Below are 288,358 nucleotides of genomic sequence, written 5' to 3'. Positions count from 1 at the left end.
TTCTCTACTGCCGTGGTCATTCATCCTGGTCCTGGAGCGCCACCCTCCTGTAGGTTTCCGCTCCAACCCCAGTTGTAACCTACCTGATACAGCTTATCAACAAGGTAATTATTAGAGTCCAATGCGCTAGATTAGGGTTGCAGCGAAACAACACTACAAGATTGTTCTCCAGGAACTGGATTGGAGAGCCCTGCTCTACTGTATAACATCAGTCTGTATGTTGAGAGATTGAAGATCTTTACGAATTGTTTGGATTATGTTTTCAGAATGAAGGAAAATGACACTAATGCCCCATCCTGATGGCAATGGGTCATCTTTGTATCCCAGTCCCTATTAGTCTATAGGAAATATGGAGATGAATCATATTTGATTAATTACGAGGATATACTATTAGTATTTGTATTTATGTATCCCCATTGGCTACTGCCAAGGCAGCAGCTAATCTTCCTGGGGTCCAGCAAAATTAAAGCAGTTATGCATTTTTTAAAAACATTACAATACATTCACAATGTATTAAGTGTGTGCACTCAGGCCCCTACTCTACTGCCACATATCTACAACACAAAATCCGTGTGTGTAGTACACATGTTATCGTGAGTTTGTATGCAGGTGTCTGCCTATGTTTGTGTTGCTTCACAGTCCCTGCTGTTTCATAAGGTGTATTATCTTTTTTTAATCAAAATGTACTGCTTGTTACTTGATGTGGAATAGAGTTCCATGTTGTCATGGCTCTATGTAGTGCGCCTCCCATAGTCTGTTCTGTGAAGAGACCCCTGGTGGCATGTCTTGTGGGGTATGCATGGGTGTCCATGCTGTGTGCCAGTAGTTCAAGCAAACAGCTTGGTGCATTCAACATGTCAATGCCTCTCACGAATACAAGTAGTGATGAAGTCAATCTCTCTTCCACTTTGAGCCAGGAGAGATTGACATGCATATTATTGTTAGCTCTCTGTGTACATCCAAGGGCCAGCCCCTCTGCCCTGTTCTAAGCCAATTGAAATTTTCCAAGTCCCTCTTTGTGGCACTTGACCACACAACTGAACAGTATTCCAGGTGCGGCAAACCTAAGGCCTGTAGGACCTGCCTTGTGGATAGTGCTGAATGCAGAGCAGCGCTTTATTGTGGACAGACTTCTCCCCATCCTAGCTACTGTTGTATCAATATGTTTTGACCATCCAGGGTTACAATCCAGGGTTACTCCAAGCAGTTTAGTCACCTCAACTTGCATGTATTGTATTGTTTAAAAAAAATGCATAACTGCTTTAATTTTGCTGGACCCCAGGAAGATTAGCTGCTGCCTTGCCATATTATTAATTACAATATTTATTTGAGCTTTAGGGCTTAGTGGATGATTTGTCCGGGCCTAGCAGAATAGCTAAATACATTTTATGCTCGTTTTGAGGCAAGCAACAGGTAACCTGCCTAAATGACTACCGCCCGTCGCACTCACAGCAGTAGCTATGAAGTGCTGCGAAAGGCTGGTCATGGCTCAACACCAGCATCCCAGAAATCCACTCCAATTCGCATACCGCCCCAACAGATCCACAGATGCAATCTCAATTGCACTCCACACTGCCCTTTTCCCACCTGGACAAAAGGAACACGTATGTGAGAATGCTGTTAATTAACTACAGCTCAGTGTTCAACACCATTGTGCCCATAAAGCTCATCACTAAGCGAAGGACCCTGGGACTAAACACCTCCCTCTGCAACTGGATCCTGGACTTCCTGACAGGCCGCCCCCAGGTGATAAGGGTAAGCAACAACACATCTGCCACGCTGATCCTCAATATGGGGGCCCCTCAGGGGTGTGTGCTTAGTCTCCTCCTGTACTCCCTGTTCACCCACGACTGCGTGGCCAAGCATGACTCCAACACCATCATTAAGTTTGCTGACGACACAACAGTGGAAGGCCTGATCACCGACAATGATGAGACAGCCTATAGGGAGGAGGTCAGAGACCTGGCAGTGTGGTGCCCTGACAACAACTCTCCCTCAACGTGGACTACAGGAAAAGGAGAACCGAACATGCCCCCATTCACATCAACGAGGCTGTAGTGGAGCGGATCGAGAGTCAAGTTCCTTGGTGTCCACATCACTAACAAACTATCATGGTCCAAACATACCAAGATAGTTGTGTAGAGGGCATGAGAACACCATTTCCCCCTCAGGAGACTGAAAGGATTTGGCATGTATCCCCAGATCCTCAAAAAGTTCTACAGCTGCACCATTGAGAGCATCCTGACCGGTTGCATCACCACCTGGTATGGCAACTGTTCGGCATCCAACCGTAAGGCGCTACAGAGTGTAGTGTGTACGGACGGCCCAGTACATCACCGGGGCCAAGCTTCCTGCCATCCAGGTCCTATATACTAGGCGGTGTCCCTGTATATATCCAAGGTATTGTTATTTTACTGTGTTACTTTTTATTACATTTTTTTGTAAACATTTCTCTTCACTATTTCTTGAACTGCATTGTTGTTTAAGGGCTTGTAAGTAAGGGGTAAGGGGCCTAGACAGCTGTCTTGGGGAATTCCTGATTCTACCTAGATTTTGTTGGAGAGGCTTCCATTAGCAGGGGGTGTAAAGCCATAACACATACGTTTTTCCACCAACAGACTGTGATCGAAGATGTAAAAAGTCGTACTGAAGTGTAACAAAACAGTCCCCACAATATTTTTATCATCTACTTTTCTCAGACAATCATCAGTCATTTGTGTAAGTGCTGTGCTTGTTGAATTTCCTCCCCTATAAGTTTGCTGAAAGTCTGTTGTCAGTTTGTTTACTGTGTAATAGCATTGTATCTGGTCAAACACAATTTTTTCTGAAAGTTTACAAAGGGTCAGTAACAGGCTGATTGTTCGGCTATTTGTGCCAGTAAAGGGTTTTTTACTATCCTTAGGTAAGGGAATACATTTTGCTTTCCTCCAGTCCTGAGGGCACACACTTTCTAGTAGATTTAAATTTAAGATATGGCATATAGGAGTGACAATATCGTCCGCTATTATCCTCAGTAATTTTCCATCTAAGTTGTCAGACCATGGTGTCTTGTTATTGTTGATAACAATTTGTTCACCTTTTTTCACATCTTCCACATTTACTCTACAATACGTCTGCTAAATCATTCATTTTCAGAGACAAGTTTCTTCCACCCTGCATGTTTTCTGATGATCTCTAAGAGCCCCATGGAAGGTGACTCACTCTGTGTCTTATGACTTACTTACTCACGCTCTCATAAAGAATCAAACAAATTATATAAAGGCAATGTGGGGATTTCATGCTTTACATTTGATAGAAATCTACTTTAATTTCCATTGTTTCACAGATTCACACAGACACAGATGTGTTTGATAGATCTCAAAAGGGTCTCAGAGTTTTTCACACATCCCTGTGGCACTGGTAAGTCCTTCACAGTAGAACTCTGGCCTCGGGAGGGTGTCTCCGACTATAAAAAATCTTACCCATAACACCTTAGAAACCATTTGTGTGGTTATTTTTAATAAAATGTTTGTTTTAAACGATGCATTGAAGTTAATGCATGGTTGTAAAGAAATTGCTTTTAAAGGTCATAGGCCTACAGGAATACTTCAGCCATTTTTAGGCTCATGTTGGTGTTTTGTTTTTTGAGTGGTCATGATCAAGCGCTCAGTTTTGGGTCCTAATGTTTCAGTGCAACAAAATAGAATGATTCCAAAAACCTCAAAACATGTCTCCAGTTTATTGGTACGCCAACTTAATTCTCAACAATGGGCCCAGGTTCCCCCTCTAGGAAGCCCCAGAGAGCTTTTAAGGTTTCTGTTTACAGTAAGTTAGGTCAGTAAGAATGTCCCAATTTAAGACCTGATGCAGTTTGGGGTTAATGCATATCTATAAATTACAGTTGAGATGCTGTATATGGTCAAATTAACACTTGGAAAATTTCATTTTTTATGGGGCTAAGATATTATTAGAGAATCTCTAGATGGCAGTGTTGAGTCATACATTGCCTGTCCAACTGGCTATCCTGTTGACTGTAGAGGATTAAGGGCCATGTTGTCTAATGTTGTATAATTCGACGTCCATCTGATAGATGGTGATTGACTGTTTGTTTTTCGCAGTGCTCTCTGACATGGTGAGTGATGATAGAGCAAATGAAATCCTAATTCACCCCTCCTATCATCAGATTACTGTGATACTGTCAGTGGCCAGCTCTAATGAATGGAAACACAAATGTCCCAAAGCGCTTCCCTGACTTATAATCAATGAGAACATTTTCATAGAGACATATCTGATTTGTTTTCTTAATCAAGATCCACTGTATGCTTATCTCAATGCGTAATTTACATTGATTGCTGCTTTAAATGGGACTTTTAGTTACCGTGAGTGACCACTCTGTACAATGTAAACAGTGGTATTTAGACATTTTTGGATTGCAAGTCTGGATTGCATTACCTCCACAATGTCAAGTAAAACTGTCAATACACTAGTTGTTCGTCAAATGCAAATCAATGCAAATTCACTTGCCATTACAGTAAACAGCATGAAAATATAATTTTTTTTCCACCATTTTTAAAATTTCCACTATCCTTGACTTGCTTAGGACTGATTCAACAAGGCACCAGTATATTGAGTCACATGAGAAAAGAGTCCTCAATCCATTTCCTCCCCAAGTGTTATATACTGTGTTTGCTCTTACAGAAGTCATCCATACGCTGTTACTCTGTAGCATGACCCTAGCACATTAAGGGTGTGATATGTTTCTGAGAAATGGCTGCTTAATAATTGGCCTGTTGGATGGCCACAACAATGGCAGATGTTACATATGTGAGAGAGCCGGTCCAAAAATTATATCAGAAATTATCATGATTAGCGTGTGCTCACCCTAAGGGAGCGGTGGTGTTTTGTGGAAAATGCAATGATTGGTATTCAGCGACGCTGTGCATTATGTATTTCAAAACTGCCAGACCATGAATATTCACTGAGCAACTGCTACTTGGGCACTGAGTGTGATTTCCCTGCTGCTTCTGCACTTCATTAGGCTAATTGTCTCACTCATTGCATGGACCCTCAGTCAAACTCAATGAACTACCTCTCACACACAACAGCCAGCCAAAGTGTGGCTGGGCTCGAGCACTGATGGGTTGGTGAAGAGATTTCACAGTTGTTTAGCCCCCCCCCTTTTCCCCTCCACATCATACAGTACATACATACAGTGATAAATGCATGCACCCCCCCCACACACACACACACACACACACACACACACACATACGCAGCCATACACACACAGTACACATACATGTAAATGTGAAGGCATAAATGTATTCATAGTGATCTAGCCTTTGACATACCCTGCTCAGAATTTATACAATAAAAGAGAATAGGAGAATAGGTCTTGTCAGCTGAATCATTTGAACCGCATGGCTACATGTGCCTCACAACCTCACCAGATTATGTTTAGGATCCTAATTTATAGCCGCAGTTAAGGCTGCACCACTGGGTCAAATGAGGTTATCTGTATTCCAGTGGCAGTCGGTGCCGTTTAAGATAAGATAAGATTTTTATATTATGTGCATGGCCTTATTTCTACTACAGCATATTGGATGACTGTCAGTCATTCTTCATTCACCCAGCTCAATGTAACATCGATAGGTTTAGGCTAATACATGATACTCTAATTTTCCCTTAACCCACTGAGGGGTTGCAACAACCTAACCTATGAATGAAAGTTTACAATGTACAGTATATCACAAAAGTGAGTACACCCCTCACATTTTTGTAAATATTTGAGTATCTCTTTTCATGTGACAACACTGAAGAAATGACACTTTGCTACAATGTAAAGTAGTGAGTGTACAGCTTGTATAACAGTGTAAATGTGCTGTCCCCTCAAAATAACTCAACACACAGCCATTAATGTCTAAACCGCTGGCAACAAAAGTGAGTACACCCCTAAGTGAAAATGTCCAAATTGGGCCCAATTAGCCATTTTCCCTCCCCGGTGTCATGTGACTAGTTAGTGTTACAAGGTCTCAGGTGTGAATGGGGAGCAGGTGTGTTAAATTTGGTGTCATCGCTCTCACACTCCCTCATCAGTATGGTCACTGGAAGTTCAACATGGCACCTCATGGCAAATAACTCTCTGAGGATCTGAAAAAATAATTGTTGCTCTACATAAAGATGGCCTGGGCTATAAGAAGATTGCCAAGACCCTGAAACTGAGCTGCAGCACGGTGGCCAAGACCATACAGCGGTTTAACTGGACAGGTTCCACTCAGAACAGGCCTCGCCATGGTCGACCAAAGAAGTTGAGTGCACGTGCTCAGCGTCATATCCAGAGGTTGTCTTTGGGAAATAGAAGTATGAGTGCTGCCAGCATTGCTGCAGAGGTTGAAGGGGTGGGGGTCAGCCTGTCAGTGCTCAGACCATACGCCGTACACTGCATCAAATTGGTCTGCATGGCTGTCGTCCCAGAAGGAAGCCTCTTCTAAAGATGATGCACATGAAAGCCGGCAAACAGTTTGCTGAAGACAAGCAGACTAAGGACATGGATTACTGGAACCATGTCCTGTGGTCTGATGAGACCAAGATAAACGTATTTGATTCAGATGGTGTCAAGCGTGTGTGGTGGCAACCAGGTGAGGAGTACAAAGACAAGTGTGTCTTGCCTACAGTCAAGCATGGTGGTGGGAGTGTCATGGTCTGGGGCTGCATGAGTGCTGCGGGTACTGGGGAGCTACAGTTCATTGAGGGAACCATGAATGCCAACATGTACTGTGACATACTGAAGCAGAGCATGATCCCCTCCCTTCAGAGACTGGACCGCAGGGCAGTATTCCAACATGATAACGACCCCAAACATACCTCCAAGACGACCACTGCCTTGCTAAAGAAGCTGAGGGTAAAGGTGATGGACTGGCCAAGCATGTCTCCAGACCTAAACCCTATTGAGCATCTGTGGGGCATCCTCAAACAGAAGGTGGAGGAGTGCAAGGTCTCTAACATCCACCAGCTCTGTGATGTTGTCTTGGAGGAGTGGAAGAGGACTCCAGTGGCAACCTGTGAAGCTCTGGTGAACTCCATGCCCAAGAGGGTTAAGGCAGTGCTGGAAAATGATGGTGGCCACACAAAATATTGACACTTTGGGCCTAATTTGGACATTTTCACTGTGGGGAGTACTCACTTTTGTGATATACTGTAGGTGCACAGGTCGAGAGAAACATTTGAATAATCAAGGTGACAGACCACACAGTGACCACACTTACAATACACGAGAGTTCCCTTTGCTAGTGGACATGTTGATTTTTTTTTGCTCTCTGCTATGTTTAGTCTGTTGTGGTCCATTTTTGCTGTGATCTAGTGTACTAAAATAGATGGCTCTCCTATTCTTACCACTTTGCCCAGTCATATTAAACGTTCCAAATACTTTTCTAGGGGTTCTGATACTTCTAGCCTTGATTTACATTTTGTGTTATCGTATGTTTGTACAAAGGCCATGCAGTTTTTAATCTTTGTTTCCATTGAACATGCCATACAAATAAAGGCATTTTAATGAATTATATGAAGAGTTCCTTGGTCCTCCTTTCTTTTTCATGCCCACAGTATTCCAGATAGTAGCTCATATCTCACTAAAGGTCTTATTCCGGATAAGCTGTTTACATTCACCTTTGATATCCTGCTCTCAAGTATCCCTGTATCCATGAATAAACAGACAATTCCTAATTGAAGTTTAAATTAGTTATATGGAACATTAACTGAAATATGGACACTGGCTGTAGGCATATAACCTCTCACATGTAGCTAATATAATATTAACTCCTGCAGAATTATGCACTTCTTGGAGTAAAATGATGCAATGTGCTGTTGATGTACTGTTTAATATTTTGTTTTATGTGTAATGTAAGTGCCTTGATGTGTTTGTACCCCAGGAAGACTAGCTGCACCAACTGGCCAGGTCGCAGTTGTAAATGAGAACGTGTTCTCAACTGGCCTACCTGGTTAAATAAAGGTGAAATAAAAATAATAATAATGGAGATCTCTAATAAATACAAAGTCAACAAATGTTAATTTTCTCAGGAGCAGGAGTGGAGAAATATGATTTATTTCTTTCAGCATCTCTTGAGAAAATGTGAATGTGCATAAACTTTGACAGTGTTATGTAAGTAGCCAGTATTTCAACCACAACAAATATGCACCCAAGACCGAACTGAAGTCTTATCAGAAATCTGTTTCATTGTTTTCTCAGCTTTTAATTTCCTTAAAACCGGTCAAACTGCCATGATTGCATTTTCTCCCCGGTCCCTAAGCGAAACAGACACTTTACTAGATCACTAATGCATTCATTCTATTAATGTAAGACATTATTCTCGTGAGAACTACTTTATTTAGTCTTCTGAGGCAACAAGTTATGATAGAAGAGAAGCTGCATGTATTTAACTATATTTGACAAACAAATGGCCTACCAAATGTTAGAAATTATAAGCAGAAACTTGTCAAAATTAGGGTGAAAGTAGCCAGTAGCCTACAGTCCAGTATGGAGTATCAGCCAAATTAATTATTATAGTCTATTGAACTGCGCAGGTAGCCTACTTTTTGAAATGATTTGTTTGACAATCAAATTAAAATATCATAACACAACAACTCATGTTATGCGAAACTGAGCATGTACAGAATGCAAAAAAACAACAGTGAATGGGATAAGACATATCCTGTCTAAGATCAGTATATCACAGACATCTTAAACAGGTTTGTCATAACCAGGACGCAAGCTTATTTGGGTTACTGTAAATGGGATATGATGTTTATATGAGTCAACTCAAAAACAATACTCGAGTGTCCCGAATAATAACGGGCAAATTGGTGTGCATGTTAACATGGTCAATGACACATTCAATACCGCCTTGCACACTCTGGCCTGGATCTAGCTGATCTAGGGTGTAATCATTAGTCCAAACAGTTGCAAATGAGAGTTTCTATTGGACAAATTCAACTTTTAAGAAATATTTTTCAACAGAATCGGCAGAATGAATACATCCCTGATCACCCGCAAACACAGTTCACTTTCATAGCAGCCACATACAAAAAGCGTGCTCACTTTGCTCGTTGTATAATTCCATCTCGCATCTACGCACTAGTCTGTGACCAGTCGAAAATCCAAGCCAAACCTTCTTACCATAACTGATAACCACACATAGGCTGCCCTACATCGTTGTCACCATATTAGCTAACGTCATAGGAAAGCAGAGCTACTAGAATTAACGTGTTAGTAAACCTGCTACAATCATATCGTACAGTGTATAGCAAGCAGTTTGGCAGTTAGTTACACTGGCAGGCCCCAGTGGCAATAAATTGATAAAACCAAAAGCTTACCTTGACTTGGAAGAGTTCCAGTGTTGGATAGCCATAGCCATCTAGCTAACATAGCATCCCTATAGATCTGTCACTATCATTGAAAGCAAGTCTAAGACGCAGTAGTCATGTTCTATGTACACTATTTCTATGCTTCTCATTCTTTTAAGTCTTGTTTTGTTTTTTTTACTTTTGGTTTTGTACACCTGCTTCAAACAGCTGAAAATACTATATTTTTCACAGCGGTTTAGATGGTACAATAATTCTCTACACTATACTTGCTTGTTTTGTCACATAAACTGAAATTAAGAACTGTTAGAATTTTTAGCAACCAGGAAATGGCAGAGAGATTTCTACATAGTGCATCTTTAAGTGAAAGTGAAAAAAATACAAAAATAAATAAATCTCTCTCTCGATCTATCTCTCTCTTGCTTCTCCTTCATTTTTGAAGAAATTAATTTGAGAAATTCAGAAATTCTTTCTCTCTCTTTGAGTGGCATTTCAAAAGAAAATAAAGTACTTTAACAAGCATACATCATTCAGGAAATATTGAATGAATAAAAAAAATATGGCACATTTGTTCTCAGTGAGGGTTTTCTTGTTATGAATGTTTTCTTTGTTTTTTTAAATGAACATCAAAGCAATCTCCCATATATTGAGCATTTCAAATTATCTGTAGTTTTGTTTTGTATTATGTCTGCATTCGGTGAAAAAATGTAAATGACTAGTAAATATCTAACAGCAAAAAGCCATCCCTCATCTGTCGCCTAGGAACATGAGTTAATATTTAATGTGTTTTAATGGGGTAATCAAAATGTTATTGTGTCATTTGAGATAATTACTTGGTTTAGATGTTGCCTTGTTTTGCACAAGCAACATTAACACAATAAAGTGTTAATCGTTTACATTAACCTGAGGACCTATTGCTTGCTTTACTATCCTTTTGAATTAGTTAATTACATGTATTGCAGAACTGAAGTGCATAAATGAACTGAATGCACTGGGATGGCAAGAGAGAGGACCGTGTGTGTGTGTGTGTGCCTGTACGTGTGCGTGTGCGTGTGCGTGTGTGCATGCGTGTATGAATGGGCAGTCGGGTGAAGGGTAGAACGGGGGGACTCACAACTTGTTTGATTCTATTTGCTGTTGCACATTCTGAATGTCCGTCCTGCATTGTGGGGTGTCTCTTTTCTGCTTGGCTGATTATATAGGCAGGGCTTCGTCCTAATAGAGAAGATGTACATGAATTGAGGTCTTTGAATGTCTCTGCCCTCTGACAGCTCTCTCATCTTGCCATATTAGAAAAAGCACATTACATTTACATGACATTTTAGTCATTTAGCAGACGCTTTTGTCCCGAGCAACTTACAGGAGCAATTAGGGTTACAGTGCCTTCAGAAAGTATTAATACCCCCTGACTTATTCCACATTTTGTTTTGTTACAGCCTGAATTCAAAATGGATTAAATAGATGTTCAGTGGAGATCAGTGGAGGGCTCAGGGATGTAAAGCCTGGTCTTGTGAGGTTGTTAGATGTGGGTCAGACCTTATTGTAGTCAGACCTAATACTCCACTAAAAGGAGGCTAGGCGGCTCTGTTGTGGGACCTGGCCGCCTGCAACACAATTAGCCTAACACTGACCTACTAAGAAGGTTATTCTGTGCCATGTGACTTCAGAGCTCCTACAACCATACCTGTCAGAAGGAACGGTTAAAAATGATTCATTTAAGAGGGAAAAACTGTAACTAAACATGTTTTATTCTGTGTTTCTGTATTTTCCATACCTCTGAGTCAATACTTTGTAGAAGCACTTTTGACAGCGATGACAGCTGTGAGTTTTTCTGGGTTGAGCAACATTTGCCCATTATTCTTTTCAAAATTCTTCAAGCTCTGTCAAATTGGTTGTTGATCATTGCTAGACAACCATTTCCAGGTCTTGCCATAGTTTTTCAAGTAGATTTGCGTCAAAACTGTAACTCGGCCATTTAGGAACATTCACTGTCTTCTTGGTAAGCAACTCCAGTGTAGATTTGGCCTTGTGTTTCGGTTTATTGTCCTGCTGAAAGGTGAACTCATCTCCCAGTGTCTGGTGGAAAGCAGACTGAACCAGGTTTTGCCTGTGCTTAGCTCCATTCCATTTATTTTTAATACTGAAAAACTCCCCAGTCCTTAATGATTACAAGCATACTCATAACTTGATGCAGCCACCACTATGCTTTAAAATATGGAGAGTGGTACTCAGTAATGTATTCGGGACAAAAAGGTCATTGTTTTGCTACATTTTTTGCTGTATTGCTTTAGTACCTTATTGCAAACAGGATGCATGTTTCGGAATATTTGTATTCTATACAGACTTCCTTCTTTTCACTCTGTCAATTAGGTTAGTACTGTGGAGTAACTACAATGTTGTTGATCCATCCTCAGTTTTATCCTATCACAGTCATTAAACTCTGTAACTGTTTTAAAGCCACCATTGACCTCCTGGTGAAATCCCTGAGTGCTTTCCTTCCTCTCCGGCAACTGAGTTAGGAAGGACGCCTGTATCTTTGTAGTGACTGGGTGTATTGATACAACATCTGCAGTGTAATTAATAGCTACATCATACTCAAAGGGACATTCATTGCCTGCTTTCTTTATTTTTAGCCATATATCAATAGGAGCCCTTCTTCTTTTCTTTATTAATAAAAAAAATGTGTAAAACATGATTCCACTTTCACATTTTGGGGTAATTGTGTAGTGGACCCGTGACAAAAAAAATCTCAATTGAATCCATTTTAAATTTAGGCTGTAAGACAACACAATGTCAAGGGGTGTGAATATTTTCTGAAGGCACTGTAAGTGCCTTGCTCAAGGGCACTTTGACAAATGTTTCACCTAGTCAACTTGGGGATTCAAAGCAGCGACCTTTCAGTAACTGGCCCAACACTCTTAACCAATAGGCTACCTGCCTCCCCATGACAGGGCCATTTCAGGATGATGATTCCCATTTCTCTACATAAAGAGCCACATGTGAATAGTTGATCATCTGGTAAAGCAAATGGCCTTAAGTGGGTTATTCAACCCCACTGTGGTTCTCGAAGACTCTACTGGTAATCAACCCAGAGTGAGAAATAATGAAACCTAATCAAAGGTTCAGCCAGTCCTATACTGAATCTCTTTCTGTATGTTGTGTTAGGTAACAATAAAGACGTTATGTTCATTGTGTTCATTCAGGAATGTGCTTTAATTGATGTCATCCTCTCGTCCAACGACGGCTCCTTTAATTTCTCAAAAGACTGTCTCCTAAAAAAGACCTCTGAGCCAAACGTTTGTTTGTCTCTGACGATGTAATATACGACAGGTTCATCTGTTTTCCATCTGGTATAGAGGTTCACTGGGGTATGGCTAATGCAATGATTATTTTAAGATTCAAGTTAAGTTAAAAGTAGAATATGTGGTGGACCCTCCTTTCTACTCCACAAACCTGGAAGTCATTTGCAATATGTCATGCTGGGGAGCGAGGTATCGGTGGGGATGCACAGAGAGGCGCTCATCTGAAAAACCCTTTCTGACAGCTCCTTGGATAAACTCTGAGCTCTACATTATTTAATGAGTGGCCCTCCGACGCACATGACTGCCCACCCTGGCCAGCCCATGAGCAAATGTGGGGAATGAGTTAGTCAAGCCGAGCCCATCAACTGGCACATGAAAGGGAGGCCCCTTTCTTACCCCACCCCCAATACTGTCCCAATCACAGGTCGTAATTCACATATGTCAATTGAACGTCATCAGGCAGGGGTAGATCGGGAATACAGTGCCATTTGGGATGCAACCATACAGTAGCTACCACTACAGCTACAGGCAGCCTCAGTATTCAGCAAGGTCAGGGCCACCAGGGCATCTTTCTTTCTGCTGATGCCGTAAGTCATTCATAGGCCTGGTATGGTTCCCTATCAGTGGCAGTTGTCTATCGTTGTCTCTGATTGAGAACCATACTTAGGTAATCTTTTCCCACCTGGTGTTTGTGGGTAGTTGTTTCCTGTTTTTTGTTTTCACCTTTCAGGACTATTTCGATTTTCATTTCTTACTTTCACTTTTTTATTTTGCATTTTCGTGTTCTGTTATAATAAATAATCATGGACACTTACCACGCTGCGTTTTGGTCCGATCCTTCCTACTCCTCATCCGATGAAGACGAAGATCGTTACAATATATATAGTATTCTGTTGGTGTCAGGATTTGGCCAGGATTGTTCCGGTTTTGGCCACTAGATACCCCCATTGTGCTTTTTGACCCTTTTGTTTTTTCTTGTTTCCAGTTATTATTTGCACCTGTGCCTCGTTTCCCTTGAACGTATTTAAACCCTTAGTTTTCCTCAGTTCTTTGCTCTGTGTTTGAATGTTAGCACCCAGCCCCAACCATGCTGTGAACATTTGTTGCTCCAGTTGGACGCTCTTGTGGTACTCTGTTTTTGTTCTTATTTATTTACTCTTGATTATCTTTTGAGGCTTTTTTCTGCTGTGGATTTACCTTTTGACTTGGAGGATTAACTTTTTCTCTTGGAATTACTTTTGACGTTGTGGATTTATATTTTTGCCTGAAGAACTTTCCTTTTTACTTTATTAAAACACCGTCTCAAGTACTGCTGTGTCTGCCTCATCTTCTGGGTTCTGCTGACTATCAGTGGCTCAGTTTGCTAAGTGACTGTTTCTCACACAGGAGACCTGAGTTCGTGGCCAGGTCTTGACAGTTGGTGGCAAGAATTTTATATAATCTTTTTTTTTTTAAAGTGTTGAATCAAGTTTTTTTTGTACCAATTCATAAACCATGTGCCATGGAATTGTTACATTAAAAATCTCTTCCCATTTATTTTGCAACCTGTATGGCATGCAGCTGTCAACATTTTTGTCCCCAAATTAAACAGGTATATTTTTCTATTTATGCCAATTTTTTTCAGCCAATTTCTATCTTTAATATATGATAGGCAAACAAGTTCCTGACCTTCTCCCTTTTCCTCTTGCCGCCTCCTATTTTTGTGTTAATGCTGCAGTTGGTTGTAAATTTGAATTGAGCAGATATTCCCATATATTTTTGATAGCTACATATATAACATAACTCCTTCATTTCTATTCATAATATCATTAATACATAACTTTCTCTTTTTTTAAATCCATAAAGAATGTTTTTTTTAATTAATCAGTATATTTGAGTTTGTTGAAAATATTTGTTCAATCTTTTCTGGAGGATAAAACTGAAATTGTAACCATCTTTGTATGGCTTGTTTAAGAAAGGGGAATACTTTAAACAGTTTCATTTTCAATTATTCGGAAATGAGAAGCTGTAATCTGTATAAAGGCAAAGGGCCATTTTTGAACAAAGGATGAGCCTTTCTTAATAATCTACTGGAGAACCATTTGGGTCTAAGTATAATTTATGTAACTCAGCAAAAAAAGAAATCCCTTTTTCAGGACCCTGTCTTTCAAAGATAATTTGTAAAAATTTGAATAACTTCACAGATCTTCATTATAAAGGGTTTTAACAATGTTTCCCATGCTTGTTCAATGAACCATAAACAATTAATGAACATGCACCTGTGGAACGGTCGTTAAGACACTAACAGCTTACAGATGGTAGGCAATTAAGGTCACAGTTATGAAAACTTAGGACACTAAAGAGGCATTTCTCCAAAAGAAAGAAGGCCTAAAGGGGCCTTTCTAAAACACGCTTCATCTGCGTGAACGTGCCTTAGGCATGCTGCAAGGAGGTATGCAAGGAGGTATGAGGACTGCAGATGTGGCCAGGGCAATAAATTGCAATGTCCGTACTGTGAGACACCTAAGGCACTACAGGGAAACAGGATGGACAGTTGATCATCCTGGCAGTGGCAGACCACGTGTAACAACTCCTGCACAGGATCGGTACATCTAAACATCACACATCACAGGTACAGGATGGCAACAACAACTGCCCAAGTTACACCAGGAACGCACAATCCCTCCATCAGTGCTCAGACTGTCCACAATAGGCTGAGAGAGGCTGGACTGAGGGCTTGTAGGCCTGTTGTAAGGCAGGTCCTCACCAGATATCACCGGAAACATGTGGTCTATGGGCACAAACCCACCGTCGATGGATCAGACAGGACTGGCAAAAAGTGCTCTTCACTGACGAGTCGTGGTTTTGTCTCACCGGGGGTGATGGTCGGATTCGTGTTAATCGTAGAAGGAATGAGCGTTACATCGAGGCCTGTAGTCTGGAGTGGGATCGATTTGGAGGAGGAAGGTCCGTCATGGTCTGGGGCGGTGTGTCACTGCATCATCAGACTGTGCTTGTTGTCATTGTGCTTGTTGTCATGATAATGCCACCAGCCATACTGCCCGTTCTGTGCGTGATTTCCTGCAAGACAGGGATGTCAGTGTTCTGCCATGGTCAGCGAAGAGCCCGGATCTCAATCCCATTGAGCACGTCTGGGACCTGTTGGATCGGAGGGTGAGGGCTAGGGCCATTCCCCCCAGAAATGTCCGGGAACTTGCAGGTTTCTTGGTGGAAGAGTGTGGTAACATCTCACAGCAAGAACTGGCAAATATGGTGCAGTCCACGAGGAGGAGATGCACTGCAGTACTTAATGCAGCTGGTGGCCACACCAGATACTGGCTGTTACTTTTGATTTTGACCCCCTGTTCAGGGACACTTTATTCCATTTATGTTAGTCACATGTCTGTGGAACCTGTTCAGTTTATGTCTCAGTTGTTGAATGTTATGTTCATACAAATATTTACACGTTTTTTACATTTTATTTACATGTTAAGTTTGCTGAAAATAAACTCAGTTGACAGTGAGAGGACGTTTCTTTTTTTGCTGAGTTCATGAGTAAAGCTTTAGGTGAGAGGTTTTAAGTTTGAATATTTAATCATTTTAGCTCCCTAAACTCATACTCGTTATATAAATAGGGGGGAGGGTCCCTGGTTCGAGCCCAGGTTGGGGCAAGGAGAGGGACGGAAGCTATACTGTTACATATGCATGTGTGTGTGTTAGGAGCCTGTGTACATGACCATGGCTTTTTATTTCCGTACGCAACACCGTTGGAGCAAAGGTGATTGTTACGCTCCAGATACAACATACTCTCCCACATGTTATGGTTCCAGGTGAACGTTTTCCTCTGTTAATATTTGGTTGAGGCTGTGTGGCAATTACTCAGTATTGAATAGCCTGTTAGCCAGGCACCTTAAATGTGAGAAAAATGGTTGATTTGAACATCGCCCTCAGAGCAGCTGTGTCCAGCTGTGGGCACTGGAACATCTCCTACGATGCATTCTAATCCCTGATTAAAATGCCCTCTGCATAATAGTCCCTAATAACCACATCAATTGCCTCAACAAATAAACAAGCATCCTATTAGGATGCCAATTACTCAAGTAATGAAATCCTTTTTTTAGATGACTTTCCATGTCACACCCAATTCATGGAAAGATCACAAATGTACTGAAGCCATCTCTGTACAGAGGGAATAGAAATATTGTCTTTTTTAATGGTATTTTTCTTTCAGAATAAAGGTAGATTTTTCTGTGAAAATAATTTGGCCCTACCTTGTATCAAATCGACGGTCAACAATGTGTACAATTGTAACGAGTGCACTGAGAGTCAGGAAGCAAGTTCAGGGAGTGTTTTAATAAATAAAATAAACAATGAACACGAAACACAAACAAAGCACCGACATAAAAACAAAGTCAATAACACCTGAGGAAAGAACCAAGGGGAGTGACAGATGTAAGGAAGATAATCAAGGAGGGGATGGAGTCCAGGGGAGTGTCATGAAGCGCAGGTGCACGAGACAATGGTGACAGTTGTTTGGGATAATCAGCAGCCTAATGACCTAGAGGCCGGAGAGGGAGTATACACGACAACAATACATGGAAACGTTGTCTGAACGTTGCAGCACTGTGGCGTTAGCATTAGTATGGTTTTCCCCACGGCAGTACTGCCAAGGAGCCTCATTAAAATTGAACAAAGCATACTCAATCCCCTGTAGCATACATTTATGCATACCATACTCAGCGTCTCGGTCTCCCGAAGTGGAATGACTCTGATTGTCTTCCTACATCTGTTATTCAAGATGCAGAAGATTAATAGAGTGGGATGAAACTCAAAGTCATGAGTCATGTGCTGATTTCAGACAGACTGTCTGTTTAACCACAAACCACTTTTTCCATTCTCAACCGTTTCTAACTAAGACAAAAGCCTTGAGCATAATGGGGGAAATACCATCTCATCTGTCCTTTCAGTTGCAAACTATAGAGACTGAAAATGTCATGCTTTTAAATAAAAACTATTGACGCACCGGTGCGTCAATCTAAATAAATCCATCAGTTTAAGCTAGGGATATCTGTTCTTTTGCATGGGCTGCATCTCAATCCACCACACCTATGTACTATTAACACAATGGTGTTCTCTGTTTTGCTCTACGAACTCCCACAAGCCCCGTATGTGGGAGTCGTAGTGTCTGAACCATTTTGGCTTCAAACACTGGAGAGATTCTCACGAACACGATGGTGTTCTCTGTTTTGCTCTATGACCACCCCACAAGTGTCATGGGACTCGTCTGAAGGTAAACGTTAATGTTTTTTTAAATTAATGGAAGTATGGAGGTAGTTTTGTGCTTACCCCCCAAAAAAAAATATAAATAAACATATATATATATATATATATATATTATTTTCTTGAGCTTTATTTTATCTCTCAGATATAAGACAGACACTTAAACATCTTGTTCCTTGTGATTCATTTTTTGTTTGTCATTTTTGCCATTTATGAATGTGTTATAGTATTAAAGACCAAATTCAATATTTTATCAAATATATTTTTTTATACCTAAAGGGGTCCTAGAATTCTCAATTAAATAACTTAATGATCCAAAGTATAACCATCTTAAAACAATTCCATATGTCAGCTTAGAACCCTCCCCAACAGCTTAGACTTACATGGGTTTTAAGCTGGCTTGGAGCATTTCTGTGATCACTTGTCATAAACAACTTGTCAGACAGACAGAGACTCTATAAAGATAAACATTTATTGCTCAGATAGAATGCTTTACTTTTTAAAAGATTTTATACTGACTGAACTATGAACTTTTAGCAGAGGATTTTTAAACCTGAAGACCGTGGCACCTTGTTTCCGTAGTTAAAGCCTTGCTGTGGCTGGTTGATTGACTGTAGTGTAAAAACCCTTCCTTTCCAAAGTCTGCCTGTAGAGCTTAGTGATGAGGAACAGCTTGCCCAGTCATTCTTACCTTCTTGGTCCGGAAGGAGGGGGAGGTGAGGAGAGGGCAGACAAAATACAGCAAGTGGCAGCAAGAAGGCTGCAAGTTTCCTCATTTATTCAATTGTATTAGTGCAGCACACTTTACAGTCTGGTTGTCATACAATATTCACATCTCCACCTCATCTGTGTATTGTTAGCTGGTATCAACTTTTTCAAATATGAAATTGTACAGCAATAAACCCATTAAAAAATTGCACACGCAAATGCACACAGACATACATGCACACACCCACGCACCCACCCATGCACACACCCACGCACGCACACGCAAAGAGCTTTTGATGGGCTTAGCAAACTAAATGAGGCTGTTAGTGGAGGAAATCTTCTCTTCTTTTTTTTCTCTTCTTGCTTTTTCAGGGTTGATGTAAAATGTGCAGCGTTCAGTTGCCATGGCGCCTGTTAGAGAAGAGGCCAGCAGCTATGCTATGTCCTAAACAAGCTCTATAGAATCTGACAAAATGTCCTCCGGGCTCAAATAAGTTCTACACCGAGAGCCAGTGTGCCTCTGCCTTGTGCCTTTGAACTGCTATACTGAAACTCAAGAAATCTGGAAATAGATTTGATATCTGTAATATAGATTAAATCAACAGCGTGCCTCTTTGATTTGAAAGCAAAATCGTAATGCAACCTGCATGTGTCCCTGACATGTGACATCATTTTCTAGCGCTTGATGAAGAGTCTGTGTGATCCTAATATGGATGGCCGGAGGATTTGTTACCTGATCCTTTGCTTGGGCTTTCTGACAACAATCAGGTGATGAGTGCATTAGGCTGCACATTCACGTTTTACATTTGGTAAAGTAACCAAGGCTATTTATAGAACTGGATAGTAGATTTCGTACAATATTTACCCACCAGACACATCTGTGCTACCAAAGCCATAAGAATATTTTTCATTGGAGAAACAGGGCATATAGCCCAGTGCAAGTCAATAACCAGGTTTCCATCCAACTTCTTTATGGATAGTTCTTTTTTAATGACAGGCCTGATGGAAACAGAAAATGTCTCGGTAAATGTTCCAAATGTCAACAAAACAAAATACCTTAGACAAGGTGGGATCTTTTTGTGTCGGTACAATTAATTATGTGAGAAATGTAGGTGGAAACGATTTTATGCGCAAATATTGATATAATATCCATCATATCGAAGTAAACTTGGAGTAACGCGATTATATGGTGTGTGGTCCTCCCACTATGATTCGGGAAAGTATGCAGTTTATTAGGCTACAGATCAAATAAATGATGATGAACTTCACAAGGAGGTGAAAGTGCACGGTGATGAGCTTGATGCTCCTTTCCAATTAATATTGAGGATCTTATTCTGGTGACATGAAGATCGATGCTTGGCTGCCGTTTGACTAATACAACCTATCTCATTCTTTTGTCCATAACAATCTCATCATGTAGGCAATACCCTGCCAAGACCAGAGTGGGCACACTAACTATATAATTTTGTGTGAGAAAATTATCAGTAGAGTGGAAAATGCGATGGAATTTGCGGAATTTAACAGCAAAAGGTATTTTTATGTGGGAGAAAAGGAAAAGTACTACAAAAGGAAAACCAGCTACATCATGGACACCGACGTCTTGCTTTCGGACAAACTGAACATGTTCTTTGCCTTCTTTGAGTCTGTGCCTGCTTTGAGTAAGACATTTAAACCTGTTAACCCTCGCAAGGCTGCCGGCCCAGACGGCATCCCTAGCAGTGTCCTCAGAGCCTGCGCAGACGAGCTTGGCTGGTGTTTTTACGGACATATTCAACCTCTCCCTATCCCAGTCTGCTATCCCCACATGCTTCAAGATGGCCATCATTGTTCCTGTACCCAAGAATGCAAAGGTAACTGAACTAAATGACTACCGCCACATAGCAATCACTTCTGTCACCATGAAGTGCTTTGAGAAACTAGTCAAGGATCATATCACCTTCACCGTACATGTCACCCTAGACCCATTTCAATTTGCTTACCGCCCGAATAGGTCCACAGCAATTGCCATAACATTGCACACTGCCCTATCCCATCTGGATAAGAGGAATAACTATGTAAGAATATTGTTCATTGACTATAGCTCAGCATTCAACACCATAGTACCCTCCAAGCTCATCATTAAGCTTGAGGCTCTGGATCTGACCCCCGCCCTGTTCAATTGGGTCCTGGACTTCCTGACGGGCCGCCCCCAGGTGATGAAGGTAGGAAACAACACCTCCACTTCACTGATCCTCAAAACTTTACAATTGAGAGCATCCTGTCGGGCTGTATCACCACCTGGTATGGCAACTGCACCGCCCACAACCACTGGGCTCTCCAGAGGGTGGTGTGGTCTGCACAACACATCACCAGAGGCAAACTACCTGCCCTCCAGGACACCTACAGCACTCAATGTCACAGGAAGGCCAAAAAGATCATCAAGGACAACAACCACCCGAGCCACTGCCTGTTCACCCCGCTATCATCCAGAAGGCGAGGTCCGAACAGGTGCATCAAAGCTTGGGATCGAGAGACTGAAAAACAGCTTCTATCTCAAGGCCATCAGACTGTTAAATAGCCATCACTAGCACAGAGAGGCTGCTGCTGCATACACAGACTTGAAATCATTGGCCACTTTAATAAATGGATCACTAGTCACTTTAATAATGTCACTTTAATAATGTTCACATATCTTGCACTACTCATCTCATATGTATGTACCGTATTCTATAATATCTACTGTATCTTAGTATATGCCTCTCTGACATTGCTCGTCCATGAATGTATATATTCTTAATTCCATTCCTTTCCTTAGATTTGTGTGTATTAGGTATTTGTTGTGAAATTGTTAGATATTACTTGTTAGATATTGATGCACTGTCGGAAACTAGCAGCACAAGCATTTCGCTACACCCGCAATTACATCTGCTAAACACATGTATGTGACCAATAACATTTGATTTGATTTATGTGTATTTTAGATTCATGTGGTATTTTTATCTGCACTACATCATCACACACAGCTTTTTATCTGCAACAAGTCAATTTGTTGGAAACACATCCTGGTGGGAAAATGTGCATATTATTTTTCAGAATATTCACATGAAAATCTGTCGTCAATTGGATGGAAACCTAGCTATTGTTGATATCTTTAATAAACTCTGCATTTGACCTTCATGGATTCATGCTTCACTTCTGTGTGTGCTTTAATTAATACTTGTGTGTATTAGAATAATGATTTCACTAACATACGAACGAACACACTTACATACTAACGGACAGAGACAGATCCACAGTCCCCTCCCTGATTTCATTGTGGGGAACAATTATTTATGATATGATACCTCTGAAAGTTACTCATATCAGCTAGTCATATCCTCCTCCTTAGTGGCATTTTCAAGAATGTAAACAGGGCAAACTAAGTAATCAACTGTCACGCCCTGACTTTAGAGAGCTTTGTATGTCTCTATTTTGGTTTGGTCAGGGTGTGATTTGGGGTGGGCATTCAATATTCTTTTTTCTATGTTTTGTATTTCTTTGTCTTGGCTGGGTGTGGTTCTCAATCAGGAACAGCTGTCTATCGTTGTCTCTGATTGGGAACCATACTTAGGTAGCTTTTCCCCACATGTCTTTTGTGGGTAGTTGTTTTCTGTTTAGTGTTCTGCCCCTGACAGGACTGTTTGATTTTGCACTTTGTTATTTTTTGTTTCAGTGTTCAGTTTAATAAAAGTCATGAACACTTATCACGCTGCGCTTTGGTCCGATTCTTCCTCATCAGACGACGATGACCGTGACATCAACACGGATCAAAGGCAACTTAATGTTGAGAGAAAAAAAAGTATGAACAGACTGAGATCAGAGATCATCCATACACAAGGAGGTAATGAGTAGCTATGGTGATGGTGTTAGGCGTCCATTCTTTTAGTAACACCACAGACTATAGAAGACTGGGACATAGGAGGAGGTAGACAGACTGCTTCCTGTTGGCCGTCTGTCCCTTATCTGTGTATCTTATACTGAGTAGATTGGGCTTCTCCCACAGATATACAGTGGGGCAAAAAAGTATTTAGTCAGCCACCAATTGTGCAAGTTCTCCCACTTAAAAAGATGAGAGAGGCCTGTAATTTTCATCATATGTACACTTCAACTATGACAGACAAAATGAGAGAAAAATATCCAGAAAATCACATTGTATGATTTTTAATGAATTTATTTGCAAATTATGGTGGAAAATAAGTATTTGGTCAATAACAAAAGTTTATCTCAATTCTTTGTTATATACCCTTTGTTGGCAATGACAGAGGTCAAACGTTTTCTGTAAGTCTTCACAAGGTTTTCACACACTGTTGCTGGTATTTTGGCCCATTCCTCCATGCAGATCTCCTCTAGAGCAGTGATGTTTTGGGGCTGTTGCTGGGCAACACTGACTTTCAACTCCCTCCAAAGATATTCTATGGGGTTGAGATCTGGAGACTGGCTAGGCCACTCCAGGACCTTGAAATGCTTCTTACAAAGCCACTCCTTTGTTGCCCGGGCGGTGTGTTTGGGATCATTGTCATGCTGAAAGACCCAGCCACGTTTCATCTTCAATGCCCTTGCTGATGGAAGGAGGTTTTCACTCAAAATCTCACGGTACATGGTCCCATTCATTCTTTCCTTTACACGGATCAGTCATCCTGGTCCCTTTGCAGAAGAACAGCCCCAGAGCATGATGTTTCCACCCCCATGCTTCACAGTAGGTATGGTGTTCTTTGGATGCAACTCAGCATTCTTTGTCCTCCAAACACAACGAGTTGAGTTTTTACCAAAAATGTCTATATTGGTTTCATCTGACCATATGACATTCTCCCGTTCTCCTCTCTTCTTCTGGATCATCTAAATGCTCTCTAGCATACTTCAGATGGGCCTGGACATGTACTGGCTTAAGCAGGGGGATACGTCTGGCACTGCAGGATTTGAGTCCTTGGCGGCGTAGTGTGTTACTGATGGTAGGCTTTGTTACTTTGGTCCCAGCTCTCTGCAGGTCATTTGCTCACCGTTCTTGTGATCATTTTGACCCCACGGGGTGAGATCTTGCGTGGAGCCCCAGATCGAGGGAGATAATCAGTGGTCTTGTATGTCTTCCATTTCCTAATAATTGCTCCCACAGTTGATTTCTTCAAACCAAGCTGCTTACCTATTGCAGATTCAGTCTTCCCAGCCTGGTGCAGGTCTACACATTTGTTTCTGGTGTCCTTTCACAGCTCTTTGGTCTTGGCCATAGTGGAGTTTGGAGTATGACTGTTTGAGATTGTGGACAGGTGTCTTTTATACCTATAACAAGTTCAAACAGGTGCCATTAATACAGGTAACGAGTGGAGGACAGAGGAGCCTCAATTTGCAGATAAATTCATTAAACATCCTACAATGAGATTTTCTGGATTTTTTTTCTCATTTTGTCTGTCATAGTTGAAGTGTACCTATGATGAAAATTAAAGGCCTTTCTCATCTTTTTAAGTGGGAGAACTTGCACAATTGTTGGCTGACTAAATACTTTTTTGCCCCACTGTATATGTTCTTTATATGTCAGTGATATCAGCCACTGTGCAAAGAGAAATTATATATCTGAGCTATATGTCTACGTCTTGAAGGACCTCCAAATACAGTAGGCCTACATTGACCTTGATACAGTATTTAGAATATCTGTTTTCACATTTTCTCACATATTAGACAGGAGGTTGGAGGAATTTCCCACTTTGTCCAAGGCATGTTTGTCGTGCTTGACGTTGGCCTAGTACCCTTTACAGGGAAATGGTGGTTACACTGAGACATTAAATAGGTTAGAGGAAATATTTGGATCGTTCCATGAAATGAGTGCCTTTTGATATTTTAAGTAGACATTTTGCACCAATATTGATTTTTTTAAAATTCTGTTTTATTCAATGAGTGTACTGAGTGTACAAAACATTAAGGAACACCTGCTCTTTCCATGACGTAGACTTAACCAGGTAAATCCAGGTGAAAGCTATGATCCCTTATTGATTCATCTGTTAAATCCTCTTCAATCAGAAGTAAAGGGGAGGAGACAGGTTAAAGAAGGATTTTTAGGCACATCAGTGTGTCAAGAACTGTAACGCTGCTGGTTCTTCATGCTCAACAGTTTCCTGTGTATATCAAGAGTGGTCCACCACCCAAAGGACATTCAGCCAACTTGACACAACTGTGGGAAGCATTGGAGTCAACATGGGCCAGCATCCCTGCGAAACACTTCAACACCTTGTAGAGTCCATGCCCTGACAAATTGAAGCTGTGAGGGCAAAAAGGGGTTCAACTCAATATTAGGAAGGTGATCCTAATGTTTTGTACACTCAGTGCAGACCACATGGCAAATTCAATAAATCCGATTTTTTTTTATATGATAACGACTTGCTAAATTGCCAAAATTCTGCATTTGACGTGTCCCTCCATGCGCCCTCTGTAACTTATAGGATGATTTTAACCCACTTAACCCCAAAATATATGCAAGTATTCACCATTATTGTAAAGCCTCATACTGTTGCTTTGACAAAGTAATTTCTGAGGATTAGTATTTATTTCATGTGATTAGGGATTCATTTATGTTTGGCCCTCATTTAAAAGGTCCACCCTTTTATGTGAACTGAACTCTCATTTTAATATGATGAAACTACTTCTACAAAAAAATGTATTCTAAAGAAACATTGAATATCTGATTGTCAAATCATGGTGTAAACGCATGTGAGCTGGTTCTACACTTTTTGGCCATTTCCTGGTGTTTTGCGTTGGAAAACTGAGCAGGTCATGTATAACATTTCAACCCTGTTACCCATAGATAGACAGGCTAGAATGTCAAAAATAATAATAAAAAAGGGGTGTAGCTTCCATTCCCCCTGTCACAAGACGATTTATGGCTGATTTAAGTTGAAATTGTCAACCCTGTTACTTTAGTATTTTTTTTATAGACCTTCTTGAGATGGGAAAACGTGTTTTTTTTTAATGAAGTTGAACATGTACTCTTTTTGACAATGTTAAAACGTTTTTGTTGACCAAGATACGCATCTCAAAGGGCACCAAATTGGTGGAACACCCTGTTTATTATGACACGCTGTGAACACTGGCTAAGACCACAAAGGTGAAACTATGACGACCATGCAATGTTTAGGGCTGGATTCAATCCGAATCGCAGAAGTATTGTGGAAGGTCTGAGTTATAGCTCGACTGAAATTTAAAGGCAATGTTCCGCGTTCGCGGAGACTGCATTCACGGTAAACGGCATATGTCGGCTCAATCGGATATTACTTTTACATTTTAACGTAGATCTTCTGTGATACTTCAGCGATACAGGTTAAATCCAGCTCCTTAAACGAGTATGTTGTACTGAGAAAAATCATCTTCAGTTCTTTAAGGTTCCTTGGAGAACTCTTGCCCGATAAAGAACCTTTGAGATAAGTGTGGGGTTCTTGACATGGCGTCTACGGTTCTCCAGAATTCTAAAAGTTTCTTGAACTGTATGAAACCTGCAGATGTGTCCCTTTCATAGCACACAACAAATTGGCCCGTGTTAAAGGTGCAATATGCAGAAATCGCTCCGCCATTTCCTGGTTGCTAAAATTCTAATAGTTTGCCTAATTTCAGTATATGTGACAAAACAAGCAATATATATAGAGAGAGAATCAGTGTACCATCTAAACCATTGTGAAACATCTTTTCAATAATAAAAATATTGTATTTTTTGCTGTTTGAAGATGGCCAGCATCCCGAAGTCGCCTCTTCACTGTTGATGTCTGGTTAGAGACAGTTTGCACTGTTCTGTGAAGGGAGTAGTGCACTGCGTTGTACGAGATCTTCAGTTTCTTGGCAATTTCTCTCATGGAATAGCCTTCATTTCTCAGAACAAGAATAGACTGACGAGATTCAGAAGAAAGTTATTTGTTTCTGGCCATTTTGAGCCTGTAATCTAAACCACAAATGCTGATGCTACAGATACTCAACTAGTCTAAAGAAGGCCAGTTTTACTGCTTCTTTAATCAGAACAACAGTTTTCAGCTGTGCTAACATAATTGCAAAACAGTTTTCTAATGATGAATTAGCCTTTTAAAATGATAAACTTGGATTAGCTAACACAACGTGCCATTGGAACACAGGAGTGATGGTTGCTGATAATGGGCCTCTGTACGCCTATGAAGATATTCCATAAAAAAATCTGCCGTTTCCAGCTACAATAGTCATTTACAACATTAACAAGGTCTACACTGTATTTTTGATCAATTTGATGCTATTTTAATGGGCAAAACATGTGCCTTTCTTTCAAAAACAAGGACATTTCTAAGTGACCCCAAACTTTTGAACGATAGTGTGCATTGATTGATTAATTCATCTTATGTTACTCAAGTATAAATAACATACATTTTTCTAAACTATTCCAGTCTGTTCCTTGGAGTTATTGCACCCGTTACTGAAATGGTTGTTTCACTTTAGATGCTTAAGATAGTCTCATATCTTAGTCTGCCCAACCAAGGCATTCATTCTGAATGTGGGTTGTGAGTGAATAAAAGTTGTAAATGTTGGATATCCTCACTCTGGCTGGATTCCAATAGGAATTACACATCACTTTGCAAGTCAGCATAATGTGACTTGCAAAGTGATGTGACCTGTAAACTACAGAATGAGTTTCAGGCCACTATCTTAGGGTAAAACTAGGCCCTCAAAAGAAGGCATTATGAAATATGCATTGCATTGTCTTAAATAATTAGCAAGAACAGTCATGGGTGGTACTGGGAACTCAATTCATTCGTATGGACCCTGGGAAATATTCAAATAAGGCTTAAAACCCTTCAGTAGGGTGACTCAATTCTGGTCCACGAGGGCCGAAAATGTTCTGGTTTTGGATTTTTGTATGGTTCTTTCAAGACTTATTCCATTTATGGTTCTTCAGACCCTAAAATTATTCCCCTATGGCATCGCTCTCAAGAACCTTATTTGGTTCCAACTTGCACCTTTTATTTTTAAGAGTGTACACGTAAACAACGTAATCACCAGATACCTAATCGAATTAATTCATTTAAGAAACAGGAATGGTCGGGTATTGTTTTGCAGACATGGAGAATACATTATTTACGTATGTTTTTGGCTGACCCACTAAATATAGGTGGCTACATGTAAGTAGATATTGATTTAATTAGCAAGCTAATGCGAAGGGAGTTGTATGATTTGCTTTTGGTGGTTTTGTGTGTTTTATCCATTTACAGAGCTGTGCCACTAGAACGAAAAGGACCGCTCCATTTACAGTGCTACACTGCTTACAAGTTCCATAAGGTTGACACAGAACTCACAAACAATTACTCACCCAGAACCGGGGCAGATGACTGGGGCATATCTTCATGGTTGTGTTGAGCTCAGTTTCCCCATTGCTCCCGCCTGGGTGTTGTGTTTACTGTGCGCACCTCACATGCACTGCCTTTCGAGCTGCTAGGTGTGTCCGATGCAGCAAGTTTCAACGTTTTATTGTCACATGCACAGCATAGGGTAGGTGTAAAACAGTACAGTGAAATGCTTACTTGCTTGCTAGTCTGATTCGCCACGTATGTACTATTTTGTGTAGGAGTTTGGTCATAGTTGTTTTGGTTCACTTCAGGCTATGTAATAGCAGTGTAGTCTGTCGAACTGTTTAAAAATTAAGAAAACATTTTACTTCACTTTTACTTTAAGGTTTGTCTCCCCCTCTTCCCAATGCCGGATAAATAATGCCGGGCCAGTGTATTCTTGAGAAACAACTGTGTTGTTTCTGACACAAGGGTGTGAGTGTGACAGGCATCACGCTGTTCCTGTCCTATTAAACATTCAGCTTTGTGGCTGAAAGGGCATTTGAGTCAGATTTAGTTATCAGCTCAATACGTCCTCCCACTGTTAAGCCAGGGGTTCTGAGTCTGAATTGCACTACGTGTTTAAGGGTTTAAAACTATGCTAAACTCAGGAGTCTGCTCTGAGCTCCATGTTGCAATACCTTACACTGGGATGTCATGCCAGACGTGCCAGACAATGCAAAGCAGGTGACGATACACCATGGAATATTGATGTAAATCTTCAGGCCACGGTGAATGTTTGGCAGTCGGCTCGATACAGGGAGATCAAAATCTTTATACAGGTGGCATTTACCTCTACCTCCCACAACTAGACTAACTGGTATAGCCAACCTAGCATAGCTGGAGGTCCATACAGAAATGGTTTGTTGAGATCGGTCCGGAAGAACATGACTGGCCTGTACAGAGTCCTGACCTCAACCCCATCGAACACCGCCTGCGAGCCAGGGCTATCCGCCCAACATCAGTGCCTGACCTCACCAATACTCTTGAGGCTGAATGAAAGCCAGTCCCCTCAGAATCTAGTTAATCAATTCTAAAATTGATTAAGTTGTTTTCCTCATCAATCTACACACAATACCCCAAAATTACAAAGCCAAAACAGATTTTTTGAAATGATTGCTAATTTTGTTGAATCACCTTTGGGAGCAATTACAGCCTCGAGTCTTCTTGGGTATGACGCTACAAGCTTGGCACACCAGTATTTGGGGAAATTCTCCCCTTCTCTGCAGATCCTCTCAAGCTCCGTCAGATTGTATGGAGAGCGTTGCTGCACAACTATTTTCAGGTCTCGGGTCTCTCCAGTAATGTTCAATCTGGTTCAAGTCCGGGGTCTGGCTGGGCCACTCAAGGACATTCGGAGACTTGTCCCAAAGCCACTCCTGTGTTGTCTTGGCTGTGTGCTTAGGGTCATTGTCCTGTTGGAAGGTGAACCTTCGCCCCAGTCTGAGGTCCTGAGCGCCCTGGAGCAGGTTTACATAAAGGTAAACTGTACTTTGATCCGTTCATCTTTGCCTCAATCCTGACTAGTTTCTCAGTCCCTATTACTGAAAAAACATCCCCACAACATAATGATGCCACCACCATGCTTCACCATAGGGATGGTGCCAGGTTTACTCCAGATGTGATGCTTGGTATTCAGGCCAAAGAGTTCAATCTTGGTTTCATCAGACCAGAGAATCTTGTTTCTCATGGTCTGAGAGTCTTTAGGTTTCTTTTGGCAAACTCCAAGTGGCCTGTCATGTGCCTTTTCCTGAGGAGTGGCTTCCGCCTGGCCACTCTACCATAAAGGCCTGATTGGTAGAGTGCTGCAGAGATGGTTGTACTTCTGGAAGGTTCTCCCATCTCCACAGGGGAACTCTAGAGCTCTGTCAGAGTGACCATCAGGTTCTTGGTCACCTCCCTGACCAAGGCCCTTCTCCCCCGATTGCTCCGTTTGGCCGGGCGGCCAGCTCTAGGAAGAGTCTGGGTGGTTCCAAACTTCTTCCATTTAAGAATGATGAAGGCCACTGTGTTCTTGGGGACCTTCAATGCTGCAGAAACGTTTTGGTACCCTTCCCCAGATATGTGCCTCGATAGAATCCTGTCTCGGAGCTCTAGGGACAATTCCTTCAACCTTGGTTTTTGCTCTGACATGCACTGTCAACTGTCAACTGTGGGACCTTATATAGAGAGGTGTGCGTCTTTCCAAATCCTGTCCAATCAATTAAATTAACCACAGGTGGACTCCAATGAAGTTGTAGAAACATCTCAAGGATGATCAATGGAAACAGGTCTCAAGTCTCATAGCAAAGGGTCTGAATACTTATGTAAATAAGGTATTCATGTTTTTTATTTTAAATACATTTGCAAAAATTTTCAAAAATGTAATCCATTTTAGAATGAAAATGTAACAAAATGTGAAAAACTTCAAGGGGTCCGAATACATTCCGAATGCACTGTATGCCTTCTGGAACAATCCTTAACACAAGGTCCTTTTTCCTGGTTTGTGTTTGTTTGAACCAAAAGCCCCCAAGCAACAGCATATTCTTTCTATTACTACAGTCCATCAGGGATACAATTACTGTAGAATGACAAAACAAATATTGTTCCAGTTTTTCTTTGAATTAAAAGGGAATCGGGCCATCTGCAGAATTTTTTTTTTTACCCCACCACAATTTCAGGCAATTGTAAATGTTGTACTGTATTTCACCAGGCAATACAACATATTTTACCGGGTATTCATCCAAAATGGGAGGGAGTCCACCATAGACACGTTTTCTGGCATAAAAAGTAGCATCACAAGACCCTGTCTGCTTTTCTGATTAGAAAATGAGTGCATGTGCACATGTACGTTAAAACTCCCTAGAGACCATTGACACAATGTGTCAATATAAGTAACATCAATCAGTGGAGGCTGGTGGGAGGAGGACGGGCTCATTGTAATGGCTGGAATGGAATAAATGCAACAGTATCAAACACATCAAACATATGGAAACCACGTTTGTCTCTGTTCCATTTATTCCATCCCAGCCATTACAATGAGCCTGTACTGCTATAGCTCCTCCCACCAGCCACCATTGGTCTCAATCCACTGCATCCACCGATGTCGGACTTCCGCATCTGCGGTGAAAGGTGCCAGAGCTAGAGAAAAGTTTGTCAGACCATGAGACATCCCGAAAATCTAAATTCTCACGAAAACATCTGTAGCATCAGAACGGTTTGACTTACAAACTATTAGCCAGCAGCATACCACCCTGCATCCCACTGCTGGCGTACCTCTGAAGGTAAGCAGGGTTGGTCCTGGTTGGTCCCTGGATGGGAGACCAGATGCTGCTGGAGGTGGTGTTGGAGGGCCAGATTTAGATACTCTTTACTCTGGTCCAAAAAATAATATCACAATTCCCCAGGGCAGTGATTGGGTACATTGCCCTGTTTAGGGTGCTGTCTTTTGGATGGGATGTTAAATGGGTGTTCTGACTCTCTGTGGTCACTAAAGATCCCATTGCACTTATTGTAAGGGTGTTAACGCTGGTGTCTTGGCTAAATTCCAAATCTGGCCCGAATACCATCATGGCCACCTAATCATCCCCATCTTCCAATTGGGTCATTCATTCCCCCTCCTCTCCCCATGTAACTGTCCCCCAGGTTGTTTTAAATGAGAATGTGTTCTCAGTCAACTTACCTGGTAAAATAAGGCTCTATGAACAAGTGTCAGGGGACTCATCTGAAGTCAGTACCGTCTGGGCTACAAACTAATGTGACACCACTGTGGAAAGGGGAACACGATGGTGTTCTCTGTTTTGCTCTACAACCCCCACAAGGGTCTCAGAACTCATCTGAAGGTAACTGGTACCGGTTTTTAAAAATGAATAAAAGTTTTGTAGTTTTGTGCCGACCCAAAAAATAGGTTTCTCAAAACCTTAAATGCAACACGTTGTCAAGGATGATTACAGCTAATTTCCTCATTCACAAACTAAATGGCTCTAAACATGCTTGTTAAAGGGAACATCAATCTAACATTTTTTTTCTATTAGCAGAACAACACATCCGGTCACTGTCTGCAGGCCTGTATTATTCAGGCCTGTGTATTCATGGAAGCCAAGGGAAGCCAGCCCCCCCCAAAAAAAAAAAATAAGAGAAATAAAAACATATAAAATAATGTTTCTTTAGTTTCTCTGTGTTTCACATATTTCCTTCAATTTGTAGGAGGCTGAATGTATCTTATCAGAGAAAGCAGCCGAGCAAACTAAACAGAGCCCTAAACAGAGCCCTAATGTTGTCTGGTCAGAAAGTTCACGACATTGTTGTAACCCATAGCATTGAATGCCAGGGTAGCCAGCAAGCATTTGGCTTCCCTTGATAATAAAATAAAATAATAGCCAATCAGTGTTCAGCTAAACTGAGTGAGCTCAGCTGTGAATGGACCTGGCACACCAAAAAAAAGCCTCAGCTGAAGCCAGTTTGGATTTGGCTTCAGACCAATCCCATCATAAGCCAAACATCATTATTGACAGATAAAAATTGAATTGTTGCATCTCGTTATGTTTTGGTCCTCCAGTGGCTAGGTAGCCACCGTCCCCAACCATAAATTCATACATTGTGCCCCTGGCTTGAGAGGATGGAAGTTCACTGTCTGTAGCTAGGTCTTGGTCACTGTCTGCAGGCCTGACTCATGTGTGCTAATTTGAACTAGCTAGCCTGGCGTATCATTGCCCATGAAAGGAAGTTAGGCAGCAGGTATTTTAGCTAGGTAGCCTAGGACAACTAACATTTGAAGTGTGTACTGTATGACAGAATCCTAGCTCATGTAGACAACGGTAACATGAAAGAGGATGGCAAAGAGGATGGTGTTTCTCTACAAGTAGGGGGAGTCAACATGTTTGTCCTTGCATGCACAGACACATACCACACACACAGAGAAATAAGTACTATGGACAACCACATATTTAGCTTACGTTGATTGGACTAAATCATTTTTGCTATCTTTTAGTTGTCACTGTATTAGACTAAGCATAGGTGATTGGATGATGTTGAAGTTGAAATGGTGCTGGAATAGTGGGGGCAGCTCCTGTTTTTTTTTTTTTTTTTGCGACTTGAGGGAACTCTCCGTGGTTCCTAATCAGTAGTTGTTTTGTAGTCCGAAAATGTCAGCAACATTATATTGTTTGACCATGCTGTAGGTCATGTGATTGGACAATACCGACAGATGTTGATCTCCAGTTTTGTAATGAAACAAATGTGTGGTTGAATTTATTATGCCACTGTCTTCTCATTGTCTCGGCCTTAGGCCTATATATCACGGTGTCAAGGCATATCAACTTACAGGTTATAGAGCAAACTGTAACGGAGACACTGGGAGGCGGAAAGCAGGTGGTCAATTTAATAGTACAAGAACCATGAAACAAAACAAAACAAGAGTAGCCTCTGGATATGAAACACATTAACCAATACTGCCTTGGGAACGGAACTAAGGGAGTGACAGATATGGTGGAGGTAATTAGTGACGTGATGGAGGCCAGGTGTGCCTCATAATGAGGTGCAAGTGCGCGAAACGAAGTTGCCAGGCATGCGTAATGAGAGTGCCAGTGGTTAGTAAACCGGTGATGTCCACACCGAAGAGGGGGGAGCAGGAGTAGACGTGACACAAACGCAAGTATTTCATTTTTGGGGGATTGGTTTCCCTGGTGATTTTACCCATCCATCGCTACTGGACTGAACTCCGTACTTCCACTCTCTGCCGCCCACCCTGGAATCCTTCTCTATACTAACACCTGAACAACCTGTGCTCTCCTAATGTCAGAGAAAATGTATTATGCCCACCACATTTTCCTACCCACTGTGACACAGCTGAACAAAAACATATGTCAACTCCACCAGACCAACCATGTCCAGAGACAATTCGCCACTGGTCCCAAAGGGGGAAATTAGTATTTTTGTTTCTCAAAGAAACTCCCTTTGAAAATAAGCCACTTTAGACCATTCTCTCTTTCTCATTGCTTATGTTGAGCTCAAATTGCTCCCTAGGGAAAATCATTTGTACCTTTTAAAACAACTTCAGATTTTAAACATTATATCCTCAATCAGAAAAAATTATGAAGTGTAACGGATGTGAAACGGCGAGCTTAGTTAGCGGTGCACGCTAAATAGCAGTTTAGGCTTTTGTGGAGCGATGGGTAACGAGGCTTCGTGGGTGACTATTGTTGATGTGTGCAGAGGGTCCCTGGTTCGCGCCCGGGTATGGGCGAGGGGACGGTCTAAAGTTATATTGTTACAGAAAGCATTCCACAGCGATGCTGGCCCATGTTGACTCCAATGCTTCTCACAGTTGTCAAGTTGACTGGATGTCCTTTGGGTGGAGAACCATTCTTGACACACACAGGAAACACAGAGTGTGAAAAATCCAGCCGGTTTGCAGTTCTTGACACAAACCGATGTGCCTGGTACCTACTACGATACCCTGTTCAAAGACACTTAAATATTTTGTCTTGCCCATTCACCCTCTGAATGGCACACACACAATCCATGTCTCTGTCTCAAGGCTTAAAAATCCTTATTTAACCTGTGTCCTCCCCTTCATTGACACTGATTTGAAGTGGATTTAACAAGTGACATCAATAAGGGATCATAGATTTCACCTGGTCAGTGAATGTCATGGAAAGATACTAGCAATCGGGCACTTAATGTGAGCATGTGCTGCTACGCCATGGTTGTGGCTTAGTGCATGTGCCAGGAAATTAGGATACTGACTCGACATGATTCACTTTTACAAAAAAGTCAACACTACCCTCAAGGCTGCAAATCACTTTACGTAAGAGCATGCATGAGCAGCACATTCGTTCTATTATGCACATTCCGAATAAAAATAAAGTGTCAATGAGTATTTATGTCTGGTATTAATTTCCCAAGATAAGGAGGGAACCCTTCAAGCTGAGCTCCTCCATACCTGCATAGTTCTCCACTGAAATTCCTTAATCAGAGAAAGGGGAAGAAAGAGGCTGATAAGTTGAAGTGCCATAAATCATGCTGTATAAATAGCAACTCTCAGATCCACACTGCATAGGCACTGTTCATACCAGCGGCTTGATTATTTGGGTCAGTGGAGTTCTTGACATTTTTTAAAAAGGGGAACGCCCTCCTTCTTAAGCAGATGTGTTGCTGCAAGGAAGGTTACAAATGTGAACAAGCAGCATTTTTAGGTTTGGGTCGAGGAGCAGATTCGCCAGAGCAGTTCAGATTTTTCACTGATTTCATCTTGTTATTTGCCAAAAGTGGCTATGATGATGAAGGGTTCGGGTTTGACCTCAGGTGGAGAATTGACACAGGTGGACTGGAAATCTTTGCTCGTCATCGCTAAGAATAAGTCAGCACGTGTTGCAAAAGGTTGGAATGGAGTAGAATTGCAACATAAAATGGAATTGTTTACTAATGGTTTTCATACATAATTAACATGGATATTCATACATGATGCAACAATTAGCTACTGTACACTGGATGTAACATTCTCTTCTTTGAAACTACAATATCTGTAACATCAATTGATGACACATTGTCCCCAATGGTGCAACTAACTCCACTGTTTATTCAATATGGGATGGCCTATTCTGGCTGGACATTAAAAAAGCGGAGTGTTCCCTATCTGCTTTAGAACAGTGTCATTTTTTGTTGTTTTTGTTTTCTCTCCCTGTGGCCCCAGGGGGATGTGTGCATTCTCCTGCCTCTCTCAAGCCATTGCTCCCTGTTAATGAGCCATCCACATGCCAATGACACACCCGCCAGCCCTAATCAACTGGTTTGCATGGAACCCTGTATCTGCCTTGTCTTCTTTCCTAGGCCCTAAACCCACCTCTCTGGTGCACCACCCACCTCACTTCACTCAAACAGCTGTAGAACCCCATACTTTGTAACAGACCACCTTGGTATATAGATGTATCCTGAATGTGTGTGTCCAGAATGATGCAGCCAGGTCATGTTTGGTCCTGGACCTCATGCATCCATTTTAGTTTGTGTTGTGGGGAAATTACAAGTAGTTTGTTATGATAAATATATTTTAGTATGAATCATTTTGGTTATTGCGAGGTCACAGCACAGCTTTCCAAAACTGGTCTTTATGGTTACACAATTCCACCTACAGGTGGCCTATTAAATGACTGTGGTGTTATTAAAAAAGCCAAAACCTCCTCAGACTAGATCCAGAAATGTGTCAATTCATTTCAAAGATTCATCATCCACAAGGTCTCAATATTACAAATGGTTAAGGTTTCGTGCACTGAATGTGAGTATCATGTATGAGCACTCAGTAACATATTGTTACTATTGCCATTGCATTAAGGTATTTTAATAAGGTGTTATTGTGGCACATACAAACATCTACCTATCAAGCGCTCTCTCTCTCATACATCTTCCTGTATATTTACAGTTAATTGTACTGTTCTTTTATAGTATTACGTTCATCTAGACAGGTCCTGCTAACAAGTTGAATTGTTAATGTCAGACAAACATGTATTGTTACTTTGTAACAGTGAAGATGCCTGATTTTCATTTAAGTGTGAATAACATTGGCATACACTACTAGAGCCTCTCTCTGCGCATGTCAGTTCTTAGCAAGGGTCTCATTCAGCCAGATCATTTACTGCCTTTAAAACAATATAGCTGATATAGTTGACTTGCTTAAACAAATGTGGTTTCTACTGACAATTGAGATCTACAAACTATGGCATAAGGGGACGATGAGTGGATAAGAGGCAATCCATAAGTTCGATTAAGACATTAATGAGCGAGCTAGGACGAATGTAGTCAATATAACTATTTGTTGAGCACTTTTGAAATGTACAGTGACAGAATTCAGAACATTGGTCATTCTTACAGTATTGTCCCTGTACACCAAGTCAGAACCGTAGGATAAATAGAGGGGGTATATAAGCAGACAAGGAAAGCACTTACAATATTCAATGATTACATTTCTCTAAAACAGGCTAAAGGCTACATGTGCACCACCAAGTCAGAACAGTAGACTAAGTTATGAGGGGAAAAGGGACCAAATGTTTAGGGTGACGCACATAGGCTACTATCAGCTTACTACATGACATACACTTAGTATTTCTTCATTAGCTACAGTATACATATCTCCCTGGCATATTACAACATTTATGCAGCAGCATTCAATACATTTTTGGAGTCAACTTGTTGTGCTGTGCTCACTTGAACAAGGTGGCGCAGCGGTCTTTCTTGTGGTAAAATGTTGTCATCAAACTTTGCCATCAAAGTCTGGCATTCTCTGGATTTATGGTGCTTTCAAGACAACTGGGAACTCTGGAAAAAAAACAACGTTGAATCATGATATCAGTGCTCTTCAGAAAGAGGCCCGGGTTCCCGACTTGGAATTCTGAGTTGGATGACCATTCAGAACGTATTTTAAGTCGGAGCTAGTCATTCTGGATTGACAGCATGGCCAATGTATTGAATATTTTCTGGCCCATGGTGTTGCATGTGAATGTTTATCCTTTGAAGCTTGGAAAAGAGACCCTTCAACACAGACTTGGACCACACACACACTCCATTGAATAGCAGGCTAGTGATTGCTTGCAGTTAGCCACTGATTCCTTCCAAACCACCCATTGTTGAATTTGCGATTTTCAACTTGTGTAATGTTTATGTCCAATGGCCGATGAGCACCAATACGTTTTATCTATAATTTATCTTCGTATGACAAGGGTTGAAAAGGATTTTCCAGTAGATTGTTGACTTGATTCATGATGATGACTGCTTGCTAGCTAAGATTTTGAAAGTATGACATTGACATTATATCTACCTTATCCTTGATTGGACTGATCATTGACATGATCAGTCCAATCAAGGTTAAGGTAGATATAACATGATTTGACATTTATCTGTGGCCTTCTTGGATGGGCATTTCTAATGTACCTCTATGGCAGCACTTGAATTTAAGCTCTACCTGTAGAATTTGCGGTGTAGCACTCACGTCAAGAATTGCATTTGGCGAAAGGCTCGGCGCACGCATACTCAGGTTGACTAGAATAAACCCTCCTCCTCACAAATGCCCATGTCCCTTAATTTTGATGATGTGGTTGTTACTGACAAGAAGCACGTGGCTGAGCTCTTCAATCACCACTTCATTAAGTCAGGATTCCTATTTGACTCAGCCATGCATCCATGCCCGTCCAACATTTCCTCATCTCCCACCCCTTCTAATGCAACTAATCCCGATGCTTCTCCATCTTTTTCCCCTACCTCGCTACAAAGTTTCTCCCTGCAGGCAGTCACTGAGTCTGAGGTGCTAAAGGGGCTCCTTATACTTGACCCCCAAAAAACATCTGGATCAGATGGTTTAGACCCTTCTTCTTCTTTGAGGTTGCTGCCCCTATCATCGCTAAGCCTATCTCCAACCTTCTTAACCTGTCTCTCCTTTCTGGGGAGGTTCCCATTACTTGGAAGGCAGCCACAGTTCATCCTTTATTTAAGGGGGAGATCAAGCTGATCCTAACTGTTATAGGTCTATTTTGCCTTGCTTATCAAAAGTGTTGGAAAAACTTGTCAATAATCAACTGACTGGCTTTCTTGATGTCTATAGTATTCTCTTGGGTATGCAATATGGTTTCCACTCAGGTTATGGATGTATCACTGCAACCTTAAAGGTCCTCAATGATGTCACAATTGCCCTTGATTCTAAGCAATATTTTGCTGCTATTTTAATTGACTCGGCCAAAGCTTTTTATACGGTAGACCATTCCATTCTTGTGGGCCGGCTAAGGAGTATTGGTGTCTCTGAGGGGTCTTTGGCCTGGTTCGCTAACTACCTCTCTCAAAGAGTGCAGTGTATAAAGTCAGAAAATCTGCTCTCTCAGCCACTGCCTGTCACCAAGGGTGTACCCCAAGGCTCAATCCTAGGCCCCACACTCTTATCAATTTACATCAACAACATAGCTCAGGCAGTAGGAAGCTCTTTCATCCATGTATATGCAGATGATAGTCTTATACTCAGCTGGTCCCTCCTCGGATGTTGTGTTAAATGCTCTACAACAAATCTTTCTTAGTGTCCAACAAGTTTTCTCTACTCTTAAGTCCCCTTTTGAAAGGAAATGCTGTAGGAATGCTCATTCAGCCGGCAGAAACCTTCAACCGGTTCTCCCCATTTAAGCAACGGGTCAGAGTCAGAGGCCGAGCCTTCTCTGGTCTCTCCTCCTCCCGTTATGGGGTCTGAGACGCCTACGCCTCCCATCATTAGCTCTGACAAATTGAAAAGCCCTGTCATTGGCGACTCCATTACCAGTAGTATTAGACTTAAAACAAATCAACCAGTAATCATACACTGTTTACCAGGGGGCAGGGCTACCGACGTTAAGGCTAATCTGAAGATGGTGTTGGCTAAGGCTAAAACTGGCGAGTATAGGGATATTGTTGTTCATGTTGGCACCAACGATGTTAGGAAGAAACAGTCAGAGGTCACCAAGTGCAACATAGCTTCAGCATGTAAATCAGCTAGAAAGATGTGTCGGCATCGAGTAATTGTCTCTGGCCCCCTCCCAGTTAGGGGGAGTGATGAGCTTTACAGCAGAGTCTCACAACTCAATCGCTGGATGAAAACTGTTTTCTGCCCATCCCAAAAGATAGAATTTGTAGATAATTGGCCCTCCTGGGACTCACCCACAAACAGGACCGAGCCTGGCCTGCTGAGGAGTGACGGACTCCATCCTAGATGGAGGGGTGCTCTCATCTTATCCACAAACATAGACAGGGCTCAAACTCCCCTAGCTCCACAATGAGATAGGGTGCAGGCCAGCCTTCCAGCTTAGTGGAGTCTGCCACTAGCACAGTCAGTGTAGTCAGCTCAGCTATCCCCATTGAGACCGTGTCTGTGCCTCGATCTTGGGCAACACTAAACATGGCGGTGTTTGCCTTAGCAATCTCACTGGAATAAAGACCTCCTCCATTCCTGTCATTATTGAAAGAGATTGTGATATCTCACATCTCAAAATAGGGCTACTTAATGTTAGATCCCTCACTTCCAAGGGAGTTATAGTCAATGAACTAATCTCAGATCATAATCTTGATGTAATTGGCCTGACTGAAACATGGCTTAAGCCTGATGAATTTACTGTGTAAAATGAGGCCTCTCCTCCTGGTTACACTAGTGACCATATCCCCACGCATCCCGAAAAGGCGGAGGTGTTGCTAACATTCACGATAGCAAATTTCAATTTACAAAAGAAAACAACGCGTTTTCGTCTTTTGAGCTTCTTGTCATGAAATCAGTGCACACTACTCAATCACTTTTTCTAGCTACTGTTTACAGGCCTCCTGGGCCATATACAGTGTTCCTCAGTGAGTTTCCTGATTTCCTATCGGACCTTGTAGTCATGGCAGATAATATTCAAATTGTTGGTGACTTTAATATTCACATGGAAAAGTCCACAGACTCACTCCAAAAGGCTTTCGGAGCCATCATCAACTCAGTGGGATTTGTCCAACATGTCTCCGTTCCTACTCACTGCCACAGTCATACTCTGGACCTAGTTTTGTTCCATGGAATAAATGTTGTGGATCTTAATGTTTTTCCTCATAGTCCAGGATTATCGGACCACTATTTTATTACGTTTGCAATTCCAACAAATAATCTGCTCAAACCCCAACCAAGGATGATCAAAAGTCGTGCTATAAATTCTCGGATAACCCAAAGATTCCTAGATGCCCTTCCAGACTCCCTCCATCTTCCCAAGGATGTCAGAGTACAAAAATCAGTTAACAACCTAACTGAGGAACTAAATTTAACCTTGCGTAATACTCTAGATGCAGTTGCACCCTTAAAAACTAAAAACATTTGTCATAAGAAACAAGCTCCCTGGTATACAGAAAATACCTGAGCTCTGAAGCAAGCTTCCAGAAAATTGGAACGGAAATGGCGCTACACCAAACTGGAAGTCTTCCGACAAGCTTGGAAAGACGGTATCGAAGAGCCCTCACTGCTGCTCGATCATCCTATTTTGTTCAACTTAATTGAGGAAAATAAGAACAATCCAAACATTTCTGTTTGATACTGTCGCAAAGCTAACTAAAAAGCAGCATTCCTCAAGAGAAGATGGCTTTCACTTCAGCAGTGATAAATTCATGAACTTCTTTGACGAAAAGATCATGATCATTAGAAAACAAAATACGGACTCCCCTTTAAATCTGCTTATTCCTCCTAAGCTCAGTTGTCCTGAGTCTGCACAACACTGCCAGGACCTAGGATCAAGGGAGACACAAGTTTTTTAATACTATATCTCTTGTCACGTTGATGAAAATAATCATGGCCTCTAAACCTTCAAGCTGCATACTGGACCCTATTCCAACTAAACTACTGAAAGAGCTGCTTACTGTACTTGGCCCTCCTATGTTGAACATAATAAATGGCTCTCTATCCACCAGATGTGTACCAAACTCACTAAAAGTGGCAGTAATAAAGCCTCTCTTGAAGGCTTAACCTTGACCCAGAAAATATAAAAAACTATCAGCCTATATCGAATCTCCCATTCCTCTCAATTTTGTTGTCACCACTTTCCTGAAGACAAACAATGTATATGAAATGCTTCAGTCTGGTTTTAGACCCCATCACAGCACTGAGATTGCACTTGTGAAGGTGGTAAATTACCTTTTAATGACGTCAGACCAAGGCTCTGCATCAGTCCTCGTGCTCCTAGACCATAGTGCTGCTTTTGATACCATCGATCACCACATTCTTTTGGAGAGGTTGGAATCCCAAATTGGTCTACACGGACAAGTTCTGGCCTGGTTTACATCTTATCTGTGGAAAGATATCAGTTTGTCTCTGTGGATGGTTTGTCCTCTGACAAATCAACTGTAAATGTTGGCGTTCCTCAAGGCTCCGTTTTAGGACCACTATTGTTTTCACTATATATTTTACCTCTTGGTGATGTCATTTGGAAACCATAATGTTAACTTTCACTGCTATGCGGACGGCACACAGCTGAAAATTTCAATGAAACATGGTGAAGCCCCAAATTGCCCTTCCTGGAAACCTGTGTTTCAGACATAAGGAAGTGGATGGCCTCAAATGTTCTACTTTTAAACTCAGACAAAACAGAGATGCTTGTTCTAGGTCCTAAGAAACAGAGATCTTCTGTTGAATCTGACAATTAATCTTGATGGTTGTACAGTCGTCTCAAATAAAACTGTGAAGAACCTCAGCATTATTCTGGACCCTGATCTCTCTTTCAACAAACATATCAAGACTGTTTCAAGGACAGCTTTTTTCCATCTACGTAACATTGCAAAAATCAGAAACTCTATGTCCAAAAATGATGCAGAAAAATGTATCATGCTTTTGTCACTTCTAGGTTAGACTACTGCAATGCTCTACTTGCCGGCTACCTAGATAAAGCACTAAATACACTTCAGTTAGTGCTAAACACAGCTGCTAGAATATTGACTAGAACCAAAAAATGTGATCATATTACTCCAGTGCTAGCCATTCTACACTGGCTTCCTGTTAAGCCAAGGGCTGATTTCAAGGTTTTACTGCTAACCTACAAAGCATTACATGGGCTTGCTCCTACCTATCTTTCCGATTGGGCCCTGCCGTACATACCTACATGTACGCTATGGTCACAAGACGCAGGCCTCCTAACTGTCCCTAGAATTTCTACGCAAACAGCTGGAGGCAGGGCTTTCTCCTATAGAGCTCCATTTTTATGGAATGTTCTGCCTATCTATGTGATAGACTCGGTCTCAACCTTTAAGTCTTTATTGAAGACTCATCTCTTCAGTAGGTCCTATGATTGAGTGTAGTCTGGCCCAGGATTGTGAAGGTGAATGGAAAGGCACTGGAGCAACGAACCGCCCTTACTGTCTCTGCCTGGCCGGTTCCCCTCTCTCCATTGGGATTCTCTGCCTCAAACCCTATCACAGGGGCTGAGTCACTGGCTTACTGGTGCTCCTCCATGCTGTCCCTAGGAGGGGTTCGTCACTTGAGTGGGTTGAGTCACTGGCGTGATCTTCCTGTCCGGTTTTGCGCCCCCCTCGGGTTCGTGCCATGGGGGAGATGTTTGCGGGCTTTACTCTGCCTTGTCTCAGGATAGTAAGTTGGTGGTTGTCGATATCCCTCTAGTGGTGTGGGGGTTGTGCTTTGGCAAAGTGGGTGGGTTTATATCCTGCATGTTTGGCCCTGTCCGGGGGTATCGTTGGACGTGGCCACAATGACTCCCGACCCCTCCTGTCTCAGTCTCCAGTATTTATGCTGCAATAGTTTTTGTTGGGGGGCTACGGTTAGTCTGTTATATCTGGAGTATTTATCCTGTATTATCTGGTGTCCTGTGTGAATATAAGTGCTCTCTCGCTCTCTCCAGCCTGATGACTCCTTGCTGTTCCCAGTCCACCTGGTTGTGATGCTGCTCCAGTTTCAACTGTTCTGCCTGTGGCTATGGAACCCTGACCTGTTCACAGGACGTGTTACCTGTCCCAGACCTGCTGTTTTCAACTCTCTAGAGACAGCAGGAGTGGTAGAAAAACTCTGAATGATCAGCTATGAAAAGCCAACTGACATTGTTGCACCCTCTACAACCACTGTGATTATTATTATTTGACCCTGCTGGTCATCTATGAACATTTGAACATCTTGGCCATGTTATGTTATAATCTCCACCCAGCACAGCCAGAAGAGGACTGGCCACACCTCGTAGTCTGGTTCCTCTCTAGGTTCCTTCCTAGGTCCTGGCCTTTCCAGGGAGTTTTTCCTAGCTACCGTGCTTCTACACCTGCATTGCTTGCTGTTTTGGGTTTTAGGCCGGGTTTCTGTACACACTTTGTGACATCAGCTGATTGAAGAAGGGCTTTATAAATACATTTGATTGAATTTGATCTCAACCTTGTTCTGAACACCTCCAAAACAAAGGTCATGTGGTTCGGTAAGAAGAATGCCCCTCCCTCCCACAGGGGTTATTACTACCTCTGAGGGTTTAGAGCTTGAAGTTAGTCACCTCATACAATTCCATGGGAGTATGTCTAGACAGTGCACTGTCCTTCGTCCTTCTCTCAGCACATATCAAAGCTGCAGGCTAAAGTTAAATCTAGACTTGGTTTCCTCTATTGTAATAACTCCTCTTTCACCCCAGCTACCAAACTAACCCTGATTCATATGACCATCCTACCCATGACAGATTATAGCGACATAAGGGTGCTCTCGAGCGGCTAGATGTTCTTTACCATTCAGCCATCAGATCTGCCAGCAATGCTCCTTATAGGACACATCACTGCACTCTATACTCCTTTGTAAACTGGTCATCTCTATATACCCGTCGCAAGACCCACTGGTTGATGCTTATTTATAAAACCCTCTTAAGCCTCACTCCCCCCTATCTGAGATATCTACTGCAGCCCTCATCCTCCACATACACACCCATTTTGCCAGTCACATTCTGTTAAAGGTCCCCAAACCACACACATCCCTGGGTCGAGCTGCAACAAACACTCAAACTGGATAGTTTTATCTCAAGCTCTTCATAGACTCAGTCATGGACACTTACTGACAGTTGTGGCTGCTTTGCGTGATGTATTGCTGTCTCTACCTTCTTGCCTTTTGTGCTGTTGTCTGTGCCAAATAATGTTTGTAACATGTTTTATGCTGCTACCATATTGTTGCTACCATGCTGTGTTGTCATATGTCACTGCCTTGCTATGTTGTTGTCTTAGGTCTCTCTTTATGAAGTGTTGTGTTGTCTCTCTTGTTGTGATGTGTGTCTTGTCCTATATTTATATTGTATTTATTTTAATCCCAGGACCCCGTCCCCGCAGGATGCCCTTTGCCTTTTGGTAGGCCATTATTGTAAATAAGAATTTGTTCGTAACTCACTTGCCTAGTTCAATAAAGGTCCAATTAAATTTAAAAAAAGTAGTGTCCCCATGTGTGACAGAACACTGAGCCAATCACAGTGTAACTAAAGAACAATATTACCAACCTCTATGCTCCATATTTTCCAGCTGGCTGCCCCACCACCACAGAAAGCACTGATCTAGGCTGAAACACCTGCATTTTGGAGCTGCCTTACTAAAGAAAGCAAAAAAGAGACTATGTTTGTATACAGCTTTATTAACTCAATTATGTGTTGTTGTTTTTTTTACATAGTTTGCAAACTGATATGTGACACATATTAATGCCAAAATAACATGCAAAACAACAGGCTCTGCCCCGCCTGCCCTGAATGATGAGTCGCCACTGATGTAGTTACTCTTTCAGAGAGCGGAGAAAAATAAAAACAGCGCTCCAGATCCAGCTGGCATAGGTCTGATCCAGCTGGCATAGGTTTTGTTAATTTCCAGAGCGTTTTTGGCTGTGACCGTGCCCTTCGCCACCTATGTGAAGCTAGCCACAATAACAATTAAGCGCAATAGCGGAATTTGCGTGTTGTATTCAAAAGAAAAGTCCCTAATTGAAATTGACGCAAATTATACAAATAGTGGAATCATATTTAGACTATAATACTAAACAATGCTGTAATGTTAAATAAATTCCACAACTACAATAATTAGTATATTTGGACAAAAAAAATCAGTTGAAATCACACTGTGAATGTATTAGACTTCAGAATTGCATTGGGGGCATACTTACATTTGACTGTACAGCCTTACCTATGGATTATGGATCCATGCAATGGGGTAAAAGTCTACTCAGTGACAACCACAGAACACAACTCTGAAGAGTTTACACACATATTAGCGTTGTAGCTGTTGCAGTACTTTGACTGGGAAATCACCTTCCCAGTCAGCCTGTTGTGCGTATTGAATATTCATATCGTACTCTATATAGCCTTACCTACTGATTAGAGGTGGGTGGGAGGAGCTATATGAGGATGGGCTCATTCTAATGGCTGGAATGAAATACATGCAATGGAGTCAAACATGTGGATTCCAAATGTTTGTTTTTGATACGGTTCCTTTAATTCCATTCCAGCCATTACAATGAGCCCATCCTCCTATAGCTCCTCCCACCAGCCTCCTCTGGTATGAATTGTGGCTCAGTGAAATGGGGTAACAGTCTACTACTCAGTGCCACCCACAAAACACAATTGTGAATTGTTTACACAAATTTTAGTGTGGTCCCACTGGCCACAAACTGCTTGAATCAACGTTGTTTAAACGTATTTTGTTAACTAGTGTGACTTGTAATCTACGTGGAAAAAACGTTTGATTTGAAAAATGTTATCAAACTGTTGTTTTGAGGGTGAAATTTAAACCACAGAATTAGGTTATTATGGTATCCAAATTTGAACATACTTTATACAAGGTTTGTCTATGTTAATTTTGTACCAAGGTCACATGTTCAACGTTATATCCACAATCAGAAAAAACAATGGGCTGGACAGCACCTCCTACTGGAGAAATTATCTATTTACACCTACTGTTGGTGTCCTATCCAGGGTTTTAACCAAGCCCAGCTTTGATATTTGTCACTGAGTATTACCAATGTGCTATCGTGAGAATGATTTGTTGAGAGATCTCCACTTAAAAAGTAAATAGACCACTGCGCCACTCGGGAGACCCTAAGGCACTGCACCGCAGTGCTAGCTGTGCCACTAGAGATGCTGGTTCGAGTCCAGGCTCTGTCGCAGCAGGCCATGAACGGGAGACCCATGGGGTGGCGCACAATTGTTGCAGCGAAGGGACAAGACTGTAAATACCAATTGGATACCACAAAATTGGGGAGAAAGTGGTAAAAAAAATAAGAAAATAAAAAATAAGAAAATATTACAAATGAGAAAAAAGTAAATAGAGTCACTGTTGCTATTATCACTATATTGATTAAATTCAACCCAGTATTCAACTGAAAATAGACAATACATATAGAACTAGGGATTCAAGCTCTGGTTGATTTTAATAATGATATTTCGTGATATTGAATTGTTTGGTTGTCAACACAACCAAATATCAACATTTTGAAGGAGATGTATCTTCTGCTTGGATAGTTAATTATACTGAACAAAAATATAAACACAGCATGTAAAGTGTTGGTCACATGTTTCATGAGCTGAAATAAAAGATCCCAGAAATGTCCCATATGCACAAAAAGCTTATTTCTCTCAAATGTTCTGCACACATTTGTTAACATCTCTGTTAGTTAGCATTATCTCCTTTGCCAAGATAGTACATCCATCAAACAGGTGTGCCATATCAAGAAGCTGATTAAACATCATGATCATTACAGAGGTGCACCTTGTGCTGGGGACAATAAAAGGCCACTCTAAAATGTACAGTTTTGTCACACAACACAATGCCACAGAAGTTTTCAAGAAGCGTGCAATTGGCATGCTGACTGCAGGAATGTCCAACGGAGCTGTTGGCAGAGAATTGAATGATCGTTTCTCTACCATAAGCCATTGTTTTAGAGAATTTGGTAGTACGTCCAACTGGCCTCAAAACTGCAGACCACGTGTAACCACGCCAGCCCAGGACATCCACATCCAGCTTCTTAACAGATGGGTACATCTGAGGCCAGCCACCCGGACAGCAGATGAAACTGAGGAGTATTTCTGTCTGTAATATAGCCCTTTTGTGGGGAAAAACTCATTCTGATTGGCTGAGCCTGGCTCCCCAGTGGGTGGGCCTATGCCCTCCCAGGCCCACCCATGGCTGATTAGGGCTTAATGAATTTATTTGAATTAAAACCTCTACAGGATTGGTGTGTCCCCCATGGGAGGGTTGAGCTAACATAGGCTAATGTGATTAGCATGAGGTTTTAAGTAACGCTGGAGTCCTGTGTTTCAGACATAAGGAAGTGGATGGCTGCAAATGTTCTACTTTTAAACTCGGACAAAACAGAGATGCTTGTTCTAGGTCCCAAGAAACAAAGAGACCGTCGGTTGAATCTTGATGGTTGTTACAGTCGTCTCAAATAAAACTGTGAAGGACCTCGGCGTTACTCTGGACCCTGAATTCTCTTTTGACGAACATATCAAGACTGTTCAAGTACAGCTTTTTTCCATCTACGTAACATTGCAAAAATCAGAAACTTTCTGTCCAAAAAATTATACAGAAAAATGTATCCATGCTTTTGTCACTTCTAGGTTAGACTACTGCAATGTTCTACTTTCCAGCTACCTGGACAAAGCACTAAATAAACCTCAGTTAGTGCTAAACACGGCTGGTGCTCTTCCATGCCGTTCCTAGAAGGAATGCGTCACTTCAGTGGGTTGAGTCACTGACGTGATCTTCCTGTCTGGGTTGGTGCACCCCCTCGGGTTGTGCCGTGGCGGAGATCTTTGCGGGCTATACTCGGCCTTGTCTCAGGATGGTAAGTTGGTGGTTGAAGATATCCCTCTTGTGGTGTGTGGGCTGTGCTTTCGGAAAGTGGGGATGGGGACACAGTGTCTCCCGACCCCTCCTGTCTCAGCCTCCAGTATTTTTGCTGCGGTCGTTTGTGTCGCGGGGCTACAGTCAGTCTGTTATATCTGGAGTATTACTCCTGTCTTATCTGGTGTCCTGCGTGAATTTAAGTTCTCTCTCTCGCTCTCTCGCTCACTCTCTCTCTCGCTATCGGAGGACCTGAGCCCTAGGACCATGCCTCAGGACTACCTGGCCTGATGACTCCTTGCTGCTCCAGTTTCCACTGTTCTGCCTGCGGCTATGGAACCCTGACCTGTTCCAGACCTGCTGTTTTCAACTCTCTAGAGACAGCAGGAGCGGTAGAGATTCTCTGAATGATCGGCTATGAAAAGCCAACTGACGCCTCCTGAGGTGCTGACCTGTTGTACCCTCGACATCCACTGGGATTATTATTATTTGACCCTGCTGGTCATCTATGAACATTTGAATATCTTGTCCATGTTCTGTTATAATCTCCACCCGGCACTGTCAGAAGAGGTCTGGCCACCCCTCATAGTCTGGTTCCTCTCTAGGTTTCTTCCTAGGTTCTGGCCTTTCTAGGGATTCACCGTGCTTCTACACCTGCATTGCTTGCTGTTTGTGGTTTTAGGCTGGGTTCCTGTTCAGCACCTTGAGATATCAGCTGATGTAAGAAGGGCATCATAAATAAATAGGATTTGATGAGGTTGTAATTAACAAGAACATTTCCCAGGCCATAGACATATCTGATATTGGCAGAAAGCTTAAATTCTTGTTAATCTGAATGCACTGTCCAATTTACAGTAGCTATTACAGTGAAATAATACCATGCTATTGTTTGAGGAGAGTGGACAGTTTTGGACATTAAAAGTTATTAATTATTATTAAGTTATTAACAAATTAGGCACACTTGGGGAGACTTGATACAACATTTTGAACAGAAATGCAATGGATCATTGGATCAGTCTAAAACTGTGCACACACACACACACTGCAAAATGTAAATTGCACCTGGGCTGGAATAATACATTATGGCCTTTCTCTTGCATTTCAAAGATGGTACAAAAAATATATATGTATTATCTTTAACCATATCTGTGTTATATTCTCCTATGTTAATTTCACATTTCCACAAACTTCAAAGTGTTTCCTTTCAAATGGTATGAAGAATTTGCATATCCTTGCTTCAGGTCCTGAGCTACAGGCAGTTACATTTGGGTATGTCATTTTAGGTGAAAATTGAAAAAAAGGGGTGGATCCTTATATGAACTGTAACTCAGTAAAATCATTAAAAATGTTGCATTCATATTTTTGTTCAGTATAGTTTGGCTTTAATGCCAGTTTGTCTACAAATTAGTAATTGATGTGATGGATTCAAATCTGCATCAAAAATCTAAGTTAAAGAATAGGAATAAAACAAATTACACTTGATTTAAAGTGCATATATTTTATATTTGATTTAGTCCTATTCTTTAACTTAGATTTTTGGTTGAGACGGTGATGTGGCATATAATGGAACTATCCAAGCAGAAGAGAGATCTCCTTCAAATGTTGACATTTGGTTGCTTTGACAACCAAACACAATGAATATATCACTTTTGAAATAACATACATTTAGCCAATGAACTTGTTGACAAGTTAACAAATGATATGTTATCTCCAACTTAACCAAAAATAAAAGTTAAAGAATGGGATTAAACCAGTAGCTCAGATAGAACTATCCAAGCAGTAGATACATCGATTTTCAATTTTGATATTTGGTTGTGTTGTCAACCAAACAGAATTCAATATTAATTTTGTAATAACAGTAAATAGCCTAAAGTTATCTTACAAACTAATGTAACATTCAACCTTAAAATAAGTAACACATCCATAGCCTCATTTTCTTATGTAATCACCTGCATCATGTCTTTTTAATGTAATCTAAACTGCAATCCAGGTAATTTGGTTAAGATATTAGACAAAGCACAGTGATAACACATTCTTCTGTTGTATAAATAAACTAAATATCTGACATTGTATTTGTATTCTATTCCCATTTTAACTTTTAGATGCTTAAAGGCATAGTGATAACACATTGGAAATTCAAGTTGGTGAATATAGGTTGTAATGTCATTGATTAATGTCTCAACCAAATATTACCCAATTATTCATGTGAAAATGACATGGTGTGCCCAGTAGGGTAGCTCTTATAGTGGAACTTTAACTGTGGGTAATCACCTCACTATCCAGTCTACTGTGCGTATTGACATTGCAATATTAATGTTCAATACACATAGTAAGTTGACTGCTAAGCTAATGTGGCTCATTTCACAGTGGTTTCAGAGTTCTGAAATAAGAGTTAGATGCTAATATTTGTCTAAACTCTACATAGTTGTGTTCTGTGGGTGTCACTATATAGGCAGATACTCAATTTCATAGATCCACAATCCATAGGTAAGGCCGTACAGTAAAATATAAGTATGCTCCCAATACAATTCTGAAGTCTTATACATTCACAGTGTGAGTTAAACTTTTTTTACTACTAAAAAAAAAAAAAAAAAAATGTTTTATTGCTTTTTAGTTGTATTTCTATAATATTCCAACCTTGTTAAGCATTATTTAGTCAAAATATGGCGTGATTGCACTATTTGTATCCGCTTGCATCACGTTCAATGAAGGACCTTTTAATTTGAAGGCGAACCGCAAACGCCACTATTGTGACTAATCCTTATTGTGGCTTGCTTCACATAGGTCCCTTCGCCCCTATGTACATTTTATACGGACTTTGTTGCGCCATTGAAATGATTCGTGTTAGTCACAGTGTGCCGTGCTTTTGAAGTTTACACAATTGTACCGAATTTATGTCTCTATATAACGTTGTTAGTTTGTGTTTTAGAATAGCTCGCTTCACATACTGCAGTGTCACCTGGAGCGCGCCTCAAGGACGTCGTCTACAAAGTTTCTTTGCGTTGGAAGTTGAGTGGCTATAGCTAGCTAGGACTCTGTTTTCGTACTTATTGGCTAGCAATGTGTTGTCATTCGTAAGTAACATCAGATATGTTTTAACTCAATCATGAGTTATAATAACTAGTCATTATTGACAAACGTTAACAAAGTCCACGCTTTGAAAGGTAGTAGCTACCTAACGTTAGCTAGCTAACGTCGCTACCATTGGTTACAGCTAGCGAAATTAGCTAACGTTGCATGTACGAGTTTGGCGTAACTTGATAAAGAGAGGCAATGTTACCAGTAATCGAATACACTTTAAAAGTGTTTTTCTATTTGCAAGTTAGCTTGTTTACTTGATACTTTATTTCTACATTGGCTTGAGAGGCTGTTCGATGCTGATTATGATTTTATACATTCTAATCAATTCCATACAACTATGTTTCAGGGCGGAATATTCTAATCATTCAATTAACAGATAATTCTCAAATAACAGAGGCCAGCAGCCGTGTTTTTGACAGCTTTTTAGAGTATAACGGTAGTCCTGTCTGTCTTTAGAGGGGCGTTTACCGCGAAGTGTCGAACTAGCCGCCCTCAGTTTGCTAATGTGCAGCACCAGCTAACGTTTTAATCTGTAACTACTGTAACGTTAACTGTAACTCGCCAGCTAGTTTGGATATTATGTAATGTCAATTAGTTTTCTACTGTACTGCATCATAGAATGCTGGTTATGTCAATTCTGCTGTCCATTTAGAATTTATAGCTAACGAATTCATGTTAGTTTTTGCTTACTGTCTGAGTTAAGTAGATTGCTAGCAAAAATAGCTAACTTGACTGCATCCTGTTGGCTTCTTTTAACATTTGACAGCACCATACACAAACTGTAGCTAGCTACGTCACGTGAGCAAGGGAATAATAGCGCACGAGCTAGCAAGCTACATCAATACTTTTCCAACGGGGAATGCAGCAAATCATTCAGCGCTGCACGAGGAATATTTCCTGTGAAGACGGATTAGAAGCTATAGAGCTAAGAAATTCAGCGTTGCACGAGGAATATTTCCTGTGAAGACGGATTAGAAGCCATAGAGCTCAGAATTCCAGCAAAGTCGAACTGAATGGATATGATCTAGTTTGGAAAACTCCCATGTCTGATTAAGGTAACATGTCGTCGAATGTGTGATTTGATTGCATCTTGTTGTATTTGGCAGCTATCGTGCATGATCTAGCTAGTTACAGCCATACATCCCGTAACGTTACCTCATAACGTTAGGATATATTTTATTGTGCAATTATTCAGCTATAAGGTAGTGTGACCCCTGTGCTCTCTTCTTTAGTTTGACGCCCTTCTTGTCAGTGTAAAAATTATGCGTCTCAGTAGAGCATTTTATCGCCATGTCGATCCCTGAGCCCATTGGTGATTTTATTAGCCACACAAAGCTTACACGCTTCATGTACATACTTTAGTTTATATGATGTAATAATCACTTTCTCCTGTTTAACTTGATGCAATTCCCAGTCGCAGCCAATAGGTTGCACCACTGCGACCCTTCATATTTAGCTAGCGAGAACAGGGGTCTTCAACCTTCTCTTTGCCAGGGACCCCCTCCCCCCCCACCCTCCCACACACATAATTGTTCACATCTTGTCTTATCGTCAGGTGGATGATAATGGAAAGGAGAAGTAATCAACATTTTAAAATGAATAGATTTGGTAGATGGATTTCCCACATAATTGGAGCAAGTGTAAACGCTTACCTTTCTAGCAAGTAGGCTGTTAATTCCAAACACATTTTTTGCTGAGAGCAGCTGTTTAGTTGGTTAGTCATGTGTTGGTGAAATTAATTTTCATGTCAAGAAAGATTTTCAGTCAATGGCACTTGCTGCTCTGGTAGCCTATTATTGTGTGCGTTTTCAAAGCCTATGTTAGGTACTCCAGTGAGTGTAATTGGCTCAGTAATAGGAGTTGAGAAATAAAGTTGTCGTCATTAGCAGGGTTGGGTAGGTTACTTTCTAAATGTAATCAGTAAGGGTAATCCAAAAAATTACATATCTCAAAAACGTAATCTGATTACATTCAGTTACTTGTAGATTACTTTCCCCTTAAGAGGCATTAGAAGACAACAATGTGTGTTGCAGGATAAATCAATGTTGAAGTTTACATAGCTGGCCATATGGATGTTACGTTTTACTTAACGGGTTGGTTATGTAGGCTTCTAACCCATTGCGTTGTACTACATATAATAATATGATTAAATGAGACTGGTTTTTAATGTAAAGATATTTCAGAATTCCAGTCATTCCAATAAATTAAATGCCCTTTGATCTTCAAGAATAGAAATGTGGAAGTATAGGTTAGCTAAATTGTTTTACCTGAGTGTAACCGATGTGAAATGGCTAGCTAGTTAGTGGTGGTGCGCGCTAGTGGCGTTTCAATCGGTGACGTCACTTGCTCTGAGACCTTGAAGTAGTGGTTCCCGTTGCTCTGCAAGGCCAGAGGCTTTTGTGGAGAGATGGGTTAATGATGTTTGTGGGTGACTGTTGACGTGTGCAGAGCGTCCCTGGTTTGCGCCCAGGTCGGGGGGAGGGGATGGACGTAAAGTCTATACTGTTACATTGATGCTGTTGACCCGGATCACTGGTTGCTGCGGAAAAGGAGGTCAAAAGGGGGGTGAGTGTAACTGATGTGAAATGGCTAGCTAGTTAGCGGGGGTGCGCACTAGTGGCGTTTCAATCGGTGACGTCACTTGCTCTGAGACCTTGAAGTAGTGGTTCCCCTTGCTGTGCTTTTGTGGAGCGATGCCTAGAAGGTGACTGTTGATGTGTGCAGAGCGTCCCTGGTTCGCGCCCAGGTCGGGGCGAGGGGACGGACGTAAAGTCTATACTGTTACATGAGCATGACCCCAAAACGAAGGACTTATTAGCCAGTCGTACTTTGTTGTTTATTTGTTGTCATGGAGGACTGATTGGGCTCATTAATTTGAGTTGAAAAATAAATGCTGCGCTCATGGAATGGCATGCTTTGAGCACTACTGAAAAGTGCATTTGCTATAGGCCTATTGTTTACCTTTTTGTTGGTGGCACTTTGATATCTTGATAATATGCAACTGTTTTTTAAAGGGTAAATCCACAGGTGAAACAATAACAAAACGGTCGCCCCGCCTCTTGGTAAAAAGCTGAGGAATAGGCCTGGAGAAATGTAACCACTCCCAGATTAATAGACAGAGCTATGGCTGCAAGGACTGACCCTCCATTATATACAAATAGTTGTTTTAACCATGTTATGAGGCTATACAGTGTTTGTTTAGATTTACAATGTTTACAAACATTGGTGTAAAACAAGATTATATTTTGAGTTTTCATGGAGTGACAGTTGAACTAAGCTCATGAGGCATAAGTTATATTCCTCACGAATCAAAGGATATATATTTACTCACTCACACTCTCTATCTACCTGTCAACATTTTTAGAACACCTACTCATTCAAGGGTTTTTCTTTTATTTTGACTATTTTCTACATTGTAGAATAATAGTGAAGACATCAAAATGATGAAATAACACATGGAATTATGTAGTAACTAAAAAAAAGTGTTAAATAAATCAAAATATATTTGAGATTCTTCAAAGTTGCCACCCTTTGCCTTAATGACAGCTTTGCACGCTCTTGGCATTCTCTCAACCAGGTAGTGAGGTAGTCACCTGGAATGCATTTCAATTAACAGGTGTGCCTTGTTAATTTGTGGAATTTATTTCTTAATTTGTTTGAGTCAATCGGTTGTGACAAGGTCAGGGGGGTGTAAATAGAAGATAGCCCTATTTGGTAAAAGACCAAGTCCATATTATGGCAAGAACAGCTCAAATAAGCAAAGAGAAATGACAGTCCATCATTACTTTAAGACATGAAGGTCTGACAATGTGGAACATTTCAATAACTTTGAAAGTTTCTTCAAGTGCAGTCGCTAAAACCATCAAGTGCTATGATGAAACTGGCTCTAAATGATGACCGCCACAGGAAAGGAAGATCCAGTGTTACCTCTTTAGCAGAAGATAAGTTCATTAGTTACCGGCCTCATAAATTGCAGCCCAAATAAATGCTTCACAGAGTTCAAGTAACAGACACATCTCAACATCAACTGTTCAGTGGAGACTGTGTGAATCAGGCCTTCATGGTCAAATTGCTGCAAAGAAGCCGCTACTAAAGGACACCAATAAGAAGACTTGCTTGGGCCAAGAAACATGAGCAATGGACATTAGACCTGTGGAAATTTTTCCTTTAGACTTGAGTCCAAAGTTGAGATTTTAGGTTCCAACCCCTGTGTCTTTGTGAGACGTGGTGCTGGTGATCTCTGCATGTGTATTTCCCATTGTAGAGCATGGATGTGTTATGGCGTGGGGGTGCTTTTCTGGTGACACTGTCAGTGATTTATTTAGAATTCAAGGTACACTTAACCAGCATGGCTACCATAGCTTTCTGCAGCGATAAGCCATCCCATCTGGTTTGGGCTTAGTCCCACTATCATTTTTTCCCCCAACAGGACAGTGGCCCAACACACCTCCAGGCTGTGTAAGGGCTATTTTACCAAGGAGAGTGATTGAGTGCTGCATCGGATGACCTGGACTCCACAATCCCCGACCTCAACCAAATTGAGATGGTTTTTGGATGAGTTGGACTGCAGAGTGAAGGAAAAGCAGCCAGCAAGTGCTCTGCATATGTGGGTACTCCTTCAAGATTTTTGGAAAAGCATTCCTTGTGAAGCTGGTTGAGAGAATGCCGAGAGTGTGCAACGGGTGGCTATTTTAAGAATCTCAAAACTAAAATATATTTTGATTGGTTTAACACATTATTTGGTTACTACATGATTCCTTATGTTATTTCATAGTTGTGATGTAAAAAATAAAAACCTGTGTGTGTATATATATTTAAGTGTGTATATGTGTGTGTGTGTATATATATATATATATATATATATATCAAAAGTGTGCAAGTTTGAACATGTGTCCATTAGGCTTGTGTTTTTTTTTTTATCAGTGTGAATTAGATTGATCAATAAAAGTCCCACTTTTTTTGTAGTCTTGGCTCCGCACTATGCAGCTGTTGCAAGAATTTTTTTCCCCCCCACTGGCTGTCCACTGGTTTCAAAAACAATGATTGCTCGGCAGCTTAAACTTCTTTTATTTCAACCATTATTAGGTCCAAATACACATTTAGATTTGTGACCAGCCATCCACAACAACCACAATCCGTAATGCGCAAATAGCTAAATGAGAGCGGCAGTGTGATTCACATCAATGCGCTTCGTAGATATCAATAATAACTGATAGCCGTATCGCCGTAGACTACACCACTGCAGTCGTCCTTACCTCCAAGCGTTTATTCAAGTTGGATAATCTTTGGATGCCGACAGCAGTTGCAACATTGGAAGACTTAGCTTGGACTGTAGCCTAAAAAAGCCTATTCCTGCTCTTTTCCCACAATCCATCAAACACATTTGGTGTGCCATCATCATGATCTCTGACTTGTGGTCAGACTCATTTAGGTGGAACAAACGTAAACTTGCTCCTTTTTTTTCAATGCTGATTTGAATTGAAACAACAGAAGGGACAAAGATTTTGTTTAAACTGGAGATTTAAATGATGATGGCGAATCCTCCTGGTTTATCGACCTTGCCATCGTACTGAACTAGTTCCCGACTGCGCTTCACAGAAGGACAGTTTTTAAATGTGCCAATTAAGATTTACATTTTGATTGGTCTGTTAAGTTCATTTTCTTCAACTCGTGTTGAGAGTTTGAGTTTCTAACCATTTCAACGTGTGGACCGTGGTCTCACATCTTTTGGTCTGATATATTAATTCTTAGCGAGTCCTTTTAAGCACTCTGGTCAGAAAGGGCGGTTCCATCACGCTGACGAGCTCTCTGACCTCATTTGGGGCGTGGCTACTTAATGTGCTAAGTATATGATTAGAAGTTCTCTTATGACTCCTAAAATCAAATTCCTATCTTAACAAAAATAGTTTTATTCATTTTCATATCTCAGACAACGTATTGGATGGAAACTTGACAGCATGAGGGGGTTTCCTTCCTAAGTTAGTATTTGGTTCATACAGTTTTTAATGACCTCGCCAAATGAAAAGTAATATGACCTTGGTCAGCAGGGACCTAAAGAATATTCTTAACATTCCTATATTAGCAGCATTGTTCCAATATTAACTTTTGGATGGTAGTTTTGGCAGCAGGTCTTCTGTAGACAAGGACATTCCTTTACCAATACTGAAGAGCAAGGGGGAGATTCCCCTTCTGCCTATGTTATGACAGTGTTAATGGTGTCAGAACATTATCAAAATGTTGTTTGTTGTTGGCAGAAATGCTTTATTGAACATGAACTTTCATGTGCCTTAAACTTGTATACCATCTTTAAATACAAATAAAATTGTTCAATTACGAGCCTTGTTGGTTAAGCCACATAAAAAGACCGCAACCTTCCCACTAGCCATGATTGGCTGAGATAATGTGTGGGCTGGACATACTTGCGTCGGTCAGTCTGTTGGCTATCATGTCGAACGTGGCTTTAAAAAAAATGTAGCTGCATAAGTGTTGCTCTCCACTTTCTGGAGGATCGAGTTTTGAAATCAGTGGAATTAGAGTATGATAGCTAAAGAGCTGGGACAACACCTGCTTCAGGATTATGTCTTCAAACTAAGGGCATTTTGTGTCATGGATCCGTGACAGGGTGACGCGTCCAACATGCATGATTATGTATACAGGTAAGATGGTCTAGCTATCTACATTTTCAGATATTACACGTTTCTAATTTTGACAGTGGTTTTATTTCAAGCTAAAGTGTATATTAGCTAGCGTTAGCTGGCTGGCCCGTTAGCTAACGTGATGTGTGTGTGCTCTCACATGTTGTTTACCTAGCGATGTTCATTGTTTACCTAGGTAGCTAGCTACATGTCTTAAGCTAAAGTGTACAACACCAGTTGAATTTGTCCGGTGTCAGTAAACGTTGGCTAAAAAGCATAATGAAATTGTTGCCTGCAGAGTTGGTTAGGCTGTTTTCAAGTTATCCAGAGGTAAACCAATCAACGACCAGAGCGTCAAGTGTGTGTGCTCTGAAAGCAAGGAGATAGATGGGGCTAAAGCTTAAGAGGGTGTGAACGATGCTGGATGAGTGTACAGGATGAGCTTTCTCAACACAAATGTCATTTATCAACTTTCAAAGCAGAATTACTTTCCCATTGTTCCTCAAATACAGTGTATGATATACCATGTTGTAGCTCTGAGTCTCTACTTTCATCCAATGTAAAAAAATTAATATATTTTTTAAAAATGATAATGTTGTTACTCCAGGTGGTGAGTCTCAAATCGTTATAGACTTATTCTAAAACTGATAATTTTATCTCATCAATCTACACGCAATACCCCATAGTGACAAAAAACACCTTATTTACATAAGTATTCAGACCTTTTGCTAGGAGACTTGAAATTGAGCTCGGGTGCATCCTGTTTCCGTTGATCATCCTGAATGCTTCTACAACTTGATTGGAGTCCACCTGTGGTAAATTAAATTGATTGGACAGGTTTGGATGATTATTATTTTTTTCTTTAATCAAATGTGTTTTTTGGGGGACAGAAATGCCTTCTGGAACGTGTGCCTTAATAACAAACTTGTATGCCAGCTGTTAAATTACGAGCCTAGTTGGTTTAGCCACAGACAAAGTCAGCAACTTTCCCACTAGCCATGATTGACTTGAGATATTGAGTGGGCTGGACATTCCGAGAGGAGTTCGGATTGGTCTGCCTTGTAGCATGTTGGAGCTGGTCAGTATGTGTAGGTAATCCTGTCTAATGTGGCTTAAAAAAATTGTATTCCATAATAGAACTGCGTAAGTGTTGCTCTCCACTTTTTTGAGGACTGAGTTTTGAAATCAGTGGAATTACAGTATAATAGCTAAGGAGATGGAGAACACCTGTCTCTGGATTACATCTTCAAAGTGAGGGCATCCGCAACCATAGCATATGTGACAGAGAGGGAGAAGCCTCCATCTATCTATACAGGTAAGATAGTCTAGCTAGCTACATTTTCAGATATTACACTTCTAAATTTGTCAGCCGTTTTCATTTCAAGTTAGTGTACTGTTAGCTAGCTAACATTGAACCTGGTTGGTTAGCTACCTGCAGATTCATGCATGGTAGTAACGACATGAGTTGGGATTATGGTTCATAACATAAAACCAGCCTAACCAGCTCTGCTAGGGTGAGCAAAATGGTCGGAGTTAGCTGCTCTCTCATTTGTGTCTGTAAGTAGCTATTAAGCTAGCGAATGTTAGCTTGGGTGTTTGACTGCTGGATCAACCCTTTGAGATGGGTGGGGCTAAAGCTTAAGAGTGTGTGTGAATGATGCTGAATTGGTGTGAACAAAGAAGAGCTCTCCAATAGGTGTACCAAAACATTCAAAGGAGATGGTTGTCCTTCTGTAAGGTTCTCCCATCTCCACAGAGGAACTCTGGAGCTCTGTCAAAGTGACCATCAGGTTCTTGGTTACGTCCCTGGCCGAGGCCCTTCTTCGCCAATTGCTCAGTTTTGCCAGGCGGCCAGCTCATTTAAGAATAATGGAGGCCACTGTGCTCTTGGACCTTCAATGCTGCAGACATTTTTTGGTACCTTTCCCTAGATCTGTGCCTCGACACAATCTTGTCTCGGAGCTCTATGGACAATTCCTTTGACCTCATGACTTGGTTTTTGCTCTAACATGCACTGTCAACTGTGGGACCTTTATATAGTGAGGTGTGTGCCTTTCCAAATCATGTCCAATCAATTGAACTTACCACTGCTGGACTCCAATCAGGTTGTAGAAACATCTAAGGATGATCAATGGAAACAGGATGCACCTGAGCTGAATTTCGAGTCTCATAGCAAAGGGTCTGAATACTTATGTAAATAAAATATTTCTGGAGAAAAAATGAGGGCATACATCTGTAGATGGAGGGAACAAAAATAAATGTCAATTTTAGAATAAAGCTGTAATGTAATAAAACCTTCCAGAAGCACTGTAAGTGGATAGGGATACATTGAAATGTTTCTTACAGAAAAAATATGAAATGCATAAGCATGGTAGCAATTGAAAGGGAACAATTTGGAGATTATGGGAAATTGTTAGACCAAAGTTGTGGACAATTGACAAAAATAAATCCAAACAATCACACAGTTACAGTTCTTTACCATTCCGAAAACAGCCCATTTAAAAAATAAAATAAAAATCGCAATCTAATAAAAGAGCTTTCTATAGGTTACTATTTATTTCTCAGCTTTCCTAATATTAAGCACATTGCTTATCTTTACAACAGGAGTATAGCCTACCTGGCTGGTATGAAAATATGCTTATCGCCTACTACCATGTGTGCATTGCTGTGCTTATAATGTGAAGAAATAGCCTAATAGTTTAACAACATTTTGAGCTAATTGTTATCTGTTGCATCAGCCACGTTGCATAACAGCAAAGAGCAGCTGTTTTTGAGTGAGTTCGATCAGTTTTTATTCAACACTTTTACAAAACATAAAATTTGCCCCCTACCTCCACTCGCACTACAACCAGCACTGCAGCTGCAATGAATTAGTAGCGAAGTGTAATGTTCCATCTAAGCTGCGAGCTTGCCTTGGACTACCGTGCAGAATAAGTATCAGCCTGCTCAGAGAAGCATGGGATTGAACGTCACTCAACTTTCTAGACATTTCTCCTTTAGTTACCACTATCAACGTTTCACTCTACTGTGGGAATTGTGTTTGAATCAAATGCAATATTATCCACTTTCAAGGTAACCTACATTACACCATGACTGTGTGGCCACAAACGCCTCCAACTCAATCAAGTTTGTAGACGACCCAACAGTAGTAGGCCTGATTACCAACAATGATGAAACAGCCTACAGGGAGGAAGTGAGGGCCCTGGCAGAGTGGTTGAGGGAGATGTTATTTTCCTTCCACATCAACAAACGAAGGAGCTGATCGTGGAGTTTAGGAGACAGCAGAGGGAGCACACCCCTGTCCACATCGATGGCACCGCAGCAGAGAAGGTGGAAAGCTTAAAGTTTCTCAGTGTACGCATCAATGGCAATCTGTCATGGTCCACCCACATTTTCCTGGCACCACAGCGCCTCTTCAACCTTAGGAGGCTGAAAACTTTCTGCATGGCCCCTAAGACCCTCACTAACTTTTACAGATGTACAGTTGAGAGAATCCTGTCGGTCTGTATCACCTCCTACGGCAATGCACCTCCCGCAACCGCAGGGCTCTCCAGAGGGTGGGACGGTCTGCCCAAAGCATCACAGAGGGAACGCTGCCTGGCCTCCTGGACACTTACAGCACCCGACGTCAAAGAAAGGTCATCAAGGACATTAACCACCCAAGCCACGGCCTGCTCACCCCGCAATCATCCAGAAGGCGAGGTCAGTACAGGTGCGTTCAAGCTGGGACCGAAAGAGTGAAAAACAGCTATCTCATGGCCATCAGACTGTTAAATAGCCATCACTAGCTGGCTACCACCCTGTTACTCAACACTGCACCTTTAGAGGCAGCCTTATGTACATAGTACAGCACTTAGCCACCAAAACAAGCCATACATATACCCGCCAATTTGTGGAGTCAACAAAAGTCAGAAATAGCGTTATAAATATTCACTTACCTATCTTCATCGGAATGCACTCAGGAATTCCAGTTCCATAATAAATGTTTGTTTTGTTCGATAAAGTACATCTTTATGTCCAAAACCTCCTTTTTGTTTGCACGTTTAGTTCACTAATCCAAATGCACAAAGCACGGGCACTAAGTCCAGACAAAGTTCCGTTAAAGTTCGTAGAAACATGTCAAACAATGTATATAATCAATCTTTAGGATGTTTTTATCATAAATCTTCAATAATATTCCAACCGGACAATTCCGTTGGCATTAGAAAGGAAAGGGAACGACCGTCGCGCTCACACGCGAGACTAAACTAAAGGCTTTCAGCCTGACCACTTGTTGAAACAGCTCTTATTCGCTCCCCTTTCACAAAAGAAGCCTGAAACAACTTTCTAAGACTGTGACATCTACTGGAAGCCTTAGGAAGTGCAATCTGACACTATTTACACTGGATATTAGATAGGCAATCACTTGAAAAACTACAAACCTCAGATTTCCCACTTCCTGGTTGGATTTTTCTCAGGTGTTTTGCCTGCCATATGAGTTTGGTTATACTCACAGACATTATTTTAAGTTTTGGAAACTTCAGAGTGTTTTCTATCCAAATCTACTATTTATATGCATATAGCTTCTGGGACTGAGTAACAGGCAGTTTACTCTGGGCACCTTATTCATCCAAGCTACTCAATACTGCCCCCCATTCCCAAAGGAGTTAAGTAGCCAATAGGTAGAGGGTATCATCATTTGTCTGATTCTCTGTAATAATGATATGGGAATAATAATGCATTTTATTTTGTTTTTATATATCAAACATCACAACATTTTTCAGTCACCACCTTGTCTGAAGGACAAGTGTGTAAACAGGTTAATATCAAGCCCTGCATGTTTTTTTTCATAAGTCTCTTGGAATGTAAGCCTACATTGACACCATACATTGGCTGCTACTGTAGGCTGAATGATAGAACAGCTATTTCCATGTTAATGTTATGGGATGCATTTTTCTCCATTTGTTTTTGATGTGAACCCTTTGGAATTACCTGGATTTCTGCATAAATCGGTCATCAAATTTGATCTGATCTTTTTCCAGGCCACAACAATAGAAAAACAGTCTACTTAAACTAATAACACACAAATTATTGTATTTTTCTTTCACAGTGTAGGTTGGAAAAAGTATGTGAACCCCTAGGCTAATGACTTCTCAAAAGCTAATTGGAGTCAGTTAGCCTGGAATCCAATCAATGAGACGATGTTGGTTAGAGCTGCCTTGCCCTATAAAAAAAAGTTTTCTATTCACAAGAAGCATTGCCTGATGTGAACCATACCTCGCTCAAAAGACCTAAGATGAAGAATTGTAGACTTGTATAAAGCTGGAAAGGGTTACAAAAGTATCTCTAAGCCTTGATGTTCATCAATCCACGGTAAAACAAATTGTCTGTAAATGGAGAAATTTCAGCACTGTTGCTACTCTCCCTAGGAGTGGCCGTCCTGCAAAGATGACTGCAAGAGCACAGCGCAGAAGGCTGAGCTTAAGAAGAATCTTGGAGTGCCAGCTAAAGACCTCCAGAGATTTCTGTAACATGCTAACATCTCTGTGGACGAGTTTACGATATGTAAAACACTAAACAAGAATGGTGTTCATGGGAGGACACAACCAAGAAGCCACTGCTGCACGCTGTCTGAAGTTCGCAAAAGTGCACCTCGATGTTTCACAGCGCTACTGGCAAAATATTCTGTGGACAGATGAAACTACATCGGAGTTGTTTGGAAGGAACACCCAACACTGTGTGGAGAAAAAAAGGCACCGCACACCAACATCAACCTCATCCCAACTGTAAACTATTGTGGTGGAGCATCATGGTTTGGGGCTACTTTGCTGGCTCAGGGCCTGGGCAGCTTGCTATCATTGACGGAAAAATGAATTACCAAGTTTACCAAGACAGTTTGCAGGAGAATGTTAGGCTCTCTGTCCACCTATTTAAGCTCAACAGAAATTGGGTGAAGCAACAGGACAATGAACCAAAACAGAAGTAAAGCCATTCTGTTGATTTACTTCTAACAGAAGAAATTGCCTGACCTCAGCATGACTTTGAGATGCCATGGCATGACCTCGAGCAGTTCACACCAGACATCCCAAATGCTTTGTAAATAAAGTCTGAGTGTTGGAGAGTGCCCCTGGCAAGCCGCAAAAAAATAATATTAATTGAATTGTGCCGTTTTGCTTATTTTAATTTAAGGAATTTTTCATTATTTGTATCTTTTACTTTTGATACTTAAGAATATTTAAAACTAAATACCTTTTTACTAAAGTAGTATTTTACTGGGTGACTTATTTGAGTCGTTTTCTATTAAGGTATCTTACTTTTTCTCAAGTATGACAATTCGGTGCTTTTCCCACAACTGAGTGTATATCGTATGTTATGGAAGTGTACAGACACTTTTTGTGATTTCGCTTGCAGTGTTTTTCCTATATTAATATAGCGTGCTAGCTGTTCCTGTAAACTCTTCCAGTCATTCTGCTAACGCTAGTTAGCAATGGCTCGCAAAAATGCATTCAACTTCCTTCAAACTGCACGCAGAGACAAATTGTATTCATGAGTTCATCTGACTCTGGGATAGTAGAAAAGGGTAATAATTGTCAATGTCGCACTATCCCTTTATGATCCGTGTTGAGTTGGTGTATATTTGTAGCAAACAGAGCGAGCAGTGGTGCGAATGTGATCCACGAGCATACAGCTACCACTTGCTCTTATCTCCCTCCCTACAGTGCAGTGGCGGCCATCAGTTATATTTCAGATGGTGTCAACATAATTACATTTTCATGCATTTTAGAGTAGTATGTCTTTTTTGAAAGTTAGAGAGCCTTCCAGCAATGATATCACTAACCCCATCTTTTGCCACCACTGCTGGAAAAAATCCTAAAAGAAACACTGATTTGAGCTGTGTTTTAAATACTCATACTAACTGCACCAACAGTGCTATTTGTGACATAGTGGGGCAAAAAAAGTATTTAGTTAGCCACCAATTGTGCAAGTTCTCCCACTTAAAAAGACGAGGCCTGTAATAATTTTCATCATGGGTACACTTCAACTATGACAGACAAAATTAGATTTTTCTTTCCAGAAAATCACATTGTAGGAGTTTTAATGAATTTATTTGCAAACTATGGTGGAAAATAAGTATTTGGTCAATTATAAAAGTTTCTCTCAATACTTTGTCATTGCCAACAAAGGGTATATAACAGAGGTCAAATGTTTTCTGTAAGTCTTCACAAGGTTTTCACACACTGTTGCAGGTATTTTGGCCCATTCCTCCATGCAGATCTCCTCTAGAGCAGTGATGTTTTGGGGCTGTTGCTGGGCAACACGGACTTTCAACTCCCTCCAAAGATTTTCTATGGGGTTGAGATCTGGAGACTGGCTAGGCCACTCCAGGACCTTGAAATGCTTCTTACGAAGCCACTCCTTCATTGTCCGGGCGGTGTGTTTGGGGTCATTGTCATGCTGAAAGACCCAGCCACGTTTCATCTTCAATGCCCTTGCTGATGGTAGGCTTTGTTACTTTGGTCCCAGCTCTCTGCAGGTCATTCACTAGGTCCGTGTGGTTCTGGGATTTTTGCTCACCGTTCTTGTGATCATTTTGACCCCACGGGGGGAGATCTTGCGTGGAGCCCCAGATCGAGGGAGATTATCAGTGGTCTTGTATGTCTTCCGTTTCCTAATAATTGCTCCCACAGTTGATTTCTTCAAACCAAGCTGCTTACCTATTGCAGATTCAGTCTTCCCAGCCTGGTGCAGGTCTACAATTTTGTTTCTGGTGTCCTTTGACAGCTCTTCGGTCTTGGCCATAGTGGAGTTTGGAGTGTGACTGTTTGAGGTTGTGGACAGGTCTTTTATACTGATAACAAGTTCAAACAGGTGCCATTAATACAGGTAACGAGTGGAGGACAGAGGAGCCTCTTAAAGAAGTTACAGATCTGTGAGAGCCAGAAATCTTGCTTGTTTGTAGGTGACCAAATCATTTCTTCCCCACCATAATCTGCAAATAAATGCATTAAAAATCCTGCAATGTGATTTTCTGGATTTTATTTCTTCTCATTTTGCCTGTCATAGTTGAAGTGTACCTATGATGGAAATTACAGGCCTCATCTTTTTAAGTGGGAGAACTTGCACAATTGATGGCTGACAATACTTTTTTGCCCCACTGTAAATGGACTATATAGTATGCTTACTAGTCATATTAAGGATATAGTTAGTATGCCAAAAGTCCCCGGATGTCGTACTACGTTCTCCAAAATACAAAGTATACAAGCAGTGGACACTTTCCATGCTTTTAGGGCCCATAATGCAATTCTAAAGAAAATGGGCTTGTCTTTACATCGTTTTCAGATTTGAGGAAAATGTCGGAAAATATGCAGCTGAAATGTAACGAGAGCGGATACAAATTTAATTTTCTGTGAAACCCCACCAGCAAGACTCGTTGTTTGTTATGCAGTATGTTGGCCATGGATGAACATGAACAAAGGGTCCAATCACTCATATCCTTTTAGAAATGGCAAAGCTTTCGATATACTGATGCAGATCTTTAGATGTTGTACGTATTCAATTGTGTAATTCCAAACTTTGTCCGCAACGTTAATTTCCATTTTGTTAGACTTAAGTGATATTTTTCCGTGTGCGAGCATGCGCGTGCTTTCTCTTTCCCATTGTGGTGATATGAGAAAAGAAAAAGCATGCTTATGCTTGCATACAGAAAAACATCGCTTGAGTCTAACAAAATGGACGTAAAATATTTATGTAAATGTTAACACTGTTTCAAATGTCTATAGGCTACACCTCTGATTTATCGATTGAAGGTATTTTTTGCTAGTTTATTGGTGGTCATAACATGTAGCTACAACATTGGAATATTATTTACACTGCTGTCATATTGTCAGTCATGTAGAAGCCAGGAGAGATGTGATCATTTGGTTTAAAGATAAAATATGTGCGTTGAAATGATTGCATAGTAAATAACAATGTACCCATTTTAAATTCAGACAATTATTTTTAATTATCAGTCTGTTGCCGTTTTTAAATTGAATTACAAGCACTTTCTAAACCAGTGCTTTCATCCCTGTGTGTGTCAAGCAGGATCAAGAAATGGATAACCAGGACAAGAGCTTAGAGAGAGGTGAAGAGGGAAGCTTCTCGGTTAACGCAGGCAGTTCCAAGTCCACCACATTAACTTCAGTGATGCATTTGCCTGGCTCCACACCCCAGCCTCCAGCCACAGACTCCTGTAACGGACTGAATGTCACTAAGATTCAGGGTGAGCTCTCCACAGCAGGGACAACCTCCATTGGACTCCCTATAGAGGAGGCTGAAGTGAAGTTAATGGGCAAGGCCCTGAGAATGCAGAATGCACAGAAACAGCAGCAGAATCCTCAACAGCAGCAGCTGTTTGAGAACTTTGCTCTGTTGGAGGAGAGCATTTCAGATTTGAATCGATCCAACACCCCAGGGAGCTCCGTACTTGGATGTTCTAATTACCTTCTCCCTCTGAAAACTGAGGACTTTTCACCAATGGATAAGGACAGGCTTGACATGGAGACGGTCAGCTTTGGACAGTCCCTGAAGGACTTGGATGTCAACGAGAGGCTCTTTGGTGACAATACGCTGGACATTCTGCGGGATTTGGACTTGCCTGGCTCTCTGTCTGACCTGAATGAGTTTTACCTGGCTGACGAGGCCGCTTTCCTTTCCTCCCTGTCAGTGGATGATGCCCTGCTCGTTGAAGGCAACATGGAAACCAAGCCCATAGTCAGTAGCAGTGGGGGAAACTGTAAAAATGTGAATGGTGTGGGGCAGCAACTGGGCCCAGGGATCTCCATGTCTGTCATCAAGACCGAGAAGGACTCTGACACCACCTTCATCCAGCTTTACACCCCAGGGGTAATCAAACAGGAGAACGAGCGCCAGAGCTACTGTCAGATATCCAGCCTGGACATACCTGGTACCCACAGCTCGGTGGGCTCCATGAGTGGGCCGAGTTACCACTACAGAGCAAACACATCGACGGCAGTGTGCGTACAGCAGGATCAGAAGCCTGTCTTTGGCCTGTATCCTCCACTGCCCTCAGTCAGTGATGGCTGGAACAGAGGCCAGGAATTTGGGGATGGATCAGGGATGTCAACTCCATCTTTTCCTGTCAGCTTCAGCAGGTAAGTCACTTATTACAAATAGTTTAATGTACTGTGTGCACTTTTGAATGATTTAACATTGCATGATTTATGAATAAGGAATGATTTTAGGAATATAAATAGATTTTTATTTGAACATTCCTGAATCTGAAACATCCTTGCATTTGTCAATATGAGTCAGAGTAGACGGGGCGCGTTGTCAGCTGGGAGGCCATATTTCCATATCTGCCTTGACTCATCAAACCTCCTTCATTACAAACACATGGTCCCTTCTGAGTTCTCCTTGCTCCCAAAAGGCGCATACAAATTCCTCAGGGTTAGACGCTTTCTTCCTTTGCTATCCTTACTGTGGATCAGGAGCAATAATACTAGGGAGAGGAAGGATGTGACAGTACATCACTGCAAATGTGTGGGTTGATTGACTCTGTGTAGGCTTACAGCAGCAGATGCTAGAATTAACGGAGTAACCTGTCATTAAGCCCTTGAGCAAACAAGTTTATCTGTGTTTGCTTCAGCTGCTGCTCATTCAGAGATTAAAATGGGCACACTACCATAGTTTTGCTGTTAATCCCCATACATCTCTCTCATCCAAGGTCACATTGAGGGCTCATTGTACTTTCTCAGCAAAGTACTTTGGCATCCACGACATCTGCGTGAGATATACAGTTGAAGTCGGAAGTTTACGTACACCTTAGCCAAATACATTCAAACTCAGTTTTTCACAATTCCATTTAATCCTAGTAAAAATTCCCTGTTTTAGGTCAGTTAGGATCACCACTTTTTATTTTAAGATTGTGAAATGTCAGAAAAATAGCAGAGTGATTTATTTCAGCTTTTATTTCTTTCATTACATTCCCAGTGGGTCAGACGTTTACATACACTCAATTAGTATTTGGTAGCATTGCCTTTAGATTGTTTAACTTGGGTCAAACATTTTGGGTAGCCTTCCACAAGCTTCCCACAATAAGTTGGGTGAATTTTGACCCATTCCTCCTGACAGAGCTGGTGTAACTGAACCAGGTTTGTAGGCCTCCTTGCTTGCACACACTTTCAGTTCTGCCCACACATTTTCTATGGAATTGAGGTCAGGGCTTTGTGATGGCCACTCCAATACATTGACTTTGTTGTCCTTAAGCCATTTTGCCACAACTTTGGAAGTACAGTAGGGGCAAAAAAGTATTTAGTCAGCCACCAATTGTGCAAGTTCTCCCACTTAAAAAGATGAGAGAGGCCTGTAATTTTCATCATAGGTACACTTCAACTATGACAGACAAAATGAGATTTTTTTCCCCCTAGAAAATCACATTGTAGGATTTTTAATGAATTTATTTGCAAATTATGCTGGAAAATAAGTATTTGGTCAATAACAAAAGTTTATCTCAATACTTTGTTATATACCCTTTGTTGGCAATGACAGAGGTCAAATGTTTTCTGTAAGTATTCATAAGATTTTCACACACTGTTGCTGGTATTTTGGCCCATTCCTCCATGCAGATCTCCTCTAGAGCAGTGATGTTTTTGGGCTGTTGCTGGGCAACACGGACTTTCAACTCCCTCCAAAGATTTTCTATGGGGTTCAGATCTGGAGACTGGCTAGGCCACTCCAGGACCTTGAAATGCTTCTTACGAAGCCACTCCTTTGTTGCCTGGGCGGTGTGTTTGGGATCATTGTCATGCTGAAAGACCCAGCCACGTTTCATCTTCAATGCCCTTGCTGATGGAAGGAGGTTTTCACTCAAAATCTCACGATACATGGCCCCATTCATTCTTTCCTTTACACGGATCAGTCGTCCTGGTCTCTTTGCAGAAAAACAGCCCCAAAGCATGATGTTTCCACCCCCATGCTTCACATTAGGTATGGTGTTCTTTGGATGCAACTCAGCATTCTTTGTCCTCCAAACACAACGAGTTGAGTTTTTACCAAAAAGTTATATTTTGGTTTAATCTGACCATATGACATTCTCCCAATCTTCTTCTGGATCATCCAAATGCTCTCTTGCAAGCTTCAGACGGGCCTGGACATGTACTGGCTTAAGCAGGGAGACACGTCTGGCACTGCAGGATTTGAGTCCCTGGCGGCGTAGTGTGTTACTGATGGTAGGCTTTGTTACTTTGGTCCCAGCTCTCTGCAGGTCATTTACTAGGTCCCCCCATGTGGTTCTGGGATTTTTGCACACTGTTCTTGTGATCATTTTGACCCCACGGGGGGAGATCTTGCGTGGAGCCCCAGATCGAGGGAGATTATCAGTGGTCTTGTATGTCTTCCGTTTCCTAATAATTGCTCCCACAGTTGATTTCTTCAAACCAAGCTGCTTACCTATTGCAGATTCAGTCTTCCCAGCCTGGTGCAGGTCTACACATTTGTTTCTGGTGTCCTTTGACAGCTCTTTGGTCTTGGCCATAGTGGAGTTTGGAGTGTGACTGTTTGAGATTGTGGACAGGTGTCTTTTATACTGATAACAAGTTCAAACAGGTGCCATTAATACAGGTAATGAGTGGAGGACATATAAGCCTCTTAAAGAAGTTACAGGTCTGTGGGAGCCAGAAATCATTGCCCTTAACTATCAACCGTTCTCTGTCGTGGGTGATGTTGGCTTTCGCCGACTGGTCCGTGGGGCGACACACAATTGGCCTGGCGTCGTCCGGGTTAGGGAGGGTTTGGCCGGTAGGGATATCCTTGTCTCATCACGCACCAGCGACTCCTGTGGTGGGCCGGGTGCAGTGCACGCTAACCAAGGTTGCCAGGTGCACAGTGTTTCCTCCAACACATTGGTGCGGCTGGCTTCCGGGTTGGATGCGCGCTGTGTTAAGAAGCAATGCGGCTTGGTTGGGTTGTGTATCGGAGGACACATGCCTTTCAACCTTCGTCTCTCCTGAGCCCGTGCGGTAGTTGTAGCGATGAGACAAGATAGCAGCTACTAAACTATTGGATACCACGATATTGGAGAGAAAAATGGGGTAAAATTTAAAAAAAAATATATATATATATATTTGTCTGTGTATAACAGAACTGATATTACAGGTGAAACCCTGAGGACAATCCAACCGGGAAGTGCCTCTTATTTTTGAAACCGTTGTGTTCCTATGCACCCCTATTGGCCATTGAAAGGGATATCAACCAGATTCCTTTTTCTACGTATTCCCTAATGTGTCTACAGCATTTTGACGTAGTTTCACACCTTTTATGTTGAAGAATGAGCGTAAACGACTACATTGCCTAAGTGGCCAGCTGAGGGCTCTCAGAGTGATTCTTGCGTAAAAGACAGAGGTAGTCATTTTTCCTCTCGCTCCTACTGAAAAGCCAATTGTCCCGGTTGATATATTATCTAATAGATATTTGAAAACACCTTGGAGTGATTATAAAAAACGTTTGCCATGTTTCTGTTGATATTATGGATATAATTTGGACATTTTAATTTGGACACCGCTATTTCCGGTGGATTTCTGAACATAACGTGACCAACAAACGGAGGTATTTTGGGTATAAAAATAGTCTTTATGGAACAAAAGGAACATTTGCTGTCTAACTGGGAGTCTCGTGAGTGAAAACAAATCAAATCAAATCAAATTTTATTTGTCACATACACATGGTTAGCAGATGTTAATGCGAGTGTAGCGAAATGCTTGTGCTTCTAGTTCCGACAATGCAGTAATAACGAACAAGTAATCTAACTAACAATTCCAAAAAAACTACTGTCTTATACACAGTGTAAGGGGATAAAGAATATGTACATAAGGATATATGAATGAGTGATGGTACAGAGCAGCATAGGCAAGATACAGTAGATGATATCGAGTACAGTATATACATATGAGATGAGTATGTAAACCAAGTGGCATAGTTAAAGTGGCTAGTGATACATGTATTACATAAGGATGCAGTCGATGATATAGAGTACAGTATCTACGTATGCATATGAGATGAATAATGTAGGGTAAGTAACATTATATAAGGTAGCATTGTTTAAAGTGGCTAGTGATATATTTACATCATTTCCCATCAATTCCCATGATTAAAGTGGCTGGAGTAGAGTCAGTGTCATTGACAGTGTGTTGGCAGTAGCCACTCAATGTTAGTGGTGGCTGTTTTAACAGTCTGATGGCCTTGAGATAGAAGCTGTTTTTCAGTCTCTCGGTCCCAGCTTTGATGCACCTGTACTGACCTCGCCTTCTGGATGACAGCGGGGTGAACAGGCAGTGGCTCGGGTGGTTGATGTCCTTGATGATCTTTATGGCCTTCCTGTAGCATCGGGTGGTGTAGGTGTCCTGGAGGGCAGGTAGTTTGCCCCGGTGATGCGTTGTGCAGACCTCACTACCCTCTGGAGAGCCTTACGGTTGAGGGCGGTGCAGTTGCCATACCAGGCGGTGATACAGCCCGCCAGGATGCTCTCGATTGTGCATCTGTAGAAGTTTGTGAGTGCTTTTGGTGACAAGCCGAATTTCTTCAGCCTCCTGAGGTTGAAGAGGCGCTGCTGCGCCTTCTTCACGATGCTGTCTGTGTGAGTGGACCAATTCAGTTTGTCTGTGATGTGTATGCCGAGGAACTTAAAACTTGCTACCCTCTCCACTACTGTTCCATCGATGTGGATGGGGGGGGTGTTCCCTCTGCTGTTTCCTGAAGTCCACAATCATCTCCTTAGTTTTGTTGACGTTGAGTGTGAGGTTATTTTCCTGACACCACACTCCGAGGTCCCTCACCTCCTCCCTGTAGGCCGTCTCGTCGTTGTTGGTAATCAAGCCTACCACTGTTGTGTCGTCCGCAAAATATCCAAAGCTCATCAAAGGTTAATTTGATTGCTTTTCTGATTTTTGTGACCAAGCTTCCTGCTGCTAGCTGGACATAATGCTATGCTAGGCTATCAATAAACTTACACAAATGCGTGTCTTGCTTTGGCTGTAAAGCATAATTTCAAAATCTGAGATGACAGGGTGATTTAACAAAAGGCTAAGCTGTGTTTCACTACATTTCACTTGTGATTTCATGAATATTTTCTAGTAATATTTTTGGACTGTTGCGCTATGCTAATTAGTGTAGTTGATGACAATTCTCCCGGATCTGGGATGGGTAGTTCCAAGAGGTGATTAAGAACAAATTCTTATTTACAATGATGGCCTACCCTGGCCAAACCCGGATGACGCTGGGCCAATTGTGTGCCACCCTATGGGACTCCCAATCAATCACGTCCGGATGTGATCCAGCCTGGATTCGAACCAGGGACTGTAGTGATGCCTTTTGCACTGAGATGCAGTGCCTTAGACCGCTGCGTTCCTGTGTGTGTGAACTATTTAACTGTTCTAGAATGCTTAAAAGGCCACACATTGTAAATATCGGTTATCAGCATTTTTTTTACTTTTGTTTTTGACAAGGAGCATATCGGTATCGGCCAAAAATGTCAAATTGCTGCATCAATAGTATTTACGGTATGCTCTTAGCTGCATTCACACATTAAGCAGAAATATGGCTTTGGTCACACCACATTCAAGGCTAGTGTAAACAGAAAAGTTGCAAATGTTGAAGAGGGCTCTCACTGAACATATTTTACTAATATAAATCTGCCCTAACACGCTCTCTGCATGTCATTCTTTTACGTTCCCTCCTGTGAATTCTGAGTTTTGTTGAACCTTGATTCAGACTGGAAAGCAAGACAGTGGAATTTCCTTCCCTGGCCTGATTTCCAGTAGCACTCTAATATTGCACTCAGAACAGAAGAGAGCAAAGTTGAAAGACTAGTGCACATGTGAAAAAAGGATGGTAAATCACCAAGAATTCAATCAAGTTATTATACTTCTGGAAATCTGTTTTTAGAGTATTCTTACAAATATACATTATTGTGTTTCAATGTAATCAGTGTATGAAATTACTTATTTTCAATACAATCTCTTTTTGTGTCAATTTGCTGGGTACACATTATTATAATTATGCTCCGGTCCCCCCAACCATCCCCTCGGATGAAAATCAGCCCGCGACCGACTAGTACATGTCTGTGACTGCCTGGCTGTACTCCCCTTGACCCAGATTCCACCATCTGCAGTTTGTCTCACTGTGAATATTCGGTTGATCTAGAAGGAATGCTCTGCTCAACTCCTTGGCTCCATTTGATTGGATAGTGTTACTCCCGGGTGAAGAAGGGTCAAACTGCCAGGGTCAGGGATAGTTTTCCTTTAGGGTTCTGGCAGAAATGCGAACAGAATTGGCATCTGCTGTATTTTTCTCACCCATTTACACACACTACCTCATATTAACAGTGAACATGTTTTTAGACATTTTTACTACTTTTATTGAAAATTAAAGATATTTAAATTAAATAAGTATTCACACCCCTGAGTCAATATATGTTAGAATCACCTTTGGCAGTCTTTCTGGTAAGTCTAAGAGCTTTCCACACCTGGATTGTGCATCATTTGCAGCAGCCACCATGCTTGAAAATATGAAGAGTGGTACTCTTGACGCGTTGTATTGGATTTGCCCCAAAGATGAATACAAAGTGTTAACTTCTTTCCTGATTTTTTTTTTTTGCAGTTTTACATTAGTGCCTTACAGGATACATGTTTGAAAAGAAGCCTGTACAGAATATTTTAATTCTGTCATTTAGGCTAGTATTGTGGATTAACTGTGGTGGTGTTGCGCCATCCTCAGTTTTCTTCTATCACTGCATGATATATCGGTGAACATATGGGAATTAGATGATATTAGCTAAAAATGCCAACATCGGTGTTGGCCCGATTTGTCTAGTTTAACGCTGATGTGCAAAACCGATGTCAAAGCTACCGTGCGTACTTATGACGCAACGTACAATTTTGCGCTACTAGTGCAACACAGCATTCCTAACCTAGCCCACAATGTCTGCTGTGTATCGAGCAGTCAACAAGTTGAGCAGTTACTTGAAAGAGTAAGAACATTTCAGCTCGACAACTCAAAGGCGAAATCCATTAAAGCCAAGATAATGGCATTCATTGCCCTTGACAATCAACTCTCTGTCGTGAGTGATGTTGACTGGTTGAGCACCAGTACACACTACCAAGTGCGCTATTGTTCAGATGTTGCCCTACCGGAGTTACACAGTAATAGCATCACTGCTATTAGCTCCACGACATGCATACTATGGAACAACGTTTGGGTCTTTGCGTGTCAAAAAAGATACAGTAGTACTGTCAAAGCTGTATTAAAAAGTCTGCGAACACCGGCCACGAACGATGTGTTTACAATATTGCGTTAGTAATAAAGCATTATTTGTTTGACCACAACTTCTGGGGTAGCTACAGTGGTTCCTCCTTTAAAAGTTGCGTGCTTACACTGCGGGACTTAGAGGTACCCAGCGTCACAGCTTCATTGCTCCAGACCACCACAAGGGGGGGTTAGAGCTCTCATTATGCATTTGGGTACCAAGGTTTTTGTGACCAATCATATCGAGTGGTTCCAATGACAAATTTGACGCGGGCCGCTGGTCCCTGGTGACCATCAGTAAAGATGGCTGGCAAAACATTACGGGGTAGCAGATGTATGTAGTTGGAAAAAGTCAAGCAAAACATGTACAGTTGAGAGGAATATGTTAGTTAATGTAGAGACAAATGATTGACAAAAAGTTAATTTATGAAAATCGCTGTTTAGCAAGATTTTTTCCCCAGCCATATCCAACACTAGGTGTATCAAACTCATTAATTATAGCAAGCAGGGAGCAGGTTTCGATCCCTCAACATCAAGTCCAGCACGCTATCGACTGTGCGCAAATATATTAATTGGGGTTAGGGTGGATTGTGGCTAAAAGCACTGTTAATTGGAATCTTAATGTGTAAAGGGGAAAGAATTATTATTAGTTTTCATAAGCATAGCAGGATGGGCTATTAACTGAACAATACACTGTTCAACCTTTACTAAAGAATGGTCTTAGCCGAGCTAGGTGTGAAATCCCCCCTCCCTAACTTTGATAAAATAATTTTCGGGACTATCTAGAAAAAGCAGCGGAGATGCGCAATTGGTTTCTAAGAAATATTCTCCACAATGTGTGGATGAAGCTCTTAATTTGGCATTGAGGAAAACACTAGATGAACTGCTACCAAAGAGACCCGCTAAAGAACACTCTAATGTTCACAACTACGTATACTTTGAACTCACAAAAAGTGGGAGATGCGGTCAAACACTGGCATGTTTTATTTCCCTGATAAATTGGTCCATGCCAACTGCCAGCCACAAAAGAAAATCATCCAGAATGTTTTGAGATTTTCACCCTCCAGACATTATTTCCTAACGGTCTTAATGATGAAATGCCTCGTGTTGTGAATTTGAACATGAATTATGCCCTTATTTCAGATTACTCTGATGTTTTTCTTACACTCTACCCCATGATCAATGATTTATGAAAACTTGCTTAGTTGGTCGATGTCCTCATTGTGGTTTTACAGACGTGTTTAATATGTTTTATGTACACACTTTATTTGAATATTTATGAAATGCATATTGTTATATTTGGTAGCACTTATTTTTTTTCCTTCGCCTCCTTTCGATGTGTGCAACAGATGTGGGTGTGGCTAGGTCTACATAAGGGCACTAATTTAAAAATCTCACAAAAGCTCTGACGAAGGCCGTGAGGCCCACACGTAAGCTTATTAAAAATCAGTGATACGATCAAGAGTAGTGTGCGTGTTCCTCATCTTATCCAGCTGTTGCCATCCACCTGCAAAAAAGATAGCTCAGATGTGCGAGTGCCTTTTTGAATTTGACTTTACAAACAAGAGGGCTTAATTGGAGTCTATTTCTAATGAACCTAGACCTATATAAAATAACTTAGCCTACCTCAGCCAGTTATGAGGCTTAACAGCCTAATCGAAGTAGGCTTTTTATTGTTAGGCCTACTTACAATTGCAACTGGTCAAAAATGTAGCATCCTACATAAAACAATAATTTAAAGAAAAAATTATTTGAACTAAAAAGAAAGCACACTTGAGTAATTCCCAAACTCTAAAAGTAATTGGAAAGGTAGATACATAATTTGTATGACATTGTGGTTACAATAAAGAATGTAGCCCATCATGCAACTGATTCCTATTAGCATGACAGTATACTTTTTATAGCATGTCTACTGTTGTGAAAATCCCTCAACTTGCAATATATTCGATGGTTAAGTACTCTAAAGTTTTCCATTTCTAACTCAAAACAGCATTTCATCAACATCTTTATGCTTTCGTTAAAATTCTTGATCTTTTTTTTCTGTAGAAATGTTGAGCAAATTGCTCAAGGCTCAATGCTTGATTAGTCTGTGAAGATGACGTTATTGAATATCTCGCCAGCTTTGATCCATGCCTGGGCCTGCAGGACGCAAAGTTCTTTGTCAGACAAATCATTGGGTCGAAACTACAGAACTACAGAGTACAAAATAAGTGCGAACACACATGGTCAATGTTCTGAGAATTTAAAAAAAGATTGATAAATAAATAAATAAACATTTCTTACCGAGCTGTGATGCCCACAGATAGCCTTTGCCGATCGCTCATCTTCATTCATCAGGGAGTCAATGGCTTGAATAGTCATTGACTCACTCACGCGTTGAAAATGAACGAGATGGCATCAGTCCATGCCAGGCACACCTGTGAGCTCTGGAATTCCACCTCCGACAGGCAGAGTCAACATACACTATGTGGCGGGTTCGTCAGGTTTTCGGTTCACCCTGACATTTCCATTCCTCTTCTGACAACAGAACTTGACCAACTGCTCACCAGGCACAGTAAGGTCTGCCCGGACCATTATGTTCTGCTATTCCAAGGATGTGTAACCGAAGAGATACCACGAGTGGGCACAGAATACATAGCCTTCCCGCTGTGACCATCTATTTCAGCACCGTTTCGCGCTTCTCTGAGACAAGTGTGGAGAAATGAAAATATTCCATGATATTCTTAAGATATGGGTTGACTGACTGACTATAAGCAAGTGATATCTGCTAAATAATCAAGTTTATTTACAAATTAGTGAGAGTCTCACCCAATGTTCAATAATTGCCTTTTTCTCACTCACTCTAGTTTAAATGAAAATGAAATCTCCAAAATGCCGTTACTTTTTAAACACAGCGATTATTATTAATTAATTTAGAATGATTTAAAAGACCCTTAGGATCTGTGAGAATATCTAACGGAAAATGCCCCTTAGATATTAATATTGAGTCCTCCAATCCTTAAGTTTAAAAAAATATATATATTTCTTTAGATATACTGTTAAAAATGGTGTAGGTCTTATTTAAAGAGCATATTGAAGTTAGAAGCAAAAGCCTATAACTTTTTTAGCACTGTTTCGTGCTGCTCTGAGACGAGCACGACACAGGGATTCTTTAGCTAAATAGCCCAGTACTATTTAGCAAAAGAATCCATGTCGTGCTTGTCTCAATGTACTGCCGGACATCACGTTGTACAGTGCCATATTTTCCGTTCCATCCTAACAGAAACCTGGAGGGTTTTTCATGGAATAGAAACACCATAATATTAATCAAATTAATTAAGCAAGTACCAGTCAAAAGTTTGGACACACCTACTCATTCAAGGATTTTTCTATATTTTTACTACTTTCTACGTTGTAGAATAATAGTGATGACATCACAACTGTAGCAGGTGTAGCCCATCATGCAAATGTTTCCTATTAGCAGGATGGACAATAGACTTTTTATAACCAGGCTACTGTTGTGCAAATCCCTGAACCTGCAATTAATTCGATGCTTAAGTGCTCTAAAGTGTTACAATTCTAATTCAAAACAGCAGTATTTGTTCAACGTCTTTATGCTTTCGTTAATAAAATAACGAGAAAGAACATTCAAATGCGGATGTTTAAGTGAAATAAATATGTTTGCGTCCATTTGGGTATTGGTTAGACAAGAATTAGAAAATTAGGGTGCAGAAATGTTATGCTCCTAGTGTAACCTTTATTTAACTAGGCAAGTCAGTATGAGAAAATTCTTATTTACAAGGACAGCCTACTCCTTCCTCGTAAATAGCCCAGTACTGTACTGCTGACCGTCATTTTCCATTCCAGCAAGTACCAATCAAAAGTTGACACCTACTCATTCCAGGATCTTTCTATATTTGTACTATTTTCTACATTGTAGAGTAATAGTGAAGACATCACAACTATGAAATCACATATGGAATCCGTTAAGTAGAAATTCCTATTTACAAGGACAGCCTACACCTTCCTCCCCAATGGGGATTTGAACCCCGGTCTCCCACGTGACCCGCATTCTGTGGTACAGACATGGCCTCCTCTCCCTTATGTAAGGAATTAAGCACTTTCCCATGTTTACTACAGTATGTATTGTAGAATGCACAGTAGCCTAATTAACGAAATGTGTTTATAAAATAATAAACTTTCAAAATGCAGTTGTACAGCGCTGTATTTTACATTCCATCCTAACGGAAAACCTGAGGGTTTCATTTTTTTTGTTTTTTTCTGAATAGAAATACCATAATATTAATCAAATTAATTAAGCCAAATTTCTTAGTCAATCCCATATATGTCTTATGTTAATACAAAAAAGGTTTTAAATTCTCTACTTATGCAGATACGGAATACTATCAAATGCTTCTCAAAGATGCCCTCTGGTGGTCAAACTAGCAATAACTTGCAGTAACAGAAAAAATGGCTGAGAATTAAAAGACATGCCACAGAATGCTGCGACAGCACGCAAGGTGTGCCGCAGTATGACGCAACTTTTAAAGGAGGAACGACTAGCTAGCTGTACCTAGATAGCACCAATACACCCAGCCTGAAAACGATGACCAATAGAAACTGCAGTCATTTTCATTCGTATTAGCAATGATTTAGGAATCCTTTTAAGTATTGTTGTTCGCTTATTGAAATTGATCTTCATTTTATGAAAATAAATGGTTAGCCAGCTACTTAACCCTGTTTCCCAAAGCTAACGTTATAAGCAGCCAGCTAGCTTCATCTGGCGAGTGAAGCTCGACCGGATTGGGTTGTGTTGTGAAGCTAGCCACAATGAGGATTAGGCACAATAGTGGAATTTGCTGTTTTCTTTCAAAAGAAAAGTGTCATTGACAGTGATGCAAATTAATACAAATAGTAGAATTATGCCATACTTTTATTTTGAATGCTGACTGCAAATCTACTATTGTGGCTAATTATTGTGCCTAGCTTCACATAGATGGGGCTGACCACCATTTAATTAAATAAGAACTTATATATTAGGGCTATTTTTAGATGACACCTAGCTGTATAGTTAGTTAGCTAGCTAACGATAGCTACTGAAACAGATGTAATTTTGCTAGGATTAGGCACAGTGATTTGTGGGGAAGAACATTTGTTTGCATCCATGAGCAAGCTAGCTTTTTCTTTTAATGTGCGCGAGACAACTTTACCAGCATCATAGCATACGTATCGATGAATCGCTATTAGCGCGCTAACTAGCTAGCCATTTCACATCGGTTACACCAGCCTCATCTTGGGAGTTGATAGGCTTGAAGTCATAAACAGCGCAATGCTTGACGCACAACGAAGAGCTGCTGGCAAAATGCACAAACGTGCTGTTTGAATGAATGTTTACGTTCCTGCTTCTGCCTACCACCGCTCAGTCAGATACTTAGATACTTGTATGCTCAGTCAGATTATATGCAACGCAGGACACGCTAGATAATATCTAGTAATATCATCAACCATGTGTAGTTAACTAGTTATTATGATTGATTGTTTTTTATAAGTTCAATGCTGGCTAACAACTTACCTTGGCTTACTGCATTCGCGTAACATGCAGTCTCCTTGTGGAGTGCAACGAGAGAGAGGCAGGTCGTTATTGCGTTGGACTAGTTAACTGTAAGGTTGCAAGTTTGGATCCCCCGAGCTGACAAGGTGAAAATCTGTCGTTCTGCCCCTGAACAAGGCAGTTAACCCACCGTTCCTAGGCCGTCATTGAAAATAAGAATGTGTTCTTAACTGACTTGCCAAGTAAAATAAAGGTAAAAAAAAAAAATACTTGAATACAATAACTGTTAGACCTACGCTTTATAAGACAGCATTGACAGTAATCTGATAAATAGTACAAGTTATCATTTACATTACGACAAGGAATGTAACTGTTAGGCCTATTATGATGTGTTAACTGTATCTGAAACGGCTAAATGTGTTGTTGACTAGGGCCAGGTGGCGGAACATGAGGGTTGAGTTGTGACCTGGAGGTTTTGAGTGATCTGTTTGTGCCTCTGCATTTGTTTTGGGATTTGCTTTCTGGCTGCTGGGCATGGCATCAAGGCAGCAATACCTGATTCAAAGTGTTCCATTCTCACGCTGCAGGGCCCAGGATGGCGGACTGGCTCCTTTGTCTCTTTCAAGTGCCCCTATGTCGTTCTTGTAATCATTAATATTCAGCCTCCCACCAAAAGTGAACTATGGTTTTTATTTATATTCTGTATTGATTATACTGTAAAAGAAATTGAATAATTATTGACAAACACTACTGCTACATTTCAGCAAGGTCTTCGTTCACACATGATTGGCAGGGTTGATTTGTTGTCACGCCCCCTCGGCGGTGTATTTTTATCAGCAGTTTCTGAACCTGTCTGACACAATGATTAACAGAGCTCTTACTGTATTCTCTCTCTCTCGCTCGCTTCTTCTCTTTGACTGGTTTGCAGGTTGAAACGTTGTACTTTCTCCATTTCAATCTTTACGCTCTGTCCTTTCTGTGTGGGGTTAATATTTACAGATTTTGGAAATTCCTACACTGACCTCCAAGATGTTTTGCAAATAAAGTTGCACTTGTTTTGTACACAAATATATTAGCTGCCAGTTAGCATTTAGTGAACAGCACGTCTCTCTACACGTAATTAACCAGGTAAAGGGTTTAGGATTACGACCAAAATATGACATTTCAAAGTAGGCCTAGTAGGCAGTTTTTCCATGAATGTTACATGCTATTTTATGTCCATCAGATGTTCCGCCAGCATAGATCTGTCTAATTAATATCACTGGAAATGTTTACCACTCTCTAAAACCAAGCTATTGAACTGCTTTAATGTTTTGTATTGGTTGATTCACATTAGTTGTTTTTTTAATGATAATTTAGGTAGTCTGATCATAATTGAAATTAACAGCAAATTGGTCCCTCAGATGAAAATAGAATTGGCATCAATCTGGAATAAGGTTGTTTGATTTATATATATATATATATATATATATTTTTAGAAAAAAAAGTCTATTCCTCTGACCTCTTGAACTTTCATGTATGGCAGAGTCCTACAGTATGTCTGTCAACTTTTGCCCAGTTGCATAGCTAGAATACCAGAACCACAATACTCAGTCAGTAGTACCTATGCCTAAAAGGTTTATAGACCTAGGTCTACATAAAATCCATCTTAGGTAGACACAGTTGTAATTCAAGCTACTCAAATTACCATAGACTTCTGATTTAATCAAACGTTCTGCTACCATTTGCGAGACAGACAATAAAGTGTCTAGTTTATTAACTGCTGCATATCTCAAAAACATGCTTGGCAGGTTTTGTGGTTTCAGGTTGTAAATCTATCACGAGTTAGTTTTACCCTAAGGATGAACACATCCCTCTTTTGCTGATTTAGGCCTGTACTGGCTATGTACTGTACCTCATTTTGTGTTTCTGTTGGACAGCCAGAAGTGCATAGATCTGTGTCAAGCTGCACTGACAAACAAATTCTGAAAGTCAGTAATGTTATACACCTTATGGAAGCCATGCCTTTTATCTCACACAGGTGTAGAAAGCACAAAGTATTGGCTTAAAAGCTAACGCAGTAGGTGCCAATTACAATGTTGTGAATTTTTGGGGGCTTTTAGAAGGAAGTTTTGATTGTCCAATGATCGTCGCAATTCTCACACCTGCCGAATGTCATCACACTTAGACTCCGACAGTTTTCAGTTATATTTTTTTAAGCAAGTCAGCAGTTGGCCTACTCGTGGTTGTAATTTGTTGGAGGGCTGCCCAGTGCCTTTCTAAACCACTCTTGGTGGCGAGACTCTCAACAGGCCTCTAAGCCGAGTCAGACTGATTACCTTGATCCCCTAAACAGGGCACCCCAGGGAACCTCACACCATTCTCAACTCCTGGCATTCAAGTAGCTTGAAGATTGATTTGTTTCAACACTTTCTCTACCGTGGTGGATATTTAACCCCCTTTGCCCCCCCCCCCATGTGGCAGATTTTTTAATCCTTCTTTGAAGGACTCAGGGAGGATACACTTGTACTTTCTTAGCCCAAAGGACGCTATCAAGCAGGGGAAGACAGTCTTCCATTTGCCTACTAGCGAATTGACAGTCCTCGACCACTTATCAGTTTCTGTGTCACGGAGGAGAGAGGACAGTCTTTTGCCCAAATGAGAACCCCCATGTCTTCATAGCAGGAAAAGATATATGAATGAGTTTGGTATCATTTAAATGCTTCCAAACAGGGTTGTCAACCAATTTTTATTTTATTTATAAAAACGTATTATTTATGTTTATGCTGTAGTTCAGACCCTATTTTACATAATCTGAAGTGTTTGAATTATACCTTCCATCGGTTGAGACACCCTGTATTAATGAGAATGCTGTAAGTGTCATGTTTCTGCTGATTTAATGTACTAAAATGGGAATCAAATTTAAATGTAATCTTTGAAATGCACAAAGATGGTTGGCAGTCCACACATCAGAGAATGTTGATGGGAATGGGATAATTAAGTACTGCTGTCAAATCTTTCGTAAGAAACCTATTGAAATCATATACTGAACAAAAATATAAGCATAACATGTAAAGTGTTGGTCCCATGTTTCATGAGCTGAAATAAAAGATCCCCCAATTCTTCCATGGCACAAAAAAAACGTGTCAAATTTTGTGCACCCATTTGTTTACATCCCTGTTAGTGAAGATGTCTCATTTGACAAGATAATCCATCCACCTGACAGGTGTGGCATATCAAGAAGCTGATTAAACAGCATGATCATTACACAAGTGTACCTTGTGCGGGCTACAGTAAAAGGCCATTCTAAAATGTGCAGTTGTCACCCAACACAATGCTACAGATGTTTCAAGGGAGTGTGCAATTGGCATGCTGACTGCAGGAATGTTCAACAGAGCTGTTGCCAGAGAATTTCATGTTAATATTTCTACCATTTATGATTCTATCGTCTGATGAAACAGATTGAAATCTTTGGCCTTAATGCCAAGCATCACGCCTGGAGGAAACCAGGCACCATCCCTACGGTGAAGCATGGTCGTGGAAGCAGCATCATGCTGTGGGGATGATTTTCGGCGGCAAGGAATGTGAGACTAGTCAGGAAAGATGAACGGCGCAAAGTACAGAGCGATCCTTGATGAATACCTGCTCCAGAGCGCTCAGGACTTCAGACAAGGGTGATGGTTCACCTTCCAACAGGACAACGACCCTAAGCACACAGCCAAGACAACGCAGGAGTGGCTTCGGGACAAGTCTCAATGTTCTTGAGTGGCTCAGCCAGAGCCCGGACTTTAAGCTGATTCGGCAAAACTCTGCAGCGACGCTCCCCATTCAACCTGACAGAGCTTAAAACCTCTTGCTGCTCCCCCCCTACTTTGTGCAATTTTCACCTGAAGACACACCCAAATCGAACAGCCTGTAGCTCAGGCACAGAACCAAGGATATGCATATTCTTGGTACCATTTGAAAGAAAACACTCTGAAGTTTGTGTAAATGTGAATTGAATTGTAGGAGAATAACACACAATAGATCTGGTTTAGATAAAACAATGAAAAAAAACATGTTTTTTCTTTTTCTTTTTGTATCATCTTTAAAATGAACAAGATAGGATGATGGGGACAATTTCAGTGAAAAATATAAGAGGGCAACAGTACTTGTGCAAAGTTTCAGAATGATAACTTCCAAAATGAGTGTGCTACATGACATTTATCATGAAGTCACCCAGGTGTCCCACACAAGTAGCCCAAATGTACCCAAGTGGCCAAATTGGTGAAGGTGTACATTTTGAAACAAATAACTATATACAAAATACCAAAATGCTATTCTAACACCCCCCCCCCCAAAAAAAAAAGAATGGAAAAAATAAATATTGATTAAAAAATATGAAGAAAAAAAATATATACATTTACAAAATAACAATGGGTAACTATTTACACACTTTCAATATTTGGAAGACCCTCAGTCCTCTATCAAATCAAATCAATTTATATAGCCCCAGCCTAAAACCCCAAACAGCAAGCAATGCAGGTGTAGAAGCACGGTGGCTAGGAAAAACTCCCTAGAGAGGCAAAAACCTAGGAAGAAATCTAGAGAGGAACCAGGCTATGAGGGGTGGCCAGTCCTCTTCTGGCTGTGCCGGGTGGAGATCACAGTGGTTGTAGAGGGTGCAACAGGACAGCACCTCAAGAGTAAAAATGAACAGTTTAGGGTTCCATAGCCGCAGGCAGAACAGTTGAAACTGGAACAGCGGCAAGGCCAGGTGGACTGGGGACAGCAAGGAGTCATCATGCCAGGTAGTCCTGACACATGGTCCTAGGGCTCAGGTCCTCCGAGAGAGAGAATTAGAGAGTGCATACTTAAATTCACACAGGACACCGGATAAGACTCCCATTCGGAGTCGGTGTCACTGTGAAAGAAAATGTTCAGTTAGAATAGTTTCACATTTGAGCCCTGTATCAACAGGTATAATAAACCGATACATATATAGAGATTTGAAGGTTGAATATATTATTATATTATTATTACCTGCTAGATCTACTGTCTCTTTTATATTATGACATTTCAGCTAGATCTACTGTCTTTATTATATTACAACAGACCAGCTGTATCTACCCTAAATAGGCTATTTCATGTGGGTTGGGGTGGGGCGGCAGACACGCATCTCACATTTCATGACATTAAATGTTTATATATTGCTTCTAAAATAAAAATCACAAATAATATTTTATATTAATTTCAAACAAGGGCATCAGCATGATAAGAACTTACCAGTCCAAAACGATGTCCTCTCCCGTTCAAAAAATATTCCTCCACAATCGCTAAATGAAGCGTCCTACAACAATCTCTGTCTCACCTTCCCAATCAATTTCTTCTAAAGTTGTGTGTACATCTGTATATCTAGACTTGACTTAGTCACCATAATGATTGATATATAAACAGCTGAATCTGCGCGTTCACCAAACAATGCAATGCGTAATATGTCTTTCTCCTTCCGGTATGAAAATTCAATAGCGCATGACTCTCTTTACGCTGGAGCTTACTACATGGGTTGGTCTTGCAACACATAAACATGGCGTATTGCCGTTTAGCTCAGCTCATTGGCTATCTACCCAGCTAGATTTCAAGACGATCAGTGGTCATTGGGTTAAAAGACAGTCAATCAACGAAACAGCGGGCAAATCATGGGTGCACAATGATGTCATTACTTGTTGTCTTCAAATCGGTTTCTTTCAGTCAATACGTCCCGCGAAATGGCCCATGAGGTTTGATTGTGTTACAAAACAAACCAGTTGATTGCAGTGAAACCAAACATGACTGGAAAAGTCACGTTCTGTGTGGGTGATTTACCTGGAATGTGTCGTCGAAAATGGAATGAGACAGAATTCACTACACAAGCGGTTCACAAAATGTTTCGTGTTAGGCTATAAAAACAGATTTTATCAAACAAAAGATCATTCATTGTGTAACAATGAGCATTGGAATTGCAAACAGACGAAGATCTTCAAAGGTAAACAATTTATTTTAATGCAGTTTGTGATTGTTACCCCTGTGCTGGTTATTTAAAAAAAAATTTTTATGGGGCTCTATGCTCAGATAATCGCATCGTATTCTTTCGCAGTAAATCCTTTTTTGAATCTGACAACGCAGTTGGATTAGCAAGATTCTAGGCTTTCGATACATGTGAGAGACTTGTATTTTCATGAATGTTTAATATGACTATTTACGTAGCGATCACCGTATGTTGTGGAATTTCAGCCCGCTAGCGGGTTCCGTGCGCAGAGAGGTTAAGAGGGTCTTTTAATTCGTTAATGTTACATAGGCTTACATCTTTTAAGTCATGTTTAAAGAAAATGAAAACGTTGGATCACGGCATGCATTATGAATCTGATCTTGACAAAAGGTTGGTGCCCACTGCCCCAATAGGTTATGTATCTAATGCATATTGGTCCTATACATTTCTCAAATGGCCGGTTAATAAACATTTTCCCAGTCAAATTGTCCGGAACCTCATTTTCTTAAATTATTTGTATGTCTATGGTGTACACTGAGTGCACAAAACATTAGGAACACCTGCTCTTTCCATGGCAGACTGACCAGCTGTGCTCCCTTGTTAAATCCACTCCAATCGGTGTAGATACATGTGTTTTTTAAGCCTTGCTGGTGATGATAGTGTGGGGTGTGTTTTCATTGCACACATTGGGCCCCTTGATGAAAGTGGAGCAACGGTTGAATGCCACAGGATATCTGAACATCATTGCCAATCAGGTGCATCCCTTCATGGCAACAGTGTATCCATCTGCAAATTGATTTTGTTCCCCCCCAGCAGAATCATGCCACATACTAGGATTGTCCAGGAATTGTTCCACAAACATGACAGTGAATTCAGCTTACTGCAGTTGCCGGCCCAGTCACCATATCTCAATCCAATTGAGCATCTGTGCAATGAGATGGAATAATCTATTTGGAGTAGAGATTCACTACCAGCCAATTTGACACAACTGTGGGAAGCATTGGAGTCAACCTGGGCCAGAATCCCCGTGGAACGCTTTCAACACCTTGTAGATTCCATGGCCTAACGAATTGCACAGTGACTAATGGGCCTGGGATTGTTCGGGATACAAAATTAATTGTAGATCAATGACTGTCAACATAATTACATGCTTATAGTAGGGTTGACCAATTTTAATACATTTATTTGAGTTTGTTTTAGTGCGATATTCCAAATGCCTGTATCGCAAGAATCAAGGTTTGTTTTAATGAGCGCTTGTTCTCATGTCTTTTTAGTCTCATCTCCTTTGTTCTTTCTGCTGTGACTGTGCACCTTCCCATTTACACACACACACATCAAGCCTCTCCCCCTGCAACTCACAACTCACAACAACAACAAAGATGAGATCACTTCTTCCTCTGACAGGCGGCTTCAACTCACTATTTGCGTTTGAGATTTGGTCCAACTCAATAGGTCATGTGGACACCGAAACACATTGAGGCGATATTTTACTGTTATAGGATGTTTGTCTAACGATACCCTTTTTATCTCTCCACTCCTCAAATTGCTCAAAGAGAAGGCCCTACTACAACGGGGAGTGTCAATGACCATTGATTCTGAAAATAAAAAAATGAATGCTCAGTTTCTGTCGCACGCGGGTAATAGCTAGTAGCGTTTTAGCCAGACTGTTATACTAGTTGTCTAGTCTGTTTTTATAAATATGCAATGAAATTCAGATAGTGTTTAAAAGTCACATGTACAGGGTTGCAGGTGTGATTGCAAGGTACAGTGAAAATCTTAGGTGCCAAAGCTCCTACATGCAGGACTAGGTGAAATAAAATAATGAAAATGGTATAAAAAAAAACACAATGGAGATGGAAATGGCACTACGTACATAATTGCATCAGTGTTGAATAAATAATGTTCATTGGGGTGGAGGCAGAGTGAAGACTGTTTTGGGGGTGTTGGGTAATGACCATAAGGGGAGCAGCATGACCATTAGAAGGGACCAAGTGAAATAAAAACAATAAAAATTCAAATTAAGAAAAAAATAATATCCATATTAACTGCTGCAACAGTGATTTAATGTCATTCGGGGAGGTAGTGGGGGTGAATGTCCGTAGGGGGGAGCAGGTAGCTGACTAGTGGTGGCTATTCAGCAGCCTTATGGTGTTGGGGTAGAGACTATTGGCCAGTCTTCCACTTTTTGCCATGATGCTCCTATACTGCCTGCATCTGAGTGATTTGAAGCCTGAAAAACAGGGTGTGGCTTGTGTCCCTGATGATCTTGCGACAATGGTGTTGTAGGTGTCTTGTTGGGCAGGCAGTGTGTGCATCCAATGGTGCGTTCGGCTGGACTCATCACCCTCTGAAGCGCTTTGCGGTGGAGTTGCCATACCAGGCTGTGATGCAGCCCGACATTGAGACCTTGATGGTGCTCCTATAGAACACTGTGAGGGCCCTCAGGGACAGGCAGATTATTTCAGGATTCTGAGGTTGAAGAGTCGCTGTCGTTTCCGCCTTCTCCACGGTGTCCGTGTGGTTACACTATTTCAGCTTCTCTGAGATGTGTACGCCTGTCCAGCCTGGTTCCTAAAGTCCACAATCGGCTGCTTTGTGGGAGAGGTTGTTTACCTGGCACCACGCCATCAGAGTGCCTACCTTCTCCCTATAGGCTGTCTTGTCGCTGTTGGTAATCAGGCTTACTACTGTTGTCATCAGCGAACAAGTTTGAGGCCATGCAGTCGTGGGTATACAGGGAATACAGGAGGGGACTGAGGACGCACCGTTGTGGAGCCCCATGTTGTGAATCAGTGTCTAGGTGGTAATGTTGCCTACCTTCACCACCTGGGGGCGGCGCATCAGGAAGTCCAGGCCCCAGTTGCATAGGTAGGAGTTCAGACCCAGTGCCGTGAGCTTTGTAATGCTCTTATATGGCACTATGGTATTGAAGGCTGAACTGTAGTCGATGAACAGCTTCCTCAAATATGCATTCCTTTTGTCCAGTTGGCAAGGGGCTGTGCGACTGTTTCGTCCGTGGATCTGTCAGGGTGGCAAGCGAATTGGAGAGGGTCGAGTGTGTCCGGGAGGTAGGAGGTGACATGGATCTTTGACTAGCCTCTCGAAGCACTACTGGTCGGTAGTCGTTCAGTTACTTTGGGCACAGGAATTATATACTATTATATAAGGAATTGGCAACTCTTTCTCATTCTGAGAAGTGCAATTTCAACATCTGAGCAAAGTGGACAGGCTAGCATGCTCTTCAAACAGTTGGAGAAGGACAGAAGGGTGTGTTTAACTATTCAACTAGCAAATAGATCCAAGTTGGCTCGACTTTAAATATTAGCTGGATACTCACTAGCACCTGGGCTTGTGCTTGAGACATGGGCTTGTGCTGTTGCCAGAGAATTTGTAATGGTAATTTCTCTACAATAAGCCGCCTCCAACGTTGTTTTAGATAATTTATTAGTACGTCTAAATGGCCTCACACCCGCATATATAAGAGGGTAGAGCGTTGGGCCAGTAACCAAAAAGTTGCTGGATCGAATCCCCGAGCTGACAAGGTAAAAGTCTGTTGTTCTGCCCCTGTACAATGCAGTTAACCCACTGTTCCCCGGTAGGCTGTCATTGTAAATAAGAATTTGTTCTTAATAACTGACTTGCCGAGTTAAATAAAAAAAGATAAATATTTTGACAAAGTTAAAATGCTCACTAACAGGGATTTAAACAAATTTGTTCACAACATTTGAGATGAGTAAGATTTTTGTGCGTATTTCTGGGATCTTTTATTTCAGCTTATGAAACATGGGACCAACACTTTTTTACATGTTACATTTCTATTTTTGTTCAGTGTATGTAACTACTCCTGTACATACCTTTTTTTCTACTTATACAATGTATTCGGAAAGTATTCAGACCACTTCCCTGTTTCCACATTTTGTTACGTTACAGCCTTATTCTAAAATGGATTAAATAAGTTTCCCCCCCCCTCAATCTACACACCATAATGACAAAGTAAAAACCTGTTTTTTAGAAATGTTTGCGTGTGTATATATATATATATCTCACATTAACATAAGTATTCAGAGCCTTTACTCAGTTCTATGTTGAAGCACCTTTGGCAGTGATTACAGCCTTGAGTCTTCTTGGATATGACGATACAAGCTTGGCACACCTGTATTTGGGCAGTTTCTCCCATTGTTCTCAGAAGATCTTCTCAAGCTTTGTCAGGTTGGACGGGACATGTCGCTGCACAGCTATTTTCAGATCTCTCCAGAGATGTTCGATCGGGTTCAAGTCCGGGCTGTGGCTGGGCTCCACTCAAGGACATTCAGAGTCTTGTCCCAAAGCCACTCCAGCGTTGTCTTGGCTGTGTGCTTAGGGTCGTTGTTCTGTTGGACGGTGAACCTTCACCCCAGTCTGAGGTCCTGAGCAGGTTTTCATCAAGGATCTCTATGTACTTTGCGCCGTTCATCTTTCCCTTGATCCTGACTAGTGTCACTGCCACTGGAAAACATCCCCACAACATGATCCATTTGGCACTCAGGCCAAAGAGTTCAATATTTTTTGTTTCTTCTTGTTTCTCATGGTCTGAGTCCTTTAGGTGTCTTTTGGTCAACTCCAAGTGGTCTGTCATGTACCTTTTTACTAAGGAGTGGCTTCCGTCTGGCCACTACCATAATGGCCTGATTGGTGGAATGCTGCAGAGATGGTAGTCCTTCTGGAATGATCTCCCATCTCTACAGAGGAACTCTAGAGCTCTGTCAGATTTACCATCGGTTCTTGGTCACCTCCCTGACCAAGGCCCTTCTCCCCTGATTGCTCAGTTTGGCCGGGCGGCCAGCTCTGGGTAGAGTCTTGGTGGCTCCAAACTTCTCCCATTATAGAATGATGGAGGCCACTGTGTTTTTGGGGACCTTCAATGCTGCAGCTATTTTTTTGGGACCCTTCCCCAGATCTGTGCCTGGACACATTCCTGTCACGGAGCTCTACGGACCATTCCTTCGACCTCATGGCATGGTTTTTGCTGTGACATGCGGCAGATTGGGGTATTGTGTGTAGATTGATGAGGAGAAAAATGTGTCTAGTCCATTTTAGAATAAGGCTGTAACGTTACAAAATGTGGAAAAAGGGAAGGGTTCTAAATATTTTCCCATTGCACTGTATATTGTCCATAATGCCTATTAGGGCTGACCCAATTCAGTCGACTGGTCGATTGTTTGGTCGACCAACAGCCTACCGGCCAATCATTTTTTTTTTTTGTCAGGCAGTTGCCCCAAAACATATTGTCACATCTTGATTGACGCCAGTCTCAGTAGATTAATCCATTGCGGGGGTCACTGGGGTGGCACACCAGTAGTACATTTACCGTTCATTCCCATATTTTCTAATCTACAATGTTTGTTTGGTTATCGTAATTTCTGTTAATGCATTAAATATATTATTATTATTATTATTATTATTATTACCACAGTCATTTACAGTTCTCATTGTTGGCGTGGGCACGTTGTTTGCAGAGTGCACAACATAGGCTCCGCTTGTGTTTTTGGCTTATACCATTCCATTTATGAGTTAATTTATTGTGTTTTGTTTGGAGCGCTGCTGTGAATGTTGAGTAAGGACGTGCACCTCATTACGTATAGAAGTTATAGAAGTAGGCCTAGGCGCAAATGTAGGCTTATAAATGTGCTCATTTGGGGATCTGGTAGTGTTTCTGACCACCACCACTAATGAGCTGTGGAGGTTCTGAAAGTATTTTTCCCCCACCTCAAACAGGAAGTAAACAAAGTCTGTTTTTACATCCACTGAGAATGACAATAGTTCCTCAATGTAGCCTAGCTCTCCCCCTTTCAATAACCACTTGGTGTGAAAGGGAGAAAAACAATGCCATGCTCTGATCTGATGGAAACATCATAAAATATGCCTACCTGATTACTTCTTATCCCTTGCCCAAATAGCAGACCGCTATGTCAGACCGGGGGTCACTGATGCAGGAAACTGAGGATCCAGGATATTTTATACAATGTTGCAAGTCTGTTAGTACAAGCCTTGTGCTAGACCAAGTTGATAGTTGATACAATATTTAGAGTTCCTTGCAGACAGGCTATACGTAGCTATTGTGATGTATTTTTGTCAGGTTATTTTCTACCTGCAGGCTGAAATATTTTTTATTTGTTGGCTTTGTAGGCTATTTTTACATAGTTCACAATGGCAATAGAAGTTACATTTAGATTTGTATAATTTGGATATATATATATATATAAGGCATTTCACTGCTAATCAGTGTATGCAACAAACTTTGATTGGATCTGTATTGTGTTCGCCCTTGTTTAAAAAAAATCATTTCTACTCCAGAGCGATTTACACTATTGAGTGAATACATTATTGAACCCACAACCCTAATGTTGCGCAGTGCTCTACCAACTGAGCTACACGGGTCGGGACAGCCTTCTCTGGTAGCTGTGATTCCTGGGTTTAAGCTCTAATTTTGTCCTGGGTTATCTTCCTTCCCTCCTGGATCCCGCTTGATCAAAAGGATATCCGTCCTGGGCCAGTGGAAGGTTGGAAGTTGCTTGTTGAAGTCGGAAGTTTTACATACACCTTAGCCAAATACATTTAAACTCAGTTTTACACAATTCCTGACATTTAATCCTGGTAAAAAAAATCCTTGTCTTAGGTCAGTTAGGATCACCACTTTATTTTAAGATTGTGAAATGTCAGAAAAATAGCAGAGAATGATTTATTTCAGCTTTTATTTCTTTCATCACACTCTCAGTGGGTCAGTATTTGGTAGCATTGCCTTTAACATTTTGGGTAGCCTTCCACAAGCTACCCACAATAAGTTGGGTAAATTTTGACCTATTCTTCCTGACAGAGCTGGTGTAACGGAGTCAGGTTTGTAGGCCTCCTTGCTCGCACACACTTTTTCAGGCCTGCCCACACATTTTCTATAGGATTGAGGTCAGGGCTTTGTGATGGCTACTCCAATACCTTGACTTTGTTGCCCTTAAGCCATTTTTGCCACAACTTTGGAAGTATGCTTGGGGTCATTGTCCATTTGGGACACCCATTTGCGACCGAGCTTCCTGACTGATGTCTTGATGTTGCTTCAATGTCTATCCACTTAATTTTCCCACCTCATGATGTCATCTATTTTGTGAAGTACACCAGTCCCTCCTGCAGCAAAGCACCCCCACAACATGATGCTGCCACCCCCGTGCTTCATGGTTGGAATGGTGTTCGGCTTGCAAGCGTCCCCCTTTTTCCTCCAAACATCATGATGGTCATTATGGCCAAACAGTTCTATTTTGTTTCATCAGACCAGAGGACATTTCTCCAAAAAGTACAATCTTTGTCCCCATGTGCAGTTGCGAACCGTAGTCTGACTTTTTTTATGGCTGTTTTGGAGCAGTGGCTTCTTCCTTGCTATGCAGCCTTTCAGGTTATGTCGATATAGGACTAGTTTTTGCTGTGGATATAGATAGTTTCCTCCAGCATCTTCACAAGGTCCTTTGCTGTTGTTCTGGGATTGATTTGCACTTTTAGCACCAAAGTACGTTCATCTCTTGGAGACAGAATGCGTCTCCTTCCTGAGCGGTATGACGGCTGCGTGATCCCATGGTGTTTATTCTTGCGTACTACTGTTTGTACAGATGAACATGGTGCCTTCAGGCGTTTGGAAATTGCTCCCAAGGATGAACCAGACTTGTGGAGGTCTACAATTGTTTTCTGAGGTCTTGGCTGATTTTTTATTTATTTTCCCATGATGTCAAGCCAAGAGGCACTGAGTTTGAAGGTAGGCCTTGAAATACATAAAGAAACATAACAAGAAATTTGTGGAGTGGTTGAAAAATACGTTTTAATGACTCCAACCTAAGTACAGTGGGGCAAAAAAGTATTTAGTCAGCCACCAATTGTGCAAGTTCTCCCACTTAAAAAGATGGGAGAGGCCTGTAATTTTCATCATAGGTACACTTCAACTATGATAGACAATTCGAAAAAATTCCCCGAAGGCTTTGTATATCTGTTTGAAGTTTTTGCAAATGGTTACGCATTTTGAAACCAATGTTTCTTAGACTAGAAGTAAAGTATTCAATTTCTCATCAACCATGAAATACTATCATGCATGTTGATGTTTAGTTCTGTCTTTTCAGTTAAGGGCAAGTTGTGCTGCTTTGTTTTGAGACAGCTGTGCTTGGTTTTTAGCTGCACCTGACCATATTACTGGACAGAAATCAAGATGGGACAAGATCAGAGCCTGAACAACTTGTACAGTTTGTCTTTGTATCAAAACGCAGAACTTATTTTTAAAACAGACATTCCTCTCCCCATCTTCACACCAACATTGTCAATAACTTTACCATGATTACTTTACCATGAATCCAATGTTACTCCTAGGAGTTCAGCTTTTTCAAGTTGATCAATGGTCACACCCTTCATGCACAGCTTCACCTTAGGTTTAGGTCTAAGAGAATGCTTTGAACCAAATACAATGCTTTTGGTTTTTATATGTATTTAAGACCAGTTTATTGTTAATTATCCATTCTGACACTGACTGTAACTCCTTGCTAATAGTCTGTGAGCTCACTGGCTGTAGGTTCTGATGTGTGCAGTAATCCGTCAACATAGTAATTTTAGCTTCTTTAAAGACGAGGCAAATCATTTGTAAAATGAAAAGTTAACTGCCGAAGCCAACTGCCCTGAGGGATACCACACGGTACATATCTGATGTTAGAGAAACTTCCGTTGAAGAACACACTCTGGGTTCTATTGGATAAGTAACTCTCCAACCACGTAGTCATTTTTGTTGTTGAAAAATATTGTATTTGTGTGAGATCCCATGAGGAAGTATTTTGTATAGGTTAATGATAGGCAGTGGCGAACGAGAGTAGACTTACTGTTGTTGAAATCAGGACGCATAATAAATTGCCTGGCTGGCCCTTGTCCTTATGGACTATGGGCTAAAGTTTGCTGCCCGCCCAACTAGGCTAGATAAATCAACCATTTGTAAAGAGTTTTTATTGACTTGCCCTGTGTTGTGTCATTATGTAACAGAGAAACAGCTTGGTATTTTTAGGCTATAGGCCTATATGCAGGTCTCCAAACTGCAAACATGTAATCACATTTCGTGAACCTTTGACTTTGGCCATGGAAGTTTAAAAAAATGTATTGGATGCATTGGCTCTGCAAGTTAAAGATGGTCACTTTACTCAAAACGCCCTATTTTTCGGAGGCTAAAACCATGATTTGGTGAAACAGTAAAGTGCATTATCCTAATTGGGGATAAAACGGTATGAAAATGTCATGTCACGATTATAGTAACAATTATCACAGTTATCAGTATTATTGCTGTATTGTTAAAATGTGCTGGAAATTTTCAAAAAATACTGATATACACACACTGAAATAATTTCACCAAGTTTTATATTGAAAACCAACAAACAACAAATAAAATTAGCATTACTATGCACTTTTTGTATGCATAAACATTAAAATAATAAATCTAAATCAAATAAAAAATGTATTTGTCACATACACATGGTTAGCAGATGTTAATGCGAGTGTAGCGAAATGCTTGTGCTTCTAGTTCCGACAATGCAGTAATAACCAACAAGTAATCTAGCTAACAATTCCAAAACTACTACCTTATAGACAAGTGTAAGGGGATAAAGAATATGTACATAAAGATATATGAATGAGTGATGGTACAGAGCGGCAAAGGCAAGATACAGTAGATGGTATTGAGTGCAGTATATACATATGAGATGAGTATGTAAACAAAGTGGCATAGTTAAAGTGGCTAGTGATACATGTATTACATAAAGATGCAGTAGATGATATAGAGTACAGTATATACATATGAGATGAATAATGTAGGGTATGTAAACATTATATTAGGTAGCATTGTTTAAAGTGGCTAGTGATATATTTTACATAATTTCCCATCAATTCCCATTATTAAAGTGGCTGGAGTTGAGTCAGTGTGTTGGCAGCAGCCACTCAATGTTAGTGGTGGCTGTTTAACAGTCTGATGGCCTTGAGATAGAAGCTGTTTTTCAGTCTCTCGGTCCCAGCTTTGATGCACCTGTACTGACCTCTCCTTCTGGATGATAGCGGGGTGAACAGGCAGTGGCTCGGGTGATTGTTGTCCTTGATGATCTTTATGGCCTTCCTGTGACATCGGGTGGTGTAGGTGTCCTGGAGGGCAGGTAGTTTGCCCCCGGTGATGCGTTGTGCAGACCTCACTACCCTCTGGAGAGCCTTACGGTTGTGGGCGGAGCAGTTGCCGTACCAGGCGGTGATACAGCCCGACAGGATGCTCTCGATTGTGCATCTGTAGAAGTTTGTGAGTGCTTTTGGTGACAAGCCGAATTTCTTCAGCCTCCTGAGGTTGAAGAGGCGCTGCTGCGCCTTCTTCACAATGCTGTCTGTGTGGGTGGACCAATTCTGTTTGTCTGTGATGTGTACGCGGAGGAACTTAAAACTTACTACCCTCTCCACTACTGTTCCATCGATGTGGATAGGGGGGTGTTCCCTCTGCTGTTTCCTGAAGTCCACAATCATCTCCTTAGTTTTGTTGACGTTGAGTGTGAGTTTATTTTCCTGACACCACACTCCGAGGTCCCTCACCTCCTCCCTGTAGGCCGTCTCGTCGTTGTTGGTAATCAAGCCTACCACTGTTGTGTCGTCCGCAAACTTGATGATTGAGTTGGAGGCGTGCGTGACCACGCAGTCGTGGGTGAACAGGGAGTACAGGAGAGGGCTCAGAAACCCTTGTGGGGCTCCAGTGTTGAGGATCAGCGGGGTGGAAATGTTGTTGCCTACCCTCACCACCTGGGGGCGGCCTGTCAGGAAGTCCAGTACCCAGTTGCATAGGGCGGGGTCGAGACCCAGGGTCTCGAGCTTGATGACGAGCTTGGAGGGCACTATGGTGTTAAATGCCGAGCTGTAGTCGATGAACAGCATTCTCACATAGGTATTCCTCTTGTCCAGATGGGTTAGGGCAGTGTGCAGTGTGGTTGAGATTGCATCATCTGTGGACCTATTTGGGCGGTAAGCAAATTGGAGTGGGTCTAGGGTGTCAGGTAGGGTGGAGGTGATATGGTCCTTGACTAGTCTCTCAAAGCACTTCATGATGACGGAAGTGAGTGCTACGGGGCGGTAGTCGTTTAGCTCAGTTACCTTAGCTTTCTTGGGAACAGGAACAATGGTGGCCATCTTGAAGCATGTGGGAACAACAGACTGGGATAGGGATTGATTGAATATGTCCGTAAACACACCGGCCAGCTGGTCTGCGCATGCTCTGAGGGTGCGGCTGGGGATGCCGTCTGGGCCTGCAGCCTTGCGAGGGTTGACACGTTTAAATGTTTTCCTCACGTCGGCTGCAGTGAAGGAGAGTCCGCATGTTTTAGTTGCGGGCCGTGTCAGTGGCACTGTATTGTCAAAGCGGGCAAAAAAGTTAGTTAGTCTGCCTGGGAGCAAGACATCCTGGTCCGTGACGGGGCTGGTTTTCTTTTTGTAATCCGTGATTGACTGTAGACCCTGCCACATACCTCTTGTGTCTGAGCCGTTGAATTGAGATTCTACTTTGTCTCTATACTGACGCTTAGCTTGTTTGATTGCCTTGCGGAGGGAATAGTTACACTGTTTGTATTCGGTCATGTTTCCGGTCACCTTGCCCTGATTAAAAGCAGTGGTTTGGGCTTTCAGTTTCACGTGAATGCTGCCATCAATCCACGGTTTCTGGTTTGGGAATGTTTTAATCGTTGCTATGGGAACGACTACTTCAACGCACGTTCTAATGAACTCGTTCACCGAATCAGCGTATTCGTCAATGTTGTTGTCTGACGCAATACGAAACATATCCCAGTCCACGTGATGGAAGCAGTCTTGGAGTGTGGAATCAGATTGGTCGGACCAGCGTTGAACAGACCTCAGCGCGGGAGCTTCTTGTTTTAGTTTCTGTCTGTAGGCAGGAATCAACAAAATGGAGTCGTGGTCAGCTTTTCCGAAAGGAGGGCGGGGCAGGGCCTTATATGCGTCGCGGAAGTTAGAATAGCAGTGATCCAAGGTTTTTCTAGCCCTGGTTGCGCAATCGATATGCTGATAAAATTTAGGGAGTCTTGTTTTCAGATTAGCCTTGTTAAAATCCCCAGCTACAATGAATGCAGCCTCCGGATAAATGGATTCCAGTTTGCAAAGAGTCAAATAAAGTTCGTTCAGAGCCATCGATGTGTCTGCTTGGGGGGGAATATATACGGCTGTGATTATAATCGAAGAGAATTCCCTTGGTAGATAATGCAGTCGACATTTGATTGTGAGGAATTCTAAATCAGGTGAACAGAAGGACTTGAGTACCTGTATGTTGTTATGATCACACCACGTCACGTTAACCATGAAGCATACGCCCCCGCCCCTCTTCTTACCAGAAAGATGTTGGTTTCTGTCTGCGCGATGCGTGGAGAAACCAGTTGGCTGCACCGACTCCGATAGCGTCTCTCCAGTGAGCCATGTTTCCGTGAAGCAAAGAACGTTACAGTCTCTGATGTCCCTCTGGAATGCTACCCTTGCTCGGATTTCATCAACCTTGTTGTCAAGAGACTGGACATTGGCGAGAAGAATGCTAGGGAGTGGTGCACGATGTGCCCGTCTCCGGAGTCTGACCAGAAGACCGCTCCGTTTCCCCCTTTTACGAAGTCGTTTTTTTGGGTCACCGGCTGGGATCCATTCCGTTGTCCTGGGTGAAAGGCAGAACACAGGATCCGCTTCGCGAAAGTTATATTCTTGGTCGTACTGATGGTGAGTTGACGCTGCTCTTATGTTCAGTAGTTCTTCTCGACTGTATGTAATGAAACCTAAGATGACCTGGGGTACCAATGTAAGAAATAACACGTAAAAAAAACAAAAACTGCATAGTTTCCTAGGAACGCGAAGCGAGGCGGCCATCTCTGTCGGCGACAGAAGTAGTTCTATAATAGAATTAACATTAAAGATGGCACCATCTGGTCATGAGAGGTAAAGGTTTCCCAGGTGCAGGTTTAAATGAACACAACCACATAAACTAACAACACAAAATGATCAGCACTCACTTTGTAGTGAGGCACGGCAACCTTCATCAGCCTCAAAACGCCATTTTAAAATTTATTTTACCTTTATTTTACTAGGCAAGTCAGTTAAGAACAAATTCTTATTTTCAATGACGGCCTAGGAACAGTGGGTTAACTGCCTGTTCAGGGGCAGAACGACAGATTTGTACCTTGTCAGCTCTGGGATTTGAACTTGCAACCTTTCGGTTACTAGTCCAACGCTCTAACCACTAGGCTACCCTCCCTGCCGCCATGCTTCTCAACAATATGAAATGGCATCATGTCCTTTGCAATGTAATATGAAAGGGCTGCAGTGAGGTGTTGAGCATTTTTTGATGTAGGTGCATGAGCAGCCTGCCTTTTTAAATGCTTGTTGGAGTGTTTGTGTCACAACTGTAGATGAGGGACCAGTAGCATCACTGGGTTTGCCTGCTGCACGCCCACTCTGTAAACAAAGGAATAGCAAATGTATTATTATTATTACTATTATTCACTTACACACACACACAGTCTATCTTCTGTGTTGCATTTGAGTATATGCAATGACCCCATGCACAATTTACATAAATACAAATGAGTCTTAAGAAGACAGTGATAGTAATTGCAATGAGACCAACAATTGACATAAATACAGGAGTCGTGTATAGGAGTCTATAGTGTTTCTCCTGTTGGAACACTTTTACAACCAAGTCGACGTCTGCAGGATTTTAAATGAACAAAATATGTTGGGTGGGTTACTAAACTCCTTAACGTGTTATCGTGTGCAACGGGGGAATAGAGTCTGCAGACACACGACGCACACATCAGCAGAACAACGAGTAGTGTTTTTACAAGAGTAGGTAACACTGAAAGCTTCAGTTTACATTGTTGACAAGCTATTAGCAAGTTAGACAGACAAACCATGACATTTTCCCCCTTTCCGAAGTCCCCACATCATGCATTGAGCTAAAAGTTAACTTACCTTTCATTTGCTATAAAGTAATAACTCAAGAGATGTGAAGTGTTGCCCCCTTTTGCAGCGGTTTATTTATTTATTATTTAAAAAAAATTTTTTGCATGTTCTGCAGACAGGGTGACCATTTTCGATTTAAGTTTCCCTCAGCACTCCTGTAAAACCCAAAATACGACCACACTTCAGATTTAGTCTTAAAAGGCTGAAAAATCTCCTGAATGCTGTCACTGCCTCCCGCCATGTTTTCACACAAAACAAAACCCATGTTGCATTCTGCGCCTGCGTCAGACTGTCGCTTACTTTTGTTGATGCTGGACAGTATTTACCCTGAGATGATAATTATAACGATAATTAAAATTTCAAACGGTAATACTAATCGTCGGGAATTTTACTGTGGTTTATCGTGAAACCGGTAACCGTTTCATCCCTAATCCTAATGATTCCTCTAATGAATGGGCTCCCGAGTGGCACAGCGGTCTAAGGCACTGCAAGAGGCATCACTACAGTACCTGGTTCGAATCCAGCCTGTACCACATCCGGCTGTGATTTTGAGTCCCATATAGTTTGGCCGGGGTTAGGCCGTCATTGTCAATAAGGATTTGTTCTTAACTTACTTGCCTAGTTAAATAAAGCAGTAAATAAAATACGAAATAAAACATGAAAGTGTGTGCCCTGCGCCTGTTTCGCTGTAGCCTGCTGCTGTGGTCAGTGAGTCACTCGCTACCTTTCTGGGTAGGAAAAAAATGCTCCTGGAGAAGTTTCTGATTGTAGAACAGTTCAAAATCCAAATGAGGGGAAAACGCAGCTATCATGTCTACCGCTATTGTAACATTTGATAGAGGTGGTTCTCTGTAGGTATACTTTTTATTTCTCAACTCTCATATTGAGCTCAATGGCAACTATTTTACCACCAGTATATTTGACATGGCTTTTAGATACAGAGCATGGGAAATGTGCATCGGCCTTTGCGATTGCATAGGTCTAATTGGGCAGTAGGCTACAACTGCAAAGTTATTGAGGAGATTCACTTTTCTGTTATTAATACAAGGCTACTAGCAGTGGGTATTAGATTTAGCTAATGCATTTTGAATTTCCACTTACTCAGGTGCTGAATTAACCCCAAATAAATTGATCTATAAATCAAATCATTTTTTTTTTGTGTAGACTAACAGTGAAATGCTTACTTCCCAACAGTGCAGAGAAAAACATTAGTGTTAGTGGACATAAAGATCTAGGCATCTCTATTGAACAAAATAATAATATTCTGGAGACCTATTTTAACAATAAAATAATATTTTAACACAAACACAAATTTAGTGTTTTCTTGGCTTTGGATTTGAAAAGCCTACCCTTTGCTGTTAAATGTCAAATGAATGCATACTGTTCTGTCCATTACCTGGGGGTTACACACAGAGGATTGAGGTCCTTAATATGACAGCATGTGCACAGTGTTTGCACTTTGTCATGGTTAAACATAGTCACACTGACCTACATAGCTGAGAGCTGCTTGCCTCCTCACATACTGTATTTGGAAAACATTGTCATGTCTCCTCCACTATTAGTCATAGAGACATGCTCTGAGGAGAGAAAAACAAAAGGGAGAAAGACAATGGAGGTGCTGTATCTCATTTTCCCTCTCGCTCTATCTCCCCCTCTGTTTTCCTAATGGCACTTACATATTCGGCTTTATTAAGTGTATGCTGACGGCTTTCCTTCACCACAAGACCAGATTGACCATTTGTTTGTATCAGAATCAAATGTCATAGGGTGTGTTTACACAGGTAGACCAATTCTGATCTTTGTTCACTTATTGGTCACATCAGATCTTTTTCAGAGCGAAAAATGATTAGAATATGGGCTGTCTGTGTAAACGCAGCCATATTGACCCATCCTCAGCCCCACGATATAGTGCCTTCAGAAAGTATTCACACCCCTTGACTTTTACCACATTTTCTTGTTATAGCTTGAATTTAAAATGGATTAAATTGAGATTTTGAGTTTTTAGAAATTGATAAATGAATGAGAAGCTGGAACGTCTTGAGTCTAAGTATTCAACCCCTTTGTTATGAGAAGCCTTAATGAGTTCAGGAGCAAACATTTGCAAAACAAGTCACATAAGTGCATGGACTCAATCTGTGTGCAATAATAGAGTTTAACATGATTTTTGAGTGACTAGCTCATCTCTGTACCCCACACATACAATTATCGGTAAGGTCCCTCAGTTGAGCTGTGAATTTCAGACACAGATTAAACCACAAAAACCAGAAAGGCCACCCATTAGTAGAGGGGTAAAAAAAAACATACATTGAATGTCCCTTTTGAGCATGGTGCAGTTATTAATTACACTTTGGATGGTGTATCAATACACCCAGTCGCTACAAAGATACAGGCATCCTTCCTAACTTGCCAGAGAGGAAGGAACCACTCAGGGTATTTCATCATGAGGCCAATGGTGACTTTAATATTTGAGATTGTTCAAAGTAGCCACCCTTTTGTCTTGGTGACAGCTTTGCACACTCTTGGCATTCTCTCAACCAGCTTCATGAGGTAGTCACCTGGAATGCATTTCAATTAACAGGTGTGCCTGCCCACGATGGCAACACCCATCCGTAGCACGCGCTCCAGCAGGTGTATCTCACTGATCATCCCTAAAGCCAACACCTCATTTGGCCGCCTTTCGTTCCAGTACTCTGCTGCCTGTGACTGGAACGAATTGCAAAAATCGCTGAAGTTGGAGACTTTTATCTCCCTCACCAACTTCAAACATCAGCTATCTGAGCAGCTAACCGATCGCTGCTGCTGTACATAGTCTATTGGTAAATAGCCCACCCATTTTCACCTACCTCATCCCCATACTGTTTTTATTTATTTACTTGCTCTTTTGCACACCAATATCTCTACCTGTACATGACCATCTGATCATTTATCACTCCAGTGTTAATCTGCAAAATTGTAATTATTCGCCTACCTCCTCATGCCTTTTGCACACATTGTATATAGACTCCCCCTTTGTTTTCTACTGTGTTATTGACTTGTTAATTGTTTATTCCATGTGTAACTCTGTGTTGTCTGCTCACACTGCTATGCTTTATCTTGGCCAGGTCGCAGTTGCAAATGAGAACTTGTTCTCAACTGGCCTACCTGGTTAAATAAAGGTGGAAAAAAAAAAAAAAAAAAAGTTAATTTGTGGAATTTCTTTCCTTAATGCGTTTGAGCCAATCAGTTGTATTGTAACAAGGTAGTGGGGGTATACAGAAGATAGCCCTATTTGGTAGCAAACCACGTCCATATTATGGAAAGAACAGATAAGCAAAGAGAACGACAGTCCGTCATTACACGAAGGTAAGTCAGTCCGGAAAATTTCAAGAGCTTTGAATGTTTCTATAAGTGCTGTAGCAAAAACCATCAAGCGCTATGCTGAAACTGGCTCTCATGAGGACCGCCACAGGAAAGGAAGGTGCAGAGTTACCTATTCTGCAGAGGATACATTCATTACAGTTAACTGCACCTCAGATTGCAGCCCATATGAATGCTTCAGAGTTCAAGTAGCAGACACATCTCAACGTAATATTTTCATAGGAGACTACGTGAATCAGGCCTTCATGGTCGAATTGCTGCAAAGAAACCACTAATAAAGAACACCAATAAGAAGAAGACACTTGCTTTGGCCAAGAAACACGAGCAATGGACATTAGACCATTTGAGATTTTTGGTTCCAACCGCCGTGATTTTGTGAGACGTAGAGTAGGTGAACAGATGATTTCCGCATGTGTGGTTCCCACCGTGAAGCATGGAGAAGGAGGTGTGAGGGGGTGCTTTGCTGGTGACACTGTGATTTATTTAGAATTCAAGGCACACTTAACCTGCCACAATCACTCGACCTCAACCAAATTGAGATGGTTTGGGATGAGTTGGACCGCAGAGTGAAGGAGAAGCAGCCAACAAGTGCTCAGCATATGAGGGATCTCCTTCAAGACTGTTGGCTATGGAATCCTGACCTGTTCACCGGACGTGCTACCTGTCCCAGACCTATTATTTGACCATGCTGGTCATTTATGAACATTTGAACATCTTGGCCATGTTCTGTTATAATCTCCACCCGGCACAGCCACCCCTCATAGCCTGGTTCCTCTCTAGGTTTCTTCCTAGGTTTTGGCCTTTCTAGGGAGTTTTTCCTAGCCAACGTGCTTCAACACCTGCATTGCTTGCTGTTTGGGGTTTTAGGCTTTGTTTCTGTACAGCCCTTTGACATATCAGATGATGTACGAAGGGCTATATAAATACATTTGATTTGCTTTTGGAAAAGCATTCTAGGTTAAGCTGGTTGAGAGAACGCCAAGAGTGTGCAAAGCTGTCATCGTGGTAAAGGGTGGCTACATTGAAGAATCTAAAATGTATTTTGATTTGTTTAACAGTTTTTTGGTTACTACATGATTCCGTATGTGTTATTTAATTGTTTCGATGTTTTCACTATTATTCTACAATGTAGAAAATGTTACAAATAAAGAAAAACCCTTGAATGAGTAGGTGTGTCCAAACTTTTGACTGGTACGAAATATAAAAGGAGAATTCTGTTTTCATTTAGAAAAATATTTAGAAAAATAAACATATTTTGACTTTGTTATTATGGGCTATTGTTTGTAGATGGGTGAGGGGGAAAAATACATTTAATCTATTTTGAATTCCAGCTGTAGCACAACAATGTGGAATAAATCAAGGATTATGAATACTTTCTGAAGGCACTGTAAGTACTATAGCACAACCTTTTAAGTATCACATTTTGTCTTGACTCTCTCGGTCTCCATCTCCCCCTTTTTCGCTATCTTCATCTCTCCCTCTCTGTTTTGGGTATGTTTTGTATTGCAAACTTTTGTGCTTATGCAATTTAGTTTTTCGCTTAAACTGAGGGATGTTTATATCATGAGATTTGTATGTTTATTTTTTATGTAATAATGTATATAGCACTCTTTTCTTCTCTCCTATATGTATTAAAATGGGCTACTCCTCTCCCCTGCTTTAGGCAGCAAGTAGTACAGTCTTAACTACAATGTAATAACAAATAGTAGTTACACACAATTGGCAACTATTTTTCATCGTCAACACAACTAGTGATAAATCTTTTACAACTTGCTTTGAGTCAAACAAAAGCACAAAGTCTGGCCTATGGTGTTTTCTGCCTCCGGTCACATACGATAAAGCAGAAGTTTCCATCGACCATGGCTAAAGCATTAATGTGCTAAATGGAAGGTAATCGCATAAGGGCAACAGGGAAATGGCGCTTTGTGCTCTGGAGCACGCGTCATCCGTCTGCTTTAGCACATAAGAGGTGTCAGGAGCAAATTTAATCTGGGGGAGCAAAGCAAGGTCCCCAGCACTGAAGACATGAACATCTTTTATCACTGGACGCAGGCAATAAACAGCTCCATTACAGGATACCCTCACTTAGGATGCATCCCAAATGGCACCATATGTCCTATGTAGTGCACTACTTTTAACCAGCGCACATAGGTCAAAATAGTGCACTATATAGGGAAGGGAATAGGGTTCCATTTGGGAAACGACCTAGGACTACTGTTACCTAACAGTCTCTGACTGAGGAAGACCAGACATCCCTCACATTAGTATGTTCTGCAAAATATGAGTGTGCTTGAAAAGGAGACTGCTGTTGGATCTACTGCAGGGGCAGAAGTGACATATTGAAAAGGACCGGTATGCTCCCGGACGGTGCCCTTGGCATCCCTCCAAATGCTGCATGCTTTCCTGGAGATATTTGTCCTCATGTTGATTCTCTAAAATGGGAGCAGGAGCCATTTTGTGAGCAGATTCTCCTGTTTCTGGCTCTTGGCCTGCCCTTTCATGCCTCACCTCTCTCTCCCCAGTCCATCTGGCAATCTTCACTTGCATTTTGCCCCTCCTTGCTTTACTACTGTAAAATAGCTAGTCTCAAATAAGACATTCGATTGGGCTGTAGCACTTTAATTGATTCCCTGCTTAGCATTCTGGTACAAATATATTTTAGGGCCTTGAAATATGTTGTTTACCCCTTGTGAAAAGGCCAATTAATCTAAAAGATGGAGCTGTTCCAGAGCTATTTTAGTTTCTCAATGAAAGTTCCGTCTTTCATTGGCAGTGTCAGTGGAAATTGTGGGTAATGAGAAACATGGCATGGGTGTAGGGCTGGGAATTGCCAGGGACCTAACGATACGTTAGTATCACGATACTTAGGTGTTGATTCGATATTGCGATTTGATGTTCCAAACATATTGCTCACTCTACACTGAGTATATAAGACATTAAGAATACCTGCTCCTTCCCTGACAGATTGATCAGGTGAATCCAGGTGAAAGTTATGATTTCATATTAATGTCACTTGTTAAATCCACATCAATCTGTGAGGATGAAGGGAAGGAGATGGGTTAAATAAGAATTTTTAAGCCTTGAGACATGGATTGTGCATGTGTGCCATTCAGAGGGTAAATGGGCAAGACATAAAATGTAAGGACCTTTGAACGGAGTATGGTGGTAGGTGCCAGGCGCAATGGTATGTGTCAAGAACTGCATCACTGCTGGGTTTTTCAAGCTCAACAGTTTCCTGTGTGTATCAAGAATGGTTCACCACCTAAAGGACATCTAGCCTACTTGACACAACTGTGAGAGGCATTGGAGTGTCAACATGGGCCAGCATCCCTGTGGAACGCTTTTCGAGTCCATGCCCCCTAAAATTGAGGGTGGGGGGGTATACTCAGTGGGTATGATGCAGAGAGACTAGAGAGAGCAAGAGAACACATTTATCAGTGAGGGAAATAAGTGCTAAAAACATGTGGGCTCTCTATTTGGAGAAGAAGCTGTAGGAGGAAAGTTTGTGCGTAGGTACAGCCGACTAGTGCTAGCCAATGTTACCTACCTTAAAAAAAATACATGTGTATATATATATATATATATATATATATATATATATATATATATATATATATATATATATATATATATATATATATATATATATATATATATATAGTTATCGTTTTCACAAATCGATACTTGGAGTTAAATATCAATATAATATTGTCCGAAAATAATATTGTGATTATGTAACTATCGCCCCCCCCTACATAGATGCTTTGATAGTAACCCTTTATTAGTTAACGGGCAAAGTCACACTTTCAATAGTCTGTCGCTGTTGGTCACTATTCTTTACCAGTTTTCAAATTCAGCTTCAGGCAGAAACACCTCTGAAATGGGTTGATATGGTGATTCTGTAGGCTAGATTTAGTTTTTAGTCCCTATCTTTACAATAGCCTAGTTGACCAATGGCCGTTAATGTTGTGTTAAAAATCCCCACTCAGCCCAGTCTGGCTTCATGAATGCATCACATGAGTTCGCAAACAAGGGAAGCTTTATAATGCTCAGAAGGTTCCTCTCCAGTGACCAAAGGCCCCTTTAATTCAGAGGGCAGTGCAACACAGAGATATGTATGTGTCTGGCCGTCTTTGAGTAGATGAATCGGATTATCCCATGATTTGCCTGACCTCCTTTATACTCGCTGCTTGTAGTGGGACGGGATTGGCAGGGAAGAGCTCTGTTGAAAAACCCTTGTTTTCAGCCTGTTGTATTATGGATCTTTTTTCCAGACCCCTGGGTGCAGTGAAATACAGTGGGATCCGAAATGAAAATGTTTATAAAGATTTGAGGCATAACCGTGTTCATAACCGTGTTCAATTTTGACCCCTACCTTTTTTAAAGAAAAATAAGTGTTGTTAAAATGTCTTTCTCTGAGCAATTGTGTTAGTAAAACATAATATAGTTTCCCAATATTTTGGAGCAAGCAGTGTAGCTCAGTATTTGAAGGCTGAGTAGAGAAATGAATGCAATTATTATTATTTTCTACTTTTATTTTTTGTCAGCTTCATGTATTTTGACTTTATAGCCTTATAGCCTATAGCCTGAAAGTTATAGCCTTATTGCTGTATTGGCCTACGAGTTCCTGAAAAACTGCCAGACTCCCAAACCTGTTCACTCTACTACCTTTCACTCTGCTACCGGAGCATCGTCCCTCTTACCAACAGGCTCCGAATGCACTGTATACACCCACACTACACTGTCACGCCCACACAAAACCATCATACATTCACATACGCATGTGTGAGTGTACACCCACATACACACACACACACACCGACACAACACAAACACACATACGCACACACACACACACTTTTGCATTCATCATTTGCTGCTGCTACTCTGTTCTTTATTTGACTTGTATTATTATCTAAATGCCTAGTCACTTTAGCCTGCCTTTATGTAGATATCTACCTCAAATATCTTGTACCTCTGCACATTGAGCCCTGTATATAGCTCCATTCTTGTGTATTTTAATGTATTCCTCTTGTCAGTTACAATTAAATTATTTGTTATTTTTAAATACTGCATTGTTGGGAAAGGTTCATAAGCAAGCATTTCACTGTAAAATATACACTAGTTGCATTCGGTGCAAGTGATTAAAAAAAATGATTGGATTTGTTTTTGCAGAGACATTCAATAATCTCTCAGAAGTTACCTAAAAGTTATTCTGCACGGATCCGTTTTTTGGAGCTGCACCCGCCCCTCACCGACCAAACTGATACTTAACTGAATTATTGTAAACAAATACCTGTTTGCATTTTTGCAGGCGGTGTATCCATCTACCAGGTTGTTGTCATCCTTGTCCACAATGACTCCAAAATGTTAGCTCATGCGAAAATGGCAAGGAGTCAGGGAAAACAAACTTGGCGACATATTGTCACGTTGCAGAGGAGAACAAAGCTCTTCCATGTGCAGCAACAAATTATGAATGTTCCAGCACCACACAAATAGGCTACTAACGGACAGTTCCCTGCTCCACTCTCTCGCTGTGTGGCTGGTAGCCTAGGGTAGGTCTGCCTCACCGCTCACATAGCCTAATGGAATTTCCAACACAATTCAACATAAGAAGCTCCTGACTAAAAAAAAAAATGTTTTGAAACGTTTTGACCCGCAATATAATTGTTCTGAACAGCAATACTGTTTTCATACCACCCGAAAGATGATTTTTTGGGGAGGTTCAACTGAGGTGAACTGACCCGAGGCAAGACTCTAGCCTTAAGCTGTCTGGATCAGAGCGATATTCATCTGTGATAAAAGCAAAATAAATGCTGTTGAAAAATGTATAAATACATTTTGAATTGATGTGATATCATTGTAAATAAGAATCTGTGTTGTATTTGTTGTGTTACAGTCCAACGGCCAGACCCGAGGCCAGCAGCTCCACATCTTCAGCCCCTGCCAAGCACAGCGGTCCAACCCATAAGATCTGCCTGGTGTGTTCTGACGAGGCTTCTGGCTGCCACTATGGAGTCCTCACCTGCGGAAGCTGCAAGGTCTTCTTCAAGAGGGCCGTTGAAGGTTGGTGACATAATAAACACTCACGCACACAACTCCATTCATGCACAGTCCTACCCTTCGTTGACCTACTATAGTAGAACATACATAAAGGCGAATCTATCGTGGTGATATGTACATTGAGTTCTGCAGTAGTACACTTATATGTCCTTTCGTTGACACTACATGTGGACACTATAAGTGTTTTCCTTACCTATAGGATAGCCTAGATACTAGAACAAAAGCATACCACTTGGTTCTTTATTCAAAATTCATTTGAGTATAATATTTTATTGAACAAATGTTCTTACATTTTTTTAAGATTAGGAGGAGAAACATTTTAGGTTCACACAATAATCAGAAAAGGTTGCCTTTATTACATCTGCTAGGGGTAGGCAAGTGTCTCATGGTGTTCCATAAGGCTGTGGTGTCTGTGTTGCTATTTTTGTGTCCAACCCATAATGTTCATATATTGTGCATTCGGAAAGTATTCAAACCTGATTGAGGGATTCGGTTAAATGCGGATGACACATTTCAGTTGGATGCATTCATTTGTCCAACTGACTAGGTATCCCCCTTTCCCTTCCCTTGACCTTTTCCACATGTAGTTACATTACAGCCTTATTCTAAAATGGACTCAATTGTTTTTTTCCTCATCAATCTTCAAACAATACCCCATAATGACAAAGCAAAAACAGTTCTGTAGAAATGTTTGCTAATTTATTAATAATGTCAAACTGAAATACCTTATTTACTTAAGTATTCAGTCCCTTTGCTATGAGACTCGAAATTGAGCTCCGGTGCATCCTGTTTCCATTGATCGTCCTTGATATATTCCTACAACTTGATTGGAGTCCACCTGTGGTAAATTAAATTGATCTCAGTGCCAGAGGCGTCACTGCAGTCCCTAGTTCGAATCCAGGCTGCATCACATCCGGCCGTGATTTGGAGTCCAATAGGGCGGTGCACAATTGTACCAGGTTTGGCTGGGGTAGGCCTTCATTGTAAATAAGAATTTGTTCATAACTGACTTGCCTAGTTAAATAAAGGTTAAATACAATGAGGTCAAAGGAATTGTCCGTAGAGCTCCGGGACATGATTGTGTCAAGGCATAGATCTGGGGAAGGGTACCAAAAAATGTCTGCAGCATTGAAGGTCCCAAGAACACAGTGGCTTCCATCATTCTTAAATGGAAGAAGTTTGGAACCACAAAGACTCTCCCTAGAGTTGGGGAAGTTAGGGTTAGGGAAGTGATCAAGAACCCGATGGTCACTTTGACAGAGCGCCAGCGTTCCTCTGTGGAGATGGGATAAACTTCCAGAAGGACAACCATCTCTGCAGCACTCCACCAGTCAGACCTTTTATAGTAGAGTGGCCAGACGGAAGTCACTCCTCAGGAAAAGTAAAATGACCAGCCTGCTTGGAGTTTGCCAAAAGGTACCTAAAAGACTCTCAGACCATGAGAAACAAGATTATCTGGTCTGATGAAACCAAGATTGAACTATTTGGCCTGAATGTCAAGCGTCACGTCTGGAGGAAACCTGGAACCATCCCTACAGTGAAGCATTGTGGTGGCAGCATATTGCTGTAGTGGTGTTTTTCAGTTGCAGGGACTGGGAGACTAGTCAGGATTGAGCGGAAATATGAACAGAGCAAAGTAGAGAGATCCTTGATGAAAACGTGCTCCTGAGCGCTCAGGACCTCAGTCTGGGGCAAAGTTCACCTTCCAACAGGACAACAACCCTAAGCGCACATCCAAGACAACGCAAGATTGGCTTCGGGACAATTCTCTGAATGTCCTTAAGTGGCCCAGCCAGAGTATGTACTTGAACCCCATCTAACATCTCTGGAGAGACTTGAAAATAGCTGTGCAGCAACGCTCCCCATCCAACCTGACAGAGCTTGAGAGGATATGCAGAGAAGAATGGGAGAAACTCTCCAAATACTGGTGTGCCAAGCTTGTAGTGTCATACCCAAGAAGACTCAAGGCTGTAATTGCTGACAAACTGGCTTCAACAAAGTACTGAGTAAAGGGTCTGAATACTTAAGTAAATGTGATATTTCTTCTTTTTTATACATTTGCAAAAATGTCATTATGGGGTATTGTGTGTAGATTGATGAGAATTATATATATATTTTTAATAAGGCAGTAACATAAAAGTGGTAAAGGTCAAGGGGTCTGAATTCTTTCTGAATGCATTGTATGCAACACTAGAATGGATTGTTTGCATCCTGTACCTCAGAACAGCCTGTCCAAACTACTGTTGGTCATTAGAATTACATGATCTGCTTACTTGTTCCATATGCGAGAGATGCTGTGGCGTTGTGTGTCTTGCTTTACATCTTCAAGGGGTTATCTTGACATGATCTTGAGTTTGTATTTTGCATTTTAGGAAAAAAAAGGTCTTTACATTAGTTTAATCTTTACATTAGTTTAAAAGGGCTATAGGAGTGAGTGAAGTGTGGCTGTTGTGGCACATGGAGCTAGATGATAAGGATGTGTGCTTTGCAGGAGGTGAACACACACAATGCTGCTCCCTCGCTGTGTTTTTTTGTGTATATAGCTTAGGCACTTCCTGCCAAACTAAGCATTTCCCCTCAAGGAAGTTGCCTTGTCATTCAGACCAGTGTCTGGAGTTAGTTGGACTCTTACATGCTGACCACACCGCTCGCTTCGCGTGCGTTCGCGTTCCTACACATACATGTTATTCAATCATTGCACCCACTCTGCTCACGCGCGTCAACAAGCGTCTGCTTAGCCAGGCGCTAAAATAGAACTTGGTTCTATTTGTGACTTTAACGTGTTGCAAGTCCCGCTTCTCCCATCTCCACATTGGTTTTTAGGAGCATATACCCGTGGGCCATCTCCTCATTGGTTTTTACGAACATATACCCACGTGGATGATTGAAAAATGAACTGAGGTCCACATTCCAGTCCAGTTGTTAGTGGTATTGCACCGTAAAGTTGGTTGACAACTGCCATATAAAGTCCGAAGAAGAAGCCTGAAGGAGGAGCGATTACTACAAAACTAACTTTTGCCCTTTTATCTGTGGATTAATTGTCAGAATAGAGGACCTTGTGCAACAGCAAGCTAGCTAGCTAAATTGCAATAAATGTTTAATGCTTTTCAACCTGTCCCAATTGAATATAGTTGGTTTAGAGTTCGTTTTGATATTTCAACATTCGTGTCCTGATCGCGGCTGGTGTGGGTGTACAAAATCACAATGTGCGCGAGCGGTCTGGTCAGCATGTTAGGCTATGGGACATGTCTAGTCAATCCTTGTTTTTATAGTAGTCTGAAAAAATTAATTGGCTATTTTCTTAGCCATCGCTATCTACTAAAAAAGTCTAACCACTGAACAATTTGATCAACGATTAAGGGGTAATCGAGTGAAACTGTAAATATGTGTGTTTGACTTGTATCCTACTGTATAACAGTGTATTTTATTTTTTAATGTACCATAATTTCCAGACTATAAACCGCTACTTTATTCCCACGCTTTGAACCTCGCGGTTTATTCAATGACTCGGCTAATTTATGGATTTTTCCCGCTTTCACAGATTAATGCCGCCAAAAAACTGAGCACTGTCACATAATGTGACGGAAATCAAGCGCGCTCAAACTTCCCATCATTCTGATTACGGTAGTAATTTTGTCACCCTCATCATGGCAAAGACACGGAGAAATGCATATGATGCAGCTTTCAAGTTGAAGGCGATCGATCTGGCTGTTGGAAAAGGAAATAGAGCTGCTGCACGGGAGCTTGGCCTTAATGAGTCGATGATAAGACGTTGGAAACAGCAGCGTGAGGAACTGACTCAGTGCAAAAAGACAAAAGCTTTCAGAGGGAAGAAAAGCAGATGGCCCAAAGTATTTGCAGCCACTCGACATCAGTGTAAATCGTGCATTTAAGGTGGTGCTCCGTGTTCAGTGGGAGGCTTGGATGACAAGTGGGGAGAAATCCTTCACTAAAACGGGCCACATGCGAAGAGCAATTTATGGTCAAGTCTGCCAGTGGGTCCTGACAGCGTGGAGCATTGTCAAAAAATCCACTATCATCAACGGGTTTCGAAAGGCTGGACTGCTGCGTGTTGAAGGGGCAGCATGAGCTCAGCGGGGAATTTGCCTCCGGATGAAAGTGATGAGAGCGGCAATGAAAACGATCCAACATCGTATGAAGCAATTCTGAGGCTATTCAACTCCGACACCGAAGGAGATGACTTCAGTGGTTTCAGTGCACAGGAGGAGGAAGATAGTGACCAATGACTTTCTTGGTTAGGCTACTGTTTAATTTTTGTTACAAGCCGTGTTTCGTTAAAGCCTATTTATTTTTGTTACAACGCTGTGTTTCGTTTAAAGGCTATGTAAAGTTAATTTGTTTCAATGTACCGGTAGGCACCTGCGGCTTATAGACATGTGCGGCTTATTTATGTACAAAATACATATTTTTTAAATAATTCAGTGGGTGCGGTTTATATTCAGGTGCGCTTAATAGTCCAGAAATTACGGTATCTTAAAGTTGCAATATGCATATCGCTCTGCCATTTCGTGGTTGCTAAAATTCTAATAGTTTGCCTAAATTCAGTTTGTGACAAAACAAGCAAGTATGGTGCAAGTGTGGAAAGTCATTGTACCATGAAAACCACATAAATAATTTTTTAACAACCAAAAATGTATTTGTTAGCCATCGCTCTCTCCTAAAAAAGAAGCTGGTGTACAAATCCCAAAGTAAAAGACACAAAAACTAAACTTAAGAACGGGAAGCATAGAAATGGCGCACACAGAACCGATCTACCGCTGCTTAGTGACAGATCTATAACTAACATTTCTGTGAATTTGATCAGGTCGCTCAGAAAGTTACATATTGCAGCTTTAACGTAGCATTGTTATTCCAAGCTCACTACCACAGTCACTACCAATGTACCAGTCACTACAATCCCTTTTGAAGTCCATTGAACTGTTCTGAATATTTGAAGTGGGCAGCAATGCTATTGTTACCCCTATTGTCATTGTTCATGGCCATCTGAATATTTGTATTTATGTTAATGTAGGTGTATTTACACTATAGTTTAACAACCATTTCATTCCCATGAAAGTGCATACGTGAGTGTGTTAATTGTATTCAAAATAATTGAAATGACTATCCATTTGTCAAATTAAAACCTTGAGTTTAAATATAAATATCAGATAGTGAAATTCAATATTTGAGCATGATTTTTTTTATTTCAAGGATAATCTCAACATATCGTATTACATTATTCAACTTAATGTTTACTGGTGTAAATGACCAAGTGAAAAATATATTTACCATTTGTAAAAATGCATTTGTATTACTTAGGTGTACTTTAAGCAATAAGATGTTATATCTGTTATTTGTCTTTCTTCCCCTATTCTATGGTTGATGTCGCTATGGTGAAGGATGGAGAGCACGACAAAACACAGATGGTAAATAAAACCCACCTTTAATAATGCTTCTACTTTATTAATGTCCCTCGATCACTCTACTGGAAATTTGATTTGACCTGATATGCAATATTAAACACCAACAGTCTCTCCTGTGCCCTCCTTTGCATGAATTTGTGATTTGATCATTCATCATCTAATTTGGCTTTAAATCCCATTTTAATTCCTGCTTGGAATATGGGTCTATTATCACTTCGCTGGGAGAGTTAATTGAGAAATGTATTTATGCACAAAACCCAATAGCGTTATAACTGCAATGATTCTAATGATTTGTGTGCACTTGATCAAGTTGTCATCCTAAATTTTAAAAATGCACTTCACATTATTTGCTTTTACTGGATAATGTCTTTGTGAATGTGTAAGTAGCAACGGTCATCAAAATTGTTAAAAGGTTTTAGAAACAATTGTAATAAATGCAACAGTTGGACAATGGATTACTTTTTATAATCCATCAGCTATTAACTAAATTATAGCACATAAAACTTTTGCCTGGCTATCTACTCCGATTTCAGAGCACTCTCGCCTGAGTGTGCCAGATCGCAGAATAACTGACGGATTTATCGAACACTCAACAACCCATTGAATATGGCCGGTGTTAGTAAACATCGTCAAAAAAAGCGTGAATAAATTGTTGCCAGTAACATAGTTGCAGTCACCAATGCTCTGGATAACATAAAAACAGCCTTACCAGCTCTGCTAGGGTGAGTGAGCTGTTCTCTCATATGTCTGGAAGTACTGTAGCTGGCAAGCTAGACCATGTTAGCCAGTTAGCTTGGGAGCTTGACTGCTGTTGTTAGGTCAGAAGGCTCGGTTCAACCCTACTCCATAGCCAGAGCGTCCAGTATGAACGCTCCTAGAGCGAAACGCTCTGAATTTTACGAACGCCCAGGTTGCACTCTGACACTCCAGATTGAATTTACAAATGCACCCGTAGTATAAACCAGCCTTTAGACTTTGGTTGTTTAGTACATGGCCTCACATGTGAATGCTTATATAGATGGGTGGGGCTAAGGCTTAAGAGGGTTTGAGCAATGCTAAATGGGTATAGACAAAGAGCTAGGTTTACAGTAGGTTTACCAAAACATTAATGGGCCATTTTCTCAAAAGTGAGGTTACAAGCTTATCAACTTTCAAAGCAGAAATACTTTCCAATTGTTCCTCAACTGTAGTGTATGATATACAATTTTCTAGCTGCTCTGAGTCACTACTTTTATCCAATGTAAAAAGAAAAACACAATCTCAAATTTTGCCACAGGTCTGCATCCACAGAACAGGGGTGCATCCACCAAACACTTGCTCTGTCTAACCTACATGCACTCACCTGCACTGTCTAGACTGCCTCATTAATGACTGTTGTTGTTACGTTCTCTTGTATAATTCAACAAGTGTGTCAATAGCAGGATACCCTCTAATTAAAAATGAACACGCTTGGCTCTAGAGTACACCTATCTAAACATACTTTACATTGTTTGCGAAACCAGACATACAGTGCATTCGGAAAGTATTTGGACCCGTTGACTTAATACACGTTTTGTTGCGTTACAGCCTTATTCTAAAATGGATTAAATTGTTAATTTTCCTCATCAATCTATATACAATACCCCATAATGATGAAGCAAAAACAACTTTTTAGACATTTTTGCAAATGTATTAAAAACAAATTTACTTAATTATTCAGACCCTTTACTCATTACTTTGATGAAGTACCTTTGGTAGCGATTAGACCCTCAAGTCTTCTTGGGTATGATACCAAAAGCTTGGCACACCTGCATTTGTGGAGTTTCTCCCATTCTTCTCTGCAGATCCTCTCAAGCTCTGTCAGATTGGATGGGGAGCATTGCTGCACAGCTATTTTCAGGTCTCTCCAGACCTCTCCATGTTAGAAGGGGTTCAAGTCCTGGCTTTGGCTGGGCAACTCAAGGACATTCAGAGACTTGTCCCAAAGCCAATCCTGCGTTGTCTTGGCTGTGTGCTTAAGGTCGTTGTCCTGTTGGAAGGTGAACCTTCACCCCAGTCCTGAGCGCTCTCTGGTAGGTTTTCATCAAGGATCTCTCTGTACTTTGCTCTCTCTGTACTTTGCTCTGTTCATCTTTCCCTTAATCCTGACTAGTCTACCAGTCCCTACCGCTGAAAAACATCCCCGCGGCATTATGCTGCCACAACCATGCTTCACTGTAGGGATGGTGCCAGGTTTCCTCCAGACGTGACGCTTGGCATTCAGGCCAAAGAGTTTAATCTTGTTTTCATCAGACCAGAGAATCTTGTTTCTCATGGTCTGAGAGTCCTTTAGGTGCTTTTTGGAAAACTCCAAGTGGGCTGTCATGTACCTTTTTTGAGGCCACTCTACCATAAAGGCCTGGTTTGGTTGAGTGCTGCAGAGATAGTTGTCCTTTTGGAAGGTTCTCCCATCTCCCCAGAGAAACTCTGGAGCGGTGTCAGAGTGACTATCGGGTTATTGGTCACGTCCCTGACTAAGGCCCTTCTCCCCCGATTGCTCAGTTTGGCCAGGCGGGCAGCTCTAGGAACTGTCTTGGTCTTTCCAAACTTCTTCCATTTAAAAATGATGGGGGCCACTGTGTTCTTGGGGACCTTCAATGCTGTAGACATTTCTTTGGTACCCTTCCCCAGATCTGTGCCTTGACACAATCCAGTCTCTGTGCTCTACGGACAATTCCTTCGACCAAATGGCTTGGTTTTAGCTGTAACATGCACTGTCAACTTTATAAAGACAGGTGTGTGCCCTTCCAAATCATGTCCAATCAATTGAATTTACCACAGGTGGACTCAAACCAAGTTGTAGAAACATCAAGGATGATCAATGGAAACAGGATGGACCTGAGCTCAATTTCGAGGCTCATAGGAAATGGTCTGAAGACTTATGTAAATAAGGTATTTCTGTTTTTATTTGTATAAATTAGAAAACATTTCTAGAAACCTGTTTTTTTTTTGTGTAGGTTGATGAGGATTTTAATTTTTTATTTAATCTATTTTAGAATAAGGTTGTCAGGTAAGAAAATGTGGGAAAAGTTGAGGGGTCTGAATACTTTCCGAATGCACTGTATCACTATAATTCGAGTGTCCATTTTCAGAAGTTGTTTTCATTTCCACGCATCTAATTTGTAAACATTTCAACTGTATTAAATTATTACTTTTTTCAGTTCCACAGAAAATTAACAACCATCAAAATAAGGTTGTTTTTCTTACCTTTCTTGTGATGTAAGTGTGTTATTAGTGACAATACAATATATATATTTTTAAGGTCAATCATACCAACAAGTGCCTTCAGAAAGTATTCTTACCCCTTGACTTATTCCACATTTTGTTGTTACAGCCTGAATTGAAAATGTATTAAATATTATTTTTTCACACCCATCTACACACAATACCCCATAATGACAAATCAAAAACATGTTTTTAGAAATGTTAGCACATTTATTGATATACAGAAGTACATTTATGTAAGTATTCACACCGCTGAGTCAATACATGTTAGAATCACCTTTGGCAGTGATTACAGCTGTGAGTCTCTAAGCTTTGCACACCTGGATTTTACAATATTTGCATTATTGTTTTAGTTCTTCAAGCTATGTCAAGTTGGTTGTTGATCATTGCTAGACAGCCAAGCCTTGCCATAGATTTTCAAGCCTTGCCATAGATTTTCAAGACAATGGTCAAAATGGTAACTAGGCCTCTCAGGAACATCCAGTGGCATCTTGGTAATCAACTACAGTGTATATTTGGCCTTGTGTTTAGGTTATTGTCCTGCTGAAGATTCATTTATTTCCCAGTGTCTGTTGGAAAACAGACTGAACCAGGTTTTCCTCTAGGATTTTGCCTGTGCTTAGCTCTATTCTATACCATCTTAACCGCTGTGAAATGTATTTTCCATAACCATCTTAGACTTGCTTTGAATAAAAATGGCAGATCTATACCTCACTTTCTATGTGAATTTGGTCAGGTCTCCCAAAATATTACATATTGCAGCTTTAGTCACCATTGGCCTCATGGTGAAATCCCTGAGCGGTTTCCTTCCTCTCCGGCAAATTAGTTTGTAAGGACGCATGCATATTTGTAGTGACTGCGTGTAAAGTGTAATTAATAACTTAATTAATAACACCATGCTCAATGGGATATTCCATGTCTTTCTTTTTTTTACCCATCTACCAATAGGTTCCCTTTGCTAGTCTCTAAAAAACCTCCCTGGTCTTTGTGGTTTAATCTGTACTTAAAATTCACTGCTCGACTGAGAATTGTATGTGTGGGGTATGGTAGCAAGATTATGTTATAATACTTTAATTGCATCATGGTTGTTTTATTCAACATAATAGAGTATTCTTAACTATTGTGTGTGTGTGTGTTCTACTGAGGATGGGCCTCTGGGAGATAACACTGACAGGAGATTTGCCATGTCTTTTGGGTGATAAAACCTAAAGAGCATTCCAGAGCATGAGTTAATGTTTCTGTTCTATACCGTACCAGGGAGAGATGGCTCCAGTTTGGAGTCGGAGGGACAGACACTGGTCTCTATACAATGAAAACTGTTGACACAGCAGATACTGTCTGCTATGTATAATAGGTATCTTTCATACAAATCTTAACCTTGTGACCCATTCTATATATCTGTTGTTCCTCATGTAGGTTGAAAGAGGTGTAATCTTGGCTATAAAAGACCGTTGTACTTTTGTCTCGCCGCTCTCAACGGATCATCAGAAACGGTGATTCGTCGACCAGCCATCGCTATTGCAAAGCTCTCACTATTAAAGATTTAGTTTAAGTATAACTCTTATGTGACTTCTTAAGAAATGTTTGACTCATTAACTTATTTAGGCTTGCCATAACAAAGGGGTTGAAAACATATTGACTCATTTCAGCCTTTCATTTTTATTAATTGTACAAAATGGGAAAAACACAATTCAACATTGACGTTATATGGGGGTTTAATCCTTTTTAAATTCAGGCTTTAACACAACAAAATGTGGAAAGAGTCGAGGGGTGTGAATACTTTCTGACGGTAAGACATAGCATGATATTGTGTATAAACGCACCCCTGGGATTCTCGCAGCAGCTCTCTTACTAACAGGACACCCAAGTAATGTTTGGATGGCAATTGCTTCCAACAAGAGTTCCCGTCCCTCTTCCATCTCCCACTATTTCCATTCATCCTGATCATGTTCTTAGTAGGACTGGAGGTAGCCTGGCAAACAGGGCTAGCCTCGCACCTCCAGCCAAGTCCTCTTCACTAGCCTATAGTATGACGAAGGGATTAGAGAGCGGATGCTTCTGGGATTCAGCTGGCACTGTTTGTTTAGTTTATGGGTGGACTGTTTGCACTGCTGTTTGCAATAGCTGCTGTTCCCATGGCTGCAGTTGTCACTAGTTACCACAGCCACAAATGGCTTAACCCCGCCTATTTCTCTTCTTAAAGGTAGACTCGGCAAAATGACATTGCCACGGGCAGCACCGGAGATATTGAGAAGAGCGAGATTCAACACTTCGCTCTCACAAAGTCACACAGTGTCTACGCATGTACACAGGTTCGCTTCACGCTATTCACGGCACGGTAGTCAGGGCACCAAAACAGCTGAGAAGTTGAGCCTCACTCTTCAACGCTCTTACGCTATATATACAAAAGTATGTGTACACCCCTTCAAATTATTATTTTTATTTTTTATATTATTTTATTTATTGACTATCCGAAACATACAATATACTTGCAGTGAAGCCGCTCAACAACTACATCATACCAGTCATTCAACGGATTCCCATTCAGAGCGACACACAGAAGCAATGGTCAATGGACAGATCTACCACCAGGACAAAAACGTGAACCTGAACCCTCCAAGATCCCCCCCCCACTGTTCCCCAATAGCTGTCCCTGAACCATTCGAGACTCCTCCCACAGTCGTCCCTCCAAGAAGAAAAATTTAAAATACAATTAATTCCATTCCCCACCCCAAAGAACCCCCCCAATGCACCAACAACCAAGAGAATTAACTAAAAAGAAACAAGGAAAAGACAGAAGAAAACAGCAAATAACAATGCAAAAAATTATAATAAAAGAAAATAATACATTTTGAACAAAGGACATCAAGGACAACTAAAATCATATCAACAATGTGCATGTCTGGCACTATTACATGTATGTGTGTGTTCTTGTATGTGTTTATTTGAATGAGTGTGTGTGTGTGTGTGTGTGTGTATATGCATGTGTACAAACACCTGCATGGCATCAGCCTATCTCCCATATTTTGACATTTCTCTTTAACTTCTTGCGTCGAGCCATCCCGGATCCGGGATCGTGAATATAGCCTCAAGCTCATTACCATAACGCAACGTTAACTATTCATGAAAATCGCAAATGAAATTAATATGCTAGCTCTCAAGCTTAGCCTTTTGTTAACAACACTGTCATCTCAGATTTTCAAAATATGCTTCTCAACCATAGCAAAACAAGCATTTGTGTAACAGCTAGCGCAGCTAGCGTAGCATTTAGCGTAGCATTTAGCGTTAGCATCAGCAGGCAACATTTTCACAAAAAACAGAAAATCATTCACATAAAATCATTACCTTTGAAGAACTTCAGATGTTTTCAATGAGGAGACTCTCAGTTATATAGCAAATGCTCAGTTTTTCCTGAAAGATTATTTGTTTAGGAGAAATTGCTCCGTTTAGTGCGTCACGTTTGGCTACCAAAAAAAAACGAAAATTCAGTCTTCAAAACACCAAACTTTTTTCCAAATTAACTCCATAATATCGACTGAAACATGGTAAACGTTGTTTAGAATCAATCCTCAAGGTGTTTTTCACATATCTCTTCATGATATATCGTTCGTTGAAAGCCTCCTCTCTCCTCTCAATCACTGGATGACTGCGTGCAGCTTGTAGATTACGCACCAATTTAGACAAAGGACACCGGGCGGACCCCTGGTAAATGTAGTCTCTTATGGCCAATCTTCCAATGATATGCCTACAAATACGTCACAATGCTGCAGACACCTTGGAGAAACGAAAGAAAGGGCAGGCTCATTCCCGGCGCAATCACAGCCATATAAGGAGACAATGGAAAACAGAGCTTCAAAAATTCTGCCCATTTCCTGGTTAAAGTTTCATCTTGGTTTCGCCTGTAGCATGAGTTCTGTGGCACTCACAGATAATATCTTTGCAGTTTTTGGAAACCTTAGAGTGTTTTCTTTCCAAAGCTGTCAATTATATGCATAGTCGAGCATCTTTTCGTGACAAAATATTGGGCTTAAAACGGGCATGTTTTTTAAATCCATAAATTAAAAGAGCGCCCCCTATATCCAAGAAGTTAACCACGTGCCTGAACTTAAATTCATAACCAGACATGTTTTTGACGATATAGCCAATTTTTGGGGTATTTGGTATTTTATTAGGATCCCCATTAGCTGTTGCAAAATCAGCAGCTCGTCTTCCTAGGGTCCACATAAAACATGAAACATAATACAGAATGACAAAATACAGAACATCAATAGACAAACAGCTCAAAGACAGAACTACATACATTTTTAAAAAGGCAAACAGCCTACATATCAATGCATACATAAAAACTGTCTCGGTCAAATAGGGGAGAGGCGTTGTGCAGTTTTATGTGTTTTGAAACCAGCTTTGCTGTTTATTTGAGCAATATGAGATGGAAGGAAGTTCCATGCAATAAGGGCTCTATATAATACTGTATGCTTTCTTGAATTTGTTCTGGATTTGGGGACTGTGAACAGAATTTTGACTTAGAGGCTGAGTTAGCACTGCATTACAGTTTGCTGGATTTGACGTTGCAGGTTCCAGGTTGGCATTGTTCTGCAGAGCTTTGGCTGTGTTCCTCTGTAAACATTTTCAACTACCTTTCACTAAATGTGACATTATTACATTATTTTAAAACGTTTTTTAAAAAGATATCACATCAATAGGAAGATTGTCCTGTAGCATTTGATTTCATTAATAAGTTTTCTTTATTAGTTGGTTTTAAAAGTGTTATCAGTATATTAATAGATTAACTAGGGTCCTTTTTTTAAAACAGTGAAATGTTGTAAGGGACCACTGAGTTGGTTACGTGTTGCTTATATTATAGTATGACCTCAAGGAATTTGTTAATCTGGCAAAAGATTATGTTCTGCTGACATTATCCAGGCTCTGTCAAACAATCAACCCCCACTCATTTAAAACTACTAATCTGACTTCAGACACATGGTCAACAGCTAAAAACACTACACCCAGAGCATAGGCAGAGTATAAAAAGAATAAGTTAAAATCTCTTCATCCCTGTTTAAAAAAACTTAGGCTACTATTTTGGCTGGCCGTGGAGGGGTGTCAACCACAGAAAGTGAACGAGCTGTCACCTTAAGTGTTGGCTGCTGACTGTTATGTCATGAGGCCGGCAGACAGGTGTTTAGTCACAGGTGTTTGGTGTGGTGGCAACCTGTAGTGCTTGGGCTAATCATCTTCAACCCTCTTGCTAGTAATTACCTTATTCCTCCATCGCCAGGACAACACAACTATCTGTGTGCCGGGAGGAATGACTGCATCATAGACAGGATCCGCAGGAAGAACTGTCCGGCGTGCCGCTTCCGCAAGTGTCTCCAAGCAGGGATGAACCTGGAAGGTAAGTGGCACCAACACATTCACATTCATATTGTTCCCATATAAGTGGAAGTGTAGTGTATATACACCGTTTTATGGCAAGCATAGTTATTCAGCAAAGTTTAATCAGAGGACATTTTCAGAATGTGTTCTCTCTGAAAGGCAGGGCTTTATATGTTTTGTTCTCTATAGAGGTTGTGATTAGGGGTAGGATTTAGTATTGGATTCACATAAATCAGTAGAGGGCCTTGATTCCCAGAGTTTATGTTGACATGAGCTAACCTAATGTATCATCTCTGGCCCAGTGTTTCAAACAAGGGTCAGAGCCAGTGATCAACAACAATCATTCGCTCACACCCAGTTCCTCTCATGTCCCTGAGCCATAGAAAGATAGAAAGCTCACGTTAGCTCTACTCTGCCACTGTGGACTTCAACAAAAAAATGGTAATGGACAATAGTTCACGTTGATGCACTTCTTGTTATTTATATATGTTCATCAATTCAGTGCTGCAGGGTATGAAATTGTTAATGATTTAGATGTACGAATCAGAGTGGGCGGAAAAAATACATTGACGTATGCGGGTGCATCAGCAGACAACCAAAACCTGGGGACGTACCAGAAAGGCTCTTAGTTGCCATAGAAACATTTATGGAGGAAATGAAAAAAGGAGGGGGGAAAAATACATAATTTTTGATGGTAACCCTCTCAACCGGAGGCATTCAGCACATATTGTAACAGAAAAGATAAATCGATCAAAGTTTTTAAACAAATCCAAAATACATTTTTTTTTTTGTGTTGTGCTGCTCTTTTTAAAGACCCATAGAAATACACAAGAAAGTAAGTTTCTTCGTTTCAATGAATAAAACCTTGAACTCTGTACCCTTTTGAAGCGTAACACAATGTGGATGACCTACCTTTATGCACAAACTGTAGCTGAGGTAATCTGATAAAGCATCTTATAGGCTGCATATTTTTGTTATGAATAGGGTATGTGTGGTCTATACACTGTCACCACCTGGGTTAGGTGGGAAACAATAGCTAGCCATAACCCTCTAAGGTCGATGTCCACGCCCCCGCGGAAATCAAATTAGCATAATAAAACAATCCCCCTGAAAATAAGGGGTTAAATATTTTTTATATATTTTTTTAAATAACAAATGTTTCCTGATCTTTCTTATATCTCTTAGATATAGGACAGACACTCAGAACAAACTTCCTTTTGAATTTTTTGGGACGGATGATCTGTTCCATGTAGTGAATCTGTTATTCAATGCATTTGTATGGGCAAATAGCAGTAAGGGGAAAAGTAATTGTTGAATCAAATTTTTTTTTGATACGTCAAGGAGTCTTAAAATTCTATATCAAATCGCTAAATGATCCTTGGTATGACCTTCTTAAAACAATTTCATATAGCTTAGTAGAACCCCCCCACCACCCTCTGGCTTAGACAGGGCTTAGAGTGTTATGGGTTAACAGAGAAAATGACTGATTAGCGCTTTCTTCTCTCTATTCTCTTGCTCTCTCTTCTCGGTCTTTGCAGCAAGGAAAAACAAGAAGCTGATCCGATTTAAAGGTCAGCAGGCCACAACAGAGACAAACGCTCCCGCACCTGATGAAAGGGCCTGCACCCTGATCCCAAAGTCCATGCCCCAGCTGGTGCCCACCATGCTGTCTCTGCTTAAAGCCATTGAGCCAGAGGCCATTTACTCTGGCTACGACAGCACCATCCCCGACACCTCCACCCGCCTTATGACCACCCTCAACAGGTTGGGCGGACAGCAGGTCGTTTCAGCTGTCAAGTGGGCCAAGTCCCTACCAGGTAAGACCACCTGGTACACCTCCATTAACACTGACCATAGACAGCAGGGACCATTGTAGCACTAATTTGACTAACCATAATGGGCTAGGCTTGGTCCATTCCGTTTCAACTCAGGTGAATTCAGGAAATGAACTAGGTCTAAATCAAGTCAATCCAGTGACTTTCAAATTAATTATAATATTTTCAATTCATCTCATGATTTTCTATTTTATCGATCATGGAATGGGATTGAGTTGACACCCAGCCCCTAATCATGAGAAAGAAGGCACATGGTTTGGTAATCGCCCCCAAGTATTTACTCTCTGCCTTGGTCTCGCCCAGCAGCCAGCTAGCATGGAAGGGAAGGACTTGTGGAGAAATTAACCACTGAGTGGTTAAGCAAATATGATCTGAAAAGACTTTCAACACTTCCACTTTTGAAGTGTCAACAGTGAGAGACAATTGAACTGCAATTAAAGGCCACTTTCAGGGCTACAGACTGCAACCATTTAGTCACATTTGGCGACCCTTTGACTTGGTTGTCCAAGTAAAAGTTTTACTTGGTCGCATCAGTGTGTGCTGCACATTCTACATGGTCACTACATGGCTGCAATACAGTGTATTGGAATTACACTGGCCGATCTTAGTCTCTATGGGGCTCCTGAGTGGCGCAGCGGTCTAGGGCACTGCATCTAAGTGCTCGAGGCGTCACTACAATCAGATGTCCGTCCTGTCTCCCTGTAGCGCTGTCTTAGGCGTCTCACAGTACGGACATTGCAATTTATTGCCCTGGCCACATCTGCAGTCCTCATGCCTCCTTTCAGCGTGCCTAAGGCACGTCCAAGCAGATGAGCAGGGACCCTGGGCATCTTTCTTTTGGTGTTTTTCAGAGTAACTATGACCTTAATTGCCTACCGTCTGTATGCTGTTAACGACCGTTAACGACAGGGTCCTGAAAAAGGGACGTAGATTTTTTTTGATGAGTTTATATTACTCAAAAGACCAACACTAACAACACTGCAATCCTGAACAATGATCTGTGTGTTGTCTGTTCGTGCAGGGTTCCGGAACCTTCACCTGGATGATCAGATGACTCTGCTGCAGTGCTCCTGGCTGTTCCTCATGTCATTCGGCCTGGGCTGGCGCTCCTACCAGCAGTGTAACGGGGGTATGCTGTGCTTCGCCCCTGACCTGGTTATTAATGAGTAAGTCCAGAGCATCAGAGACACCTGGGAGGGCTGAAGCTGGCTGGGGGCTCTGGAGATGAGAAAGGTAGCCTGGTTGGTGGATGGATTTCTATAGATAGCTAGTTCAAGCAGAGCCTTTCTGGAGGGAGGGAAGGAAAGCTATATTGCTGGAATAAAAAATGTAGGTCTACCAAAAGTCTACACCCCCTTTAACTTTTTTCACCTTTTGTTGCATTACAATGTTAGATTGAAATATATATATATATATATACAGTGCCTTGCGAAAGTATTCGGCCCCCTTGAACTTTGCGACCTTTTGCCACATTTCAGGCTTCAAACATAAAGATATAAAACTGTATTTGTTTGTGAAGAATCAACAACAAGTGGGACACAATCATGAAGTGGAACGACATTTATTGGATATTTCAAACTTTTTTAACAAATCAAAAACTGAAAAATTGGGCGTGCAAAATGATTCAGCCCCCTTAAGTTAATACTTTGTAGCTCCACCTTTTGCTGCGATTACAGCTGTAAGTCGCTTGGGGTATATCTCTATCAGTTTTGCACATCGAGAGACTGACATTTTTTCCCTTTCCTCCTTGCAAAACAGCTCGAGCTCAGTGAGGTTGGATGGAGAGCATTTGTGAACAGCAGTTTTCAGTTCTTTCCACAGATTCTCGATTGGATTCAGGTCTGGACTTTGACTTGGCCATTCTAACACCTGGATATGTTTATTTTTTAACCATTCCATTGTAGATTTTGCTTTATGTTTTGGATCATTGTCTTGTTGGAAGACAAATCTCCGTCCCAGTCTCAGGTCTTTTGCAGACTCCATCAGGTTTTCTTCCAGAATGGTCCTGTATTTGGCTCCATCCATCTTCCCATCAATTTTAACCATCTTCCCTGTCCCTGCTGAAGAAAAGCAGGCTAAACCATGATGCTGCCACCACCATGTTTGACAGTGGGGATGGTGTGTTCAGGGTGATGAGCTGTGTTGCTTTTACGCCAAACATAACGTTTTGCATTGTTGCCAAAAAGTTACATTTTGGTTTCATCTGACCAGAGCACCTTCTTCCACATGTTTGGTGTGTCTCCCAGGTGGCTTGTGGCAAACTTTAAACAACACTTTTTATGGATATCTTTAAGAAATGGCTTTCTTCTTGCCACTCTTCCATAAAGGCCAGATTTGTGCAATATACAACTGATTGTTGTCCTATGGACAGAGTCTCCCACCTCAGCTGTAGATCTCTGCAGTTCATCCAGAGTGATCATGGGCCTCTTGGCTGCATCTCTGATCAGTCTTCTCCTTGTATGAGCTGAAAGTTTAGAGGGACGGCCAGGTCTTGGTAGATTTGCAGTGGTCTGATACTCCTTCCATTTCAATATTATTGCTTGCACAGTGCTCCTTGGGATGTTTAAAGCTTGGGAAATCTTTTTGTATCCAAATCCGGCTTTAAACTTCTTTACAACAGTATCTCGGACCTGCCTGGTGTGTTCCTTGTTCTTCATGATGCTCTCTGCGCTTTTAACGGACCTCTGAGACTATCACAGTGCAGGTGCATTTATACGGAGACTTGATTACACACAGGTGGATTGTATTTATCATCATTAGTCATTTAGGTCAACATTGGATCATTCAGAGATCCTCACTGAACTTCTGGAGAGAGTTTGCTGCACTGAAAGTAAAGGGGCTGAATAATTTTGCACGCCCAATTTTTCAGTTTTTGATTTGTTAAAAAAGTTTGAAATATCCAATAAATGTCGTTCCACTTCATGATTGTGTCCCACTTGTTGTTGATTCTTCACAAAAAAAAAAAAAAATACAGTTTTATATCTTTTGTTTGAAGCCTGAAATGTGGCAAAAGGTCGCAAAGTTCAAGGGGGCCGGATACTTTCGCAAGGCACTGTATATATGAATATATATATATATATATTCAATTTGTCCATTGATCTACACAATACTCCATGTCAAAGTGAAAAGATAATTCTGAATATAAATGAATAAAAATTCAATAACTAAAATATAGTTGTTGCATAAGTATTCACCCCCTTTGATTAGGCCAGCCTAAAATAGTTAAGAAGTAAACATTTGTGTTAACAAATCACATTCGTTATATGGACACACTCTGTGTGACATGATTTTTTGAATGACTACCCCTTCCTCTTTCCCTCATACATATACCATCTGTAAGTCCCTCAGTCAAGTATTGAATTTCAAGCACAGATTCAACTACAAAGACCAGGGAGCTTTTCGAAAGTCTCATAAAAAAGGTCAGTAATCTGTAGATGGGTAATAATAACAAATCAGACATATAATGTCTTTAGTCATTAAGTTAATAATTCTGCTGTGGATGAAGTATTAAAGCATCCAGACACATCAGATGCAGTCATTTTTCTGAAATAAGCTGCAGGACAGGAAGGAAACTGCTGAGGGATGTTACCATGAGGCCATTGGTGATTTTTAAACCAGCTATAGAGTTCAATGGCCGTGATGGGAGAAAACTGAGGATGGATCAATGACGTAAATTACAGAGTGGAAAGAATACAAATATATAGAATACAAATATTCCAAACAACAAGACACTACAGTAATACTGCAACAACAAACAAAAAACATGTCAAAGGAATACACTTTTTGGCCTAAATGCAAAGCCTTATGTTTAGGGAAAACACAATACATAACTGAGTAACTGCCTCCTCATTTTCAAGTATGGTGGAGGCTGCATCATGGTATGGGTATGCTTGACATCGGCAAAGACTGGGGAGTTTTTCAGGATGAAAAGAAACCAGATGGAGCTAAGCGCAGGAAAAATTCTAAAGGAAAACCTGCCTCGGTTTGCTTTACACCAGACACTGGGAAAGGAATTCAACTTTCAGCAGGATAATAACATTAAACACAAAAGCCAGATCTAGAGTGAAGTTGCTTACCGAGAAGACAGTGAATCTTCCTGAGTGGACAAGTTACAGTTTTGACTTAAATCTGCTTGAAAATCTATGATAAGAATAGAAGATTGCTGTCTAGCCATGAATCCCAACAACTTGACAGCTTGAAGAATTTTGAAAAGAATATTGAGAAAATATTGCACCATACAGGTGTGCAGAGAAAGCTCTTTTCCCAAGAAGTCTGCAAAAGGTGTTTCTAACATGTATTGACTCAGGGGGTGAACACTTACCTAATCAAGTTCTATTAGTGTTTTATTCTTCATTTAATTTTTTTTTTTTTTTAAGTACAAATGTTCTTCCACTTTGACATTAGAGTATTTTGTGTAGATCATTGACAAAAAATGACAAATCCATTTTAATCCCACTTTGTAACACAATAAAATGTGATTAAATCCAAGTGGGGTGTTGACTTGGGTCGGGAAATCCTGTCCATTCTATTAGGGCTGATTTCTTAGCCCAGGTTCACAACACTCTGCATCTTCAGCAGTATTATAGGCATAACTGTCACTGTCATTATACACTATGTGAATTGCGGAGAGTGAAATGGGGTGTTGGTCTGATTATAACTGTCACTTTGTGTGTGTGTGTGTCTCAGTGAGAGGATGAAGCTGCCCTATATGACCGACCAGTGTGAGCAGATGCTGAAGATCTCCACTGAGTTTGTGAGGTTGCAGGTGTCCTACGACGAGTACCTGTGTATGAAAGTCCTGCTGCTGCTCAGCACAGGTATAACATATTTACATTTCAAATCTTAAATAACATAAATGAATCCATAGATTAAAACACTTATTCATTATGGCCGTCCGATGCAGTTTGCTGGGGAAAAGCAGAACACATTTTCCTGACTTCTCAGATGTGTTCAAAAATAAGTGGAGAAAAGAAAAAGAGGAGGGAAACCAGACAAACTGAAGCTTTTGAATGAGCTTTGTACAAATGAGGCCTCAGGAGGGGGAAAAAACTCCCAGCGTGACAAGCCATTACGAAACCATATTTAAGCAGAAGATACTATTTATTGCAACAGTGTTGACTGGGGAAAAAACGATTTTATGCCTTTGAAATTACTCAAAATGAGTGGTTTTGGAAAGCGCGCACACACTTAGTGTGTTTTGATTGCTTCCTAAGGAAATGAAAATTACATTTACATGCAGAGCTGTGCTTTTTTTTTTTAAACCAGTGAGCAATCTTCCTTGATTCTATTTCCAACCAGGACAGAATGTACATGTTTTCAAGTGTTTTATTTTGATTGGCTCATCGATAATGTTATCAACAGAATTCCAACTAGAAATGTAAAAGAAATACGCCAGGCGATCACTTTTGATCGATGTAGACGTATTGCCTGCTATTATAGACCTACAGTCCTCTCTCCTGTTAGTATTGTAAATAGTAGTGGTGTAACGGACCGGAGTTGATCCATGAACCGTGGATCAATTGCAAAATTTAACCAAGTGTGTGAAATACAGTTTTATTGCCGATGCAGAGTTGCAGTGAAAAGATAAAGACAGATGCGTGCTGTGTTTTACTCTGAAGCCTGAAGTTGTGTGTACTGTTCACGTGAACGGGGCATGTTGAATCCCAGTGAATCTATCCTGGAAGCTCGCGTTGCAAAAAGCAAAGAAGACAAAAGAGCAGTGACGGACATGGCTAGCGGAGGAGCTGAAGAACTGGAAAAGCCTCCCGCTTCATTTTAGTCTCATGTATGGGAGCATTTTGGCTTCCCTGTCAAATATGATGACGGAAGAAGGGGGTGGACAACACCATTACGGTGTGTAGGCATTGTGCCACAACAAAGCCGTATGATAATGGAAATACATCGAGCATGGCCACACATTTAAAGCGTCATCACCCTGGTGTGTCAGTGACTGGAGCCAACTCAGCCAAGAGAACATAACTTCTCACCACGGCATTTAAGCAGCCCTTTGCTTACTGCAGAATCAGACCAGGCTAAAGCCATCACCAAATCTATTGGGATGTTTATCACTGCAGACATGAGGCCATACTCTGTTGTGGAAAACAAAAGGTTTAAAAATATGGTGAAAGTGCTTGAGCCATGCTACGAAATCCCCTCACGCACCCACTTCAGTATGAAGACCGTGCCAGATCTTTATGAATAGGAAAATATCAAAATGGTCAAATAATTATCCAGGGCATCCTCTGTTGCCCTCACTATAGACGGGTGGACCTCCAGGGCAACGGAAAGCTACATGACTGTGACTGCTCACTACACCACAGAGGATTGGCAGATGCGAAGTCCGGTGCTACAGACCAGCCCCCTCCTATGAGAGTCACACAGGCACAAATCTGGCGCAGGTACTGCCAGGAGCATAGTGGAAGCTAGAGAGGCCCAATAGCAATATCCCAACCACCACAGATAATGCCAAGAACCAAGTAAGTGCAGTGATAGAAGCTGGACTGGTGCCACAGGTAGCTTGCTTTGCACGTGTGATCAATTTAGTATCCCGAAGGGGAATCTCAGTGAACCAGATGGACCACCTCCTTGGGAGGATCAGGAAGGTGGTTTATTTTTCCACCGGAGCACAACAGCCGCTCATGTGCTTAAGACCAAGCAAGAAATGCTACAGCTACCAACCCACAAGCTCATACACGATGTCACAACAAAATGACATGTTGGAGCGCTATCTTGAGCAGCAGGCAGTTTGTACACGCTGCACTGACAGACAACACCCTGAAAAAAAAATGAAGACATCGTCACCTTGTCTGATGATGACGTGAAAGTGGCAGAGGAGGTCCTCCAGGTGCTCAAACCCCTCAAAACGGTTACAACCCTATTGAGCACTGGAACTGCAACGTCTGTGTCCATGATCCTACCTCTGAAAACAAGGATTTCATTCACTATTGTTCAAAGGTATCATGCCTCATATTGCACTTTAATTTAACAATTGCGTATTGAATATTTTATTTTAAGATTTTATTTAAACATTGAAAAGTTTCTTGCTTTAAGTGTTCTTTAAGTAATAAATGGAGGGCAAAGTTATATTTGTCTCACTTTTTGGGGGTGGGGGGCTGATCCGAAAAATGATCCGATCCGTGACTCAAAACCGTGATCCGAACCGTGAGTTTTGTGATCCGTTGCACCATTTGTAAATAGTCATTTGTCAGTTATTCTAGACTGGAGGCATAAAATCCTTCTCTTTCATGTTTGAAAAAAGACATCACTAGCTACATCGAAACCAGAACAGTATACAGGGGAAAGCCAGTTTGTATCTCTCATCTGATAAGACAATTGGAGAGTATTTTACCTTTTTACCTCCTGTGTTGTTTTGCATAATCTCCTGTCCATTGAGTGCAGTTTTGCCTGGGCCCAAGTCCAAGATCCCAGAACCCTTCAGTCCAGGGTAGATCCTTCATCTGGCTCTCATCAGGGAAGAATGGGGCCTCATAAAACCCATTGTTACCTGTGGTTTTGCATATTTTCCATATACCTAAGTGTGGTTGTGATGGGACAGAGGGTGGTTTGTATGAGACTGTAGTGGCGAGACGTTAGTGGCAGGATTACGAGCAGTTTTCAGACTGGGAGACTCTCTGGGTAAAAACTGAAACCTAACCTAACTGAGTTTCTATTGTGTGAATATTGGTTGACTGAGTGAGGTTGCATCCTTGACATCCAAAACTCTTTATTATGCCTTTTTTTAACGACGGAGACGTGAGGACTATATTGACGTACATTGCCTACTAAAACAAATCATGCACGATGAGTAAGATGTTATGTCTGCTTGAACCCCTCCCTTGCTTGTTCCCCCCCCCACAGTACCAAAGGATGGATTGAAGAGCCAGGCTGTGTTTGATGAGATCCGCATGACCTACATCAAGGAGCTGGGGAAGGCCATCGTTAAGCGGGAAGAGAACTCCAGCCAGAACTGGCAGAGGTTCTACCAACTCACTAAGTTACTGGACTCCATGCAGGAGGTGAGTTTGAGCCCACCTGCTCCCACAGCCACACAACAGCATTCAGCAACACTCAGTAACACTTGCCAACATTTTCCAGGTAGTTATGGAACCCAGGACTATCCTGGCTTAATAAACACAAAGAAAATTAAATGAATGAGCGTACATGCATACTCATCACCTCTTCTACTCGTCAGCCTACCAATAAATCAACCTGTTTCCTCTTGGTTGGAGTACCTTATATCAGGGAGTCAAGTCTGGAAGAGTGTGACTTAAATACCTGTTAGAGATCCAATATGTATTAAGAGCAAGCAAGACTGTATTTGTGTGTGTGTATTTGTGAACCTCTTGAGTTAGAGATGAGACCGTTTGTAATAAATTCTATCTTAATTTTCCAGCTATGCTATCAATATCAAAGTTGTTCATCATGGCATCAATGAGTGGTTTGACATAGTGTGTGCTGTACCAAACTGTAGCTACGCACCCTGGCATTTTGCTCTGTTGTTGCCATTGTGCTCTTAGTGAAAGACCTCTAAAAAAAAATACCTGGTTGTTTCCACAGATGGTGGGGGGCCTCCTGCAGATCTGCTTCTACACTTTTGTGAATAAATCCCTTAGTGTGGAGTTCCCTGAGATGCTGGCCGAGATCATCAGCAACCAGATACCAAAATTCAAAGATGGGAGTGTCAAGCCGCTTCTGTTTCATCATGCCTTAAACCATGACACAATGCCTTAAAACCCCAGCCTCCCCTCACGCCAGCCAGACCCACCTGTTTTCCCTGCAGACGTCCCACCAGGTCCCCTACCAGTACGGATTAATGTAGTGAGAGTGTGCACTCAAATCGGTTCCCAGAGGACTTGGGTGGATATAGAATGTGAAAAAGAGAGAGAACAGGAGTGCAAGATTGACACTGACCATGAGCGACATGGCAACAAACTAACTGACCCTTCTGGATGAAACAAGGATTCAACTCTTCTGGAATCGTGTTTAGACCGTGAATCACTTCACACTTCAAAAGACTTGATCATTGTGAGATTGGAAGAATCAAATTTTAACAACAAAAAGAGAAAGGAATATTTTCTATTGATTTAATGCATGCACAGACCGCTGAAACGTTTACGCAAGAATATCAGAAAAGGGAAAACGTGCCTTTTTTTTTAGCTTTACAAGCTTTCCATAGCCATTTTTCTCAAACTGTCAAATGCAAGTATTTTGCATAGGAATTTAATATAAACACCTTTGTATGTATTTGTGTCTGTTCTCTTTCTAAGCAGCCATGTTTATTTTCTAAAATGTGTAGTTAAATGATCCCTGCAGTTTAAATGATCCCTGTAGTTAAATGATCCCCAGAAGTGAAGTGTACAGTAAATAATAAAACCAACAATATGTTCAATTCCATTCTCTGCAACCTTTCAGCAGTTGTTATGCTCAAACATTAGGTTGAATAGAATGTTCCTGCCCATGTCTGAGCGTATGTCACAGACAGTATATCAGGGTTCCCCAAAGTCAGTAATGGGCCCCCCTAGGTCCAAGTTTAGTTTTTTGCCCTAGGAATACACAGCTGGTTCAAATAACCAACTCATCATGAAGCTTTGACTATTCCAATCAGCGGTGTAGTGCTAGAGCAAAAAAACTAAATGTGCACCCAGGGGGGACCCCAGGACCGAGTTTGGGAAACCCAGTAGTATATCATAATTCAACAGTAAGAAAAAAGATCAGATCAACTTCATAACAAATCATGTCTTCATGATAAAAGCAAGACTCCATCTTAAAACCATCCATGATTTGCGAGATAAATGAAAATGGCAGCATTGGGCTAGGGAGATGGGATGGGACTTTGCAGAATTGGCTAATGATCATATGATTGGTGTGTATATGTGAGTGAGAGAGCGCAAAAAGGAAACGGCCTGAACACGTTTGTTTGTTCATATGATATTAAAACGTATGTATCTATTTTTTGTATGATCCGTCAAGCTGAATTTTAGAGAGCATACGCACAGTCACTATTCTCTGGGAGTTGCAAACAAATTGTTAAATTGCCCATGCTTAAAAGAAAAATCCACTCAAGTGATATTTTTTTCATTGGTCTACTGTTGAAACAGTCCAAAAATGTTACCAGTCAAGTTTTCAAGATGTAGGATTTTCAAGAAGCAACGTGTCACTTGCCACATCATCATCATGATGATATTGCATTTTGCATCATCATGATGGTTTAAAAGTCACCTGTATGTATTATTCTAGTGCCAAACTGCAATTTCTCAATTTTTATTCAAAATATGAAATGGAAAAACAGCAGAACTGTGTAATTGTTACACAGAATTTATTTAGCCGTCCTCTCACATTAGTTGACATAACATCGTTACAGTGGTCCGCGAAAGTTTTCACCCCCTTGGCATTTTTCCTATTTTGTTGCCATACAACCGGGAATTAAAATAGATTTTTGGGGGGTTTGTATCATTTGATTTACACAACATGCCTACCACTTTGAAGATACAACAGAAAAAACTGAAAACTTGAGTGTGCATAACTATTCAACCCCTCAAATCAATACTTTGTAGAGCCACCTTTTGCAGCAATTACAGTCCCCAGTCATACCCCAGTCTCTTGGGGTATGTCTCTCTAAGCTTGGCACATCTAGCCACTTCAAGGCAAAACTGCTCCAGCTCCTTCAAGTTGGATGACTTCTGCTGGTTTACAGCAATCTTTAACTCATACCACAGATTCTCAATTGGATTGAGGTCTGGGCTTTGACTAGGCCATTCCAAGAAATGTAAATGTTTTCCATTAAACCACTTGAGTGTTGCTTTAGCAGTATATGCTTAGGGTCATTGTCCTGCTGGAAGGTGAACCTCCGTCCCAGTCTCAAATCTCTGGAAGACTAAAACAGGTTTCCTTCAAGAATTTCCCTGTATTTAGCGCCATCCATCATTCCTTCAATTCTGACCAATTTCCCAGTCCCTGCTGATGAAAAACATCTCCACAGAATGGTGTTCTCGGGATGATGTGAGGTGTTGGGTTTGCACCAGACATAGCGTTTCCTTGATGGCCAAAAAGCTCAATTTTAGTCTCATCTGACCAGAGTACCTTCTTCCATATGTTTGGGGAGTCTCCCATATGCCTTTTGCGAACACCAAACATTTGTTCTTTTTTTTTCTTTAAGCAATTGCTTTTTTCTGGCCACTCTTCCATAAAGACCAGCTCTGTGGAATGGCTTAAAGTGGTCCTATGGACAGATACCCCAATCTCTGCTGTGGAACTTTGCAGCTCCTTCGGGTTATCTTTGCTCTTTGTTGCCTCTGATTAATACACTCATTGCCTGGTCCATGAGTTTTGGTGTGTGGCCCACTCTTGGCAGGTTTGTTGTGGTGCCATATTATTTCAATTTGTTAATAATGGATTTAATGGTGCTCTGTGGGATGTTGAAAGTTTCTGATATTTTTTTATAACCCAACCCTGATCTGTACGTCTCCACAACTTTGTCCCTGACCTGTTTGGAGAGCTCCTTGGTCTTTGTGGTGCTTGGTGGTGCCCCTTGCTTAGTGGTGTTGCAGAGTCTGGGGCCTTTCAGAACTGGTGTATATCTACTCAGATCATGTGACACTTAGATTGCACACAGGTGGACTTTATCTAACTAATTATGTGACTTCTGAAGGTAATTGGTTGCACCAGATCTTATTTAGGGGCTTCCTAGCAAAGGGGGTGAATACATATGCACACACCAGTTTTCTGTTTTTATTTATTTTCATTTCAGTTCACCAATTTTGACTATTTTGTGTATGTCCATTGGATTAAATCCAAATAAAAATCCATTTAAGTTACAGATTGTAATGCAACAAAATAGGACAAATGCCAAGGGGGATGAGTACTTTTGCAAGGCACTGTATTATTCTATACTTCAGAGTGCTAATTTGTGAAAGGAATATTGCAAAGAAAATGTAACTACACCAGCTAACGGGGAGTAGAAGTAATGATTGTTATTCACAAGATCTTGTGCTGACTTTGCTTCCAGAGGCAGCTAGGAACTGTAGTGAGTGTTGCAGCCCAGGACCGATGCTTACGCACTTCAGCACTTGGCGGTCCCGTTCTGTGAGCTTGTGTGGCCTACCACTTTGCGGCTGAGCTGTTGTTGCTCCTAGACGTTTCCACTTCACAATAACAGCACTTAACATGGGCAGCTCTAGCAGGGCAGAAATTTGACGAACTCACTTGTCGGAAAGGTGGCATCCTATGATGGTGCCACGGTGAAAGTCACTGAGCTCATCACTAAGGCCATTCTACTGCCAATGTTTGTCTATGGAGATTGCATGGCTGTGTGCTCGATTTTATACACCTGCCCGCAACGGGTGTGGCTGAAATAGCCACTAATTTCAAGGGGTGTCCACATACGTTTGTATATATAGTGTAGAAGTAATTATCTCCTTTGATGTACTCACCACACACACCAGCTTATGCCATGTGAAAACCAAGGACATACAAGTAAAATTACTTGTGGAGTGCAAGTGCAGGAACATTGCTACAACAAGGCATTAGTATTGTGTTTCATTAGGCCAGGTTGGTTAACAAACACAAAATGGTAGCCATGTAGGCTGACTAGCTCAACCATACTTCTCAGTCATGGTGATGGAATGACCATGTGAGATGGATCCCCTGGTGCTCCTCTCTGTATGCGTTCCCTGTATGTGTCTATCATGGATTCTGGGGGGTTGACATATTTTGGCTTACTTTCTCATACAAGTTTTACAGAGGACTTTGTCTCAGTTCTGGTTTTCAATTGGACAAACCAGCTTGATCACACCCTAATGATCACTGCATTGCCATAAATGTACATACAGTAGCATAACATATCTCATGAAAGTTAAGCAGTTTGTTGATTATAACATGTTTCATGACAACTTTTGACAGAATAATTTTACATACCTATCTTAAAAAAATAAAATTAAAATAAAAAAGCTAGACTTAAAGCCTTGAGAAAGGGAGACCAAGAGCCATAAAAATGGGGTTTAAATTCAGGACAACTTAACTATCAATGCTTTAGAAAATGGGTTTCTTTTAAAAAAAATACAATATTTTCAATATCAGTTTGATCCTCTTTGATATGAATAATTCTACTCAATATTTTTGTACATTGGATGAGTAAGACAGTCATTATTTTATTTTTCTGTTTGTTGGTTGGTGTTTGACAAAGATGGATGTATTACATATGTACTTAGACAGTGTTAAAACATGTCTGACTTGTAAGTAACTATAAATTATATAAATCAATGGGAAAGACTATGAAAGCACTGTGTTTTAGGAAATTAGAAAAGCAGGGTATTGGGAGGGGAAGAGGGACTGGAGTATATTTTGTATAGTACAACAGAGTGACCAAAGCAGAGAGAACATAAGTATTTGAGCAGTTACATTTACAGTGGCACTTATTATCCAATTATAGTGCTTATTATTTTATTTTAAAACATTTTGTAATGGTCTAGGCTTTGGTCTTTTGTATATTGCTGTGAGAATTAACCAGTCGCTTCAAATGTTTGTTTTTTTTGTTTTTTTTTAGGTAAAAACTGTGTTTGAACGTAATCTACCGGAGGGAATTTGCACTACCACGTTTCATAATGAATAGGAAATGAGGAAGGTTGTCACTCAGTCTTTGACTTTCCTAATTTCCTGGTCTACGCACCACAAACTGCCTAAAATAATCTATAATGTTCATTCACTACCTCGTTTCAACTTCATACTAGTTGAGAAAGTCTATTTTCTGTATAAAATACATACAAATATTATCTTTAAAGATTAAGGGCAGATCATATTTCACTGGTATATGGCTTTCATTAAAGTCTGTTGTTCGTATTTCAGTTCTGTAAATGTAATCCAATGTAAAGAATATATGTTGTGTATTTGTTTAAAAAATATATATGTATTACCTCTGTATTACACCTTCTGTAGTCAATGTCGATATTTTCTCCTGACTAAAATATCTGTGTAGTTCTTTGGTTGGGTGCTCTAGCTTCGCTTCATGACCTCCGATGGTTATCAGTTGTTTCTCCATATAAATCTAAAATAAAGGGTTTCTCATTCACAAGTAATTTCTAAGGTCTCCAAATATGTCTTGATGGATGACAATTTTTCTTAACTGTGCTGGATGACATCAAATGCGTCAGATGTACATAACAGTCCAAAAGAGCTGAAAAAAAGTACAATTTCCATATCACTGAATATTCTGAAAATGTTTTGACTCCCTGTCAAAAACCTTCTGGGGCTGGGAACCTGTTCACCACTTGAGAAATGACCGTAAGCCTATCCTCTGTGTTTAAGGAATTACTGGTGCTTTCAAGACAACTGGGTACTTGGAATAACCATCTCCAATGGTTTTGAATGGTTATCCAACTCAAATTACAAGTCGGGAACTCTGGCATCATCCTAGAGCTCCAACTTATCTGACCTGAAAATCACTGACAATTTTTCCCAGGCAGAGCTAGTTTCCCCCCCGAGTTCCTAGGTCTCTTGAACGCACCATACATTGTTTGAAGTCTGAGGTCATTGATAGGATGTGCGTTATCTGGAGCATGCTAACAGGGACAACGTCCATTATGAGGTAAATTTTTTATTCCGGTGAAGTGTCGCTTTTATCTCAGCCAGCTCTGTAATCACAGTCCTATTCTGTCATATTTAGTTGGGCACAATGTATCAACATTTTGCAACCCAGCAAAAAAAAAAAATTGGGGGGTTCCTATTGAACATCTTCAGGTGGTCCCTCCCTGTTTTAGGGCTTGGTTCAAACCATATCGAGGAAGATCTGCGGTATAGCACGATTGAAATTTAAAGGCGTTCACAGAGACTGCGTTCCCCGTAAATGCTGCATATGTCAGCTTAATTGAAAATTACCTTTACATTTCAATCGTGCTATTGAATCGAGCCCATAGTCCGTTTTGTTCTGTTTGGTGCCTAATGAATATGGCCCAGGTGTGTCTTGCGACAGCTGGAGATCAAGTTTCAATATTGAAACAATGTTGCACATGTCAGCGAGACAGACAGCAAGGTTAATACAAATCTGAAAATCAAATGCTTGTCTAAAAGAAATGGGTGATAATGTCTAGATGCTTTTTACAGTGTAGATCTAGTATATAAATTGCCTGGCTTGGATGATGAGACCGTATGCGCAATCAGATGGAGCAGAGTAAATACTTGTTGAGTAGATGCCGGCTGGAATGTGTTATTTAACCATTCAGCATTCATAATAAGACCCACCCGTTGTATGAAGTAGGGTTAGCATTACTCAGAACAGCTCTATAAAATCCAAGGCACCGAGACTTGAAGAAACTTGGACAGCACTGCCAGTTTGTTTATCTTTAATAGATGAAATTCTGTACAACCTTGTTCATGATTTATTTGATCAGAAAGAATATTAAGGCTCCCAATGGCCATGAACCAAATGACAACAAATTTAGCAACTGAGATGCTAAAATTAACTTAGTATGCTACAATACAAAATATAAAATTTGCTAGTTAAAAAATGTGATCTTATCAAATGTCATGTATTTACAAATGTTATTACACCCCAAAAGAATACAGTTCAGGATCTCATCTTTGAAAATTATTATAAATACAAGGCTTACATATGAACAAAGTAGTCTAGTCTCACATAACACTCCCCATTTATATACATGTTAAGAAAGAAAAAAATACAAAAAAAATGTTATTGTCCTAAATGAAAACAGTTCGGTTAACTTCCTTTCCAGGTTTATCGAGACAATTTCACCTAGTAGTTCTGAGCAAAAAAAAGAGCTATTACAAAATCTGTCGAACAGGGAGTAAAGACATTCAGGATGCTCCCACCTCTATAATGTGCAGGTAGGTAAACAGCAGTTGTGTTCTGTCTTGTCTAGGGGAATACCGGGCAAGGCAGCAAGTGCTCACATTTATTGCAGTATTCACTGAAAAACACTCCCCATCATTTAGAGATGAAAGCTCCCTACACAATCATCTTCATTCCTACAGACCGTACTGTACACTGGAAGAGAAGTAGGGCTGCAGAGTGAACTTTTCCCCTTTTATGTATCCCAAAACTAAAACGTCTTCCGAAGTCCCTCCCAACTGATAATAGAAGACGCTAAAAGAAGTGGCAGTGCATTTTAATGACACAAGGACTGTCTGAATATGGGAATGAGCCTACGTCGCAACAACTCAATGCATCTCATGCATGCACGCACGCACGCACACACAGCAGTCTGCTGCTGAATTCCAGGTACATGACCATGCACAGCAGGAAGCGCTCTGTGCTCCAGACTCTTCCAATAAGTTGTAGGGGCACAGTGCAACTGCGTGGTCTCCCCAGTCCAGTACAGTCCTGGTCCAGGGCTACAGAAACTCCACGTAGTTCTCTGGAATTAGGCCCTTCCTGCCGTCTAGGATGCCTTCCAGCCAGCCAGGCTCCCTCGAGGGATGAACTGAGGGACCAGAGACAGATGCACATAGCTTAGCTGTTCTCAACAGTTAACTGCCTTGCGTTATTCAACATTTAGATAGTCCCCATTTGAAAGCAGAGATCCATATGGTGAGTGGCTACTGACAGCTGGGATGGTTGCACTCTGGTGGCTTTGGGAAGAACGGGAGATGGGGCAACACACACCGCTGCGTACCTTTTTGTGAAGGCGGTATAGGATGAACAAGACCCCAGTGTACAACTGTGACCCCTAGCAGCACTGAGACCCCAAGCCACCCTCTTCCTGAAATAACCTAAACTAGTATGATGTGTGAAACCTGAAGAGCCATATCGGGCTGGCTATAGATAGAATTTACATAAGGGGTCATGGAAATGACAACTTAAAGTACTTAAAGGGGTAATTCAAATTGTAAATGTCTCAGTCCATTTAGCCTGTGGTTTCTATTTTTTTTTTTTTTTTAACATTTTGAACAAATCAAATATAGGGACTGATAAATGACAGGTTTACTCAGAGTTAAGAGAACTTTTGCAAACAAATGAATGTGTAAACTCTCGATTAGGTCTTGAATAACATAGGGCTCTATTCAATATGTATCGCTGAAGAGTTACAGAAATGTAAAAGTCATTTCCTATTGAGCCGACATCTGCAGCGTTTGCCGTGAATGCAGTCACCGCTAATGTGGAATTTCCACGATACGGATTGAATAGAGCCCCTAGTCTTGTTTTGGTAGAACTGTAGCTAGGAAGGCTTCGGCAAAACCTCCCAGGAGCTATGGACCTAGGGTGTGCCCCAAATGGGACCCTATTCCCAATATCAGGGGTAGGCAACTAGATTCAACCGCGGGACAATTTTTGTCGGGGGGCCGGAACATATGTATTTGTATTTGAAAATAACAATTTCATACCTTGATTACATTGAGACACGATCACATATCTATTTTTATTTGTAGGAATACTTGGTGAACAGATCTACTAAATTAAATTCATTTTTATTTATTTTTTGCCCCGAAACTAAAATCTCTCATGGGCTGGTTTTGACCCATGGGCCACCTGTTGCCAACCCCTGCCCTATATAGTGCACTACTTTTGACCAGGGCCTCATTCAATCATTTTTTTCATCTTTCTTCCTGCACCTCAGCAACCTGGGTGGGTGTGTGGCTGATTCCCACGCTGCTAAACTCTGCTGTTCCCTAAGCATAAGACCCTAGACACAACCAGATATACACTATGCACTATACACTATATACACTTCTGGTACTAAGAGACCTGTGAAGACAGGCTACACTGGGTTTTGACATTCACACAGTGTATTTCATAAAATCAAAATAACAATTTTCATCTATAACCCTACTCGCTCAAATTGCAGCTCTGTCTACAGTAAATGTCATTCTAATTGGTGAGAGGCACATTTTTCCTCCTCAGCTAGCTTTAATATTATTTTAATGTGGTTTTCATAAGAACAATTGGGGGGGGGGAATTAAGACAGAGGCGTGAGTCAGTGTAAATAAGGCTGTGGTTGCGGGACGATTAAGATAAGGTACGAGTGGATCACTGCCCCCTGGAAGCCTGGCTAGGATCAGATTCATCCCTGTAGAAGATAAAAAAGGTAAGGCAAGGTAATGACAAGCCTCCTTGCTGCTGCTCCTCCAACACCACACACTGGTACCAGGGAGGATGAAGAAGAGGAGGAATACTCACATTGCAGGCCAGCCGAAAACCCACGGTTCATTTCTCCTCTGACCAATCAATGTAAGGTTTTAGAATAATACCATCCCACATTTGTCTTTTAGATAACAGTCACACTGGTCCATACTCACCATTTTCAAAGATGGTCCCTGCGATGAACGAGAGCTCAGAGATGTGCTCCGCCTTGCAGGCGTAGAGGGCCCTAGCCTTCCTGCCTGGGACACTAAAAAGGGAGAGGGAGAATGACATGTTATAATCCAACTCACCAGGAAATCACATTGGGCACTTTGAGTGTCCCTCCACTCCTAACTATCTCTTGGGAGCAATGAAAGGTAAAGCACCGACTGTGTCAGTGTCTCATAACATCATCATTGCTCCCGTATGGAAAGTCTCGGTGTGCCTACAATTCACTTTTCCCCCCATAATCATCGGCCATATAAATACATTCATATAGTTGGACAAGAAACTATGTCCTTGTAAAGCAAAATGCAGCAATGAATTATGCTATAAATCTGGCTGCAAGAGTTACCGTCAGTAGACTTATTTCCCGACAGATATTTACACAGCTACCAAAAAATGGCCCAAGGTTATTCTAAACCTGTCTAGACCCGACTCCGGGTATTTATAATCTGGAGTTCATCTGAATTACCTGGCTACATGCATAGAAACCTTTGGAAGCCTGATAGACTGGCTGTAAAGTGCATTAACCAAAGATGAGTCCTTGATCCACGTTACTAACACCGTTTTCACACTACTGAGCTGACCCAAGCTGTACTTTGCGGGCCTGGTTACACATCGGCCGTAGTTGCTGGCTTCTTGTCGGGAAGGAAATAATGAATCCGAGCTAGTACAGTTGGCAGGATAGTGTGGAAAGGGTAAGCCTCAGAGTGATCAGGAACTGTCTGTCAGTTATCATGCACGGTGGTGGGGGAGAAGAGGAGGGAGTGCAGCAGTGCAAAGCTCCAGAATTAGCATTGTGGGTAAGGAGGTGCGAGCGAAGCTGGAGTGGTGGGCAGTGTTGGCGTGTCGTGGTGACACACCTGATGGGGGAGGAGTCACTGGAGGTGGAGGAGGCCGGCTGGGGGCTGGAGGATGCAGAGAACATCGGCCAGGAGGGGGAGCGCGGTGAGGCTGGGCTGAGAGACACACAAACAACAGCCACAATGACTACAGTGACAGCATGAAGTGGCTATACCCAGTATTGAGTGCAGGGACGTGAGGCAAACTGGACAGGCCACATACAGGCGTCAAGTGGAACTAATCATCAGCTGGAATTTGGTTGTTCTCTGTTGGTTTTATATGATGACAATTCCCACTACACTCGAGTGGTTGTAGTTTGATGGCATCTGTGATCAAATATATAATGTGGAACTGGTAAGTGCTTGCAACACTGATGCTAGGTGATGTGTTATTGTGACTGCACAGACACATCTTGCCTCATGCAATAACTGAACTGTCGTGTTATTTGTGATGGATTTGCGTCATTGGTTAGTGACGAAAGGGCGGGAAGAAGACATCCATACCTCATTGGGATGCTGGTGTGGCTCTTTGGGTTCAGCCTGGAGTCACAAAGGGGGGAGATCGAGTTAGTCATGCTGCTTCACATTACAGTTGAATACAGTGGTTATATAAGGCAGGCTGAAGCCTATATTTAATATATGGGCACTGTGCACAGTGCCTATATGGGCACTCTACACAGTATGTGCTGTCAGATTTAGAAACACGTCCTTCAGTGACAAAAGTGCAGACCACGAATAACACTTTCTACATAGCTTCCACATAGCTTCCACATAGCTTCCACATAACTAGCTTTGCCTGCTGCAACGTAACACCCTTCAGAAACTCACTGACCCAATCTGCCCTGCGTGAAAATGCCCCAGGCCACACGGATACACCAACATAGCAGGCATGTGGCTAGATGGCTGCGAGCTAGTCACCATTCAATGAAGAGTTTGTTTGTTGGTATGTGTTAGAGCGTGCGCGCCACTGCCAAACAGAATAGAAATAGAGTGGAGAATAGTAACGTTTATCATCCCTATGCCTCTCAGTCACCTCTCCATCCCTCTCTCTCCCCCCAGTCATCCCTCCTTCCCAGCAATGGAGCTGGAGATTCATTCATTCACACTCTCTCTCTCTCTCCCTTTCTCTCCCTCCCTCCCTCCCTCCCTCCCTCCCTCCCTCCCTCCCTCCCTCCCTCCCTCCCTCCCCCTCCCTCCCTCCCTCCCTCCCTCCCTCCCTCCCTCCCTCCACAGGAGTGTGATATCGACATGCAACCTACTCCATCCGTCAGTGATTACGGTGACATGGGGATGGGCCCTGGTAAGATTGCCAACATGAGATGTGGTGGGGGAGGGTTGTGCACCAAGGAACAGGGGAGGGGAGGGGTTCCCAATATATTGGGTTCCCAATATATGGCCATCGATGTACAGATCCAGGATAATTTAATTCATACGCATCAATCCCATTATTTATAGGCTGCAACTGATTCCTCTTCAGTGATTCCAGCTAGTGTTGCCATGGTGATGACATTAAGTAATTTTGTAATGAACTCAAACACACTAAATCACATACCAAGGTGTACAGATCAATTGTTTTGTCATTTAAAAATATATATTTTAAACACATTTTTATAATCTACTTCAGGTACATACATCTTTCTCCCTTTATTTGTCTACCATGTTTTATTTAAAAGTGTCTTTTGAATGCATCTTTCAACACCACTGTCTATCTCTAGACTAGCAGCACATTTCTCCTCCTCCTCCCAGAGCGGCACACTACCCCTAAGCTGGCTTAATGAAATTGATCCCACGCTTTTTTCACAGACTCCATCAATCTCGACATCATTAAATTACATAGTGCCAGGCCCAGAGAGCTTTATACGATGGGGTTTCAACACTGCCAGACTAAATACAAATGACCCCCCTAGGTTACTCAGCTGCCTCTGGTCAAATGTAATGCAGGATATTACTGCTTAGGGTGCCTTGTTGCATGAATAGGGAGAACACAGGAAGGGGGTGGCAGGACATACAATCACCAATAGATGTCATGTTTATTTTGATAAATACACTACAGTACCTTGCTGGCCATTCGTTTTACTGGGCCATTATGGCTACATTATGGAGTAGAGTACAGTGATGCACTTTAAATCTAGTATTTAATTTGACACAGGAGATTTCCATCTCTCTGTTGACCACATAATGATGCTGTGCAGATGTCATACTCTGCTCACTGGAATTTCTCTGGAACCTTCTTGGTTCTAAATGCTGAAATTGTGTTAATTTGTGGCCGCATTAGACATTGGTCTCCTATGATCTATGAGCTCTACATTACACAGAGCATACAAAATCTCAACACTGATAACGCAATAATACTGGTTTGTATCTACTGTATATAGTGCTGTCAGCTAAGTCTCAAAGGAAGGTGGATCATTTTAAATATGCTATTGGAAGATGAAAAAATGTGGTTAATTAATCTATATGGTACAAATAATGATGACCCACACTTCTTCTAGAATATTTACTCATCTATTGAGCTCACAAGCAACAAATTACAGTCGTGGCCAAAAGTTTTGAGAATGACACAAATATTAATTTTCACAAAGTTTGCTGCCTCAGTTTGTATAATGGCAATTTGCATATACTCCAGAATGTTATGAAGAGGGATCAAATGAATTGCAACTAATTACAAAGCCCCTCTTTGCCATGCAAATTAACTGAATCCCCAAAAAACATTTCCACTGCATTTCAGGCCTGCCACAAAAGGACCAGCTGACATCATGTCAGTGATTCTCTCGTTAACACAGGTGTGTGTTGACGAGGACAAGGCTGGAGATCACTCTGTCATGCTGATTGAGTTTGAATAACAGACTGGAAGCTTCAAAAGGAGGGCGGTGCTTGGAATCATTGTTCTTCCTCTGTCAACCATGGTTACCTGCAAGGAAACATGTGCCGTCATCATTGCTTTGCACAAAAAGGGCTTCACATGCAAGGATATTGCTGCCAGTAAGATTGCACCTAAATCAACCATTTATCGGATAATCAAGAACTTCAAGGAGAGCGGTTCAATTGTTGTGAAGAAGGCTTCAGGGCGCCCAAGAAAGTCCAAAAAAAGCCAGGACCGTCTCCTAAAGTTGATTCAGCTGCGGGATCGGGGCACCACCAGTACAGAGCTTGCTCAGGAATGGCAGCGGGCAGGTGTGAGTGCATCTGCACGCACAGTGAGTTGAAAACTTTGGAGGATGGCCTGGTGTCAAGAAGGACAGCAAAGAAGCCACTTCTCTCCAGGAAAAACATCAGGGACAGACTGATATTCTGCAAAAGGTACAGGGATTGGACTGCTGAGGACTGGGGTAAAGTCATTTTTTCTGATGAATCCCGTTTCCAATTGTTTGGGGCATCCAGAAAAAAAGCTTGTCCGGAGAAGACAAGGTGAGTGCTACCATCAGTCCTGTGTCATGCCAACAAACAGTAAAGAATCCTGAGACCCTTCATGTGTGGGGTTGCTTCTCAGCCAAGGGAGATGGCTCACTCACAATTTTGCCTAAGAACACAGCCATGAATAAAGAATGGTACCAACACATACTCCGAGAGCAACTTCTCCCAACCATCCAGGAACAGTTTGGTGACGAACAATGCCTTTTCCAGCATGATGGAGCACCTTGCCATAAGGCAAAAGTGACAACTAAGTGGCTCGGGGAACAAAACATGGATATTTTGAGCACATGGCCAGGAAACTCCCCAGACCTTAATCCCATTGAGAACTTGTGGTCAATCCTCAAGAGGCGGGTGGACAAACAAAAACCCACAAATTCTGACAAACTCAAAGCATTGATTATTTTGGGTCATTCTCAAAACTTTTGGCCACGACTGTACTCTATTATTATGGTGGGAGATTACAATACAGTTCTAAGTACACCAATGGATCGTCAGTATATGTTCTCTTTTCAGTCTCTTCCATTTCCACTAACTGAAGTTAACTGTAAGGAGTTTTCTATTACTAATAGTGTAAAATCAACATCTGTACAGAAATACTTGTGTGAGGGCCAAATTGTATAGGAGGAACTTCTTGATGCAATTACAGTCTTTAGGCCAGGGAAAACTCCAGGGCTGGATGGCATACCAGTTGAGGTATATGAAACTTTTTTTAAAAAAGTATTTAACTAGGCAAGCCAGTTAAGAACAAATTCTTCTTTACAATGACGGCCTGCCCTGGACAACGCTGGGCCAAAAATGGTTTGATTTCACTATCACTGAAACAGGATCCATGCGGGGCGGCAGGGTAGCCTAGTGGTTAGTGCATTGGACTAGTAACCGAAAGGTTGCAAGTTCAAAACCCCGAGCTGACAAGGTACAAATCTGTCGTTCTGCCCATGAACAGGCAGTTAACCCACTGTTCCTAGGCCGCCATTGAAAATAAGAATTTGTTCTTAACTGACTTGCCTAGTAAAATAAAGATTAAATAAAAAAATAAAGATCCAGTCAATTCAAAAAGCTGGAGGCCCCTTACAATTCAGTGTTGTGAAGCAGAATTAAAAAGGTGCTGTTGAATATTATTCATCCTGATCAGATAGGGTTTTTTTTTTTACATGGAAGATGATATTAACAAGTACATGAAACAATAGAACACTATAAAAGAAAACTAGGTCACCAGGTCTGGTATTCATAGCAGATTTTGAAAAGGCTTTTGATAAAGTATGTCTAGAATTTAGATATAAATGCCTGGACTATTTTAATTTTGGAGAATCTCTTATACAATGGGTCAAAGTTATGCATAGTAACTCCAGGTGTATAATAGTAAATAATGGCTACTTCTCAGAAAGTATTATACTGTTGAGAAATTAAACAGGGTTGTCCACTGTCGGCCTGACCACTCAAATGTCCTCTTAAATCCGCAATCTGGATCCCTACACAGCCTATCTGGATTACAATCAAACTATGATAAGAGTACCATATTACGTATTGGATCACATTTTTAAAAAACTTTTACATAACCACGTAGTTTACCGATAAAATGGTCTGACAGTGAAGTGGACATACTCGGTATTCATGTACCTAAAGAAATAAAGGAACATACAACAACACATTTTTACAGAAAGTTTGCAAGAATAGATGGGATCTTGCTACCATGGAAAAGTAAATATCTGTCTATTTGTGGAAAAATCACCCTGATGAATTACTTAGTCATATCCCAGTTTACCTATTTACTTACGGCCCTGCCTACGCCGAAGAATTTGGCTTTTAAATTATTTGAGAAAAATATTTCACTTTATTTGGAATGGCAAGTAATGAATATGAGTTTGGTATTGCTATTTTATTAGGATCCCCATTAGCTGTTGCAAAAGCAGCAGCTCCTCTTCCTGGGGTCCACAAAAAAACATGATACATAATACAGAATATTAATAGACAAGAACAGAATTACATAAATAAATAAATAATAAATACAGTGCCTTCGGGAAGCACTCTGATCAATCTTGGTCAGGGAGGTAAACAAGAACTGATTGGTCACTCTGACAGAGCTCTAGGGTTCCTCTGTGGAGATGGGAGAACCTTCCAGAAAGACAAACGTCTCTGCAGCACTCCACCAATCAGGCCTTTATGGTAGTAAATGGCACATGACGGCACCTAAATACTCTCAGACCATGAGAAACAAGATTCCCCGGTCTGATAAAAACAAGATTGAACCCTTTGGCTAGAATTCTAAGTGTCACGTCTGGAGGAAACCTGGCACCATCCCTACGGTGACGCATGGTGGTGGCAGAATCATGCTGTTTTCAAAGGCAAGGACGGGAAGACTAGTCAGGATCAAGGCACGGATGAACGGAGCAAAGTACAGAGACACTTAATGAAAACCTGCTCCAAAACTCTCAGGATCTCAGACTGAGGTGAAGGTTCACCTTCCAACAGGACAACAGCCCTAAGCACACATCCAAGACAATGCAGGAGTGGCTTCGGGACAAGTCTCTGAATGTCCTTGAGTGGCCCAGCCAGAGCCCGGACTTTAACCAGATCGAACATCTCTGGAGAGACCTGAAAATAGCTGTGCCGCAAAGCTCCCGATCCAACCTGACCGGGTTTTATTTTATTATAAATTCTAAAAACCTGTTTTTGCTTTGTCATTATGGGGTATTGTGTATAGATTGATGAGGGGGAAAAAAAACAATTTAATACATTTTAGAATAAGGCTGTAACTAGAGGTCGACCGATTATGATTTTTCAACGCCGATACCGATGCCGATTATTGGGGGACCAAAAAAAGCAGATAACAATTAATCGGACAATTTTTTAAATTTTATTTGTAATAATGACAATTACAGCAATACTGAATGAACACTTATTTTAACTTAATATAATACATCAATAAAATGAATTTAGCCTCAAATAAATAATGAAACATGTTCAATTTGGTTTAAATAATGCAAAAATAAAGTGTTGGAGAAGAAAGTAAAAGTGCAATATGTGCCATGTAAGAAAGCTAACGTTTAAGTTCCTTGCTCAGAACATGAGAACATATGAAAGCTGGTGGTTCAATATTCCCAGGTAAGAAGTTTTAGGTTGTAGTTATTATAGGAATTATAGGGCTATTTCTCTCTATACCATTTGTATTTCATTAACCTTTGACTATTGGATGTTCTTATAGGCACTTTAGTATTGCCAGTGTAAAAGTATAGCTTCCGACACTCTCCTCGCTCCTACCTGGACTCGAAACAGGAACACAACGACAACAGCCACCCTCGAAGCAGCGTTACCCATGCAGAGCAAGGGGAACAACCACTCCAAGTCTCAGAGCGAGTGACGTTTGAAACGTTATTAGCGCGCACTGCTCTAACTAGCTAGCCATTTCACATCGGTTACACCAGCCTAATCTCGGGAGTTGATAGGCTTGAAGTCATAAACAGCTGCTGGCAAACACACGAAAGTGCTGTTTGAATGAATGCTTACGAGCGTGCTGCTGCCTACCATCGCTCAGTCAGACTGCTCTATCAAATCATACAGTTGGACAAGGCAGTTAAAATAAGAATGTGTTCTTATTAATAAAAAATTTAATAAAAATGTAATTGATACATGTGGATGATCTTGTTCCTGTAGTGTTTGTAAATACCCTGGTAGGTTGATTAATAACCTGAACCAGATTACATGCACTGGTTACAGTGAGAAGCTTCCTCTTGAACAGACAGCTTGTTGAACACCAGTCAATATTCAGTTCCCCAAGAAAGTAGACCTCTTTGTTAACATCACATACACTATCAAGCATTTTACACATATTATTTAGATACAGACTGTTAGCACTTGGTGGCCTATTGCAACACCCCAAAAGAAAATGCTTTAGACGTGCCAAGGGAACCTGCAACCACAACACTTCAATAACACTTGACATAAGATCTTATCTAAGCATTACAGGGATATGGCTCTGAATATATACAGCAACACCTCACCCATAAGCATTTCTGTTTCTTCTAAAGATGTTATATCCTTGTATTGCTACTGCTGTATCATCAAATTAATTATATAAGTGAGTCTCAGAAATGGCTAATATATGAATGTTATCTGATGTTATTGATCAGGTATTGATTTCATGAATCTTATTTCGAAGGCTATAAATATTAATATATTGTTGTTTCCTAACTTCACCACCAGGGGGTGGCCCGTCAGAAAGTCCAAGACCCAGTTGCACAGGGTGAGGTTAAGACCCAGGGCCTCCAGCTTGATCATGAGCTTGGAGGGTACTATGGTGTTGAATGCTGAGCTATAGTCAATGAACAGCATTCTTACATAGGTATTATTGTTGTCCAGAAGGGATAGGGCAGTGTGAAGTTTGGTGGAGATTGTGACATCTGTGGACCTGTTGGCGCGGTATGCAAACTGAAATGGGTCTAGGGTGGCCGGTAAGGTAGCAGTGATATGATCCTTGATTAGCCTCTCAAAGCACTTCATGATGACAGAAGTGAGTGCTACCTACGGGGATGTAATAATTTAGTTAAGTTTTCTTTGCCTTCTTGGGTACAGAAACAATGGTAGCCATCTTGAAGCATGTGGGGATAGGGAGCGATTGAACTGGGATAGGGAGCGATGGAATGTCCGTAAACACACCAGCCAGCTGGTCTGCACATGCTCTGAGGACACAGCTAGGGATGCCGTCCAGGCCAGCAGCCATGCAAGGGTTAACAAGTTTAAGTGTTTTACTCATGTCAGACACAGAGAAGGAGAAGGGGGGGGGGGGTGCAGTCTTTGTTAGTGAGCCGCGACGGTGGCACTGTATTATCCTCAAAGTGGGCAAAGGTGTTTAGTTTGTCTGGAAGCATGATGTCGGTGTCCGTGACGTGGCTGGTTTTGTTTTTGCAGTCCGTGATTTCCTGTAGACCCTGCCACATACGTCTCGTGTCTGAGACGTTGAATTGAGACACCACCTTGTCCCTGCACAGGCATTTCGCTTGTTTGATTGCCTTGTGGAGGGAATAACTACACTGTTTAAAATCAGCCATATTTACAGACCTCTTTCTTTTATGTGAATAGCTATTGGGAATAGGCAATTGATGCAACCGTTATTGAGGCTTTGACTGGCCCTGTTGATTGATGTCTCTGTGTACAACTGGCTCAGTGGGAGAAAAGGAAATGTTTGAGGTCTGAGTCACCAGGTACTTGTTTTTCTCTTCCTTGCTCAACAGCTCTCCTTCTAATAAAACATAATAGATGAGGAAGAAACAATAACAGCTGAGATCCCCAGAGGAAAAGACCTTGACCCTGCTATGGGGTCATCGCTGAGGCCAACCAAAGGACCTGTAAGGTTCAACTTAACCAAAACAGACATGGTTTTCTGAGGTTTGTGTAAAATCATAATTCCGCCATCTGATAAAACTACAAAGACCACCGAGACGAAACTGAAGGCGCATTAGTAAAAGTTGTATCACTTTCAGAAGCTGTTTTGGATGGCCTGAACCTTTGACCCCCAAGTACGCCTCTTTACTGAGGTTTCCACTGAGGCTTCAGGGGCAAGCTTTTCCTAGTACTTCTTAGCATTACCCGGATTACTATTTCTGAGCCATGGTACTGTTAAACAGCTTATCAGATTTAAAGGTTCCAGGGTCTCTGTCTTCATTCAGAAAATCTAATCAAAATGTTTGTATAGTCAAACAAGTGCTGTGTTAAAATAACTTGTATGGCAGTTCGTGGTGCCAACCGTTCACTGTCTAGCATCCTGGCTATTTTGAAGCAGTCTTTTTTCTATTTTGAAGGGTATTCTTGGATCTGATTGGCTAATGGCTAGGTTTTCCCAGACTTGACCACTGTCAATTGACAGGTTTGAAAGAGGGACCCTTTCAGACACCATGTAAAAGCCAGCTATTAAATAACAACTCTGCTCCTTTTAACACTTTGGTTGTTATTATGAAGTCTTTAATGATTCCTACACAGTTTTAGTGTAATTTTATGATTTCAGGTCTATCGACTGTTTATTGATGAGGAAAACCAGAAATTGCTTCTCTGTGACTTTTTCCAAGTAGGATCCCTTGAAGGAGTTCCCACATATGCTGAGCACTTGTTGGCTGCTTTTCCTTCACTCTGCGGTCTGACTCATCCCAAACCATCTCAATTTGGTTGAGGTCAGGGGAATGTGGAGGCCAGGTCATCTGATACAGCACTCCATCCCTCTCCTTCTTGGTAAAATAGCCCTTACACAGCCTGGAGGTGTGTTGGATCATTGTCCTGTTGAAAAACAAATGATATTCCCACTAAGCCGAAACCAGATGAAATGGCGTATCGCTGCAGAATGCTGTGGTAGCCGTGTTGGTTAAGTATGCCTTGAATTCTAAATAAATCACAGACAGTGGCACCAGAAAAGCAACCCACACCATTACACCTCCTCCTCCATGCTTTATGGTGGAAAGTACACATGCGGAGATCATCTGTTCACCCACACCACGGCTCACAAAGAGACGGCGGTTGGAACCAAAAATCTTCAATATGGACTCCAGGCCAAAGGACAAATTTCCACTGGTCTAATGTCCATTGCTCGTATTTTTCTCTCCCAAGCAAGTCTCTTCTTCTTATTGGTGTCCTTTAGTAGTCGTTCCTTTGCAGCAATTCGACCATGAAGGCCTGATTCACACAGTCTCCTCTGAACAGTTGATGTTGAGATGTGTCTGTTACTTGAACTCTGTGAAGCATTTATTTGGGCTGCAATTTCTGAGGCAGATAACTCTAATGAACTTATCCTCTGCAGCAGAGGTAACTCTGGGTCTTCCATTCCTGTAGCAGTCCTCATGAGAGCCAATTTCATCATAGCGCTTGATGGTTTTACAACTGCACTTGAAGAAACTTTCAAAGTTCTTGAAATGTTACGTAGTGACTGACCTTCATGCCTTAAAGTAACGATGGACTGTCATTTCTCTTTGCTTATTTGAGCTGTTCTTGCCATAATATGGCCTTGGTCTTTTACCGGATAGCCCTATTACACCCCCCTTGTCACAACACAACTGATTGGCTCAAACACATTAAGGAAAGAAATTCCACAAATGAACTTTTAAGAAGGCACACCTGTTAATTGAAATGAATTCTAGATGAGTACCTCATGAAACTGGCTGAGAGAATGCTGAGAGTGTGCAAAGCTGTCATCACGGCAAAGGGTGGCTATTTGAGAATCTCAATATAATATATATTTACATTTGTTTAACAACATGAAACATCTAAGAAACCAGACCTGGTATTCATAGCGGATTTTGAAAAGGCCTTTGATAAAGTAAGACTGGAGTTTATACATAAATGAGTCTCTTATTCAATGGGTAAATGTAATGTATAGCAACCCCTCGTGTAAAATAGTAAAAAGCATCTATTTCTCAGAGAGTTTTGAACTGTCTAGAGGAGTAAAGGTGTCCGCTGTCACCATATCTATTCATTACGGGCATTGAAATGCTAGCTATTTAAATCAGATCAAATAAAAACATTAGAGGATTAGAAATCCAAGGCTTAAAAACAAAGGTGTCCATGTATGCCAATGACTCAAGTTTATATTAAGTCTGCAAGCTAGATCCTTGTTAGGTGTCATTGAAGATCTAGATAACCTTTCTGGACTCTCTGGACAAAAACCTAATTATGATAAATCAAATAAAATCTAATTTTATTAGTCACATGCGCCAAATACAACAGGTGTAGACCTTACCGTGAAATGCTTACTTACGAGCCCCTAACCGTCAGTGAAGTTAAAAAAATATGGATAAGAATAAGAGAAAAATGTAAAAAGTCATTAAAGAGCAGCAGTAAAAAATAACAATATATACAGGGGGATGGTTAGTTGAGGTAGTTGAGGTAGTATGTACATGTAGGTAGAGTTAATTAAAGTGACTATGCATAGATTTTTTAAAAATTATTTTATTTCACCTTTATTTAACCAGGTAGGCTAGTTGAGAACAAGTTCTCATTTACAACTGCGACCTGGCCAAGATAAAGCATAGCAGTGTGAGCAGACAACACAGAGTTACACATGGAATAAACAATTAACAAGTCAATAACACAGTAGAAAACAAAGGGGGGAGTCTAAATACAATGTGTGCAAAAGGCATGAGGAGGTAGACGAATAGTTACAATTTTGCAGATTAACACTGGAGTGATAAATGATCAGATGGTCATGTACAGGTAGAGATATTGGTGTGCAAAAGAGCAGAATGGATGGCAACAGAGAGTGGCAATGCAAATAGTGGCTTGGGGGTAGAAGTTGTTAAGATGCCTCTTGGACCTAGATAAGTGTACCATATTATGTATTATGTATGTATTATGTATTGGATCTTTAAAAAACACAACTTTTACATTACCCTACAGTTTACCTGTAAAATGACCTGACGGTGAAGTAGACATACTTGGTATTCATATCACAAAATATGTAAATGAGCTCTCCACAATGAATTTCAATTTAAAACATTGTAATAATACCAAGATCTTGCAACCATTTTCTATTTATGAAAAAATTACACAGATTAACTCCTTAGTCATATCTCAGTTTACTCACTTACTTATGGCGCTGCCTGCTCCTGTGGATTTGTTTTTTCAAATAAAAAATATCTGGGATGCTAAACCAGACATGATAAAGCGTACCTATATATATAATGAATACTGTATGAACTGGGATCATTAAATATAAAATATAAAATGGTTCTCAAGTAGATTAAGAAAAGCTCATACCTTGTTTAAAAATGGGCTTTTTGCCTTTGTACAGATTGCCATATGTAATTTTTGGTTAACTGAAAATGGCACCTTGTTCAAAGTATCTCTCTTTTACAAACAATGAAGAACTGGTTTAAATTTATATTTCAGCCCCCAGAATTTTTTTAAACAAATATTACAACAAATATTATGGTTGAATTCAAATGTGCTGGTTGATAAAATAACTGTATTTATGGAAAATATATTTTAAGGGGTATTTTCTTTTTAAATTATACATTTGTAAATTGGAATGGTAGAGTTATGTATTTCATGGAGCTATCGGAATTGTATGGGAAGGTCTGCTCAATACAAGATTAGAACCAATGGATTACAGCACTACTCCAAAAATGAAGGAGGCAGGTGGCAGAGGGAGGAGGTAGGGAACTGGTCTGTTTGCCCAATATAAAGGATAAACACTGGCGGAGGAACAAAATAGCATTCTTAGGAAAGTAAACCAGTTTCATTTGACCAGGATGTTGAAAGCTGTGCCATACAGATTGCAAAATAGCTGGGAAGATATGTTTGATGTACCAATTCCATGGCACAGTGTGTATGAGTTGATATATAAAACAACGCAAAACTCAAGACTTTGTGCTTTTCATCAAAAATGATTGTACAGAATTCTTGCCACTAACAAAATATTGAATATTTGGGGCATACAATCATCGCATCTCTACAGATTTTGCTGTGAGACTACAGAATAAATAGAACATTTGTTCTGTTATTGCCCTAAGGTAGCCCGTTTCTGGTCTCGGGTTCAGGAATGGCTGAAAACCATAACATTAATGTAAAATGAACCCTATAAATAGCATTGTTGGGAGATCTGGAGAGACCTGGTCAGTCAATTACTAATATACTAATACTCTTAGTAAAAGTATTTACAGTGGGGCAAAAAAGTATTTAGTCAGCCACCAATTGTGCAAGTTCTCCCACTTAAAAAGATGAGAGAGGCCTGTAATTTTCATCATAGGTACATTTCAACTATGACAGACTTATTTTCCACCATAATTTGCAAATAAATTCATGAAAAATCCTACAATTTGATTTTCTGGATTTCTTTTCTCATTTTGTCTGTCATAGTTGAAGTGTACCTATGATGAAAATTACAGGCCTCTCTCATCTTTTTATGTAGGAAAACTTGCACAATTGGTGGCTGACTAAATACTTTTTTGCCCCAATGTACACCTTAGCCAAATACATTTAAACTCAGTTTTTCACAATTCCTGACATTTAATCCTAGTTAACATTCCCTGTCTTAGGTCAGTTAGGATCACCACTTTATTTTAAGAATGTGAAATGTCAGAGAGAGAATGATTTATTTCAGCTTTTATTTCTTTCATCACATTCCCAGTGGGTCAGAAGTTTACATACACTCAAGTAGTATTTGGTAGCATTGCCTTTAAATTCTTTAACTTGGGTCAAACGTTTCTGTTGGCCTTCCACAAGCTTCCCACAATAAGTTGGGTGAATTTTGGCCCATTCCTCCTGACAGAGCTGGTGTAACTGAGTCAGGATTGTAGGCCTCCTTGCTCGCACACGCTTTTTCAGTTCTGTCCACAAATATTCAATAGGATTGAGGTCAGGGCTTTGTGATGGCCACTCCAATACCTTGACTTTGTTGTTCTTAAGCCATTTTGCCACAACTTTGGAAGTATGCTTGGGGTCATTGTCCATTTGGAAGACCCATTTGCGACCTAGCTTTAACTTCCTGACCAATGTCTCGAGATGTTGCTTTCAATATATCCACATAATTTTCCTGCCTCATGATGCCATCTATTTTGTGAAGTGCACCAGTCCCTTCTGCAGCAAAGCACCCCCACAACATGATGCTGCCACCCCCGAGGTTCACGGTTGGGATGGTGTTCTTCTGCTTGCAAGCCTCTCCCTTTTTCCTCCAAACATAACAATGGTCATTATGGCCAAACAGTTCTATTTTTGTTTCATCAGACCAGAGGACATTTCTCCAAAAGTTCAGGTTATATCGCTATAGGACTCGTTTTACTGTGGATATAGATACGTTTGTACCTGTTTCCTCCGGCATCTTCAGGCCCTTTACTGTTGTTCTGGGATTGATTTTCACTTTTCGCACCAAAGTACGTTCATCTCTAGGAGACAGAATGCGTCTCCTTCCTGAGCGGTATGACGGCTACATGGTCCCATGGTGTTTATACTTGCATACTATTGTTTGTACAGATGAACGTGGTACCTTCTGGTGTTTGGAAATTGCTCCCAAGGATGAACCAGACTTGTGGAGGTCTACATTTTTTTTCTGAGGTCTTGGCTGATTTCTTTTCATTTTCCCATGATGTCAAGCAAAGAGGCACTGAGTTTGAAGGTAGACCTTGAAATACATCCACAGGTACACCTCCAATTGTCTCAAAATATGTAAATTAGCCTATCAGAAGCTTCTAAAGCCATGACATCATTTTCTGTTAATAAGCTGTTTATAGGCACAGTCAACTTAGTGTATGTAAACTTCTGACCCACTGGAATTGTGATACAGTGAATTATACGTGAAATAATCTGTCTGTAAACAATTGTTGGAAAAATTACTTGTGTCATGCACAAAGTAGATGGCGTAACCGACTTGCCAAAACTATGGTTTGTTAACAAGAAATTTGTGGAGTGGTTGAAAAACGAGTTTTAACGACTCCAACCTAAGTGTATGTAAACTTCTGACTTCAACTGTATATATGGGGCTATATATATACTTTATCTAGAACAGGAGTATCTATTTTGGATGCAATCTGAATGGAGATGATGGAGATAGAGAAAGACTGTGAGAGAGTGCTCGCACATGCACTAATTTAAAGCAACGATATTGTGACGAAACTCCCACTGTCTGTCAAATTCTTTCTCTGCTCGTTTACCTAAATAAGATGTTGGTGGGCAGAGTTGGCAGGATTGTGACAATATCGTGACGATGCTCCCAAAAGGGTATAAATACACCTTTTCCCTATACATTGAGAAGACTCTCTCCACGCAGACGCAGTTTTTTTTTGTGTGGCATTTTGGGGCTTCGGTGTGTTTGTATATTTTGGCACCTCTCAACACACCTCATTATCACCATCTATGCACGCATCCACTCACTTACACTACTGACTACACACACCATTATTATTTGTATATAGGTTACTTGATTTAATGAAAATATTTTTGTTATTTCTTTATCTCCGTGTTGTCTCCCTCTTTGTTATGGGCTAATTGCCGGTTCGTAACAAGTGGGGGCTTGTCCGAGATATAAGGTTGGTTCCTAGACATTTTGGCATAAATATATTTTTTTGCATTATGATGGGTTAATGCTAATTGGGATGCACTTTGGTTGCTATTCACAGAGCATTTGTGCCATTTTTTTAAACTGCAAATTCGCATTAAGACTATGGTTGAGCTATTGTAGGATTCGGGGAAGCTCCTTATATATATAATCTCTTTCCTGTGGTGCCCGGTGTGATTGGCGCTTGTTGTGGTCCAGTTTGGTGTGCTCAGCAGGGGAAGAGCGAGATTTATTTTTAGCAGTTACTTGTGACTATGGCTTCTAATGTTGACAAGGTCATTTGCGTTCCATCAGAGGAACTGTTAGAATTATGTACTAAAGAACAGCTGTTGAAGATTGCTGAACACTACCAGGTTGAAATTAGTGATAAACATCAAACAATTATGTTAAGTTGATATTGAAGGCCAATCTGATGGATTGTGGTATCCTCGTAGTTAGCACTGAGGCAGCCTCTGCCGAGGACTCCCCACTCCCCCAGCTGTCTCCCTGTTTCGCTACAATGGCCGATCCATCTGTTAGCCATAGTAGTCTTCCTTTTGAACAGCAGAAAAAACTGCTTATGTTACAGCTAGAGCATGATCGTGTTAAGCTAGAGTATGATTGTACTAAGCTAGAAGAGCATGATCATGTTAAGCTAGAGTATGATTGTACTAAGCTAGAAGAGCATGATCGTGTTAAGCTAGAGTATGATTGTACTAAGCTAGAAGAGCATGATCGTGTTAAGCTAGAGTATGATTGTACTAAGCTAGAAGAGCATGATCGTGTTAAGCTAGAGTATGATTGTACTAAGCTAGAAGAGCATGATCGTGTTAAGCTAGAGTATGATTGTACTAAGCTAGAAGAGCATGATCGTGTTAAGCTAGAGTATGATTGTACTAAGCTAGAAGAGCATGATCGTGTTAAGCTAGAGTATGATTGTACTAAGCTAGAAGAGCATGATCGTGTTAAGCTAGAGTATGATTGTACTAAGCTAGAAGAGCATGATCGTGTTAAGCTAGAGTATGATTGTACTAAGCTAGAAGAGCATGACCGTGTTAAGCTAGAGTATGATTGTACTAAGCTAGAAGAGCATGATCGTGTTAAGCTAGAGTATGATTGTACTAAGCTAGAAGAGCATGACCGTGTTAAGCTAGAGTATGATTGTACTAAGCTAGAAGAGCATGATCGTGTTAAGCTAGAGTATGATTGTACTAAGCTAGAAGAGCATGATCGTGTTAAGCTAGAGTATGATTGTACTAAGCTAGAAGAGCATGATCGTGTTAAGCTAGAGTATGATTGTACTAAGCTAGAAGAGCATGATCGTGTTAAGCTAGAGTATGATTGTACTAAGCTAGAAGAGCATGATCGTGTTAAGCTAGAGTATGATTGTACTAAGCTAGAAGAGCATGCTCGTGTTAAGCTAGAGTATGATTGTACTAAGCTAGAAGAGCATGATCGTGTTAAGCTAGAGTATGATTGTACTAAGATAGAAGAGCATGATCGTGTTAAGCTAGAGTATGATTGTACTAAGCTAGAAGAGCATGATCGTGTTAAGCTAGAGTATGATTGTACTAAGCTAGAAGAGCATGATCGTGTTAAGCTAGAGTATGATTGTACTAAGCTAGAAGAGCATGATCGTGTTAAGCTAGAGTATGATTGTACTAAGCTAGAAGAGCATGATCGTGTTAAGCTAGAGTATGATTGTACTAAGCTAGAAGAGCATGATCGTGTTAAGCTAGAGTATGATTGTACTAAGCTAGAAGAGCATGACCGTGTTAAGCTAGAGTATGATTGTACTAAGCTAGAAGAGCATGATCGTGTTAAGCTAGAGTATGATTGTACTAAGCTAGAAGAGCATGATCGTGTTAAGCTAGAGTATGATTGTACTAAGCTAGAAGAGCATGATCGTTTTAAGCTAGAGTATGATTGCACTAAGATAGAAGAGCATGATCGTGTTAAGCTAGAGTATGATTGTACTAAGCTAGAAGAGCATGATCGTGTTAAGTATGAAAAGGAATTGGAATTTAAACAGGATTTGGAGCATTGAAATCAAGCTGTCACAAGAGCGGCTGGAATTGGTTAGGGATGGAAAGCTCTCGGGGGAGTTTGCTTAGGGAAGGTGACCCTGATTTACCTAGGGGTCGCTCCTCTCTCGGTCATGCCCCGGACACTTTTGATATTGTTGGAAACGTACGGCTGTTGCTAAAATTTAATGAGAAGGACCCTGAGACATTTTTTGTTGTTTTTTGAGTGTGTTGCTGAAACTAGTTTGCCTGATTCTGATTCTGATTCTGTGTTTTAATGTTGCAGTGTGTGTTGACTGGTAAGGTGCAGGAAGCATATTCAGCTCTTAGTGTAGCTGAAGAGCATCAGCTATGCTAAGGTTAAAATGGCTGTGTTACAGATTTACAAATTGGTTCCTGAGGCTTACCAACAATTTAGAACTTTAAAAAGGGCTGATAAACAGACTCATGTTGAGTTTACAGTTTAATCGCTGGTGTTCTGCCTCTGCAGTTAAGACTTTCCAGGGGCTGTGTGATCTGATTATCCTAGAGCAATTTAAGGATACAATCCCTGATTCAATAGCCACGTATATTAACAAACAAAAAGTGATGACTGTCTCTGAAGCTGCGGTTTCGGGCGGACAAGTATGTTTTGACTCACAAAAGTGGCTTTGCAGAGCCACATATTCAGAGTAAGTGGGAGCGTTCGGAGAGATTTGGTTTTTGCCCACGAGACACTGGTTCACAGGCAGAGTTTCATTCATCTAGGGTTGAGCCTGGCTCCTGTGGCTCCTGTGGTAAAGCTGGTTTCTGTCAAGAGTGTCAAGACTGTTCTCAGGGCTAAAGGTAAATGTAATACTCGCACTGTCCCACATCCGTTCTCTCCTTTCACCCCGTCTCATGCCCAGGTACATGTGAAAGTCCCAATTGACCCAGATTATTTGCCTTTCATTACAGAGGGTTTTGTGTCTCTGTTAGGAAGTAACAACCCAGTGCCAGTGAAGATCCTGAGGGACACAGGTGCCTCTGAGTCGTTTGTGTTAGAGTCTTTGTTACCCTTCCCTGATGAGACTGATTCGGGGAACAGTGTCTTAATTAGGGGAATTGGGTTGAACACTGTCAGTTCCCTTGCATAAACTGATGTTGGATTCTGAACTAGTGAAAGGCGAAGTTATTGTAGGGGTGTGTCCTTCCATTGCCCATTGTGTCTCCACCTCTAGTGGTTTCCGCTGAGCCGTCGTTTGTAAGGATTCCCGATGAGAGCACGCAGAGTGTTCTCTGCGCGAGCGGTGACTCATCCCATGAGCCTGGGCGACCTGGTCACTGCGCCGGTTAACAATAATGTTCTAAAGAAATATGTCACTACTTTCCCTGTTATCCTGTTATCAGTGCTCCGCTCCAATCTAATCAAGGAGCAGTTGGCTGACCCCAGAATATAATCATTGCATGACCAAATTTTGCTTGCCGAACAGTTGGGAGATGGTGCCCATGGCTATTTTCTCCAGGATGATGTCCTGATGAGAAAATAGGTGCCACGTGGTAGTTGTTTTGTGGGGGAGGCTATTAGTCAGGTTGTTGTACCAGTTAACTTTTGTGAGTTGGTGTTGAAAACTTCCCACGAGGATGTTGCTGGACATCTGGGCATGAGGAAAACCTGCAATTGCATACTGAGACATTTTTTTTCGGCCTAGGTTAAAGAGGGATGTTTCTGCGTTCATCAAAACCTGTCACACCTGTCAATTAACGGGTAAACCTAATCAAGCTATTAAGCCGGTACTGCGGTTTCCTCTTCCCATAGTCAGCCAGCCTTTTGAGTATCTGATTGTTGACTGTGTTAGCCATCTCGCTCTAAGAATGGTAGTAGTTAACTGCTCACTGTGATGTGTCAGACTACTAGGTTTCTTGCTGCCTATCCTCTCCGGTCTATCACAACTAAGTCTGTGCTAAAAGCTTTGACTCAGTTTATCTCGCTGTTTGGAATCCCTAAGGTTATTCAGAGTGACCGAGGCTCTAATTTCACCTCTAATCTGTTTGGTCACGTTCTCCAACAGCACCATATTAAAACACAATTTGGCAATTTGAGTCAAGGAGCGCTGGAAAGTTTCCATCAAACAGTTAGGTCTTTGTTGAGAGCTTATTGTACGGAGATGGATAAGGATTGGGAGGAGGGGTTGCCATGGTTACTGTTAGCCGCCAGGGAGGTTTCACAGGAGAGCACAGGTTTCAGTCCAAACGACATAGTGTGTGTGGGCTTCTAGCAGTGCTCCAGGATGGTTGGAATTCTCCCAAGCCACCTCAGTCCCTGTTATCTTTTGTGCATGATTTCCGGTGATGCCTGATTTCCAGTCATGCCAGTGAGATGGCCAAAGAGAAACTGTCATCTTCACAGCGGAGGATGAAAGCAATATTTGATCGGCGAGCTGAGTCTCGTCACTTTAGTCCAGATGACCAGGTTCTTGCTCTGCCAAATGTTGGTTCTCTTTTTCAAGGTCCATATACGGTTGTGCACCAGTGTACTAGGCAAAACTATCTAGTTGCCACTCTGGGAATGGAGGAAAGTGCACCAACTGTGCCATGTAAATCTACTAGAACCCTATTATACACATTCTTCTGGGGCCGAAGAGTGGGAGTCCGCAGAGGACGTTAAACCGGTTCTTTTGGCCGGTACTGATACATCGCTGGGTTCATCTGTTTGTCATGCTGTGTCCGTGCATGTTGAGGAGGAAGTCCCTGGTCCTAACGATTGCGTACTGCAGAGTAGATTGAAAAATTCAGAGTCACTGGATGTTTTGGATAGCCTTCTCGGTCCAGTCATGAATATACACTGCTGTGACGATAACCGAAGACAATTCTCTAGGGAGGTAATGAGGTCGGCACTTGATTGTGAGGTATTCTAGTTTGGGTGAACAAAAGGACTTGAGTTGCTGTACGTTACCAGAATCACACCATGAGTAGCTTATCATGAAACATACACCTCCACCTTTCTTCTTCCCAGAGAGAACTTTATTGCTATCCACACAATGTATGGACGGGGACAGTATATCCGGAGTGAGCTATGATCCGTGACACAGAGTATGCTACAGTCGCTGATGTCTCTCTGGAAGGAGATCCTCGCCCTGAGCTTGTCTACTATATTGTCCAGGGACTGAACATTAGCAAGTAATATACTCGGAAGTGGTGGATGGTGTGCACGCTTCCTGAGTTGGACTAAAAGTCCACTCCGAATATGCCAGCGGCGTCTTGGAGCAGCCTCTGGCATAAATTCAATCTCCTTGGAAGGCACAAACAAAGGATCCAACTCAGGAAAGTCGTATTCCTGGTCGAAATGCTGGTGAGTTACCGCCTCTCTGATATTCAAAAGTTATTTCCAGCTATATTTAATAATGCAAAGAAAGATCTGGGCTAATAATGTGATTTTTTTAAAATACTGTAAAATTTGCTTAGGAGCCTGAAACAAGGTGGCCATGTCAATCGGTGCCATCTAGCTCCTCCTCAGATTTACATGAACACAAGTTACATCAATAAGGGATCATAGCTTTCACCTGAATTCAAGGAAAGAACCGGTGTCCTTAATGTTTTGTACACTCAGTGTATATCTGGGGAAGAGTGTAAAACAATTTCTAGAGTGTTGAAAGTTTCCAAGAGCACAGTGGTCTCCATCATTGGGAAATATAAAAAATATGGAACTACCCAGACTCTGCCTAAAGCTGGCCGTCCGACCAAACTGAGCAATCGGGAAAGAAGGACCTTGGTCAGGGAAGTGACCAAGAACCCAATGACCACTCTGACAGAACTACAGAGTTCCTTAGCTGACATTGGAGAACCTGCCTATTTTTGTAATCAGAAAGGACGTACACGTGCCATGGGTGGGTACCTGTAGTATGTGTAGGTTGAATGTGCCAGAGTCTGTCTTTATGAACACATCTCACATCTCCCAGTGAGCAATATTACTTTTGTCTACCCTTGGGAGATTTCACAAGGCAAGATCAAATTCCATCAAACATGTTTTCTATCATCACTTGAATTGGTATTATGTCAGACTGTTAAACAGGCATCACTAGCACAGAGCAGCTGCTGCCTACATACAGGCTTGAAATCATTAGCCACTTTAATAAACGGGACACTAGTCACTTTAATCATGCCACTTTAATAATGTTTACATATCTTGCATTACTCATCTCATATGTATATACTGTAATCTATACTATCTATTGTATCTTATCCTATGCCTCTGACATTGCTCATCCATATATTTATATTTATACATTCTTATTACATTCCTTACTTAGCTTTGTGTGTATTAGGTACTTGTTGTGGAATTGTTAGATATTGCTGCACTGTCGAAACTAGAAGCACAAGCATTTCACTACACTCGTAATAACATCTGCTAACCATGTGTATGTGACCAATAAATGTTATTTTGATGTCAACGCAGAGAATCCCCCTTGTCTGGTGAAGAGAAGGAGAAAGAAAGATAGAAAGAGAGGAGGCTGAAGGAAGAAAAAGAGAGGAGGGGGAAAGAAAGAGAGCGTGTGTGTGTGTGTGTGTGTGTGTGTGTGTGTGTGCGTGTGCGTGTGCGTGTGTGCGTGTGTGCGTGTGTGTGCGCGTGTGTGCGTGCATGTCCGTGTGCGTGTGAGTGTTTGTGCATATGTGCTTATGCATGTGTACTCACAGTGAGTTAGGGCGGCTCTGTGAGTTCTGCCTGGCCATCAGGCCCCCGTCCTGATCTCCGTCAGTGCTCGTCAGGCTGTTGCGTTGGGTCCAGCTGTGGCCGTGGCTGCCGCTGCTGTTATGGTTGACGGCTGCTGTGGAGGAAGAGCGGGTGGCTGACGGGTTGTTGTGGGGGGCGTTGGCCTGGGCCGGATGAAGCTGCTGGGGCTCTGGAGTAGAGTTCACTACCACGCTGTTCCTCTTCTCCACTACGTAACAGCAAGAAGAAGATGTACACTGAGTATACAAAACGTGAGCGGCTGAGAGGAGGATATTTAAGATTGGTGATCAACGTGTCAGCCGCTAAAGCAAATGCTATCAATTAATGTTTTTCTGCTAATAAAGTCATTTCTTATAAGGAGGACGAACAAATCTCAGGCAATGTGGATGTCTCCTGTCCCGACTGACACTTTGAACATCGAAGAAGGGTGTGTGTGGTAAAGAGACTGTTGTGCTCCTGCCTACCTTTCTGGGTGTGTGTGGGTGTGTGGAAGAGGGTGAGGGGTCTCTCGCTGCAGGACGGGGCTTTGCTCTCTGCGCTTTTCCTCCGAGGCTGCAGGTTGAGCTGTAGGTTGGCCTGGCCACCTCCCGGAACTGGCATATCCTTGAATATCTGCACACACAGGACTGGCAAATTCAACCTACACATACATAGAATACCGGTACCCACCCATGGCTAATATAACTTACTCACACAACTAACTATACATTAGTTCACACAACTATAAATAGTTTGACAGTCCTATAGTAGGGCCTTTGTGAGAAGAGAGGAGACTAGAATGATCTGTTATACATAGCGTAATACTTTCCATTTCATTCCCATAATGGTTTCAGGTTTTCAGAGATGTTATCAACAAGTAATACCGTTGATGCTTATGTTCCCAACACTGTCTTGCATCCTACATTCCTCTGACAACATTGCTCCCGTTCCATTCAGATAATCAAATCAAAACTCTGGGGCTGATGAATCTGGGTCATTAGTTTGCACCGGTATGCTTAGTGAAAAATAAAAAAATATATAATTTTCTCACCCTTCCTCTCGTGGGCCCCTTTTCAGAATATGCTTGACTTACAAAAAACTTTAGGTACTGGGTATTGGACAGAGGTTTAACAGTTGCCCTACACACCATTGTGTATGTCCAAGGAAAGAGAAATGTGGTAAGCGGTGAGTGATAGGGACTGCGACTTAGAGACGTGCCGTCATCCACGTCTGGGTGTTGGACTGTGTTGAACAACTGACTGTCTGACTCACCCTCTCATGGTTCTCGATGAGGATCTCTACCACAATGTTCTGGAACTTGATGTCCATGATGGCAGCCACAGTCTCCTCCTGGGGCCTCAGCAGAGTGGGGCCGAACACCACGCCCAGGTTGGCCACAGTCATCAGGTTCTGCTGGTGGTGACTGGCCACACTGGGGGAGGGAGGGAGGAGCAGGGAGAGAGGGAGGGGAAAGAAAGGAGAAAGATGAAGAGGTGTGTTTGTGTGTGTGTGTCAGAGAGAGAGAGAGAGAGAGAGAGAGAGAGGGGGGGAGAGAGAGAGAGAGAGAGAGACAGACAGACAGACAGACAGACAGACAGACAGACAGACAGACAGACAGACAGACAGACAGACAGACAGACAGACAGACAGACAAAGAGAGAGAGAGACAAAGAGAGAGAGAGACAAAGAGAGAGAGAATGAGAGAGAGACAGAGAGAAACTGAGAGAACGAGAGAGAGAAAAAGAGAGAACGAGAGAGAGAGAGAGGGAAGGAGAGAGAGAGAGACATGCCCAAGGCATGTTTTTGCATGATTTGGGAATGCCCAGAAGTCCTCCCACTCTGAAATCAGGTTTTAATGTCTTTATCCACCATTGTTGCTAAAAAATATACCCTTTTCACCAACAACAATCAATGACGATTCTTCCATGGAACTTACCGGTAGCGAAAAACCAATATGGCTAGCCGGACTTACAGCAGCCAAAAATATGGTTGTGTTGCGTTGGCAAGAGCCTTACTCTCTGTCAAAGGGCGCTTTCATTTATGGACCCAGCTAACATGGAACTTTCTATGTCCCATATGCATGGTGCTAAAGAGACAACTGTTGAGCTGTGGTCTATTGAAAAAAAATAAGAGAATTGCTATGATATCTTCAGTAAATGGGGTCCTGTGAGGGTGCGGGTGGGAATGGGTGTTCAGTTTTTTGTCTGTGTTACCATAAATTGAATTAAATACAATAAATTGACCACCCCAACAACAACAACATCATCTCGCTAGTGTGCTATAAAAGGAATAGAGTGCCACTGTAAAAATGTGTTGACTAGAAAAAGGCTCTCTCCTAACTATATATTGTTCCTGCAGTGAGGAATTGCAATCTTTAGTGAATATATATATATAACTCATTTGCAGAAATTTGTTGTTTGGAGCTCAAAAAGCAGTAGTGAAAGTATGCAAATTAGGGAGACAAATTAACGGCTCTTTCAAAGATGCGATTTGGTTCCCGACGATCACAAAAAATAACCGCTCTAATAGAGCCGTTCGTTAGCGATGACCCTTCACTATCACTGATGTGTTCTTTAATTGCAACACATATCACTAATGCCAGTTGCCAGTTGGCCAAAATAACTGCTATATCATAGTGCACATGCCAACAAAGTCAAGCCCTTCCTTTAGCTAAATTTCGAACACTTCAACACTGTTGTTATCCAACATCTGCCCATTTCGATCTATAGAACAACTGAAATGTATGATTTCTGGACTTACCATCTCATATGTAACAGCACATGAAATGCAAATAGAAAGGTAAATAGAAATGGTGACCATCAAAAGTCGTGCTATAAATTCTCAGACAACACAAAGATTCCTTGATGTCCTTCCAGATTCCCTCTGTCTACCCAAGGATGCCAGAGGACAAAAATCAGTTAACCACCTAACTGAGGAACTCAATTTAACCTTGCGCAATACCCTAGATGCAGTTGCACCCCTAAAAACTAAAAACATTTCTCATAAGAAACTAGCTCTCTGGTAAACGGAAAACACCCGAGCTCTGAAGCAAACTTCCAGAAAATTGGAATGGAAATGGTGCCACACCAAACTGGGAGTCTTCCGACTAGCTTGGAAAGACAGTACCGTGCAGTACCGAAGAGCCCTTACTGCTGCTCGATCATCTTATTTTTCCAACTTAATTGAGGAAAATAAGAACAATCCGAAATTCCTTTTTGATACTGTCGCAAAGCTAACTAAAAAGCAGCATTCCCCAAGAGAGGATGGCTTTCACTTCAGCAGTGATAAATTCATGAACTTCTTTGAGGAAAAGATCATGATTATTAGAAAGCAAATTACGGACTCCTCTTTAAATCTGCGTATTCCTTCAAAGCTCAGTTGTCCTGAGTCTGCACAACTCTGCCAGGACCTAGGATCAAGAGACACTCGAGTGTTTTAGTACTATATCTCTTGACACAATGATGAAAATAATCATGGCCTCTAAAACTTCAAGCTGCATACTGGACCCTATTCCAACTAAACTACTGAAAGAGCTGCTTCCTGTGCTTGGCCCTCCTATGTGGAACATAATAAACAGCTCTCTATCCACCGGATGTGTACCAAACTCACTAAAAGTGGCAGTAATAAAGCCTCTCTTGAAAAAGCCAAACCTTGACCCAGAAAATATTTAAAAACTATCGGCCTATATCGAATTTCCATTCCTCTCAAAAATCTTAGAAAAGGCTGTTGCGCAGCAACTCACTGCCTTCCTGAAGACAAACAATGTATACAAAATGCTTCAGTCTGGTTTTAGACCCCATCATAGCACTGAGACTGCACTTGTGAAGGTGGTAAATGCCCTTTTAATGGCATCAGACCGAGGCTCTGCATCTGTCCTCGTGCTCCTAGACCTTAGTGCTGCTTTTGATACCATCGATCACCACATTCCTTTGGAGAGATTGGAAACCCAAATTGGTCTACACGGACAAGTTCTGGCCTGGTTTAGATCTTATCTGTCGGAGAGATATCAGTTTGTCTCTGTGAATGGTTTGTCCTCTGACAAATCAACTTGGAAATTTCGGTGTTCCTCAAGGTTCCGTTTTAGGACCACTATTGTTTTCACTATTTATTTTACCTCTTGGGGATGTCATTCGAAAACATAATGTTAACTTTCACTGCTATGCGGATGACACACAGCTTTTACATTTCAATGAAACATGGTGAAGCCCCAAAATTGCCCTTGCTAGAAGCATGTGTTTCAGACATAAGGAAGTGGATGGCTGCAAACGTTCTACTTTTAAACTCGGACAAAACAGAGATGCTTGTTCTAGGTCCCAAGAAACAAAGAGATCTTCTGTTGAATCTGACAATTAATCTTAATGGTTGTACAGTCGTCTCAAATAAAAAACTGTGAAGGACCTCGGCGTTACTCTGGACCCTGATCTCTCTTTTGAAGAACATATCAAGACCATTTCAAGGACAGCTTTTTTCCATCTACGTAACATTGCAAAAATCAGAAACTTTCTGTCCAAAAATGATGCAGAAAAATTAATCCATGCTTTTGTCACTTCTAGGTTAGACTACTGCAATGCTCTACTTTCCGGCTACCCGGATAAAGCACTAAATTAACTTCAGTTAGTGCTAAATACGGCTGCTAGAATCCTGACTAGAACCAAAAAAATGTATCATATTACTCCAGTGCTAGCCTCCCTACACTGGCTTCCTGTCAAGGCAAGGGCTGATTTCAAGGTTTTACTGCTAACCTACAAAGCATTACATGGGCTTGCTCCTACCTATCTCTCTGATTTGGTCCTGCCGTGCATACCTACATGTACGCTATGGTCACAAGAGGCAGACCTCCTAATTGTCCCTAGAATTTCTAAGCAAACAGCTGGAGGCAGGGCTTTCTCCTAATAGAGCTCCATTTTTATGGAATGGTCTGCCTACCCATGTAAGAGACGCAAACTCGGTCTCATCCTTCAAGTCTTTACTGAAGACTCATCTCTTCAGTGGGTCATATGATTGAGTGTAGTCTGGCCCAGGAGTGGGAAGGTGAACGGAAAGGCTCTGGAGCAACGAACCGCCCTTGCTGTCTCTGCCTGGCCGGTTCCCTCTTTCCACTGGGATTCTCTGCCTCTAACCCTATTACAGGGGCTGAGTCACTGGCTTACTAGGGCTCTTTCATACCGTCCCTAGGAGGGGTGCGTCACTTGAGTGGGTTGAGTCACTGATGTGATCTTCCTGTCTGGGTTGGCGCCCCCCCTTGGGTTGTGCCATGGCGGAGATCTTTGTGGGCTATAATCGGCCTTGTCTCAGGATGGTAAGTTGGTGGTTGAAGATATCCCTCTAGTGGTGTGGGGGCTGTGCTTTGGCGCAGTGGGTGGGGTTATATCCTTCCTGTTTGGCCCTGTCCGGGGGTGTCCTCGGATGGGGCCACAGTGTCTCCTGACCCCTCCTGTCTCAGCCTCCAGTATTTATGCTGCAGTAGTTTATGTGTCGGGGGGCTAGGGTCAGTTTGTTATATCTGGAGTACTTCTCCTGTCCTATCCGGTGTCCTGTGTGAATTTAAGTATGCCCTCTCTAATTCTCTCTTTCTCTCTTTCTTTCTCTCTCTCGGAGGACCATGCCTCAGGACTACCTGACTACCTGACACTCCTTGCTGTCCCCAGTCCACCTGGCCGTGCTGCTGCTCCAGTTTCAACTGTTCTGCCTGTGATCATTATTATTTGACCATGCTGGTCATTTATGAACATTTGAACATCTTGGCCATGTTCTGTTATAATCTCCACCCGGCACAGCCAGAAGAGGACTGGCCACCCCACATAGCCTGGTTCCTCTCTAGATTTCTTCCTAGGTTTTGGCCTTTCTAGGGAGTTTTTCCTAGCCACCGTGCTTCTACACCTTCATTGCTTGCTGTTTGGGGTTTTAGGCTGGGTTTCTGTACAGCACTTTGAGATATCAGCTGATGTACGAAGGACTATATAAATACATTTGATTTGATTTTATTTGGATTTGAATGCAAGTGAAATCTAACCCATGAAAACCAGTTCGGGATTATCCATAATCCTATCTCAGCATGCTGGACAACAACAAAGAGGGTAAGAGTTTTAGGTCTGCAGCCTGCCTCTGACAGTAACCTACCGTCACCCTGACATAATCCTAATGCTGGAGGATCACTGAGACAGACAGATGGCTCCACTGCCTCAATTGGACAACAATACCCAAAAGGATAGAATGAGGCCAGGACCAAACTAATGCTGTGTGTTGATCGTGGTGTGTAGTAGGGGGGAACACAGGGGAAAGCTTGGAGCCATTACTGCTTACTGCTTTCAACAATACAGTGCAGAGTTCATTACCAAGCCAATCCTCTTATAGGCGTGGTCATGGTCATGGTCATGGCCGGATCCCTTTTTCTGTGTTACAAATCCCCCTGACCGTACTGTGCTGATGACCATGACTACAACTGAGTCCCAAATTGCCCCTTATTCCCTATTAAGTGCACAACTTTTGACCAGTCCCCATGTGGCTCTGGTGAAAGATAGTGCACTGTATAGGGAAAAGAGTGCCATTTGGGACTGTAGTCGTGGGCATCAGCGCAGTACGGTCAGGAGGATTTGTAACACAGTGAAAGGGTCCGTGGACCCCGGGCCTAAACTTAACCTACTTTGCCAAGTGTTTGGTAAGCAGGTCCAGCATCTGGCGGTTTTTCTCTGGGAGCCGGTGGATGATGCTGTGGATCTCTGTGATCCTCGCCTCCTGATTGTCCAGTTCTACAGAGAGAGAGAGAGAGAGAGGGTGGAGGGAGGGAGGGATGGAGGGGGAGAGATGGAGAGATAGAGAAATAGAGGAGGGGAAAGGTAGAGAAGAGATGGAGGGGGGAGAGAGTGCGAGAGAGAGATGGAGCAGAGGGGAAGAGATGAAGGTGGAAGGTGAGGTTAGTAAGGACACTGGCTTCCTGTACTCCTCTGTCTAAATAACCATGACAACTTCATGTAGAACACTCTTTTCGCCATTATCATAACATATTGGCGCTGTTGCATTTACCAGAAGGCTGGTGAAATCATACTATAATACCCTGCCCTTGGTTCAATTCCCCTTTAACTGCCCACACGGCCAATATACTATACTGCTGCTTACCACAAGAGCTTATCATACCACAGATTTGATCAAAGCACTTATTCCTTGGAGACTGAGGTAACTATTGGTTACAACCTGCATGTAGCTTCTGAATGCAGCCAGCATTATCCTTATCCTCCATTAACCTGAGAGAGGTTTGCCTCAGAACACCTTCACTACTGAACCCTACCGTACCTCTGGCCCTACAGTCTCGTGATACCAGACCAGTCAACACTGAACAACAGCTGGAGTTGAGGCTACCTCTCTCTCTCTCCTCTAGTGTCTTCTGGACTGGGACAGGGCTGCACAACCGGGGTCAAAAATCGAATCAAATCGAATTGGTTACCTTTCAAATCATTTGAGCATATAGTTAATGTTCCATTGGTTCCATTGCGCCAGCCAGGCAAACACAATGAAAAGCAGCTGAAGTTTGAAACACAGATACATCTGAAATAAGACAAATGCCATTTGAACCCAGGACTGCAGGTCAATGCACAAATGGGTCACTGGGCAGGTGTGTGTGTCTGCAGGTCAGTGCAGTGTGCCGTCTCAGAGTGGTCCACAGCCAGCTAGGTTACAGCCAGAAAGCCAGGCCAGGCCTCGGGGAGCAGACAGCTGATGGATGGCCCTCATCAGTCACCACAAAGCCAGTTGACAGAGCATTCACAGGGGGTGACACTACATCATACCCTCACTGTCACCTCCCCACCGCAATCGACTCCCAGTGTCTTCGCATACACACATACCTGCGCGCGTACACACACCAATTTTTGTTAATTGAACCGTTATTTAACTAGGCAAGTCAGTTAAGAACAAATTCTTATTTACAATGACGGCCTACCAAAAGGCAAAAGGCCTCCTGCGGGGACGGGGGCCTGGGATATATATATATATTTTTTAATACAATATAAATATAGGACAAAACACACATCACAACAAGAGAGACAACACAACACTACAGCAATACATGACAATACAGCATGGTAGGAACACAACATAACAACAACATGGTAGCAACACAACATGGTAGCAGCACAAAACATGGTACAAACATTATTGGGCACAGTCAACAGCACAAAGGGCAAGAAGGTAGAGACAACAATACATCACACAAAGCAGCCACAGCTGTCAGTAAGAGTGTCCACGATTGAGTCTTTGAATGAAGAGATTGAGATAAAACTGTCCAGTTTGAGTGTTTGTTGCAGCTCGTTCCAGTCGCTGGCTGCAGCGAACTGAAAAGATGAGCGACTCAGGGATGTGTGTGCTTTGGGGACCTTTAACAGAATGTGACTGGCAGAACGGGTGTTGTATGTGGAGGATGAGGGCTGCCGTAGATATCTCAGATAGGCTTAAGAGAGTTTTATAAATAAGCATCAACCAGTGGGTCTTGAGACGGGTATACAGAGATGACCAGTTTACAGAGGAGTATAGAGTACAGTGATGTATCCTATAAGAAGCATTGGTGGCAAATCTGATGGCTGAATGGTAAAGAACATCTAGCCGCTTGAGAGCACCCTTCTCCATAATCTAGGATGAGTGGAACGGTCATCTGAATCAGGGTTAGTTTGGCAGCTGGGGTGAAAGAGGAGCGATTACGATAGAGGAAACCAAGTCTAGATGTATCTTTAGCCTGCAGCTTTGATATGTGCTGAGAGAAGGACAGTGCACCGTCTATCAATACTCCCAAGTATTTGTATGAGTTGACTACCACAAGCTCTAAACCCTCAGAGGAAGTAATAACACCTGTGGAGGGGCATTATTTTTACCAAACCACATGACCTTGTTTTGGAGATGTTCAGAACAAGGTTAAGGGTAGAGAAAGCTTGTTGGACACTAAGAAAGCTTTATTATAAAACATTTAACACAAAATCCGGGGAGGGGCCAGCTGAGTATAAGACTGTATAATCTGCATATAAATGGATGAGAGAGCTTCCTACTGCCTGAGCTATGTTGTTGATGTAAATTGAGAAGAGTGTGGGGCCTAGGATTGACCCTTGGGGTACTCCCTTGGTGACAGGCAGTGGCTGAGACAGCAGATTTTCTGACTTTATACACTGCACTCTTTGAGAGAGGTAGTTAGCAAACCAGGCCAAAGTCCCTTCAGAGACACCAATACTCCTTAGCCGGCCCACAAGAATGGAATGGTCTACCGTATCAAAAGCTTTGGCCAAGTCAATAAAAATAGCAGCACAATATTGTTTAGAATCAAGGGCAATGGTGACATCATTGAGGACCTTTAAGGTTGCAGTGACACATCCATAACCTAAGCGGAAAACAGATTGCATACCCGAGAGAATACTATAGACATCAAGAAAGCCAGTCAGTTGATTATTGACAAGTTTTTCGAAACACTTTTGATAAACAGGACAAAATAGAAATAGGCCTATAACAGATAGGATCAGCTTGATCTCCTCCTTTAAATAAAGGATGAACTGTGGCTGCCTTCCAAGCAATGGGAACCTCCCCAGAAAGGAGAGACAGGTTAAAAAGGTTAGAGATAGGCTTGGCGATGATAGGGGCAGATGTTTTTTTGGGGTCGAGTTTAAGGAGCTCCTCGGTGACTGCCAGCAGAGATAAACTTTGTGGCAGGGGAAAAAGAAGTAGAAGCATCGGGGATAGTCGCATTGGTGGCAGGTAGACTAGTGGTTAGAGCGTTGGACTTGTAACTGAAAGTTTGTCAGCTCGGGGATTCGATTCCTGCTGACAAGGTGAAAATCTGTCATTCTGCCCCCGAACAAGGCAATTAACCCACTGTTCCTAGGCCATCATTGAAAATAAGAATATGTTCTTAACTGACTTGCCTAGTTAAATAAAGGTAAAATAAAAAATTATAAGGGGTGGGAGATGAGGAAATGTTGGACGGGCAAGGAGGCATAGCTGAGTCATATAGGAATTCTAACTTAATGAAGTTCTGATTAAAGAGATCAGCCATGTGCTTCTTGTCAGTAACATTTGAGAAACAGACGCCTCACAAGTCCTCAACTGGCAGCTTCATTAAATGGTACCCGCAAAACACCAATCTCAACGTCAACAGTGAAGAGCCGACTCCGGGATGCTGGCCTTCTAGGCAGAGTTGCAAAGAAAAAGCCATATCTCAGACTGGCCAATAAAAATAAAATATTAAGATGGGCAAAAGAACACAGACACTGGACAGAGGAACTCTGCCTAGAAGGCCAGCATCCCAGAGTCACCTCTTCACTGTTGACATTGAGACTGGTGTTTTGCGGTTACTATTTAATTAAGCTGCCAGTTGAGGACTTGTCCTCTTGCTCAGTTGTGCACCAGGGCCTCCCACTCCTCTTTCTATTCTGGTTCGAGACAGTTTGCGCTGTTCTGTGAAGGGAGTAGTACACAGTGTTGTACGAGATCTTCTGTTTCTTGGTAATTTCTCGCATGGAATAGCCTTCAATTCGCAGAACAAGAATAGACTGACGATTTTCAGAAGAAAAATCTGGCCATTTTGGGCCTGTAATCGAACTCACAAGTGCTGATGCTCCAGATACTCAACTAGTCTAAAGAAGGCCCGTTTTATTTATTCTTTAATCAGCACAAAAGCTGTGCTAACATAATTGCAAAAGGGTTTTCTAACGATCAATAAGCCTCTTAAAATGATAAACTGGGATTAGGTAACACAACATGCCATTAGAACACAGCAGTGATGGTTGTTGATAATGGGCCTCTGTAGATTTTCCATTAAAAAATCTGCCATTTCGAGCTTCAATAGTCATTTACAACATTAACAATGTCTCCACTGTATTTCTGATGTTCTGATGTTATTTTAGTGGACAAAAAATGTGATTTTCTTAAAAAAACAAGGAAATGTCTAAGTGACTCCAAACATTTGAATGGTAGTATGTATATATATATATATATGAGAGCACCTCCTCCCAGCTGCCCACTGCACTGAGGCTAGGTAACACGGTCACCACCGATAAATCCATGATTATCGAAAACTTCAATAAGCATTTCTCAACGGCTGGCCATGCCTTCCGCCTGGCTACTCCAACCTCGGCCAACAGCTCTGCCCCCCCGGCAGCTCCTCGCCCAAGCCTCTCCAGGTTCTCCTTTACCCAAATCCAGATAGCAGATGTTCTGAAAGAGCTGCAAAACCTGGACCCGTACAAATCAGCTGGGCTTGACAATCTGGACCCCCTATTTCTGAAACTTTCCGCCGCCATTGTCGCAACCCCTATTACCAGCCTGTTCAACCTCTCTTTCATATCGTCTGAGATCCCCAAGGATTGGAAAGCTGCCGCAGTCATCCCCCTCTTCAAAGGGGGAGACACCCTGGACCCAAACTGTTACAGACCTATATCCATCCTGCCCTGCCTATCTAAGGTCTTCGAAAGCCAAGTCAACAAACAGGTCACTGACCATCTCGAATCCCACCGTACCTTCTCCGCTGTGCAATCTGGTTTCCGAGCCGGTCACGGGTGCACCTCAGCCACACTCAAGGTACTAAACGATATCATAACCGCCATCGATAAAAGACAGTACTGTGCAGCCGTCTTCATTGACCTTGCCAAGGCTTTCGACTCTGTCAATCACCATATTCTTATCGGCAGACTCAGTAGCCTCGGTTTTCGGATGACTGCCTTGCCTGGTTCACCAATTACTTTGCAGACAGAGTTCAGTGTGTCAAATCGGAGGGCATGCTGTCCGGTCCTCTGGCAGTCTCTATGGGGGTGCCACAGGGTTCAATTCTCGGGCCGACTCTTTTCTCTGTATATATCAATGATGTTGCTCTTGCTGCGGGCGATTCCCTGATCCACCTCTACGCAGATGACACCATTCTATATACTTTCGGCCCGTCATTGGACACTGTGCTATCTAACCTCCAAACAAGCTTCAATGCCATACAACACTCCTTCCGTGGCCTCCAACTGCTCTTAAACGCTAGTAAAACCAAATGCATGCTTTTCAACCGATCGCTGCCTGCACCCGCATGCCCGACTAGCATCACCACCCTGGATGGTTCCGACCTTGAATATGTGGACATCTATAAGTACCTAGGTGTCTTGCTAGACTGCAAACTCTCCTTCCAGACTCATATCAAACATCTCCAATCGAAAATCAAATCAAGAGTCGGCTTTCTATTCCGCAACAAAGCCTCCTTCACTCACGCCGCCAAGCTTACCCTAGTAAAACTGACTATCCTACCGATCCTCAACTTCGCGATGTCATCCACAAAATGGCTTCCAACACTCTACTCAGCAAACTGGATGCAGTCTATCACAGTGCCATCCGTTTTGTCACTAAAGCACCTTATACCACCCACCACTGCGACCTGTATGCTCTAGTCGGCTGGCCCTCGTTACATATTCGTCGCCAGACCCACTGGCTCCAGGTCATCTACAAGTCCATGCTAGGTAAAGCTCCGCCTTATCTCAGTTCACTGGTCACGATGGCAACACCCATCCGTAGCACGCGCTCCAGCAGGTGTATCTCACTGATCATCCCTAAAGCCAACACCTCATTTGGCCGCCTTTCGTTCCAGTACTCTGCTGCCTGTGACTGGAACGAATTGCAAAAATCGCTGAAGTTGGAGACTTTTATCTCCCTCACCAACTTCAAACATCAGCTATCTGAGCAGCTAACCGGTCGCTGCTGCTGTACATAGTCTATTGGTAAATAGCCCACCCATTTTCACCTACCTCATCCCCATACTGTTTTTATTTATTTACTTGCTCTTTTGCACACCAATATCTCTACCTGTACATGACCATCTGATCATTTATCACTCCAGTGTTAATCTGCAAAATTGTAATTATTCGCCTACCTCCTCATGCCTTTTGCACACATTGTATATAGACTCCCCCCTTTGTTTTCTACTGTGTTATTGACTTGTTAATTGTTTATTCCATGTGTAACTCTGTGTTGTCTGCTCACACTGCTATGCTTTATCTTGGCCAGGTCGCAGTTGCAAATGAGAACTTGTTCTCAACTGGCCTACCTGGTTAAATAAAGGTGAAATAAAATGTCAAAAAAAATATTTAAAAAAAAAAAATATATATATAGTTGTTTATTAGGTAGCTGGGCGGCTACCTGCTGCCCCAGCTACCTGCCACCCTATATATATATATATATATATCACACATAGAGTATATACAGTGCATTCGGAAAGTATTCAGACCCCTTCACTTTTTCCACACTTTGTTACATTACAGCATTACTCTAAAATTGATTAAATGTTTATTTTTTCTCATCAACCTACACAAAACTTTCGCAAATGTATTACTAATTAAAAGCAGAAATACCTTATTTACATAAGTATTCAAACCCTTTGCTATGAGACATGAAATTGAGCTCAAGGCATTCCTGTTTCCATTCATCAACCTTGAGATGTTTTTACGACTTGATTGGAGTCCACCTGTGGTAAATTCAATTGATTGGACATGATTTGGAAAGTACCACAGTTGACAGTGCATATCAGAAGGAATTGTCCATAGAGCCCCGAGACAGGATTGTGTCGAGGCACAGATCTGGGGAAGCGTGCAAAAAATGTCTGCAGCATTGAAGGTCCCAAAGAATACAGTGGCCTCAATCATTCTTAGATGGAAGAAGTTTGGAACCACCAAGACTCTTCCTAGAGCTGGCCACTAGGCCAAACTGAGCAATTCTGGGAGAAAGGTCTTGGTCAGGGAGGTGACCAAGAACCTGATGGTCACTCTGACAGAGCTCAAGAGTTTCTCTGTGGAGAAGGGAGAACCTTCCAGAAGGACAACCGTCTCTCCAGCACTCCGCCCTTCAGGCCTTTATGGTAGAGTGGCTAGATGAAAACCACACTTCAGTAAAAATGTAACGATTGTCTTCCTCTTCTGATGAGGAATAGGATGGATCGGACCAAAGCGCAGCGTGGGTAGTGTTCATGTTATATTTATTAGAACAGAAACACTAAACAAAATAACAAACAGAGTGAAACAAAAACAAAACAGTCCTGTAAGGTGCAGCAACACAAAAAAGAACACAACTACCCACAAATCATAGTGGGAAAACAGGCTGCCTAAATATGGTTCTCAATCAGAGACAACGATAAACAGCTGCCTCTGATTGGAAACCATACCAGGCCAAACACAGAAATACAAAAACATAGAACAACACATAGAATGCCCACCCCAACTCACGCCCTGACCAAACTAAAATAGGGACATAAAAAAGGCACTAAGGTCAGGACGTGACAAAAATACACGACAGCCTGCTTGGAGTTTGCCAAAAGGCACCTAAAGGACTCTCAGACCATGAGAAACAAGATTTTAGGGTCTGATGAAACCAAGATTGAACTCTTGAATGCAAAGCATCACGTCTGGAGGAAACTTGGCACCATCTCTACAGTGAAGCATCGTGGTGGCAGCATCATGCTGTTGGGATGTTTTTCAGCGGCAGGGATGGGGAGACTAGTCAGGATCTAGTGAAAGATGAATGGAGCAAAGTACAGCGAGATTCTTGATGAAATCCTGCTCCAGAGTGCTCAGAACCTCAGACTGGGGCGAAGGTTCACCTTCCAATATGACAACGACCCTAAGCACACAACCAAGACAACGCAGAAATGGCTTCAGGACAATTCTCTGAACGTCCTTGAGTGGCCTAGCCAGAGCCCAGACTTAAACCCGATCAAACTTCTCTCTGGAGAGACCTGAAAATAGCTGTGCAGCGACAATCCCCATCCAACCTGACAGAGCTTAAGAGGATCTGCAGAGAAGAATGTCAGAAACTACCCAAATACAGGTGTGCCAAGTTTGTAGCGTCCTACCCAAGAAGACCCGAGGCTGTAATCGCTGCCCAAGGTGCTTCAACAAAGTACTGAGTAAATGATCTAAATACATATGGAAATGTGATATATATATATATATATATATATATAAACTAAATGTATATATATATATATACATTTTGCAAAAAATTCTAAAATCCTGTTTTTCCTTTGTCATTATGGGGTATGGTGTGTAGATTGATGAGGGAAAAAAAACATAGAATCAATTTTAGAACAAGGCTGTAACCTACCAAAATGTGGAAAAAGTAAAGGGGTCTAAATACTTTTAAAAAATTAGGTTTAGGGTTAAGTTTTCGGGTTAAGATTAAGATTAGTGTGTGGTGCGTGTCTGTGGTCATTTAAGTGAGTTTGTGTGTGACAGAAAGTGTATGAGTATGAGTGTTTGTGTCTGGTAGGTGTGTGTTTTCCTGCCGGTGCATGCCTCAGACTAGGTTCCTGATTGCACACAGCCTTCCCTCCCAAAACCGGAGCAGAGCAAAGAGGGGCGGGGTGGCTCAGGAGGAGGAAGAGGAGGTGCTCGTAAAATAGAGTTCATCTTGGGGCAATGGCCTGATGTCAACCAGCATACAGTGCCTGGAGGAAACAGACATCTCAGAGCAGGCAGGTATGCGGCAGCCAATGACACAGCAGATATGAACGGGGAGAGAGGGAGGGAAGAGAGAGGGGGATAGAGAGAGACAGAGAGAGAGAGAGAGAGAGAGAGAGGGGGGAGAGAGGAAAATAGGAAGAGAGATGGGCTGTGGAGGGAAGGGGACGAAGAGAGAGAGAGCGAAAAAGGAAGAGAAGGAGAAAATGCAGCTCTGGCTAATGTAAGGACCAATTAGTGGACAGGGAGATGGTAAAGGGAAGTTTGGGGGAGGGGGCAATAAATATATTATAGGCTATATTTGTTGTTGTTGTTGGTTATCTCTCCCATCCTCCATCATCCCAGCTGGCCCCACTGAAAAGCCATTTCCTTTATGGCTTGCCAAGGACACACCCTTACGTCCTGCTTCTCCTTCACACGTCAACCCCACTACTGCCCAACGGAGCTAAACCAGGCTATCAAATTCAAAACCAGACTGGTTTATCAAAACAAAGTCAGCAGAGCTGCTATCAGGAAGAGGAAGAGGGTAAAAGAAGTGGAACCAGATCAACTGTTATGAGAGAGAGAGAGAGAGAGAGAGAGAGAGCGAGAGAGAGCGAGAGAGAGAAAGAGAGAAAGAGAAAGAGAGAGAGAGAGAGGAAGGAGGAGGAGAGAAAAGACTCACTGGCTGCCTTGATGAAGCTCCTTTGATACTGATAAGTCATAAGGGGCGCGGGCAGCATTCTGAGGAGAGAAGACACAGAGAGTCAATGGGCACAGCGGCAGGCAGGCAGAGAGTCATGGCCCTCCACTCATCAGGCTGATTTCCCTCTTCATTAGGCAGGCGGAAAACTGAGCTGTTTGTGTATGTGGGTCTCCTCAGTCCTAGCCCTCTACCCCCTCCTCCTCTCTCATCTCTTCTTTATACTAACCCCTCTGCTCTCTCCCATGGCCCTCGATCCTGTCCTCCTTAGCTCTACTCAGCAGGCCAGGGCCATACTGGACAACCACATGCTCTCAGCCCTCTCTCACTCGGTGCAGCGTTATTGTACACACTAACTGCAGTACTCATAGAGAGCCTGTGTTCCTTTACTATCTTTAGTCATTTCCATGACTAGACCTGGGCAATGGATTCACAATACTGTACCTAAGGTAGTACTTGATTGCGCTGGTGATGGTCTTGATCTCCCATTCTGTACTGTCCAGCTCCACGTCAGCACAGGTTTTAGGATCTGTCAGAGGGAGAGGATAGATGTCACCATCTGTCATTTGAGGAGCTTTGTGATTTCAGACGTTTGTGATTGAACCTATCTATTGTATTCTATTTGGCAGTTGTCAGTATATTCTCTCCTCCAGTCCTCTACCAGTTCTATGGTCACCTCCTCCTGTGCTTTTCCATCTGTCAGTCTCAGAGCTACAGTATATCTACAGTAATTCAACTTGTTTTGCATTATTTATACAGTTGCATAAATTGCCTATTCCCCATAGCTATTCACATAAATCCGCAGGATGGTTTTCTACCGTTTTCTACTACAGTATAGACTCCCCAAACAGGAGGAGCAGGAGATTCCAGCTATCAGAATAAGACAGGTTGTGCAAACAAAACTACTGCATAAATGTGAAATAAGTTAGATTCAATCTTGCCCCCAAATATTACCTGTTCGGATTTGTTTTTGGGGCAAGGACTCAATCTTTCTCTAACACACACACACACACACACACACACACACACACACACACACACACACATGCACATACACATGCACACACACACACACACACAGCTCCATTATCTCTCTGTCTTACCCATGGCAAGACCCAGGAGTTTCTGCACCCTGGAGTTTACTCCAACAATCCTGTACAGGCCCTGCTCGTCAATGCCTGTGGGACAGGACAGAACAAGACAGATATCTATAAAGATTGTATAGGACTTGTAAGAGTGACCAGTGACACCAGGTGCAATACAGTAGTACTAGAGACCTGTGATGCCTGTAAGCAGCCAAGCCTTAGTTCATTACCTCTGGTCTCCACAGCGTAGATGAACTTCTTGACAACGTTGAAGCCAACCACATCCAGCTGAGCCACTGAAAGATGGAGAGAGAGGGGAGGGGGAGGGGGAGGCAGGGTGGGACAGTGGGAGAGGGAGAGGACGAGAGAGAGAGAGAGAAAGGTAAAGAGAGAAAGAGTGGGATGAAGAGAGATAGGCGGAGAGAAAAATTGAGGGAGAAACGGAGGTAGAGAAGTGAATGAATCCCATCAATTATCAGTGTGCATTCATACGGACAGATGGTAGAGTAAAGCAAATTAATACCGAATGTGTCACTTACGGCCTTCACTCTGGCTGTCTCTGTTTAAGTTATAGACCTGGAAGGAACAGAGACACCCAGTTACCACGGTTACACAGCTTAGCGTTACCGCCATCAACCACCACCACCAGTCACAAGCACCTATCCGTGTACTGAGCACAGGCTGTACTTGCATAAGCCCATGTACACTATGCTGTAATGTTGTAGTACGGTACATTGACATCAATGGAAGTTGCTACGGACTGAAGTGGCTTCCTAAAGGAGTTGAAGGTTGGTTAGCCAGCTATGCCACGAATCCCTGTGGCGGGCTATATACGCATATGAGTACACACACACACACACACACACAGTCACGCACACACACGCACAGGATGAGTGTGTAACCCTGGCAACGTACCGGTTCTCTCCCATCCATAGCTTCCATCCACAGCCTGCGGTCTTCCTCCGATAGAGCTTGCATGGTGATCACCCCTGGCCTGCAACGCACAAACACACACAAAGATCAGCATTTCATCAAACGCAAAACACCACGTAGCAGTGACTGACAGAAGGAAATTACTGCTACATAAGGGGGTTGTCCACCCTCTTTGGGTCCTCTGACATTATTAAACATTATCCCCCATCAAGTCAATCTGCTGCTTCCACCACAACCATCCCAACACAGACTGACACCTCTATCAATCCGACCCCGGCCCTATCCGAAACTACAACTAAGCTACGCTCATCCCTGGCCAGCGTTGCCATATTTCACCTGGCCCTGGCAGCAGGCTCACCTTCAGCTGTCAACACAGTCCTCCATTAAAACCACAGACACACACACACACACACACACAAACACTCTGGGGCAGAGGACGCCATAACGCACGCTCTCACTGACAGTCACCCTCAAGTTATGTCTTTGCGATGCCTCTGCGTGCTAAAGCATGTTGAGGCCAGCTTTAACTTTCCTGCTGCTAACAACAACAGTGCACTGCATCTAGTGAACAAACACGCACACATACACAAACACTCTGGGCAGAGGACAAACAAACACCATGAATAAATTACGAGGGTTGAGTGAAGGAATGGGCCGATGCAGGAGGAGGGAGATCAGTGGCTGAAGCAGCCACAGTAGAGCTAGCGTTAGAGTTAGGGAGTCACTGGCTCTGCTGCTTTATATACAGTCAGACAACACCCTTCTATGACCGGGCTGGAGAGGTGGCAGATATCTCACTTAGCGTTCGTCATCTAACATCCACCGCTTGCCAATCCATATTAATAAGATCCTCTGCGTTGAGCTCCGACCCCACAGTCAGTCAGCCACAGCCTCAGCCCAGCGACACTCGTGAGCACCGCCATGTGGTTGCAATGGGTAACAACAAGCTGGTAGCCAGCAGCAATGACTCACCTGTCGACAGCCTCCACGTCGAAACAGAACCTCTTCTCTATAGAATCCGTCTTCCGTCTTGTGCAGGACTTCAGAGTGAAGCTCTCCTCCTCCCCCTGCAAGACGGAGGAAGCCTTAATCGACCTTTAAGAAGAGACATTTATGACACTCAAGTTCAACCAATGGGAAGTGCCTTCCGCCACGTGTATGGAACCAAGTCATTTTAAGACACGTCTTTGATTCTCACAGTGAATTGTGGACAAGGATGGATGGACTCAAAGGATCTAGGAAAAAAACTGTTGAGAAACCATGATGTAGGTTATTTCCGTGCAACCATCTCACAGCCCATCTCCTCCCCATCTCCCCGTCATTCCCTCTCTTCCCCATCTCCTCGCTCCTTCAAAGGGAGTGCATTGGCAACTGAAGTGTCACCACTGTTTGCACAGAGAATCCTAGGAGACACAAGGCAGCAATCCTGAGACGGAGCCTCAAACCACGACTCTGATGTGTTCTGAATGATACCTCATCTCCTCTCTGATCCTTCCTCTCATGTCCATTATCCTTTTCTGCCCTTCCGACTTTACTCCTCTGCTCTCCCATCATCACCTCTCTCCTCCCCTGCTCTATCTCATCTCATGTCTTATCCTCTATCCCCTATTCTGCCCTTTGTCCTCTTCCTCCATCACTTCGCCGCCCTCTTTCTGCCATCCTTTTCTCCACAGTACACTTCAATGAGAGGAACAGTGAAATGAGGAGCGATATACTACCACTGAGTGTTTGTCCTTGCCCACTGACAGTGACAATACTGAGGTGTCAGGGGCAGATGTGCCCACCAGGAATCACTCTTTCAGATGCATTTTTGAATTTACACTGAACAAAATATATGGTATGAGCAGGCATAAGCTACCGACCAACAAACACAATTGCCTTTTATTGATGGAAATTTGAATGCACAGAGACACTGCACCATGACGAGATCACGAAGCCCATTGTGAGGCCCATTTTTTAAGGTATCAGTGACCAAAAGATGCATATCTGTATTTCCATTCATGTGAAATTCATAGATTAGGGCCTAATGAATTTAATTCAGTTGACTAATTTCCTTATATGAGCTGTAACTCAGTAAAATCTTTGAAATTCTTGCATTCTTACATTTATATTTTTGTCAGTAAATACTTGTATTGGTATTTTCTCTTTATTGAGATAGAAAGTCACAAACGAAAGGGGAAGACATTCAGGTAAAGGAATACAGATATGAAGGCGGGGTTTGAACCCATACCACAAAGGTCAAGTTATAGTCCGGAGTAAGCAGCACTTACCACAAGGCCAGGCTCCAGCACACAGATGTATTTTGAAGCACTAATCAACTGCAGTCATTCAAATCTCTAGAGACAGATATCACACATGATTTCTGCTTGAAATCATGATTGGAAGGCTGATGCCTCAGCCCTTAGCTCAGGGCTCCAGCTATGCATTTGGTTTGCTAACTTGCCAGCTAAGTGTCTAAAGGCACGTGACATTAAAACCATCACTTGAGTATCTGGTCAATATAATGGATAGTTTGTGGTTGTCTGTTTGTTTACCTACCCAAAATGCCACTCTACCATGCAGTGTGACCTTGGTAGTTGTAGGAGCAGAGAGAGAGGGAGAAGAGAGAGAAATGTTGGCATCCTTTGCCCGAGAACTGGCGGGCAAAGGATGCCAACATGTCTCTCTCTGCTCAAACCCAACAATGCATTAATCAATATCATTGTAACACTCAAAATAACATAAGGTAAAACAAAAACACATAAGAAATACCAAGAAGAAGAACATGAGAAAGTAAGAAGCTATATACAGGGTCAGTTCCAATACCATATTTAGGATACTGGACTGATAGAGGTGCTTCATTTCACATTAAATTAATGGATTTGGATATATCAGCCACACCCATTGCTGACAGGCGCAGAAAATCGAGCACACAGTCATGCAATCTCCATAGACAAACAGTGGAAGTAGAATAGCCTTACTGAAGAGCTCAGTGACTTTCAACGTGGTACCGTCATAGAATGCCACCTTTCCAACAAGTCAGTTCGTCAAATTTCACCATGTCCTGCTAGAGCTGCCCAGGTTAACTGTATGTGCTGTTATTGTGAGGTGGAAACATTCAGTCGCAAAAGTGGTAGGCCACACAAGCTCACAGAACGGGTCCACCGAGTGCTGAAGTGTGTAGCGCGTAAAAGTATTCTGTCCTCAGTTGCAACATTCACTACCAAGTTCCAACCTGCCTCTGGAAGCAACGTTGGCACAAGAACTGTTCGTCGGCAGCTTCATGAAATGGATTTCCATGGCCGAGCAACCGCACACAAACCTAAGATCACCATGCACAATGTAAAATGTCGGCTGGAGTGGTGTAAAGCTCGCCGCCATTGGACTCTGGAGAAGTGGAAACGCGTTCTCTGGAGTGATGAATCACGCTTCACCATCTGGCAGTCCGATGGACAAATCTCGGTTTGGCAGATGCCAGGAGAACGCTACCTGCCCCAATGCATAGTGCCAACTGTAAAGTTTGGTGGAGGAGGAATAATGGTCTGGGGCTGTTTTTCATGGTTTGGGCTAGGTCCCTTAATTCCAGGGAAGGTGAATCTTAACGCTACAGCATACAATGACATTCTAGACAATTCTGTGCTTCCAACTTTGTGGCAACAGTTTGTGGAAGGCCCTTTAATGTTTCAGCATGTCAATGCCCCCATGCACAAAGCGAGGTACATACAAAAATGGTTTGTCGAGATCTGTGTGGAAGAACTTGACTGGCATGCACAGAGCACTGGCCTCAACCTCATCGAACACCTTTAGGATGAATTGGAACGCCAACTGCGAGCCAGGCTGAATCACCCAACATCAGTGCCCGACTTCACTAATGCTCTGTGGCAGAATGGAAGCAAGTCCCCCAGCAATGTTCCAACATCTAGTGGAAAACTTTCCTAGAAGAGTGGAGGCTGTTATAGCAGCAAAGGGGAACCAACTCCATATTAATGCCCATGATTATGGAATGAGATGTTCCATGAGCAGGTGTCCACATACTTTTATGTAGTGTATGTATATGGGTAATGTGATGAGGCATCAGGATATATGATAAACAGAGTATTAGCAGCAGCGTATATGATGAATATGTAAGTGTGTGTGTGTGTGTGCGTGTGTGTGTGTGTAGAGTAATTATAAATGTGAGTGCATGTTATGTGTGTGTGAGCAAATTAAGTGAGTGTTGGAATGTCAGTGTGCGTGAGTGTTTAGATTCCAGTGAGTGTGCATAGAGACAGTGCAACAACAACAAAAAGTACAAGGGTCAACTCAGATTTAGCTATTTAGCAGTCATATGGCTTGGGGATAGAAGCTGTTCAGGAGCCTGTTGGTGTCAAACTTGATACACCTGTACTGCTTGCCATGCGGAGGCAGAGAGAACAGTCTATGGCTTGGGTGGCTGGAGACTAATTTTCCAGGGCTTCCTTTCACACCGCCTGATATAGAGGTCCTGGATGGCAGGGAGCTCGGACTCAGTGATGTACTGGGCTGTCCGCACTACCCTCTGTAGCGCTATGGGACTAAACACACACCCCTGTGGGGCCCCCGTGTTGAGAGTCAGAGTGGTGGAGATGAGGTTGCCTACCCTCACCATACCACCTTGGGTCGGCCCATCAGGAAGTCCAGGACCCAGTTGCAGAGGGAGGTGTTCAGTCCCAGGGTCCCAAGCTTGGTGACGAGCTTGAAGGGGACAATGGTGTTGAACACTGAGCTGTGGTCAATGAAAAGCACTTCACATAGGTATTCCTCTTATCTAGGTGAGTGAGGGCAGTGTGGAGTGCAATTGAGATTGCGTCGTCTATGGATCTGTTGGAGCGGTATGGAGTAGGTCTAGGGTGTCTGGGATGATGGAATTGATGTGTGCCATAACCAGACTTTCAAACCACTGCATGACTACATATGTGTGCTACAGGGCGGTACTCATTATAACATGAAGCCTTGGAGTTCTTGGGGACAGGAATGATTGTGGTCATCTTAAAACATGTGGGGATTACAGACTGGGACAAGGAGAGGAGAGGAGAGGTTGAAGATTACCATGAATATGCCTGCCAGTTGTTCTGAGCCTGCTCTGAGAATTTTGTTAAGTGCTAGCTTGTTATTTTTCTTGTCCTGAGGTGGAATGTACACAACAATCACGATAACAGCTGAAAACTCCCTCGGCATGTAGAAGGGTCGGCATTTGACCATCAGGTATTCAAAGACAGGTGAACAGTAGGTTGAGACTTTCCCTGCACTTGAGACAGCACACCATTTGTTATTGATGAACAGGCAAATCCCTCCCCCTCTCGACTTCCCTGACTCCAATGTCCTCTCCGCCTGGTGAATGGAGAATCCATTGAGTTGGATAGCCATGGGGGGTATCTTGTTCGAAAGCCATGTTTCAGAAAAGCAGAGAATATTGCAGTGACAAGAGTCCCGTTGGTAGCAAATCCACGATTGGAGGTCACCCATTTTATTATTAAGTGGCCAATAGAATGGAGGGAAGAGGTGTCCGGATTTTCTTTCACCTTAATCTCGCCAGGATCTCGCCCCTCTCTTGCCTCTGTAATGCCGGAATTGGAATTACAGAAAGAGCCCAGGGCAGATGAGTCAAAGTTGAAGCTGAGATTGAGGTAACTAATTGCCGATCTGATGTTCAACAGTTCAACATTTTTTGTTAACCAAATTCAACACTCTCTCATTGACCTCCATACAAAGCTCCGTGCTGCTGGAAAAGACAGATTTTGGCCCCTGTTATGCCCCTGGCTACACCTCTTCCTCTCTGAGTCAACTCACCACTTTGCCACCCGACTTCTGGTCGAACAGGACCATGGTGACTCGTTTGGGCTCTCGATGGTAGGTGCAGTAGTGCTTGACCCAGGTTGACACGAAAGAGCCTGAGAGAGGGAAGAGAGAGGAGCAGATTGAGAAGCAGAGAGGGGGGAGTATTGGACACATTTTGTGGGTTACCATGGTTATTGCACACGCTGGGTCCCCCTTCACCTCTAAGAGCATGATATTCTCATCCTGAATACAATTACTCTTGTTGTTTCTATGGAGAAATTGAAATCTATTTCAAACAACACTGGTGTCTAAACAACATTGGTGTGACTAAAGCAGTAGTCGTGATGTTACCGCCACCATGCTTTTCTAAGTGGTAAATATAAATCACTGAGTAGTGAAATTGTATCCCATTGCAGCATGAGAGAGAGAGGGAGAGAGAGAGAGAGAGAGAGAGGGAGAGAGAGAGAGGGCAGGATGGGACACTCACGTTTCTCCTGTACAAACAGGTATCCCTCCATGGTGTCATGGCTGATACTCTTGTGCTCATGGGGGTTCTCCTTCATCTTCCTCATCAGACACTCCACCTCAGACCGCGTGCTTTCAAAACGGTTCCGCGTCTGAACGGGGCAGGAAAGGAGACAGACAATGATGGAAACATCCTAACACCATTGTCTGCAGTCAGTGTGTTAGGGCTAGGCCAAAACCTTATATTTTTCACATTTATTATGGTATTTTATGTTTTTTTAATAATAAAAGTTCTACAAATGCTTTATGAGTAGGTCATGACCCTAGAGTGGCAACACATAAATTATAATTGATTGTAATTGGGCTTTCTAGATTTTGATTCTTTTATACTGTTCAAACTAAATACATTTTCAGCATATTCTACAATTTCTGCATTTCCTGTACTTTTGTAATCATTTCCACACTGTGCCACACAGAGATGAATGATATGGGCAAAACATCTAGGCCTAGTTAAAAGCTGAACTGTTGGAATCATGGAAATAGAATGATTATTCTAATTATATAGTTCAAATAAAGTGGGCAGCACCTTGAATGCATTGTTGTTTGACATGACAATTAATGAATAAGCCAGGGAGGGATTATTGACAGGGTAGGAACCAAAGTGTTGGCCAATGTTTCCAGGGGACCCTAATTAGTGAGAGATTAGCAAACTTAGGCATGTCATGACAACAACAAACTCTGAACTTACTTATCCATTCATAACTGACCAAATTATGAAAGACAAGCATTGTCATTTTGAATTCTGTAAAGTGAGTGTTAAAGAGGTGAAATAATAATTGTTGTCTATCAACAATGACAAGCCACCTGGGTCTGACAACTTTACTGCGGATGACAACAGACTATATCTCTCCAATCTAAATCTACAGGAAAGTGTGTGCTCTCAGGCCTGGAGGGAGAAAACGTAATTCCGCTACCTAAGAATAGCAAAGCACCCTTTACTGGCTCAAACAGCCGACCAATCAGCCTGCTACCAACCCTTAGTAAACTTTTGGGAAAAAAATGTGTTTGACCAGACACAATTATGTTTTCATAGTAAACAAATGACTGAAAAGAAATTAGCTGAAAGAAATTGATAATAATGAGCTGTTTTGTTAGACCGATCATAATTTGCTGCTGGAAAAACGTATGTGTTATGGCTTCACATCCCCTGCTATATTGTGGATTGCGAGTTACCTGACTAATATAACACAGAGGGTGCTCGTCAATGAAAGCCTCTCCAACAAAATCCAGGTAGAGTCGGGCATTCCCCAGGGAAGTTGTCTTGGCCCCTTACTGTCTAAAATATTTACTAATGACCTGCCTCTGGCACTGAGTTAACTTTTTATGGCTGCAGGGGCAGTATTGAGTAGCTTGGATGAAAGGTGCCCATATCAAACGGCCTGCTCCTCAGTCGTAGTTGCTAATATTTGCATATTATTATTAGTATTGGATAGTAAACACTCTTACGTTTCTAAAACTGTTTGAATGATGTCTGTGAGTATAACAGAACTCATATTGGCAGGCAAAATCCTGAGTTGAAATCAAAACAGGAAGTCAGAAATCTGAGCTTGTATGTATTCACCAGAGTCCCCAATGAAATCCCCTTGAGATATGAATGATGTTGCACTGCCTAGGGGTTCCACTAGATGTCAACTATCAATAGAAATTATAATGAGGCTTCTATGTTGTTGTGGGAGTGAATGAGAGCAGAATATATCAGATGTCCATAAATCAGTATTCCAAGAAGGAATAATCTGGTTGGAACTTTATTGAAGCTATATGTTAAAAACATCCTAATGATTGATTCTGTACTTAGTTTGAAATGTTTCTTCGACTGGTAATATCACGTTTGGAAGTTTTTGTCCGATATAACGCTGACCAGAATTAGCGTTGGGATATGTATACCAAACGCGCTAACAAAAGGAGGTATTTGGACATAAATAACAGACATTTTCGAACAAAAAAAACATTTATTGTGGACCTGGGATTCCTGGAGTGCTTTCTGATGTAGATCATCAAAGGTAAGAGAATATTTATCATGTAATTTCTTGTTTATGTTGACGCCATCTTTGCGGCTGTGGTGTTCTTACTTTTGAGTTCCGTCTCAGATTATTGCATGTGTTTCTTTTTACGGAAAGTTTTTTTGAAATCAGACACAGCCGTTGCATTAATAAGGAGAGGTATATCTATAATTCCATGTGTATAACTTGTATTATCATCTACATTTATGATGAGTATTTATGTTGAATGATGTGGCTATGCAAAATCAGTTGATGTTTTTGGAACTAGTGAATCTAACGCAACAATGTAAACTCAGATTTTTTTATATAAATATGAACTTTATCAAACAGAACATGCATGTATTGTGTAACATGAAGTCCTATGAGTGTCATCTGATGAAGATAATTCAAGGTTAGTGATTCATTTTATCTGTATTTCTGGTTTTTGTGAATGCTATATTTTGCTGGAAAATTATTGTGAAAATTATTGTGGTTTGGTGGAGACCTAACATAATCGTTTGTAGTGCTTTCGCTGAAAAGCCTATTTGAAATCGGACACTTTGGTGGGATTAACAACGAGAATAGCTTTAAAATTATATAAAACACATGTATGTTTTAGGAATTGTAATTATGAGATTTCTGTGGTTTGAATTTGGCGCCCTCTATTTTCACTGGTAGTTGTCATATCGATCCCAGTATCGGGATTGCAGCCATAACAGGTGTACCTAAAGTGCATTCGGAAGTTATTCAGCCCCCTTGACTTTTTACACATTCTGTTGCATAACAGCCTTTTTCTAAAATTAATTAAATATATACCCCATAGTGATAAAGCAAAGAAAGGCTTTTAGAAATGTTTGCAAATGTATAAAAAAGTACAGCCTAGAGTCTTCTTGGGTATGATGCTACCAGCTTGGCACACCTGTATTTGGGGAATTTGTGTACTTTGCTCCATTCATCTTTCCCTCGATCCTGACTAGTCTCCCAGTCCCTGCTGCTGAAAAACATCCCCACAGCATGATGCTCCCACCACCATGCTTCACAGTAGGGATGGTGGCAGGTTTCCTCTAGACGTGATGCTTGGCATTCATGCCAAAGAGCTGAATCTTCGTTTCATCAGACCAGAGAATCTTGTTTCTCATGGTCTGAGTGTCCTTTAGGTGCCTTTTGGCAAACTCCAAGCAGGCTGTCATGTGCCTTTTACTGAGGAGTGACTTCTGCCTGGCCAATCTACCATATAGGCCTGATTGGTGGAGTGCTGCAGAGATGGTTGTCCTTCTGGCAGGTTCTCCCATCTCCACAGAGGAACTCTGGAGCTCTGTCAGGGTGACCATCGGGTTCTTGGTCACCTCTCTGACCAAGTCCCTTCTCCCCCAATTGCTCAGCTTGGCCAGGCGGCCAGCTCTAGAAAGAGTCTTGGTGGTTCCAAACTTCTTCCATTTAAGAATTATGGAGGCCACCTGGACTATTTACATTGAACCCCCCTCTTTGATTTTACACTGCTGCTACTCACTGTTTATTATCTATGCATAGTCACTCTACAAATTACCTCGATTAACCTGTACCCCCGCACATTGACTCGGTACCGGTGACCCCTGTATATAGCCATGTTATTGTTATGGAAATGTATTGGGTTACTTTTTGATTGACTAGATTTTTTTATTTAGATTATTTAGTCAATATTTTATTAACTCTATTTCTTGAATTTCATTTTTGGTTAAGGGCTTGTAAGTAAGCGTTTCGTTGTAAGGTACACCTGTTGTATTCGGAGCATGTGACATAGCATTTGATTTGATTTGATTTGTGTTCTTGGGGACCTTCAATGCTGCAGACATATTTTGGTAACCCTTCCCCAGATCTGTGCTTCGACACAATCCTGTCTCTGAGCTCTACGGACAATTCCTTAAACATCATGGCTTGGTTTTTGCTCTGACATGTACAGTCAACCTTATATAGACAGGTGTGTGCCTTTCCAAATCATGTCTAATGAATTCAATTAACCACACATGGACCCCAATCAAGTTGTAGAAACATATCAAGGATGATCAATGGAAAGGATGCACCTGAGCTCAATTTGGAGTCTCATAGCAAAGGGTCTGAATACTTATATAAATAAGGTATGTGTTTTTTATTTTTAAGAAATGTTCTAAAATGTCTAAAAAACTGTTTTTTCTTTGTCATTATGGGGTATTGTGTGTAGATTGATGACGATTGAAACAAATTGAATAAGGCTATAACGTAACAAAATGTGAAAAAAGTAAATGGGTCTGAATACTTTCTGAATTAACTGTATGTACGCCATGACTCAACATTATACACTTCAGCTACCACAGCAAGTGAAATCACTGCAACATTACCTTGTCACATGTGAATTCCAAATGTCTCTAACGGTCTCCCTACAGTCAGCTGTTTTATGTGTTTAACGTACTCACTGTTCCAAAATGTGATTGTTACACAACAGGAGAGTTAACCCGTGCTAACCTCAAACCAGGGCACGCTGCCGGCTAATTATCTATAAGCAATGTTTAAACTTGTTAATTTAAAATTATTTTCAAACAACAGTTTGAATTGAGGTGTGTTACGCCTCCTCATTAATTCACATAAGAAGTAGCCCATTTCACTGTTGCAGACTATTTATGTTTGAGGCTTTATTGAGCTGGCCAAGTCCAAGCACTTCCTCAGTGTTTCCCCGGATCAAGTATGAAGACAATGTGCATCTCTAGTCAGAACACATTTTCTGTCTGGCGCCCGCATTGCCTTCATTGTTATTTTCCTTAAAAATGTGTCCATTCCTATCAAAGTAAATGCCCTATTTTCTGTATATGGTGTTGTTGTTTCTACTGTAGCATACCGTATATATGTATGGAGCATAATGTATTTACAGTTTTTTTCACGTTTTCATGTACCGGTGACAAATCATACATTCCAATTCTTGCATATATTGCAATGGAAACATAATGTGTGTAAAATACATTTTTGAAGATTGCACTGATTTTGATGAGCTAATGCTAAGCTATTTGCCAGCTATGTGTGGCGCCATGTTTGTTTACATTATACAATGCATTCTGGTCTGTCAGACCAAAGATGTTATGAAAAAATGAGGTGAAGGGATAGTTCACTTGAATGACTAAAGGTGCTTTGAAGACAACTGGGAAATGGAAAAATATGAGGGCAAATCACGACATCCGTGATCTTCAGGTTGGAAAGTCAGAGCTCTAGAAAGAGGCCCGAGTTCCCAAGTTGGAGTTCTGAGTTGAATGACCGTTCAAAACTAATTGTCCCATTCAGAGCTTGTTTTTTTTCGAGTTCCCAGTTGTCTTGAACGCACTTAAGTCGGAAGTTGGAGATTTCCCAGTTGTTTTCAACTCAGCATCAGATTGCAACTATGGTACCTAAGGGTTGCCAGCTTAGACCCCCCTTTCCAGGGGTTTTATTTTTATTTAGTATATACAGTTGAAGTCAGAAGTTAACATACATTAAAACTTGTTTTCCAACCACTCCACAAATTTCATGTTAATTAACAAACTATAGTTTTGGCAAGTCGGTTAGGACATCTACTTTGTGCATGACACAAGTCATTTTTCCAACAATTGTTTACAGACAGATTATTTCACTTATAATTCACTGTATCACAATTCCAGTGGGTCAGAAGTTTACATAGACTAAGTTGACTGTGCCTATAAACAGCTTGGAAAATTCCAGAAAATTATGTCATGGCTTTATAAGCTTCTGATAGGCTAATTAACATCATTTGAGTCAATTGTGGGTGTGCCTGTGGATGTATTTCAACAACTTCCACACATCACCTGAAGGTACCATGTTCATCTGTACAAACAATAGTACGCAAGTATAAACACCATGGGACAACGCAGCCGTCACACCGCTCAGGAAGGAGACGCGTACTGTCTCCTAGAGATTAATGTATTTTGGTGCGAAAAGTGCAAATCAATCCCAGAACAACAGCAAAGGACCCTGTGAAGATGCTGGAGGAAACATGTACTAAATTATCTAGATCCACAGTAAAGAAGTCCTATATCGACATAACCTGAGGCTTGCAAGCCGAAGAGCACCATACTAACCGTGATGCACAGAGGTGGCAGCATCATGTTGTGGGGGTGCTTTGCTGCAGGAGGGACTGGTGCACTTCATGTGGCAGGAACATTACGTGGATATATTGAAGCAGCATCTCAAGACATCAGTCACGAAGTTGAAGCTTGGTCGCAAATGGGTCTTCCAAATGGACAATGACCCCAAGCATACTTCCAAAGTTGTGGCAAAATGGCTTAAGGACAACAAAATCAAGGTATTGGAGTGGCCATCACAAAGCCCTGACCTCAATCCTATAGAAAATCTGTGGGCAGAACTGAAAAAGTGTGTGCAAGCAAGGAGGTCTACAAACCTAATGCAGTTACACCAGCTCTGTCAGGAGGAATGGGCGAAAATTCACCCAACTTATTGTGGGAAGCTTGAGGAAGGCTACCTGAATCGTTTGACCCAAGTCAAACAATTTAAAGGCAATGCTACCAAATACTAATTGAGTGTATTTAAACTTCTGACCCTCTGGGAATGTGATGAAATAAATAAAAGCTGAAATAAATCATTATCTCTACTATTATTCTGACATTTCACATTCTTAAAATGAAGTGGTGATCCTAACTGACCTAAGACAGGGACTTTTTACTAGGATTAAATGTCAGGAATTGTGAAAAACTGAGTTTAAATGTATTTGGCTAAGGTGTATGTAAACTTCCAACTTCAACTGTAAACTTATCCTGTGTTTAACCCACATTTATTGATAAATCCCTCATCCATAGTAATATTTCCTGCATCATATCCCCCCACGATACCTTCCCCCATTTCTATACCCCATGGACTTGAAACCCCCACACAAATGAAATTACATTAAAAACTGTAATATCTTATCTTTCACCGAGTTGTAGCTCAACGATGACACGAATAACATACAGCTGGCGGGGTTTACTGTGCATCGGCAAGATAGAACAGCAGCCTCCGGTAAGACAATGGGTGGCGGTCTGTGTATATTTGTAAACAACAGCTTGTGCACGAAATCTAATACTAAGGAAGTCTCGAGTTTTGTTCGCCTGAGGTAGAGTATCTCATGATAAGCTGTAAACCACACTATTTACCAAGAGAGTTTTCATCTATAATCTTCGTAGCTGTCTATTTACCACCACAAACCGATGCTGGCACTAAGACCGCACTCAATGAGCTGTAGAAGGCCATAAGCAAACAGTAGCCGGAGAATTGAATCCAGGGAAACTTAAATCCGTTTTACCTAATTTCTACTAGCATGTTAAATGTGCAACCAGAGGAATTTTTTTTTTAGATCACCTTTATTCCACACACAGAGACGCACACATACAAAGCTCTCCCTCTGACTCCGTTTGGCAAATCTGACCATAATTCTATCCTCCTGATTCCTGCAAACAAGATAAAACTAAAGCAGGAAGCACCAGTGACTCGGTCAATAAAGAAGTGGTCAGATGACACAGATGCTAAACTACAGGATTGTTTTTCTAACACAGACTGGAATATGTTCTGGGATTCTTCCGATCGCAATGAGGAGTACACCACATCAGTCATTGGCTTCATCAATAAGTGCATCGATGACGTCATCCCCACAGTGACTGTACGTACATACCCCAACCAAAAGCCATGGATTACGGGCAACATCCGCACTGAGTTAAAGGGTAGAGCTGCCCCTTTCAAGGAGCGGGACTCTAACCCGGAAGCGTATAAGAAATCCCGCTATGCCGTTCAACAAACCATCAAAAAGGTAAAGCGTCAACACAGGACTAAGATTGAATCGTACTACACCGGCTCCAACGCTCGTCGGATGTGGCAGGGTTTGCAAACTATTACAGACTACAAAGGGAAGCACAGCCGAGAGTTGCCTATTGAGTCGAGCCTACCAGACGAGCTAAATTACTTCTATGCTCACATTTCAAGGCAAGCAACACTGAAGCATGCATGAGAGCATCAGCTGTTCCGGACGACTGTGTGATCACGATCTCCGTAGCCGATGTGAGTAAGACCTTTAAACAGGTCAACATTCACAAGGCCAGATTACCAGGAGGTGTACTCCGAGTATACACGTACCAACTGGCAAGTGACTTCAAAGACTTGTTCAACCTGTCCCTGACTGAGTCTGGAATACCAACAAGTTTCAAGCAAACCACCATAGTCCCTGTGACCAAGAACACTAAGGTAACCTGCCTAAATGACTACGGACCCGTAGCACTCACGTCTGTAGCCATGAAGTGCTTTGAAAGGCTGGTCAAGGCTCATATCAACACCATTATCCCAGAAACCCTAGACCCACTCCAAGTTGCATACTGCCCCAACAGATCCACAGATGATGCCATCTCTATTGCACGCCACACTACCCTTTCCCACCTGGACAAAAGGAACACCTACGCGAGAATACTATTCATTGACTACAGCTCATCATTCAATACCATTGCGCCCTCAAAGCTCATCACTAAGCTAAGGAACCTGGGACTAAACACCTCTCTCTGCAACTGGATCCTGGACTTCCTGACGGGCCGCCCCAGGTGGTAAGGATAGGTAGCAACACATCTGCTACGCTGATCCTCAACACGGGGGCCGCTCAGGGGTGTGTGCTCAGTCCCCCCCCCCCCTGTACTCCCTGTTCACTCATGACGGCATGGCCAGGCATGACTCCAACACCATCATTACGTTTGCCAACAACAAAACAGTGGTAGGCCTGATCACCGACAATGATGAAATGATGAGACAGTGTATAGGGAGGAGGTCAGAGACCTGGCCATGTGGTGCCAGGATAACAACCTCTCCCTCAACGAGATCAAGACAAAGGAGATAATTGTGGACTACAGGAAAAGGAGTGCCGAACACGCCCACATTCTCATCGATAGGGCTGTAATGGAGCAGGTTGAGCAACAAATGATCATGATCCAAACACACCAAGACAGTCGGGAAGAGGGCACGACAAAGCCTATTCCCCCTCAGGAGACTGAAAAGATTTGGCATCGGTCCTCAGATCCTCAAAAAGTTATACAGCTGCACCATCGAGAGCATCCTGACTGGTTGCATCACTGCCTGGTACGGCAACTGCTCAGCCTCTGACCGCAAGGCACTACAGAGGGTAGTGCGTACGGCCCAGTACCAATCACTGGGGCCAAGCTTCCTGCCATCCAGGAACTCTATACCAGGCGGTGTCAGATGAAGGCCCTAAAAATTGTCAAAGACTCCAGCCACCCTTGTCATAGACTGTTCTCTCTGCTAAGTGGTACCGGAGTGGTACCGGAGCACCAAGTCTAGGTTCATAAGGCTTCTTAACATCTTCTTTTTCAGTTCTGCCCACAAATGTTCTATGGAATTGAGGTCAGGGCTTTGTGATGGCCACTCCAATACCTTGACTTTGTTGTCCTAAAGCCATTTTGCCACAACTTTGGAAGTATGCTTGGGGTCATTGTCAATTTGGAAGACCCATTTGCGACCAAGCTTCAACTTCCTGACTGATGTCTTGAGATGTTGCTTCAATATATCTATATAATTTTTCTCCCTCATGATGTCATTTATTTTGTGAAGTGCACCATTCCCTCCTGCAGCAAAGCACCCCCACAACGTGATGCTGCCACCCCCGTGCTTCACGGTTGGGATGGTGTTCTTTGGCTTGCAAGCCTCCCCCTTTTTCCTCCAAACATAACGATGGTCATTTTGGCCAAACAGTTCTATTTTTTTTTCGTCAGACCAGAGAACATTTCTCCAAAAAGTATGATCGTTGTCCCCATGTGCTGTTGCAAACCATAGTCTGTCTTTTTTTATGGTGGTTTTGGAGAATTGGCTTCTTCCTTGCTCAGCCGCCTTTCGATATAGGACTCGTTTGACTGTGGATATAGATACTTTTGTACATGTTTCCTCCAGCATCTTCACATGGTCCTTTGCTGTTGTTCTGGGATTGATTTGCACTTTTTGCACCCAAGTACGTTCATCTCTAGGAGACAGATCAGGTCTCCTTCCTGAGCAGTGTGACGGCTGCGTGGTCCCATGGTGTTTATACTTGCGTACTATTGCTTTGTACAGATGAACGTGGTACCTTCAGGCGTTTGGAAATTCCTCCCAAGGATGAACCAGACTTGTGAAGGTCTACAATTTTTTTCTGAGGTCTCGGCTGATTTCTTTTGACTTTCCTATGATGTCAAGCAAAGAGGCACTGAGTTTGAAGGTAGGCCTTGAAATAGGTACAGTCAACTTAGTGTATGTAAACTTCTGACCCACTGGAATTGTGATACAGTGAATTATAAGTGAAATAATCTGTCTGTAAACAATTGTTGGAAAATGACTTGCACAAAGTAGACGTCCTAACCGACTTGGCAAAACTATAGTTTGTTAACAAGAAATTTGTGGAGTGGTTGAAAAATGACTCCAACCTAAGTGTTCTAATGACCAACTTAAGTGTATGTAACTGGGCTGTGAAGAGACACACAGGCACAGAAACACATTTTAATATTGTTGTATGGTATTGTACATTTTGTGTTGTGGATATGTAGTGGTGTGGTGATGTTATGTGATGTACTGTTTTATTTTGTTTTTGCTGATTTATTTTGTGATGTGCCTTAATATGTCTTGGACCCCAAGAAGAGTAGCTGCTCCTTGGCAGCAGTTAATGGGGGTCCATAATGAATACAAATAAAACATAGCTAACATATTCATGTTTTACCTATTCCTATTCCTCTCTGATTTAAGATACAGTTGCATAAACAACATACTTATCTAGGCCTAGACCAGCATTAGTACCAGGCTGTATGTATTACCTATCTACATTTGCTCTGGCTCTTAGTACATTTAGCAAGCTAGCTAACTAGTGTTTAGCATTAGCGGCTAACCAGATTTATTTTAGCCACAACTTGCTAAGAAAAGACAAACTAGCGGACAGTAGTTTGCAAACAGTAAGATACACAAACTAATAGTGGAATTGTAGAACGCTTGTGGAAAGCAGCATTGTTTTCACCAACATCTTGTTGCATCTATCTGGCCATGCGGACCACGGCAAGAAAGTGTTCGTGACTCTGTGGTCGAACAACTGCTCTCTCCATGAGTGACAGGGGGCAGGGCTTGGTGTAGGAAGAGGCATGCAGCAGGAGGGAGGGAGAAAGACAACTCAAATAGCAAACGGAGTAAACTATGAAAACTGACATAACGCGTGCTGAGCTGCGTATCACATTTAACAAACCAAACATTGACATACCGTTATTGAAGGTAAAGTAAAAACCCAAACCGGTCCACGCATCAATACGGGTATATAGTCAAATACAATATACTGCCCAGCCCAGCCTTGAAATGTCTTTGGTGTGGCAAAATATTACATCTCACTAGCACCTAATGGCCCGTAATGTATGGCATTGATATGTATCTTACATTCTGAATGCTGATAGTGAGGTCTGTCTTGAAGTGGTTGAAGTCTTTGGCCAACTCGTACCCATGGTGATAGTAAGTAAACAGCCCTTGAAGAAATGCCAGCAACTAGAATTGATACAAAGGACGAAACGGAAAGGAAACATGGTTGAGAAACGTAATTAAATTCCATCAACCTAATCTACTGTAATTTGATTTGAAAGGTACTTGTTGTCAGCTACATTTGTTCTGTAGACAGTGTGGATGAAGGAGAGATGACTAAGAATGAAAAATGTATAGAGTACAGTAACAGTATTAGGGTTGCAAAACTCCAGTAACCTTCCCAAAATTCCCAGATTTTCAAAAAAATCCTGGTTGGAAGATTACCTGAATCAGGAGGGAATGAGCAGGAAATCGGGAGACTTCCTACCAGGATTTCTGGAAAACCTTGGAGGTTTAGGAAAGTTCATGGCATTTTGCAACCCTAAACAGTATAGACAGCATGCTGTGGGAGATTGACATGCTCACTCACCGGCTCTACGAAGTCAAACATCTTCCTCTCCTGGACCTCCTGCACCTTGAAGACATACTCCAGAGACACCTCGTAGAAATGCTGCCGCACGTGGTCCACCTGGCTGTCGGCCTGCACCACACGCAAAAGGATGGGATGCTGTTTCAAATGACTTTCAGGTGAAACCCGCGGTGAAGTCATGCTGTTTGCTCTCCCACCTGAATGGTCGTGCTTTACACCACACAGGCCGCCACATCATATCTCCACCCACTTCAACTTTGCTTTGATCTCCTCCCATTTAGGTGTGAGATACCGGACAATTCTGAGGCGCACCGTGCGCTTCGGGAGGAGTTTCATCACAAGGGCTATCACCATAGAGAACAATTCCATGTCATTTCTCCCATGGACAGGGGGGGGGGGGACTATACCTGCCTGGCTGTTGCTTATTCCTTCTATTATTTCAGATTTGTTTTAAGCATCTATGTGTGAGCTGTGACAAGATTTTCCTCTTGTAGGACAATAAACGCGATTCTGATTCTGTGTGAACTGACTTACAGCGCACACACACACACACACTTGCCCACACGCATGCACAAACACATGCCTCTTAACATAAACACATGTCATGTCATGACTAGCCAACTCTAGCCCATTTTGATTGTGGGAAAGGAGAACAATGTATGCTTACTTCATGAAGATGTGCTTCTTTCTTCTTTGCTGATAGGCTTAGGTGCTTCTCCAGTACAGCACAGTACTTCTCTGTCTCTTTGTCGTATTTCTTCTTGGCTTCCTGTGATAGACAGTCAAAAGGTCACCAACAGTCACCTTGTTTCCAAGTCCTGGACACCACATAGTACAATTTATATTGAAATTGTGTTGAAGAGGATGTCCCAATGAGGTCAGAAGACCTCTATATAACACATAGAGCTCTGTTTTGGCATCATCACTGCCGCCTTCCAACAGAACATCCTTTCCAAAGAGTCATGGGTATTATTGGTATGTCCAGGGCTTAGCTTTACAGACAGAGTTAGAGGAAAATATTGTGAGATGCAGGTTGAAATCACATCTCCTCTAGTACTGCTGAAGCCAACAGAGGCAGCCCACAGCTGGTGGGAAAACAATAGAGCACTTTAAACCTGCACGTTAGACAGACAGACGGACAGACATAACAGGATGTCTCTCCCAGCCTCTCTCTCACAGACAGACATACAGACAGACAGACAGACAGACAGACATAACAGGATGTCTATCCGGGCCTCTCTCTCACAGACAAACAGACACACACAGACAGACAGACAGACAGACAGACAGACAGACAGACAGACAGACAGACAGACAGACAGACAGACAGACAGACAGACAGACAGACAGACAGACAGACAGGTGTCTCTCCCAGCCACTCTCACAGACAGATGGATAGATAGAGCAGGGTGTGTCAGTAACATACAGTCCAGCACTCCTCACCCTGGGGTGCACTGACTGTGTCCACACCTACTACTGACTGATGTCATCATCATCCCTGTCCACCAGGTCACATGACCCGGCCTTTCATCGCCAGCCAGTTTCCACAGGACGTAGAACCAACCCTCCTCAGAACAGAAGGTCCACTACCAACAGCTGCACAACACGTCATTACAGAGCATCCTAATGTAAGTAACAAAGGACCCTTCAATTTGCTCTAACCCTTAATAATAAATGAACCCATGTTTTGTCTGTTATACACTGCAAACATGTTTCAATGTGGGCTCTTTTGAGTTCAAGTATCCCTTTTCGGAACACTAAATTATTCTTCAAACGTTTAATTAACCTACACATTCTTTTAACTTAGACTTCAAAATAACGATATGGTGAGAGGTCAAATCAGAAAGAGTTTTGTCAATATGTAATAAAGTTCACTAACATTTCTTCATTGACTATCAACCAAGTAAATCCTGATGCCCTTCATGTGATACCTGTATTGACCAGATGGTGGCAGTGTCTTATCACAACAGACCTGTCAGCTCTGGCGGACAGAGCAGAGAGCAGTTTAGACTCAGAGGTACAGTATAGGGAGAGCTCTGGATGCTGTCATCAATAGGGATTTAATAAAGGAATGCTATTCCTTGTGGTGTATACATTTTAGACCTACACAAATGTAACTTCTGGAATCAGGACAACCAGAACAAAGTCAGTTACCTGTCAGACTGAGGGGGAAACTGCTAATATTTGAGTGATCAGTACATTTCTTAAAAACCTGGTACTGTAGCAGCAGATAGGTTCAAATGTCCCTTGTCTTTCAAGGTTTAAGAGGGATTATGAGATGGCTACATAACCCAAAAAAAGACAATAATTCACTTTATACTCCACAGGGGATTGTAAAATCATACAATGACCCAGTAGTAGGGATTACCAGGACATTTCGAGGGGGATCCTTCACCCCAGCATGACTTGGGGGAGTCAAAACTGTTTGCATGTTCTTCACAAAGAGGGCAACAGATGCTACTGAGCCAGATGTCTATGTGTCAGGGGAGAAGCTCCAGGTGGTATCCGATTTTAAGTACATTGGCATCATACTTGATTCCAACTTTTTGATTCTCTTTTAAAAAGCATGTGAAAAAGGTAATTCAAATAACCAAATTCAACCTAGCTATTTTCAAATTTATACGAAATTGTTTGACTACAGAGGTAGCAAAACTGTACTTCAAATCTATGATACTCCCCCACTTAACATACTGCTTTACTAGTTGGGCCCAAGCTTGCTGTAGAACATTAAAACCTATTCAGTCTGTCTACAAACAGGCTCTCAAAGTGCTTGATAGGAAGCCCAATAGCCATCATCATTGTCACATCCTTAGAAAGCATGAGCTCTTGAGTTGGACGCATGTCTTGTATTCAAGATCCTAAATGGCCTGGCTCCTCCCCCTCCACTCAATATTTTTGTTAAACAGAAAACCTAAACATATGGCAGCAGATCCACAAGGTCTGCCATGAGAGGTGACTGTATAGTTCCCCTAAGGAAAAGCACCTAGAGTAAATCTGCATTCTCTGTGAGAGCTTCCCATGTCTGGAATACACTGCCATCAGACACACATAACTGCACCACATATCACACTTTCACAAAATGCTTGAAGACATGGCTAAAGGTCAATCAGATTTGTGAACATGGTCCCTAGCTGTGTGTTGCCGCTCTCCATGTTGTCTGTTGTCTGTAGCTTGTGAGGTGTGGAAACACTTTGTTACTTTTATGAATTTTGTCTTGCTGCTTTTTGTTCTATGTTGCTCTGTCTGTATGCTACGTCTTGCTTGTCCTATGTTGCTCTGTCTGTATGCTATGTCTTGCTTGTCCTATGTTGCTATGTCTTGCTTGTTCTATGTTGCTATTGTCTATATTGTAATTGTTTTTAATAACCTGCCCAGGGACTGCGGTTGAAAATTAGCCGGCTGGCTAAAACCGGCACTTTTACTGAAACGTTGATTAATGTGCACTGTCCCTGTAAAAATAAAAATAAACTCAACTCAACTCAACTCATAATATCTCCTTACCTTGGCAGCGCTGATCTGCTCCTTCCTGAACCGCTCCAGTGGCATGATCAGCACATCATCGGCATTCTCAATCTGAGGAGAGATACAGGAAGTCACCAGACGGCTGACAGGAAGTCACTCTACTGACATACTGTATAAACACAGAGAGGCCTGCCGCCAGACCTTCACTTATTGGTTATACAACGCTTGAATTCCAAAGCAGTGAGCCCATGTTCCAGCATATATCTGACACTCACCATCCGTGTTCTCTCATCCTCCAGGTTCTGCAAAACTCCAGCAAACTCCTGTAGAGACTTTGCTGTAGATGGATAGAGATAAACAGGCCAGCCAGACAGCCAGACAGACAGACGACACAGAGGGAGGACAACAATATATAATGAGTCAGTGGTCATCATTTGGCTCCATACATACCATTCCACATTTGTGACCTTGCTTGCAAAACAAGGCTTTTAATTTGAAATCCTAGTTTACATGCTTGCTTTAGACCACAGTGTGTTTTCAACTAGCAAGCTTATTGCCTGTTCCTTCCCTGCTCTAGGTCCAGCCAAGAATGACTGCATTGTTTTGGGTCAGAGTTTCCACTTGAGATGCCACAATCCTGTTCCAACATTTCCACTTGACAGAATAGTACTCTCCAAATGTAGACCTCAAGTCACTTATAACTTTGAATTCCTACTGCAAAAAATATTCCAGGAATGTTCTTTCAACATAATGGCAAGTTTATTCGAGGTTATTACATTTCATCCAACTTCATCCAATGAGCCTAATTGTGTTTATTACGGCCTTCCTGTACCAATTAGGTGCACTATGAGTGCAATTAGGTAGAACAAGACAGCCAGGCCAGAATGTGTACAGCTGAGTGCAGACTAATGGAGTGCATTAGCACTACTACAGTTGATATGAATGTAGTGCAGCAGTTGGTTACAGTTGAGGGTGGTAACTATTACTACACAACAATAGCGTGCAGGACAGTCGAGTGTGGTACAGCAGAACGGGATGGAGGGCGTTTACTCGCTCACCGATACATATCTCGTCGTCCGTCTCTGCGTCTCCTATGCACTGGAACTTAAACTCATTGAGAGACTCCGCAAACTTCCTCTTGGCTGTGGACAGATCTGAACGGGGACAGAGAAAGGGCAAGTCAGGTCAACAACAAGAGGGAGGCATTTGGGCATCTTTTAAAAAATAAAATGCACGAGATGCTAAAGGTTCCTCTGAGACAAAAGCTCCAGATATTTTGCTCTACTTTGCACAGGTTTTGTGTCAACCATTCTCACACAGCCAGAGAGAGAGAGAGGGAGGGAGGGAGGGAGGGACAGAAATTGGCCCATGCTTGTGTAAATAGCATGAGCCCTTCCTGCGGCCCTATGTGCGGAAAGATTTACAACCTCTTGCCAGTCCGAATAAATGAAACACAGGCCCTTGCACTTTTTCATAAATACTGGATGCCTCAGCATTTCAAGTAAGCTCTCACCTCAGGAGTGAGACCTCAGCGCTGGCTATAAAACGCCAATTGGTTCAGAGTTCACTCTCGTAAAAAGTGAGTCACAACGTGTCGCTGGTATTAAAGCTGAAGTGCATCAGGCAGGCCACCTGATCCAACACCAGGTCCTTGTCATGTTTCACCACACCTCTGAAATGGCTCAAATGAGGTATTACGAGTTTCGCCATTGTTGTTTCTCGGTAAGGGGAATGTTGGAGACTGTTGAAGAAGGATTAGTTGAGTGACAGACTGTGCTGTAGAGGATAGGTAAGCCAAACACCCTGTCACACAAATAGCAGTACGGGGTAACAGATGTGAGAAAGACTTGGAGCTAGGGCTGGGAAAGGCCTGACTTTTCCACTGTAGATATATCAGACAGCAGGCCTGTCATGTCATGCCACCTCTCCTCCGTGAGGTTTTCCACACATTTCTCCAGCACGTCCTTCACTGATTCCCTCGCTGGATCTCTCTGTCTCTATCCTGTCTCTATTGCTCAGTCTCTCTCTCTCTCTCTCTCTGCTTTTCGTCAACTTCAGACTTTTATTGTCACTCTGTAGGCTGCATGACAACATAAACTGAGTGTACAAAACATTAGGAACACCTTTCTAATATTGAGTTGCGCCCCCTTTTGCCCTCAGAACAGCTTCCATTTGTTAGGGCGTGGACTCTACAAGGAGTCGAAAGCGTTCCACAGGAATGCTGGCCCAGGTTGACTCCAATGCTTCCCACAGTTTTGTGTCAAGTTGTCTGGATGTCTTTTGGGTGATGGACCATTCTTGATACACATAGGAAATTGTTCAGCGTGAAAAATCCAGCAGCGTTGCAGTTCTTGACACACTCAAACCGGTGCGGCTGGCACCTACTGTACTACCATACCCCGTTCAAAGGAACATAAATCTTTTGTCTTGCCCGCTCACCCTCTGAATGGCACACATACACAATCCATGTCTCAATTGTCTCAAGGCTTAACAATCCTTCTTGAACCTGTCTTTTCCACTTCATCTACACTGATTTAAGTGGATTTGTATACTCAGTGTTTTGTACACTCAGTGTATATGTTTTAGAGGTTGACTGATTAATCGGAATGGCCGATTAATTAGGGCCGATTTCAGGTTTTCATAACAATCGGAAATCTGTATTTTTTTACACCTTTATTTAATCTTTATTTAATTTATTTGGGGCGGCAGGGTAGCCTAGTGGTTAGAGCGTTGGACTAGTAACCGAAAGGTTGAAAGTTTGAATCCCTGAGCTGACAAGGTACACATCTGTCGTTCTGCCCCTGAACAGGCAGTTAACCCACTGTTCCTAGGCCGTCACTGAAAATAAGAATTTGTTCTTAACTGATTAGTTAAATAAAGGTAAAAAAATAAGTACAAATCTTTATTTAACTAGGCAAGTCAGTTAAGAACACATTCTTATTTTCAATGATGGCCTAGGAACGGTGGGTTAACTGCCTCGTTCAGGGGCAGAACGACAGATTTTCACCTTGTCAGCTCTGGGGATCCAAACTTGCAACCTTACAGCAACCTTACTAGTCCAACGCAATAACGACCTGCCTCTCTCTCGTTGCACTCCACAAGGAGACTGCCTGTTATGCGAATGCAGTAAGTCAAGGTAAGTTGCTAGCTAGCATTAAACTTATCTTATAAAAAACAATCAATCAATCATAGTCACTAGTTAACTACACATGGTTGATGATATTACTAGATATTATCTAGCGTGTCCTGTGTTGCGTATAAACTGACTGAGCATACAAGCATACAAGTATCTAAGTATCTGACTGAGCAGTGGTAAGCAGAAGCAGGCGCGTAAACATTCGTTCAAACAGCACTTTCGTGCGTTTTGCCAGCAGCTCTTCGTTGTGCTTCAAGCATTGCGCTGTTTATGACTTCAAGCCTATCAACTCCAATTCCCGAGATGAGGCTGGTGTAACCGAAGTGAAATGCCTGGCTAGTTAGCGCACGCTAATAGTGTTTCAAACGTCACTCGCTCTGAGCCTGTGGTTGTTTCCCTAGCTCTGCATGGGTAACGCTGCTTCGAGGGTGGCTGTTGTCGATGTGTTCCTGGTTTGAGCCCAGGGAGGAGCTTTTTATTTAAACCAAATTGAACATGTTTCATTATTTATTTGATTGTAAATTGATTTTATTGATGTATTATATTAAGTTAAAATAAGTGTTCATTCAGTGTTGTTGTAATCGGCCGATTAATCGGTATCGACTTTTTTGGTCCTCCAATAATCGGTATCGACGTTGAAAAATCATAATCGGTCGACCTCTAATATGTTTGGTATGACAATGAACATGACATAGTTAGCTAATGCACAAACAGATTTCTTAACCTTATTAAACCATCCCCACCCAGGTCGTGACCAGGAGAAGCCAGGAGACCAGGAGAAGCTCCTGCACCCCCTACACCAGGCCCCATACCCAGACTGGATATTGGCATGGCCGTGGCTGCCTGAGACATGGATTGGATGTTACAATTTATACGAGCATTAAAACCTCAGCCTGCTCCAGAAAGTATGCTGCCATAAAACAGGCTTCCAGGACTTCCTCGAAGTTGATTCAATGGGAAAGGTCTGGTCAACGTTGACGACAATAAGTCTTAATGGGTTGTCTCATGCACCTATGCATTTCTGGGAGTGGTTCCAAAAGGGTTCCAAAAGGTTTCTTCAGCAGTCCCCATAGGACAACACTTTTTGGTTCCAGGTAGAACCCTTTTGGGTTCCATGTAGAACCATCTGTGGAAAGGGTTCTACATGGAACCAAAAAGTGTTGTCCTATGGGAACTGCCGAAGAAACCTTTTAGGTTATAGATAGCACCTTTTTTTCTAAGTGTGTAGGGCCCTGTCTGACAGATTGGCACTAGGGATGAGCTTCTATGACATGCCACTCCAAATATCGCGATATCCAATATAATTGTTTTGCACATTTACTGACTAAATGACCAAATGTCACAATATCGAATGAATCCTATATCGGCCCAACCCAAATTGGCATATGACCCGATGAAGTAAAATAAACACCCAATACATTCTGGCTAATGGACAGCGATACATCAGTCACACTAGCATTATTCTGTGTATTGGCATCAATACATATACACACTACATTTTACCAGAAGAATCACTCATCATCAAGAGAACTGAGATGCATGCTGAATTCCAAAACAAAACCACACTGTTGGCGCATCCGGCTCATTCTAGCCATTTACAATCATTCCAACACAAATGAAATAATATGAATCACCTCTGCAGCCAGTCGGGTTTTTGGAAAGAGATCTCTTGCGAGAGGTGCTCTAACTCAATCACAGGGCAAAGGAAAACACCATCAACAAATGAGTCCCATGTGTCTAGCTGGATAACTGCCTGGATAACTGCCTGGATAACTGCCTGGATAACTGGCTCATACAGAGAGGAGCATTGATAACACTGTCTGGGATTTCTGTTCATCGCAAACTATGGATCTATCTATACAGTATGTGTCCATTGCCCTGTTGACCTAAGCGCAACATTAGCATTGAGCTAACTGCTACCACTACTGTTCTGCCACTGGACGTCTGGATGTCCTGAGAGGCCAGAGGAGGAAGGATAGCGGCCAGGGACACTCGCTAAAAATAAATGACCCTATTGACACCCGCCTCTCCAGCCCTCTTCCCCCACTTCAGCAACAACATTTCCCCCATTCTTCTCCTACGCTATTCTCTACTTCCTGATCTCCGGCCCCGCGACACAACGGTGCCGCACAGTCCCGCTCTCTAGCCCCCGGAACACATTCCCACAGTGGCAGACACAGGCCGGGAGAGAGGGAGAGAACGGGGAATCCGCCAGAGTGCTTGCACCCAGAACAAAGAAACTTAAAATATGACAAACGATAGCAGCAGTACACATTGACCGTGTCAGTGAAAGTAAGCCCGCAGTATTGTGGAGTGGGAGCAGCGTGTGTGGGGTGTATGAGAGAAACATGAATGAATCTTATCACAACTCTTTAGGCTGTGTGTGTTTTAGGCTGGAGTGGTTAGGGGCCTGGTAGTGCCAGCAGTGCTGTGTGGTTCAGGCCCTGATATGCCCTCTCAGTGTGTGTGTGTGTGTGTGTGTGTGTGTGTGTGTGTGTGTGTGTGTGTGTGTGTGTGTGTGCACATTTGAGATATGGTCATGGTTCGTTAATGATGTCCCCATCTATAGTTCACCACACAGTTGGTCTAATCTCACCCTCAGTGCACCCTCAATGAGCATGGCCCCTGTGATGCAGATGCATGACATACAGATGAAGTCGGAAGTTTACATACACCTTAGCCAAATACATTTAATTTTTCACAATTCCGGACCTTTAATCCAAGTAAAAATTCCCTGTTTTAGGTGAGATAGGATGACCACTTTATTTTAAGAATGTGAAATGTCAGAGTAATAGTAGAGAGAATGACTTATTTCAGCTTTTAGTTCTTTCATCACATTCCCAGTAGGTCAGAAGTTTACATACACTCAATTAGTATTTGGTAGCATTGCCTTTAAATTGTTTAACTTGGGTCAAATGCTTCAGGTAGCCTTCCACAAGCTTCGCACAATAAGTTGGGTGAATTTTGGCCCATTCCTCCTGACAGAGCTGGTGTAACTGAGTCAGGTTTGTAGGCCTCCTTGCTCGCACACACCTTTTCAGTTCTGCCCACACATTTTTTATGGGATTGAGGTCAGGGCTTGGTTATTGGCCACTCCAATACCTTGAGTTGGTTGTCCATAAGCCATGACTTTGGAAGTATGCTTGGGGTCATTGTCCATTTGGAAGACCCATTTGCGACCAAGCTTTACTTCCTGACTGATGTCTTGAGATGTTGCTTCAATATATCCACATCATTTTCCTACCTCATGATGCCATCTATTTTGTGAAGTGCCCCAGTCCCTCCTGCAGCAAAGCACCCCCACAACATGATGCTGCCACCACGTGCTTCACGGTTGGGATGGTGTTCTTCGGCTTGCAAGTCTCCCCCTTTTCCCTCCAAACATGACGATGGTCATTAGTTCTATTTTTGTTTCATCAGACCAGAAGACATTTCTTCAAAAAGTATGATCTTTGTCCCCATGTGCAGTTGCAAACCGTAGTCTGACTTTTTTTATGGCGGTTTTGGAGCAGTGGTTTCTTCCTCTTCCTTGCTGAGCGGCCTTTCAGGTTATGTCGATATATGACTCGTTTTACTGTGGATATAGATACTTTTGTACCTGTTTCCTCCAGCATCTTCACAAGGTCCTTTGCTGTTGTTCTGGGATTGATTTTCACTTTTCGCACCAAAGTATGTTCATCTCTAGGAGACAGAATGCGTCTCCTTCCTGAGCGGTATGATGGCTGCGTGGTCTCATGGTGTTTATACTTGCATACTATTGTTTGTACAGATGAACTTGGTACCTTCAGGCGTTTGGGAATTGCTCCCAAGGATGAACCAGACTTGTGGAGGTCTACAAAAAAAAATTTGGAGGTCTTGGCTGATTTCTTTTGATTTTCCCATGATGTCAAGCAAAGAGGCACTGAGTTTGAAGGTAGGCCTTGAAATACATCCACAGGTACACCCCCAATTGACTAAAATTATGTCAATTAGCCTATTAGGAGCTTCTAAAGCCATGACATCATTTTCTGGAATTTTCCAAGCTGTTTAAAGGCACAGTCAAATTAGTGTATGTAAACTTCTGACCCACTGGAATTGTGATACAGTGAATTATAAGTGAAGTAAGCAGTCTGTAAACAATTGTTGGAAAAATTACTTGTGTCATGCACAAAGTAGACCTCCTAACCGACTTGCCAAAACTATAGTTTGTTAACAAGACATTTGTGGAGTGGTTGAAAAACTTGTTTTAATGACTCCAACCTAACTATATGTAAACTTCCGACTTCAACTGTACCACAGACACACGGATGCACTCACACACGCTCCCTGCTTCTGTCAGACACACACACAGAAACACACACGCACGGATGCACACACACACGCCTCTGTATCATTAAAGATTTCTGGGGAAATACCAGTGAAACAAATAAAGGGCTGTCTGTGAGTATGTGCGTGTCCGTGCATGTGTCTGTACAGAGGCTCCCTCAGTATAAAGCCTGGGCCCTGTAACCATATCAACAGGATATCCACAATTACCCAGAGTCCTATGCAGTGCTTTGTTGCACACGGATCTGAATAGAAGCACTATTCATTTAGGAAAACAAAGGCATATTACAGCAGCAACTAGGGCTGTCGCGGTGACCATACTACCGCCACACCGGCAATCATGAGTCGATTCCACATGACCGTTGAGTCACGGCAATCTCCTGTTATGCGCTCTGGACATGCTTTGTTAATAGCCAACTTGCTAATAACTATCATGGCCTGATGGCCTGGTGTTGTCCCTCGAACTACTCTGACATCAATGGAAAGTCCCGTCAAACACTTATCATCAAAACCGTATCATGCTTTTAAAACCCACCTCACTGTGATGATCCATTTGAAGAAAGGTTCAATGGCAGGTTGAAACTGAGGTGAAAACATGGTCATTGTGAATGTTGTTTCAAAGCCTAACAGAATGAATTTGACAGCTTTCTACGGTGGTGATTCACTCGAAACACTCATATGTATACTAGAGCTTATGCATAGGCTTATGAGCCCAAGCCCGAAAAGGAAGAAAGAAATGAATACAAATTCTGATTGTGCCGTTATACAATACACAGCCTACCACATATTACGAATGGTAGAAAAACATCAAACTAAACTAATTTAAGATGTCTTTTGAACATAATTGGTCTAGCCTTTACTCCAAAATTATACAAAGTAGAGTAATCGCCTTTGTGTGTGGACTATATTATTATGCATATTGGATGGACTGGTTACCTTATGCTATGCTCCAAAATGTCTATCCCTGAGTCTGGGAGAGAACAAATAGCCCTAGGTGATGCAGTTGGTTCATTGATTGCGCAGGGCAATTTTGAATAGCCTAGTAATAGAGAATGTTTTATATTTTCAGAATTAATTGGGTGACACATTACCTTTAGCTACAGAATATCTCACCATCTCCTCCTCTCTCTCCTTTATTCCGTTCTCGAGCATGCAGAGAGGGGCTGTCAAAAGGTTTGTGAAATATGTTTCATTGCAAAAACATGTTACTATCACTGTTCGAACAGATTTCACTTGGTTCCCCAAATGAAGCACCGGGTACCTGCAGCAACAGGGTTGGAGAGCCCGTGGCATACAGAGTTTGGCCGGAATATCACCTGTCGCACAGAAAAAGTGGTTGATGCTTGGAGTGAAATAATATTTATTTCTCAGCTGCTCATATAAAGCACATGCTCTGCTATAAAACCGGAGTAGCCTACCAGGCATCTTGAAAAACGGACCCGAGGGAAAGCACTCGGCCTCCAGTCCCTATTCGAGTGCATACAGATTACATGTATTTTGTTCCCCTGCCCGTGTTCATGCCCATTTGATACTCATTTGACATATTAGTAAAGAGAAGATTACATTTCTAATAGTCTGATCATCAACAGCCTACAGTCGCATCATGCAGCCCATATACGTTTTGATTTCTATGACATTCCAATGTTTGTATCATTCACAACTGAAGTTGCCAAATAGGTTCCTGGACAGTTGTATGGCGTTGTCCAGTCCCAGCCTGCCGGCCTGGCAGTGACGGTCGACCAGAAAACATCCTTGTCTGAAATCTTTGAGAAGCCAAGCAGGAACGTGAAAATATGATCACTTGATGAGGCGAGGAACAGAGCTTTCTCAAGTAGCAAAAAAAATATGTTTCCATATAACTCCATATCTAGCATATCTAGCATATAGGACCTGTTTGAAATGCTCAACATAGCCAGTTCATATGCTCGCTTGCTCCGGAATGGGAAAAATATCCTTTATATTTTACTCAGATAAGTTCAAATATATTCCCTCTTACTATAACATCATATAATATAAAATAATGGCATGGGAGTTAAAAGCATATCTTGCCAGCTAAACGAACAAGCCTATACAGCCTATGGCATGGAGCATAGCCAGATAACACACAGTAGGCCAACTCATATTCTGTTCTTCTGAAATACTTTGTCTTCATACCATAATGTTTCTTTAGACCGAACAAAAATACATACATGGATTTATTGTGGTGGTGTATATTCCATTGATTTATTATACTTTTTAAAATAGATGTTGCAAAGGTGCACGTCAACAGCTTGTATGGGTGGAGGCCTGGAGATACTAAACGTGTTTATGTTAATTAACGGTCAATTACTGTGAGACCGGCAGGCTTTTACATGACAATAACCAGCTGACAGAATTTCATGACCGCCACAGCCCTAGCAGCAACACAGCATTGGATGTGGCTCAACGTCCGATTTGACCCAGACAGCTAAGGAAACAAGAGAACAGTGCTAAATTGAAGGAAGGGTGGCTAGATCACAGTCATTTCAGTTAGGGCTTGGAAATGTGACTACAGTCACTTCAGTTAGAGCTTGGATATGTGACTACAGTCATTTAAGCTAAGGCTTGGATAGGTGACTGCAGTCATTTTCAGTAAGGGCTTGGTTATGTGACTGCAGTCATTTCAGTTAGAGCTTGGATATGTGACTACAGTCTGAGTTAGGGCTTGGATATGTGACTACATTCACTTCTCTTTGGGCTTGGCAATACAGTTGTGTGAAAAAGAAAGATAAGACAACAGTCTTAGGGCTAATAAGAGGAATAGTATCAGCACTGTGACATTCTAGGACACACATTGAAAAGTATGTGGACACCACGTCCAATTAGTGGATTCGGCTATTTCAGCCACATCCATTGATGACAGGTGTATAAAATCGAGCACACAGCCATGCAATCTCCATAGCCAAACATTGGCAGTAGAATGGCCCATACTGAGTGACTTTCAACGTGGCACTGTCATAGGATGCCTTCTTTCCAACAAGTCAGTTCGTCAAAATTCTGCCTTGCTAGAGCTGTCCCGGTCAACTGTAAGTGCTGTTATTCTGAAGTGGAAACGGCTAGGAGCAACAACGGCTCAGCCACGAGGTGGTAGGCCACACAAGCTCACAGAGCGCAGAGTGCTGAAGCGCGTTGCGCCTAAAAATCAACTGTCCTCGGCTGCAACACTCACTACCAAGTTCCAAACTGCCTCTGTAAAAACCGTCAGCACAAGAACAGTTTGTTCGGAGTTTCATGAAATGTGTTTCCATGTCCGAGCAGCCGCACAAAAACCTAACATCACCATGAGCAATGTCAAGCGCATGGAGTGGTGTAAAGCTCACTGCCATTGGACTCTGGAGAAGTGGAAACGCATTCTCTGGAGTGATGAATCACGCTTCACCATCTGGCAGTCCGACAAACAACTCTGGGTTTGGCAGATGCCAGGAGAACGCTATCTGCCCCAATGCATAGTGCCAACTGTAAAGTTTGGTGGATGAGGAATAATTCCAGTTAAGGGAAATCTTAATGCTAAAGCATACAATGACATTCTAAACGATTCTGTGCTTCCAACTTTGTGGCAAAAGTTTAGGGGAAGCCCTTCCTGTTTCAGCATGACAATTCCCCCGTGCACAAAGTGAGGTCCATATAGAAATGTTTTGTCAAGATCGGTGTGGAAGAACTTGACTGGCCTGCACAGAGCCCTGACCTCAACCACAGCGAACACCTTTGGTCTGACTGTGAGCCAGACCATATCGCACAGCATCAGTGCCCGACCTCACTAATGCTCTTGTGACTGAATGGAAGCAAGTCGCCACAGAAATGTTCCAACATCTAGTGGAAAGCCTTCCCAGAAGTGTGGAGGCTGTTATCGCAGCAAAGGGGGACCAACTCCATATTAATGCACATAATTTTGGAGTGAGATTGTTCAACAAGCAGGTGTCCACATACTTTTGGTCATGTAATGTATCAAGGCGTAGATAGTTATCAAATAAAACTCAGAATTTCCTGAAAATTATCCTCACAGTGTGTCCCTTAGCTGTCACTCAGATAGAATACCAACATGAACCAAAATCATCTCGTGTTACTTCCAGCTGACAATTACAGATTTCTCTGGCGTTTGTTCATTTAAACCCACATTTCTATACATAGACCTTCCATCAAACAAAGGAACATAACACATAATGAGTATTCTAACACCAATCAAGCTAAACAAGAGCATCGCCACCCAGTCCCTCTAATCATATCTTGCTGACTTCAAACTGACTGAGCAGAAATTGCAGCGCTGTGAAATTGATCCCAAAACAACACAGGCCAATTCCACAGTTTCCTCTCCAGAGAGAGCAAGGGAGAAAGGGAAGGAGGGGTGAGACAACAGACAACTTTGTTCTTCCTCCTTAATCTCTATGGCAATGACCTTAGCATCCCATTAACTGAAGGAAACATGCAATGTATCTACAAGTATATACAAGTACAATCTTGGAGTTTTTGAGTCCTTTCGTTTGTATCTGTTTGTCAGAAGGAGGATTATAAACTGATCTGGACACAGACAACACATGTTTCTGTGACGTGGCCCAGGGAGGAAACAGAGGTCTCAGAGCTGTTCTCAGAGACAAATGGGAGGTAAGACGGAGTGGAAATGAGTGTATTCCACTTCCGGGATGTGCCAGGTGACCCTGTCAACAGGAAGCAAGGGGTCAGGGGCCATCATTATGTTCTGCTCTGTCAGCTCTATCAGTCACAGCCATCTCTCTCTCTCTCTCTCTCAATTCAATTCAATTCAAGGGCTTTATTGGCATGGGAAACATGTGTTAACATTGCCAAAGCAAGTGAGGTAGATAATATATAAAGTGAATATATAAAGTGAAATAAACAATAAAAATTAACAGTAAACATCACACATACAGACGTTTCAAAACAATAAAGACATTACAAATGTCATATTATATATATACAGTGTTTTAACAATGTACAAATGGTAAAGGACACAAGATAAAATAAATAAGCATAGATATGGGTTGTATTTACAATGGTGTGTGTTCTTCACTGGTTGCCCTTTTCTCGTGGCAACAGGTCACAAATCTTGCTGCTGTGATGGCACACTGTGGAATTTCACCTAGTAGATATGGGAGTTTTTCAAAATTGGATTTGTTTTCGAATTCTTTGTGGATCTGTGTAATCTGAGGGAAATATGTCTCTCTAATATGGTCATACATTGGGCAGGAGGTTAGGAAGTGCAGCTCAGTTTCCACCTCATTTTGTGGGCAGTGAGCACATAGCCTGTCTTCTCTTGAGAGCCATGTCTGCCTATGGCGGCCTTTCTCAATAGCAAGGCTATGCTCACTGAGTCTGTACATCGTCAAAGCTTTCCTTAATTTTGGGTCAGTCACAGTGGTCAGGTATTCTGCCGCTGTGTACTCTCTGTGTAGGGCCAAATAGCATTCTAGTTTGCTCTGTTTTTTTGTTAATTCTTTCCAATGTGTCAAGTAATTATATTTTTGTTTTCTCATGATTTGGTTGGGTCTAATTGTGCTGCTGTCCTGGGGCTCTGTAGGGTGTTTGTGTTTGTGTTTGTGAACAGAGCCCCAGGACCAGCTTGCTTAGGGGACTCTTCTCCAGGTTCATCTCTCTGTAGTTGATGGCTTTGTTGTGGAAGGTTTGGGAATCGCTTCCTTTTAGGTGGTTATAGAATTTAACGGCTCTTTTCTGGATTTTGATAATTAGTGGGTATCGGCCTAATTCTGCTCTGCATGCATTATTTGGTGTTCTACGTTGTACACGGAGGATATTTTTGCAGAATTCTGCGTGCAGAGTCTCAATTTGGTGTTTGTCCCATTTTGTGAAGTCTTGGTTGGTGAGCGTCCCCAGACCTCACAACCATAAAGGGCAATGGGCTCTATGACTGATTCAAGTATTTTTAGCCAAATCCTAATTGGTATGTTGAAATGTATGTTCCTTTTGATGGCATAGAATGCCCTTCTTGCCTTGTCTCTCAGATCGTTCACAGCTTTGTGGAATTTACCTGTGGCGCTGATGTTTAGGCCAAGGTATGTATAGTTTTTTGTGTGCTCTAGGGCAACAGTGTCTAGATGGAATTTGTATTTGTGGTCCTGGTGACTGGACCTTTTTTGGAACACCATTATTTTGGTCTTACTGAGATTTACTGTCAGGGCCCAGGTCTGACAGAATCTGTGCATAAGATCTAGGTGCTGCTGTAGGCCCTCCTTGGTTGGTGACAGAAGCACCAGATCATCAGCAAACAGCAGTCATTTGACTTCGGATTCTAGTAGGGTGAGGCCGGGTGCTGCAGACTTTTCTAGTGCCCGCGCCAATTCGTTGATATATATGTTGAAGAGGGTGGGGCTTAAGCTGCATCCTTGTCTAACCCCACGACCCTGTGTGAAGAAATGTGTGTGTTTTTGCCAATTTTAACTGCACACTTGTTTTGTCTCTCTCTCTCTCTCTCTCTCTCTCTCTCTCTCTCTCTCTCTCTCTCTCTCTCTCAGAGGAGGCTGGTTACATGAATGGGGATGAGTCAATGTTGGACCTGTGCTCTCTTTTTGTGGGCTTGTGACCTTCTCATTACCCCGGGACATGATGCACAGGACATGATGCACAGGAAATTCCCCCAGGGTCGTTTCTAGCTTTTTTGGAGCCCTAAGTGAGATTTGGTTGGGGCCCACCCCATCTTGCAGGCACCCGAGCAGCGGCCACTTATGTCACTTATGCTTAGAAACTAGAGGTCGACCGATTATGATTTTTCAACATTGATACCGATTATTGGAGGACCAAAAAAGCCGATACCGATTAATCGGCCGATTTATAAAAAAAAATATTTGTAATAATGACAATTACAACAATACTGAATGAACACTTATTTTAACTTAATATAATACATCAATAAAATCAATTTAGCCTCAAGTAAATAATGAAACATGTTCAATTTAGTTTAAATAATGCAAAAACAAAGTGTTGGAGAAGAAAGTAAAAGAGATATATGTGCTATGTAAGAAAGCTACGGTTTCAGTTCCTTGCTCAGAACATGAGAACATCTGAAAGCTGGTGGTTCCTTTTTACATGAGTTTTCAATATTCCCAGGTAAGAAGTTTTAGGTTGTAGTTATAATAGGAATTATAGGACTATTTCCCTCTATACCATTTGTATTTCATTAACCTTTGACTATTGGATGTTCTTATAAGCACTTTAGTATTGCAAATGTAACAGTATAGCTTCCGTCCCTCTCCTCGCTCCTCCCTGGGCTCGAACCAGCAACACAACGACAACAGCCACCTTCGAAGCAGCGTTACCCACGCAGAGGAGGGGGAACAACTACTAGAAGGCTCAGAGCGAGTGACGTTTGAAACACTATTAGCGCTCGCTAACTAGCTAGCCATTTCACTTCGGTTAAACATAAACAGCGCAATGCTTGACGCACAATGAAGAGCTGCTGGCAAAAACGCACTAAAGTGCTGTTTGAATTAATGTTCAATCAACGCGCCTGCTTCTAAATACCACCGCTCAGTCAGATACTTAGATACTAGTATGCTTGTATGCTCAGTCAGATTATATGCAACGCAGGACACGCTAGATAATATCTAGTAATATCATCATTCATGTGTAGTTAACTAGTGATTATGAATGATTGTATTTTATAAGATAAGTTTAATGCTGCTTACCTTGGCTTACTGCATTCACGTAACAGGAGGTCTCCTTGTGGAGTGCAACGAGAGAGAGGTAGGTCATTATTGCGTTGGACTAGTTAACGGCCACCATTGAAAATAAGAATGTGTTCTTAACTGACTTGCCTAGTTAAATAAAGGTATAGAAAAGATTAAAAAATCGGCGCCCAAAAATACCGATTTCCGATTGTTATGAAAACTTGAAATAGGCCCTAATTAATCGGCTATTCCGATTAATCGGTCAACCTCTACTAGAAACGGCACTGACTTCCCCTTACCAAAAGGTTTCTAGATCAAATCCCAGAGCCGATAAGGCAAAAATCTGTTGTTCTGCCCCTGAACAAGGCAGTTAACCCACTGTTCCTAGGCTGTCATTGTAAATAAGAACTTGTTCTTAACTGACTTGCCTAGTTAAATAAAATAAAAAATATCAAAAGATGTTTACAGTCACGCTACACCCTTACACCGTACCCTGTCACGATAAAAGGCGGTGTGGTGTGACATACTATCTTTTCATCACTCTCACGTTTATGTGTTTTATATCACGAGATTGCTATTAATCCCCTTCAGATTACTTTCTTATGGAATTACATGTTGATTTTTATCTAAACTACACCCCCTCTCCCTCGTTATTGTGCCTACCCATTCTAGCTATCTTTTATTGCTTTTTGTCGAGCAGTTCTATCCTTGCGTGCTAGCTACTGTTGTTAGCTGGTTAGCTTTGGGCCTATCCCGTTACTTCAGAAGTTAGCTCGTAGCTAGCTATCTAAATTAGCCACACATAGCTACTGTAGTTAGTTAGCTTGTTGTACCTGTTGTTAGCTCTTTTCGTGCCAGTCCCCGCTTGACTGAAACACCAGCCTATTGATCAAGCATTACCACTCCCTCACTTGGAGTTTAGCTGTGATCACGGAGCTCAGCGGTGCTGTAGGCTATCTGTCCTCGTTTGACAGAGTCCACCAACGCCAAACCTGACAGTCCATGTTTGACTGTGCCAGTCAAATAGTGTCATATAGAAGTGACTTTCAAACCCCGACCTAGATACATATTTAGGCGGAAGACTCGACGACGAAGCACACCAGGTCGGAGACAAAGGTAAGTATAAATTTCTCTCGAAGCATCCGAAGCGATAAAGAGGCACATTTCTTTTTCCTTTTTCTTGGAACACACTTATCTTACTGATTCGGTGCTGAACACCCATGTTAACAGTGTGAAAAACAACTCCAAGCATCAGATGAGCACACACTTTGCGTTCTATGCTTGGGAGTTTAACATGCTCAAGTGGCTCCATAGGGTAGCAGCTCCTGGAATCACTGCACTGAGATGCAGAAGGAGATTAAGTCACTGGAAAGTTGTATGGCAACCTTTTTAAATTACCTTTATTTTATTTTTTGAGCCTGCCCTCAAGCACATGCTGACCAGGCTTTCCTCACCGGTACCAAACCCAACCCTTAACTCTGGAGCATGGTTGTTGAATCAAATGACACTGACATACTGTTCACAAGAGCCTCCCACTCTAATGACACAGACTATGATCTCAGACTATGGACCACAGCTCTAACATCGTCCAGAGGGTAGTGCATACTAGGCCGTACGCACTACCCTCTGTAGTGCCTTGCGGTCGGATGCCGAGCAGTTACCATACCAGGCGGTGATGCAACTGGTCAGGAGGCTCTAGATGGTGCAGCTGTATAACTTTTGTGGATCTGGGGACCCATGCCAAATTTTTTCAATCTCCTGAGGGGGAAAAGCCGTTGTCGAACTGTCTTCAAGTCTTTCTTGGTATGCTTGGACAATGACAATTTGTTGGTGATATGGACCTTGAAACTCTTGACCCGCTCCACTACAGCCCTGTCGATGTAAATGGGGGTGTGCTTGGCCCTCCTTTTCCTGAAGTCCATGATCATCTCCTTTGTCTTGCTCACGTTGAGGGAGAGGTTGTTGTCCTGGCACCACACGGCCAGTTCTCTGACCTCCTCCCTATAGGCTGTCTCATTGTTGTCGGTGATCGGGCCTACCACCGCTGTGTCGTCAGCAAACTTAATGATGGTGTTGGAGTTGTGCTTGGCCACGCAGTGGTAGGTGAACAGGGAGTACAGAAGGGGACTAAGCACGCACCCCTGAGGGACCTTCATTTTGAGGATCAGCTTGGCAGATGTGTTGTTGCCTACCCTTACCACCTGGGGGCGGTCCATCAGGAAGTCCAGGATCCAGTTGCAGAGGGAGGTGTTTAGTCCCAGGGTCCTTAGCTTGTGAGCACTATGGTGTTGAACGCTGAGCTGTAGTCAATGAATAGCATTCTCACATAGGTGTTCCTTTTGCCCAGGTGGGAAAGGGCAGTGTGGAGTGCGATTGAGATTTCATCATCTGTAGCTCAGTTGGGGCGGTATGCAAATTGGAGTGGGTCTAGGGTTTTCGGGATGATGGTGTTGATGTGAGCCATGACCAGCCTTTCAAAGCACTTCATGGCTACTGTCGTGAGTGCATCGGGGCGGTAGTCATTTAGGCAGGTTACCTTCGCTTAATTAGGCACAGGGACTATGGTGGTGTGCTTGATAAATGTAGGCATTACAGACTCGGTCAGGGAGAGGTTGAAAATGTCAGTTGAGACACTTGCCAGTTGGTACACGCATGCTCTGAGCACATGTCCTGGTAATCCGTCTGGCCCCGCAGCCTTGTGAATGTTGACCTGTTTAAAGGCCTTGCTCACATCGGCTACGGACAGCGTGATCACATAGTCGTTCAGAACAGCTGGTCCTCTCATGTTTGCTTCAGTGTTGCTTGCCTCGAAGCGAGCATAAAAGGTATTTTAGCTCGGTGTGGATGTTGCCTGTAATCCATGACTTCTGGTTGGGATATGTATGTACGGTCACTGTGGGGACGACGTCGTCGATGCACTTATTGATGAAGCCAGTGACTGAGGTGATATACTCCTCACTGCCATTGGATGAATCGCGGAACATATTCCAGTCTGTGCTAGCAAAACAGTCCTGTAGAATAGCATCCGAGTCATCTGACCACTTCCGTATTGAGCGAGTCACTGGTACTTCCTGCTTTAGACTTTTATTATAAGCAGGAATCAGGAGGATAGAATTATGGTCCGATTTTCCAAATGGAGGACGAGGGAGAGCTTTGTACGCTTCTCTCTGTGTGTGGATTAAAGGTAGTCTAGAGTTTTTTTTCCCTCTGGTTGCACGTGACATTCTGGTAGAAATTAGGTAAAACGGATTTAAGTTTGCCTGCATTAAAGTCCCAGGCCGCTTCTGGATGAGCATTTTCTTGTTTGCTTATGGTCTTATACAGCTTATTGAGTGTGTAGTAGTGCCAGCGTTGGTTTGTGGTGGTAAATAGACAGCTAAGAAAAATATAAATAAAAACTCTCTTAGTAGATAGTGTGGTCTACAGCTTATCATAAGGTACTCTACCTCAGGCGAGCAATAGCTCGAGACTACCATAATATTGGACATCGCGCACCAGCTGTTATTGACAAACAGACACACACCCCCACTCCCTGTCTTACCGGATGTAGCTGTTCTGTCCTGCCATTGCACAGAAAACCCAGTCAACTGTATGTTATCCGTGTCATTGTTCAGCCACGACTCAGTGAAACATAAGATATAACAGTTTTTAATGTCCCGTTGGTAGGATATTCTCGAACGGAGCTCATTCAGTTTATTCTCCAGTGATTGCACTTGGGTCAATATAATGGATAATAAAGGTGGGTTACCCACTCGCCTACGAATTCTCTCAAGGCACCCTGAACTGCGCCCCCTGTATTTCCTTCTTTTCTTCATACAAATGACAGGGATTTGGGCCTTGTCCGGGAGAAACATTATATCCTTCGCAGTAGACTCATTAAAGAAAAAGTCTTTGTCCAGTTCGAGGTGAGTAATCTCTGTTTTGATATCCAGAAGCTTTTTTTGGTTACAAGAGACTGTACCATCAACATTGTGTACAAAATAAGTTACAAACAATGTGAAAAAAAACACACAAAATGGCACAATTGGTTAGGAGCCCGTAAAACGGCAGCGATCCCCTCTGGCACCATATGTCACCAATCCACTCGATTTGGTCATATGTATCAAAATTTGTAAATATTTTCTTCACTTGGATAAATATAGAGTATATCACACAGTATATCATACACTGCAGTTGAGGAACAATGGGAAAGTAATTTTGCTTTGAAAGTCGATACATTTATAACCCCACTTTTGAGAAAATGTCCGTTGAATGTTTTGGTCTACTGGAGATGGTCTTATTTGTCTACACCCATTCAGCATCGTTCACACCCTCTTAAGCCTTAGCCCCACCCATCTCCTTAAGGATTTTTATGTGAGGCCATGTGCTAAACAGAGTGAGCGAAACAATGTTCACACACGTAACGTTAGCTAGCATGACCGTACTCCAGAAAGTAGTCCATCACAAATTTTACCACTGATTTTCTTCGATAGTGCATGTTAAATTCGGTGCAGGAATGTTGAGAGCAGTAGCAACACTTTTGCAGTTCTCTGTGATATCTTTCAAAAAAGCCGCAGTAGCAAGGATTATGTACACATACTGAGCAGCTCATGTTATAGACAGAAGCACGTGACATGGCAGACCAATCCGAACTCATCTCTCGGGCATGTCCAGCCCATCCATTATCTCAGCCAATCATGGAAAGCAGGAAGGTTCCTGTTATTTTCTGTGGCCAAATTGTATTTGTATTTACAGATGGCAATCAAGTTTTTTATAAAATTACGTTTAAATGCCTCTCCTGTGAAGTATTGTAGTGACGTGTGAGATACGCCTAGCTTTTTGAAACATGTCAGACGGGTGCCCGCAGTCATTTGGTTAACCAATAAACTTCATCCAAAATTCTATGAGCGTCACAGCCCTAGTCCATTTAACTTCCTGTAATATGATTTGCATGCACACGTATTATAAGTCATATTAATACCTCTAGATAATCAGGGTTCCGATGAGGCTCTTAGCTAAATGTATGTGGGTTGATTTCTAATCATTATATTTAATTAAGATGCCCAGTCTTAGATTCTCTCTCTCTCTCTAGTAACTGATTTCCCAAAGCAAAACTATCCATGCTAATATAAATACAGCTCTCTACCCTCTTCTCTCGTGTGCCAATCACATCCAGGCTCCCATGCTCTCCCTGTGCCATTGTTGAGAGGGTAGTGTGGGTATACAAAACTACAACACATTGTTACTGTTTGGTGTTGCTTCGTAGCCTCCTCCAGGCTTGAAGGAAAGGAGAAGTGGAAGGAATGAGACTCATTTCCCATCATCACCTGCCGGGGTCAGAGCAGCATGTTTCAACAGACACAGGTCTTGCCAAAATACTCAAAGTCCTGTCCGCCTAACTCCCCTTCTCCTCTTCCCTCTTCTCCCCACTTGCTCCCCAGTGTTCTCACCCTATGGCCTTGCCAAACCAGGGAGCAGAGTTGAAAAAAAGCGCAGAGAACAAACTAGCAGAGCCCAGAGGAGAGTAGAAGCACCCCCTGCTTCGCTCTGCTCCACCGTGCCCACTACAGCACAGGCCGAAACATGCTACACACATAGTGACACGCTACACAGACACACACAGACACACACACTCATTCACTTCTCACGCACACTAACACACACACGTTAAACACGTACCTCTCAATCAAACGCTAATTATTCTCACTTGTGTCAATATCCCGCTGGTGGTTTGACTGCAGCGTGAGACACAGGCCCGAGGTGCACTCCCTGAGGCCAGGCAGAGAGAGGGAGGGAGAGAGAGAGAGAGAGAGCACTACAGATGACAGAACAATTACCTTAATGTTCATGAAGACATTGAGAAGGTAAGGTAAGTCATAGAGCTATGGTACAGATGTACTGTGGTTCTCCCACAAGGGATAAATGGATGCGCTCCACACAGAGGCCTTCCGTGTAGTCTGTCCAGTGAAGTCGGTCCACACAGCACATACATCAGTATAGTCTCACACTGCCACACTTTCAGACAAATGCAAGAAAGACGGAAGGAAATCAAGGTTCAGGAGATTGCAATATGTCACAATGAACCAATTATTAAAAATGGATCAACGTTAAAGATAGTACAGTACATGCACACAAACACATGCAGGAACTCTGGCAGTGACCTATACAGGGACCTACACATGCAGGGCTCTCCAGAGGGTGGTGTGGACTGCCCAACACATCCCCAGGGGCACACTGCCTGCCCTCCAGGACATGTCGATGTCACATGAAGGCCAAAAATATCTTCAAGGACATAAACCACCTGAGCCACGGCCTGTTCACCCCGCAATCATCCAGAAAGCGAGGTCAGTACAGGTGCATCAAAGCTGGGAGAGAAAGACTGCAAAAACACCTATCTCAAGGCCATCAGACTGTTAAATAGCCATCACTAGCCAGCTCCCACCCGATGACTCAACCCTGCACCTTTAGAGGCTGCTGCCCTATATACATGGAATCACTGGCCACTCTAATAATGGAACACTAGTCACTTTAAAGATGTTTACATACTGATTTACTAATTTCATATGTACAGTTGAAGTCGGAAGTTTACATACACCTTAGCCAAATACATTTAAACTCAGTTTCACAATTCCTGACATTTAATCTTAGTAAAAAGTCCCTGTCTTAGGTCAGTTAGGATCACCACTTTATTTTAAGAATGTGAAATGTCAGAATAACAGCAGAGAGAATGATTTATTTCAGCTTTTATTTCATTCATCACATTCCCAGTGGGTTAGAAGTATTTGGTAGCATTGCCTTTAAATTGTTTAACTTGGGTCAAATGTTTCAGGTAGCCTTCCACAAGCTTCCCACAATAAATTGGGTGAATTTTGGCCAATTCCTCCTGTAGGCCTCCTTGCTCGCACACGCTTTTTCAGTTCTGCCCACACATTTTCTATAGGATTGAGATCAGGGCTTTGTGATGGCCACTCCAATACCTTGACTTTGTTGTCCTTAAGCCATTTTGCCACAACTTTGGAAGTATGTTTGGGGTCATTGTCCATTTGGAAGACCCATTTGCGACCAAACTTTACTTCCTGACTGATGTCTTCAGATGTTGCTTCAATATATCCACATAATTTTCCTACCTCATGATCACATCTGTTTTGTGAAGTTTTGTGAAGTGCACCAGTCCCTCCTGCAGCAAAGCACCCCCACAACATGATGCTGCCACCCCCGTGCTTCACGGTTGGGATGGTGTTCTTCAGCTTGCAAGCCGCCCCTTTTTCCTCCAAACATAACGATGGTCATTATGGCCAAACAGTTCTATTTTTGTTTCATCAGACCAGAGGACATTTCTCCAAAAAGTACGATCTTTGTCCCCATGTGCAGTTGCAAACCGTAGTCTGGCTTTTTTATGGTGGTTTTGGAGCAGTGGCTTCTTGCTTTTCTTTCTCCTTGCTGAGCAGCCTTTCAGGTTATGTCGATATAGGACTCGTTTTACTGTAGATATCGATACTTTTGTACCGGTTTCCTCCAGCATCTTCACAAGGTCCTTTGCTGTTGTTCTGGGATTGATTTTCACTTTTTGCACCAAAGTACACCAAAGTACATTCATCTCTAGGAGATAGAACACATCCCCTTCCTGAGCGGTATGATGGCTGCGTGGTCCCATGGTGTTTATACTTGTGTACTATTATTTGTACAGATGAACATGGTGGTACCTTCAGATGTTTGGAAATTGCTCCCAATGATGAACCAGACTTGTGGAGGTCTACAAAAAAAAATTCTGAGGTCTTGACTGTTTGATGTAGGCCTTGAAATACATCCACAGGTACACCTCCAATTGATTCAAATGATGTCAATTAGCCTATCAGAAGCTTCTAAAGCCATGACATCATTTTCTGGAATTTTCCAAGCTGTTTAAAGGCACAGTCAACTTAGTGTATGTAAACATCTGACCCACTGGAATTGTGATACAGTGAATTGTAAGTGAAATAATCTGTCTGTAAACAATTGTTGGAAAAATGACTTGTGTCATGCACAAAGTAGATGTCCTAACCGACTTGCCAAAACTGTAGTTTGTTAACAAGAAAACGGGTTTTAATGACTCCTAAGTGTATATAAACCTCCGACTTTAACTGTATATACTCTATTCTATTCTACTGTATTTTAGTCTATGCCACTCCGACATTGCTCGTTCTAATATTTATATATTTTTTATTTAATTTTTTAAAACTTTTAGACTTGTGTGTATTGTTGTGAATTGTTAGGTACTACTGCACTGTTGCAGCTAGGAACACAAGCATTTCGCTACACCCGCAATAACATCTGCTAAATATGTGTATGTGACCAATACAATTTGGTTTGATTTGATTTGATTAGTTACAATAGCAAACAGGGCAGCTCATGACACAGCGCTGGCTGACAAAATAGAGCCCTTGAACAAATACACTGGAAACACGCCCTTTGTCTCTCTGAACAGCTGGCTTTCATCATATCTGCATGTGTCAGCATGCAGAATGAAGGCATGGGAGTGTGTGTGTGCGTGTGTGCGAGTGATGAAAGCAGGTCATGCGAGGATTTGGTCACACCCTGTTTGCCTCATTACTATCATCAGCGTAGCAACCTAGAAAATAATTTTGGAGGGAAACGCACACAAACACAACACTCTCACTGCTACACTCAACCAGTGCTTTATTGACTGACAAACAGAAACAGAGCATCCCAGGGAGTCAATCAGAAAAAAAAACGAATGAGAAAAAGACTGTTAGCATTTTTGTGGCTGCTGTTTTCCCCCCGAAAGCTGATGCCTCATCAGAAACAGAATGCTCCTTGGAACCAATCAAAGAGTTGTAACAATGGCTAACTCAAACCAAGACGACAATGGAACAGTACCACAAAGGCCCTGCTAGGAAGCCCAGAGAAATGGGGAGGAACAGTGAGAATGTATGTCAGTTATTGAGAACTAAAATAAAAAATTTAAGAGCACAGTTCAGAGTGATTTGGAGACAGATGTAAAGGAAAAAAGAACACAGAAGGACTGTCCCACTATGAACAGAACGACAGCAACGTTTTTTGGACATCTTTATTTAATCCTGTCAGGACCGGCTGTCTTTTTTTTGTTCATTTTCTGGTGCGGTCTGGACCGGCCTTGATTTGGCCCGAACCTAGACGTCCGGTCTGGACCGGCCTTGATTTCAAAGTCCAAGGACGTTGATTTTTGGTCTGGTCAATGTTTGGTTCAGATTTGGTACGGTCTGGACCAGCCTAGATTTGGCCTGAACCTAGACATCCGGTCTGGACCAGCCTTGATTTGGCCCAAACCTAGATGTCCGGTCTGGACCAGCCTTGATTTGGCCCGAACCTAAACGTCCGGTCTGGACCAGCCTTGATTTGGCCCGAACCTAAACGTCCGGTCTGGACCAGCCTTGATTTGGCCCGAACCTAAACGTCCGGTCTGGACCAGCCTTGATTTGGCCCGAACCTAAACGTCTGGGCTGGACCAGCCTTGATTTGGCCCGAACCTAGACGTCCGGTCTAGACCAGCCTTGATTTTAGTCCAGACCAGACTAAATCTGAACCAATCATAGACATCTATGTATCACAAGTTTGGTCAGTACAGCAGAGTAGAGCATAATAGAGTACAGCCCCAGAGGTTTCTCCTCTTCCACTGCTTTCTTTCCTTCTTCCTTTCTCTGTTCGGTGTCTGTTCTCTTGTCCGAAACCAGGCTCAATGTTAGGCCACATCGCTCGTTCCTTCTCCTATCAACGGGCACAACAAAGGCTACCATGAAGAACAGGGAGATTTCTTAATTTTGTCTCTTCCAAAGATACAGCAAGTAGAGAAACCGGGTACGAACGAAATCATCCAACGACTGCCACAAAAACAGCAGTGCAGCAAGCAGCACATTAACATTAAACATGAGATACACAGAAACCATAGAATGGAAACCATTTCCTCTGTGCGTCCATGATGTTTCATGTGGTGTAGCAGCGATAATTTAACTGTGACCCCCCTTCTTGAAAACAGGAAGTCATATGAGCCCAAAAAGCTTGTTCTCTTCCAGGACGAGAGAGAGAGAGAGAGAGAGAGAGAGAGAGAGAGAGACTAGAAAGAGTAAAAAATAAAGTCTATTAAAGAGCGAGACTGCAACACAAGCCAAAGCATGGCTGCTGAGGAACATACAACAAAGTGTTTCTCCTCGTGTTTTAGCATTATGAGGGTCTTTTGGGCACTTCACAAAATATAAAATGCCAAAGAGGGGTGCGAGAGGGGGGTTGGAGGGATGAGCTGCTGCATATCACAAACCAGATTAGTCCAGGGCCATTTCCAAAAAGCCAGCCTCTCCAGCTACCACAAACTTGACCTTGGCTTCAGCCACTTACTAACAGACATAAACACTACGCATGATTCATTTTGGGAGCCAGAAACAAAAGTGTACATTTATTTGTGAAAAAACGAGCCACTAAAATAAAACGCGAAAGCGGTTTTCAACCATCATTCAACAACCCAAGGATCAAAACTGTGCTGGTTTCAAGTGTATTTAGACCAGTTAGAGGCTGCTGATGGGAGGACGACTCATAATAATGGCTGCAATGGAGTCAATGGAGCGCGTGGTTTCCATGCGGTTGATACCATTCCACTATACTCCATTCCAGCCATTATTATGTGCCGTCCTCCTCCCAGCATCCCCCACTGATTCAGACACAACTAGAACATTGGAGTAAGGACAGGAGGGCCTCTCAGTTTGCTGTTGAAACACAACAGAAACAGCAGACATAGATTGGTACAACAAAGAACTCCTGTCACACAGGTCATAGCAGCGAGGTCACTTACACGGAGGTCACCGCCCGAGACTTAGCCAGAGGGCTCCGCCTTCTTGGACATAAACAATCAAACGGATTGGTTTAAAATAGTTCACTTCAAATACAATTGGATGTATCCTACAGTTCTCATATATCGTGTGGTTTACCTCTTACACTACAGAAATCAAACACAACAGGGAAAAGGATTGGAATCACGTGGAGCCCAGGAAGAGTAGCTGCTGCGTGAACAACAGCTAATGGGGATCCTAATAAAATACTAATGACAGCCGTGTCAACACCAGTTCCTTGATGAATGCACTCGTAAGGACACTGTTCCAGTTCAAAGACCTTGATAATAGGCTATCTTCTAAAGCCAAACACAGACCTCATGTTATGTTACATACTTGCTTCTTCTGACTGTTTACTGTAACATGCAGTCTGAAACAGTGTGGCTAAGTGGTGCTAGTTTGGGTGTACTACTTCTCAGCATTCCAGCACATGGCATACAGACACAGCAGTGGCCCTTTGTGTGACACTTGACCTGAAAATAAAGCATCCGTTTCCAGGTTGATTGGTGGTCACGGCGATCATCTGACCCCATTCCATCAGCTCTCATGGTGGGCCAAGCCTGTGGGACGGAGCCTTGAAAGAGACTGAGAGGAGAGGAGAGGATGGAAGAGAGCAAGGCTGAAGACAGCCACGAGACAGTTAGACTGACTGACAGGAGAGAGAGGGCAGTGAGTTTGAGTGGTAAGGAGGGCAAGGCTCAAGGCTGCGTGGGGCGGGCGGGTGGGTGGGCCCGGAGGCCCGGACAGCATGGGGAGAGAGCTGGGTGTAAGACTGAAGTAGTCACACAGGATACTAACAGACATGAAGTGATAGCTGGCAGAGAGCTACAAATGGAGCTCTACAATAGCCAGTCAGACAAGGGAGAGACAGATAGAGAGAGAGAGAGAGAGAGAGAGAGCACTGATGGGAGGCAAGGGGGGTGCAGGGTTGTGGAGAGGACCAGAGCTAATGCTCTGTAAGACAGCCAATGTGTAAGATGTACTAACCAAACATGAGGTGTGAGGCCGTCATTGTAGTGATATTCAATCAGATATTCCTCAGCCTGAAATCTCAGGACGTTTCAGCCCAGGGCAGGAAGTGCACAACAGGAAGTGATTTCCTCACTCACAGCCAATCAAAACAGAAGTCCATCTATGACCATAGAGTCAGCAGCAAGCTGTAGTTAGACTATGTATGAATATGAAACATTATTAGTGACACACAAGTGATGAATGTGAAGAATGTGACAGGAATTCCTGAAAAGTATTGCATTTTCATCCACCCACACAGACAGACTAGTACTAGCGAAAGTGAAGAGGCAAACACTGGATCTACTGTGTCCCCTCTATAGGCATTGGTCAAATGTAGTTCACTTTAGATGGAATAGGTTGCCATTTGGGACGCAACCTATCACTACTGATAGAGCTCCACAACAACAAAGTCGTCTCACTCTAAAGCTGATTAAACGACTCGGTGAACACGGAGGCATCACGACAGCTCTGGAGAACGTGTCATGACACAAAGGAATCCTTTTGGTGTGTTTCCAATTCGATCTGACATTTACCAGTCCTGACAGCTAGGCTTATACCCAGCCCTGGCAGCATGGTTCATTGATTATATTCTACTGAAGGGCATTTCCATGTAAAAGGACCCATGAACCCCAACATGTGAAGTTCAAATTGGTTGTCAAATGAAAGCTAAGACTCTATATTTTGGGGGGGAAATTAACGCATATTTATATTTTTCAACCATTGATTTCTGGGCAAACAAATGGAAAAGGGTTCTTAGACAGCATCTACCAGAAAAAGTCTTAAAATGTACTAAAAATACATCAAAACACATTAACGTTGAAGTAAAAGTCCCCTGCCAACTAATATCAACACTTACATTATTATTTGCCTTCTGTAAGTTTAAGAAACTTTGCCTTGTAATTCCATTACCAAAAACTGACAACGTATCTTCAAGTTTTTTTCAAACTTTCTCCCTCATGAGGAGGGAGGATAATGATAAAGTTCACAGAGGTAACAAGTAAAGCTAGACATACCCAATTAGTTCTAGTGTTTTAACTGATATCAAGTTTGTATATGAATTATTCAGTGATTAAAACTCGTAATTCAGTTACTAAACCATTGGTCACGCCCTGACCATAGAGAGCTGTTTATTCTCGATGTTGGTTGAAGTGTGATAGTGACTAGGGTGGGTCATCTAGGTGATGAATGGTTTATGTTGGCAACAATAAACAATAAACAGCTGTCTCTGATTGGGAACCATACCAGGCCAACATAAACCATTAATCACCTAGATGACCCACCCTAGTCACTATCACGCTTCAACTGTTTATCGTTGTCTCTGATTGGGGATCATATTCAGGCAGCCATTTCCTCATTGTGCTTTGTGGGCTTTGTGTGATCTTGTCTACGGATAGTTGCCTGTGTGCACACCAGTAGCGTCAATGTTCGTTTGTGTGTCTTTTGTTTGCTGAGTTTCTATTACTTAAAATATGTGGAACTCTATGCACGCTGCGCCTTGGTCCAATCATTATGACAATCGTGACACTACAATGGGAAATCATAGTACTCACAAACCACAGTTGGGTCACCTGCTACCGTCCTCTAGGGATGGGCATTTGAAATGATTCAAATAATAGCATACATTTTTTGAGATATCTGGGTAGTCTCAGAAAAAATAAAAAATAAAATAATAATTGTGACCCATCAGAATGACGCAAAATGCCACAACAGCAGACAGTGCGCAGTAGTTTCTCCTTCCTTTCCTTTCTTCCAGTGAGACTGACCAGAGAGAAGGAACACTGTCTTCCACCTGATGGTGAAACCTGAGTCACACCGCATCTGCCTCATGCACAAATACATGTTGTTCCTATGACCAGAGAAAGTCAAATATTCCTTGACATTAAATAGACACGACACTAATAATGATGATAAAAACCCAGGGCTGTCGACACTCGTGGCTACAAATGTATTACAGCTGCAGCCCGAATGCATCAACACATTCCTTTTTCATTCTAAATAGAAATCTGCTGCCGGGCCTCTCTGAGACTTCTGTGTGTGTGTGTGTGTGTGTGTGTGTGTGTGTGTGTGTGTGTGTGTGTGTGTGTGTGTGTGTGTGTGTGTGTGTGTGTGTGTGTGTGTGTGTGTGTGTGTGTGTGTGTGTGTGTGTGTGCGGGGTGTATGGTCTATGGTGTATGTAGGCACCTGAGCTGAGCATTAAGAGAAACTGGCCATCTACCATCCCACTATCAGATAAGGGGGGGGCACTTTTGATCTGAAATCACCCTCACCCACTCATTTATTTGTCATTTTTGCATATTAAAAGTGTTAGAGCTATTAATGTATCAAAAATTTGCTATGACATAGGCAATGAATATATAGCACGACTTTGGATTTCGGCCCTGTCTCACAATCTAATGGTTTAGACTAGGGGTCCTCAACTGGCGGTCTGCGGGACAAATTTTTGTCAATAGTTGGACATAAAAAAACTGTAAAAACAATCAGGAAATCAGCTCCAAGTGATTTTAATTTAAGAAATCTGTTCCCAAGTATTCCCACTCTCAATAGAGAGACACGTGATCGTATACATTTGAACCGGGGACCGATGTCTATCAGTGAATCGTTACATTCCTAATAGATGTCTATGTTTTACGAGTTTGGACAACACAGTACAGTACGGTAGAGCAAAGTAAAGTACAGTAGAGTACAGAACAGTAAAGTCAAGAAAAGTAGAGTACAATATTACACTAAAGTGTAATGTACTGTATTGTACTGTTGTCACGTTCTGACATTTATTTCCTTTGTTTTGTATTTAGTTAGTATGGTCAGGGCGTGAGTTGGGTGGGCAGTCTATGTTTGATTTTCTATGATTTGGGGATTTCTATGTTTCGGCCTAGTATGGTTCTCAATCAGAGGCAGGTGTCATTAGTTGTCTCTGATTGAGAATCATACTTAGGTAGCCTGGGTTGCACTGTTTGTTTGTGGGTGATTGTCTATGTTGATGGCTTGTTTCAGCGCAGCTCGCATTAGCTTCACGGTTGTTATTTTGTTTACTGTTTTTGTATAGTGTTTCAGTGTTCAGTGTTTTTTTAATTAAAATTAATGATGAACACATACCACGCTGCATTTTGGTCCTCCGATCCATCGCGCCTCTCCTCTTCAGATGAAGAGGAAGGCATCCATGACAACTGTACTGAACATATTTACTTTACTGTACTCTACTGTGCTTACTACTGTGATGTCCAAACTTGTGATACATAGATGTCTATGATTGGTTCAGATTTGGTCTGGTCCGGACCAACCAAAATGTGGTTGTTTGGGGGCGGATCTCATTAGAAGAGTAGCCAGAGGGTAGAATATTACCCAAATATGCAAAGGACGATATTGCATATTTCTACCTTTGTGAACCTATTCAGAATGCATCACCATGAAGTTAATTATAATAATATCCATGATAAATTATATTTATATCCATGATTAGCATTTCTGTATAGTACAGATCAGGGACCAATGATGTAATTCCATTACAGGGTATAAATCCACTGAACCAAAAGAGATGTTTCTAAAGTCAAGGTGTCATGTCATAGCTAACACCCCATTATTTCTTGAATCTTTGTTTATTTGTCACACTTGGTCTCTTTAGGCCAATTTTATGCGAACTCATTGCAGTTCGCTTAATTTTTTGTGCATTGTGAACACTCCAAAGGAACTCAGACCCCTCAAAAGAGCCCCCTGAAGCGAACCGAACTGAGACCATCTTGAGAGGTGGTCTGAGTTCGGTTCGCTTGAATTCCGCGGACCGGTTCCCATTTTTAGGGCAATGTGAAAACAAAGCTCCCCAGGTTCACTTGTTATTATTCCTGCACCACAAACTAGACTACTGCAACACCTTTCCCCCTGCTATAATCCCTCACGTTGGTGTCACAACAGACAAAAGATGATGGTGTGCAGGTTCACAGAAAAAAAAGTGTGGTGTTTTTGGTTAGACCCATTGATTAGCGATTGTCAGGGATGTACAGAAACTCCAAAACGTGTGCAGTTTTTAGTTCAGATTATTTGTTTGTAAAATGTGATCTATAGGATTGTCACATTCTGACCTTTTATTTCCTTTGTTTTGTATGTATTTAGTATGGTCAGGGTGTGAGTTGGGTGGGCAGTCTATGTTTGTTTTTCTATAATTTGGGTATTTCTATGTTTCGGCCTAGTATGGTTCTCAATCAGAGGCAGGTGTCATTAGTTGTCTCTGATTGAGAATCATACTTAGGTAGCCTGGGTTTCACTGTGTGTTTGTGGGTGTTTGTTCCTGTCTCTGTGTTTGCACCAGACAGGGCTGTTTAGGGTTTCACACGTTTCTTGTTTTGTTGTATCAGTTGTTCATGTGTACGTTTACATATTAAAAGAACCATGGACACTTACCACGCCGCATATTGGTCCTCTGATCCTTTTCGCCTCTCCTCTTCGGAAGAAGAGGAGGAAATCCTTGACAAGGATAAGAGAGCTTCATAAGCTAGGGTTTGAATAGTGAGAGGACACCAGCAGATCTTGTGAGAATCACAACGTAGGGTACAAAATGTATTATAGCTCTTAAAAAGGGACAGTAAGCTGACGACATTGGGTGTACAAATTTCAATGACAGCATTATTTAATCTGCATTTATTATCCTGCTATTTATTCTGTTACCAATAATATTTACATCTTAATATCTTCTGATTACAATTATTATGTCTCATCTTTTAACTAAAAGCAATCTATTAGTTTCCAAAATGTACTGTACGTAGCTGTCTGATAACACGTTCTGATGGAAGGGCTTGCCCTGCACTTTGTAAAAACCCAGAGTGCATTGCGTGAATGTCTAAACATAGCAATGTCAATGCAAACCATACTCAGACCACAAAATAGGTGAAATAGTGAACTGGCAAAAGCATTGAGTCCTTATTCAAAGGCAAAGGCAGTGTGAATACAAAGAACTGAGTTCTTTTGCTTTTTTTTTACCCCAGAGTTCACTTTAAAGAGGACAGAGATCGGTTCTTTAAAGAGGAACATGTGTGAAAACACTCTTAAGAAGATATTTAACATCGTTTTGGGAAAACGACGTCACATAAAAAAAAGGGAGATTTTAACTAAATTCTGTTACCAAACTTTGCATCTGCACAGTTCTTCCAGTAAATGTGTTTTTGTAAAATATTCAGTGGAAATTGTTAAATTGAGTTGTTGTATGGATTATTAAACTTTGAAATCAATGGTTTCTGTTTGGGTAAGATTCCGTTACCATGGAGTTGCCATAAAGCAGCAAATCATTTGTTAAGGAGATAATGATGCTGAAATCCCACTTCAAACAGAACTTGAGCTTGTAGATCAGAATGCACTTTGATCCTCTTCAGACCCATCAGCGCATCCCCACAGCATGAGAGAGAAGAGAAAGAGGGCATTAAGCATTCAAATTATTAATTGGCTGCATATCTAGAGCATCCTTCCCCTAAAACAGCCGGTCTCTGAGGAAGAGTGTGCCAGGCATGGCGGTCCCACAGAGACCAGGATACAGGAGCATCTCTCATTGCCCGGAGGTGTGGCTGCTGCAGGGGACCCGACTTGGTATTCCCATCTTTCTCTCTCTCTTGCTTTCTCTTTCTCTCTTCTCATACTCCTCTCTCCCTCTCTCTGACTCCCTCTCTCTCTTTTCATCTTCTCTCTCTCTCTCTCCCTCTCTCTCCTCATTCACCACCCTTCACTTCATCCTCTTTCTCTCCCTCTCTTCCGTGCCTGGGGTTGCCAGGGAGGATTGTTGGTCTGCAGGATAATCTTATTATTACAGCAAGTCGTGACGGTTAACTTTAAACCCCTAAGCGCTCGCTTCTGTGTGTGTGTGTGTGTGTGTTACAAAGAGCGAGTGAGGGTGCAAAGGGGGGTAGGGAAACACACAGAAGAGAGAGGAAAAGAGAGAGAGACAAAGGAGAATAAAGCGTGTTTTTGTGTTTGTGGGTCTAAGCGTGGCGGTCTATGAACACTTATGGAGTGTGTGTGTCTTTGTTTGTTTGCGTTTTTGCTGATCTGGTGTGTGTGTGTGTTGTTAGGGCCTCTAAACACATCTCACAGATTTTGGCCAGCCGCAGGGAGCTGTGGGTTGAGCTGTAAAGGGGTGAGCAGGCGGTGGAGCAGGCGGGCAGGTTTATTATCTGGGCTGGGCAGACAGCGTGGTGGGGAAGGGAGGATGGGAGGCTGGGAGAGGCTAGGATACGTATTGCAATTCTCACAATTCTCAGAATACTAAATGTTTTGCGATTTGATATTGCGATTTTATCTTCCAAACGTATTGCTCACTATATGTCTGCATTAAAGACAGGAGCGAGAGCATGACTGTGACTCTGCAACTGGATCCTGGACATCCTGACGGGCCGCCCCTGGGTGGTAAGGGTAGGTAACAACACATCCACCACGCTAATCCTCAACACAGGGGCCCCTCAGGGGAGCGTGCTCAGTCCCCTACTGTACTCCCTGTTCACTCATGATTGCACGGCCAGGTACGACTCCAACACCATCATTAAATTTGCCAATGACACAACGGTGGTGGGCACGATCACAGACAACGATGAGACACCCTATTGGGAGGAGGTCAGAGACCTGACTGTGTTGTGCCAGGACAACAACCTCTCCCTCAACATTATCAAGACAAAGGAGATTATTGTGGACTACAGGAAAAATAGGACCGTGCACGCCCACATTCTCATCGATGGGGCTGCAGTGGAGCAGGTTGAGAGCTTCAGGTTCCTTGGTGTCCACATCACCAACAAACTATCATGGTCCAAACACCAAGACAGTCATGAAGAGGGCACGACAAAACCTATTCCCCATCAGGAGACTGAAAAGATTTGGCATGGGTCCTCAGATCCTCAAAAGGTTCTACAGCGGCAGCATCGAGAACTGGTTGCATCACTGCCTGGTAGGGCAACTGCTCGGCCTCCGACCCGCAAGGCACTACAGAGGGTAATGCGAATGGCCCAGTACATCACTGGGACCAAGCTTCCTGCCATCCAGGACCTCTATACCAGGCGGTGTCAGAGGAAGGCCCTAAAAATAGTCAAAGACTCCAGCCACCCTAGTCATAGACTGTTCTCTCTGCTACAGCACGGAAAGTGGTACCGGAGTGTCAAGTCTAGGCTTCGAAACAGCTTCATTTCCACAAGCCTTAAGACTCCTGAACATCTAGTCAAATGGCTACCCAGACTATTTGCATTGCCCCCCTCGCCGCCCTCTCCCCCTCTTTACACCACTGCTACTCTCTGTTGTCATCTATGCATAGTCACTTTAATCACTCTACCTAAATGTACATACTACCTCAACTAACCGGTGCCCCCGCACATTGACTCTGTACCGGTACCCCCATGTATCTAGTCTAGCTATTGTTATTTTACTGCTGCTCTTTAATTACTTGTTACTTTTACCTCTTATTCTTATCCGTATTTTTTTTTTTCAACTGCATTGTATGTTAGGGGCTTGTAAATAAGCATTTTACTGTAAGGTCTACACCTTACAGTAAAATTCGGCGCATGTGACTAATTACGTTTGATTTGATTGGACAAAACGAGGGGAAATAAAAGTGGGAAATGAAATTGCCGAAAACATGTTGGCTCGCTAATTAAAAAGAAGATGGAGAACAAGCTACACGATGAAAATGTTTTGCCGCAGGTACAACCAACTTGCACTAACTAACGCTACCTACAGTAAAATAAGTATATTAGAAATGTTTTTACAAATGTCGATATAAATCGTCCCAAAAAATGATATAGCAATATGTAACTGTACCTATGAATTACAGGAGGAAATTTGGGACCAGGGAGAAGACAATATAACAGTACAGTCAGAAAGGCTTATGATATGTACAGATATGTACAGCCAGTACGGTGGACAGCACACTGGGACATAATATGAGGGGAAAATGGACACGATGTGGCACAGTGAGTGTACACTCCAGTAGCCTTCACCTCTGTGAGAGCCCTATGGCTGTTTGGCAGGCCAGCCTAAGCCCAGCCACTCTCCCTCTCCCTCCCAGTCCTAGTCTCTCTCTAACAGCCTCTAACTGGGAGCTCAAAACTGCCCTCTGGCATCAGCAGCCTTAGCAACGTTCTCCACTCTGGAGTCGGAGTCAGTTTAAATCAAGGATGCCTGTGGACATGCATGGTGGTCTTTAGTTGATGGCAGACAGTGCTTTACTATCCCTCACAGAGAGCCATAGAGAGAGAGATAGAGAGAGCGAGTGGGAGAGACAGTAAAAAGAGAGAGACAAAGGCAGGTAGAAACCTTTCATGTAAAGCCCAAGAAATAGGAGGGAGAGGGGTAAACATTTCGGGAGGGAGTTCCAAAGACGGACAGACAGTACAGACCATAAGGAGGGAGACAGAGCCAGACGATAGGCGGGGAAATAACGGGAATGGAGGGAAAGAAGAGGAGGATGATAGAGGGATGACAGGAGGACAGGACATACAGTTGCCCAGATGGCCTACAGAACCTGGAGCTTCTCAGAAAAGGCTACATACATTAAAGCGCTAATACAAAAAAGATTTCCTCTATTCTGCACTACAAGTACCACCCTATACACTGAGTGTACAAAACATTAAGGACACCTGCTCTTTCCATGACATAGACTGACCAGGTGAATCCAGATGAAAGCTGTGATCCCTTATTGATGTGAATTGCTATATCCACTTCAATCAGTGTAGATGAAGGGGAGGAGACAGGTTAAAGAAGGATTTTTAAGCCTTGACTCAATTGAGACAAGGATTGTGTATGTGGGCAGAGCCCCGCCTGTTTAGCTTTTTTTGTTGTTGCCTGTGTTGCATGTTATTTTGTCATTAATACGTGTCACATATCAATTTGAAAACAATGTAAAAAAAAATGTAAAGAAAAGAAATCATTGCGTTAACAAAGCCGCATACAAACATGGTCTCTTTAATGCTTTCTTGAGTAAGGCAGCTCCAAATTGCGGGTGCTTCAGCCTAGCTCAGTGCTTTCTGTGGTGGTGGGGCAGCCAGCGGAAAATACATAGCGTAGGGTTTTGTAATATTCTCTAGTTGAGTTCTGTCACTCATGGGGACACTACGTCACTGCATATCTATGGGGAGAGCAAAACAATTCAAGGCTCTTGGGTGCTGCCATAGAGTTACATTATAAGTGCCAATCCAAGAAGGCTCAAGGTCAATGGCAACAGATAAAATGACGTCAAATCACGTTCTATCTACAGTAGCTTTGATTGGACTGATCATGTCAACATCATACTTTCAAAATCTGAGCTAGCAAGCTAGACAAGCGGTCATCATCATGAATCACGTTGACAATCTACTGGCAAATCCTTTTCAATCCTTGTCATATGAAGAGAAATGACAGATAAAACGTATCGGTGCATCATTGGGCCATAAACATTAGAAAACAAGTTGGAAATCGCAAATTCAACAATGAGTGGTTTGGAAGGAATCAGTGGCTAACTGCAAGTGCTCTAAAGCAATCACTAGCCTGCTATTCAGTGGAGTAGGTTTGTGGTCCAAGTCTGGGTTTAAGGGTCTCTTTTCCAAGCTTAAAAGCATAAACATTCACATGCAACACCATGGGCCAGAAAAGGTTGAATACATTGGCCATGCTGTCAATCCAGAATGACTTCTGCCGCGTTCAAAACAACTGGAAACTCGGAACTGGGAAATCTCAGACTTCAGTGAGTTCAAGACAACTGGGAACTCAGAAAAAAATGAGCTCCAACTGGGAAAATACGTTTTGAACAGTCATCCAACTCGGAATTCCAAGTCGGGAACTCTGGCCTCTAGCTCCAACCTAAAGATCACTGACGTCATGATTCGACCTTGTTTTTTCCCAAGTTCCCAGTTGTCTTGAAAGCACCATAAATCCAGAGAATGCCAGACTTTAATGACAAAGTTTGATGACAAAATTTTGCCCACAAGAAGGACCGCCGCACCACCTTCCTGTTTCAAGTGAGCACAGCACAACAAAGTGAGTCCAAAAATGTCTTGCATGCTGCTGCAAAAATTATGTAATATGCCTAGGAGATATGTATACTGTAGCTAAGAAAGTAATACTAAGTGAGTGTTGTGTAGTAAGCTGTTATTATCCCATGTGCGTCACCCTGATAATTTGGTCCCTTTCCCCCCCTCATAACTTAGCCTACTGTTATGACTTGGTGGTGAACATGTAGCCTTTAGCCTATTTTAGAGAAATGTAATCATTGAATAATGTAAGCGCCTTCATTGTCTGCTTATATGCCGCCTTTATTTATCCTACGGTTCTGACTTGGTGTACAGGGAGATTACGGTACTAACGGTCGATGTTCTGAATTCTGTCGCTGTACATTTCAAAAGTGCTCAACAAATAGTTATGTTGACTACATTCGTCCTAGCTCGCTCATTAATGTCTTAATCGGAATTACTGATTTCCTTTTATCCGCTCGTCGTCCCCTTATGGTATAGTTTGTGCATCTCAATTGTCAGTAGAAACCACATTTGTTTACGCAAGTCATCCATATCAACGATGCTTTAAGGCAGTAAATGAAGCTGAAGAACTGTTTCGCTGTCAGACAAGGCTCAGCTGATAGCCAGGTGTAGCAGTGGTAAGGATTCACTCCATGGTGCTGAAAAGAAAGCTCTGCTGTTGGGACAGCTTTATGTAGGCCCTAACAGTTTGTGGGCACCGTTTGTCACCGTTATAGTGCAATTAATGCATTGTTTACTGTTGTTGTGTAGTGGCTTTGCTGGCATGCATAAAAAAAACATGTTTTTTTAGTTTGCCCAACTAAGATCACCACTGGTAGTAGGTGCCAGGCTCACCGGTTTGTGTCAAGAACTGCAAAGCTGATGGGTTTTTCTCGCTCAACGGTTTCCCATGTATATCAAGAATGGTTCACCACCCCAAAGAACATCCAGCCAACTTGAAACAACAGCATTGGAGTCAACATGGGCCAGCATCTCATGGTCATGGTCAGCTGAGGCCAAATTCTGTCAGTGACAGGCTAGAGTCGTTCACTGTAAAAACAACTAAACAGATAATATCATCATATAAAATGTGAGGTGACCTGACCACAGACTAGTAATGTTCTAGTATGTTCCATTAAGGTGCTTTTATGTGCCTTTACAAGGTATTCATGTCACAAGGCAATATAAAGACATCATGAAAGTAGTGGTGTAATAAAATATGTTCAATGTCTGCCAAGAGTTAAACAATCAAATCACATAAATCTGATTTATCTCACATAACAAGTCATTTCAAGGTTGATTTTTAAACCATGGAATGTAGACAATAGGCAGAATCTACCGCACACCCAAAGCTGATTTGTGAAGATGCTGGAGGCATAAGGCAAAACTGGAGAAACAGGAAAAAGTCTCTGCACACTTCCAGTCAGATGCAAATGCATCTTAATATAGCTGAGCTTGTCACAGCTGTGTGGAGAGATAGACCAAGGCGCAGTGTGCTCTGAGTTCCACATCTTTATTTTAGTGAAACTTACAAAACAAAAGGTAACAAACAACGAACCGTAACATCAGCGGTGCTACATGCACTAACTCAAAACAAGATCCCACAAAACACAGAAGGGAAATGGCTGCCTAAATATGATCTCCAATCAGAGACAACGATAAACAGCTGCCTCTGATTGGGAACCATACCAGGCCAACATAGATATAAAACAACCTAGATTACCCACCCTAGTCACACCCCGACCTAACCAAAATAGAGAATAAAAAGGCTCTCTATGGTCAGGGCGTGACAGAGCTTTCGGTCAGCTGACCTTCATCAGAGCATATCTCCACCAACAATAGTGGGAAACCACTTGACTTTACACAATCTTCCCCACTGTTATACCAAGATTGTTACAACTAGAAAGTCTATAAGACATCTAACTTCTTGGGTTATTCAATTGCCTATATTTAGATTGAATGTCCTTTATCTAGATAAAGGACTTCTCTATAAGACACTAACCCAATCACATCATCAAAGTGGTCACTGTTTTCTCCTGGAGCAAAAAAACACATTTATATCCATGCCTGGAGATACATCTCACACAGCAATCTAGATGAACCCTCTTTGACCTCAGCCTCACGTTACAAGTCCACAACAACTTATAACGTTGCAGAGGCTTCGCTGCTTCAACATGACCTGCTGTCGTGTAACAGTATCGCTGGCCTAATTAAAAACAGGGTGATGACACAGCCAATGATAAAGGGGATATTCCAATGGTTACAGAAACCAGCAATCACACACACAGGGATTAGCATAGCCCAGTCCCAGACCTGTATGTGCTTTAGCCAACATATGCTACATGGGGCGGCAGGTATCCTAGTGGTTAGAGCTTTGGGCCAGTAACCGAAAGGTTACTGGATTGAATCCCCGAGCTGACAAGGTCAAAAATGTGTCTGCCCCCGAACAAGGCAGTTAACCCACTGTTGCCTGCTAGGCTGTCATTGTAAATAAGAATTTGTTCTTAACTGACTTGCCTAGTTAAATAAAGATTACATAAAACAATCACAGCCATAGCCAGAGGAGATGGCTTAGGATAAAGCACATACTAGGCTACAGATCTGATCTGGGCCCAGGCCGGTTGATGAAGGGACCGTTAGAAGGTGATCTGTGTCGTGACGGAGTGAGAGATTAAAGGTTTATCATGGCGGTTAGAGAGGAGATGTTCAGGATCAGTCAGTCTACCATGTAGGACAGCCTCTAACCTCCTCACCCCACTGTCATCCCCCTCTCTCCATCCAACAGCCCCTAGTCCATGCTAGGCTCCTGCTAGCCCCCCCACCCAGATTACCCACTAAGCCTGAATTTGAACAATACCTAGGCCTGCCTGCACCTCCCCACTTCACCCCAGCAGAGAGTGGGCGGCCCGGGGATTAAATATTGTTAGCGGGGGTTATTTTTGGAGTTGGCTGGAGGAAACGGCCGGAAGCTCACACACACAGTCACTCACACACTCTCTCGCTCTCTAGCTGTCAGTGTTTTGTGTTTGTTCGAGTTAACCCAGGCAGTGCCAGAGACAGCTCTTCCCTCTCCAGAACCGATGTGGTGCACAAACACCCACACACACACTCACACACACTCACTCACACACAGGGAGAGAAAATAACCCCAGCATGACCTGCAGCAGCGCTGAGGAAGACGGATAAATCTGGTAATTCATCAAAGGCTGTGAAAGAGGGGAGGGAGGGTGGAAGCCTGGAAGGTGGTAGTGTGGAAGACTGCAGAAAGGGAGTAGGGTGGAAGATGGTAGGGTGGATGAAGTGTTACGGTGGATGCCTGTGGGGAGGAAGGATGGAAGGTTGTGGGGTGTTGGTGGGAAGCCATCTGCCATCTCCATAGGTTACTCTGACAGTGAGTCTCTGACAAAAAAGAGTGAGCTGAGCAATGCCGCTGAAACAACTGCAACAGTGGGTATGAAGATAAGCGATATGTGCTGCAGTTATACTCCTCTCACCAGATGGAGTCAAGTTAACATGACATTATGGTCATGGCTATCATATTACCAGACAGGGATCTTACTTCCCATTGGCAGTACCAGTCAAAGACTGGTCACACCTACTCATTCAAGGGTTTTTCTTTATTTGTACTATTTTCTACATTGTAAAAATAATAGTGAAGACATCACAACTATGAAAGAACACATATTGGATCATGTACTAACCAAAAAAGTGTTAAATAAATCAAAAGTGTTAAACAAATTATATTTCAGATTCTTCAAATTAGCAACCCTTTGCCTTGATGACAGCTTTGCACACTCTTGGCATTCTCTCAACCAGCTTCATGCTTTTCCAACAGTCTTGAAGGAGTTCCCATATATGCTGAGTACTTGTTGGCTGCTTTTCCTTCACTCTGCTGTACAACTCATCCCAAGCCATCTCAATTAGGTTGAGGTCGGTTGATTGATGCAGCACTCTATCACTCTCCTTGGTCAAATAGCTGCAGAATGCTGTGGTAGCCATGCTGGTTAAGTGTGCCTTGAATTCTAAATAAATCACCAGCAAAGCACCCCCACATCATCACACCTCCTCCTCCATGCTTCCAGGAGGGAACCATACATGCAGATGTCATCCATTCACCTACTCTGCGTCTCACAAAGACACGGTGGCTGGAACCAAAAATCTCAAATTTGGACTCATCAGACTAAAGGACAGATTTCCAATGGTCTAAGTCTCTTCTTATTGGTGTCCTTCAGTAGTGGTTTCTTTGCAAGCAATTCCACCATGGCCTGATTCACACAGTCTCCTCTGAACAGTTGATGTTGTGCTGTGTCTGTTACTTGAACTCTGTGAAGCATTTATTTGGGCTGTAATTTCTGAGGCTGGTATCTCTAATGAACTTATCCTCTGCAGCAGAGATATCTCTGGGTCTTCCTTTCCTGTGGCGGTCCTCATAAGAGACGGTTTCATTATAACGCATGAAGTTTTTGCGACTGCACTTGAAGAAACTTTCAAAGTTCTTCAAATGTTCCGCATTGACTGACCTTCGTGTCTTCAAGTAATGATGGACTGTCGTTTCTCTTTGCTTATTTGAGTTGGTCTTGCCATAATATGGACTTTGTCTGTTACCAAATAGGGTTATCTTCTGTATACCACCCCTACCTTGTCACAACACAACTGATTGGCTCAAACGCATTAAGAAATTCCACAAATAAATTTTTAACAAGGCACACCTGTGAATTTAAATGCATTCCAAGCTGGTTGAAAGAATGCCAAGAGTGTGCTAACCTGTCATCAAGGAAAAGAGTAGCTACTTTGAAGAATCTCAAATCTAAAATATATTTTGATTTGTTTAACACTTTTTTGGTGACTACATGATTCCATATGTGTTATTTCATAGTTTTGATGTTAGCACTATTACAATGTAGAAAATAGTAAAAATAAAGAAAAACCCTGGAATGAGTAGGTGTGTCCAAACTTTTGACTAGTACTGTACTACAGATGTCCCTCTATTGTTCCAGATAGTGTATGTGCCTGGTGGTGACACTCAGACAATAAGGGTGTGGCTATATCTGATAGGTCAAGCGACCCACCCATCGATCTGTTCTCGGACTTGAACTGCTGATAGTGCTGATAGTAGGTACAGTTGAAGTCAGAAGTTTACATACACTTAGGTTGGAGTTATTAAAACTAGTTTTTCAACCACTCCACAAATTTCTTGTTAATAAACTATAGGTTTTGGCAAGTCGGTTAGGACATCTACTTTGTGCATGACGCAAGTCATTTTTCCAACAATTGTTTACAGACAGATTATTTCACTTCTAATTCACTGTATCACAATTCCAATGGGTCAGAAGTTTACATACACTAAATTGACTGTGCCTTTAAACAGCTTGGAAAATTCCAGAAATTATGTCATGGCTTTAGAAGCTTCTGATAGGCTAATTGACATCATTTGAGTCAATTGGAGGTGTACCTGGGATGTACGGCCTACCTTCAAACTCAGTGGCTCTTTGCTTGACATCATGGGAAAATCAAAAGAAATCAGCCAAGACCTCAAAACATAATTATAGACCTCCACAAGTCTGGTTCATCCTTGGGAGCAATTTCCAAATACCTGAAGGAACCACGTTCATCTTTACAAACAATAGTACGCAAGAATAAACACCATGGTACCACACAGCCATCATACCGCTCAAGGGGGATACGCGTTCTGTCTCCTAGAGATGAATGTACTTTGGTGCGAAAAGTGCACATCAATCCCAGAACAACAGCAAATGACCTTGTGAAGATGCTGGAGGAAACAGGTACAAAAGTATCTATATTCACAGTAAAACAAGTCCTATATCGACATAACCTGAAAGGCCGCTCAGCAAGGAAGAAGCCACTGCTCCAAAACCACCATAAAAAAGCCAGACTACGGTTTGCAACTGCACATGGGGACAAAGATCGTACTTTTTGGAGAAATGTCCACTGGTCTGATGAAACAAAAATAGAACTGTTTGGCCATAATGACCATCGTTATGTTTGGAGGAAAAAGGGAGAGGCTTGCAAGCTGAAGAACACCATCCCAACCGTGAAGAACAGGGGTGGCAGCATTATGTTGTGGGGGTGCTTTGCTGCAGGAGAGACTGGTGCACTTCACAAAATAGATGGCATCATGAGGCAGGACAATTATGTGGATATATTGAAGCAAAATCTCAAGACATCAGTCAGGACGTTAAAGCTTGGTCACAAATGGGTCTTCCAAATGGACAATGACCCCAAGCATACTTCCAAAGTTGTGGCAAAACAGCTTAAGGACAACAAAGTCAAGGTATTGGAGTGGCCATCACAAAGCCCTGACCTCAATCCTATAGAAAATCTGTGGGCAGAACTGAAAAAGTGTGTGCGAGCAAGGAGGCCTACAAACCTGACTCAGTTACACTAGCTCTGTCAGGAGGAATGGGCCAAAATTCACCCAATTTATTGTGGGAAGCTTGTGGAAGGCTACCTGAAATGTTTGACCCAAGTTAAACAATTTAAAGGCAATTCCACCAAATACTAATTGAGTGTATGTAAACTTCTGACCCACTGGGAATGTGATGAAAGAAATAAAAGCTGAAATAAATCTCTCTCTACTATTATTCTGACATTTCACATTCTTAAAATAAAGTGGTGATCCTAACTGACCTAAGACAGGGACTTTTTACTAAGATTAAATGTCAGGCAATTGTGAAAAACTGAGTTTAAATGTATTTGGCTAAGGTGTAGGTAAACTTCCGACTTCAACTGTAACTAGCAGCAACAGGCGGGACACCCTTGTTGACAGGGTGAGAGTAGAAACAGAGACAGAGAGAGGGAGGCCACATAGCAGCTGGACCTCTGCAACCCACCCAGTTAAGGCCACTGGTTAATTATTCAGCATCGGCCTCCTGAATGGTGCAGCGGTCAGTGCTAGAGGCATCAATACAGTTCGTGGTTCGATCCCGGGCTGTGTCGAAGCTGGCCATGACCGGGAGACCCATGAGGCGGTGCACAATTGGCCAAGCGTCATACGGGTTAGGGGAGGGTTTGGCCGGCTGGGATCCCCTTGTCCCATCACGCTCTAGCGACTCCTTGACTCTGGGCAAATGCAGGCTGACTTCGGTCGCCTGCGGGAAAGGGTGTTTCCTCCGACACATTGGTGCGGCTGGCTTCCAGGAAAGCAGTGCGGCTTGGCGGGGTACTGTGTTTCGGAGGACACGTGGCTCTCGACCTTCGCCTCTCCCGAGTCCGCACGGGAGTTGCAGAGATGGGGCAAGACTGTAACTACCAATTGGATATCACGAAATTAGGGAGAAAAAGGGGTAAAAATACAATAAATAAAATAAAATATTCAACATCACCACCACTTCTCCCTTCAGCCAATTTACAGTCACCAACCACTCTCACAATACATTAGCATGTTCGGTAGAGCTCTGGGTGTAGCTGAGGGAACTATCTGACCAAGCTGTGCACTTTCTAAGTCATCCCAACATACAGTTTCTATAGTTATTAAACTAAAGAGGTATTTAGGGGACGGTAAGAGTTATTTATTAGTGGAGTGTAAACCAAACCGTGGCGTGAGCGTGCAGAATTGTGTGTTCGGCGAAGAATGCACTTATTAGCAGGGGGAAAGAGTAAGAGTGCACAGGGGACAGGGAACGTCTGGCTCCATATTACCATAGCACTGCTCCTGCCTCTGTGTTGTAAAGAGAACACACATTCCAGTAGTAACGATTAAAAGGCTTGTTCCTGGATCACAATTATTACTGTATTTATGGCTACTGGCTCTTAGATAGAACATCAATAAAAAAAAACAGGCAAGCTTCAGATGGAAGATATAGAAAGAGGGGAACCTCGATTTCCTCACATTCAAGACTTGGAACACAAGACGAGAGACAGACAGAGAGACAGAGAGACAGAGAGAGAGAGAGAGAGAGAGAGAGAGAGAAAACCATAAGCTGGCCTGCCATGACACCAAACCTTGGGGTCTGTCATCTCTCTCTCTCTTTCTCTGGGTGGAGTGGAACACTGTCTTGCTGTCTCTCTGCCTTCCTCAGTCTTTCTTTTCTGCTCCCTCTCTCCGCCTTCTCCTATCCACCCCCTCTCTGGCCCTCATGGAGTGGACAGCAGCAGACATAAGCCTGTCACCAGCAGACAGAGCAGACACAGAGCCCACTGACTGCAATGGGTGAAAAGGCCTGCCTACACAATGACCACCATTAATACAGGGGGAGAGGTGGGAGAGGGGAAATCACACAGACTAAAGGCCGCTGCCACCAGCCTTGTTTTGGGAGGAGAGGATGGAGGAAGGGAGGGGGCAGTACACCTCTCCTCAGGCCTATCTTAATAGTTTTAGGTACTCAGCTCCGTGGTCCTGGAAATCTCTCCAGAGCATTTAAAAATGCGTTGGTGGAGTTTAAACACTTGATCGATATAATTATCATAGAAGAGTGTAATTGTCTTTAGGACAGCTGTTTTTTTAACGTAATATGTAATTGTTGTACTTACATCTGTCTATTGTTTTGTTTAATGTTGTGTTAGTGTATGTAAGTTGTATTGTCTGAAACTTTGTTACCCCTGCTGCTTTTGGACCAGGTCTCTCTTGAAAAAGAGATGTTATCTCAATGAGAAAAGCCTGTATAAATAAAGGTTCAATAAAAAAGTTTAAAATATGGAGGGGAGCATAATGCAAGGCTATGTGATGATGATGATGATGAATGGTGAGAAATTGAGCCCAACTTGCTATACTAACCAATGTTAGTTAGTTTTTGTTTTCTTGGTTGCAGACGAATGGCAATTCCATGGTAGCAGAATGACGCTAAGATTCCGATTTTTTCTTTAAAAGTATTTCAAACAAAAACCATTGACTGCAAATTTAAACACAACGACTACTTTTAACAATTTCCACTCAACATTTTACAAAAAAACACATTTACTCAAAGAACAGTGCAGATGTGAAGTTTGGTAACAGAATGACAGTAAAAATCGCCCTCAGTTTTTTATGTGCTGAACTTTTCCAAAACTTAAATATCTACTCCGAATTAAGGTTCTAAGATGTCTGCTGAAAGAATGGGATGTCAGCTATGATATGATATCTTGAGTTTAAAAAAACAATTTTGGTTATTATATGTGAAGTGGATTAACACCCGGTAACAGAATGAAGGTAACAGAATGACTCCATAGGCCCCTGATCTGTACTATACAGAAATTAGCAAGTGACCCAACAGTGGTTTGTGAATAATATGATTTCACATTGTAGCCAATTCAGTTGCAGTCATTCTGTTACAGATTTTTCTGGTCATTCTGTTACCTATTTGGCTACCTATTTGGTAACAGAATGGCACATTTTTTATCACTTAATAAATCATAAACCAAATTGTTATCAGTAAAAACTATTTGGTAGGTCTTCCTTTACTTGTTAGTTATGTGAACTTTCATTAGCCTCCCTCTTCATGAGGGAGAGGAATTAGAAAATATATTTAAGATACTGTATGTGGGTTTTTGGTAACGGAATTACAAGGCACAAGGCAATGTTTCTTAAACATATTAAAGGCAAATAATTTATCAAAAACTAAATATAAGTAAGTATTGATATTAGTTGGCAGGTGTTTTTACTTCAATATTATTGTGTTTTGATGTATTTCTAATACCTTTTGATGGTCCAATAAAGCCGTCTTTATCTCAATATTAAATAATTTCTGGGTAACAATTAAGTACCTTACTGTGATTATTTTCAATTAAAATTGTCAAAAATTATCAAAAATAGCATCTTAGCAAGGAGCAAATTCTCAAGCAAGAATTCTGCTAGGGCTGTCTGGAAGTGGTCTGAGTGGGGAGGGAAAACTGAAAACTAGCTGTTATTGACGGAGAGGTTTGGAACTCGCTTTCTTATTGGTTTATTAACCAATGTCCCACCTGGTGATGTCACCAGGCAGGCCAAAACTCCATTCCACCAAAACAGGCTGACATTTCAGGCGGTCTTTTCAAACAGCTCTTACATTAACATGGCATTATCATAATTTGTCCAACAATGGATGGCGCTAAATACAGGGAAATTCTTGAGGGAAACCTGTTTCAGTCTTCCAGAGATTTGAGACTGGGACGGAGGTTCACCCTCCAGCAGGACAATGACACTAAGCATACTGTTAAAGCAACACTCAAGTGGTTTAAGGGAAAACATTGAAATGTCTTGGAATGGCCTAGTCAAAGCCCAGACCGCAATCCAATTGAGAATCTGTGGTATGACTTAAATATTGCTGTACACCAGCGGAACTCATCCAACTTGAAGCAGCAGGAGCAGTTTTGCCTTAAAGAATGGGCAAAAATCCCAGTGGCTAGATGTGCCAAGCTTATAGAGACATACCCTTAGAGACTTGCAGCTGTAATTGCTGCAAAAGGTGGCTCTACAAAGTATTGACTTTGGGGGGGTGAATAGTTATGCACAATCAAGTTTTCTGTTTTTTTTGTTGTCTTATTTCTTGTTTGTTTCACAATAAAAAATATGTTGTATCTTCAAAGTGGTAGGCATGTTGTGTAAATCTAATGATACAACCCCCCCCCCCCAAAAAAAAATATTTTAATTCCAGGTTGTAAGGCAACAAAGTAGGGAAAAAAATGCCTAGGGGGGTGAATACTTTCGCAAGCCACTGTAATTGTTCATTATGAAGCTTACCGGTAGTCCCCTGTCACATGGTGTTTGTTTACAAGCACACAACGACGAGTGACCGGACCCTTGTGAGTGTGTTGTGCAGCACTGTTGTGCAGCACTGTTGTGCAGCACTGTTGTGCAGCACTGTTGTGCAGCACTGTTGTGCAGCACTGTTGTGCAGCACTGTTGTGCAGCACTGTTGTGCAGCACTGTTGTGCAGCACTGTTGTGCAGCACTGTTGTGCAGCACTGTTGTGCAGCACTGTTGTGCAGCACTGTTGTGCAGCACTGTTGTGCAGCATGCGCCAGGAGATCTAGGTACAGTATGGAATTCACAACTAAATGTTTGCCAGCTAGATATCTTATAACTATTAAGTTAACTATCTAAAATGTGCTAAATGCTCTGCAGTTGTGCATTTGGTTTGCTAATTTAATAGCTACTTAGCTATCTAGCTAAGTGGATATCTTCTTCCAAAATCAAGGTTAGCTTGGTAATATATGTTTTGTGCGTGCAGCAAACTGTGAGTAGCATTTTGTTACTTGTATAACTTTATGAGCTGGGATGTCTGTCCTGCAAATCCTTTAGTTCAGAGACCGTATAAAATGTTGGCAATGCGCTCGTTTAGCATTTAGCTAGCCAGCTAGAACAGCCGGTATTACCGACACTGAATATAAGACATGAACAAAATGCATCAGTGACTTGTGTTTTAATGCAACTTTGTGAAATAGCACAGGAATGCCCCTGTCTGTGTCTATGTGTGCAGTGCTTGCTTATGTCTATAATTTGTGTAGCCGTTAGCGATAATGCAACTGATCACTTTCTTCTGATGGAGATGGAAAGCCTTTCCGAAAAACCTTCTCAATTAAATTGTGACTACAAAGTAGCCTACCTGGCAGAATAATATTAAGATTATTTTCATCAAACCAAGTGGCAATTTGTTTTGCAAGCTCTGCAATCACATGAGCACTACAGCAACGCCACTTAAAGGGATACTTTGTGATTTTGCCAATGATGCCCTTTATCTACTTCCCCAGAGTTAGATGAATGGTAAAATGGCCTCATTGCCAAAATGCCAAGGAATCCCTTGAACCAAACAATGGTCTCTTCCTGATGTGCACTTGCATTAAAGGGTTGTTACCCCAAAATTGAAATGTCTTCCATTTTTGCCAGACCTAAAAAATTGTCTCTTGATGTGGTTTAAACATTGTTCTGGACTTGTTTTACTGATAACAAAGTGTGATTTTTGCGCATGCGTGTGTGGTGACAGAGAGCCAGAGGTAGGGCAGCCTGACCACCATACATACAGTAGATTAGATGGAACAGTGAAATAACAAGGGCAGTTGCCAATTCAATTCATTAGGCTGTAATAAGGTTGTAACAACCATTTTGGTTGGCTCTAAACGTCAAAACAACAATTGTAATGCCTTTAAAGTGACTAAACCAAGTATACTTTACTGCTACCTATTCAGATTGAACCATGTGTTCTGTTTCAGATCTTAACCTTGTTCCTTCTTTATGACCACACATTATCCATCAGATAACCTCCAGGAGATTGTAAACAGGCCTTCCTCCTTCAGAACTTTCCTGTTCCTGACCTGCACTGTTCTATTCCCCCAGTCTTTTATGATGTTTCAACAGAAAAAGAATGTTGGAAGTCAGCAGATCCAATCAATGTGTATCAAAGCACAAAGTACAGAAACACCCAAATGACACAAAGCACAGCTTATGTTATGGAGAGTCCCCTGAATGACCCTTGCCTACCCTTGGTGTCACAACAACTGGACGCAACACAGTACATCTATACTGAACAAAAATATAAACACAACGTGTATAGTGTTGGTCACATGTCTCAAGATCCCAGAAATGTTCCATATGTACAAAAATATAATTTTTGCTGTAAGCTACGGACCACGAACAGAATTGCATTTTATCGATGGCAATTGGAATGCACAGAGATACAGGGACAAGATACTGAGGCCCATTGTCATACCATTCATAATAATGCACGTCCTCATGTCGCAAGGATCCGTACACAATTCCTGGAAGCTGAAAATGTCCCAGTTCTTCCATGGCCTACATACTCACCAGACATGTCACCCATTGAGCATGTTTGGGAGGCTCTGGATCGACGTGCATGACAGCGACGGACCAGTCGCTGCATCAGATGGGCCATTCCCGCTGTCTCCCTCAATGGTCAATTATTCTGTCACGTTGGTACGAATGGATTCGGGAGACAGGCGCAGGAATGCGTAATAGGAGTTTTTATTAAGCCCCAAATTACAGCGTGCCGTGTAAAGGCACGGGGACGAAGACTAAACAAACACGTAACAAAAACACAGGGTTGAAACCCAAACAAAAGAGCAAGGAGTACCTCGAATAAATAAACCTAGCGCATAATGACTATCACACGAGACAAAACCCGTAATCATCTGCGCAATCCACAAGGGCACGAAAGGCCAAAACTGTCACGTCTGCTGCCGCCCCCCACTGGCGATTGAGCGTGCCAGGCTGCCCTGCATCACGCACTCCTATCAGTCATTACGCACACCTGCCTTCCCTCGTCAAGCACATCAGTGATATTGAACTCACCTGGACTCACTCATCACCTGTTATTACCTACCCTATATTTGTCAGTTCCCCAGCTCTGTTCCCCACTTCTACATTGATTGTTTTTTGTCTTTGTTTTCTTGTATGCTGACGCTGTTCCTGTCTTGTTCCCTGTCCGTTCTTTATTAAATGTTTTACTCCCCGTACCTAATTTGTCTCTCCAGCGTTAACTCATGTGACAAAAACACACAGCACAGGCACTGACAAGCACCAACGGACATAATAACAATAATCGACAGCACCATGGTGAACAAACGGCACATATATACAAATACAATCAGTGGGAATAGGGGCCAGGTGTGCGCAATGAAAGTTCCAGAGGGATCCGTGACAACACACACTCGTGTCTTTCTCTATTGGTCCAGTAAGGGTTCTATTTTTCAAAGCAGACTTACTGTAAGAGGCCATAATGCTGAAGGAGGACTAGAACCAGGATAGTGGGTAGCTAGGGTGAGAATGATTAAGTGTAGCCAATGTCTACAGTTTAAGTCAGAAGTTTACATACACCTTAGCTGAATACATTTAAACTACATTTAAGTTTTTCGCAATTCCTGAAATTTAATCCTAGTAAAAATTCCCTGTTTTAGGTCAGTTAGGATCTCCACTTTATAATAAGAATGTTAAATGTCAGAATAATAGGAGAGAGCTTTTATTAAGCTTTTATTTCTTTCATCACATTCCCAGTGGGTCAGAAGTGTACATACACTGAATTCATATTTGGTAGCATTGTCTTTAAATTGTTTAACTTGGGTCAAACGATTCGGGTAGCCTTCCTCAAGCTTCCCACAATAAGTTGGGTGAATTTTGGCCCATTCCTCCTGACAGAGCCGGTGTAACTGAGTCAGGTTTGTAGGTCTCCTTGCTCGCACACACCTTTTCAGTTCTGCCCACACATTTTCTATAGGATTGAGGTCAGGGCTTTGTGATGGCCACTCCAATACCTTGACTTTGTTGTCCTTAAGCAATTTTGCCACAACTGTGGAAGTATTCTTGGGGCCATTGTCAATTTGGAAGACCCATTTGCGACCAAGCTTTAACTTCCTGACTGATGTCTTGAGATGCTGCTTCAATGTATGTAAACTTCCGACTTCAACTATATGTGTGTGTTTGTGTGAAGAAACTATGTGAAGAATCCACACCGCTCTCTCTGTATGTAACTAAAGGCCATTAGAAATGGCCTATTTCAAGAGTTGGAGCCCTGAAAATAAACTCCACGTCGTATGTGTAAATCCCACTTCCTCTTTCCTGGTTAGGAGGCCAGAGTGGAGGCCAGCTCAGAAACCATAGCCTCTGTGCATACTTTCGCCAGATGGAAAATGTTCATCTTTTTAAAAAGAACCAAACAGGCCTTAATGGTTTTCAATTCCCCTTTTCTTTTGCCTTTCATCCTCTCTCTTTCGCTCTCTTCATATGTCCTCTTTAAGTGTATCCCCTACTGACATTGCCATTGGGTCATCAATAGTGCCTCCAGTACTTCTGCTCTCCTGCACATAGAGAGAGGCCAGCTACGCTTCACTCACAACATTTATGTGAAGGCTGCTTGGAAGAAGTCCACCTGCACAAAACAAAATAGGCCTGAATTCATGGCAGGAGGATTGCAGGGCAGGCTAATGGTTTACAATTTCAGTAACACTACCCTGTAGAAAAATTAACAGCAAGCGGAATGTGGTGGAAAAAACAACCAGCATGTGCATACATTTATATGTATATAGCCTATAGAGAGAATTAGACTGGTGCATACCATGGGAATACGTTTCACGTCTTTGTGAGTGGAAACACATGACGGAATATGCCTGAACACAAACTGCTGAGTGGCTGAATGACTATGCAATTATGAAGCATGCAACTAAATGAAGCTTCTAAAGTTCAAATATTTACCAACTCTGTGTCCACCTGGATTGTGTTAGCTCATCTTGGTAGAAAGCCAAAATAACCCAAACACATGATTGGACCATCTGAGCATACTTGATAAGTGCAGCTCTGCCACTGTAGGTTCAGGGCTCTGAGAAGCATCCCTGACAAAGAAATGGCAATAATAGACGGAGCTGTGTGGTGTGGGTGCCCTAATTTCCCCGCCTCTACGTCATTGCTTAAGGAATACCGCCCATGCCAACCCCCACCGCCCCCATTTCTCCCCCTATCTCACACCCATGCACACACTTACGCTCACATACGTGCACGCACATATTTCTTGTCCTTTGTTCCCATTTGATGCATTCAGTAGAATGCCCTGAGACGCAATGACACCCCCACTCCTCACGACACCCCCATTCCTCACGACACCCCCCATTCTTCACGACACCCCCACTCCTAGCGACACCCCCCACTCCTCATTACACCTCCTCACAACACCCCCACTCCTCACAACACCCCTCCACTCCTCACAACACCCCCACTCCTCACAACACAACCCACTCCTCACTACACTCCCTCACAACACCCCCTCCCACTCCTCACAACAACCCCCCCCCCTCCTCACTACACCCCCCCCACTCCTCACAACACCCCTCAATCCTCATGACACCCCCCACTCCTCATGACACCACCCACTCCTCTCTCCTTCCCGCAGGCAGACTGGGATAATGTGACTCTGTTCTGAAAGGCAAGAGCCCCCCACTCACACACGCACACGCACACGTACACACACACCTCTGAAAGGGCCTACAGAGAAAGAGACTCCCTGGGCCAGTAGTGTGTGTATATTAGTCACAGTCACATTGTGTGGCTGCATTGGGTTCATCCATCACCACAGTAGAGAGATAGTAATTTACCAGCTCTATCATCACCACTCATAAAGCACACTGGGGACCTCCAAGCAGAGTGCTCTTGAGGTAGGCCTAACTTCTGTCCTGGGGATTCTCACTCTGCTTCTCAGAGGGTTGGAGATGCTTCTACAGGGGAACATAGTGGAGTAGACTGTTTAGAGCCTCTGTTTATAGGGGCCTGTTTCTATAGCTGAACCTGGATGTTTAACGGCTACGTGAAAGAATGCAGGGACCATTTCACTTTCTCTTAGCTGCATTCACTTCACAACAGCGTCAACTAAACAAACACTGGCACCCTATCCCCTATTACAGTGCACTACTTTTGACCTGTAGTGCACTACATAGGGAATAGAGTTCCATTAGGAACCAAGCGTAAGTACGTCCTTGTGGGACAGAGTGTGTAGGTGAGAAAGGTAACACCTAACTACAGCAAATACTGCAGTAATAACTATGTAAGTACAATAACTATGTAAGTACAAAATCCTAAAAATGTATCATTTGGTCATCTGATCCTAATAATACCAGTCGTCGACAGTGTGAGAGGACATCATCTTATGTAAGGTGGAAAAATATAAACCGTTAACTATGAGAAACAGCCTGCAGAGTTTCTGAGGGAGAAACTCAGGCATACTCCCTAATTCTCCATCTGGTGTCATTTCATCAACCCACTGTAGGACAGAATACATGGAAACTCATGTTTCATAGGCCTTGGATTCACACTCACGAAAGACTCCTTTAGAAGACAGTCCATAAAAACCTGCAACGGGAGACATTCATATCACCTCTCCTCGCTGAAATGCTGTGTCTGTTGTTAAATGATTTAAACCGTGTGGAAATCGATATATGCTTCTCAGTCATCGCCATGTAAAAATACTCAAGGGGCTGAAGCATTTTTCACCTCAGAAAACCCCTGTGACAACTTTGCCATTCTAGACGATGATGACCTCACACTAAAATTGTAAACGCCTGTGTGTTCGAGCTATGTTATTGTGACAGTGACATACTGCAGTAGGTGAACCAATGGCAGGGGTTAAACTCCTTTTACACAAAGCAAACTCAAACAAAACCTGGTTTTCATTTTATCCCATTTACTCAAAACAGGCAACATTTAATGTCAAAATATGTAGCCTTCCCATCCGCAGAACAGCGCCGGTAAACCCTAATTTGGTTTCATTTGAGTGATTCACGAAATGTCATGTTTAAGGTCAGGTTTAAGACGTTTCACCTGGATCCCTAATGAAAGGTTGCCCTTTGCTTACAGAACATCCATCTTGCACCAGAGGCTGGCTGGTTGTGGACTACAGCTGGTGTTGGTGCTCTGTGAAGTCTGTGACTGACTGTAGGCCTGGCCAACAGGAACCACACTCCAACCAACAGGATGGGGAGGCGGTAAATGACACTGATATTTCAGATGTGACAGGGGGTTGAATAGTAGCCTAAAGTCACTCCCCAGGTGTAACGTATGGTTTACTTTCTCTTGTGGTGAGTAGTGACACGCATGTTAGAGGTAACAAACATGTTCTTTGTTGTTGTGCAATCACCGCTAGCAACCAGAACAAGGATTGACAAGTTGATTCTGGATTCAATTCTCACTAAAGTAGAGTGCTTCAAAATAATGTGAAAACTGTAACATAGGCTTACATTATTCCCATGTAATATGCAATTAAAACACATTTTATATGGCCTGTGGTGTCTGCAGCTACACAACCAGCAGTAGCTACAATAGTTGACGATCTCTAACCCCAGTTCCCCTCTAACCTGGGACTAGGGTCAATACGGGTCATTCTGTTTGATTTCTAGATGTCCCTGATAGACGAAAGCAGAACTGTCCAGACTGTGAATGTTAGCTGACAGTGGACTGTACAGAAGAGCGTGGAGTTTATTGGCCAGTTCTGAACATCTATCATGAGTTAGAGTGGAGTGGAAACTTTAGGTAATGTATAGTAGTGTGGTAACAGTGTGTTACTGTATGAGGCAAGAGTAGCTAAATGTAAAGACTAGCTCTTCTACTTCACACTAGCTGCCTGGTGACTTGTGAACATGGGACTTTTGTTTGAGGCTTGATGCTGTAGATTGTTCCAAATCCCAACTCTGACCAGCAAGCACCTGTCAACTCACGCAGTGTTCTACTCCCCTCTATCTGAACCGACACTGGCTGACGATGTTTAATGACTAAGTCCTTCATCTTACAACCGTATTCTGCAGGAAAAGATCAGGCGATAATGGAAATGTTTCACATTACCATACACACTTTATATATACACAATACACAGTGCATTCGGTAGGCCGTCATTGACTTGCCTAGTTAAATAAAGGTAAAATAAAATAAAACAAACACCCAATTCGGAAAGTATTCAGACCCATTTACTTTTTCCACATTTTGTTACCATACAACCGTATTCTAAAATGGATTTTAATAGTTTTTTCCCCCTCATCAATCTATACACAATTCCCCATAATGACAAAGCAAAAACAGATTTTTAGAAATTTAAACTAAAATATCTAATTTTTATAAGTATTCAGAGCCTTTACTCAGTACTTTGTTGAAACACCTTTGGAAGAGGGCATCAAGTCTTCTAGGGTATGATGCTACAAGCTTGGCACACCTGTATTTGGGGAGTTTCTCCCATTCTTCTCTGCAGATCCTCTCTGTGAGGTTGGATGGGGAGCGTTGCCGCACAGCTATTTTCAGGTCTCTCCAGTGATGTTCGATCGGGTTCATGTCCAGGCTCTGGCTGGGCCACTCAAGGGCATTCAGAGCCTTGTCCAGAAGCCACTCCTGCGTTATCTTGGCTGTGTGCTTACTAGAGGTCAACCGATTATGATTTTTCAACGCCGATACCGATTAATCGCCCGATTTTTTTTAACATGTATTTGTAATAATGACAATAACAACAATACTGAATGAACACTTATTTTAACTTAATATAATACATCGATAAAATCAATTTAGCCAGAAGTAAATAATGAAACATGTTCAATTTGGTTTAAATAATGCAAAAACAAAGTGTTGGAGAAGAAAGTAAAAGTGCAATATGTGCTATGTAATAAAGCTAACATTTAAGTTCCTTGCTCAGAACATGAGAACATATGTAAGCTGGTGGTTCCTTTTAACATGAGTCTTCAATATTCCCAGGTAAGAAGTTTTAGGTTGTAGTTATTATAGGAATTATAGGACTATTTCCCTCTAAACCATTTGTATTTCATTAACCTTTGACTATTAGATGTTCTTATTGGCACCTTAGTATTGCCAGTGTAACAGTATAGCTTCCGTCCCTCTCCTCGCTCCTCCCTGGGCTCGAACCAGCAACACAACAACAACAGCCACCCTCGAAGCAGCGTTACCCATGCAGAGCAAGGGGAACAACTACTAGAAGGCTCAGAGCGAGTAACGTTTGAAACGCTATTAGCGCGCGCTAACTAGCTAGCCATTTCACTTCGGTTACACCAGCCTCATCTCGGGAGTTGATAGGCTTGAAGTCATAAACAGCGCAATGCTTGACGCACAACAAAGAGCTGCTGGCAAAACGCACTAAAGTGCTGTTTGAATGAATGTTTACGCGCCTGCTTCTGATACTTAGATACTTGTATGCTTCTATGCTCAGTCAGATTATATGCAATGCAGGACACACTAGACAATATCTAGTAATATCATCAACCATGTGTAGTTAACTAGTGATTATGATTGATTGTTTTTTATAAGATAAGTTTAATACTAGCTAGCAATTTACCTTGGCTTACTACATTCGCGTAACAGGCAGTCTCCTTGTGGAGTACAACGAGAGAGAGGCAGGTCGTTAGAGCGTTGGACTAGTTAACTGTAAGGTTGCGAGATTGGACTCACACTCTCATCATTGCACTCACACTGCTCACGCGTGTCTGTGTGGACCGGCTCTAAAATAGAATGTGGTTCTATTTGTGATGCTTAATGCTCTGCAAGTCCCGCCTCTCCTATCTCCTCATTGGTTTTTAGGAGCATATACCCACGTGGGTGATTGAAAGATGAACTGAGGTCCACACTCCAGTCGAGTCGGTAGTGGTAATGCACCTTAAAATAGGTTGCCAACTGCCATATAAGGTCCAGAGAAGAAGAAGAAACCTGAAAGAGGAGAGATTACTAGAAAACAAACTGTTTTACCCTTTTATTTGTGGATTAATTGTCGGAGTAGAGGACCTTGTGCATTTCAGGTAAAATAACAAACCAATGTTTATATCCCTGGACAAATTAGCTAGCAACAGCAAGCTAGCTAGCTAAATTGCCATAAATGTTTTCTTATCGACCTGTCCTCAAATTAATATAATTGGTTGAGAGAGAGAGAGTTTTGATATTTCAACCTGCGTGTCCTGATCGCGTCAGGTGTGGGTGGACAAAATCAAAATGAGCGTGATGGCGCACGCAGACAGGTCTGATCAGCATGTTAGGGTCGTTGTCCTGTTGGAAGGTGAACCTCCTCCCCATCTGAGGTCCTGAGCGCTCTGGAGCAGGTTTTCATCAAGAATCTCTCTGTACTTTGCTCCGTTCATCTTTCCCTCAATCCTAACTAGTTTTCCAGTCCCTGCCCCAGAAAAACATCCTCACAGCATGATGCTGATGCTGCCACCACCATGCGTCATCATAGGGATGGTGCCAGGTATCCTCCAGATGTGACGCTTGGCATTCAGGCCAAAGAGTTCAATCTTGGTTTCATCAGACCTGAGAATCTTGTTTCTCATGGTCTGAGAGTCATTTAGGTTCCTTTTGGCAAACTCCAAGAGGGCTGTCATGTGCCTTTTACTGAGGAGTGGCTTCCGTCTGACCACTCTACCATAAAGGCCTGATTGGTGGATTTCTGCAGAAATGGTTGTACTTCTGGAAGGTTCTACCATATCCATAGAGGAACTCTGGTGCTCTGTCAGAGTGACCATTGGGTTCTTGGTTACCTCCCTGACCAAGGCCCTTCTCCCCCAATTGCTCAGTTTGGCAGCCAGCTCTAAAAAGAGTCTTGGTGGTTCCAAACCTCTTCCATTTAAGAATGATGGAGGCCACTGTGCTCTTGGGGACCTTCAATGCTGCAGATATTTTTTGGTACCCTTCGCCATATCTGTGCCTCGACACAATCCTGTCTCAGAGCTCTACAGACAATTCCTTCAACCTCATGGTTTCATTTCTGCTCTGACATGCACTGTCAACTGTGGGACCTTAAATAGACAAGTGTGTCTTTCTAAATCATGTCCAATCAATTGAATTTCACACAGGTGGACTCCAATCAAGTTGTAGAAACATCTCAAGGATGATCAATGGAAGCAGGATGCACCTGAGCTCTATTTTGAGTCTCATATTAAAGGGTCTGAATACTTATGTAAATAAGGTATTTCTGATATTTTTTATACATTTGCAAACATTTCTAAAAACCTGATTTCACTTTGTCATTATGGAGTATTGTGTGTAGATCAATTTTAGAATAAGGCTGTAACATAACAAAATGTGTAAAAAGTCTGGGTTTTTTAATACTTTATGAATGCACTGTATGCTACTTTAAATCTAAAATCCACTTTGCTATTAGTGAAAATATTTTGGGTAAACTACGTAAGATCATTAGAGATTTAACATATCGGTCTCTAATACATTGGGCAATGTCTTCATTCATAATTGTTTGGTAATTTAGCCGAACACAGTAGCGCAGTCATCGTCACAATAAAGTGCTACATTGTTGCAACTGTGTTAATGTCATGTGTACACTCCCTTTCTCCCCCCACAAAGAGCAAATGGATTATCTTACTTTTCAGTGCTTGGATGAGCGCCTTCCCATCTTTGATCAGCTCTTTGATGAATTTATTGGTCTTGTCCAGTTCCAGTTCGTGAGACTTCAATCTGTCTCGGAACTGGGGACTGTCCAGATAGCAGTCACTAAACTCCAGAGCAGGCAGTCCCATGTTTCCTCCCAGTCCACAGTATCCGAGGTCGGAGGATGAAGAAATCTTTGATTTATGATGTGCAATCCAATTATAAGAAGGTAGTAGAACACAGAGAGCAATATTCAGATACCTGGCTACATTACATTAAACACCCAATAACCTTTCTGACAACATGCAGGCGGGCAAACGTGGATCTGGCTTCTTTTAGCCTAGGATCCAAACCGCATCACCAAAAAACTGCACGCGAAAAACTGTGCTTGTCCGGGAGGGAAGTGCTGAAATAATATTCAGTTCTTGGCTGTGAAAAATCCCTGGTAAACCTTCTGTGCATTCCTCATGATAACATCATATTAGTGATGAAAAGGGGAAGAAAGTGAAACGACGAGACACGGTAATAGTTGCGGATTCTTCGACTGGGCGATTAAATTGCAGTCCTTTTCTCTCAAGCTTTGGCGTCCGTACCAACCTACCCCGAAACAGATAATCTTATGATGGATGCGGCTGTAGACCAATAGTATTGCTGAGTTCCAAAACGGTCCGAGGAGGCAAGCCGCACTACCAATGACTGCACTACATTTGCAGGAGATGGGTGCGTAAAGAAAGGGCTGGCTGGTCAAGAACGCATCGAAGTCACTTCAGAAAGGGGAATTTATCTGGGGGGGTTACATCAACCTGCTCAGGCTCGGATTAGCAAAGCGACAAATTGTTGTTTAATCTTAAACTGTTTAAATTACGAGCCCATTTAGTAAGCAAGTGTTAGGCCTGGGTAAATCCACACGTCACAGGCCTTTATTTAAACTGCTACACTTGCAAATCGAAATGTTATCAATAATGGGACCGTAAATCAATCACAAACTCAACTAATACCTTAACTGTTCATTACAGTTTGAAACTAATAAATTGGCTTGTTTATAAATGATATATAACCCCTTTATAAATCATAGAGTGTATGTGTGTGTGCGCGCGTGCGCGCGTGTGTGTGTTTGTGTCAGTCTAGACAGCGTCTGTGCTGTTTATCTATGTAACAAATCATCACCTCATGTCAGGGAAAATAGTTATTTCGCTTAAGATTTTAGCAGTGCAGTGGAGATACAAGTCCACACTTGTTTGTGGTTACTGTGTTGGCAACTCCAGATTTAGATGTGCAACTTCCTCCAACACAGTACGATCATGATGAATGCTAATTCGGCTATTCAGTTTCCATACAGTTTTAATTTGCAATTGCAAATACTGCTAAAAAATCTGCAACTGTAGGGATTTCATACCGATTTGAGCCTACAAATAAGATATGATAAAAATGATTTATTGCTTGGGGTCTACTTTACCAATGGGTTCCATTCGCTCCTAGAATTAATCATATCATTTTGCATCTGTGAGGGGCCTTCAACCAGCCCTCTCGTTGTAAATAACGTGACTCTGGATCATTCACTTCCTTGCATGTTTATTACTTACTCTGGAACACTGTTTGCATTGACCCCCTTATTTTATTCTTATCTATTCCTATTTTTCGTGCACTGGCTCGATGTACACACACACACACACACACACACACACACACACACACACACACACACACACACACACACACACTCTTCACACACGCTGCTGCTACTCTCTGTTTATTATCTATGTGTACCTACATGTCCATATTACCTCGACTACCCCGTACCCCTGCACATTGACTCATTACCTCTTGTATGTACCCTCGTTATTGTTATTTTTATTGTGTTACTATTTTTCCTTTAGTTTATTTAGCACATTTATTTGACATACTTTTGAAAAACTGCGTTGTTGGTTAAGGGCTCATAAGTAAGCATTTCACTGTAAGGTCTACTACACCTGTTGTTTTCGGCACATGTGATAAATCAAATTTGAATTGTTTGTTTTATATCAGTGTTCCATATCTGCTGTATAGTACAGTGTTCCATTTATTGTAGTAGTGTCCCAGTAACCACTTCTGTACACTTTTAGGAAAAAGGGTTCCAAAAGGGTTCAGTTGTTCCCATAGGATAATAATTTTCAGTTCCAGGTAGAACCCTTTTGGGTTCCAGGTAGAATCTTCTGTGGAACGGGTTCTTCATGGAAGCAAAAGGGTTCTACCTAGAACCAAAAAGGGTTCCTCAAACGGTTCTCCTATGAATAACCCTTTCTGGACTAGGTAGCACCTTTTTTCTAAGAGTGTAGTAGTCTATAGTATTATATTATAGGGTGGTTTGTTCCAGCTGCTTTCAACTAAACACAGGAGGTTGGAGGCACCTTAATTGGGGAGGACGGGCTCGTGGTAATGACTGGAGTGGAATCAGTGGAATTGTATCAAATACAGATGTTTGATGCCATTTCATTCGCTCCGTTCCAGCTGTTATTATGAGCCGTCCTCCCCTCAGCAGCCTCCGCTGCAACAATACCATAATAAACATTTACATTGAATGTTCTACAAGACGTGGGAGCAGTTTAACAAAATTGTATAGGCTAAGAATGAATTTTGAAATCACATAGTTCCATCCAAAATATTATTCCTTGTTGAATGAGTGGTGTGTAATCACCCATGTGGAACTCTTAACCAACCATGTCAGGAAACTAAGTACATGCACCATTCCCTGGGGCCTGAGCCAGTGACTCATACAGAGAGTACAAAGTCTTCCCCTCTGGTTGACATGCTGGGAAGGAGAATGCCCCTCTCTCTCTCCAGTCTAAACCAGGGCTAGCCTGGGTAATCCAGCCCCAGCCCACTGAGAGGTAGCAAGAGACACAGTGGACCTTTGAGTCCCCCCAGTATCCATCCAAAAGCTTTTTTCTATAGAGGGAACCTCTCACACAAGGTGGTTAGAAACCCCTATCAGGAAGTCTTGAGAGAGCTCTCTCATACACTCATCAGCCAGGCCGGCCAGGGGTGATCTCATAGCTGGGACATTTCAGCTAGGCTCCAGAACACTCAAAGATGGGAAAGACACTTAAGAACCTGCCATATTCTCTTCTCTTCTTTCCAGAGAAGCCAGGGGCCCATTTCTGTCATAATGCTGGGGTTATACAATTCACAAATGGATTACACTGGGTGTCATTCACCAAAGGAAGTCTTAACATGCCGGCCCTAAGGCACGGGCTGCGCCTCGCTTATTGGTAATGACTACCTCTACTTCCTCTGCATAGTGCCCCCAGAGAACACTTACTATTCTGTGATTGGATTGGAATCCTGTGATTGGAATCTACTGTATTTACAGTATGAGGAATTTGTAAGGAGTGCTTATATTTTCATTGATGGTCTGTTTTGCCGTCTCCTGGTTGAAGTAAGTACTGCAGGGGGGTTCAAATCCAGGACTTTCAAGTTGCTGTGAAAAATTAATAGGTGAGGAATAACTAGGTAAGTGTGTGTGTGTGTGTGTGTGTGTGTGTGTGTGTGTGTGTGTGTGTGTGTGTGTGTGTGTGTGTGTGTGTGTGTGTGTGTGTGTGTGTGTTGCTATTAATATGCAACGATCATGATGTTTAAAGTTCACATCTCCCTCAAAGTATCCCTCTTTAACCATACTAATCAACAGCGTGATGATACACGTTCGCACCTCTCCCAACACCTGTATACTGTGTACGTATGTGTGTCTTTTGGAAGGGGTTGGGTTAAAAGAGGAAATTAAATTTCGGTTGGATCTTTTGTGCAACTGATCAGAAAAGTGATCTTAATCTTAATCAACTGTAACATTTAGATTTTTCTATGGACATCTGTTATGTTTGGAAACACTCCATTTATCCTGCCTCCAATCTAAGTCTTTAAAGCTAGAATCCATAATTTCTACATTCATTTTTTGACTTATGAATGTATTATATTGGAAACCATTGGTTCTTGAAGAACATGACTTATAAATAGTTCAACAGTTTTACCCCATCAGAACCCAAAATATAAGCTTGTTTTACTCCAATGTTTGTAAACAAAGTAAATGTTAAAAAAATAAAACAAAAATACTTTATAGCCTCAAAACATGGTTAAAACTATAATATTGATATCATGCATGGTCAGTCCTTGCATCCATAGCTCTGTCTATAATTTTGAGAGTGGTTGCATTTCTCCAGGCTCATCCCTCAGCTTTTCACAGAAACAGATGTGTTATTGTTTCATTTAAGGATTCTAGCTTTAAAGTTGCCTGATGTATTTTCAACATTCTTTCACTTGCATCACTACATTCACCACAAAGCCTTATGATTAAAAACAGATGGATGAAATACTGGCATATGCTCACCTCAGACCCAACACTCAGCCAGGAATTAAAGGAACCCCCCCAACAAACGTGCCCCCAATCTTCACAGTGGACTAGTCCAAGCCAGCTTTAACACGGTCCTAAACAAAACCCTCCTTACTCCCCTGAGAGATGGAAGCTACCCTTGTGGCAATTGTGCTCAGTGCAATAACGCCAAAAACAACTTGAGTTCTGACAGCCTAGGTCTGGAAAAACATACTGTGTTAAAGGTGTGGTCAGATGCAACACAAAAAAAATGGATTTACATTCTATGCTGTGTTTGTGACTAAATGTACTTGCGCAAGACACCCAGATGCTTGAAACAGAGAATAAGCAACCTTAAGACTTCTTTCTAAAAGACGCAAGGATGAAAACGTTTTATTTTCACTCTGTCCAATGCTCTCACAGTGTCTCTTCTCAACAATTCCAGAGCATTGAGAAGGTGGAAGTGTCACCAAGAACAGAGGATAATGACCTTATCCATACTTTAGGCACCCTACAGCCGTTAGGACTTAATGAGGATTTTGATAGGAGGGTCATGTTGTAAATTCCCATTGTCATCATCTTTGCTTCATTGTATTAGGGTGTCCTGTATTCATGGCTGCCTATTGGCCCGATACGTCTCCGACAGGTTACCTTAACCTTTACATTTATCTAGTTATTTTTGTTAGATTTCTCCTGGTTCTACATATGTATATAGTGTTGTATAAGTGTTTACCTGTAATTCATTTTTTTTTGCCTCTTTTCAACTGTGTTACTGTTTTTGAGAGTATGGGTTCCTTATACTAACTAGATAGAATATAACATACTATAGATGTATTTCTACTAGAACAAAAACAATGTTTTTAAAGAAAAATGTGTTGTTAACATTAGGAACCCAGTGTTTTGTTGTAGTAGAAATACATCTATAATATGTTTTTTTTCTATCTGGTCTTTATATTTCATCCTAATATTATGACATCTAGTGACCATTTTGGGTACTTTCGATTACCACAGGTGTCTGTGATTATATCTGGCTCACTGTGACTGCGTTTAGACAGGCAGCCCAATTCTGAATTTTTCCACTCACTAATTGGTCTTTTCACCAATCAGATCAACTGATCTGATATAAAAAAAACTCTAATGTGATTGGTCAATAGACCAACTAGTGGAAAAAAGATCAGAATTGGGCTGCCTGTCTAAACACAGTCACAGTGAGCCAGATATAATTACAGATACCCAGGGTAATCTAAAGTACCCAAAAGGGCCATATAAAGACTAGATAGAACATAAACGCAGCCTGTGTGGCCTTATTTGTCCCACTATTGTTTGTGAGGACATACTCTGATGAAGATCGACAGACTGAAAGCTTAGCCACAATTAACTACATTTGCATCTAAATGGAAGTGTGTGGAGACTTTTTCTTGTTTCTCCAACTTAGCCTGTATTATAAATGATTGAACATGCAGATGTAGAATATGAATTATGGAATGGCCACAGTTTGGGAAAGCACCTGTGAAGACTTAAAGCAGCAGTCCACATGAGGCAGAGTAAATTATTAATCCAGCCTGCACTTCGTATGTTGGTGACAGTGTGGCTCCACAGCAACACCCACTGCCTTGCTTTGCCTTGCCAACCACTGTAAAAATAGAAACAGAGGATAACAAGAGGTTTAATTTTCTCTGACTGCAATGTCATGGAGGGAGTTACGGTGTAACACTGTCACTCAACACTGTTTCAATTTAATGTTGTTTATGTGACGGTTTTACTTTACAGTGCCTTCAGAAAGTATTCACAAATCAAATCAAATCAAATGTATTTCTATAGCCCTTCGTACATCAGCTGATATCTCAAAGTGCTGTACAGAAACCCAGCCTAAAACCCCAAACAGCAAGCAATGCAGGTGTAGAAGCACAGTGGCTAGGAAAAACTCCCTAGAAAGGCCAAAACCTAGGAAGAAACCTAGAGAGGAACCAGGCTATGTGGGGTGGCCAGTCCTCTTCTGGCTGTGCCGGGTGGAGATTATAACAGAACATGGCCAAGATGTTCAAATGTTCATAAATGACCAGCATGGTCAAATAATAATAATTACAGGCAGAACAGTTGAAACTGGAGCAGCAGCACGGCCAGGTGGACTGGGGACAGCAAGGAGTCATCATGTCAGGTAGTCCTGAGGCATGGTCCTAGGGCTCAGGTCCTCCGAGAGAGAGAAAGAAAGAGAGAAAGAGAGAATTAGAGAGAGCATACTTAAATTCACACAGGACACCGGATAGGACAGGAGAAGTACTCCAGATATAACAAACTGACCCTAGCCCCCTAACACATAAACTACTGCAGCATAAATACTGGAGGCTGAGACAGGAGGGGTCAGGAGACACTGTGGCCCCATCCGATTCACACCCTTTGATTTTTTTCCACATTTTGCTGTGTTACTGACTGAATTTAAAATTGATTAAATTGAGATTTTGTGTCACTGGCCTACACACAATATCCCATTTTTTACAAATTAATAAATTATGAAAAACCGAAATGTCTTGAGTCAATAAGTATTTAACCCCTTTTTTTATGGTAAGACTAATAAGTTCAGGCGTAGAAATTTGCTGAACAAGTCACATAATAAGTTGTATGGACTCACTCTGTGTGCAATAATAGTGTTTCACATTATTATTTTATGACTACCTCATCTTTGTACCCCACACATAAACTCAGCAAGAAAAGAAACGTCCTCTCACTGTCAACTGCCTTTATTTTCAGCAAACTTATGTTTGAACATAACAAGATTCAACAACTGAGACATAAACTGAACAAGTTCCACTGACATGTGACTAACAGAAATGGAATAATGTGTCCCTGAACAAAGGGGGGTAAAATCAAAAGTAACAGTCAGTATCTGGTGTGGCCACCAGCTGCATTAAGTATTGCAGTGCGTCTCATCCTTATGGACTGCACCAGATTGGCCAGTTCTTGCTGTGAGATGTTACCCCGCTCTTCCACCAAGGCATCTGCAAGTTCCCGGGCATTTCTGGGGGGAATGGCCCTAGCCCTCACCATCCGATCCAACAGGTCTCAGACGTGCTCAATGGGATTGAAATCCGGGCTCTTCGCTGGCCATGGCAGAACACTGACATTCCTGTCTTGCAGGAAATCACGCACAGAACGAGCAGTATGGCTGGTGGCATTGTCATACTGGAGGGTCATGTCAGGATGAGCCTGCAGGAAGGGTACCACATGAGGGAGGAGGATGTCTTCCCTGTAAAGCGCAGCGTTGAGATTGCCTGCAATGACAACAAGCTCAGTCTGATGTTGCTGTGATACACCGCCCCAGACCATGACGGACCCTCCTCCTTCAAATCGATCCCGCTCCAGAGTACAGGCCTCGGTGTAACGCTCATTCCTTCAACGATAAAAGCGAATCCGACCATCACCTCTGGTGAGACAAAACCGCACCTCGTCAGTAAAGAGCACTTTTTGCCAGTCCTTCTGGTCCAGCAATAGTGGGTTTGTGCCTATAGGCGACGTTGTTGCCGGTGATGTCTGGTGAGGACCTGCCTTACAACAGGCCTACAACCCCTTAGTCCAGCCTCTCTTAGCCTATTACGGACAGTCTGAGCACTGATGGAGGGATTGTGCGTTCCTGGTGTAACTCGGGCAGTTGTTGTTGCCATCCTGTACCTGTCCCGCAGGTGTGATGTTCGGATGTACCGATCCTGTGCAGGTTTTGTTACCCGTGTTCTGCCACTGCGAGGACGATCAGCTGTCCATCCTGTCTCCCTGTAGCTCTGTCTTAGACGTCTCACAGTACAGACATTGCAATTTATTGCCCTGGCCACATCTGCAGTCCTCATGCCTCCTTGCAGCATGCCTAAGGCACGTTCACGCAGATGAGCAGGGAGCCTGGGCATCTTTCTTTTGGTGTTTTTCAGAGTCAGTAGAAAAGCCTCTTTAGGGTCCTAGTTTTTATAACTCTGACCATAATTGCCTACCGTCTGTAAGCTGTTAGTGTCTTAACAACCGTTCCACAGGTGCATGTTCATTAATTGTTTGAACAAGCATGGGAAACAGTGTTTAAACCCTTTACAATGAAGATCTGTGAAGTTATTTGGATTTTTACGAATTATCTTTGAAAGACAGGGTTGCCAGAGAGGAAGGAAACCGCTCACGGATTTCAACCTGAGGCCAATAGTGACTTTAAAATATTTACAGAGTTTAATGGCTATGATAGGAGAAAACTGAGGATGGATCAACAACATTGTAATTACTCCACAATACTAACCTAAATGACAGAGGGAAAATAAGGTAGCCTGTACAGAATACAAATATTCAAAAACATGCATCCTGTTTGAAATAAGGCACTAAATTAACTTTATGCCCTGAATACAAAAGTGATATGTTTGGGGCAAATCAACACATCACTGAGTACTACTTTTCATATTTTCAAGCATACGGGTGACTGCATCATGCTATGGGTATGCTTGTCCTCGGTAAGTATAGAGAGGTTTTTTTTTAAATAAAAAGATACATAATAGAGTTAAGCACAGCCAAAATTCAAGAGGAACACTGGGTTGTCTGCTTTCTAACAGACATTGGGAGACAAATGCACCTTTCAGCAGGAAAATAAAAATATATGTATTTAATCCATGTCAAGGAAAATTGTATATTTGTGCTTTACCAATAGTCCATTTGACTGGGTTCATGCAAGTGACTGATTGAACATGCCTGGGAGGAATCCTCACTATCAGTATAAGCAAATTGGCAGTACTCCCATAACATTGTTTTGAGAATGGAAAGGGGTGTCTCAGTTTCAAGGTCTCAGCTTGGAGAGAAGTAGCCTTGTGAGGTATTGGTCGGTCACATGCAGCTCCCGACCGATGTGTACTATGGTGCATTAAGTTTGTTGGAACCTCTCCAGCTTGCTGATAATAAAGAATGATTCATTTAAGATTGACTTCAGGTGTCCTTGGTGGTAACTTTCACTACAATTTGGCATCACAATGATTGATTCTGCCTGCAGAGCTTTCCAATCCCGGATCCGGGATCGTAATCATAGCCTCAAACGAATTAGCATAACGCAGCGGACATAAATACCCCTAGAAACTTTTCCTATTCATGAAAATCTCAAATGAAATTAATGAAATATATTCAAACACAAGCTTAGCCTTTTGTTAACAACACTGTCATCTCAGATTTTCAAAATATGCGTTACAGCCAACGCTAGACAAGCATTTGTGTAAGTTTATCATGGCATAATGCTATGCTAGGCTCTGCTGGCAGCAGGCAACATTTTCATGAAAATAAGAAAAGCAACCAAATTAAATCATTTACCTTTGAAGAACTTCGGATGCTTTCACTCAGGAGACTCCCAGTTAGATAGCAAATGTTCCTTTTTTCCCAAAATATTATTTTTGTAGGTCGAAATAGCTCCCGTTTGTTCATCATGCTTGGCTGAGAAATTGACTGGAAAATGCTACCACTACAACGCTGAACTTTTTTCAAAATTAGCTCCATAATATCGACAGAAACACGGCAAACGTTGTTTAGGATCCATCCTCAAGGTGTTTTTAACATATATATTCGATAATATATCCGTCGAGGCAATTGGTTTCTCATAAGAAGCGATTGGAAAAATGGCTACCTCAGTATTTTACGCAAGATTTTCTGCGGGAGACACCATGTGACCACTTGCTATATATGGTCCCTTACAGCTATTCTTCAATGGAAATGCGTAAAAAAGACGTCACAATGCTGTAGACACCTTGGGGAATACGTGGAAAACGTAAGCTCATTCGTAGCTCATTCACAGCCATATGATTCACAGTCATTGGCATGAGGCGGTTTCAAAAAATGCGGCACTTCCTGGTTGAATTTTTATCTGGGTTTCACCTGTAACATCAGTTCTGTGGCACTCACAGACAATATATTTGCAGTTTTGGAAACGTCAGAGTGTTTTCTTTCCAAAGCTGTCAATTATATGCATAGTCGAGCATCTTTTCGTGACAAAATATCTTGTTTAAAACGGTAACGTTTTTCATCCAAAAATTTTAATAGCGCCCCCTATTGCTTAATTAACAAGTCCGACATGTCCGACGTGAAGGATATCCTGCTTTCCTGGGAACAGACCCAAATCCCGGTCATTTGCGTGAAGAGAAGATGGAGAAAAAGGGGGCGGAGGTCAGGCTGCCTTCTGAGAATTTGTACAGTGCCTTGCGAAAGTATTCGGCCCCCTTGAACTTTGCGACCTTTTGCCACATTTCAGGCTTCAAACATAAAGATATAAAACTGTATTTGTTTGTGAAGAATCAACAACAAGTGGGACACAATCATGAAGTGGAATGACATTTATTGGATATATCAAACTTTTTTAACAAATCAAAAACTGAAAAATTGGCCGTGCAAAATTATTCAGCCCCCTTAAGTTAATACTTTGTAGCGCCACCTTTTGCTGCGATTACAGCTGTAAGTCGCTTGGGGTATGTCTCTATCAGTTTTGCACATCGAGAGACTGAAATTTTTTCCCATTCCTCCTTGCAAAACAGCTCGAGCTCAGTGAGGTTGGATGGAGAGCATTTGTGAACAGCAGTTTTCAGTTCTTTCCACAGATTCTCAATTGGATTCAGGTCTGGACTTTGACTTGGCCATTCTAACACCTGGATATGTTTATTTTTGAACCATTTCATTGTAGATTTTGCTTTATGTTTTGGATCATTGTCTTGTTGGAAGACAAATCTCCGTCCCAGTCTCAGGTCTTTTGCAGACTCCATCAGGTTTTCTTCCAGAATGGTCCTGTATTTGGCTCCATCCATCTTCCCATCAATTTTAACCATCTTCCCTGTCCCTGCTGAAGAAAAGCAGGCCCAACCATGATGCTGCCACCACCATGTTTGACAGTGGGGATGGTGTGTTCAGGGTGATGAGCTGTGTTGCTTTTACGCCAAACATAACGTTTTGCATTGTTGCCAAAAAGTTCAATTTTGGTTTCATCTGACCAGAGCACCTTCTTCCACATGTTTGGTGTGTCTCCCAGGTGGCTTGTGGCAAACTTTAAACGACACTTTTTATGGATATCTTTAAGAAATGTCTTTCTTCTTGCCACTCTTCCATAAAGGCCAGATTTGTGCAATATACGACTGATTGTTGTCCTATGGACAGAGTCTCCCACCTCAGCTGTAGATCTCTGCAGTTCATCCAGAGTGATCATGGGCCTCTTGGCTGCATCTCTGATCAGTCTTCTCCTTGTATGAGCTGAAAGTTTAGAGGGACGGCCAGGTCTTGGTAGATTTGCAGTGGTCTGATACTCCTTCCATTTCAATATTATCGCTTGCACAGTGCTCCTTGGGATGTTTAAAGCTTGGGAAATCTTTTTGTATCCAAATCCGGCTTTAAACTTCTTCACAACAGTATCTCGGACCTGCCTAGTGTGTTCCTTGTTCTTCATGATGCTCTCTGCGCTTTTAACGGACCTCTGAGACTATCACAGTGCAGGTGCATTTATACGGAGACTTGATTACACACAGGTGGATTGTATTTATCATCATTAGTCATTTAGGTCAACATTGGATCATTCAGAGATCCTCACTGAACTTCTGGAGAGAGTTTGCTGCACTGAAAGTAAAGGGGCTGAATAATTTTGCACGCCCAATTTTTCAGTTTTTGATTTGTTAAAAAAGTTTGAAATAGCCAATAAATGTCGTTCCACTTCATGATTGTGTCCCACTTGTTGTTGATTCTTCACAAAAAAATACAGTTTTATTTCTTTATGTTTGAAACCTGAAATGTGGCAAAAGGTCGCAAAGTTCTAGGGGGCCGAATACTTTCGCAAGGCACTGTAGGTGAGCGAGTAATCCTTGGAAAATAAAATTGATGACCTACGAGCAAGATTAAACTACTAACGGGATATTAAAATATGTAATATCTTATGTTTCACCGAGTTGTGGCTGAACGACGACATGAGAACATACAGCTGCCGGGTTTTACACTGTATCAGCCGAATAGAACAGCAGTCTCTGGTAAGACAAGGGGTGGCGGTCTATGTATATTTGTAAACAACAGCTGGTGCACGATATCTAAGGAAGTCTCAAGGTTTCGGTAGAGTATCTCATGATAAGCTGTAGACCACACTATCTACCAAGAAAGTGTATCTGTATTTTTTGTAGCTGTCTACATACAACCACAGACCGATGCTGGCACCAAGACCGTACTCAATGATCTGTATTCTGCCATAAGCAAACAGGAAAACGCTCATCCAGAGGCGGCGCTCCTAATGGCTGGGGACTTTAATGCAGGGAAACTTAAATCCGTTCTCTACCAGCAAGTTAAATGTGCAACCAGAGGGGAAAAAAACTCTAGACCACCTTTACTCCACACACAGAGACGTGTACAAAGCTCTCCCTTGCCAAATCTGACCATAATTCTATCCTCCTGATTCCTGCTTACAAGCAAAAATTTAAGCAGGAAGCACCACTTAGCAGATGCTAAGCTACAGGACTGTTTTTCTAGCACAGACTTGAATATGTTCCGGGATTCTTCTGATGGCATTGAGGAGTACACCACATCAGTCACTGGCTTCCTCAGTCAGTGCATCAATGACGTCGTCCCCTCAGTGACAGTACGTACATACCCCAACCAGAAGCCATGGATTGCAGGAAACATCCGCACTGAGCTAAAGGATAGAGCTGCCGCTTTCAAGGAGCGGGACTCTAACCCGGAAGACACCACTATGCCCTCCAATTAACCATCAAACAGGCAAAGCATCAATACAGGACTAAGATCGAATCGTACTACACCGACTCCGACGCTCGTCGGATGTGGCAGGACTTGCAAACTATTACAGACTACAAAAGGAAGCTAAATTACAGACGAGCTAAATTCCTGCATTGCTCGCTTCGAGGCAAGTAACACTGAAACATCCTTGAGAACATCAGCTGTTCCGGACGACTGTGATCACGCTCTCTTCAGCCGATGTGAGTGAGACCTTTAAACATGTCAACATTCACTCCGAGCATGCGCTGACCAACTGGCAAGTATATTCACTGGCATTTTCAACCTCACTCTGTTTGAGTCTGTAATACCAACATCTTTCAAGCAGACCACCACAGTCCCTGTGCCCAAGAACACTAAAGTAACCTGCCTAAATGACTACCGACTCGTAGCACTCACGTCTGTAGCCATGAAGTGCCTTGAAAGGCTGGTCATGGCTCACATCAACACCATTATCCCAGAAACCCTAGACCCACTCCAATTTGAATACCACCCTAACAGATCCACAGATGATGCATTCTCCATTGCACTCCACACTGCCCTTTCCCACCTGGACAAAAATAACACCTACGTGAGAATGCTATTCATTGATTACAACTCAGTGTTCAACACCATAGTGCCCTCAAAGCTCATCCCTAAGCTAAGGAGCCTGGGACTAAACACCTCCCTCTGCAACTGTTTCATGGACTTCCTGACAGGCCGCCCCCAGGTGGTAAGGGTAGGTAACAACACATCTGCCACGCTGATCCTCAACACGGGGCCCATCAGGGGTGCGTGCTCATTCCATCCTGTACTCCCTGTTCACTCATGATTGCACGGCCAGGCATGACTCCAACACCATCATTAAATTTGTCGATGACACAACAGTGGTAGGCCTGATCACCGACAACGACGAGACAGCCTATACGGAGGAGGTCAGAGACCTGGCCGTGTGATACCAAGACAACAACCGCGGCAGAAGAATGAGTGCTGGGAGGGAGGAGGGAGGAGGGTGGTCAACATGTCCATAATTGATTGAGGCTTATCCAAAATTGTTTATTTTGGGTATCAGGTTGATTGTGGAGGTCTGCACACTGCAAAATGTATAGTAATTTAGACAAAAAGTGCATTGAGATACCGATCTGTCATTAACATGCCACTCGCGACAAAAGCTGCAGCAGAAATGTCATAGCTTGAATCCATAAATGCAATTGTGTAATGAAGCATATGTGTAACTGCATGAAGCAAAGCGCTTAAGCTGAAACATTCTACTGCAATGGTTTTATATTAAAGCGCTATGGAAACACTCTGAGTCTACATATCCCTTGTGCGTATTTTAGATTGCACAAACCAGAGTGAAGAGTTTGAAAGTATGAAGTGTCTGGTTTTATGTGTTGATTTTTCTTACTTTAATAGAAGTATAGAACCACCTTTTGATAGAAGCTATAATCTAATGCTTATCTTAAACTTTTACGATAATTATCACAGAATCACAACAGGAGGGAATGTGAAGGAATAATTTATGTTTGTGCTTTTCCAATAACCAATTTGACTGGGTTCATGCAAGTGACTGATTGAACATGCCTGGGAGGAATCCTCAGTATAAGCAATTTGGCAGTATGCCCAGAACATTGTTTTGAGAACGGAACGGGTTGTCTCAGTTTCAAAGTCTCAGCTTGGAGAGAAGAAGCCTTGTGAGGTATTGGTCGGGCAAATGCATGAGCCAAACGTAATGATGAATTAATTATCAATAATGAATAAGCTAAATCATACAAATATAACTTGTCTGTGTAAGCAGTTTATAATAAAACTAGAGGTACTGCCCCAGGCAGAGCTCCCAACCGACGTGTACTATTGTGCATTAAGTTTGTTGGAACCTCTCCAGCTTGCTGATAATAAAGAATGATTAATTTAAGATTAACTTCAGGTGTCCCTGGTGGTAAGTTACACAACATTTGTTTTGAATTCATGCTGTAACACAACAAAATATGGAATATGTGAAGGGGTCTGAATACTTTCCGAATGCACTGTATCATATAATAGGTAGCATTCTCATTTCTCGGTGCAGTCCAGCATCCCTCCCTGAGTTAGTGGTTTAAATATAGCCAGTGGTGTAAAGTAATTAAGTAAAAATACATTAAAGTACTACTTAAATCGTTTTTGGGGGGTATCTGTACTTTACTTTACTATTAATATTTTTTACTATTTTTACTTTCACTCCACACCCAAAAGTACTTGTTACATTTCGATTGCTTAGCAGGACAGGGAAATGGTCCAATTCACACACATCATGTCACAACCTGATCTGTTTCACCTGTCATTGTGATTGTCTCCACCCCCCCTCAAGATGTCGCCCATCTTCCCCATTATCCTGTACATATATCTGTGTTCTCTGTTTGACCCTTGCCAGTTCATCTTGTTTGTCAAGTCAACCCGCGTTTTGTTTCTCAGCTCCTGCTTCTTCCCAGTCTCTCTTTTCTCGCCCTCCTGGTTTTGACTCTTGCCTGCCTGACCCCTCTGCTTACCCTGACCCTGAGTCTGCCTGTCGTCCGGTACTGTTGCCTCACCTCTGGTTACTGACCCCTGCCTGCCTTGACCTGTCTATTGCCTCCCCCTATTGGATCATTAAACTATTGTTTATTCAATGTCGTCTGCATCTGGGTCTTACATTCATACTTGATAGTACGAACTGGCCATGATTGACCCAGCAGACCTGGGCCAGCTGTGCAACTCCATCTCTTCCCAAGGAGCCTCCATTGATAGGCACGAGGAGTTGCTTCGTTGGCTGATGGAGGGGGTCCAAACATTGGCTGAACGCCATGACCGGGCTTTAGACATGCTGGGGGCCGCCTGCCACGGTGTTAACCCCACGGACACTCAGTAACTCTGCAGTTAGCAGCGCGCCCCACCGGCCACTCCACCTTCCCGGGAGCCCCAGATACCTCCCCCGGAACGCCGAGCACCTATCGGGTGATTTTTAGCTCAGTGTGCCCTCATTTTTGACATTCAGCCCTCCTACTTCCCCTCGGATCGCTCCAGAATAGCCTACCTCATCACACTGATGTCTGGAAGGGCTCTCACCTGGGCCACCACCGTATGGGAACAGCAGCCGACCATATGCGTTAATCTGGATTGGTTCGTGGGGGAGGTGAGGAAGGTTTCTGATGCCCTGCTCTCCAGGAGAGAAGCTGCCCAGAAGCTAATCCAGCTCCGGCAGGACGCCTGCAAAGTGGCCGACTATGTGGTGGATTTCCACCCATTTGGCAGCGGAAAGTGCGTGGAACCCGGAAGCATAGTTCAACATGTTCCTGCACGGCATCTCGGAGGAGGTTAAGGATGAGCTTGCGGCTCGGGAATTGCCCACGGATCTTGACTCAGATGGGAGATTGTGAGAACAACGGATGGAGAGGGAATTCGACGTCACTCGCATGTCCAGGGATTCCACCTTGCCTCCGAGCCATCTCGGAAGTTCACGATGGTCCCATGTCCGAGAGCACCCGAGGTTTCCCGACCTTCCTCGAGAGTCAGCGAAGAGGGCCAAGTCACTGTTTCCCGAGTCCATGCAACTAGGCAGAGCTGGGCTGTCGCTAGCGGAATGGCAACACAGGATCAGCACAAGGAGCTGTCTGTATTGCGGGACTTTGGTCATTTTGTGTCCTCGTGCCCGGTAAAGGACCAGGCTCACCAGGGATCGAGTACTCTGGTGGGCCATATGGAGAACGTTTCTGCTTCCTTTACTCGTACTCCTTTTCATGTCATTCCGCTGAGGGGGAACCAGTCCAGATCTCTCCGGGTCCTCATTGACTCTGGGGCCGATGAGAGCTTTTTGGACGCCACACTGGCTTCTGAGCTGAACATCCCCACTCAGCCTCTCTCCATTCACATGGATGTTACAGCGCTGGATGGGTGCTCTATTGGTCGGTTCACCCATACCACCACTCCCATCAACCTACGTGCATCAGGGAATCACAGCGAGACCATTCAGTTCCTGCTCATCAAGTCCCCCCAGATTCCCGTAGTGTTGGGATTCTCTTGGCTCCAGCGGCACAATCCACTCATTAACCGGTCTACAGGGGCTATCATGGGCTGGAATCAGTTCTGCCACACCCATTGTCTGAAATCGTCGAAACCTGCCGTGAAGCCTTCCTGGGTCCTCGGAGTTGGCTCCGGACCTCTCCTCCATTCCCACGGAGTACCAGGACTTCTGGGAGGTGTTCAGCAAGCTCCGGGCCACTTCCCTTCCACTGCACCGCCCCTATGACTGCGGGATTGGCCTTCTCCCTAGTACCACACCGCCTCGGGGAAGTCTGTACTCTCTGTCGGGACCAGAGACCAAGGCTATGGAGAATTACATTGGGGACTCCCTAGCTACAGGATTTATTCATCCATCCTCCTCTCTTGTTGGCGCAGGGTTCTTCTTCGTGGAGAAGGACAAGACCCTGCAGCCATCCATTGACTACTGGGGACTCAATGACATCACTGTGAAAACCCATTATCCGCTACCACTAATTTCCTCTGCCTTCAAGTCGCTCTAGGGCAACACAATTTTCTTCATGCTGGATCTACGAAATGCCTACCACCTGGTGCGGATGCAAGAGGTGGATGACTGCCCTCAACATGGACAGCGGCCACTACGAATATCTGGTCATGCCCTTTGGCCTCACCAATGCACCTGCTGTGTTCCAGGCTCTGTTGAATGATGTTCTCCACGACATGCTGAACCGGTTCGTCTTCGTCTACCTTGATGACATCCTCGTCTTTTCCCGCTCCCCCCGGGAACAGGTGCTCCATATCCGGCAAGTTCTCCAGCGTCTTGTTTGTTAAGGTGGAAAAGTGTGAGTTCCATCGCTCCCCGATTCCCTTTCTGAGTTACATCATCTCTGCTGGGAGTGTCCAAATGGATCCCGAGAAGGTGAAAACGGTTGTGGGTTGGCCTCAGCCTACGTCCAGGGTGCAACTGAAACTCTTCCTGAGATTCGGCAACTTTTATCGCCACTTTATCCGGGGTTACAGCACCCTGGCTTCCCCCCTGTCTGCCCTCACCTCTACCAAAGTTCCGTTCACGTGGTCTATGGCCGCTGACCGGGCATTCCGGGACCTTAAACACCACTTCACCATGGCTCCGATCCTGGTTCATCCGGGCCCTTCCCATCAGTTCATGGTGGAGGCCGATGCTTTGGATGTCAGAGTGGGGGCTCTCCTGTCCCAACTTTCTGCCCTGGACCTTAAGTTGCATCCCTGTGCCTTCTTCTCCCACCGGCTCAACGACACGGATAGATTTACGATGTGGGGAATTGGGAACTTCTCGCGGTAAAGATGGCCTTGGAGGAATGGACGCACAGGCTTGAAGGGACGGAACATCCATTCATTGTGTGGACCGACCACAAAAACCTGGAGTGAGGGTCCCTGCTTTTTACCCGGTTGAACTTTTCCCTCTCCTACCGGTCGGGGTCCAAGAACGTCAAGGCGGATACCCTGTCTCGCCACTACAACCCAACGGCTACCACCTCGGAGCCCAAGACCATCCTTCCCACCTCGTGCCTGGCGATGGCACTCAGCTGTGGTATTTGGAAACAGGTCCCAGCCAAACCCTGGGGGGGGTTCCAGATAATCGGATGTTTGTGCCTGATGCTGTCCGCTCCGCTGTCCTGGAGTGGGCCCATAACTCAAGGCTTGCCTGCCAGCCAGGTTCCTGGCTCCTGGCCTTCGTGCGACTACGCTTTTGGTGGACAACCGTGGTTCCAGACGTGGCTGCCTTTGTTGCCACCTGCACGGTCTGTGCATGGAACCAGAACCCTCATCAAGCTTCGGCTGGCCTCCTCCAACCTCTGCCCGTCCCTCATCACCCCTGCTCTCACATTTCCCTGGACTTTGTCACGGTCTCCCCCATCCTGACCGTGGTGGATCGCTTTTCCAAGGCCGTCCACTTTATTCCTCTCCCCAAGTTACCCTCTTCCAAGGTGACGGCCCAGCTCATGATGCAGCACGTACTCCAGATCCATGAACTGCCAGTGGACATGGTCTCCGACTGCGGCCCTCATTTCTCGTCCAGGTCCTGGAAGGCGTTCTGCACCCTCATTGGGTCATCAGGCCAGCCTGTCCTCCGGGTTCCACCCCCAGTCTAACGGCCAGTCGGAGCGAGCCAACCAGGACCTCGAGACCACTCTGTGCTGCCTGGTCTTCGCCAACCCAACAACCTGGAGCCAGGAGCTGGTGTGGTTGGAATATGCCCACAACACCCTAGACCCACTGATATCCCAGTGTTCCCTGGGATATCGGTCCCCGCTCTTCCCTGAGCAGGAAGAGGAGGTCGGCATATCTTCTGCCCAGATGTTTGTCCGCCGCTGTCGTCGTACCTGGTCTGCCCTCCTTAAGACCACCTCTAAGTATTGACGATAAGCGGATTTCCATCGGACCCCAGCTCCACGGTATTGTCTCGGGCAGAAGGTATGGCTATCCACCCGGGATCTGCCCCTCCGAGTGGAATCCAACAAACTCTACCCCAGTTTATCGGCAAGTTCCATTAGCCCCTCTGCTGTTCGTCTTCTGTTGCCCCGTACCCTTTGTATACATCCCACCTTTCATGTGTCCAGAGTAAAACCCATGTCTCACAGCCCTTTGCCTCCTGTTTCCAGGATAATGTCTGGGAGTTGGAGTGTGCACCTGGCTATCCGTACATTTTAAAAACAAGGAAATCGTGCCGTCTGGTTTGCTTAATATAAGAAACGTGAAAAGATTTATACTTTTACTTTTGATACTATACTCAAGTAATATTTCACTGGGCGACTTTCACTATAACTTGAGTAATTTTCTATTAAGGTAACTTTACTTTTACTCAAGTATCCACCACTGAATATAGCTCTGACGACAGCCTGCTAAAATTGATTTTTGTGACGCTGGTCGGCCCCTGGATGATGGAGTAGAAATACAGACAGTCACCCAGGCAGCCACTGCACCACAGGGGCCAGTTCTCCCAGGAGACTGACTCACTGCTTCTTTTCCTACTCCTGCTGTTATTGCTTGGAAAAATAGGCTCTATATGGGTAGGCCTCGCATTCCTCCTGTGGCTTTTTTTTCTGTACCAAGGCCTGATGGATTTCCAAGACATTCCGGATGTGGAGTCTGGCTAAGGCTGTGGATGCTAATGATAACAAGGCTACCACTGGCTACCGTTCCGCTAGAAATTAAATAGGCTAGAACAAGGCTCAATGACAGCTGAACAGTGCTCTTTTTCCGGGGGATAAAATTATGAAGATTTTCACTGCAGGTCGTCTCCATTTTTGGGGTGAATGTGACAGTGCTGGCTACTGATCCGGACCAGGAACCTAGTTGATTTTTATCAGGGATCGGTCTCTAGAGGTTGACTCCATTGCTTGATTGACTGATTAGAGTGATTGACACTACAGGTAACCTTGTAGCCAAACTGCTGGGAATAGGTTTAGATTAGCCTACAAAAATGTATATGATTAATGTTTTGTTTGGTTTTGGTATAGACAGCATACTTCCACCTTTTGTTTACAGTTAAAGAATAGCCTATAGGCCTATAAGCTACTGATCAATAATATGTTATATACATAATACATTGTTGAATATGTTTATTTATTCCATTATGAAATTATATCACTTTTAGGAAGGATTTGGAGAGAGCAGCCTCATTCTCAGGCCTTGCCATTAGGTTGTGCTCTCATTATGGCACAACCTAATGGCAACTACCAATACAATCACCCCTTAGCTTTGACACCATGCTTGTGTATTTGTGCTCTATACATTCTAAAGGTTAAAGCAATGAGTGCTGGTGTGGTGGCCATCAAGGACCATAAGATGTGCCGTTACCTGGCCATAGACAAAGATGGTAATCTCTATGGATCAATAGTGACTGGTAACACAGTGTAGAAATTACTGTGTTGAACTCTGCCTCAAATCAAAAAGTTACAAGTCAGAAGTCAGGTGGAATAATACTGTGTAGCTTGAATGGAGGAGGCCTTATGTGGAGGAGGCCTTACGTGTTCTTAATCTAACCTTGTCTATTCCAGAAAACTTTGAAGGATGAGTGTTACTTCCCAGAGAAGATGGAGGAGAACTACTACAACACGAACAGGTCTCAAAAGTACCAGGACAAAGACTGGTTCCTAGGGCTCTAGAGGAACGGGCAGCCTAAAGCTGGACAAAGGACACACATAGGCCACAAAACCATCTATTCTGCCTCGGCCTGTTGACAACACCCCCATGTGAAGGCAAAAGACAGCAAACGTCAACAAGGACCATGCTACAGAAATCAATCACGTCAGTTCACTTTGACCAGTGTGCTCGTAAAAACCTTTTACTGCAGTGGGAGTAATCAGGGTCACACAGAGTGATTCTTGTTAGTCTCAAACAAATCTAGTTTAAAACAAAAGAATACACCTCACACACGGTTATGGGTACCATGTCAGATATAGAGTTGACATTTATTCAATTTGGAGTTTTCATCCCAATATTACACTTTATATACATCACAGAAGACTGAAATATAACAAAACCGTTGACATAAAAACATCTGATTTTTGTCTGTTTTTTTAAATAATCGTTATTAACTATGAAATTATACAAAATATGAATTACATTCCACCCATGAGGCCAAAGAGGACACTGTTGGTAATTGACTGCAGGAAAGGGCTACCCATTACGTAAAAGTATCGGTAACAATCATGATATTATAATTTGTATTTGTATTCCTTTTGTATGATAACAGCATTTAGTACCACACAAACATACTCACATTTATATAAAATTTTTCGTCATGCTTGTTGGAGAATATTTATTAATACAATTTTGCTAATAACATTTCAAATGTTTGTTTTTACAAGAGAATGGGCATATTTTCATTGAAATACAATTTCTTGTTAAATATTGTAGCATATGTTGTAAATATGAGCTGTAACTGAGTTACAGTTTAGAGAAGGAAATCAGTCAATTGAAATAAATAAATTAGGCCCTATTCTATGGATTTCACATGACTGGGCAGGGGCGCAGCTATGGGTGGGCCTGGGAGGGCATAGACCCACCCACTCTCTAAAACGCCATTGGAGAGGCGGCTTATGGTAGAGAAATTAACATTCAATTCTGTGGCATTGCATTGTGTGATAAAACTGCACATTTTAGAGTGGCCTTTTATTGTCCCCAGCACAAGGTGCACCGGTGTAATGATCATGCTGTTTAATCAGTTACTTGATATGCCACACCTGTCAGGTGGATGGATTATCTTGGCAAAGGAGAAATGCTCACTAACAGGGATGTAAACGCATTTGTGCACAACATTTTTGAGAAATAAGCTTTTTGTGCTTATGAAACATTTCTTTCAGCTCTTTAAACATGGGACCAACACTTTACATGTTGCATTTATATTTGTTTTCAGTATGTATATGATTCATAGCCTGTCCCATAACAAATAGCCTATACAAAGTTATTACAAAGGTTATTATACTGATGTTACATTAGGCCTATTGAAATACTTTGTGTCACATTCTTATTTTTTCAGAATGTACCTTTGTACATTTTG

General features: G+C 42.2%; 2 protein-coding genes across 5 annotated transcripts; one reads left to right on the top strand and one right to left on the bottom strand.

Annotated features, from left to right (window-relative positions):
- Positions 1–50,992: 50,992 nt before the first annotated feature.
- LOC112258127 (glucocorticoid receptor-like) lies at positions 50,993–135,427 on the top strand. 3 transcript variants are annotated; one of them, XM_024432260.2, is made up of 10 exons: positions 50,993–52,353; positions 66,997–68,066; positions 109,999–110,165; positions 115,562–115,588; positions 124,107–124,223; positions 125,743–126,021; positions 127,061–127,205; positions 130,726–130,856; positions 133,897–134,054; positions 134,596–135,427. In XM_024432260.2, exons 2-10 carry the CDS (start codon positions 67,006–67,008, stop codon positions 134,767–134,769), a joined length of 2,259 nt encoding a protein of 752 aa, XP_024288028.1. In that variant the 5' UTR covers positions 50,993–52,353; positions 66,997–67,005; the 3' UTR covers positions 134,770–135,427. The 3 variants fall into 3 exon arrangements, with proteins under 3 accessions (XP_024288028.1, XP_024288029.1, XP_024288030.1); XM_024432261.2 differs by having other exon boundaries at positions 66,994–68,066; XM_024432262.2 differs by lacking the exon at positions 115,562–115,588.
- A 5,927-nt stretch (positions 135,428–141,354) lies between these two features.
- On the bottom strand, positions 141,355–266,368 carry LOC112258126 (rho GTPase-activating protein 26-like). 2 transcript variants are annotated; one of them, XM_042327065.1, is made up of 24 exons: positions 265,750–266,368; positions 208,164–208,259; positions 207,381–207,442; positions 207,145–207,216; positions 204,311–204,412; positions 203,644–203,754; positions 203,136–203,240; positions 191,699–191,828; positions 191,224–191,324; positions 186,409–186,503; positions 185,419–185,497; positions 185,043–185,079; positions 184,734–184,799; positions 184,522–184,596; positions 183,863–183,947; positions 183,401–183,459; positions 173,928–174,033; positions 168,557–168,716; positions 167,770–167,917; positions 167,267–167,513; positions 145,675–145,710; positions 145,192–145,287; positions 144,283–144,374; positions 141,355–142,469 (listed from the first exon to the last, which is right to left on the bottom strand). In XM_042327065.1, exons 1-24 carry the CDS (start codon positions 265,901–265,903, stop codon positions 142,381–142,383), a joined length of 2,403 nt encoding a protein of 800 aa, XP_042182999.1. In that variant the 5' UTR covers positions 265,904–266,368; the 3' UTR covers positions 141,355–142,380. The 2 variants fall into 2 exon arrangements, with proteins under 2 accessions (XP_042182999.1, XP_042183000.1); XM_042327066.1 differs by lacking the exon at positions 145,192–145,287.
- Between the last annotated feature and the right edge of the window lie 21,990 nt (positions 266,369–288,358).

The sequence above is a fragment of the Oncorhynchus tshawytscha genome, linkage group LG09 (assembly GCF_018296145.1).
Source record: "Oncorhynchus tshawytscha isolate Ot180627B linkage group LG09, Otsh_v2.0, whole genome shotgun sequence".
NCBI lineage: Eukaryota > Metazoa > Chordata > Actinopteri > Salmoniformes > Salmonidae > Oncorhynchus > Oncorhynchus tshawytscha.
This window is presented reverse-complemented; position numbering and strand designations above follow the sequence as displayed.

Bases quoted from the DNA above. Each gene is read 5' to 3' on its own strand.
- LOC112258127 (XM_024432260.2), top strand. From the start codon at position 67,006: ATGGATAACCAGGACAAGAGCTTAGAGAGAGGTGAAGAGGGAAGCTTC. The intron at 130,857-133,896 runs GTATAACATATT...CCCCCCCCACAG, and splicing joins CCTGCTGCTGCTCAGCACAG to TACCAAAGGATGGATTGAAG. The intron at 134,055-134,595 runs GTGAGTTTGAGC...TTGTTTCCACAG, and splicing joins TACTGGACTCCATGCAGGAG to ATGGTGGGGGGCCTCCTGCA.
- LOC112258126 (XM_042327065.1), bottom strand. From the start codon at position 265,903: ATGGGACTGCCTGCTCTGGAGTTTAGTGACTGCTATCTGGACAGTCCC. The intron at 207,217-207,380 runs GTGAGTGTCAGA...ATCTCTCCTCAG, and splicing joins AGGATGAGAGAACACGGATG to ATTGAGAATGCCGATGATGT. The intron at 183,460-183,862 runs GTACAGTATTGT...TTCTCTCCTCAG, and splicing joins GCAATCAAGTACTACCTTAG to AATGCTGCCCGCGCCCCTTA.